Below are 288,358 nucleotides of genomic sequence, written 5' to 3'. Positions count from 1 at the left end.
GCACTTCCGGTTTGGTGTGAGGATCGACTCCGTGAATGACTCCTTTAAGGATGTCTTCTGGCGGCAGACACGCGATCGCTGCGTGTTGCTTACCCTTGATTATTAAGTGCTTCATTGATCTGATTGCCAGAGCGTAGTGCTCTTCGGACGTAGAAGCAACACAAACGTTGGAGCCTATCTTGGGTCGTACAACGAAGTTCCAGTAGCTCATCCTGCTCCCCGCTGAAATGGCGTAACCGCGGTGCGTTGGTGATACGCCTTTGACCGAGAGACCCTTCATAGGTCTCAAAACAACCTCGACGTGGTTTTCCGGTAGTGGAGGTGATTTTTGTCCCCAATTGCTCTTAGGCTTCTTCGCGGCCGTCGGAAGAGCGCTCTCGGACAATGAGGTTCATGGTGTAGGTTTGTCACGCTTTCTTGTCTCGCCAGTTCTCGCTTCTTGAGAGAAATGACCGTTTTCCAGCCCGAAACGGCGCTGAAATCGTCTGAAGATGCGGTGTTTTTCCTAACTTCAAACTACGATTCCATGTTTTCAGTAAAATTCACTCCAACATGCTTCATAAGGTGCGTTCTGCCGCAACGCTCCCCGGCGTCTGCAATGCTTCTCTATGGCGTCTCGCGTCTTCGCACACAGTGGTGCCGGCGGGGTCACCGATTCCAAACATCAGTGACTCAGAAAAAGGCGAGAAATCTACTCACAGCTTAAAACCTGGTATCCCCGTGAAGCTTGTCAATAGTTCTTTCTCTTAGCTGAATCAGAAATAACTACCTACAAGATGAATAAGCGCGGATAATGAGCACTTTTTGCGGACCCCATGCGACGCGCGTCCGCTCGTTCTGGGCACCAGCAGCGTCGTCGTGATATCATATGGTAATTTACATATATACATCTGCAAGGCATCTGCCCGCGGCCGAAGAGGCGGATAAAGTGAAACGGCAATTAGGCGAGGCTTCGCTAGGCTTGATGTATGCCGCCGAGACAGGCGTGCAGCGAAAACGTCCCCTCAAGCAAACAATGAGCGGAACGTCGGTTGTACGAAAAGCAGGAACTGGAACGTAGGTTGTACGAAAAGCGGGAAGCATATGTCTCGTGAAAAGCAGCGATTATGCGGAACAGTACGTGACTTGGCGAAAGCGATTGAGAGTGAGCAAGTGACCTCAAGTTGATCCCCGAAACAATTAGCTTACACTCTAAAAACAGTTGCACCCTTTGTGGTGTAAATTTACCGCACGACAATAATCGTCATCAGTCTTGCCGCATTTCCTTTCTTTAACGCTGCGAGCCCGGTACTTCCAAGTTAGGAACAGCATACGCTATCAGGATGACAGAGCATCCTCGACAGGAAAGTAACGAGCGCAGCATTTTTAAGAAAGGAAATGTGGGCAAAACAGACGACGATTATTGTGTGGCAAATATATTCCCCGCAGGGTGTAAACTTTTCTTGCAGTGTATACAAATATGCGATACACAGTTTGTGATATCACATGGTAATAGATATATATGCAGGGCATTCGCCCCCGCAGAAGAGGCAGATTAAGTGAAACGGCAAGCAGGTAAGGCTTCGCCATGCTTCATGTATGCCGCCGAGACAGGTGTGGAGCGATAACGCTCCCTCAAGCAAAACAGAAGCGGAACTGTACGAAAGGCGGGAAGCACAAGTCTCGCGAAAATCAGCGATGTTGCGGAACAGCACATGCCTCCGCGAGGGCGACTGATAGTCAGCAAACCACCTCAAGTTGTTCCCCGAAACAATTAGGAACTTATACAAAAATGCGATACACATTTGGTGATATGCGATAATACATTAAATAAAAGAATATATAAGCAACCCCCGCGCAGGTTCGTGCGCCCCGTCAAGAGAACACGGCATATTGGTGGATAAGACGACGAAATAATGTACCTCAATACCGGCATTTTTCCATCCTCATGGAAGCTGGCCAAAGTACATCCATTATTCAAATCTGGTAATAAGCAGCTCTTATTAGATCATATTCATGTAAGATGCTGGAGCACATATTTCACAAACATATAGTGAAATTACTGGAATAACATGCTTTCTAACTTTCAGCATGGTTTTAGGAAAGGTTTCAGCACCTTAACACAACTAGTTGAATTCTCACACGACATCCTCTGCGCCCTTGATATCGGCACCCAGGTCGACACTATATTTATAGACTTTTCCAAGGCTTTCGATACTGTACTGCATTCTAATCTCTAAATCAAGCTTAGCATGATCTTGAAAAATTCTCACTTGGTTGGATTGCCAGTTTCCTTTCGCATCGGTCACAATTTGTATGTTATAATTCAACTAATTCTTCTGTTGACGTGTCATCTGGTGTATCCCAAGGGTCGGTTCTTGGTCCTTTACTATTTCTACTATACATTAATGACTTACCTCGAAACGTCACTTCATACATACGCCTTTATGCGCACGACTGTGTTTTGTATCGCGTGATTAACACACCAGAAGAGCATGTTGAACTAAATTCCTCATTTGTCAGCTTCTGTACCTGGTGCAACACTTGGCAAATGAAAATAAATTTTAGTAAAACTGTGATAATGTGATTTTCTAATAGTGCCTCTACTTCATTGACCAATTACACTATTAACGACTTATCCTTGCGCAGAGTTTCAGAATACAAGTATCTTGGAGTCATATTTACCACTAACATGTCCTGGTCAAAACACAATAATTTCATTTGCACTAAAGCACTCCGGAAGCTCGAGTATTTGAGGCGCAATTTCAACAACTCTCCAAAGGAAACTAAGTAACTAATGTATAAAACTTTGATTCGCCCAATCCTAGATTATGCTTCTCCTGTCTGGAACCTTCATAAGCAGTGCGACATTAACTCCATTGAGAGCATACAATGAAAATCTGTTAGGTTCTTATATCGTCGCTATGATCACTATTTTTCACCCTCTCGTGCTTAATCTTCTTTGAACCTAATCCCTTTATCCATACGCCGTCAATATTGAGTCAGTGAAGTTTCTGCATGGCATCGTCAATTTTTCTTATCGTGTCTCACATCCCGTATATATTCCTTCAGACATTCCTCGGTCAAGGAGTCACCATGGCCTTAACATTAAGCCTTACTTTGCTCGGTCTAATAAATTTAAATACAGGTTTTTGCCACGTACTATTGAATTCTGGAACTTAATTCCCGGAACAACTAGGTCACTGCCATTAAACGATTTCTTGTTAAAAGTTAACCAAACCTGATTTTATGTGTTTTCTTGTTACAGTGAATTGACTCATTCTCGTTTTTGTACTGACTCAGTATTGCTCTTATTTTGAGTTTCATTTGTGTCATCTGCCTTATTATTGTTTACTTGCTTTTTTTGTATGACTTTTTTTGTCTAACCAACTCCTGCAATAACCCCATAAAGGGGCTGCAGTATGTATGAATAAATAAATAAATAAAATGGGACGTGTTTTCGCCGCACGCACTCGCATCGCAGGTGGCCGTAGTCGGCGTTTACAAGAAGAGCTGAAGCGACGCTCGACAGAGAAGAAGGTATTCCTGATCTGTTCAGAACGGGGCAGTGCTTTTTATTTAACCCCAGGCCTCAAGTTAGCTAACAATAAATAGTTGTGTCTGCACTCCCTAAACTGTTCGTTACAATATATATGCAAGCCATACGCCCACGGCCGAACAGCCGAACAGGCGGAAAAACTGAAACGGCACGTAGGCGAGGCTTCGGTATGCGTGATATATGCCGGCGAGACAGGCGCGGAGCGAAAACGCTCCCTCAAGCAAAAAATGAAAAGAAACGGAACTTCGGTTGTACGAAAAGCGGAAAGCGTACGTCTCGCGAAATCAGCGATGATGCGGAACAGCACGTGGCTCGGCGAAAGCGACTGAAAGTGAGCAAACGACCTCAAGTTGTGCTCGGAAAAAATTAGGAACTTAAGAAAAATTCGCTACATATTTCGTGATACATGGCAATACCTATATATGCAAGGCATTCGCCCGCAGCCGAACAGGCGGAAAAAGTGAAACGGCACGTAGGCGAGGCTTCGGTATGCTTGATATATGCCGGCGAGACAGGCGCGGAGCGAAAACGCTCGCTCAAGCAAAAATGAAAAGAAACGGAACGTCGGTTGTACGAAAAGCGGAAAGCATACGTCTCGCGAAATCAGCGATGATGCGGAACAGCACGTGGCTCGGCGAAAGCGACTGAAAGTGAGCAAACGCCCTCAAGTTGTGCTCGGAAAAAATTAGGAACTTCACAAAAATTCGCTACATATTTGGTGATACATGGCAATACCTATATAGGCAAGGCATTCGCTCGCAGCCGAACAGGTGGAAAAAGTGAAACGGCAACCAGGCGAAACTTCGAAATGCGTGATATATGCCAACGAGACAGGCGTGGAGCGAAAACGCTCCCTCAAGCAAAAACGAAAAGCGGAAAGCGTACGTATCGGGAAAATCAGCGATGATGCGGAACAGCACGTGCCTCGGTGAAAGCGATTTAAAGCGAGCACATGACCTCAAGTTGATCCCCGAAACAATTAAATTACACTATCCAGCGGGTCCGACGCTCCGCTTCGCGAGGCCTTGAAGGAAAACGGTAGAATCTGATGTTGGGATTCAGGCCTTCTTGTTCATGGGAGCCCACGACGCACAAGTAACGACGGTGACGCTTTTTCGAGGCTGAGCTAGGTGTCTTCGGATCGGCGTCGCCGATTCCTTCAGCTTCCAGCATTACGTACCACGGCACACGGAGTTAAACTATAGGCTTCGGCCAGCTTGCAGCGTGGTCGGCGTGGTCTGGGAGAAGTGACAAGCATTTTGGCACTCGCAACATGGCAGAAAAAAGTGCGAATCGACGCAACAACTCGGGCTAGAAATGTGCTTTGCCACAGCCAGGGCTCAATACTACCCAAGCTGGTACTACCCTGATTACGTTTCTCGTCGACCCCAGGCGCCTCTAGTATACATCAAACTCCAGCGCAAGACGCCCATTCTGGTCTCCAGGACCATGAGTTTGCATTTTTCGCTAGTGCGTTCTTGTTGGAGGCCAGGGGTGTAGTGGTTTCGCTAGTGCGTTCTTGTTGGAGGCCAGGGGTGTAGGTGGTGTTGCTAGTGTTCTTGGCCCCCTATGATTCTCGTTTTGTTTGTCTTCTAGTGGGTGTATCTTATCTGATAGCTTTTAAACACTGTCGGTAAGACTTTTGACCATTTCAGCCAGTTTCTTATTCTCGTCAATTAGCTGCTTTTCTCTATCAGAGGTTATTTGTGGTGTTTTGATAGGTGCAGTGTGGGAGATGCAACACTCGCCCAGCTCACCGTGTTCGGTTCTGACCTCTCGTGTTATCTGCCGGGCTCCCGGATCTGATCCTGTCTCGTCCTGTGGCGCCACTCTTGGGCCTGGTGCGTGGCCTCGAATCCCTGAATCTTGATCTCGATGCTGTCGTGGGTCTGCCTTGTGCGGACGCGCTTCCTGGTCTGAATGCTCGTTGTTGCGATGTTGCTTGAGTTAGCTTCAATGCTCAGCCATCTCTTTGGTTTCAGGTTTAGTAGTGTTCTTGTCATTCTCGCTTCTCTCAGTCTTTCGGGGCAGTCCCTGTAACCGGCTAGGTGCTCACCCCTGCAAGTGCTGCACACGGGCTTGCACTGATGGTCTGGTACAGGTTCTCTTGCCCCGCACGCGTCACAGACTTTCAAATATGGCTGGGGGCAAACGTCGGTGCGATATCGGGATTCCTGGCACTTGTTGCAGACCTGTACCGTGCTTCTGAAGGGGTGGCAGAGTCGTTCTCCTTCTCTGTGAGACACCCTGCTTGGCATGTACGGGCCGTCGAAGATGACCGCGGAGGAGCCTAACATTCTGGCTCCGAAAAAGTCCACGTCGACGGATCAGATATATAATTCGTCTAGGTGCACTTCCGGTTTGGTGTGAGGATCCACTCCGTGAATGACTCCTTTAAGGATGTCTTCTGGCGGCAGACACGCGATCGCTGCGTGTTGCTTGCCCTTGATTATTAAGTGCTTCATTGATCTGATTGCCAGAGCGTAGTGCTCTTCGGACGTAGAAGCAACACAAACGTTGGAGCCTATCTTGGGTCGTACGACGAAGTTCCAGTAGCTCATCCTGCTCCCCGCTGAAATGGCGTAACCGCGGTGCGTTGGTGATACGCCTTTGACCGAGAGACCCTTCATAGGTCTCAAAACAACCTCGACGTGGTTTTCCGGTAGTGGAGGTGATTTTTTGTCCCCACTTGCTCTTAGGCTTCTTCGCGGCCGTCGGAAGAGCGCTCTCGGACAATGAGGTTCATGGTGTAGGTTTGTCACGCTCTCTTGTCTCGCCGGTTCTCGCTTCTTGAGAGAAATGACCGTTTTCCAGCCCGAAACGGCGCTGAAATCGTCTGAAGATGCGGTGTTTTTCCTAACTTCAAACTACGATTCCATGTTTTCAGTAAAATTCACTCCAACATGCTTCATAAGGTGCGTTCTGCCGCAACGCTCCCCGGCGTCTGCAATGCTTCTCTATGGCGTCTCGCGTCTTCGCACACAGTGGTGCCGGCGGGGTCACCGATTCCAAACATCAGTGACTCAGAAAAAGGCGAGAAATCTACTCACAGCTTAAAACCTGGTATCCCCGTGAAGCTTGTCAATAGGTCTTTCTCTTAGCTGAATCAGAAATAACTACCTACAAGATGAATAAGCGCGGATAATGAGCACCTTTTGCGGACCCCATGCGACGCGCGTCCGCTCGTTCTGGGCACCAGCAGCGTCGTCGTGATATCATATGGTAATTTACATATATACATCTGCAAGGCATCTGCCCGCGGCCGAAGAGGCGGATAAAGTGAAACGGCAATTAGGCGAGGCTTCGCTAGGCTTGATGTATGCCGCCGAGACAGGCGTGCAGCGAAAACGTCCCCTCAAGCAAACAATGAGCGGAACGTCGGTTGTACGAAAAGCAGGAACTGGAACGTAGGTTGTACGAAAAGCGGGAAGCATATGTCTCGTGAAAAGCAGCGATTATGCGGAACAGTACGTGACTTGGCGAAAGCGATTGAGAGTGAGTAAGTGACCTCAAGTTGATCCCCGAAACAATTAGCTTACACTCTAAAAACAGTTGCACCCTTCGTGGTGTAAATTTACCGCACGACAATAATCGTCATCAGTCTTGCCGCATTTCCTTTCTTTAACGCTGCGAGCCCGGTACTTCCAAGTTAGGAACAGCATACGCTATCAGGATGACAGAGCATCCTCGACAGGAAAGTAACGAGCGCAGCATTTTTAAGAAAGGAAATGTGGGCAAAACAGACGACGATTATTGTGTGGCAAATATATTCCCCGCAGGGTGTAAACTTTTCTTGCAGTGTATACAAATATGCGATACACAGTTTGTGATATCACATGGTAATAGATATATATGCAGGGCATTCGCCCCCGCAGAAGAGGCAGATTAAGTGAAACGGCAAGCAGGTAAGGCTTCGCCATGCTTCATGTATGCCGCCGAGACAGGTGTGGAGCGATAACGCTCCCTTAAGCAAAACAGAAGCGGAACTGTACGAAAGGCGGGAAGCACAAGTCTCGCGAAAATCAGCGATGTTGCGGAACAGCACATGCCTCCGCGAGGGCGACTGATAGTCAGCAAACCACCTCAAGTTGTTCCCCGAAACAATTAGGAACTTATACAAAAATGCGATACACATTTGGTGAAATGCGATAATACATTAAATAAAAGAATATATAAGCAACCCCCGCGCAGGTTCGTGCGCCCCGTCAAGAGAACACGGCATATTGGTGCATAAGACGACGAAATAATGTACCTCAATACCGGCATTTTTCCATCCTCATGGAAGCTGGCCAAAGTACATCCATTATTCAAATCTGGTAATAAGCAGCTCTTATTAGATCATATTCATGTAAGATGCTGGAGCACATATTTCACAAACATATAGTGGAATTACTGGAATAACATGCTTTCTAACTTTCAGCATGGTTTTAGGAAAGGTTTCAGCACCTTAACACAACTAGTTGAATTCTCACACGACATCCTCTGCGCCCTTGATATCGGCACCCAGGTCGACACTATATTTATAGACTTTTCCAAGGCTTTCGATACTGTACTGCATTCTAATCTCTAAATCAAGCTTAGCATGATCTTGAAAAATTCTCACTTGGTTGGATTGCCAGTTTCCTTTCGCATCGGTCACAATTTGTATGTTATAATTCAACTAATTCTTCTGTTGACGTGTCATCTGGTGTATCCCAAGGGTCGGTTCTTGGTCCTTTACTATTTCTACTATACATTAATGACTTACCTCGAAACGTCACTTCATACATACGCCTTTATGCGCACGACTGTGTTTTGTATCGCGTGATTAACACACCAGAAGATCATGTTGAACTAAATTCCTCATTTGTCAGCTTCTGTACCTGGTGCAACACTTGGCAAATGAAAATAAATTTTAGTAAAACTGTGATAATGTGATTTTCTAATAGTGCCTCTACTTCATTGACCAATTACACTATTAACGACTTATCCTTGCGCAGAGTTTCAGAATACAAGTATCTTGGAGTCATATTTACCACTAACATGTCCTGGTCAAAACACAATAATTTCATTTGCACTAAAGCACTCCGGAAGCTCGAGTATTTGAGGCGCAATTTCAACAACTCTGCAAAGGAAACTAAGTAACTAATGTATAAAACTTTGATTCGCCCAATCCTAGATTATGCTTCTCCTGTCTGGAACCTTCATAAGCAGTGCGACATTAACTCCATTGAGAGCATACAATGAAAATCTGTTAGGTTCTTATATCGTCGCTATGATCACTATTTTTCACCCTCTCGTGCTTAATCTTCTTTGAACCTAATCCCTTTATCCATACGCCGTCAATATTGAGTCAGTGAAGTTTCTGCATGGCATCGTCAATTTTTCTTATCGTGTCTCACATCCCGTATATATTCTTTCAGACATTCCTCGGTCAAGGAGTCACCATGGCCTTAACATTAAGCCTTACTTTGCTCGGTCTAATAAATTTAAATACAGGTTTTTCCCACGTACTATTGAATTCTGGAACTTAATTCCCGGAACAACTAGGTCACTGCCATTAAACGATTTCTTGTTACAAGTTAACCAAACCTGATTTTATGTGTTTTCTTGTTGCAGTGAATTGACTCATTCTCGTTTTTGTACTGACTCAGTATTGCTCTTATTTTGAGTTTCATTTGTGTCATCTGCCTTATTATTGTTTACTTGCTTTTTTTGTATGACTTTTTTTGTATAACCAACTCCTGCAATAGCCCCATAAAGGGGCTGCAGTATGTATGAATAAATAAATAAATAAAATGGGACGTGTTTTCGCCGCACGCACTCGCATCGCAGGTGGCCGTAGTCGGCGTTTACAAGAAGAGCTGAAGCGACGCTCGACAGAGAAGAAGGTATTCCTGATCTGTTCAGAACGGGGCAGTGCTTTTTATTTAACCCCAGGCCTCAAGTTAGCTAACAATAAATAGTTGTGTCTGCACTCCCTAAACTGTTCGTTACAATATATATGCAAGCCATACGCCCACGGCCGAACAGCCGAACAGGCGGAAAAACTGAAACGGCACGTAGGCGAGGCTTCGGTATGCGTAATATATGCCGGCGAGACAGGCGCGGAGCGAAAACGCTCCCTCAAGCAAAAAATGAAAAGAAACGGAACTTCGGTTGTACGAAAAGCGGAAAGCGTACGTCTCGCGAAATCAGCGATGATGCGGAACAGCACGTGGCTCGGCGAAAGCGACTGAAAGTGAGCAAACGACCTCAAGTTGTGCTCGGAAAAAATTAGGAACTTAAGAAAAATTCGCTACATATTTGGTGATACATGGCAATACCTATATATGCAAGGCATTCGCCCGCAGCCGAACAGGCGGAAAAAGTGAAACGGCACGTAGGCGAGGCTTCGGTATGTTTGATATATGCCGGCGAGACAGGCGCGGAGCGAAAACGCTCGCTCAAGCAAAAATGAAAAGAAACGGAACGTCGGTTGTACGAAAAGCGGAAAGCATACGTCTCGCGAAATCAGCGATGATGCGGAACAGCACGTGGCTCGGCGAAAGCGACTGAAAGTGAGCAAACGACCTCAAGTTGTGCTCGGAAAAAATTAGGAACTTCACAAAAATTCGCTACATATTTGGTGATACATGGCAATACCTATATAGGCAAGGCATTCGCTCGCAGCCGAACAGGTGGAAAAAGTGAAACGGCAACCAGGCGAAACTTCGGAATGCGTGATATATGCCAACGAGACAGGCGTGGAGCGAAAACGCTCCCTCAAGCAAAAACGAAAAGCGGAAAGCGTACGTATCGGGAAAATCAGCGATGATGCGGAACAGCACGTGCCTCGGTGAAAGCGATTTAAAGCGAGCACATGACCTCAAGTTGATCCCCGAAACAATTAAATTACACTATCCAGCGGGTCCGACGCTCCGCTTCGAGAGGCCTTGAAGGAAAACGGTAGAATCTGATGTTGGGATTCAGGCCTTCTTGTTCATGGGAGCCCACGACGCACAAGTAACGACGGTGACGCTTTTTCGAGGCTGAGCTAGGTGTCTTCGGATAGGCGTCGCCGATTCCTTCAGCTTCCAGCATTACGTACCACGGCACACGGAGTTAAACTATAGGCTTCGGCCAGCTTGCAGCGTGGTCGGCGTGGTCTGGGAGAAGTGACAAGCATTTTGGCACTCGCAACATGGCAGAAAAAAGTGCGAATCGACGCAACAACTCGGGCTAGAAATGTGCTTTGCCACAGCCAGGGCTCAATACTACCCAAGCTGGTACTACCCTGATTACGTTTCTCGTCGACCCCAGGCGCCTCTAGTATACATCAAACTCCAGCGCAAGACGCCCATTCTGGTCTCCAGGACCATGAGTTTGCATTTTTCGCTAGTGCGTTCTTGTTGGAGGCCAGGGGTGTAGTGGTTTCGCTAGTGCGTTCTTGTTGGAGGCCAGGGGTGTAGGTGGTGTTGCTAGTGTTCTTGGCCCCCTATGATTCTCGTTTTGTTTGTCTTCTAGTGGGTGTATCTTATCTGACAGCTTTTAAACAGTGTCGGTAAGACTTTTGACCATTTCAGCCAGTTTCTTATTCTCGTCAATTAGCTGCTTTTCTCTATCAGAGGTTATTTGTGGTGTTTTGATAGGTGCAGTGTGGGAGATGCAACACTCGCCCAGCTCACCGTGTTCGGTTCTGACCTCTCGTGTTATCTGCCGGGCTCCCGGATCTGATCCTGTCTCGTCCTGTGGCGGCACTCTTGGGCCTGGTGCGTGGCCTCGAATCCCTGAATCTTGATCTCGATGCTGTCGTGGGTCTGCCTTGTGCGGACGCGCTTCCTGGTCTGAATGCTCGTTGTTGCGATGTTGCTTGAGTTAGCTTCAATGCTCAGCCATCTCTTTGGTTTCAGGTTTAGTAGTGTTTTTGTCATTCTCGCTTCTCTCAGTCTTTCGGGGCAGTCCCTGTAACCGGCTAGGTGCTCACCCCTGCAAGTGCTGCACACGGGCTTGCACTGATGGTCTGGTACAGGTTCTCTTGCCCCGCACGCGTCACAGACTTTCAAATATGGCTGGGGGCAAACGTCGGTGCGATATCGGGATTCCTGGCACTTGTTGCAGACCTGTACCGTGCTTCTGAAGGGGTGGCAGAGTCGTTCTCCTTCTCTGTGAGACACCCTGCTTGGCATGTACGGGCCGTCGAAGATGACTGCGGAGGAGCCTAACATTCTGGCTCCGAAAAAGTCCACGTCGACGGATCAGATATATAATTCGTCTAGGTGCACTTCCGGTTTGGTGTGAGGATCCACTCCGTGAATGACTCCTTTAAGGATGTCTTCTGGCGGCAGACACGCGATCGCTGCGTGTTGCTTGCCCTTGATTATTAAGTGCTTCATTGATCTGATTGCCAGAGCGTAGTGCTCTTCGGACGTAGAAGCAACACAAACGTTGGAGCCCATCTTGGGTCATACGAGGAAGTTCTTGTAGCTCATCCTGCTCCCCGCTTAAATGGCGTAAGCGCGGTGCGTTGGTGATACGCCTTTGACCGAGAGACCCTTCATAGGTCTCAAAACAACCTCGACGTGGTTTTCCTGTAGTGGAGGAGGTGATTTTTGTCCCCACTTGCTCTTAGGTTTCTTCGCGGTCGTCGGAAGAACGCCGTCAGACGATGAGCTTTCAGGGTGTTGGTTTCTCATACTTTTTTGTCTCGCCAGCTCACGCTTCTTGAGAGAAATGACCGTTTTCCCGCCCGAAACGGCGCTGAAATCGTCTGAAGATGCGGTGTTTTTCCGAACTTCAAACTACGATTCCATGCTTTCGGTAAAATTCACTCCAACATGCTTCATAAGGTGCGTTCTGCCGCAACGCTCCCCGGCGTCTGCAATGCTTCTCTATGGCGTCTCGCGCCTTCGCACACAGCACTGTTTGCGGACCCCATGCGACGCGCGTCCGCTCGTTCTGGCCACCAGCAGCGTCGTCGTGATATCATATGGTAATTTACATATATACATCTGCAAGGCATCTGCCCGCGGCCGAAGAGGCGGATAAAGTGAAACGGCAAGTAGGCGAGGCTTCGCTATGCTTGATGTATGCCGCCGAGACAGGCGTGCAGCGAAAACGTGCAGCGAAAACGTCGGTTGTACGAAAAGCAGGAAGCGTACGTCTCGCGAAAATCAGCGATGATACGTAACAGCACATGGCTCCGCGAAAGCGAATGAAGATGAGCAATCGACCTCAAGTTCTTCCCCGAAACAATTAGGCAGTTATGCAAATATGCGACACACATTTGGTGATATCATATGGTAATACATATATATGCAAGGCATTTGCCCACGGCCAAAGAGGCGGAAGAAGTGATACGGCAGGCTGGCAAGTATGTTGGACATATGCCGCCGACATGTGTAGAGCCAGAACGCTTCCTTCAAAAAAAAAAAAAAAAAAAAGAAAGAAGCGCAACTGGATTGTACGAAAAGCAGGAAGCGTAACGACTCACGAAAATCAGCGATTATGCGGAACAGCACGTGGCTTGGCGAAAGCGATTGAGAGTGAGCAAGTGACCTCAAGTTGATTCCCGAAACAATTATCTTACACTCTAAAAACAGTTGCGCCCTTTGGGGTGTATATTTGCCACACGACCATAATCATCAGTCTTGCCGCATTTCCTTTCTTTAACGCTGCGAGTCCGGTACTTCCAAGTTAGGAAGAGCATGCGCTATCAGGATGACAGAGCATTCTGGATAGGAAAGTAACGAGCGCAGCGTTTTCAAGGAAGGAAATGCGCGCAATACAGACGACGATTATTCTGTGGCAAATATATTCCCCCAAGGGTGTAAACTTTACTTGCAGTGTATACAAATATACGATACACAGTTTGTGATATCACATGGTAATATATGCAAGGCATTCGCCCCCGGCCGAAGAGCTGAATTAAGTGAAACCGCAGGCAGGTAAGGCTTTGCCATGCTTCATGTATGCCGCCGAGACAGGTGTAGAGCGATAACGCTCTCTCAAGCAAATTGAGGGAGCGTTATAAAAAAATGAAGCGGAACGTCGGTTGTACGAAATGCGGGAATCGTAACGTCTAGCGAAAATCAGCAACGAAGCGGAACAGCACGTGGCTCGGCGAAAGCGACTGAAAGTAAAAGTGAGCAAATATGCGGAAGGAACGATGTATGGGGTGTCAGCACTTGCAGTTTCTTTTCTTGAGGGGGGGGGGGGGGGGTGAATGGCGGGATCTACGACAGGTCGTAAGCTCGCGGTCGTTAAGTTTGGGGACCACGACACTAGCAAATAGACAATATTCAAACGCAGCTCCGAGACTTCGAATTACTTAAATACATTGTATTTGTCAAACGCGCGTGAGTGTTCGGTGTTGATTTCAGCCGGAATGCCCGGGCTGCGCAAAAAAAGAATCGCGGTACCTTTGGTTTCGAAGCTTTTGATCGCGACTGTAGGATTCTACTTACCCTATTACACGTTCGCGGCAATTTTAGAATCACTGTCGGTTTTATTGTGACGATTAGAAAGATTACAGGATGTTAATATTGTCACGTGGTGGTGACGTTGAATAACACAGTAGCAATACTGTGAACGACAAAACAAACTTTTATTGGGCGAACCTGTGCCCACAAAACAGGCTACACTTATAGCACAACGATAGCGGCGAACACAGTCGGCGATCGTCGAAAATCTGATCAGCGGGTCAAGCGCGTCAGCTTTTATACAGCAGTCGTCGAATGTTCCAGACTAATCGTTCGGAACCGCGTACCTTCCACAAAGTTCTACACCATTCGCGTCACACGATGAAATCAGATAACGTTCGGCGACAACAGATAGCCGGGTAGAAGTATCGATAACTTTCCAGAAACTTCGGATACATGCAGGCGCGTCCCGCGCTGTGCGATTACATTTGTTAGGTGGCGAAACGTGGTCGCCCGTTAAATATAAGTACACGTGTCAATACCCCCCTCTTAAAAGAAAGCATCGTCCCGATGCTACAAATATAAGGGAACGAAACACAAAAGGACACTTATTAAACATAAGTAACAAAACAACGAAAAGAAATCAAGTCCAAAGGTCAGTTACGCGAAGTCCCAAAGTTCGTCAACGCTGGTGGTACGGCTTGAGTCGCACAACGTGGACAATTTCAGGTCGTGAGCGGCGCCGCTGTGACAGCGAAATGCCGTCTGGCACGACCTCATAGTCCAGGGCGCCAATACGTCGGATGATCTTGTACGGTCCGAAATAGCGACGCAAGAGCTTCTCGCTCAGTCCTCGTCGGCGTATAGGGGTCCAAACCCAAACACGGTCACCGGGCTGGTACTCGACGAAGCGTCGTCGGAGGTTGTAGTGTCGGCTGTCGGTCCTCTGCTGGCCCTTGATTCGCAGGCGGGCGAGCTGTCGGGCTTCTTCGGCGCGCTGGAGGTAGCTAGCGACGTCAACATTCTCTTCGTCAGTTACGTGCGGCAGCATGGCGTCAAGCGTCGTCGTCGGGTTCCTGCCGTAAACCAGCTTAAACGGCGTGATCTGTGTTGTTTCTTGCACCGCCGTGTTGTACGCAAAGGTTACGTACGGCAGGACCGCGTCCCACGTCTTGTGTTCGACGTCGACGTACATTGCTAGCATGTCGGCGAGGGTCTTGTTCAGGCGCTCCGTGAGACCATTCGTCTGCGGATGGTAGGCAGTTGTCCTCCTGTGGCTTGTCTGGCTGTACTGCAGAATGGCTTGGGTGAGCTCTGCTGTAAAAGCCGTCCCTCTGTCGGTGATGAGGACTTCTGGGGCACCATGTCGCAGCAGGATGTTCTCGACGAAAAATTTCGCCACTTCCGCTGCGCTGCCTTTTGGTAGAGCTTTAGTTTCAGCAAAGCGGGTGAGATAGTCCGTCGCCACGACGATCCACTTATTCCCGGATGTTGATATCGGAAACGGCCCCAACAAATCCATCCCAATCTGCTGGAATGGTCGGCGAGGAGGTTCGATCGGCTGTAGTAATCCTGCTGGCCTTGTCGGTGGTGTCTTGCGTCGTTGACAGTCTCGGCATGTCTTGACGTAACGGGCGACTTCGGCGGTCAGACGCGGCCAGTAATACCTTTCCTGTATTCTCGACAGCGTCCGGGAGAATCCCAGGTGCCCAGCGGTTGGATCGTCGTGTAGGGCGTGCAGTATTTCTGGACGCAGCGCTGACGGTACAACAAGAAGGTAGCTGGTGCGGACTGGTGAGAAGTTCTTCTTCACGAGCAGATTGTTTTGTAGCGTGAACGACGACAACCCGCGCTTAAATGCTCTAGGGACAACGTCGGTGTTCCCTTCCAAATACTCGACGAGGCCTTTTAGCTCCGGGTCTGCTCGTTGCTGTTTAGTGAAGTTTTCCGCGCTTATTATCCCAAGGAAGGCGTCGTCGTCCTCGTCGTCTTGCGGCGGGGGATCGATGGGGGCGCGCGATAAGCAGTCGGCGTCGGAGTGTTTTCTTCCGGACTTGTACATTACCGTGACGTCATATTCTTGTAGTCTGAGGCTCCACCGCGCCAGCCGTCCTGAAGGGTCCTTTAGGTTAGCTAGCCAACACAATGCGTGATGGTCACTGACGACTTTGAATGGCCTGCCATAGAGGTAAGGGCGGAATTTAGCTATAGCCCAAATGATGGCGAGGCATTCCTTTTCAGTCGTAGAATAGTTGCTTTCCGCTTTTGAAAGCGACCGGCTAGCATACGATATCACCCTTTCAAGTCCTTCTTTCCTCTGGACTAGGACGGCACCGAGGCCTAGGCTACTGGCGTCAGTGTGGATTTCGGTATCGGCGTCCTCGTCGAAGTGTGCAAGTACCGGCGGTGACTGCATGCGTCGTTTGAGTTCTTGAAATGCCTTGGCCTGCGGCGTTTCCCACTTGAACGCGACATCACATTTGGTTAGATGTGTTAGCGGCTCCGCGATGCGTGAGAAGTCCTTGACAAAGCGCCTATAGTAGGCACACATGCCCAGGAATCTGCGCACTGCCTTCTTGTCGGTTGGCTGCGGGAACTTTGCGATGGCAGCTCTCTTCTGTGGGTCGGGGCGTACTCCTGATTTGCTGATCACGTGGCCTAGGAACAAAAGCTGATCGTAAGCGAAGCGGCACTTTTCCGGCTTCAGAGTGAGCCCCGATGACTTGATGGCTTCTAACACTGTCGCAAGCCGCCTAAGGTGATCGTCGAAATTTCCGGCGAAGACAACGACGTCATCCAGGTAAACAAGGCACGTCTGCCACTTCAGTCCGGCTAACACCGTGTCCATGACGCGCTGAAACGTTGCAGGCGCCGAGCACAGTCCGAATGGCATGACCTTGAACTCGTAGAGGCCGTCTGGCGTGATGAAGGCAGTCTTTTCGCGATCTCTCTCGTCGACTTCTATTTGCCAGTAGCCAGACTTGAGGTCCATCGACGAGAAGTATTTAGCGTTGCAGAGCCGATCCAATGCGTCGTCTATACGTGGAAGGGGGTACACATCCTTCGTGATCTTGTTCAGTCGACGATAATCGACGCAGAAGCGTAGGGTTCCGTCCTTTTTCTTTACCAGGACTACAGGAGAGGCCCACGGGCTTTTCGACGGCTGGATGATGTCGTCGCGCAGCATTTCGTCGACTTGTTGCCTAATAGCTTCACGTTCTCGCGTCGAAACTCGGTAAGGGCTCTGGCGTAGTGGTCGAGCGCTCTCTTCGGTGATTATGCGATGCTTTGCGACTGGTGTTTGTCGAATCCTTGATGACATCGAAAAGCAGTCTTTGTATCGTCGAAGCAGACTTCTGAGCTGTTGCTGCTTACTCATAGGAAGACTTGGATTCACGTCGAAGTCTGGTTCGGGGACAATGCTCATCGGGGTAGATGCGGCTGAATCCGAGAGGACAAAGGCATTGCTGGTTTCCACAATTTCCTCGATGTATGCGATTGTCGTGCCCTTGTTGATGTGCTTGAACTCTTGGCTGAAGTTGGTTAGCATAACTTCCACTTGCCCTCCGTGGAGTCGAGCGATCCCTCTTGCGACGCAAATTTCACGGTCGAGCAGTAGATGTTGGTCGCCCTCGATGACGCCTTCTACGTCAGCGGGTGTCTCAGTGCCGACGGAAATAATAATGCTGGCGCGCGGCGGGATGCTCACTTGATCTTCGAGCACACTCAAGGCGTGGTGACTACGACAGCTCTCCGGCGGTATCGCTTGATCTTGTGACAGCGTTATCGATTTCGACTTCAGGTCGATGACTGCGCCATGTTGATTCAGGAAGTCCATGCCGAGAATGACGTCTCGTGAACACTGTTGGAGGACAACGAAGGTGGCAGGGTAAGTCCGGTCATGAACAGTAATTCTTGCCGTGCAGATCCCAGTCGGCGTAATCAGGTGTCCTCCAGCGGTCCGAATTTGAGGGCCTTCCCATGCAGTCTTAACTTTCCTCAACTGGGCGGCGATGGGTCCACTCATGACGGAGTAATCGGCTCCTGTGTCTACTAAGGCGGTGACTGCGTGGCCGTCGAGAAGCACGTCGAGGTCGGTGGTTCTTTGCCTTGCGTTGCAGTTAGGTCTCGGCGTCGGATCACGGCTGCGTCGTGTTGAACTGAAGCTGAAACGTCGAGTCGTCAAGTCGTCTTTTGTCGGTGTAGTCTTGGCTTCCTGACTTCGTCGGGATGGCGGCGTGTCGTCATTAGGTCGTCGAGATGGTTTCTTCGTCGTCTTCGTCGGCGGCGGAGGATCTTCGTCAGTTCGACGAACAGCAACCGCACCTCCATCGGTTGCTGCTTTTAGTTTTCCGGATACGGGCTCGCTGACCGGCCCCGGGCTGGGCCAGTGTATGGTCGGCGCTGCGGCGACAGGTAGCGGCCTGGTGATGGCGAACGCGACGGTCGTCGAGAGCTCCACTGAGTAGCGGCGAGGTAGTCGGCGATATCGCGAGGGCGTTCACCTCGCTGCGGGCGCGGAGCATTGACGGCGAAACCTCGCAGTCCCATCTCCCGGTATGGGCATCGGCGATACACATGGCCGGCTTCTCCGCAGTGATAGCAGAGCGGGCGGTGGTCGGGGGCTCGCCAAATGTCCGTCTTCCTCGCGAAGGTGCGCTGGGCGACGGGTGGGCGTGCTGGCGGCGGCGGCGGCGGACGACGGAATTGCGTCGTTGCAGGGCCCTGGCGTGGTCGCGGAGGGGGACCTTGACGGCGTGCGACGGCGGCGTAGGTCATCGCTTCTGGTTGGGGCTGCGGTAATTGAGGTTGCACCTCAGGAACCCCAAGCGATCGCTGAACCTCATCTTTCACGATGTCAGCGATCGAAGCTACTTGAGGCTGCGACGAAGGCAGGACCTTGCGCAGTTCTTCGCGCACAATGGCCCTGATGGTCTCTTGAAGGTCGTCCGAACCCAGTCCTTGGATGGCATACTGCGGCGTGTGGCCCTGGCGGTTATATTGCCGGGTGCGCATCTCCAGAGTTTTCTCGATCGTCGACGCCTCTGCAGAAAACTCAGCCACAGTCTTCGGTGGGTTACGAATAAGTCCGGCGAAAAGGTCTTGCTTGACGCCGCGCATCAGGAAACGAACTTTTTTCTCCTCCGACATTTCCGGGTCGGCGTGCCGGAAAAGACGGGCCATCTCCTCCGTGAAGATCGCGATCGTCTCGTTTGGCAGCTGCACTCTGGTTTCTAGTAGAGCTTGGGCTCGCTCTTTTCGCACGACGCTTGTAAACGTGTGCAAGAAGCCGCTTCGGAAAAGGTCCCACGTCGTTAAGGTGGCTTCCCGATTCTCGAACCACGTCCTGGCGGCGTCTTCCAATGCGAAATAGACATGCCGCAGCTTGTCGTCGCTGTCCCAACTGTTAAACTTAGCGACCCTCTCATACGTTTCTAGCCAGGTTTCCGGGTCCTCGAATGTTGATCCGCGGAACGTCGGAGGTTCCCTGGGCTGCTGCAGCACGATGGGGGACGCTGGGGCTGCCATTGGGGTTGCCTTGTCCACAATCTTCTTGGTCTTCTCAGGTAGAAGTCCGTGCTCCGGGGGCAGCTGTTGAAGACGGCGGCTTGCTCGATGCTCCGGGACTACGTTGGTGTTCTCTTTGCGGTCCGGGCTTGGATCACGGCTTGTCGGGGGCGTCCGGTACATGAACGAAAAGCACCTCCACCAGATGTCACGTGGTGGTGACGTTGAATAACACAGTAGCAATACTGTGAACGACAAAACAAACTTTTATTGGGCGAACCTGTGCCCACAAAACAGGCTACACTTATAGCACAACGATAGCGGCGAACACAGTCGGCGATCGTCGAAAATCTGATCAGCGGGTCAAGCGCGTCAGCTTTTATACAGCAGTCGTCGAATGTTCCAGACTAATCGTTCGGAACCGCGTACCTTCCACAAAGTTCTACACCATTCGCGTCACACGATGAAATCAGATAACGTTCGGCGACAACAGATAGCCGGGTAGAAGTATCGATAACTTTCCAGAAACTTCGGATACATGCAGGCGCGTCCCGCGCTGTGCGATTACATTTGTTAGGTGGCGAAACGTGGTCGCCCGTTAAATATAAGTACACGTGTCAATATACAGGAGGTCCCGAAGTTAAAAGAATGCAATGGGACCTTTACAAATACACCTTTAGAAATGGCACCTCTACAAGTAAATGAAACAAAAGATACAGCCGTTTCAACAAATCGTCAACAAGGCAGGATTGATTGTTTTAGTATGAATATCGCAATTGAAGAATTAAATGTGCATAAATAAGTCATGAGAAAGCCTGAAGCATAATCTCGTTAACCACTAATAACTTGCGGGTAAACTGTACGAGGACGGGACAAGAAAGGAAACAAACACGAGCGTAGAGTATCAAGGTATGACTTACTTGAAGTACACTGTACATATATGCTGACGCGAATGCACATGTGGTTAGTCGGGTTACCCGACTAAAGACACGTGCATTCGCGTCAGTATATATGCTCTGTATATTTTCAAATAAATCATATGTTGATAGTCTGCACTCGTGTTTCTTGTCCCATCCTCGCACCGTACACCCACAAGTGAATATGCACCAACAAGCCCAGCGGAAAAGCCTTCACCACTAATAAAATAACAGCGTAAATGACATGACATACACAGCATAATTTGCGAACTCGAATATTTATTCATGGCAAGGACATCAAACAGAAACCTAATTGTATGACAATGAAAATGAAATGAAGGCACCCTGAAAGAATGGTTGTATCAACTAGGCATAAGTCTTGAGACATGAGCGCACAAAGACAGGATGTCGAACGAAGGGACACACAGCATGCGCAAACTGGCTTTTATTGTGACAGCGACTATATATACGCATGCACAACCAGGAAAAACCGAAAAGCAAGAAAAAAATCTGTGACAACTGCATAGCCACATGTGTTAATGAAGCCAACTTGTCACTGTCATACCGTTTCACTATCCAGAAAGCTCACTTCCTTATCACTTAACGCTACAGACGCGGCTTCGCAATCTCTGATCATGCCGAAAAATTTCTCTGGCCGCGACTATCTCGCTGGTTAAAAGATTTACGTGAGAAAATGTCATGCATCTGTTAAAGATGGAATAGCAACCAGTGCATGACTTGCAGTTTTCTGCCATGTGGCCATCGTTGCTTTGCTTTACGTTGCGGCGGTGTTCTGCTAGCGCATGTTGTGTGTCCCTTGTTTCGACTCCCTGCCCTTGTGCGCACGTAAGTCTCTAAAGAATCATGTACAACCAAGTCGCCCAAAATGTAACGCTTCTGAACTAGGCATAAGTATTCGACAGAACGTATTCTTTTAGTTTTCTTGAATTCGTGAATTTTGAAGTGCTTTTACATCTAATGGTAGTGTGTTCCAGATTGCGATAGATGACAAACTGACGCGGCTCGACAGTCAGTAGGACAAATGTCCAAATGCTCATGGAGACTACGTTTAAATAAAGTACCTCGTTTGTCATAGATTCGCATTTTCTCATTTTCATTTGACTTGCCTTTGTATATTTTGCAGAAGTCCTGCTTTCCATGTGTGGTCTCTGTTGGAACTAATTTCGGTGCAATTACTCAATACACGACCGGTGATAGCTGCTCCTGCGCAATACATAGGAACAAAGGACAGCGTCAGATATTTCCCTGGTGGTTGCATATGTACAAAAATCTAAACAAGGTTGTTGAATGAAAATGTTTCATTAAAATATTTGTCCTCAACTTGCTCACTTCATGGCCTTTACCTTTTTGATATCAGCGACATGCACTGCTTTGCTGGTTTGGAATTGACATGGTTTAAAATTTGTGTGATATTTTCTGTACTGAATAGACAAAAACATGGAAGCATTGAAATTAGTTATTTCGGGCACAATTTTTGGGACATACGAGTATATTCTGTGAAAAAATACATATACTACTTGACAGTGTATAGCGTTGCAGAATTCGTTTCCAGCACCGTTGACAATGGCAATGCAGTTATTTTCATGTATTTCATTGCTTGCCACACGTTATAGCAAGCAGCCAAGCTGCAACGTGAGCACCCCCCCCCCCCCCCCATTCGCCGAACGAAATTTCTGGCTACGCCACTGTCCTGCACATATTCCCTTAAAGAATCGTGCCTAAGGCAGGCACGATGATGGCGAAATAGATTGCACGCATCGTTACCCATGAGAAACACATAACTTCCTTGCTTCAGAAACATGTTGCTTCTGGATGGTGACTTGGCTCTGTGCGACATGCAGAGTGCGTCCACCATCCAGTACTGCCTGATGGAGCTCGCAGTCGCTCCATGGCAAGGCTGGCTCCATGGGTACCTGAACTAAAAAAGTAATGACACATGCAGTCGGTGTTTGCAAAGTGGGACATCAGAGGTACACAGTGACAGGAGGTGTAACCTTGCCACTGTCAATACGCATTACTTGAACTGCAAACGTGAGACGAGCAAATTGTTCAATGCCCTGGTTCTGTCAGACGTTGATATAAGTAGTCAGTGTACTGCACTAGCACAAGATCACATATAAAATTTCTCTCCTATCCAGCCTGTGAAGGCGGTGGGACAGCAAAAGCGTAAATGAAAAACAGAAGTGATTTCACATTGCAACGTACCTAGAAAATTATGTCAGCTGTACAGCTGCCATTGTCAGCTGGACAGGCCGCCATTGGAATATGAACCTGGCAACGTTTAACGCTAGAACGTTATCTAGTGAGGCGAGTCTAGCAGTCCTATTGTAGGAATTAGAGGGCAGTAAATGGGATATAATAGGGCTCAGTGAAGTTAGGAGGCCAAAAGAAGCATATACAGTGCTAAAAAGCGGGCACGTCCTGTGCTACCGGGGCTTAGCAGAGAGACGAGAACTAGGAGTCGGATTCCTGATTAATAAGAAAATAGCTGGTAACATACAGGAATTCTATAGCATTACCGAGAGGGTGGCATGTCTTGTTGTGAAACTTAATAAGAGGTACAAAATGAAGGTTGTACAGGTCTACGCTCCTACATCTAGTCATGATGACCAGGAAGTCGAAAGCTTCTATGAAGACGTGGAATCGGCGATGGGTAAAGTCAAAACAAAATACAGTATACTTATGGGCGATTTCAATGCCAGGGTAGGCAAGAAGCAGGCCGGAGACAAGTCAGTGGGGGAATATGGCATAGGCTCTAGGAATAGCAGAGGAGAGTTATTAGTAGAGTTTGCAGAACAGAATAATATGCGGATAATGAATACCCTTTTCCGCAAGCGGGTTAGCCGAAAGTGGACATGGAGGAGCCCGAATGGTGAGACTAGAAATGAAATCGACTTCATACTCTGCGCGAACCCTGGCATCATACAAGATGTAGACGTGCTCGGCAAGGTGCGCTGCAGTGACCATAGGGTGGTAAGAACTCGAATTAGCCTTGACTTGAGGAGGGAACGGAAGCAACTGGTACATAAGAAGCCAATCAATGAGTTAGCGGTAAGAGGGAAACTAGAGGAATTCCGGATCAAGCTACAGAACAGGTATTCGGCTTTAACCCAGGAAGAGGACCATAGTGTTGAAGCAATGTACGACAATCTTATGGGCATCATTGAGGAGTGCGCAATAGAAGTCGGTGGTAACGCCGTTAAACAGGAAACCAGTAAGCTATCGCAGGAGACGAAAGATCTGATCAAAAAACGCCAATGTATGAAAGCCTCTAACCCTACAGCTAGAATAGAGCTGGCAGAACTTTCTAAGTTAATCAACAAGCGTAAGACAGCGGACATAAGGACCTATAATATGGATAGAATTGAACAGGCTCTCAGGAACGGAGGAAACCTAAAAGCAGTGAAGAAGAAACTAGGAATAGGCAAGAATCAGATGTGTGCGTTAAGAGACAAAGCCGGCAATATCTTTATAATATGGATGAGATAGTTCAAGTGGCTGAAGAGTGTTATAGAGATTTATACAGTACCAGTAACGCCCATGACGATAAGGTGAGAGAATAGGCTAGAGGAACTTGAAATCCCACGAGTAACACCGGAAGAGGTAAAGAACGCCTTGGGAGCTATGCAAAGGGGGAAGGCAGCTGGGGAGGATCAGGTAACAGCAGATTTGTTGAAGGATGGTGGGAACACTGTCCTAGAAAGATTGGCCGCCCTATATACACAATGCCTCATGACCTCAAACGTACCGGAATCTTGGAAGAACGCTAACATAATCCTAATCCATAAGAAAGGGGACGCCAAAGACTTGAAAAATTATAGACCGATCAGCCTACAAAGTATTTACTAAGGTAATCGCAAATAGAATCAGGAATACCTTAGACTTCTTTCAACCAAAGGACCAGGCAGGATTCCGTAAAGGCTACTCAACAATAGACTATATTCACACTATCAATCAGGTGATAGAGAAATGTGCGGAATAATAGAATAAAAATCTTTTAGCTAACCCTAGAAAATTTTGGGAAGTCATAAACCCGCAACAAACACATGACATCACACTTACAAGCGATAAAGACGAAATTATGAGCGACGCTGTTTGTGCTGACACTTTTAACATCGCGTTTTCATCCGTGTTCACTGAAGAAGCCGACTTGCCTCTTCCTACGCCACCTACTGCGACACTGCCAATGATGGCCTCTGTTGAAATTTTTGTCGCTGGCATTTCATCACTCATTGACAAATTAAAACTTTCATCATCGGCTGGTGTCGACGACATTAACTCAAAACTGTTAAAAAATACTAAAGAAATTATTGCAGTGTATTTTTCGATGCTCTTTTCAATTTCACTTGAAACAGGAATCTTACCAGACGACTGGAAAGAGGGAAAGGTCATTCCAGTCCACAAATCAGGTAACAAACAATCCCCGCTAAATTACCGCCCCATTTCTCTAACAAGCGTCCCATGCAAAATTATGGAACACGTCATATACTCTCACATTATGCACTTCCTTGACACTAACAATTTTTTTCATCCTTCCCAGCACGGATTCCGTAAATCTTTATCTTGTGAAACCCAACTTGCCATATTTCTTCATGATCTACACTCTGATCTCGACCTCAACCTTCAGACCGATGCAATCTTTCTCGACTTCGCTAAAGCATTCGATACAGTATCACACAAACGCCTTATACTAAAACTCTCCCAGCTGAATTTGCACCCTAACGTTTTCGCATGGATCGTAGCATTTCTCAACAAACGCTCCCAGTTTGTTTCAATTAAAAGTAGCCGCTCCAGCTCCCTCCTTGTAGCATCCGGCGTCCCCCAAGGATCTGTACTCGCACCCCTCCTGTTCCTCATATATATTAACGACCTGCCTGCACATGTATCCTCCCATATCCGTTTATTTGCCCACGACTGTGTCATCTATCGCACAATTGCAAAGGTTTCTGATCAAACTACACTCCAACATGACATTAACCTTGTACAACAGTGGTGCGATGTGTGGTTAATGAAGCTTAATCCTACTAAATGCAAGCTCGTTTCCTTTCATCGCACACTTAATCCCCTATCATTCTCATACCTAATCTCCCACTCCACTGTCGAACAAGTTCAAACATACAAATATCTAGGCGTCACCTTATCCTCTGACCTTTCATGAAACGCACACATCAGCAATATCATATCATCCGCGAACAGATCCCTCGGTTTTTTAAAGCGTCATTTGCGTCACGCACCATCAGACATAAAACTTCTCGCGTAGAAATCACTCATCAGATCGAAACTAGAATATACAGCACCCATCTGGAGCCCGCATCAAGCATACTTAAGAAACGAACTAGAATCTGTACAAAATCGTGCCACTAGGTTCATCCATTCTTCATATTCATACGACATAAGCATATCATCCCTAAAACGTGAAACTGATCTTGCTAATCTTTCTGTGCGTCGCCGCATCGCCAGTCTTTGTTTGTTCCACAAATTATTTCACAGTCCGCTCAATCAAGCACCGTATATCACCCCACCGGCGCGCATATCCCCCCGTACGTCCCATCCTTACTCAATCGCACGCGCACGTGCTCGCACCACTACTTTTGCAGCCTCATTTTTTCTTCGCACAGCAGTGGATTAGAATGGCCTTCCCCGGAATATTGCAGCCATCACGTGTTCATCAACTTTTGCGGACAACTTAACTACATTTGTTTCTCATGAAGATCACTCTCTGTAACCTTGATTTGTAAACCCACCCCTTATGTAATACCCCCTAACCGGGGTCTTTAAGGTAATAAAGTGATGATGTGATGGTGATAACCGACCCTTATATATAGCCTTCATTGATTACGAAAAAGCATTTCATTCAGTCGAAACCTCAGCAGTCATGAAGGCACTACGGAATCAGGGTGTAGATGAGCCATATGTAAAGATACTGGAAGATATCTATAGCGGTTCCACAGCCACCGTAATCCTCCACAAAGAAAGCAACAAAATCCCATTAAAGAAAGGCGTCAGACAGGGAGATACGATATCTCCAATGCTATTCACAGCATGTTTACAGGAGGTATTCAGAGACCTGGAGTGGGAAGAATTGGGGATAAAAGTTGATGGGGAATACCTTAGCAACTTGCGTTTCGCTGATGATATTGCCTTGCTTAGTAACTCAGGAGACCAATTGCAATGCATGCTCACTGACCTGGAGAGGCAAAGCAGAAGGGTGGGTCTGAAAATTAATCTACAGAAAAACTAAAGTAATGTTTAACAGTCTCGGAAGAGAACAGCAGTTTACGATAGGTAGCGAGGCACTGGAAGTGGTAAGGGAATACATCTACTTAGGGCAGGTAGTGACCACGGACGCGGATCATGACACTGAAATAACCAGAAGAATAAGAATGGGCTGGGGTGCGTTTGCTGGGCATTCTCAAATGATGAACAGCACGTTGCCGCTATCCCTCAAGAGGAAAGTGTATAACAGCTGTGTTTTACCAGTACTCACGTACGGGGCAGAAACCTGGAGGCTTACAAAAAGGGTTCTGCTGAAATTGAGGACGACGCAACGAGCTATGGAAAGAAGAATGATAGGTGTAACATTAAGGGATAAGAAAAGAGCAGATTGGGTGAGGGAACAAACGCGGGTAAATGACATCTTAGTTGAAATCAAGAAAAAGAAATGGGCATGGGCCGGACATGTAATGAGGAGGGAAGATAACCGATGGTCATCAAAGGTTACGGACTGGATTCCAAGGGAAGGGAAGCGCAGCAGAGGGCGGCAGAAAGTTAGGTGGGCGGATGACATTAAGACGTTTGCAGGGACAACATGGCCACAATTAGTACATGACCGGGGTAGCTGGAGAAGTATGGGAGAGGCCTTTGCCCTGCAGTGGGCGTAACTAGGCTGATGATGATGACTGCTGCGTAGGGCATTCCATGAAATGGTGGTTGTGTAAACTAAGGAGGTACGGTTTACTTCAAAAAAGCATCACCCTTAAGCCGTCTGTTTTGGTACCTTAAGCCGTCTGTTTTGGGGCCTCCCAGAGCAAGCTTTATCGGAAGTCTATCGTCCTTTCGTGTATAAGGTGCTCTTACTCGGATTAGTTCGGACTTCTCCGGGGCGCAATTCATGCCAGCTTTTGTTACATGATCCTCAACAATGCTAATTGCCTTCTGGAGGGTTTCCTGACGTTCCCCTAAAGATCCGTTGGCGGTCCAGAGAGTTACGTGGTCCGCGTAAATCGCATGTCCTAAGTTTGGGATCCCTTGTAGTTTCACCGCTAGTCCTTTCATCCCTATATTGAAGAGTAGCGGTGAAAGAATTGAACCTTGCGGCGTTCCTCTTTTGGGGGTCTGTAGAACATCTGAGCGGGTGGATCCTAGCCCTATCGTGGCTGTGCGGTTGTCTAGAAAGGATTTTATGTATTCATAAGTGCGCTGTCCGCAGTGCATGTTCGATAGTTCCGTTAAAATGCTTTCGTGCGAGATGGTATCGAAAGCTTTCTTTATATCTAATGCCACTATGAATCTGTCTGCATTTCCTCTCTCCGTGTTTAATACTTCTTTCAGTAGGAGAAACACGTCCTGTACCGACATATGCTGTATAAAGCCGAACATAGTTTCCGGGAAAAGGTTGCTGTTTTCTATGTACCTAGAGAGTCTCATCTGTATAACCTTTTCAAAAAGCTTACCCAGACATGAGGTAAGGGATATGGGTCGGAGGTTTTTTATGTCCCTCGGATTCCCTGGTTTCGGTATTAGAATTATCTCTGCATGCTTCCATGCCTGTGGGATTTGACCTCCTTCAGTCCATACATGTTTGTTAAAAAGATCTGTTAGCCCTGTTAAAGCATTGAGGCTGAGATTGCGAATCATGGCGTTTGTTATTTTGTCCGGTCCAGGCGCCGTATTTTTCTTGAAAGCTTGCGCTGCCGCGAAAACCTCTGCCACCGATATAGAGGCATCTAGCTCATTGTTCCTTCCTAAATATGTGGGAGTATCATGGTTTTGCGTGGAATTTGCTCCTATATACATGTCTTCTAGTGTGTCTAGGAGATGGGTATCAGCGTCTCGAAATTCGCATTCAAGTAATCGCAGATCTCGGTTCGTCGCTGTTTTTGTACTTGCAGGATCTATCATGCTTCTCAAAATGGCCCGTGTATTTTTTGTGTGTAAGGTTCCTTGTAGAGATTCACAGAATTCGTGCCGATTATTGCTTTCTAGTGTTTGTGCATAAGCATTAGCCTCCTGTGTTAGTTGAGCTATACGTACTTTGAGCTTTCTATTTAATCTTTGTCTTTTCCATCGTATCGCCAGGCTTCTGCGTGCTTCCCATAAATGTATGAGGCGGCTGTCTACCACTGTTATATCCGATGTTGTAGCAATCTCCCTCGTTGCTCTTTCGTGTGTTTCGCGTATTTGCTCCACCCAGGTTTCAATATCTTCTGTGAAAATGAGCTGCTCTTGTTTATCTCGATATACAGTCCAGTCTGTAATGCAAGCCCTCCCTAGGGAGCGACGGATTTTGGGGGAATTGATACCTATCGAGACAATGTTATGGTCACTGCCCAAATTTTCCTCCAAATTTGTCCACCGCGTCTCCCCTGGATGGCTCGAGAAAGCTAGATCTGGGTTTGTATCCGCCGCTACACTATTGCCTAAACGTGTGTAACACCCCGGTATTGTAATGAGTTCTAACCCGTATCGATCTGTCGTCTCAAGTAGTGATTTCCCATTCACTGAGTCTTTGTTGTAACACCAGGCGGAGTGTGGTGCATTGAAGTCACCAACCACTAGCAGCTTGTCTTTTCGCTCTATGGCTGATATTGCATAAATTAGTAGGGTATCGAAGCATGGTGCTGGCTCTTGAGGACTGTATATATTTACGATTACAGTCTTGGCTTTATTTCTTTTGCATGGCCACACCGATAGTATTTGATGCTGTGTGTCGTGCTGTGGCATATACGTGACGCTGAGGGCCAGGTCTTTTCTCGCAAAGCTGGCGACCCTAGGATAATCAGGATTGGAATACGTCTCGTATCCTTTTAGTTTTTGTGTAATTTGCCCAATTTCTTGTAGGCATATAATGTCGGGTAGGGCTGGCGCTTACTATATATTGTGCAAGGGCAGCATGTTTATTACGTAACGTACGGCAATTCCATTGCCATACCTCAAGGTTTTCAGTGTTTCTGTGTGTCATGTCAGCCATGAATGGTACTATCGCTATCCGTCGTCTCTATCACTTGAGGACGACGGGTAGGAGCTCCTGGCCTATCATTAAGGCGTTTTCGTGTGGTTACTTTGATGCAGCTTAGTGAGTCGTCTACGTGTCTCTTAAGAGCACGCAATTCTGCGAACATTATCTGTACTTGATATGTGATTGTTTCCAGCTGCTTGCCTATGGGCTCTTCTGGTGTTGGTGTGGGTTTACTAACATGTGTTGTAGACGCTTCGTTTGTTTTGTTTGCGAGGTCGTGTATTGTTTGCTTAAGGGCAGCCATCTCTTTCTTCAATTCTGCCAGACTGGCTTTTAGTGATCTATTTTCTTCTACAAGTTTCTCATCCGCTACCGATTTGTGATTCGTATGATGTTGTGCAGTGGGAGCTGCAACTTGCGCCCAGCTTACCTTTGGTGCCGCCATTTGTGGTTGGCCAATGGTTTCCCTGGACTGAGGGTGTTGAGTTGTTGCGTTCTTCATCTTGGACTTCTCTGGTCCCCGCCCGGTTTCTTGACGGTGTACTTCCGGGAAATTTTCCTGGTCGAAGGGAATAGATCCTTCCGTGGTATATCCGTGCTCTTCTTCCTCTGACTCGAACCACCTTTGTTTACGCTTGAGGCTGCGTTCCTTTGATGGCTTCCGTTCTTGGCGTCCTGACGACGGTTCTGGTCGGCGAACCTGTTTTAGACGCTTTCTGCAGCTTCGGTCCCCCGTTAGGTGGGCTTCACCGCACGAGGCACACTTCGGGTTACATTCGTGTCCGTCTGCAGGATCTTCCGTTCCACAAATCCTACACACACACAGTTCCGGTTGAGGGCACACATCAGTTCTGTGACCCACCCTTTGACATGTTTTGCAGACTTGCACTGTATTTCGATACAGATAGCAGGCCATTTCGCCTCCCTCGTAGTACACATATCTTGGTACTAGGTTTCCGAAGAATACAATGACGACACTCTTAGTGTCCCCCAGCATTCGTGCGTGAGCGACATCCACATTTAGCGTGCGCACTCTGATTTTCGAGTTAAGGACGTCTGAGGGCGTATCTGGGGTGAGTCCGTGGATTACGCCCCGAACTGCTCCGTCCTCCAGAGCTACATACGCTTTCACCGCATGGGGTTTTCCATTTATCTTGAGTGATGTAATCTGGCGCAATGTGTTTGCGACTTCCTTTTCTGGGGTTGAAACAATTACAATGTTCGATCCAGGCTTAATGCGTAGCAGAAACTGCTCACCTTGGATCTTTTCATTGCAAGCCTCTATAATAGCACGGGCCAACACGGGAGTTGTAATTGCTCGAAGCGGGAGTCCTTGATTCGGTCTCACAATGACCTTGAAATCGTCCTTGGGTAAGGGTGGTAGTTTCTTCCCGTTGCGTCGCGGGCGAAATCTTGGCTTATCTGCGTTCTTTGGAGATTCGTTCTTCCGGTGCTCCTGCGCACGTTCTCTCCGTTGCATTTTTCTTTCCCTGACGGACACAACTGTGGTCCATCCCTCTTGGGCGTCTTGAATGCGTTTGTCGGTCGTATTCTCACCGCTGTTGATGGTGGACGGTGATCGGTTTATCCCTGCGTATGTGGTCATCACCTGGTGCGGTCGTATGTCCGTGCAATCCATGTGCTCTTCGGTGTTGGAATCATGGCTGGTCGAGGCTCTTCCCGCTGAACCGCTTTTCGCACAACGCGCAGGAGTTTGAGACGCCATCTGCGTGGGCGTCGCGGCGGTGGCGGAGTCGCTGCCGGCGTCGCGGCTGCCGCCGCTCGCTACTCGTCGGTAGGCCTACACTGGCTCACTTGTCGAGGTAGCAATCCCTTGGTCGTATTTCCGTGAAAAATGGTCCAAGCGCCAAAATTCTGGCCTCCCTGGCTGCCGCTTGGCTTCCCGGAAACGATGAGGTGCACTTTTCGTAGGTTCGAAGAACTGGACCACACGAAAAACATGGAAATTGCGGAGCGTGATGCGAGTGCGTCCACACTCCTCGATCTCAACTGCGTAAAGAAGAAGGACTTACGGCTGTAACTTCTTTCCTTTCGATGATGTACAGTGGTAGAACTAGGAGCCAGTGTTTGGACATGGACTTATCTTCGTTAGGACAGCAATTGGATATCAGCGTTTTTAAGTGCGGACATAAGTGAAAGGGTTAAAGTAGTAATGCGGGGATCGTACTCGCAGCGCGCGAACGCCCAATTCGCAGAACGGCATCGCGTCGTCGGTGCAAGGTTCGTCCAGGTTGACAGCACCGATCGAAACGATAACGTGACGTACGCGAACAGGGGGAACGACAAGAGCAGAGTGTAGTTCGGAAAGCGCGAAAGCATAGGCGAAGATCGGGCTGATTAGCCGCCGGAAGCATACAGATAGTATATTGGATACGTGGTGACGACACCTCACGACGCTTCAACCGCCGTCAGTCTAACCCGTGTATGCCGTACGACGTACGGTCATTAACTGTTCAGCTTCAGAGGGGAAGAAGCGCTTGACTCTATTTAACAGACAATTTGTAATACTAATTTGGAGCTCCCTTCATTATTAACCGTAGACCATACTGTTTACACAGAGCTTGTGTAGCACTCTCTTTTCTTGCACAAGAATTGTAACGATTAAGTCTTGTAATACATTTTCTGCTATTCGATATTTTATTTGATATCCAGATTATTTTTCTTCATTTGATTCGATAATCGATTCTAAATCTACTTTTCGGTATTAGCACACCCCTACAAAAGAGCTAAGGACTGCTAGTTATATTTGTCACATTAGTATAGCGCATAGATTCAAGAACACCTTTTTACACGTGTTGGTTGTCTTATATGAAGCTTGTGGACGAGATACGATTTCCTATATTTTCTGTCTCTCAGAAGTGTGACTGTAGAATATGAAGTGTAATGTAATTAAATTGTGACCTGGGGGGCAGGGTAAAATTCTGTGCGACTAATTTCGGAAGTTTCTTGGCAGTGGCCGCACGATTTTTAATATGCCGTTAACTGGCTCTCCTGTTTTGCCGAACCACTGTTTGTATTCAAGCACATAAACAAAGCAGGGGGTAAAATTAATGATGGCTAGTGCCTATACGTGTGTGTCAGTGAAAAGTGTAAAGCTCCTGATACCTTCGCGTGTATGTGGGCAGGGCATGGTCTTGTTGCCAGGCAATAATGCACCATTTTTCACAGATGCAACGGATACGTCAGGATGATCACGGCTTTTTAAACAAATTCTTTCGCAAGGCGCCGCAGCTCTTGGACAAGCTATTGAGCTTTTTAGCAGAGGACCTCACACGGCAGCACCACATTCGAGAAACCCCTGGAGCCTGGAGACCGACTTGGTATAGCATCGAGGTTGGTAAAGGACAGTTGCCGCTAGAGTAATAATGTGCGATTGGAGGAATACAGAACACCGTTTCTTTGTCATTTAATGTATCATTTATTTTATTTTATTTGCATATTACTGCCCGCCGCCTTTTGGAAGCCAAATCAGGAAGGAGTCACAAAACTTTGAAGCAAAACAAAAGAAAGAAGGAAACGACTGACAATAAGCGTACTGACAACAATACGACTGACAACAAGCGACTGACAATAAAAAATACTAATACATAATAATAATAATATATTAATAATCACAGGATACAGAATTATACACAACTATTTATTAACTCAAAAACAAATAAAGAAAATGGGACACTAAATGCCGATACAAAACGAGAAATAGTAATGATGGTACTGACAATGCGCGTGAAAAGAAATACAAGAAAAAAATGATCGCATGATCACAGAGACTGAAAGTTTCCACTTACTGCATCACCAGTGTAACAGTTACGGCTAACTAAAAAAAACTGCCATCGACTGGCATCGCACAAAAGCTACCTCAGTGCTTTTGACCTTGCGCAACCTGTAAAACATGCACTGAGGTATGCTTGCACATGTAGTATTAAACAAAGGTGGTAGCTAACCTACGCAAATGAATTTTGATCGTATGTCACCCGAAAAGGGCCCCCACAGCCATGTAGATCACTGTCAAGAAAAATCATGTCATCATAATTAGTATTCGAACAATTGAGACATGCGTACAAATTTTTTTTCAACTTGCATTCAAGCTACTTGGCATCCCGGTAAGAGGTAAAACACGTTGCCTTGACTTACTGTGTGGGGATTGAGGCGGCTAGACTGCAGTGGTGTGTAAGTCATATAGTGGCGATCGTGCCTGCAAAGTATTAAACTGCAGAACAGCACGAAAGCCGCAGAAATTTCGTACATTTTTTTCAGCTTAAGAAATTTTCTACAGCTCACATGCCGTTCACGGCTCCCGTCAGGTAGCCCTGCTTCCTGCCAGAGAAGCAGGGTCATACGTATAAATGTCTCATTTACACACTGCCTTCAATGTGACTGATTACGTACAAAGACTTTGGCCAAACATCCAATGCAGAACATGCAAAACCAACTCTGGAACTGAGCCACGGAACACAAAGAAAAAAAAATGCAAGGAATGTGGCTTGTGGATGATAGTTGTGGGAGAGGTAGAGGTTGTCTATGTTGGCAGTGAACCTCGCCTCCTGGCTATGTGGTGGCAATACTTTTCCCTTTCTGCTACCTCTTCTAATAATAATAAAACAATTTGAAAAATGCTTGCGCTGCTACAACGCCCCGACAGGCTTTACAACTTGCAGCATATAACCGAAATTTTTAATGGGGTCTGGTTGAAGGTTCATTACATTTCTTTTTATTTACAGGCATGTACAGGCATCTCTAGATGCATGCACAAACTCTACATGCACAGGTGGTGAACTCAAAAAGGTTCATTGCTGCAAGACAGGCTGAATGAGTAAACACAGATGAAAGCGATAAACATCTGTATTGCAAGAACAAACCTTTAGTTGCAAGTCAGTGCTTCTTTATCGTAGGTGTGTTGCTAAAACATGTTCACACATCTCTACAGCAGCAATGGCAAGCCAACCAGGCCCACAGATATCAACTTTATGACATTCTTGAATACCGCACAAAAATATGGATACAACACAATGTAAAATGAACTAAAAAGAAGAGCTGAGGGGCTTCGACATGACAACAACAGACAAGGAAACGTATATAAAGCATAAAGGAAAATAACTGTCATTTTATTTGTAATGTCAACATCACAAGAAGGGAAATGAAAGTGGACAAAATATAACTTGCCACTGGTGGGAGCTAAAACCAATTGAGCTGGAGGCTATTCCACCATCAATTTCATAGAATGTTTATGTGTACTAGATTAGGCTCTTGGAGTGTTCTTGCACGAGTAGCACTGGCTAACACTACCAGGGTGAGATCTAGTACATGCACATACAGGCCCAAGAAAGTTTGCAGAGGGATAGCCATTGCTGCAGCTCTACTGGTAAAGCAATGCAAGCATAATTCAAAGGTTGTGGGTTCGTCTCCCATTAGTGGGAAGCTACCTTTTCATATACTTTCATTTTCCTCCTTATTTTTCCATTTCGATATAAAGTAATTAAATTCATCAATGATTTCCTTTTGTTTCATTGTCTCTTGGCTTTTTTATACAAGAAGTATACATTAAAAAACATTAATCTTCGAATCAGTCTCCTACTTGCATCAATTTAATTTTCAAGTCGAGATGCGTATCCTCACTGACCTCTATAATGTGTTTGAGCAGAGACAGCAAAAGTTCGAGGTCGTCCTGTGGTTTGCATCTTTTGATTGCACTTGAAACATTGCCTAATTCCTCCAATATTAACTGACTCTAACCTTTCTTTTTCCTTTCCCTCCCCTTGACTTTGCTTCAGAAGCGATGCTTCCCAACGTATCCAGCCTACGACTGCCTGCTGAAGCCAGCGATGCTTCTGACTGCGGACTGCTGTGGTGAGCCTCAGAATCCTCAGGAACCAGAACTTCTTGAAACATCGGTGATTCAAGAGATTCCAAAATGCCCTGAGACTCCACAGACCCATGCGACGCCGAACACAGAGTCGATGCTGCCGCTTGTGACTCTTCACTTGACGGTGATGGCACTTCAAGTGTTGCCAGATCGGAAAACTGGCACATTTTTTGTTAAGGTGTCTGCAGCACTTCCCTCCTCACTCGATGGGGGCACTGGTGGAAGGTTGGCGGACATCCTGCATGTGAGCGTAATAAGGTTTGCACATACTGTCAATGTGCAAATAATGTGCCAGTCTGGATGCTAAAATATATGAAGGCTCAAATCCGTCCACATTTGTTTTAGTGTGTGATTTTATTAGAGTACACTGAAGCTCTGAATCAGTTTTGTAGGGACAAAAGTGGCTTGCCTACACTACCAGAATGAACAGTTTCTGCATGCGCTTAAGTGTAGCTTTTGTATCTTTTTGTTTTTGCTTGTGATGCATTTAAGCAGTTCTTACAAGATCTGCATGCCTAAAGCCTAGTGATTACTTCTACTCAAAACAGTTTGTGATATTTGGAATGTTTCAGTTTTGAAATAATTAGCAGGAAGCATTCCACTACATTTACGCAGTAAAACCACTTAATAAATTTCATGTTGGAAGACCTATGCTTGCACTTTCTAAACATAGAGTAGTAGTACTGTTAGGTCATGCTTTAGCATAAGGCTCTCTCCTGTTCTAGTTTTTCTACATGAAACGTTCTTGGCTTGTAACTTTGTTTTCCTTTCACTTGTTTGTAAACTTCATCTCATTCAAAACTGTTTTTCTTAACTGAATGTACGTCTAAACACAGTGTGAAGCTGTGTACGTAGTAGTCAGTGCATTTGTTGTTTGTATTTAGGAAGTTACGTCTAATAATGTTTGTCTTCTTGCCATCTGCCTTGTAAAGGGTGTTTTGGCCCAGCAAAGCTGACCTTAGCGAGCAAACCCTTCCAGAAGGTTTCTTACAGCCAAGCTTTTCTTGCCTCTTCTCTGGACTTTGCTACCGCTGCTCCTACTGTCTTGCCAAATAGCTCGCCTCATACTGATAATAATGTAGTCGTTGAACCATTGTCATCCCAGCTGACTACTGAGTACTGTCTTGCACGAGTGACCAGTACTGGACGTAATACAAATGCCAATTAAAATAATGTAACTAGATCGCGGTTTTGGCATGTAAAATTTCAAAAATCATTTTTTGCACAGTGCGAATGTGTTAAACTGGATCATCTAGTCCTTCCTTGGAAATTTTGCTAAGCAAGAACAGCGTTCTCCACAGACATCGTGAAAGCTTCGCTTAAACCAGTAACCACAGCACCTGGGATCTGCAGAATAACCGCAGGCTGATAATTAGGTAAGGACACTGCTGAGCAGACAAAAAAGAATTATCAATGACACAGCTGACAATGTCAGTACTATGGCGCATTTATTCCTACAGCATGATGACACTGAATGAATCCCTAAGCAAGCTAGGTAATATTTGAGGGTCTGTGAGGAAGCACCGATTTGCACACTGCTGGCAAGCAACAAAATGCAAACTTAAAACTGTGCATTGAAGTGCCCAAGGTACACGTGAATATAGCAACATTCAATACTCAGTTAAATACTGGCCATTGACTTGCACGCTGCCTTCTAGGATCAGTGCACAGAATAAAAAAAAAAGACTACTTGCATGTTTTGTGTTTTGTTTTTGTGTGTGCATCATGGAAGCCCTTTTCTTTTTTATTCATCCTGCTAATTTGTATGTGATATTCTCTGTACTTCTGTCTTATGCTTTATTGTTAGGTTTTTAAGCGCTATTTTACTTGTTATTTTGTACCTGTATTTCTGCTTTCTCTGCTCCCCACTGCAAAGCCAAACTGGCTTTGTGGGTACCTAAATAAATAAATATACAAAGCTATTCTTGTACTGCTTGTATGCCCCCTTACGGATCACATTCAACGAAATATGCGATAACCGGAGCGGCGATGCAGCACAAATATTTTATCGCCAATTAGACAAAGCTGAATATAATGCATACTGTGCGTCGACTTGCTTGTGTAAGCACAATTTTGAGTCGATTCCCATAAGTGCGGTGCATTGCCAGCTATAATACAAACATACGGCATCGCCGGTCAACATGGTAAAGGGAAAGCACTAAAATCCCGTGTTTCATTTTTAACACGCCGGCTAAGATGGAAACTTCAATATAACTTACGGTCTACACTCCATTGTGTAGCGCAGAAACATCATCTGGTCGAAAAACAGCCAGATGACGTCGTCGTGAACGTCGACTGGCACGGCGCGGCTCTTTTCTTTCTGAAACGTCTTCCCAGGCGCCGATATCCCCAGGGACTTCCATCACTTCTGCAGCGCTGTGATAACGTCACCTGCACAGATGAAACGCGTTTTCGACATCTGCTAGTCGGCTGATGAGAGAGGCAGCTTATACCACTGCCACACAGCTAGGCTTTCGATGGCGATCGAGCGCGATCAAATTTCTCGATCACGATCGGTTCTACGCAGATTGCGCGGTACAGGCAATCGTGATCACAAAATCCGACCCCGATCGGGCTCGATCGCGATTGAAACTGCTCCGCTATGACGCCCGTATAAAATTTCGAGCACTCACCTGTTCGGCAACGTTGGGCATGACGATCCACGACCACCTCGTCAAGTGCTTGTTCTAGTGGCGCTTGTGTTTCGCCTGCTACCAAAGCGCACGTCGAGCCTCAACGCAGGCGACCAGCGCTTCGTTGTTGATCGACTCCATAGCCTCTGGGCTCTATCGACACGAAACCAGCAGCGACTCCCGGCGTCTCCGCACGATTCTGAAACTAAAACAACCTTTCCGAACCGCCGGAAGTGTACATGCGGCCCACGTGACGTCGGTGCACAAGGTGCACGGAGGAAGGAAACTAAGGAGAGGCCCTGACGTCACTCTTTGTGAAGCAAAAGTGAAGCCGGAATTTGGCGTTGCTCATGGCGATGCTCCGCCTTTTGGGCCACCCTCCTCTCTTGTTTACATCTTTCGCGAAACCACGCCGCGCTGCGCGTGGTGTCGCGCGCTCGCGCAACATCTGGCAGAGCACGGTGCAGGTAACACAGCGCAACAAGACACGGTGACTAACGCAAACCCGCCCACTCAGCGCCTTTGCCACGGCCCGAAACCTACCAGAGCAACACGTGTGAGCGCTCAAAACCATAACAACGCCGCCATTGTGGCCCAAAAGGCGTGGCCATACAAAAAAAAAAATAAAAAAAGCAGCGAAAAAATGAGAACCTACTACGTCATTTCCGCCACACTTTTCTCCTAGCGCGCGGAGGGGGTAGGGCACGGAGGAAGGAAACTAAGGAGAGGCCCTGACGTCACTCTTTGTGAAGCAAAAGTGAAGCCGGAATTTGGCGTTGCTCATGGCGATGCTCCGCCTTTTGGGCCACCCTCCTCTCTTGTTTACATCTTTCGCGAAACCACGCCGCGCTGCGCGTGGTGTCGCGCGCTCGCGCAACATCTGGCAGAGCACGGTGCAGGTAACACAGCGCAACAAGACACGGTGACTAACGCAAACCCGCCCACTCAGCGCCTTTGCCACGGCCCGAAACCTACCAGAGCAACACGTGTGAGCGCTCAAAACCATAAGAACGCCGCCATTGTGGCCCAAAAGGCGTGGCCATACAACAAAAAAAATAAAAAAGTAGCAAAAAAATGAGAACCTACTACGTCATTTCCGCCACACTTTTCTCCTAGCGCGCGGAGGGGGTAGGGCCTCTCCTTAGTTTCCTTCCTCCGTGGGGTAGGGCCTCTCCTTAGTTTCCTTCCTCCGTGACAAGGTGCCACTTCCGTCGCGTAAGCTCAAAATGACGCCCAAGATCAAGACCTCCATGACGCGCGCGTTTCCTGCGCGTCTGCCCTCTCTAGACGCGTAGGACAGGCGCGTACGGCCTCGCAGACGCGTGACGCGCAGCCAGGAGCGCACGATTCACCGCGTGTGGTTGGGCCTTTAAGGTGCACCTAAATCTACGCACACGGGTGTTTTCGCATATTGGCCCCATCGAAATGCGGCCGCCGTGGCTATCTCGTTAGCCTGTCAACATCCATGCAACAGAGCTCCTTACACATATGTGCGTAAACACGTATTGGCACATTGCATGTTGCAATGCTAACGAGCTCAACAAGGGCGCGGAGTTGCGCGCTGAGCCTGGCTGTGATCGCGCTGCAATCATTTGGGATCGCCAACAATGCCGCAAGTCAACGCCGCCGCAACGCAGCAAATCACTGTCGCCTCACCCAGCGCACCCGCGCTGATGAGGGAGCTGGATGCACGGCTATTACAGAACGTCAACTAGGAACCAATCACGACAAAGTTACGTGTGCGACCGCAAGCCAACAAGGGAGTCGCGTGCCCGAGTGACGCACACCTGAATGAACAAACCAACACCGTACCGAAATTTTATGGCGGTTTGGAAGAGGAAAAGTACGCACGCCTAATTCTGCAGCCCGTATGCGAGCACGGCGGTACTCATTCAAGCGCCTCGGTCTGAGAGCTGAAAAAAGCTTCCCTTTCCTAAGTTGCGCAATGCAAGAAGCTGCCCGCGGAACGATAGTATAAGTCAACAACAAAGCTGTCCGCGAGACGGGTTTCAATGTTCACACAGTTCAGAGGCTCACAAAGCGTGCAAAAGATCACACTGAAGGAACTATTTGTCAAAAACAGTAACGATAAGCTGGGGGAGAGCTTACCGGCCGCCGTTCAGCCACGTGTCGCTCGCCGTAGTAGAGTGCGGTAGAATATGCCAAGCCCGTTTGCAGCCTCCGACAGATGCGAGCGTTACAACACACCAGTCGCTGAGGTCTTGGGTAACGATGCTTGGACCGCAATTTTTCAGCTCCCCATTCTTGGTCCCAACAAGGCCTTGAGCAACCGCGGTTTAAAAACGTGCTCGCCAGGTTAGCAGACATGGTCGAAGTAGCGGGAAGGCTCCGCGATGTATTTACGCAGGACGCGGCCTGCCTCAGAGCGAAAGCGCCAACGGTCGACGCGTGCCAGCGGATTTCCGAGCACTACGCACGAAGCAGCGGCTCCGGCGGCCACGCCGGCGTCCAGAGAAGCGAAGATGCTGATTGGTTGGCGGGCGCAGCATGACGTCTCGTGGTTTGGCCCATCTCACCTATCGCGCTGTTGGAATCGTTCGCGCGAGCCATAGAGTTTCGTATTAGTATACCTAGAGGCAAATCTGGCGCTGCGATCGTTCAACCATCATGGGAATGATGGGAAGTACAGGCTTCGGATTGGCATTCTATTAACTGGCAAACTAGTCTACAAGAATTTTTTTGGCGGTTTTGGTTTCGCTCCAAGCGCAATTGCTATAACCTGCAGTGGGACAGTGCAACGCAAAGCTCTCTGCCTTTGTTATGTTGCTCGGAGTGGTGATAGCGCGCTGGGCCAGCGACTCGGACGATGCTTGTGTCGCAGTGTGGCGTCGAAGCCGTGACGAGAAAGCGGCGGCATCGTAAACGTTGAAATAACATGTTTTGAGCGTTTGGACCTTGGTTTGTTAAGTGCGTTAGGTTGGCACTGTAGCGTTACGTGCTTCATGAAACTTCAGAATAGGACAAAGAAGGCGCTACTGATACAAGATATATACAGTTGTACTTCTAGTGGCTTGACAATCAAATTTTATTGAGGGCTTCATTACGTGCTCGTTTATGTGCTCATTGGAATGCGTGTTTTAGGACTTTGAGAACACAAACTTACTTGTGATAGGAAAGATAGCTGCTTCCTAGCTCTAGTCTAGTGTCGCACAATGTGTACCCGCAAAGCCACGCTGTAACGCTTCGGAAGCGGTACGCCAATATAAAATATGATGAAGCATACTCGTAGGAGGCCACTAGCGTCCTAGCTAGCACTGCAGCAGATGTGCTTAAAAGTACGTGAAGACGTTCAGCAATCGTGACAGCCGACGCAACCTTTCGAAAGAGCGAGAGAGTTCGCAAGTGCCTGTCGTCTGCGAGAAAAGTCTCGCGTTTGCAGCGAGCAGGTGTCGTAGCAGACGACACTTCTAGCATTCCGCTCAAGGGCGCAACGCTTTGTCGCAATGCAACATTTTTATTTCTAGAAATACTTGATGAGTATTTTTATATAAGTACATGCACGGTTGTTTTGCTGTTGCAAAAATGAATAAATAATTATTCTTTGGCGTTAAATTGAGAACAGAATCGCACAAGTATGCATACCCTGGTGTGTCCTGGTGACAAACCATAGTAAACCGTGCTTCCATCTCAAAGTCATACAAAGTTTATGTAGCGTGTTGTACATTATATAACATAGTGCAGAAATAGAATTAGATTTTACGAGATAATATTTGAGTATAGCTTTGTTTACTGCACCAGAAGCAAACGTCACTAGTCTGAAGACCGAAGTCAATCCGAAGCCTGTACTTCCCATCATTCCCATGTAGGTTGAGCCAACGCTCATGAGAACCCCCGGAGACACTAGCGCCACATTTCCCTCTAGGGTTTATTTAGAAACTCTATGGCGCGAGCTAACCGGCTAACATCGACGCGCAGTCTTTGACCCAGCTGGTGCTTTGATACTGTAAGTTCTAAGCGTGACCTCCCATCGCTGCAGCGCACGACGTTTCAACCATAGAGAAAGGGATAGAACAAGAGCGGACACTCGGCGAAAATTGGAAACAGGAAACAGGTCACGCTATAGTATTAACACCGATGAATTGGGGCCGCGAGCATCGAAAAAAAGAAGAATGTGAAATGAGATTAACAGAAATTGTTTTATTTTTTTATTCTTTCCCGGGAAAATTAAAAATATCTGCGTATAAATGAAATTAAACTTTGCGGCTTACTTCCGTTGCCTAGCGACAGGCGAACCGGCGAATGACGAGCCAGATGTTTGCATCATTCGTCAGACAAACCGCCGAAGCGAGGGAGACCGGCCGCGCATCTGAGCGTTGGACTGTTCGGGCACCCGTCTGCCTATTTTTCTATATTGGGATTTAGCCTGGTTTGGTGGCCTCCCGGCGAATTATTGCGTTCATTCGGAACTTCGACATGGCAGCACTGCACTATTGGACTACGGCGAGGTGAGAAACCTTGTTCGACAGTCTGCGACGCACCTCAAGCAATTAGGCTTACTGCCCGGCACCTAGGCTAGACTTGTGACGCAGTTAATGAAAAACAGCGTGGCCATCGTGGCGCAGTTAACTTGAATTAATGAATCGTACTGGGAGATGTTTGCGACGCTTTCTTTGAGCCCCAATATTATTTTAACTCATTTCGGTAGTTTTTGGGCACGCTAGTCGCACAGGGTGCTGTGACGCAGTTTCGCGTGTAGTGAATTTTACTGCGACAAGTTTTGGCGCTTTCTCTGACTGCCAACATTATTGAAACTAATTTCATTACTTTTTGGGCTGCCTTTCGAGTGCAGTGGGCGCGCCTGGCGCTGTGACTCGGTTAGCGAAAATCAGCTCGGCCGTGGTGCGCGGATTCGCGCTTTAATGCACTGACAAGTTCACGGCGCTTTTCTTTCTCAGACGCGCAACATTGTTGAAAATTATTTTCAATACTTTATGTTATGAGGCACGCTCGCCGCGCCTGTTGTGACGCAGCGAAAAGCAGCTCGGCCATGGTGACAAAGTTAGTTTGGCGCGTACTGAATCTTACTGCGACAAGTTTGTGGCAATTTTTATGTCCCCGGAACAATTTAAGCCTTATTTCAGTACCCACGCTTGTCGAAAACGCGACGAGCAATCGTCAAGAGTGATAACACGGGAGTGCGTTGCTTGCGCCTGCAGAACGCACAAGAGATAAGCCAAGGAGCTCAAACGCCAGGAACTAGTAACTCGAAAATTCTGTCTTCTGAACGGCACCCACGCATTTTGTCTTGAGTGCGAGTAGAAGGAATTCTGCGAGCGTCCAGCATGCTCTGGTTGAGAGCCTGTGTTCTGGCCAGCTCTGTGTGTTCGTAGCGTACTATCGCGTCGGTTGTAGCCAAGTTCGCGAAACGCGCCGTTGCCCGCGCATTCGTGCTATTAAAGTGCAGGAAGTAAGTATTGGGAAGAGGGGAATGCTTGGAATTAGAATGTGTTTGTGGTATGTATGGTATTGCTTGGGATGACCCTATTGCAAAAAAATGCCTGTGGCTTAGCTAAGGTTAAGCCCAGGATGCGAAGCATACTAGCCTTTATTTTAGTTGTTGAACCACTGTTTAGCCTGGTGAACTGCTGTTGCTTGGCTATATTTGGTTCGGCTAGACGAAGAAACAACTCATGCGTTACTCTGCTTCGCCTTCAAGAGTGGAACGCGACAGCGTTCCCGTCGACCCGCCAAGGGGTGTAAGACAATGGGCTACGGCGCAGCGACTACGCGCCCCGCATAGGACGCGGTGAGCGTCGAGCAACGCAGTGTTCGGCGCGGCAACGAAATGTGCGCCTGAGCAAGCGACGCACGCCTGAGCCTTAGAAACAGCTCGTTTCTAAGGCAACACCGCATTCACTAGAGGCGCTTTTGTACCGCTTTGAAGCATCGTACTCGTGGCTCAGTGGTAGCGTCTCACACTCCGGAGACCCTGGTTCGATTCCCACCCAGCCCATCTTGCAAGAGTTGAGCCAAAGCCACCTAGAAACAAGCGCAGCTGCTTATATACCGCCGCGACGCCGCGAGCGACGGCGCGAGTTGGGGCCCCGTTTCTCCTCTGTCGTGACGTCACGGTATCACGTGGTATGGCATGGGGTCACTAAAGGTCATTGAAGGCTACACCGCCGCGCCTGGTGTGAAACCAACGCGCTTTTTGGCGCTGGGTCGCACTGGGTACGCTGGCACTCGCTGGGACTCACTGGGACACCAGTGAGAACGCTGGATAAGAGCTGGGTCACACTGGAAGAGACGCTGGTTCCACTGCCATGACGCTGGGGCGCACTGGTTTGTGCTGTACAGGCGCTGGTTCTCGCTGCAGTTCGCTGGTTCGCACTGGAAACCGCGCTGGTTGTGTTTGTGCCGCGCTGGTTCCAGTACGCAAGGACGAGCGCTGCTGAACATTAAAGGCTTTATACAGTTTCATCGCTTGATACTAGTCTCTTGTCCTAAATAACGCTATATCTTGGGGTTATAAAACCCTATTTCGTGTCACAGCTTGGAATAAAGGTGCGTGAGCTGCCCTGTTTATTCATGCACATTTGAAACTGAAAATCGCTTTCGTTTTTATTTCATTTTCCCTTTTCACTGGCGGAAAGCTAAATTCTTGAACGAAACCACGTAAACGTAGAGGACGCCGCGTTATTTAGTAGTTCGCACGTAACGTATGACTGGGAGCTGTCGCCGTTGTCGCAGTGTTGTGGAATGGACAAGAAATGCAGAAGTCGTTCAGACGCGCGCGAACGGACCCCGAGCTCGAAGCCTATCTCTAACTGATATTATCGCACCGATAACAAAGCTGAGGCGATTCGTGCGCTTCCACTTTCCCTATTGTACTAAAAAAAGTTCTGAGGCTCAAATACACACATTTTAGCTTTCGCCAGTTATATATACCCGCGCCGAGATCGATCCCCACCGAAGCTTAGGCCTAGCGTATCCGCCGAGTCCGTCCTCACGCTATCGGCGCGTCTAGGCTCAGGAATCAAGAACTCTAACAAGGATAAATCACTCTATATTTCAGCTTTCGCATCGGTGTCCTTAAATAAACAATTTTTTCATGTCTACAGTGCCAGCACAAAAAGCGATGACCGCCGATGTGACGCGTCATAAACACGGATATACGTGCTATCGCCGCAGACTCCCGGCACTAGCCTGCGCTTCTCTGACGAAGATATGACTAGACAGGCGTGTTGACTGAAAGGCATCACTGAACTAAGGAAACGTTGCATATCCTTTGCGTGAAGAACAAGAAACGGCTATCGAAATCGGCAGTAACAGCTCATACACCGTCCCGGGTCGGCGGTTCATTTAGGACTTTTTTTCGATGTTAAAATAGCAATCGCAAGTGAAAATCGATGTTGTGGCACTTCCAAGCATGCTGCTGAATACGGACAGCAACTTTTTTTTTCTGGTACAGGCGTGAGTTTTAGTTGCTGGGCGATAGCCCATCAACCAGGCTTGTACGAGACCTAGCTTTGCGAAACAAACTGCTTCTCGGCTTTGACATGGCAAATTATCCGTGTATTTCCGTCTGATGGCGTAGCGTAGCGGTTAGTGCCTTTACACTTCTCAGCTCTCTCCCGTGTGTCTTTGACCTGCCCTTTCCAGTACTGCTCGCTATCACGATAGGCATCGAGCGGGACGCCCAAGTACTTGCCCGGGGTGGTCACCCTATGCACGTTGGCAAAATGATCTGGCTTCGTTGGCCACGATCCATGCCAGAGCCCGAGGCACTTCGACCAGTTAACTCCACTACCAGTGACATGGCTAAATTTACGGACACATTTGACAGCCTCAATTATGCTCCCCTGATCCTCCGCAAGAACAGCGACATCATCTGCATAAGCCAGCAGCTTCACTTCAACTGCTTGAAGCTTAAATCCCGTAATTGTATTGTTTTCAATCAATGTCATACACAGGGTTTCGATGTAGATACAAAACAACAGAGGGCTGAGGGGGCAGCCCTGACGCACAGAACGCTGCAGCAGCCTAATGGGAGCCCCCAAACTCTTATTCACGATCAATCTGGTCGTGCAGTTACGGTACGCCAGGGCGACCCCCTCGCAAATTACAGATCCGAGATTGGCATAGTCTAAAACGGCAAACAAGATTTCATGAGCGACGCAATCAAAAGCCTTCTCGAGGTCAATCTGTAAAATGGCAATCCGACTATTACAATCATCACCGCACTCAAGTACACTGCGCGCTTTGTGAATATTAGTAACAATAGTCCGGCCTTTAATCCCACATGTCTGGTGAAGCCCGACAATGTCCTGTATCACTGACTGCAATCTTCGCGCCAATATCTTCATAAAGATTTTATACTCGATATTGGTGAGTGCTATGGGACGATACGCCGTAACAGATCTTAATTTCGCTGCATCATCAGGAAACGTTACCAGTTAAGAAGTTGTTGGAGAGAAAAGGAGTATATTTACCGTGGGGAACGCACTGTTGAATTTGCAAGCAGCCAGAGACAATAGATCATGTTTGTTTAAACTGTTGGGAAGGTGTGTTCTTCTGGGATGTATTGCAGAGGACACTAAAGAAAGAATTTCCACTGGACCCGTATGGCATCCGTTACTTAAGCATAGATAATGAGGATGGGGTGCCTTTTGATTTAATTATGCTCTTGGGCCTTCATTGTATTTGGCGCGCGAGAATGGCAGGATACCACGTCGATAAAGATGCGCAGCCTGCACGTATATATTTCAGGGAAAACATGCACTGCTTTGTCGCTATCCATAAAGCGGCAGGGGAACCACCCGACTGGCTCCCAAGAGTAGAACCGTTGGTTGCATTGCGCGAATTTTAATTAGACTGCGCCAGCACAATGGTGGTTGAATATGTGCACATACAGAAAATGCATATTCTACTTTTGTATTAAATTTGGTGAGCGTTGCCTCTTGTGAAACTATGTACCACAGCAAGGCAATAAAGAAAAAAAAAAGATGGCGTAGCGTAGCGGTAGAGTGCCGGGCTTGTGATCTGTGGGTCGGATGATCGAATCCTGGTCGGAGCAGTTTTGTTTTTACGTTTTTTTCTTCTTTTTTTATTGTACTGAAACGCTCTTCGTTGCTTTCTGTATTCAATAAAATATATGCGGCGTCCAGGCACCGCATATTTAACGCGCTAGAACTGTTTTTCGCGCGAGTATCCAGTGCCTTCCAGCACATTGCACCTTCCCAGCGCCCCAGCATCCAGCGCGCTGCACTGGGCCCATAATCCGGCGCACTGGGTCCCAGTGGCACTGGGTTTTGCAATAGGGGAGTAGGGTATTCTCTACGCCGTGTGTAAATACGAACTGCTTTTGTTTGTAATGCCGCTCACTCACCACTTTCGCACGCTTCGCCTCTACAGGCATTATTCTAACATGTTAATACCAAAATAACGCTTGTAATTTTTTCAGCTCACGTCGTCTGGCGGAGCTTCCTGCGGAAACTACTGCTGCTTACCTGGTGCCACAACGTTGGATGAATGCACAAAAAGCCCGCGACGAGCATTTACAAAAAACAAAATAAACGTTAATTTTTCCTCATTTCACAAGGTGTCTTGCGTGATTATGAAATTGCACGTGGCACATATTCAATGGAGGGTTGTGAAGATCGTTCGCAATCAATTTTACTTAATAAAATGATTTCCAAATTAATATTTATTAAATAAAAATAAATATTTGCTGCAAAAGCAAAAAAAGATCACGGAGCCGGCGTGACGCGCACAAAACCGAAACCGGAAGTGTGCTTCAGGTTTTAACACCCATGGCTTGGTGCGCTGCAGTCAATTCGGCCGCTGGGCTCTATGGGAGTGTCCGCTCTTGTTGTATTTCTTTCTCTGTTTCAACCACGAATAGTTCGTTGACAAAACCAGTGAATGTGAAACGCTGCCTCCGCCAGACGGGAGGCGCTTCGCTCGCACGGCGACTTTACATGGGGACGCGTTCGAGGCATGCGTCTATTTGTCGTAAAAAATCCCTCACGTGACCTGATCCTAGGTGCCTAGGGACAGCATCGTTTAGGGAATTTTTGAGAAGGCGCGATGCTGGCGCCGAGCGACGCCGTGGCGTGTTCGTCCTCGGCGTGATCGTTCTCTGGACCGCACGTTGTTCAACATTGCTCATGTGATTGTGCGTGCGTTGCTTGTGTGTTGGTTGTAGGTTGCGTTACTTGGCGGAAAGCCGTGAGTAGTGGCGGTGCGGCAGTGCGGCTTTGGCCTCGGTGAGCTCTGGCAGTACAGAATCTGCGTTGTGTGACCCGTGCTTTCTTGAGAACCCGGCGGTGGTGACAGTTGAAATATCGAAGTGGCCTAGCGCCTCGGCAGCGAAGTTCTGCGAACCGCGATGTGGCGTTGCCGTGCCCGACTTTGATTAACGGACATCGATGGATGTGCTGCTCGCAGCAAGTCATGTAAATGCAACTCCGTCGACCGCCCACTGTTCAGCGCTGAATGTATGATTGGTGTGCGGTGCTTGAAACGAGTGGTGCAGCCGTGCAGATGGGGTGGCGGAGGAACAGAGTGACATAGGGGCTCCGTTTGCGCGTTCGCAGACATGTGCTCCTGTCTTGGTCACATTAGCGGCTGTCGCGGGATTGTGGTGTGCTAGCTCCTTGCCTAGTATGAAGTTTACGACGCTAACACACAGCATGTTCACGTTTTTCCGCGTTATATGTCATTTGCATGACGGCCGAGTTGAAAACGAGACATATGTCTGTGTTCTTTGCGTTTGTGTGTTGTAAATTACTTTCTATTGTGGAAGTTCTGGGAGTCTTATTACGCAAGGAGTGCGAACGTAAACATAAACACATATGTGTGTCTGAAATATTGAATTACCCATAATACCCTTGACGACTGATAAGTGGGCTACACGGCCCGTGTGAAGAAGAAGTATTTTAATGATTGGAAAATGTAGAGAGGTCGGCCGGATAATGGAGCATCTGGCTGCCCGTGTGAATCAGCTACCTATGTTCCGACGCTCTTCCGTATGGTGGACGCATGGTGCGCGTTTATTTCTGTACTGTTGTAAAAACCATTTGTTTATTCACTCAATACAAATGTACGGCTTCTTCGCCGCAGTACATTTTAGTTACTGTCAGACACACATATGTGTTCATGTTTACGTTCGCGCTCCTTGCGTAATAAGACACCCAGAACTTCCACAATAGAAAGTAATTAACAACACACAAACGCAAAAAACACAGAGATATGTCTCGTTATCAACTCGGCCGTCATGCAAATGACATATAGCGCGGAAAAACATGAACATGCTGTGTGTTAGCGTCGTAAACTTCATACTAGGCAAGGAGCTAGCACACCACAATCCCGCGACAGCCGCTAATGAGACCAAGACGGGAGCACATGACTGAACGCGCAAACGGAGCCCCTAAGCCACTCTGCTCCTCCGCCACCCCTGCTGCACGGCTGCACCACTCGTTTCAAACACAGCACACCAAACACACATTCAGCGCTGAACAGTGGGCGGTCGACGGAGTTGCATTTACATGACTTGCAGCTAGCGGCACATCCCTCGATGTCCGTTATGAAAAGTCGCACACGGCGACGCCACATCGCGCTTCGCAGAACTTCGCTGCCGAGGCGCTAGGCCACTTCGATATTTCGATTGTCACCACCGCCGGGTTCTCAAGAAAGCACGGGTCACACAACGTAGATTCTGTACCGTCAGAGCTCACCGAGGCCAAAGCCGCACTGCCGCACCGCCACTACTCACGGCTTTCCCCTAAGTAACACAACCTACAACCAACACACAAGCAACGCACGCACAATCACATGAGCAATGTTGAACAACGCGCGGTCGAGAACGATCATATTCACGTTGAGGACACACACGCCACTGCGTCGCTCGGCGCCAGCATCGCGCCTTCTAAAAAATCCCTAAACGATGCTGTCCCTAGGCACCTAGGAACAGGTCACGTGAGGGATTTTTGTACGGCAAATAGACGCACGCCGCGTTCGAGACGCGTCGCGAGTAAGAGAGAGAGAATAAACCTTATTCAAGAACTCTTCCGGTCCGGGTTCGCACGCTTCGTTCTAGTCTGCCAAGCCGAGCATCGTGATGAGCTCGATTATGGCACGTACGTAGTCGGAGGAGGAGTCCGCCAGCCACTCCTCAAGTGTCGTAGGTCTACGGGTGTGAGGGAGTTTGGAGTAACGATCGCATTTTGCTACGATTTCAAGCACAGACGCGCGTTCCTGGCCGCTTAGATAGTCGCCAGGATATCCTCACTGTGTTCGAGTGTGCGGACATGCGGGGGCACCAGTGAGCTATTTCCAACCCCTCATCCTCCCTCCTTGCTCTATCCGCTTTCACTTCCGATCACTGTCATCATTTTTAACTCGTGCGTGTTGGCGCGAATTCCTGCTGTTCCAGGGGATGGTACACTGATGCAAATGCTCAAAATCGTCATGTGCGTCTTTTCACGGTGTTCTGGCTGAGGAGACGTATATTGAAAAAAATTCCTGCAAAGCTCGTCTCACGGCACCAAAGCACTGGCGTTCTGCTTGCTTCTCGTTCCTGCTGCAACCCGCAGCCACGTTGTTCTTCAGCTGTCTGCCGTGGGCTCTTCGGCGACGAGCTTCTGGCATGTGCCGCAACGTGCGCTCGCGTGCTAACGTTTACTGTTGGTCCCAAATGTCCGCGCCCTGTGTCCCTACTGCTTAATGCTTTCCAGGATGAACTCCACCAAGGGTTCCCACAGCTGTGGCTCGTAACCCCGTCGGGGAGCGATCCACTCTTCCAGGAAATTGGTTGTAGGGGTGCAGGTATGTTCATGCACCAAGATATAAATATATGCAAATGCCTTGTAGCTGCATAGAACCAAGGTAGTGTTGTTTGCGGTCGCTTGTAGATAGTGAGATTATCTTTTGCATTCCGCTTGATTAGATAATTAGTCTTAGTTATTGAACTTCTCAAATATTATAATTAGATGTGAAGTGCCCATGACAAAATGTAGGGCCCGATGAAAAACTCCCGATACAGCCTTCTGTTGCTCAATACGTGCTACATAAAAGTGTTTTTCCGAACTTGAAACAATCCTGCGAATACACGCCGAGTGCCGTGAGCGGTCAGTCGCGCGGCAATATTGCGTGTATTCGCCGGATTCCTTCACGCTCGGAGAGTGAGTGAATAAAGACGTAATTGGAAAGCACGGTACTGACGGGTGACCTCGTGGCTCGGAAAAACGCTTACGTAGCACGCATTGAGATACAGAAAGCTGTATGGGCAGTTGTTCATCTCCCTCTGCAGTTCTCTCGTTGACACTTTTCATTTATGTAACTTTAATATTTGAGAAGTTGATTAATTAAGCAGTATAATTGTGTAATTAGGCTGAATGCAAAAAACAATCTCAGAATCTGCAAGCAACAGCAAACAAAGCTGCCTTGGTTCTGTCCACCTACGTGGCATTTGCATATCTTTAAGTCTTGGTGCATGATACTTGGGACACCCTGTATATTGCTCCAGGTGTTGCACGGTTGGGTATTTCCAAAGAATGTGTTTGTTAATGGCGTATGCTCGACATTTTGGGAATTTGGATGAATCTTGTAGTCTATGAAAATGGCGTGTGGGTATATTTAAAGTCTCTTTCCTTATGATTACTGATTGGCGTCTGATTAGCATGCTGCATAGCTTTTTCCAGCCAGGTGTCGTTGTCTCCTAGTTCCTCAACATACGCCTCTCTTTCGAGGTGTAATTTTCTGTGTAACGGCGGGTAATGTGTGGTTACGGCCAGGCAATCGAAGGACCTGGGTCATTGTATTTCACGGGACAGGGCGTTTGCTTTGGCGTTTCCTTCTATCCTGTGGTGGCCAAGCGCCTATTTGAGATGAACCATTACCTACTAGTTGTTTGAAGTCATGTGATCCTTGGTGATGATTTTAATTTGTGCCTGTAGCACATTGTTTGTGAATTGCGGTATGGCGTCAGCGTTATCAGTATTGGATGTGGCTAGGTTGTCGTGGTGCGTTATTGCGCTAGTGGTTGCTTATAATGCGCGCGCTGTTGCTTCTGGGGCGTTGTGGTATCCGTGCACGAGTTATGGCGGCTGCTTGAGCCATCTTTGTAGCTGTATCGAAGCTGGCATCCGTGTAGCAGTATATCATGCCTGTAGCCGGTACGCATTCCAAGTATGCTCGCGTTCGCTTTTTTGGTCTTCTCGCATGCTGCGTCTCGGGATTCAAGTTCTTCGGTTTCGGTGGCGTTCTAGGAAGGACCTGCTACGGAGGTGGCTATAGGCCGGAAGTACCACATTACGAGCCGCGCAATAACTGCTTTCTGGTTCGGATTTTTAGAGTCGTTGCTGTTGAGCAAGGCGGTGCACATTGATCCTGTCTTCGAATGGGTTTTAAATACCGGCTGCTTCGATTTCTGTAAAGAGTCGGCAGCGAGTACTCCCAGTGCCAACTTCGTGGTTTTTCGGTATTGAATGTTGACTGCTTTCCTCATGCTTTGGCGCGAGTGTCATGTAGGGGCAGCGTACAGCGCACGTGGTGTATTGGGGGGGCGGGTTCTGTTATTTTTCTCACTTCATGCTCTTTTGAGGCCCAGGTTATTTTTCTTGCAATTCGCCTAATCATGTGAGTGATTTGGTTTATTTGTGTAGAGCATTTTTCAATCCAGTGGTTTGCTTTCCCATCTTGGACTGTAAAAGCTAGGAGCGTGATGAATGGTTTTCTGGCTATTGCGTCGTTGTCAAGGTTTAATTGTATGAGATTTCTCCACTTACCCGTTTCTATCCGTCTTCCGTTGTGTGCCATTTCCGATGCCTCTAACGTATTCTATTACTGCGTCGAGGCGTCATTTCAAAAAGTACACCATAATGTTGTGCGGTCAGCGCATACAATGTAATTTAAATGCACATCAGTAAATTTTCTAGGCAAGTCTTTAAATGGTAAATTGAAGAGTGCAGGAGGTAATAAGGAACTGTGGGGAACGCATTTGCTCAAAGGAAAAGGTGGGCACTTGTGTCAGTGACACAGCTTTAATATACTTATAGATCTTGCCTCCGTGATTTACGTCATGTAGATTGTTGAGCACGGCTTGATGGCTTACATCATCAAACGTTTTGTCCATATCAACGCCTACAATTGTCCTACTTCGCGTAGTATTGCTTTGGTGGAGAATTCTTCTTGGATTCTGAGCATGCAGTGTTGCGTAGAGACATGCTCTTGACATTCTACCAGTGCTCTGCATAGTGCACTGCTGTGTTTCAAGTGTCACTCAAGCGGTGTTGGGCAATTTTTTCTGAACAGTCTGCCCAGACAAGTTGTCAGAAAAATCGCTGAGATTTTCGATTTTGTTCTGTGCCTTGTCTGGCTTAGCTACGGGAATCACTGTTGCTTCTTTCTATTCCTGTAGTACGCAGTTTCCTGTGCACCGTTAATGAAGTTGAGTAGGGTTTCCATGTATTTTTCGGGTAGGTTTTGTAGCTTAGTGTACATGCTTTTCTTCCCTCGAGTAGTCATTCTGTTTTCAATAATATTGTTACGCTAAGGACGAGTCAGTAAGACGAGCAACTATTTAAAGGTTGTATTTACAACAGCGGTTGCGCCGCCGACCGTTTAGAATCACAGCGAGAGCCCAGTTCGTTCTTCCTCCTCTTTTCTCGAGTGATGGCGCCCACGCGCCTCGTTGAAACAAGCAAATACCACACGCGTGTAGAATAATCCCCCGCCGGCAGAAGCGACGTCCCGGAGCGTCTAAATGTCACGACTGGGAGGGTGATACTGCTTCAGTCGTGTAACGTGCTCCACATTTCGGCAGCGGCGGCAGCACCCTGCAATCACCGCTAACTTTCGGCACTGTCTTCACGTTGTCGCAAGAATAGACGCTGGTTCGGACATAGCGGTGCCTGCCGCTTGGGCCCGTGGAAAGTTCGACATCGTGGTCAGCTGCAAAAAGGATCTTCTGGCTACATTTTCGGAAGCTTCGACCAACCTGACCGCGCTACCTCGTACAGCGGGACTACTGCACAGGCGCCATTGTAGAGTGTAGAGTGTACACCACTGTAGAGTGCAGCGAATGTCGTCGCATGTATCATTTAGGAAAGTGTGCAGGATTCACAGAAAAATCTGTCAAAGGTAAAAATGCTGCACAGAAGGAAACTTGGCGGTGTCCGCCCTGCCGTAGTCCGGGATCAGCTTCCGTAGATAGTAACAACCATGATGGTTCAGATATGAAAGCGATTCTGTCTTCCATTACTAAGAAGCTTGAAAGTGTTCCGATTTTTACAGAAAAGGTTCAAAAGATGGAGCACAGTCTACAGTTCATGTCAAACAAATTTGACGATCTTGAAAAAACAATCAGTCGCCAGGACAATGAAATTAAAGAGCTATGAAAGAAGGTAGCATAACTCAGGCAAAAGATGCTACTCGCGCAATCGCACAAAGTGATCTTGAGCGACAGAAAAATCAGCTAGAATACAGAAGCAGAAGGCGGAACTTGGACATTCATGGGGTCCGTGTAGTGCCGCATGAAAACCTGATTGCATCACTAAACACAGTCGCTGACAAACTTAAAGTTCCCCATGTGGTCGAATCGGACGTGGTATCTGTTCATAGGCTGCCAGCATGACCGGAGACAAAGCAGGAATAATTGTTCGCTTTCTTCAGCAAGAAACAAGGGATGCGTGGTTAACGAAGAAAAGTAACCTGAAACAGTCCGACCCGATGGTTTTCATTCAAGAGAATCTGACGCGGCACTGCCGGAAACTGCTCCGAGAATCAAAGAAAATGGCTAAGGATAAAGGCTACGAATACGTCTGGTACAGCCACGGTAAGGTTCTGGTGCGGAAGACGAAAGGAGCACGTGCTGTTCACATTGGGAGCTATGCTGACCTTAACCGACTCTAGACAATCTAATCACCGTTATGTTCCTTTGTGAAAGTAACTTAAATGACAAATCACCATTATTATCTGCCAAATGACCTAAACGACATTGTATGTCGGCTACCTCCTAATTCATGCAGATGCGTGCACCTAAATTCGAGGTCGATTAGAAGTAAAGTCTCATGCCTAGAAGATTTTTGCACTGAATATTCATTCCAATACTCCGCCATAATGCTGCCTGAAACTTGGAGCACTAACGAATGCGACGTCTTTAGACTGTCCAATTACAGGACATTTTATTTAAATCGCATGCACGGCCGTGGTGGGCGTGTTGCTTTGTTGGTTTGCGAAAGCGTTGAATGTCAGCTATTGGATTACTTTACCCAGACAACCCCTGATCATGAAATGCTTTGTGTACGTGCAAACAATAACGTGTTTTCAGTTTGCAATATCGCCATTTGGTGGTCGATAACAGTTTCTTGATTTTTGTGATCAATTCCTTTCATATATGGCAGAAAATAAGTATACAATAATTGCTGGGGGAGACTTTAACATTGACGTCAGTTCTACAGGCTCTGTTAGCCGTGACTTCAATACTATCATACTGTCTAATGGTTCCATAAACACAATTGCCGTACCCACGAGAGGGGCACTTGAATGCGAGTCAGATCTATAGATCTTTATATTACAAATTTGTTTGAGAATAATATTAGGTCAGGTGTTTTGTCATGATGTATCAGTGACCATCTTCCAACATTCTTATGTGCGAAGCTATTCACACAAAGTAGAGCGATGCCTCGAATGAATAAGTTTCAGTTAATTACACCTGTGGCGCTCAGTGCATTTCGTAACAGTCTATTGCAGGCAGATTGGAGCGATATAAGGAAATCTCTTGACGCAAACAATGCTTACAATACATTTATTGCAATTTTCAAACGATTATATCATTTGAATTTTCAGTTAAAAGAGCGCAGATTATATTGTAAAACAGGAAAACCATGGATAACGCCTGAGATGCGTCATCAAATCAAAACAAGAGATAAACTTTACCAAACCTTCCTACATACTCATTTACCGGAGGACTGGCTGGCCTCCAAGTCTTATCGTAACAAACTTACAAAACGCTTTCCGATCCGCGAGAAATCAGTATCAATCCACATATCTTGAAGTTCCTGGCAATCGTCCTCACGTACTGTGGTCTAGATTAAACACACTCCTTCATCGCGGCTACTGTACCGCCCCTGTTTCAAAACTAGAAGTAGTCGGTATTGATATGGATGGATCAGATTCGGCTGGCGCATTTCATAATTTTTTCACTGTTATGATAACGGCGGAACCCCGGGGTGCGAATACGTTAGTGCTCACAACGCTCAATCATTGTACTTGCGTCCTGTCACCGCCCACGAAGTCTTATCAACAACAAAAAGTATAAAAAATAGCACCAGTTGTGATATCGACGGAATTCAAATACGTCCTGTCAAAGACGTGTCTGATGTTATCGCACCGATTTTAGTCGATATCTATAATATTTGTTTAACTAACTCTGTCTTTCCTTTAAATATGCAAATAGCAAAAGTGACCGTGCTTTACAAAAAAGGTGACCGAAATAACTTTGGCAATTATAGACCCGTGTCTATCTTGCCTGTGTTCTCAAAGGCCTTCGAAAAAATTCTGCACACTCGATTTTCAAGTTTCATTGATAAATATAATGTATTTACGCCTAATCAATTTGGTTTTCGGAAAAATAAATCAGTTGAACTGGCGCTCCTGGAGCAAAAAGAGTATATTCTTAAACAATTTGAAAATAAGGCGCTCGTTCTCGGTATCTTTATTGATTTTTCAAAGGCCTTTGATTTAGTAAACCATAAATTATTTTTAATGAAATTGCATTGCTATGGTATTCGTGGACAAGCCTTAACGCTTATTGACTCTTATTTATCGAACAGACAGCAGGTCGTTCAGATAAGCGACTCTATTTCTGGAGTGAAACCTTTGCTGTATGGAGTGCCACAGGGCAGTATTCTAGGCCCACTATTATTTAATATCTATCTTAATGACATTGTAAATATTAATTGCGATGCGAAATACATAATATATGCTGATGATACCAGCATACTTTTTTCAGGGCATGATATTCACTAGCTTATCAGAACTTGTAATCACACAATGAAAACGCTAGAGAGATGGTCAGCAGCAAATGCTATGCGTATTAACAAAAATAAAACAAAAGCTGTTATATTTCGACCAAAAAATCAAATTATTCCACCTCATGAAGACATAGTACTGAGTACTCACACTATTGAAATAGTTGACCATTTTAAATGTCTGGGCATATTTTTTCCGCGAATATGAGTTGGTATTACCACGTAAGACATGTTCTGCAAAAATTAGCTCAGGTGACAGGTGTAATTGGTCGGCTTCGATACTTACTTCCAAAAGGAGTCAAGCTTCTACTCTATCACTCGCTCTTTACCAATCGTTTAAATTATTGCCGACTAGTATGGGGTACAACGACGGTCACTAATCTAAATCAAACATACTTGGTTCAGAAAAAATGAATTGGGCATATTTTCAATGCACCTTTTGCAGCATCTACTAATGTTTTATTCTGCAGTTCAGGAATAGTCAAAATACACCAGACATACAATTATACGTTAAGCAGAAAATTCAAATTAGAAACTTGTAAGAACATAACAAATTTGCGCGTTCTGGCCAATTTAAGAATTAGGCATTTAAATTATCCCACGCGTCATGGAGAAAATTGGGAAGTAGACACAGTACGATTAAATTCCGGAAAAGAGCGCTTGCCTTACACTCTCAGGTCAATCACTATGACCTTAACAACTTTGACTTGTTTGATTGTTCATATAAGGATATCCCCAAGTTATACACAGTGATGTATACCTCTGAGATTTCTACTACTTAACACTGGTTGTACTACAAATTTTGTCTTGTTTATCAAATGGATAACCGTATCGAATTGTTTCATCTGGTTGTATGAAACTATTTGTAACAAATTGATTTCTATATTGTTTTTTTCCTTTACATTCAGTGTATTTATTCTGGACATTTGTAATTTGATAGCATTTCAGATATCCATTTTTCTAAGAAACTGTTCTGTATTTATTTTTGGACGACTGTAAAAACTGCCTTAACTTCTGTATTACCTTAGCATTTCCCTACTGTGTGCCCTATAGTACTACGCTGTCGTCTGTTAAGTTTCAATTTTTGATTTATTTTGCGGTAGTGCTGTTACCGCTCCGAAATTTTTCCACGGAGCTCGTGTCGCAGAAAGGCCGGTGTCGTCGGCGTCCGCGGCGTTGGCCGTGAGCGAAAAATCCCGGCAGGCAATTTATAAATAAAAACAACTTGCAACATGGCCTGCGTGGGAATCGAACCAGGGTCTCCGGAGTGTGAGGCGGAGACGCTACCACTCAGCCACGAGTTCGATGCTTCAAAACGGTACAAAAGCGCCTCTAGTGAATGCGGTGTTGTCTTAGAAACGTGCCGTAGAAAGTTATACTGCGGTGTATATCGGTAATTATGAGCATGTAACTTATAGAAGTTGCAGTTACACGAGAGCGAAGTACGTTTCCACTACATTTCTTCTGCGCTTTCCGCACACGCAGAGCCATCTTGCGGCAAACACAGAAGACCCCCTCCTCTCAATGTACGGCGCTGCTCCGACAGGTGGCGCGCCACGCGCGCATTGGGGCTGTGCGGGGACCGCTGCGAGGCGCGTCGCGGTCCCGACTCCCTCTCCCCTGACGACGCTTCGCTGTGCTCTCTCACGGGTTGCACAGTCAAGCGTCCTTCTTTTCTTTAGATCACTATCTATATATCTCTCTGCCCGTGCAGATCCCGACGTTTGGCTGGCGTAGATCGTTTCCCCCTCCGAGACACCGAGTTCTTTGGTTCGTTCCGCTTGCTCAGGCGCACGTTTCGTTGCCGCGCCGAGCACTGCGTTGCTCGACGCTCACCGCGTGATTGGTGGGTGCAAAGTCCGATGCGGGGCGCCTCGTAAGTGATCGCTGCGCCGTAGCACATTGTCTTACACCCCTTGGCGGGTCGACGGGAACGCTGTCGCGTTTCACTCTTGAAGGCGAAGCTTAAGCGTCCTCCAATTTTTGTCACAGTCCTTCTTTCTGTATCATTGACAGAATGAAAATAAAGATTGATAGATATCACTGGACTGGGAAGCAGATGCGGCGTCAGGGGCGACTTCGTAGGTGACGGGAGTCACGGAGCACTTAGTATGGGCCTGTGTAATGAGACAGCAGTTTTTTTCTGACAGGCCGTCCTGACGTGACGGAGACCATAGAAGCACCAAAGAACCATGCGGGAAGTGCACGTCTCGGTGTCGCCGGTCGTAAAATCGCCTTTGACTCTCTTGGGATTTCAGAAGGCGCTCAAGGGCAATTTCCCTTGCGTGGACACAGCGGACGATGGCATCAAGTGCATATTGACACAAAGATGTGGGGCTTCCGCACCGCAGAACGGCGCGCGCAAAGGTCGGCGCCGTGAAAGACGATGAAGTGCATAAGCTGCACGCTCTCCTTCTGGCCCGCCATTAAAGAGAAACGTCTTATTTGTAACACTCCGTCTCCAACCTACGTTACATTTTTCTGGTGGAGGTGCTGGGTACATGGTACCACTCCCAGATCGAACACCGTCCACAAGCCCATTACGAAGTCCGGTCGAGCTGACTCCTGTGCACGTACGGACAAGCCGCCGACTTCAAGGACTGCCACCGGAGCACGAGCCGCTGTCCAACCAAGTCAGAAGGATGAGCACGTCGGTTCCATCATCTTCCTCGACCGCGCCGACCGAGCTCGTCCTCAACCAGCCGCGAATCCCCACGTCCTTCCATGGGGACACCTTCGAGGATGTAGAGGACTGGCTCGATCACTTTGAGCGTGTCGCAGAATACAACGGCTGGACTCCAGAGCGCAAGCTACGCAACGCCTACTTTGCCCTCGAGGACTATGCGCGGACATGGTTCGAGAACCGTGAGGCGGCCCTATCGAAATGGGAAGAATTCCGACGGCAGCTAATCGGCACATATGCCAGCCTCGATCGCAAGGAGCGAGCTGAATCTGCAATCCAGGCGAGAGTACAGCGGCCGAACGAAAGCGTCGCAATGTTTGTTGAAGATATGTGCCGACTTTTCCGACGAGCGGATCCCTCCATGCCGGAAGAAAAGAAGCTCAGGAACTTGATGCGTGGTGTTAAGCAAGAGTTATTCGGTGGCCTAATACGCAATTCACCAAAGACCGTTGCAGAGTTTCTTGCGGAAGCCATATCAATGGAAAAGGCACTGCAGCAGCGAACACGCCAGCACAACCGCGACGTGTCGACCCTATCGCGTGACCCTCTCGCTATGCCCTTGGACAATACCGACACGTTGCGGGAGCTCGTTCGGCTTGTTGTTCGAAAAGAGGTCCAAAAGCCTCAGGTGGCTCCAGCATCGGTACAGCGACTCGCTCTGGCTGAGGTCGTCCGGGAAGAAATCAGGCAGGCAGTGCAAATCCTGGAGTGTAGCGAGACACCACAGTACGAGGTACGGCAGCCACAGCCTCGTATGTCGTATGCGGAAGCTGCGCGAAGTTCGTTGTCTGCGAATTTTCACGATGCGCGCGACGTCCCGGACTATCATGGTGTGCGCGCCGTTGAACAAGCAACTGACGACTTCAGGCCCCGCCGCACGCCATTCATTGCCGAAACACGACCACCCCGCAAGAGCGACGTATGGCGCACCGCTGACCGGATGCCCTTGTGTTTTCATTGCGGTGAAGCCGATCACCTGTACAGGGCGTGTCCTTACCGCCGAGCTGGGCTCCGTGGATTTTCACTGAATGCGCCGTGCCCGCGCAATGGTGAACGCCCCCTGGAGATTGAAGCATACCTCGCGGACGCCAGGACCTCGTTTGCCCCACGATTCCGTGAACCCCGGTCACCGTCACCTGCCCGAAACAGGTCTTCCAGCCCCCTCTTCACGTCGAGAGCAACGAGGCGTCGCTCACACAGCCCTGCCTCTCGGGAAAACTGAATCCAGCGACCTGTGGAGGTGAGGTCACTGACGTTGCGAACGCTGGAGATCCTCCACTACGACCACCGCGATATGACGTAATTGAGACGCAGAGAAAGCAGTGTAGTTCCGTGTCAGTATCTTGCGACGTACCAGTTAGCATAGGTGACGACGAAGTCACGGCGTTAATCGACACGGGTGCGGACACATCTGTTATGAGCCAGAATCTCGCGCGTATACTGAATAAAGTTTCAACGCAATGGACCGGAACTCAGATTCGTACCGCAGGAGGGCATCTCATAACTCCAATGGGCCGGTGCATGGCGCGAGTCAACATTCGGGGCTTCACGTACATCGGCAACTTCGTCATTCTTACTGAATGTTCAAAGGACCTTATACTCGGCATGGATTTCCTTCAGGCGAACGGCGCCATAATTGACCTGCAAGAGTCTAGAGTGAGCATCGCTACTGCGCAAGCTATAGCGAACAGTAATGACAACGACCATGACGTCGCGCTTCGCGTAGCTGACGATCACATCACGTTGCCACCCAAGAGCAGCGTGCTTACCCTTGTCCGATGCGACATGGAGGACGACGCCGAAGGAATTGCTGAGGCGAACATTCCCCTGCTTCTTGAGCGCCACATTTGCATAGCCAGAGGGCTTCTTGAGGTGCGAAAGAAATGTTCAGTCGTTCTGCTAACGCATTTTAGCAACGAATATCGGCATGTACCGCGAGGAACGACAATTGCATTCCTTCGCGAAATCACTTACGTAACTGACATTGCTACATTTGAAACCGCATCGTGTCAGCATACTGGGTTACCCAGCCTAAAAGAACGGATTCACGTTAACGCCGCTCTGCCAGACCACCAGAAAGATTGTCTACTGAGTATCGTGAATGAATTTGCGCACTGTTTTTCAACGTTATCCAAAGTGCGGCGCACGTCCCTCACAAAGCACCGCATCATTACGGACGAGTCCGCACGTCCTGTTCGTCAGCATCCCTACAGAGTGTCTCCAGTGGAAAGGGAAGCGATCAAGCATCAGGTGAAAGAGATGCTCCAAGACGACGTGATCCAGCCGTCCACCAGCCCGTGGGCCTCCCCTGTGTTGTTAGTCAGAAAGAAAGACAACACACTACGCTTCTGTGTGGATTAGAGAAAGTTGAACCGTGTCACCAAGCGCGATGTTTATCCATTGCCACGCATCGACGACGCACTGGATCGTCTACAACATGCCAAGTTTTTTCATCGTTGGATCTTAAATCAGGGTATTGGCAAATCGAAGGTTATGAACAGTATCGTGAAAAAACAGCGTTTGTGACACCTGACGGGCTTTATAAGTTCAAAGTTCTCCCCTTCGGTCTTTGTTCCGCACCTGCCACCTTTCAGCGGATGATGGATGACATGCTTGCTGAACTCAAATGGCAAATCTGCCTCGTATACTTGGACGACGTCGTCGTGTTCTCGAGCAGGTTTGACGAACATCTCGACCGACTCGAGAGTGTCGTCGCTGCGATCCATACTGCCAGCCTCACCATCAAGCCTGAAAAATGCTACTTCGGCTTCCAAGAGCTCAAATTTCTTGGCCATGTCGTTGGTCCTGAAGGCGTCCGACCAGACCGCGACAACTTAGCCGCCGTAGCCGAGTTTTTACCACCCACAGACAAGAAGGCTGTCCAATGCTTCCTTGGTTTATGCGCATATTATAGGCACTTCGTCGAGGGATTCTCGAGAATTGCTGAACCTCTGACACGGCTCACACGCGACGATGTCCCTTTCATTTGGGCGGACGAGCAGCAGCAGTCGTTCAATGAATTGCGCAAGCGTTTGCAAGAGGCCCCAATACTTGCTCATTTCGACGAAGACGCTGACACTGAAATTCATACTGACGCCAGCAATGCGGGTCTCGGCGCTGTTCTTGTGCAGTGGGAAGCTGGTGCGCAAAGCACCATTGCTCCTGCAAGCCGCAGTCTCATCAAGGCTGAGAAAAACTACTCAGCCACTCAAAAAGAATGCTTAGCGGTTGTGTGGGCCATTAGTAAATTCCTACCATACTTGTACGGTAGACCCTTTAAGGCAGTCAGTGACCACCACGCGCTGTGCTGGCTTGCCAACCTCAAGGATCCTTCAGGCAGACTAGCACGCTGGAGCCTGCGCCTACAAGAGTGCGACATTACAGTTGTCTACCGATCTGGAAAAAAGCACAGTGACGCTGACTGTTTGTCACGCGCACCACTCCCTACGACGTCATCGGACCCTGACCATGACTTGCCGTTTTTTGGCGCTATCGACGCCATAAAAATGGCCGAGCACCAGCGCGCTGACCCTGAGCTGCTGCCGCTGATCGAGCACTTCCAAGGAGTTGAAGGTGTTTTAGCCCGCTCGCTCGTGCGCGGCTTATCATCATACTACTTGCACAACAGCGTCCTTTACAGGAAAAACTGCGCAAGAGGCCCCAATACGTACCTCCGTGTCGTGCCGTCAGCGCTGCGCCAAGACATTTTGCAAGCGTGCCATGATGAGCCATGCGCGGGACACCTGGGATTCGTTAAGACATTAGCAAGGATAGAAGTATTACTGGCCCCGGCTTTATTCTTCTGTACAACGGTACGTGAAGAGCTGCCCGATTGTCAGCGCCGCAAGATACCACCAGTCAAACCGGCCGGCTTTCTCCATCCTGTAGACCCTCCTCAAGCACCGTTCCAACAAATAGGAATAGATCTACTTGGGCCATTCCCACTGACCTCTTCACGCAACCGATGGATAGTTGTCGCTACCGACTACTTAACCGGGTACGCCGAAACCGAAGCTATCCCTCAAGCAAACTCCTATGAAGTGGCCAAGTTCTTTGTACGCCACATCGTCCCACGACATGGTGCACCGTCTGTTGTCATCACCGACCGCGGTACAGCATTTACAACGGAACTTATGCAGGACGTTCTCCAGCTGACGTATTGCTCTCACCGCAAGAGCACAGTGTATCACCCTCAAACCAATGGATTAACTGAACGTCTGAACAGAACGCTGGCTGATATGCTCTCCATGTATGTCGAGGTAGAGCACAAGACGTGGGACGAGATTTTTCCCTATGTGACTTTCGCGTATAACTCTGATGTACAGGAGACTACACAGTTTACGCCGTTCGAACTTGTATACGGGTGCCACGTCACGTCAACACTTGACGCAATGCTACCTCTGGCTGATATTAGCCCGACCAGCGAACAGGCGGAAGAGTTTGTACAAAGAGCCGAAGAGGCACGCCAGCTTGCTCAGAATCGTATCCGGAGCCAACAGCATACAGACACCCTTCGATACAACCAGAGTCGACGCGACGTCCATTACAATACCAGCGCCTGCGTGTTGGTCTGGACGCCCGTCCGTCGCCGTGGACTCTCGGAAAAGTTGATCCGCCGGTCCCTACAAGGTTACGCGCCGCCTCAGTGACGTAACGCGGTCGTCCCCTGCAGTTCCGAACCCGGTTCGCTCCGTCGTCGTCCTCGCGCTGAAGTTGTTCATGTAGTGCGCATGAAACCATACTATGCGCGTACGTGAACGCCGAGATGCACCTGAGGAGTTCCACTTCTTATGTCGCTGAAAGAACTTTGTGACGGGACCGAGACGGTCGCTTTTCGCATGGGGGCAATTGACACAAAGATGTGGGGCTCCCGCACCGCAGAACGGCGCGCGCAAAGGTCGGCGCCGTGAAAGACGATGAAGTGCGTAAGCAGCACGCTCTCCTTCTAGCCCGCCATTAAATAAACGTCTCTTTCGTAACACTCCGTCTCCAACCTACGTTACAATATTCACTGGTTTGTGCTGCGTAAACAGGGAGAGTTGTGTCAAGGGGCAGTGGTGGTTCTCGGCCGAAAAGAATGAAAAATGGGGGATAACCGGCTGTGTCGTGGCGCGAAGAATTATAAAGCAAATGTGACAAATGGTAGAGCCAGGTACCAGTCAGTGTGGTCTGATGAGACATACTTCGCGAGCATGTCTGTGAGAGTGCGATTGAGACGCTCCGTGAGGACATTTGTTTGCGGGTGGTATGACGTGGATAGCTTGTGCCCACTAGCACAGGACTGCAGGATGTCCGCGATAACATTTGATAGGAATTTCCGGCGACGGTATGTGGGAAATTGTCGCGGATCTCCATGTAATAAAATCACGTCGCGTAGAAGAAAATCAGCGATATCGGTGGCGCAGCTTGTAGGAAGCGCTCGGGTGATGGCGTAGCGCGTGGCGCAATCCTTCGCGACAGCCATCCATCTGTTCCCAGAGGAAGAAAGAGGAAAAGGGCCAAGTAAGTCGTTCTAGAGCATTGCCTAATCACTTTAACTTGACTTTCTGGTAACCTTTAGTGTCCCTTTAACACTTCTTCCTCAGTTCACACTGTCCACTCGCTCTGCCACTGTACTGACCAATCACTTCTGTTCCTGGCCAGTTCGCCTCAACATGGGGTCTCCAGAAGTCCATGGACCCAATACGGATTGGAGCACGGGCACTGCTCTCGTTTTCCTGTGCTGAAGCTGGCTGCTCCCCATCTCACTTCTTCGCTGGTAAACTTGCAGCATCACAATGAATGCCCATCACTGCCGATGCATAGATCTTTATTTAATCTTTAGGAGCGGGTACTCCGTGAATTCGCGCTGCCCTTATTTTCCATTTTAGTACTTCTTGTCTCTTCACTCCGTCTTTACTCACTGGCTTTAGCTTCGCAAACCTTTTTTTATAATTTATTGGCTTTTGTTACTACATTTCTTTTGGATCTTCGAGACCGACGATCCCTGTTCTTTTATGTTGGGATTGGCTGTTTATGCCCGTTGTAACTTCAGGTGGTGCGGGCTTACCCCCATATTTCTTTTAGTGTTCTTTTTAGCCCTGAGGGACAAAACTAAGCACCCTTTACCTTGATGAAGGCGTCTTGGTCTGTGGTGTCCAAATGCATCAAGGACGTCTTGTTTTTATGGGCGACTGAGAGGTGGTACTGTCGAATTTTACACATAATTACAATTAACTTGTTTGGGAATACCATATAAATACTTCATGTAGACGCTTCAAAACAGCAAGTCAGGCGTTACAAATACACCAAGGAAGTGCATCGAAAAACACCCGAGATTGTCAAGGCAAAGAAAAAAAATACGGTTACTGTTTCATGTAAGCGCACTCCGACGACAGATCCGCAGGATGCAAGTCCAAAACGCTCGAATGACGGAGGAAGCTTTTCGGACACGTATCGGAGATCTGTCGCTAAGGTAGAAGGAAGCAGCGCTTCTCATCTTTAAAGCAGCCAAGTGCAATAGCGTGCGTGGAATGACGTGTTCGAGGAGCTGAAACTTTAGAACGCCTCGTTACGAATATGGAAGGACCGAGACTTGAGAATATATGCAGATACACCAAGTCCTTGCTTTTCCCCCAAATAAGCGCTGCAAAGCTATATTAGGTCATAGAGAAATAGATTTAGCTTCAACGATAAACTGCTAACAGTCTTGAAGGAAAAGAAAATACTCAGAACATCGTTAGGTTCAAGAGGCACGGTGGGCCCCTCGTCGATGAAATAAAGCTCCTATAAAATCTCTCTGTGATGGCCAGGGTTGATCTCGGCTCCTTTACACCAGAAAACAAACAGCAGGTGTTGTGCGACAATAGAATAGTAATTTCTTTCGTACAGCTCGTTGGCGATTGGACGCAGACTTTGCTGTATTTTTCACACACGGAAATGTGAAAGCTGACTTGCGATGCAGATATTCTAGAGGAACCAGCAGGCTTATATGTTGACTTCATCACCAGTGATGGTACAAAATGTAAAAGAAGGATGTGGTCTGGTCGTGGGCATACAAGCGAAGTTAGCGCGTGTTGTAGACGTTTGTCGCTACGGTTGCCGGCATTGCTTAGTGGGCGTAAATTTATTGACGCCCGGACGCTGGCTGCCGGCGCGGTGAAACAGGTGATAACAACGCAGATGTTTCCGTGGGAGTAGTAGATACCGTAGAAGAGGCTGGTCCGCATGTATTGAGAATCTAGAAGGCCTTACCTAGAAAATGTAGAAGCATTAGCAACCGTCGTTGAACGCGAGTGGTTTAACGAGCGCCGGCGACACTCGACGCCCCTGGAACCGCTATGAGAATGCGCCGCGCCCCTCTAATGCGTTTTACGCTAAGCTAGCCTAACGTTAACCTAACCTAACGTTGACCTTACCTAACGAGGTCGAGACACAAAGACAATAATGCTCACGACGTAACCATTGTGGGAATACGCCGCCCCCCTTAATGGCTTTTACGCTAACCGAACGTAACCAAAGCTAACCTAACCTAACCTAACGCGGACGAGACACAAAGCAAATAATCCTCACGGCGTGATATAAGGCAGTCGGGTTCAAGCATAGTTGCCAAGGCGCTGCGCGTTTATTTCACTCAAAGTGGACCACTCAAAAATTCTCCTGAGAAGTCGAAGAGAGCAGGCCCGGCCTCTACTAAAGCCCCTATCACGCCCCCGAGAAAGCCACAGTCGTTTTTTTTTTTTTTGGACGTAGAGTGCCGTAAGGCGCAACAAAGTTATAATCCGGCATGACTGACTCACCACCAGCGCCGCACACGTGAGAAAGTCTATCAGACGCACTTTCACGAACAGCGATCACCAAATGGGGCGTCAGTGCCCGCTGCTTCACCGCTTCAGCGCGCCGGCAGCCAGCGTACGAGCGTAAACAAACTCGACCCACTCCGCTCCGCCGGCACGCCTAGGCACAAGCGCACGCCACACGCGCAAAGAAACTCTTCCGCCGTAGTGTCAACGCTGAGTCACATATTCAAGGAGCAAAGACCCCCAGATTTTAATGCGACAGCTTTAAGGAGCTCCTGTCGCAGAAAAGCCGGTGTCGTCGGCGTCGGTGGCCATGAGCGAAAAATCCGGGAAGGCAATTCATAAATAAAAAGAACTTGCAAGATCGGCTGGGTGGGAATCGAACCAGGGTCTCCGGAGTGTGAGATGGAAACGCTACCACTCAGCATTAGTTCGATTGTTCAAAGCGCGACAAAAGCGCCTGTAGTGAATGCCGTGTTGCCTTAGAAACGTACCGTAGAAAGTTATACTGCGGTGTATATCGGTAATTATGAGCATGTAAATTACAGAAGTCGCAGTTAAACGAGTAGCGAAGTACGTTTCCGCTACATTTCTTCTGCGCTTGGCGCACACGTAGAGCCATCTTGCGGCAAACACAAAAGACCCCGGCCCCTCGCAATGTATGGCACTGCCCCGACAGGTGGCGCGCCACTCGCTCGCTCTTTTCTCCCCTTGTGGGCGGTGCGAACGGGGTGCGATAACGCTATCGTGTTCCACTCTTGAAGGCGAAGCTTAAGCGTCCTACAAGTTTTCTCTCTTGCACCCGCTCTTACTCGCGCTTGCGCGGAAACTTCGAGCGCCGCGAGCAACGCCACGCCCCGCTGTACCTGCTATCAATTGTAAAAATTGTAAATTAGTGGGATGAGTAAAATGAGAACACGGTGAAAGCAGGAGCCAATGTTTCGACAAGTTGCTTGTCGAAACGTTGGCTCCTACTTTCCCCTTCTTCTCGTTTTGCTCATCGTCTTGAATTTCCATCTCCCGCCTTCTCCGTGCTTTCTCCCGGAATTAATGTGTACCTTATAATGTATGTGGAAGGAGAGCGAGAGGTAACAAAACTAAACTCTGTTGAATTTGAGGTGTCACTGGGAACTGTACGAGAGGCTCTGAAGATCGACGGTTTCGATGTGACGTTGCAGGCCACGCCTGCGATTACTCCCACGCTGACCCAAACAACTTTGAGATGTGTTACGCGTTCGAGTTCTTTGGAAACATCATGGTAAATGGACTTGGCCTGCACAAGGCCGACAATGAAGCCCGCGGTGGAAGCATTGAGCTACTGATAATATTTTTTGGGCGAGTTGTCATGGATGTGGTGCTTGTGCTGCCATGAATTTTGATCATTTTGCATTTTATTAATTTCTCAGTACTTCGAATCGTTGAAATGATGGCCCTTGATTTTTTTGTCACAATGATTTGCCATGTGAGGGAAATCATGGCGTCCCGGTCACCTGGTAAGGCTCTCTGGCCTGGATCAGTCGCAGCTGACCAGCTCGTGCCCTTTCTTCTTATCTCTCAGGATGGGAACACCATGCAGAACGACAAGATGGCTTTCTCTCGTATCTATGGCATTCGGTTCCAGGGTCACTATTCCTAGTGTACTGTTCCTATTAGGCTACCTGAGTAAACATGATAATTAGGATTCTTTATTGGCAGCAAGATTAAGTCAGGACCCGGTTGAAAGTTTGTTCGGTATAGTAAGACAATCTAGTGGTTACAACACGCATCCGACTGCACAGCAGTTTCTGTGTACTATTTCTTGCTTAACCGTTTATGCTTTCGCTAAGTCAGCGGTAATTCAGAACCAAGTGTACTCACTGCACTTCTTGATAAAGATGATGCAAGAGGTGCTAAGACGGATAAACCTGCCTTCATCGAAAAGCTGATAGATGAAGGCAACCTCTCCAGTGCAGAACATCACGTCCACACAGTTGCGTGAAAGAACTCCGGATCTCGTCGAATGCGTGTCTAAAATAAGTGACAAGAGGCAGATTTCTTTCATGTTGATTATCGGGTTTTACGTGCCAAAACCAATTTTTGAATATGAGGCACTCCGGAATATGAGGCACTCCGGAAATTTGGACCACTGGGGTTCTTTACCGTGCGCTTAAATCTAAGTACACAGGTGTTTTTGCATTTCGCCGCCATCGCGATTCGGCCGCCGTCGCCGGGATTTGATGCCGTGAACTCGTGCTTAACAGCCCAGCACCATAACCACTAAGTAACTACGGCACATACGATTTTTCCCCTTTCTTTTACATTTGCGGCTATGTGGCCAGAAAGTGTTCTGAAAGTAAGGTCTGAACTGTGTCGCGATATTTACTAACCAAGAAAGAACACATTAGTCAACTAAGCGCAGCTCATTACACACGTCTGTGGGACAAGGGAGGCTTGCTGTACCGGTCTAGATATCTATTTAGATTTATTAAATAGATGGAAAACGTTTTCACAAGCTTTTTTGGTACTCGGGAGCTTCATCACGAAACCGTGATGATCGTTACTGAGCTCATCATGAGAGAGCATGAAGTTGCGGTCGGGTTGTTGTAAATTCTTCCATTTAGTGAAAGGGGGGCGCGATGGTTCCCCGTTAGGGCGCATGGACGGCGATTTGGCAGCGCATGCTACTTCTTTAGATTTAACACGTGTGAGAGACTATTAAACGAGTGGTTACATGACTCCTCGTCTGTCCGTCTCACTCTTTCCACCTGGCCACGGCATGGTGTCGGAACAGCTGCTACCTGCGCTCATCGGCTCCTAGTCATCCTCCGTGCGAAAGACAACGCCAGCAAAGAAACGCCGATGAGCTGATCCCTATATATGCACATCTCGGAACTCAGGCAACGCGAACCCCTAACGTTCGAGTCCATGGCATCGTTCGTAATTCAACCGCCGGACCCTTCGAATTTTCACCGCCGAATCAGTGGCCGAAGTAGAAACAAAGATTTGGACGCTTCCGAACTTTAGGGTTGTGCGTGAAGCGCTTGGAACATCAAGTAGACGCGCTGTCTACATCATGGGCGAGCAAGCAGAGGAAATCTACGCCACCTTTGCTTTCTCTCAAAAGAACTCCAAGAAATGCGACGCAGTTGTAGAGCAGTTCGACAATACTTTGTCCCGCAACGCAAAGTAGTCATTGAACGAGCAAGATTCAACACAAGAGTGGGGCGAGACGGTGAGTCGGCCAAGGATTTCGTTACTACGCCTCACCCACTTTCGGAAGTTTGCGAGATCGGCTCTTTTCGAGAAGTTCAGATGAAAGATCAGCAGCTGCCCGCCAGGCTCATCAGTCCGTCTGTCAGGTCGAGAGCGTTTGTCAGCAACAAGCCGAGCTCCACAAAGAAATGCCATCTGTGAACAAAGTTGCGTCCGGTGCCCAAACCGGAGGGCGTCCTTAGAAACAGGACCAAAGCGACAGCTTTTCACGTGGCACAAACAAGCCAAAAACTGCTTAGCGAGAAGATGCCGCTAGTGCCGTCAAGAGCGTCACCCTGGCACTCTGCCCAGCACGCACGGAAATCTGCAGGAACTACCGAAAGAGTCATTACGCCTCCGATGCATGCCGAGGAGCCTCGATTGTGTTAAAAGCCAACAAGAAATTTTAGAAGCAGGATTCCTCGGGGCGGTCAAGACGTCGGATGCTGGAAAGTGGAAAGCAACAGTCTTAGTTCAAGGCCATCCAGTAGACTTCAATATTGACACTGGCAAATATTCGAGACACTCAAGAACATACCTTTTCTCTCAGCTCCTCCTCGGCAGCTACATGGTCCAGATGGAAAGCTTCTTGCAGCCGCAGGTGTGGCAAAACTCGAGTTCATCTTCCACGACCAGTCGACTACGCAGGATGTCTACGTCCTAGACGAGGTCCGCACTCCGTTGCCAGGCAATCCAGCAATGAAAGAACTCCGGATGCTTACATTTGTAAACGCCATTGCTGAGAAAGTGAACGGGAAAAAAATTACTTCAGCGTTGAACGAGGGACTCGGCAAGCTGCACAGAGAACACCGGGGACCTCAGCTCCTACAGCGTGCCACCAAGCACAATCTCTGGCTCGAGCAAGTGTCGTTGTTATGCCGTTATGTTATGTCCATTATATAAAGTCACAGGCAGGCACGTACCCAAGAGGGAGGGCCGACCGAAATGAAGCGGCATGCCCCCCCCCCCCCCCCCCCCTCTTCGCCCCACGCCACCACTCCTCACACACGTTCCTAAAGCGCCGACAAATCAACCTACTCGGCGGTCAACATTTTGCTGCCTTTTACAGCGAAAGCAGTGCATGACGAACTTCCGTAGTTTTTTTCGGCTCCGTTAACAGAACAAATGATTATGTGAGCCGGTCCCGGTGATAGTGCAAAAAGGGTCCAAGATCAATGGCAAATACCCCTGTGGACTCGGGAACCTATAAAGCGCCCTTCGGAATCTTCGGCATGGGCCCATGTATAGGGAGCGCTCAACGGCTGCTTCACCTCCACCGCGTTTCGGCCCGGTATTGCACTCCCTTCGGCATAGACGCCCGTATGGAGAGCGCTTCACGCATGCTTCACCTCCATCGCGGGTCGGCCCGGCATTGCACCACCTTCAAGATGGGTCCAGATATGAGGAGCGCTCAACGCCTGATTCACCTCCACTGAGGGTCATTCCGGTGTTGCACTAGCTTCGTGAGCGGCCCACGTATGGGGGGTGCTTAACGCCTGCTGCACCTCCGCCGCGGGTCGGGTCCGCATGGCACTACTTTCGGGATCGACCCACGTATGGCGAGGGCTTAACGCCTGCTTCACCTCCGCCGCGGGTGGGCCCGGTACTGCAATATCTTCGCGATCGGCCTACGTATGGGGAGTGCTTAACGCCTGCTTCACCTCCGCCGAGAGTCGACCCGGTGTTGCACTATCTTCGGAAGCGGCCAACGTAGGGTGGATGCATAACGCCTGCTTCACCTCCGCCTTGGGTGAGCCCAATATTGCACTATCTTCAGGCCGACCCACAGCGGAGGTGAAACACTTCGCTTTTCGTTTGAGAGCTTTGACTGTCGTCATCTTTTGCTGCCATTCCATCTTCATAGAGTGGAATGGTTGTCAATTTTTTGCACTCCTTTTGGATGGCGGTAGTTATCGCCATCTCCTGGGGTGTGGAGGCCAGCTTTCTCATCGATTCGGTGCCCGCGCGATTAACGCAAGATGAATTAAGTCGTCACCATCTATTGCAGGAGGGAGGGCATAGATTATTGTTTTAATTATCATATTTTATTTTATTTATAATGCACAACACAATTTTTATGTTCCCATCTATTCAATGACCACCCGCATCGCTGTTGCTTCGTTAGTTCAACCTTCGTTGTTTAGACCGATCCAGAAGCCAGGCAATGGATACGGTTCATATTCAGCTGGTCTGTACGCTCGTGGAACGAGTAGTGGCCGGAGAAATCGCCAGTCGCGTTTAACTTTTGCCTTGCTACATTACTTCCTCCAGTGACGGCTCGACGCAACGCTCGCAGATCCTCGGAACCATATACCCACAATATGGGTAACGGGTATATCGAAAATAAAATAATGCGAAACAGCGTCCATCATCAGACACTGCAATAACCGTTCAACCCATAAGTAATATGACTGTCAGCCGTTACCTCGTCTGGTTTTTCCCTAATTCTACAGCCCTTTTCGTGCAAAATTGGCAACTGGAAACAAGGAGATGAGAAATTAACTGATCTGCTAAGGGAGAAAGCCAATGCAACAGCCAACTTTTTGTGAAAATAGTTATGGATCAACATTTCTTTATTTAAAAATGAAGTAGAGAAAACGCCGCCAGATGTGGAGAATCATTCCGCGTGTTTTGAATGACGCTTCAACAATTATAAATCGAGCCGCCTCGATCGAGTGAAGCACTTTTGAGCACTTTGTCCCAATGTTCCTTGTTCTTGGCGTAAGCGTCACTCGATGTACAACCACAAAGCATATTGACACGTGTACTTATCTTTATCGGGCGACCACGTTTGGCTGCCTAACAAATGTTATCGCGCAGCGCAGGACGCGCCTGCATGTAAAAGAAGTTTCTGGAATATTATCGATGGTTCCGTCCACTGTCTTTCACGGCAACTTGTGTAACCTGATTGCATGTATGCGCGAAAGACACAAGGGTCCCATCGGTTAATCTGGAACATTCGACGACTGATCTATAAAAGCCGACGCGCCTTGACCCGCTGATCAGATTTTTCGACGATCGCCGACTGTGTTCGCCGCTCTCGTTGTGCTATAAGTGTAGCCTGTTTTGTGGGCACAGATTTGCCCAATAAAATAGTTTTGCCTTTCACAGTATTGCTAATGTGTTCTTAACGTCACCACCACGTGACATCTGGTGGAGGTGCTTCGCGTTCATGTACCGGACGCCCCCACAAAGCCATAACCCAAGCCCGCACGCGGAAGACGACACCAACGTCGCCAAGAACCAGCGATGTAGCCGCAGGCTGCAAGGACTGCCCCCGGAGCACGGACGTTCGCCTGAGACGACCAAGAAGATCGCCACCAAGTCCACCCCAATGGCAGCCCCAGCGTCCCCCGTCGTGCTGCAGCAGCCCAGGGAACCTCCAACGTTCCGTGGCTGAACGTTCGAAGACCCGGAAAGCTGGCTTGAGACGTATGAGAGAGTCGCTACATTTAACAACTGGAACAGCGACGACAAACTACGACGTTTTCTTCGCATTGGAAGACGCGGGCAGGACCTGGTTCGAGAGCCGAGAAGCCACCTTAACGACCAGGGAGCTGTTCCGAAGCGGCTTCCTACAGACATTCGCAAGCGTCGTACGCCGAGAACGAGCCCAAGCGCTATTAGAAACCCGGTGCAGCTACCTAATGAGACAACCCCGATCTTCACGGAGGAAATGAGCTGTGTCTTCCGCCACGTCGACCCTGAAATGGCCGAGGAGAAGAAAATCCGCCTACTCATGCGTGGTGTGAAGGAGGAACTTTTTGCCGGAGTGGTACGAAGCCCACCGAAGACCGTCGACAAGTTTCTTCGCGAGGCCACCAGCATCGAGATGCGAAACACTCGAGATGCGAAACCGGCAATTCGACCGCCGCACGAACTTGACAAACTACGCCGGAGTTCAGTCACTGGCCACCGACGACCTACGCGAGACTATCCGAGCGGTCGTGCGCGAGGAGCTACAGAAGCTGTTCCCATCATCACAGCCTCAAGTGGCTTCGATTGCCGACGCCGTACGTGAGCAATTCCAACAGCAACTCGTAGTAGCCCCTGAATCGCCGCAGCGATGACCTACGCCGCCGTCAAGGTACCCCTCCACGACAGCGCCAGGGCCCCGTAACGCCGCAATTCCGTCGACCGCCACTACCGCCGCCAGCACGCCCACCCGTCGCCCAGCGCAGTTACCCGAGGAAGACAGACGTTTGGCGCGCTCCTGACCACCGCCCTCTCTGCTACCACTGCGGAGAAGCGGGTCACGTCAACCGACGATGCCCATACCGGGAGATGGGACTCCGAGGGTTCGCCGTTAACGCGCCGCGACCACAGATTGGCGAACGACCTCGCGATATCGCCGGCTACCTCGCCGCTACTCAGTGGAGCTCTCGACAACAGTCGCGCTCGTCATAACCAGGCCGCCACCTGTCGCCGCAGCGCCGACCATACAGTGGCCCAGCCCGGGGCCGGTCAACGAGCCCATATCCGGAAAACTAAAACCGGCAACCGATGGAGGTGCGGTTGCTGCTCGTCGAACTGACGAAGATCCTCCGCCGCCCACGAAGATGCCGAAGAAACTACCTCGACGACGTAACGACACGCCGCCGTCCCGACGAAATCTGGAAGCAAACAATACGACGACGAAAGACGACCTGACGACGCTACGTTCCGGCTTCAGTTCAACACGACGCAGCCATCATCCGACGCCGAGACCTAACTGCAACGCCAGAGAAAGAACCACCGACCTCGACGTGCTTCTCGACGGCCACGCAGTTCCCGCCTTAGTGGACACAGGGGCCGATTACTCCGTAATGAGAGGACACATCGCTGCCCAGTTGAAGAAAGTTAAAACTGCATGGGAAGGCGCTCAAATTGGAACCGCTGGAAGACACCTCATTACGCCGACTGGAATCTGCACGGCAAGAATAACCGTTCAAGACCGGACCTACCCTGCCACCTTCCTTATCCTCCAACAGTGTTCACGAGACGTCATCCTCGGCATGGACTTCTTGAACCAACACGGCGGAATCATAGAGCTGAAGTGAAAATCGATAACGCTGTCGGAAGATCAAGCGATACCGCCGGAGAGCTCTTGTAGTCACCACGCCTTGAGTGTTCTCGCAGATCAAGCGAGCATACCGCCTCGCTCGAGCATTGTTATTTCGGTCGGCACCGAAATACCCGCTGACGTAGAAGGCGTCATCGAAGGCGACCAACGTCTATCGCTCGACCGTGAAATTTGCGTCGCTAGAGGAATCGCTCGACTGCACGGAGGAAACACGAAAGTGTTGTTGACAAACTTCAGCCAGGAGTTCAAGCACATCAACAAGGGCACGACGATCGCATACATCGAGGAAATTCTGGAAACCAGCAATGCGTTTGTCCTCTCGGATTCGGCCGCATGTACCCCGACGACCGCAGTTCCCGAACCAGACTTCGGCATAAATCCAAGTCTCACCATGATTAAGCAACAACAGCTGAGAAGCTTACTTCGGCGGTACAAAGAGTGCTTTACGACGTCATCACGGATTCGACAAACGCCAGTCGCAAAGCACCGCACAATAACCGAAGAGTGTGCTCGACCACTCCGCCCGAGCCCTTATCGAGTTTCTACGCGAGAACGTGAGGCTATAAGGCACCAAGTCGACGAAATGCCGCGCGACGACATCATCTAGCCGTCCAAAAGCCCGTGGGCATCTCCTGTAGTCTTGGCGAAGAAAAAGGACGGAACCCTACGTTTCTGCGTCGATTATCGTCGTCTGAACAAGATCACCGAAGAAGCACGTATACCCCCTCCCACGAATAGACGACGCATTGGATCGGCTCTGCAACGCTAAATATTTCTCGTCGATGGACCTCAAGTCTGGTTATTGGCAAATAGAAGTCGACGAAAAAGATCGCGAAAAGACCGTCTTCATCACCCCAGACCGCCTCTACGAGCTCAAGGTTATGCCATTCGGACTGTGCTCGGCGCCTGCAACGTTCCAGCACGTGATGGACACGGTTTTAGCAGGACTGAAGTGGCAGCCTCCGGTAGGTTGGTTGGCCTCCGTAAAGCTAGTTTACGATAGGTAGCGAGGCACTGGAAGTGGTAAGGGAATACATCTACTTAGGACAGGTAGTGACTGCTGATCCGGATCATGAGAGTGAAATAATCAGAAGAATAAGAATGGGCTGGGGTGCGTTTAGCAGGCATTCTGAGATCATGAACAGCAGGTTGCCATTATCCCTCAAGAGAAAAGTTTATAACAGCTGTGTCTTACCAGTACTCACGTACGGGGCAGAAACCTGGAGGCTTACGAAAAGGGTTCTAATTAAATTGAGGACGACGCAACGAGCTATGGCAAGAAGAATGATAGGTGTAACATTAAGGGATAAGAAAAGAGCAGATTGGGTGAGGGAACAAACGCGCGTTAATGACATGTTAGTTGAAATCAAGAAAAAGAAATGAGCATGGGCAGGACATGTAATGAGGAGGGAAGATAACCGATGGTCATTAAGGGTTACGGACTGGATTCCGAGGGAAGGGAAGCGTAGCAGGGGGCGACAGAAAGTTAGGTGGGCAGATGAGATTAGGAAGTTTGGAGGGTCAACATGGCCACAATTAGTACATGACCGGGGCAGTTGGAGAAGTATGGGAGAGGCCTTTGCCCTGCAGTGGGCGTAACCAGGCTGATGATGATGATGATGATGATGAAGTGACAGACAGTGACAGTCGTCGTCTTCGCCGGAAATTTCGACGATCATTTCAGGCGGCTTGCGACAGTACTAGAGGCCATCAAGTCGTCAGGGCTTACTCTGAAGCCGGAAAAATGCCGCTTCGCTTACGATGAGCTTCTGTTCCTAGGCCACGTAATCAGCATATCTGGTGTCCGTCCAGGCCCGCAAAAGACAGCTGCCATCGCACAATTCCCGCAACCCATCAACAAGAAGGCAGTGCGTAGATTCCTTGGCATGTGTGCCTACTACAGGCGCTTTGTCAAGGACTTTTCACGCATCGCCGAGCCGTTGACAGGTCTAACTAAATGTGATGTTGAGTTCAAGTGGGAAACGCCACAGGCCGACGCATTTGAAGAACTCAAACGACGCATGTAGTCGCCGCCGGTACTTACGCACTTCGACGAGCACGCCGATACAGAAATGCATACTGACGCCAGTAGCCTAGACCTCGGTGCCGTTCTAGTCCAGAGGAGAAACGGAGTCGAACAGGTGATAGCTTACGCTAGCCGGTCGCTGTCAAAAGCGGAAGGCAGCTATTCTACGACCGAAAAGGAATGCCTCGCCATCGTTTGGGCTACAGCAAAATTTCGCCATTATCTTTATGGCAGGCCATTCAAAGTCGTCAGTGACCATCACACGTTGTGTTGGCTAGCGAATGTAAAGGATCCTTCGGGACGACTGGCGCGGTGGAGCCTCACACTACAATAATACGACATCACTGTAACCTACAAGTCCGGACGAAAACACTCCGATGCCGATTGCCTATCACGCGCCCCCATTGACCCGCCGCCGCAAGATGACAAGAATGACGACGCCTTCCTTGGCATGGTAAGCGCGGGAGACTTCGCTGAACAGCAACGGGCAGACCCGGAGCTAAAAGGCCTCGTCGAATATTTGGAAGGGCACACCGACGTTGTCCCCAGGGAATTTAAGCGCGGATTGTCTTCCTTCACGCTTCAAAACAATCTACTCGTGAAGGAGAACTCCTCACCAGTCCGCGCCAACTACCTTCTTGTTGTCCCGTCAGGACTTCGTCCAGAAGTATTGCACTCCGTACATGACGATCCGACCGCTGGATACCTCGGATTTCCCGGACACTATCGAGGATACAAGAAAAGTATTATTGGCCGCGCCTGACCGCCGACGTCGCCCGTTACGTCAGAACATGCCGAGACTGTCAGCGACGCAAGACACCGTCGACAAGGCCAGCCGGATTACTGCAGCCAATCGAGCCTCCTTGCCGACCATTCCAGCAGATCGGGATGGACTCGCTGGGACCCTTTCCGACGTCAACAACCGGAAATAAGTGGATCGTCGTGGCGACGGACTACCTCAGCCGCTTCGCTGAAACTAAAGCACTGCCGAAAGGTAGCACAGCCAAAGTGGCGAAATTCTTTGTCGAAAACATCCTGTTGCGACATGGCGCCCCAGAAGTCCTCATCGCCGACAGAGCAACGGCCTTTACAGCGGAGCTCAGCCAAGCCATTCTGAAATAGTCAGACAAGGCACAGGAGAACAACGGCCTACCACCCGCAGAGGAATGGTCTTATGGAGCGGCTGAATAACAAACTAAAAATTACATTATGGGGTTTTACGTGCCAAAACCACTTTCTGATTATGAGGCACGCCGTAGTGGAGGACTCCGGAAATTTCGACCACCTGGGGTTCTTTAGCGTGCACCTAAATCTAAGTACACGGGTGTTTTCGTATTTCGCCCCCATCGAAATGCGGCCGCCGTGGCCGGGATTCGATCCCGCGAACTCGTGCTCAGCAGACCAACACCATAGCCACTGAGAAACCACGGCGGGTTGAATAAGACACTCGCCGACATGCTAGCGATGTACGTCGACGTCGAACACAAGACCTGGGATGCCGTCCTGCCGTACGTAACATTCGGTTACAACACGGCGGTGCAGGAAACAACACAGATCACGCCATTCAAGCTGGTCTACGGCAGGAACCCGACGACGACGCTCGACGCCATGCTGCCGCACGTCACTGACGAGGAGTACCTTGACATCGCTACCTATCTCCAGCGCGCCGAAGAAGCCCGACAGCTCGCCCGCCTACGGATCAAGAACCAGCAGAGGACCGACAGCCGACACTACAACCTCCGCCGACGCTTCGTCGAGTACCAGACCGGCGACCGTGTTTGGGTATGGACCCCGATACGCCGACAAGGACTCCGTGAGAAACTACTGCGACGCTATTTCGGACCCTACAAGGTCATCCGACGTATTCGCGCACTGGACTATGCGGTCGTGCCAGACGGCATTTCGCATTCACAGCGGCGCCGCGCACGATCTGAAGTGGTCCACGAGGTGCGCTTTAAACCCTTTTATGGACGCTGACGAACTTCCTTATTTTGTTGTTTTCTTTGCTACGAGTGCTTCTTTTTTCATTACTTTCGTTTGTTTGCAGCATCGGGTCGATGCTTTTTAAGAGGGCGGTAATGACACGTGTACTTATCTTTATCGGGCGACCACGTTTGGCTGCCTAACAAATGTTATCGCGCAGCGCAGGACGCGCCTGCATGTAAAAAGTTTCTGGAATGTTATCGATGGTTCGGTCCACTGTCTTTCACCGCAACTTGTGTAATCTGATTGCATGTATGCGCGACGCGAATACTGTAGAACTTTGTGGAAGACACGCGGGTCCCATCGGTTAATCTGGAACATTCGACGACTGATCTATAAATGCCGACCCGCTTGACCCGCTGATCAGATTTTTCGACGATCGCCGACTGTGTTCGCCGCTCTCGTTGTGCTATAAGTGTAGCCTGTTTTGTGGGCACAGGTTCGCCCAATAAAATCTAGTTTTGCCTTTCACAGTATTGCTACTGTGTTCTTAACGTCACCACCACGTGACAATATGGTTCAAGTCTACACGTTCACTACAATGTTCACACAGATGTCCGTCCTAGTCAGGGTCGGTGTGCTTCATGCGCCAGGGGTTGGGGTATGAGTTCGTTTGGAGCAAGCGTAACGTGACCGACTGGCTGCGCGTTAATTTCTTCTCTGGGAAGGGGAACTCTCGTCTGCCTAGGTAAAACTACTTGGTGATCGTTGTAAATGAATAATTGTTCCCTGTACTCGATATGTCGGGTAGCGGGGGAAACCAGAGGGACGCGGCCGATGAGTCCTCGCGCCGCCGCATATGCGATCTCGTTGAGATTCCGCCGGCCGCCCCCTAGGCTACCCATGGTGTGCCGGGAACCATACGATGGAGTGATTGGTGGTGCTAGCTCCACCTAAGATACGTAGCATCGTCTTGTCTATCCCGCCCTTGGCGAAAGCTCGAGTGGCTGCTCTAGAGTCGCTATATACAGATGTGAAGCCAGAGTATTTGAGAGCTAGTGCTATTGCTGCTTCTTCGGCTACCTCTGGCTTCTTGGTGTAAAGCGTGAGTGAGTTGCGCGTTCGCCCGTGTCCGCCGATTACTGCTACCGAGTAGGCGTGCTTTCCCGGTATGTACGCTGCACCCACCAAAGCTGTCTGGTCGGGAAATTTTGCCGCGTCTACCGCGAGGGCCCTGGCTCCGGCGTGTCTTCTTCCTAGATTGTAAATCGGCTGTGCGTTTGCTGGGAAGGGGAGCACTTTAATTGCTTCTCGCGTGACTTTGGGCAACTGCAGGATGATGTCCCTTTCCGCTGTTGTGTTCAGGCCGAGCTTGACGAGAATCTCTCTTCCCTCTTTGGTGCTTGATAGGCATGCGATCTGTGCCATGTGCCGAGTCTCGATGGCTTTGGCAAGGAGATTGTCCACTCCTACCTGTAGGAGTAGATCAGTGAAGGCATTATTGGGGAGCCCCAACGCTGTCTTGAAAGCTCGGCGTATGTGTACTTTGAGCCTTTTCGGATGTTCTTTTTTCTAGTTGAGCATGGCAGCCACGTATGTGATGCGACAGAGCACATAAGCGTGGACATTCTAATGGCGTTGTCCTCGCTCAGTCCCCTGTGCCTGTTCATGATGCGCCGGAACATTCGGATGATGTTCGCAGTCTTGATCGTGATGCTGTCCAGCATCACCCAGTTAGAGCCGTTACTTTGCATGATTAGTCCGAGAATTGGTATTTTGTCAACCGTAGGTATGCTATTTCCGTCCCTGTCGTGTAACTTTGTGCATGGAGCATGGTGTCTGCGCCAGTCGTTGTACGGGCGCTCTGGTCTTAGGTGGGTGGGGGGGGGGGGGGGGGCGTAGTAGATGAGCAGCTCAGATTTTGTGGAAGAGCAGCGAAGTCCCATTGGGGCGAGATGGGCTTCGGTAACCGAGCTAGCTTTTTGCATGCGAGATTCCATTATTCCGCGTCGCTGCCACCGGTGCTCCAGGGTGACATCGTCTGTGTATATGGTGTGCTCCACATCGGCAATTTCACCCAGTGGGCGAAAGAGCTTTGTCATCGCCAAGTTAAATAAGAATGGCGAAAGTAATGAGCCTTGCGCGTGTCCCTTATCGCCCAGTTGAAAGCTCTCCGAGGCGTGCTCACCTATCCGGAGAGTGGGCGTTCAATCCTCCAGAAACGCCTTGATGTAGCTGTAGAAGCGCGTTCCTTGATTTTGGTCAGATATGGCTTTGAGAATGGCTTTATAGTGGAGCAATCCCAAGACCTCTCGTGAACATTTAATATCGATGTATAACGATCCCTGTAGACAGAAACAAGGCTGATGCATGAGTGACCCCAGCTGACTTCGAATTATCCAGTCTCTACCTATTTATAATGTGTATTCGTTGCCTCATGTTACAGTTTGTCAGGCACGGTGCATAGGAGATATCTGTATTTGTTGACAATATTTATCATTCTAGAGCAATATTTTATTACTGCATAATTTTATAAAGCGATTGAAATAACAGCTTTACTTTCGTACAGTGCTTAGCGTATTTTTGATTAGGCAGTTATTTAAGTTATAAAGCAAAAATGTTGGTATTTATACCTTTAACTTTATCTGGATATTTGTGAAGTATCTTTCCGTGGGACACCTTTTCTGCAAAAGCTTCTGTAATAAATTTTGTTTATCTGGCATTGGCTTTCGCCCTCACATTTGTATTTAATCCAAGCTTCAGCTAAGCACGGCGGAGGTCGTTGTTGCATGCTATCTCAGAAGCGAAATCAGCTAACATTACTGCGGTGCTACGGAAGTCTCTGCGATTTCTTTCGTTTGCCTTACGCCCTTTTTGTGTGGTCTTTGCATAAAAAGAGTACTAGCCGTGGCTAACAAGTCGTGGAACGAAGACATGTGGATATGGCTGTAAACCACTGGCGGGGCGCTACACACAGTTGTGAGTAGCGCTTGTCCTTGTCCGTCTTTCTTGTTTCCGTGGTTTTATCCGCGCTAAGTTACTACTTCAAACCACTGGCGACAGTGAATAAAAACCTCGTAGTGGTGAGCGAAGCTGTCACTGCACGTAAGCATTGCAATTGACTGTGTGGCAAATCTACCTTTCGTGTTACTCTTACTTCTTGCATACATCACCGCTTTTCCGGCTTGCACATGCGACTGTTTGTTTTCGGTAGCTCCTTGTGTGGGTGACTTCATTTTGCGCGTTTCTACGCACGCACAGTTCCCATAGTCTAGCCCTGGAACTGGGCCACGCTGATGTTGCTCTAGAAATAAGTTTTGCATTATCTTGTTTCCCCAGCATTAAGACAACGCTTAAAGATGGGTAAGTTCCATGTCGTACCACTTCATTGACGTTAAATAGCCTCCAGTTGCCTTGCGTAGAAAGTGAACACGAAAAATAAAAAGTATAGCAGACGCCCCTCACATTCGGCGCGCACCTCGAGCGCAGAAAGCCCACGGGTCTGGGAAAGCAGCGGCGCAGTGCCGCAGTTCCCCGCAAAAGCCTCACGCAGAAGCCGGCGCTTTCGAAACTCTCCCAGTGTTATTCCGATAGCAATTATATCGACACTGCAAGCGCATTTCTACCGTCGGCGTCGCCGTGAGGTTCCGTATAATGTTCAAGGGCGAGAGAGAGAGATAGAGAGAGAGAGAGGACTCTTTATAAGAAAAACAGATTTTGCTGGCGCGTATATAACCGCCGGCATATGCTACTCTGTATAGAGATGGGGAATGGGATTAAAAGATTCCAGAGGAGAGCGGGAGAAAAAGAGAATAAAAATAAATATGAAATGTCCAAGTGGTCCTGATACTAATATTTGCAGGTGACATGCGGGGTAAATTTAAGCTTTTGTATATGAAGTGTGCAATCTTTAAAGCTTTCCTATTAGACCAATTTCTGACAGATATTTGAACAATAAATCCAAAACCCGCCGCTGTTTTGAAGGGCCGGGCATTGGACCTAAGATGATCAGTAATGATAACGGTTCGTTGCAAATCATGTCCATTTGTTGCTAAAAAAAAACTGTCTCTCGTCGCGGTATGCGGGGCATTCTAGTAATGTGTGCTCCATTGCCTCTAAGTAGCGGCAGTTATCACAGTATGGTTTAGTGGTAAGCCAATGCGGTACAGGTAATTAATTGTTCGTGTATGCCACGTTCAGTCGAAGACGATGGTGCAATGTCTCTAAGTGTCGAGGAAGTGGTCGTGGAATTTTCGGTCTCATTTCTGGGTCATTGTAACGCATAAATTTATCTTGGTGAAGCGGCAGATTCCAGACGCGCTCTTTTTCTTGATAGGAACATTTTTTAACATGTTTGAAGCGTCGGCTTTTCTAAAAAATGTTCTTTTGAAATTGCTGTATTGGAGTCTGTTTCGTCGCTGTTCGTGCAAAGAATGCGATCGAGCCAAGTGTCAGTCAGCACAGAATCCAGTTGCTTTATTTGCTCAACTATTTATGCGTTGTGGGTAGGAGACGGAACACGTTTAGGATAGCTTTCGAGGGCATGTTCGTTGATACATCGTTAGTGGGCATGCGCAGTAATGCCGAGTTGAACATGATGCGCATGTCTTTATAAAACACGATACATCCTCTTTTCTGTAGAAACACGAAAGTGAACATATTATCGAACGGCATTGCGAGGGGTTACGAACATTGCTTAAAATTGCTGCCGTATTGGAGGCGCTCTGGCGGTCTTCTTTGCCGTGTTGATCTCCTCAAAAGCGGACTTGTCTCATTTGATATCGCCGGTGCACCTCCGTTTACGACGTATGTTGGTTGCCAATGCCGTCGTTGTCGCTTTCGTCGTCCGTGGAATCTCCGATGGATTACTCCATGCTGAATGGTTCGGCTGTCGCAAGAAGGTGCTGCCGGTTCGGACGCAGCATTTTGCCGTCTTCTGTCTCTAGTCGGTAGGACCTTGGTTGCTCCATTCGCATCACTCTGGCTTTGGTATCCCATCGGTCTCCGCGCACTCGCACGACTTGTCCTTTCTGCAAAGGAGCCAGGGACCGTCTCGGCTGTTCCGTCTGTCGATGCTTCCGCACAGACGTGCTGGGTACTTCCGCAAAATTCGGCAACGGCGTTCGAAGCCGTCGACCAAATAGCTGTTCACCTGGCGATCTGCCGTCTTCCAGAGGTCATGACCTGTAACTGAGCAATCCCAGCCAGAAGTCCTCTCTTCCTTCGGTTGTTTTTTTTTAAGGATTCTTTTAACCACCTGAACCCCTTTCTCGGCCAAGCCATTTGAGCGTGGAAACCAGGTGCTTGAAGTGACATGCTGGAAATCGTATCTTTTTGAGAAGAGCAGAAACTCGCGGCCGGAGAATTGCGGTTCGTTGTCAGTGCACACTTCTTTTGGTATGCCGTGTCTAGCAAATATTGCGCTTAGTTTATCAATCCCACCGGCTGCTGACGTGTCCTGCAACTGCTCAAGCTCGGGAAAATTAGACAATGCATCATACGCACAAAGATACGATTTCCCAGCGCACTGGAAGATGTCAACACCAATCCTACATCAGGCATGCGCAGGCACTGGGCGGATAAGAAGGGGTTCGCTGTGTTGCTTGTAAGCGTGCTTCTGGCATACTGAGCATTTTTGAATCAGATTTTCGACATCAGTGTTCATACTGGGCCAGAAAACCAGACGACGCGTACGTTCTTTGCACTTATTTAGTCCCATGTGGCCTTCACAGATTCTTCTCAACATTTCGTGGCGCATGCTGGTTGGCACCACTACCTTGCACCCTTTTAGTAGCACCCCGCTTACTGTTGACAGTTCACTTTCGAAATCCTTAAGCCGTCCCTGCACAGGTTGGTTCTTCTGAAGGCACGTGACGACACTATGCAAGTAGCTGTCATTTCGCGTTTGTTTTGATAGGCGCTCTAACGTGGCATCGCTTACAAGTGACGATACAACACCTACGGCGTGAATCTCGATGTCTTCATCTGCTTCATCCTTTAGCGGTTTTCCTACAGAGGCACGTGACAGCAGGTCTGGCAACACGGACTGCTTTCCTGGAACAAAGTGCAGAGTGAAATTGTATTTTAGTAAACGTAGGAAGAAGCGCTGCAGTTTCGGTGGCATGTCAGCAATTGCCTTTTGCAAAATATTGATCAGGGGGCGGTGGTCTGTTTCGAGGATGACCGTGCGTCCATACACAAAATGGTGAAATTTCACGCACCCGTATACAAAAGCCAACGCCTCCTTCTCAATCTGCGAATATCGTTTTTGGGTGTCGGTGAGTACTCGCGATGCATACACAACATGTTTCCAAGCGTCCCCGTAACGCTGTAGCAATGCTGAGCCGATGCCATTTTGCGATGCATCCGAAGCTATTTTAGTGTCACGCATCGGGTCCAAGATAGCCAGAATTGGCTAGCCGCTTAAAGTTTCACAGATATGGTTCCATTCTGTGGCATGGTTAACCGTCCAATCGAAAACGCTCTTTTCTTATCAGGTCTCGGAGTAATTTAGGTTTTTCTGCGAGTGCCGGTACAAACTTAGCGAAATAGTTGACATCTAGCATTCTATGAACTCCTTCCTTGTCCCTCGGTGGCGGTAGATGTAGAACTGATTCGACGGAATTAGGGCTTGGCCGTATGTAGTTTTCGGAAATGACATCGCCAAGAAAAGATATTTCTGGCACGCTAATTTGACATATTGAAGCATTGAATGTTAATCCTGCCTTACGCGCGGACTGAAGGACTGCTCGTAGCCTTTCGTCGTACTCTTTTCTTGAAGAGCTCCATACTAGGATGTCGTCGACGTACACACATACACCAGGAATCCCGTCAAAGATCTCATTCATGTACTTTTGAAATACTTCGGATGCTGACGCTATGCCGAAAGGAAGCCTGATGAATCGATAACGCCCAAACGGGGTCGAAAACGTGCAGATCCTGGATGTTAGGATGGATTGTTGGGCGTGTTGGTTAAGCATGATCTGAAGTGAAGGCGCCAAAATGACGGAAGACAAAGAAGAAACACACACACTTCAGAGTGTGTTTCTTCTTTGTGTTCCGTCATTTTAGCGCCTTCACTTCAGAGATCCTGGATGTTTCTTCATGTAACGGTATTTGATGAAATCCAGATTTGGCGTCTAGTCGTGAAAAATATCGCGCTCCCGCAAGCTCGGCTTCTATGTCATAGCGACGAGGCATATGTAAGTGCTCCCGCTTGAGACCTTCATTAATTTTCCTAGGATTCATGCATATACGCAGCTGACCGTCCTTCTTGACGATAACTAACGGACTTACCCAGTCTGTTGGCTCTTCAACCTTGGCAATGATGCCTGCCTTCAGCATCCGGTCGAGTTCAGACCGCAGTGGTTTCAGCAGCGCGAGGGGTACTCGTCTAGCCTTGTGGACCGTCCGTACGACGTCTTGTCGCAACACCATTGTGTGCAGCCGCTGAAGGCATCCGGTGCCGGTGAAGACGTCGTTGTATTCCTGCATGAACTCTGTAGTTCCCTTTGTCGTCATTGCATCAACCGACCTGACGAAAAGCCCCAGGCGCTCGCTTGCTTCGGACCAATAATCGCGCGCCCCTTTACAAGGAACAAGTCGATTTCAGTCGCCGTCTTGCCGACTGTGACCTTCAATCTGGCTATACCGAAGTGCTTGATGATTCCTACCCCATAGGAGCGTAGCACTGAATTACTTTCTCTTATTTGTGCCGCGGGCTGTAGTGCGCGGTACATACTATACGGCAGAAGGTTGGCTTTTGCACCGGTGTCCACTTTCAAGTTGATGTGCTTGCTGCCGACTAGTGCTTCTGCTACCCAGTCACGATGGCTTTCGACAGCATCTACCGATACGTCGAGAATCGTGAAGTCTTCGTCAGCATTGACTTCTGCCACTTGCCTGTTGCTCTCGCATTGCACAGCAAAATGGTTCTTGCCTCCGCATAGTCTACAGGTGCGTCTAAACGCCGGACGATTCCTCTGGCTGTGCTCCCGACCACACCTACTGCATTTAAATACTGCGGATGCAACAGTTTCCATTGGCGTTGCTTGGATACGGTCAACTGGGCGCTCTTCGCGTGCCCTAAGGTGATTTGGTGCATCTGACAAATCGGCGGACTTGCACACCTGCTCAGCTTTCGCCAGTGTCAATTCCTTGTACCTTAGCAGCTTCTGGCGCACTTTGTCGTCGCTCGTTCCAAATACAATTTGTTCACGGATCATTGAATTTTCCATTACACCGAGGTTGCGTGATTTCGCCAGGTGCCTCAGGTCCCTTGCGAATGGTTCAAAAGGCTCACCTTCTGCTTCGACTTGTCGGAATAGGTACCGGTCATGTATTTCATTCACCTGCGCTTCGCAGTACTCATCGAATTTCTTGATAACGGTCGCATAGTCCATTCTTTCGGCGTCTTCAGTGAAAGTGAAGTTGTAGATTTCCAACACATCTTCGCCTCCCAAACTGAGCAGTAGGGCAGTCTTCATACTATCATCCCGAGGCTTGTCTCTTGGCACCTAGGCTGCTATTTTTGCTTAAAAAGCTTCCATTGTTTGGCAACGTCGCCACTCAGGCGCAACGGTTCAGGAGGCTTTAAGAATTCCATCACGGGTGGCCACGCACTTCTGACACCATGTTTCGTGTCGTTCGGGCAAAGAATACGATCGAGCCAAGTGTCAATCAGCACAGAACCCCGTTGCTTTATTTGCTCAACTATTTATGCGTTGTGGATAGGAGAGGGAACACGTTTAAGATAGCTTTCGAGGGCATGTTCGTTGATATCATCGTTAGTGGGCATGCACAGTAATGCCGAGTTGAACATGATGTGCATGTCTTTAAAAAACACGATACAGAGTCCATTTCTGGCAGCTTCATCCGCTCTTTCATTTCCCGAAATGCTGGCATTCCCAGGTATCCACTGGAACTTGATGCAATGCCCAGCAATCTTAGCCTTGTGGTGAAGATAAGCAATGTCAAATGCTGCAGGTTGATTATTGCAACGCTTGTGCCTGTTCCACATACTTTGTAGGGCTGCTTTTGAATCCGTGAAAATCACCCATGTATTTGGCGGCTGCTGTCGAGGTACATACACAAGGGCCTCCTTAATGCCATATAACTCCGCTGAAGTAGATGATGTCGCTCGCTCAAGACGAAACGAGAATCGTTGCCCTGTAGTGGGAACAAAAAGTCCGCACGATGAGCGATGTGGAGTTGTAGAGCCATCTGTGAAAATGTGCGTAGCGGCTGCGTATTTTTTGTGCATATATTCCAAAGCTACCTGATAAGTCGCTGCTTGAGGCATTTTCTTTTTGGCACTGATTCCAGGGACATACGGCACGATTTCCAGTGAGGACAGTGTCCATGGTGAAATGTTTCGTGGCATAATTTGTGACGCCTAAGCAGGAATCGAAAGAGATGTTGTCGCGTGGTCGTGACGTTAAAGAACACAGTAGCAATACTGTGAGCGACAAAACTAGCTTTTAATGGGCGAACCTGAGCCCGAAAAACAGCCTACACTTAAAGCACAACGAGAGCGGCTAACAAAGTAACAACAAAGATACAAAGTCCAAGGTGACACAGTAAAAAAAAAAAATCAGAAGTTCAGCTATGCGACGTCCCCAAAGTGCATTAGCGCTCGTGAAGCGGCTTAAGACGCACAACATGAACTACTTCAGGTCGTGAGCGGCGCCGCTGTGAATGCGAAATACCGTCTGGCATAACCTCATAGTCCAGTGCGCCTATAAGTCGAATGACCTCGTAGGGTCCGAAATGGCGTCGCAATACTTTCTCACTCAGTGCTCGTCGGCGTATAGGGGGCCAAACCCAAACAAGGTCGCTAGGCTACTGCTGGACGTAGCGTCGTCGGAGGTTGTAGTGTCGGCTGTCGGTACGCTGCTGGTTCTTGATCCGTAGGCGGGCGAGCTGTCGGGCTTCTTCGGCGCGCTGGAGATAGGTAGCGACGTCAACATTCTCTTCGTCGGTCACGTGCGCCAGCATGGCGTCGAGAGTCGTCGTCGGGTTCCTGCCGTAAACCAGCTTGAACGGCGTGATCTGTGTTGTTTCTTGCACCGCCGTGTTGTAAGCGAAGGTTACGTACGCCAGGACGGCATCCCACGTCTCGTGCTCGACGCCGACATACATTGCTAGCATGTCGGCGAGGGTCTTGCTCAGGCGCTCTGTGAGAGCATTCGTCTGCGGGTGGTAGGCAGTTGTCCTCCTATGGCTTGTCTGGCTGTATTGCAGAATGACTTGGGTGAGCCCTGCTGTAAAAGCCGTTCCTCTGTCGGTGATGAGGACTTCTGGAGCACCATGTCGCAGCAGGATGTTCCCGACGAAAACTTTCGCCACTTCGGCTGCGCTACCTTTCGGCAGAGCTTTAGTTTCAGCGAAGCGGGTGAGATAGTCCGTCGCCACGACGATCCACTTCCGGAAGTTGATGTCGGAAACGGTCCCAACAAGTCCATCCCGATCTGCTGAAAAGGTCGGTATAAGGAGGCTTGATCGGCTGTAGTAATCGCGCTGGCCTTGTCGGTGGTGTCTTGCGTCGCTGACAGTCTCGACAAATCCGTCTTTCCTCTCTACTAGGACGACACCGAGGCCTAGGCTACTGGCGTCAGTGTGGATTTCGGTATCGGCGTCCTCGTTGAAGTGCGCAAGTCGGTAACCGGCGGCGACTGCATGCGTCGTTTGAGTTCTTGAAATGCATAGGCCTGCGGCGTTTCCCACTTGAACTCGACAACACATTTCAAATTATGGGGTTTTACGTGCCAAAACCACTTTCTGATTATGAGGCACGCCGTAGTGGAGGACTCCGGAAATTTCGACCAAGTGGGGTTCTTTAACGTGCGCCTAAATCTAAGTACACGGGTGTTTTCGCATTTCGCCCCCATCGAAATGCGGCCGCCGTGGCCGGGATTCGATCCTGCGACCTCGTGCTCAGCAGCCTAACACCATAGCCACTGAGCAACCACGGCGGGTGACATCACATTTGGTTAGATGTATTAGCGGCTCTGCGATGCGTGAAAAGTCCTTGTCAAAACGCCTATAGTAGGCACACATGCCAAGGAATCTACGCACTGCCTTCTTGTCGATGGGCTGCGGGAATTTCGCGATGGCAGCTGTCTTCTGCGGGTCGGGGCGGACTCCAGGTTTGCTGATGACATGGCCTAGAAGCAGACGCTCGTCGTAAGCGAAGCGGAATTTTTCCGGCTTCAGGGTAAGCCCAGATGACTGGATAGCCTCTAGTACTGTCGCAAGCCGCCTAAGGTAATCATCGAAATTTGCGGCGAAGACGAGGACGTCATCCAAGTAAACAAGACAGGTCTGCCACTTCAATCCCGCTAAAACCATGTACATCACGCGATGGAACTTCTATTTGCCAGTAGCCAGACTTGAGGTCCATCGACGAGAAGTAATTAGCGTTGCAGAGACGATCCAATGCGTCGCCTATCCGTGGGAGGAGGTATACGTCCTTCTTCGGTGATCTTGTTCAGTCGACTACAGACAACGCAGAAACGTAGGGTTCCGTCCTTTTTCTTCACTACGGCAACAGGAGATGCCCACGGGCATTTCCCTTACAAAATTTTTTATAGAAAGTCCATAGACGGTCTATAGACATTTGTCTATGAAGTCTATAGACTGTCTGTAGACATTTCTTTAGACTAGTCTATAGACAGTCTATAGACTTATGGCCATACACTTTTTATAGACTAGTCTATAAAAAGTCTGAGTCTATAGACTATCTATACACTGTCTATAGACAGTCTATAGACTGATGACCATACTTTTTATAGACTAGCCTATAGAAAGTCTGAGTCTATAGACTGTCTATAGACTTATGGCCATACACTTTTTATAGACAAGTCTATAAAAAGTCCAAGTCTATACAGAATCTATAGGCTGTCTATAGACTTATGCCCATACACTTTTTATAGACTAGTCTATAAAATGTCTGAGTCTATAGACAGTTTATAGAGTGTCTTTGGATTAATTAAAATTCATGTTTGTAGACTGTTGTCTGCAGAATGTCTATAGACAAATGCAGAGGCTTACAGTTCTACTTTTGTAGACTGAAGTCTACAGAATGTCTATAGACAAATGTCTATGGACTATCAAATAGACATTATAGACTGAAGTCTATAGAATGTCTATAGACATTCTATAGATTTCAGTCTACAAAAACAGAACTTTATTATCCGATACACTTTTTTCTACGACATTCTGCAGGCATTCGCCAACAAACATGAATTTCCATTAATCTATAGACAGTCTATAGACACAGACATCTTATAGACAAGTCTACAAAGTGTGTATAAGGCCATAACTCCATAGCTATCGGCTATCTACAAGTTAGTTAACATTTTTGTTTACACGTGGTAACAAAAAAATTTGAATGTATTTATGCATGTGCACCTGTTGCTCTTCATCTTGCACTTATGCATTAACGTTAGTAGATTATTAATGCTCCTGAACCAACTGTACTTTCATATATGTTGCATAAACAGGAAGAATTTAGTGCTGAATCATGCAGTGCAAAAAATAAAACAAATGCACCGGCAATGGATTAAGTGTTTTTATTGCACGATATAATAGATGAATTCCTTAAGATGCATGTCTTATGCTATTATGGAAACAGACAAAATATTTACACAACTTCCCCTTGGCAAGCATGGTGGACAGGCTGGCCTTGACCTTTGTGTCATTAGTCCCAAAGGTGCTGCAGGTGTATGCTGTAAATAAGTAGATGCAGCAGTATGAGGCAGAAATAACAAGTGTGTATTCTTTGTATGTTCATTAAGCAGCTTAATATATTTGCTCAAACCATCTAAGCCAATATTTAATGCGGTTTAACTATGACTAAGGGCTGCTTGTCAATACAAATCAGTACCTTTATACAATGTTTTATTTTATGGTATGGTAAACAATTAAACAGTCAATACTGCTGCTCGTGCCAGCAACAGTATGTTCCCTTTTATGACAAGTTCATATACGATGCATTAATGCACTTATCCTAAATGATCGCTATATTGCTGAAACGTTACCCAGTTGGACTGTCTGTACATTTTTTGGCTGGTAGTTAGGTATGCCCGTGCAGAGGTACATGCTCAGAAGACGTGACTTCACAGTATCATGCCGTATTAACAGTATCATGCCAAAGATTGAAATTTATATTGCTTAATACACATTTAAATGTTTTTCTCATACTATTAAATAAATGGGTCATTGGCCATAAATTCAACAGAAGGCAGATGGATTGATTGTATTGTTATGGTCACGTAGTTTCTTACAGGCAATGAGGCCTCTTGGGCATGCTAACAGGTTTCCAAGTTAGGTATACCACACGAGCACTTTGTGTCATGGCTAGACAGATATGCACCTCCTAGGAAACAGAACTGATAGTACAGTTCGAATGAATTCTATCTCAGTAAATTATTTAAGGTGCTTTCAAAGATGAAAATTTTTTCTAGGGTTCCGAGGTTCAGAACTCTTAGTTAACACACAAAGAAAAAACAAATTGAGTAAGAAGTGTCTGGTCAGTATGCTTGACTTTCTTTTTTTTTTCAATTAGTGGAACCAATTTACCGCAACTTTTTATGAGGTGAAACGTTTTAAAAATATATTTAACAGAAAGATTATCTGGAAACTTTGTATTACATATAACAAGACAGCATACCCATGTGGCCATTTTAAAATTTCCCGATCTTTTTCCAAGCCTTCCTGGCTGTTTTCATGAAACTTTTCTGGCAATCTATGACGCCCGCAGCTTACGTGCAATAAAAGAAATATTGTGGTTTAATGCTTGCCAAGTACTGCCAGTCCATAATATTTAGATAAAACGAATAACACGTCAGTCACTTGACATGCAGTATTAGATTCAACTCACTTGAATCCCTTGTTTAATAAAGCTGAGAAGGGCTTGGGCAAGTTCGTAATTGATGGCCACACGAGTAAAGCACGGAAGACAAGGACACAGAGACATACACGTAAAGCAAATGCAACAATGTGAGGGAAAACTATTCAATCAATTATCTTTACGGTTCAATAGTAGTTTTCTATATCATTTGCTCTCATCACTTATGCCTCTAGTTAATTTTGTTTACCTGTGACTAAAGGCTACATGGCAATGTGAATCAGTACCATTAGGATGTTTCGTTATATTACAGTATGATAAACAACGAGAAGAAAGGGGGTTAACCGAGGGGCCCGATTTTTTATTAAACATATTATAAGAAGCCAACAAACACTGACACCAAGGACAACATAGGGGAAATTACTTGTGCTTAATAAATGAAATAAAGAAACGATAAATTAATGGAAATTAAAGTGGCTCAAAAAACAACTTAATTAATTAATCACATGTAATTTCCCCGATGTTGTTGCAAAGGTTGTGTTTTAGGTTCCTACCTACGGCAAGTTGTTTTTTCATCCACTTTAATTTCCATTTTTATCGTTTCTTTATTTCATTTATTAATCACAAGTAATTTCCCCTATGTTGTCCTTGGTGTCACAGTATGATAAGCAGTTAGACAACCGTAATGTTCGCCGGTGCCAGCAATGGTACATTTCGTTTCAAGACAGGTTTATGTGACACACAGTGTACTGATAAAAATAAAAGAAATGCGAGAATCCAAAGCTATTCCTATAATAGTAATTGTTGAAACGAAGATACCCGGCTGGATCGACTGTGCACATTTTTTTCAGGTGTTAATGCAATATGCCCTTGCCGAACGAACGTGCTCAGCATAGCGACTGCAGTTTTGAACAATCACATTAAGAATTGTAATTTATTTCCGCTTCGAACAGTCTGCAATGTCTCTTTTCTCATACTTCGAGATGAATACATTTGCTACACTTTCAGCAGAATGCACATGAATGGGGGCGTATTGATAACGTTGCTTATCAACTAAAACATGTTACGATCTCTTAGGTGTGTTGATAAGGGTAGAATAAATGCAATGTCCACTAAGCTATATAAATAATCTGTGCGTTATCTACTAAGAAAAGACCACCAAGTGGATAATCTGGCTCTTTTTTCTTTTGTACAGCGCATATAGTATACAGTCTGTCCAAGATGACGGCACTACATGCAACAGTAATCAAAACCGCAACACTTATTACGCACGACAAGGGCTTCATACCAAGCACGACTGGCACAATGCGAATCTGCGCTAGCAGCTGCCTGGTGATTAACAGCACGTAAACTGCATGACGCCGAAGCATCGAAAGGCGCTTACCGCTTTCCATATAGCCCGAAAGATAACTTCTGCGGTTAAACTGTTTATGAAACAGAGAAAAAAAAGAAATCTTCCAACTAGCGTCAAACGAAATGCCTTCAGTTTGAAACGTGTAAAGGTGCTTCCCGGAGCGACTAATTTATTGTTCTCTAATTTTTTCGGCTAAGTTGCGAAGCTGCGAGTGACTGAGCTTATCACAGGTTTCATGCTCCAAAAGCGTTTGTGGTTGCATATAAATAGATTGGGTGAATCTAGATATTTCTGCTAGATATTTCTTCGTCTCGTGTTTGGCTTGCGGTAACTTCCCAAAATTATTTAGATTGGTTGCCAGGAACCTTAAATATACTGCTACTTTTAAACTATACGAAAATGGCTGCGCACACACTGCTGATGCATGCCCCGCAAACGCGGCCTTTCATCCGAGTACGCTAGCAGTTATTCGACTATACGTGTCTGTTTGAAAATTCTTCATGCTCACACAATTTCGAGATATATACGTAAAGCGTATCACGAGAATTTCACTACACATGCGGCGCAGCATTCATCGCGGCCGGATCGAGCGCCACGAAATGAGATCTACCACACTGGCTGCCCAACACACACATTCTGCTTAGTGGCAGCTCAGTATCAAGTTAAAACATGGTGCTTCCTTTTTTGCGCACCTACATTATAACGCTAAAATCAACAAGCCCGAGCGATCGCTCGCCGTAAAACATTCCGTATAGTAGGAGCGATAACAAGAGCGCGTTATCAAATCATGTAAACGACAAACCGACACTATACCCGAGTCGCCTGCGCTTCATGCAGCCGGTTCGCGCTACGAAATGCGCTCACATAATCATGAGCTATTGACGCAAAACATCTTTGCTAAAGCTTACCGTTCAGTGTAGTTGACGTGCGATGCCACAAAGAAGACACGCATACACAGACACCAGCGTGCAGGCAGACACCGCACACCGCTACAAGCGTTTACGTGCATGGCGCACTCGTTGAGAATTCAAATTGACGTGGCCAGACGGCGCACCACCGCGCATGCGCAAGAGCTCCGCGCATGCGCAGGAGCACCGCGCGTAAGGCGTGCGCGCTCGGAGGAGTGTGACCGCCTTATCCTTCTTTTTTTTTTGTCTGTTTCTCTCTCTGCGCCATGTGCGCCGGAACGGGCTGCTTTCTATCTTTCATCTTTTTTCATGGACGAAGCAAATGCGCTGGCACGTTGTATTACAAACGCTGTGGGCTATCGTGTGGATGGATGAATGCGCTGTTTGTAAAAACCGTTACAGGGCCCTTCAGACACTTCAGACGCATTATCGCCAGCGAAGATGAGCTATACAGCGCATTTGTAGCATATCTTCCAGCGTACCCCCAAATGTGATGCCTGCAGTATGTTAGCGCTCATTTTCCGTTCCAATGATAGGTCAAAGCAATCAGTACAGCATTGAGGTACTCATATGCGTGGCTGCGCAGGAATACCGCCGGCGAAATACTGGGTGGGCTCAGAGAATTTGGCACATATTTTAAGTGAATGAGAAACTTTTATGAGTTTATAGTGCAGCATATCAGTTAACAAAAATCCGCCAGATGTTAGTGATGCAGCCGAGATATGAAGACAACGTGAAAAGTATCTGAGAATCGGACGACACACAACGCGCACACCACATGCGCGACATCGGTTCATCGCACACTCACAAAGTCCGCGTTGTCAGTTAGAAACATTACGAGTTTCTGCGTTGTTAGCTTGATGCCTGTTTGGAATCCAGTCGTAGCTGAAGTTGGCGTTCACAACATCTATTATCATAACTGGATTGGCGTTTTGCTTGCTTTATTCTACTGCCGCAAAAGTGATGCTATGACAACTGTGAAGACTGTCTTGGGGTTGCCGAGAGCGACTACGCAGATCATATCATGTGGTAAACAAATACGTAAGTACACTATTTGTATACTAAAGTCTACAAATAGGCTATACAGCAATCTCAGTTGTATACAACTTCAGTGGCTTATATCAAGCGCAGCTCCGTATTATCCACCGGTACATGCAGGCGCTTGGTTACAGCGTACACGGGTTGGGCCGATATTGAGGATGTTTATCTTTTGTCAATCTATAGAAGCCTTGTAAACCTGAAGCAATACGAATTTTACAGTATCGGCTGTTTTATGCTTCATCTTACGCCTTACCACAATCGGTATACGGGCTGTTCGCGCAAGTTTATTTATTTATTTATTTATTTATGGTACCCTCAAGGCCCGAAGGCATTACAGAGGGGAGTGGGAAAACGGGAAGTATAACAATAAAGTACGGAAAATAAACAATACAGTGTTTTAGTAATTACTAATTATACAATACTATGTAATATCTTGCCGAAAATTTGTAAGTACGACAGACAATGTAAACAAAGTAGCATCTTGATAATTCCTGTTATTACAATGTTAACCAGTGTCGTCCTTAGTCGCTTGTAAGTACGGCAAGTAAATGAAATAACATGTTAATAATTCCTAATTATACAATGTTAGCTAAAGCCTTACGAAACAGTTTGTTGTCGACAATAGATACAATTTCAAAGGGAAGGTGGTTCCACTGCCGTAATGATCTGGGAAAGAAAGATTGACTGAAACTGTTAGTGTTGCCTGTTTGAAGTCCGACCTTATGGTGATGATCGATGCGACTCGATAGGTAATGAGGCTGAGAAATGAAGTTACTGTGAAGAGAGGAACGGTAATAAAATTTGTGAAACAGTGTCAAACGTGCTATTGTTCTACGAGATGCAAGTGATGGAAGAGATAGATTGTCCTTCATTGATGTTACGCTAGCGGTACGGTTATAATTTGAAAATATGAATCGGACTGAGTTATTTTGGACAAGCTCGAGTGAAGAAATAAGGTTTTCATGGTATGGGTCCCACACAGCTGCAGCGTATTCTAATTTAGGACGCACTAATGACTGGTAAAGTAGTAATATTAAGGATGATGGAGCTTTGGAAAACTTGTGGCGTAAGTAACCGAGATGCTATTAGCTTTACTTATTATGTACTGTTAACATAACCGTTGGCGACGTCCCACCCTATGGCTTTCCCCGGCGATGATATAGGCAACCGTGCAAAATAATTCGAATTGCAAAGAAGTATACGGGGTGTTTCACTTAATTTGAGCCAAGTGTTAGGATATGCAAATGCTACGTAGCTGGAGAGAACCAAGGTAATGTTGATTACCATTGCTGGGAGACACTCAGATTATTTTTTGCATTCCCCTGATTAGGTAATTAGTATTAATTAATATCTCAATTATCTTAATTAGATGAAAATCCTCAATGGTAAGATTGTAAAGCAACATTAGAAACTCCCGATGCAGTTTTTTGTTCAACGCATGCTCCATAGAAGTGTTTGTTCGAGCGCGAAGACGCCCGCGATTACACGCAATGTGACTCGAGCGGCCCGTGGCGCAGCAATGTGTGTGTGTGTGTGTGTGTGTGTGTGTGTGTGTGTGTGCGTGCGCGCGCGCGTTTGCGTTTGTGTGTGTGTGTGAATGTGCGCGCCTGAAGAACTACGTAGAGCGGGAATAGACAAGAAGCAATATACACCTTATCGACTCTCGTCTATAGACAGTCTAAAAACGAAGCATGAACAACAATAAAGCGAGACGGTATCGACTTTTTTCTATAGACCGTCTATAGACTGCCAATAGACAAAACGAAATAGAATTCTTATTGACTTTCGTCTATAGAAAGTCTATCGACAAATAACAGAGAAAAATAAATAGAGCCTGTATCGACTTTTGTCTATAGGTAGTCTACAGAGGTGAAGTAGAGAAAAAATAAAAAAAGACACCTTATCGACTTTTTTCTGTAGACTGTCTATAGAGTGCGTATAGACGAAAAGAAATAGAATTCTTATCGTCTTTCGTCTATAGAAAGTCTATAGAGAAATAACTGAGAAAAATAAATAGAGGCAGTATCGACTTTTGTCTATAGGTGTCTGTTGCGGGACAGTAGACAAAAAAAAAAAAAGAAACGAACACCTTATCGATTTTTTTCTATAGACTGTCTATAGACTGCGAATAGACAAAAAGAAATAGAAACTTTATCGACTTTTGTCTATAGACAGTCTATAGACTTTGTTCAACAAAAGTCCAAATCTATGAAAGGCAAGGTCGTCTATAAAAAGTCTATATACTTTCTATAGACAATCTAAAGTCATTTTTGTAAGGGTTGACGGCTGGAATGATGTCGTCGCGCAGCATTTCGTCGACTTGGTGCCTTATAGTCTCAGATTCTCGCGTAGAAACTCGATAAGGGCTCTGGCGGAATGGTCGAGCACACTCTTCGGTTATTATGCGATGCTTTGCGACTGGTGTTTGTCGAATCCTTGATGACGTCGAACAGCACTCTTTGTATCGTTGAAGTAGACATCTCAGCTATTGCTGCTTAATCTTGCGGACACTTGAATTTATGTCGCAGTCTGGTTCGGGAACCACGGTCATCGGGGTAGATGCGGCAGAATCCGAGAGGACAAAGGCATTGCTGGTTTCCACAATTTCCTCGATGTACGGGATAGTCGTGCCCTTATTGATGTGCTTGAACTCTTGGCTGAAGTTGGTTAGCATATCTTCCGCTTTCCCTCCATGGAGTCGAACGATCCCTCTTGGGACGGAAATTTCACGGTCCAGCAGTAGATATTGGTCGCCCTCGATGACGCCTTTTACGTCAGCGGGTGTTTCGGTGCCGACGGAAATAATAATGCTGGGGCGCGGCGGGATGCTCACTTGATCTTCGAGCACACTCAAGTCGTGGTGACTACAAGAGCTCTCCGGCTGTATCGCTTGATCTTCCGACAGCATTATCGATTTTGACTTCAGGTCTATGACTGCGCCGTGTTGGTTCAGGAAGTCCATGCCGACAATGACGTCTCGTGAACACTGTTGGAGGATAACGAAGGTGGCAGGGCAAGTCCGGTCACGAACGGTAATTCTTGCCGTGCAGATCCCAGTCGGCGTTATCAGGTGTCCTCCAGCGGTCCGAATTTGAGGGGCTTCCCATGTAGTCAACTTTCTTCAACTGACCGGCGATGTGTCTACTCATGACGGAGTGATCAGCCCCTGTGTCGACTAAGACGGTGACTGCGCGGCCGTCGAGAAGCACGTTGAGGTCGGTGGTTCTTTGTCTTGCATTACAGTTCGGTCTTGGCGTCGGATCACGGCTGCGTCGCGTTGACTTGTGTCTGGTATGTGACGTCGTCAGGTCGTCTTTCGTCGTCGTATTCTTTGCTTCCAGACTTCGTCGGGACGGCCGGGTGTCGTTACGTCGTCGAGGTAGTTTCTTCGGCATCTTCGTGGGCGGCGGAGGATCTTCGTCAGTTCGACGAACAGCAACCGCACCTCCATCGGTTGCTGCTTTTAGTTTTCAGGATATGGGCTCGTTGACCGGCCCCGGGCTGGGCCAGTGTATGTTCGGCGCTGCGGCGACAGGTAGCGGCCTGGTGGCGGCGCACGGGACGGTCGTCCAGGGCTCCACTGGGTGGCGGCGAGGTAGTCGGCGATATCGCGAGGTCGTTCGCCATCTGTGGTCGCGGCGAGTTAACGTCGAACCCTCGGAGTCCCATCTCCCGGTATGGGCTTCGGCGGTAGATGTGCCCGGCTTCTCCGAAGTGATAGCAAAGCGGACGGTGGTCGCGGGCGCGCCAAACATCAATCAGTCTTCCTTGAAAGGCCGCATGAGGTGACGGGTTGACGTGCTGGCGGCGGGGGTGGTGGTGTACAACGGAACTGTGTCCTCACTGGGCCCTGCCGTGGGCGGGGAGGGGGAACGTGACGGCGAGCTACAGCGGCGTATCTCATCGCTTGCGGCTGAGGCTGCGGCGATTCAGGGGCTACTACGAGTTGTTGTTGCTGCTTCTCACGGACGGTGCCGGCAATTGAAGCCACTTGAGGCTGTGATGAAGGGAACAGCTTTTGTAGCTCCTCCCGCACGACCGCTCGGTTAGTTTCGCGCGGTTCGTGGGTGGCCAGTGACTGAACTCCGGCGTAGCTTGTCGAGTTCGTGCGGCGGTCGAATTGCCGGTTTCGCATCTCGAGTGTCTCCTCGATGCTGGTGGCCTCGCGAAGAAACTCGTCGACGGACTTCAGTGGCCTTCGTACCATTCCGGGAAAAAGTTCCTCCTTCACATCGCGCATGAGTAGGCGGACTTTCTTCTCCTCGGGAATTTCCGGGTCGGCGTGGTGGAATAGACGGCTCATTTTCTCCGCGAATATCGCGATTGTCTCATTAGGTAGCTGCACCCGGGTTTTAATAGCGCTTGGGCTCGTTCTCGGCGTACGACGCTTGCGAATGTCTGTAGGAAGCCGCTTCGGAACAGATCCCAGGTCGTTAAGCTGGCTTCTCGGTTCTCGAACCACGTCCTGGCAGCGTCTTGCAATGCGAAGAAGACATGTCGCAGTTTGTCGTCGCTGTTCCAGCTGGTAATTGTAGCGACTCTCTCATATGTCTCAAGCCAGCTTTCCGGGTCCTCGAACGTTGAACCGCGGAAGGTCGGTGGCTCCCTGGGCTGCTGCAGCACGATGGGGGACGCTGGGGCTGCCATCATCTTGGCCGTCTCTGGCAAAAGTCCATGCTCCGGGGGCAGTCCTTGCAGCCTGCGGCTACCTCGCTGGTTCTTGGCGACGTTGGTGTTGTCTTCCGCGTGCGGGCTTGGGTCACGGCTTTGTGGGGGCATCCGGTACATGAACGCAAAGCACCACCACCAGATGTCGCGTGGTCGTGACATTAAAGAACACAGTAGCAATACTGTGAAATACAAAACTAGCTTTTATTGGGCGAACCTGTGCCCACAAAACAGGCTACACTTAAAGGGAAGCTGAAGAGTCTGTCGAATTCAATAAGACGCTCATATACGGATGCGGGAACCTTATAAACCAAGTAGGTAAAATTTCGGGGTTTTTTTTCAATTAGGAGCGACGTAATCGTCGGTTGAAATTGCGCTGTAGCTTCGCCCCCCGTCGAATGCCTCGCGCTGCTGCTGACGCTGACGATGCGAGCGGAGACCGGAAACTGCGGTGTTGTGACGTCAACTGTAGTGTTTCGTTCCTTCGCAGCGTCCGCGACCGTGCCTGAACGCGCTTGTTTCTGCGTGCGTGCCATCGTAAGCTGCTTCGATCGACCCTGCATTCCTTTGTATGTGCGTCTGCGTGTATGTAGAGTGGTAGTAAACGTGCGTGGTAGTCAACGTGCGTGGTAGTCAACGTGCGTGGTAGTCAACGTGCGTGGTAGTCAACGTGAGTGGTAATCAACGTGGCAGTCAACAGATGAAGGTCACTGCACGTACTGCATGAACCGGAAAGCTTTTCACGCGTTTAAACCGTCTTTGTAGATTGCCGACAGCGTGGACAGCGCACAAATGCCGACGATCGCATCCCCGCTTAGGTTCCACGAGGAGGCATGCAGGAACACAACACTACAGTTGTTTGACCGGAAACGAGCTCACTAGATCGGCGAAAGATCGGCGAGATCACTAGATCGCTTTGCAGAAAACATACTCACCAAAGAGCATTTCCAACACGAGGAGATCCCAAGACTTTGCTTTCGTTCGCGTCGAAAGCACTGCTCGCACCAGCATCGCTTGGTTCTTCGAGAGGCCGGCTCTTCGCAATCGGCTCGTACATGTAGGGAGTAACGCCGAACTCCTCTGAACAACGCAGTCTCCCTAAATTTTACATTTAACGTTTTAGAAAAACAGCACCAAACTACCTGGCACCGCGCTTCATGTGCAGCCGCAGCGGTCGGTTACTAGTGTTGACGTCACGAGGCGCCCGACCAATCACAGGCGGAAACGAGACGCGCGAGCTGGGCGTGTCCGCTGCTGCACTTTTCGTCAAAATAAAGTATATTTGCGCTTTCTTTCGCTCAATTTCGATACGATATTCGAATTCAGAGGGTTGAAAACCATTATGTACAGATGTTCACTCATTTTTTCTGGAAAACCTTTCAGCTTGCCTTTAAAGCACAACGATAGCGGCGAAGACAGTCGGCGATCGTCGAAAAATCTCATCAGCGGGTCAAGCGCGTCGGCTTTTATAGATAAGTCGTCGAACGTTCCAGAGAAATCACTGGGACCCGCATGCCTTCCACAAAGTTCTCTGCCATTTCCGTTGCGCATAGATGCAATCAGATTACAGAAGGTTCGGCGACAACAGACAGCGGATAGAAGCATCGATAACATTCCAGAAACTTGTTATACATGTATACGCGTAATGTGCTGAGCAATAACGTTTCGTGGGCGGTAAAATCGATCATCCGTAAAGGATAAACGAGTTCACGTGTCAATATGCTTCCGACGGCCTGCTCAAAGCTAGATGTAGCACGGGTTCTAGAAATATCTTTTAAAAAGTGAGTCTTCGTATGAATGACGTGGCGTAGGTGAATCCCAAGTGTCTGCTGCGAAGATAGCACTTCAAGAGGCAGGCATCTAGCTGCTGCTACAGTTCCTGAGCGGGACAACCCCTTCGGAAGGCCAAGACATACGCGAACGCAGTTGTTCCGTGCTGCCTCAAGTTTTCTCTTGCTTGTGGGAGACATGTTGTGCAGGATCGGGAGGCAATATCGTAGTGTTCCGTCGACGTAAGCCTTATGGAGGCACACCAGTGATCGACAGTTGCTGCCTCACTGTCATCCGGCTAAAAATCGGATTACGTGCGACGCCCAGAAAATCTTCTCACAGAAGTTTTTCACTTGAGGCGACCATGTGAGGTTCCTATCGATCGTCACTCCAAGAAACCTTTGCGTCTTGACGTATGGAAGGGCACGGCCACCCAACACTAGTGGGTATTTTTCCATACACCTCCGCGTGAAAACCATGGCAACGCTTTTGTCGGGGGACAATTTCAGACCCTTTGGATTTAGGTAGGCCGATATATTTGCTAGCACTCTCTGGAGACGTTGTTGGGTGGTACTGCGGGAAAGCGCCGCGCTCCAATTGCAGATGTCGTCCGCATACAGTGTTATTTTGACGCCACGGGGCAGGTCTCTTCTCACATGGATGAGGACTGAATTAAATAATACGGGGCTTAACACAGCTCCTTGTGGCATTCCCTTCTCGACGGCATAAAGCGCCGTGGGGCCATCCGGGGTACACATGAAAAGTTGGCGTCCTTGAAGATAGTGTTCAATCCATGCCTAAAGCAGTTCCTCCAAGACCAAGGGTTTCCAAAGCGTCAAACATTGCTTTATGATAGACCGAATCATATGCTGCCTTAATGTCAAAAATTAATGCAGTAGGTGTGTTTCCACAGGCCCATTCCTCTTCAATTGATGAGACCAAGGCAATGACATGATCAATTGCGGACCTATTTTGCCGGAAATCATTCATTGCCTACGGGTAACTTTTTGTAGGTTCCAGGAACCAATTTAGTCGTTTCTGAATCATTTTTTCCTACGCAGCTAAGCAGAGGTATGAGCCTGAAGGAGGCGTTATTTGTCGGCTGCTTCCCTGGCTTCAATATGGGAATAACTTTCGCAAGCTTCCATTCCTTAGGAACCTCCCCAGTTATCCACGAGGCGCTGTAGTACTCCAGAAGGCGTAGCCGAGATGTGTGGCATAGATTTCCGAGCGCTTCATAACTCACACCGTGATGGCCAGGTGATGATCGCTTGTTTACGTCGCCGATTGCTGCCGTGAGCTCTTTGATGGTGAATGGTAATTACAAGTCAGGAACGGTAGCTCGAGGTCGGCTAGGTTGATGATTTGCAATTTGCCGAGAAGGTTGTGTCCCGTTGGAAAGGAGCCTGCAGTCCTGCTATGCGAATGCGCGCTCATGTAATGAGAGGGCGATAAAAGGATAAAGCTGTTGCCGCTCTTTCCGAATGCCTCTATCGACTCGCCAGATTTTGCTCAGCGGTTGTCGTATGTCCAGTGTCCCACTAAAGTCCCTCCACCTTTTTCGGTTCAGTTCTGTGAGGTAACGTCGTATATGTCTTTGTGCCCGTCGACAAGTTCTCAGGTCTTCGATATGCTTAGTACGTAGAGCCTTCCTTTCGGCACGGCTTCGAATGGCACATAATGTTTCGAATTCCTCGTCGTTAGTTGGTACATTACAATGCTTAGTGGCAGAGCGGGTACTTTGTTTGAGGCAATGAGCTGTTGTCAGTATTAATTCTGCACTCATAGTCGAGGCTGTGATCGCTTTTTCTAAGGCTGCTGTATAGGCTTCCCAGTCTACCGACTTGAGTTTCACTTTTCTGGGCGACGTCCGAAAATTAAGGGCCGAAATTACGATCGGGTAGTGATCACTACCTCGAGTCTCGAAATCTGTACACCATCCCAACATAGGGGCCACTTCACTTGATACGAATGTGACGTCAATGCAGCTAACTGTCTTCGGATTTTTCAGCTATGTTATGCTGCCATCGTTCAAGGGCTCTATATTGTATTTTGCAAGAAGCTTCTCCAGCTTAGCACACCGAGTACATCTATGTAAACTGCCCCAGATCTCGTCATGCGCGTTAAAATCGCCCCAAATAATATGTGGAGAATGAGTGTTTGTCAACAAGTTTTCCAAACTTGTTACGTCGAAAGGTGATCCTGATTACAAGTAGGCACCGGTCAGGGTAAACACTTTGGATTCAATCACTGTGGTTGCGCAAATATATTCATTCTTGATATGTCGTGCTACGTCAATCGCAGAGGCAGGCATGTTGTTGCGAAATCCAACGAGCAGTAAGCTAATTCCATTTTGTCGCCTTGAATGATGAAAATAATAACCCTTTATCCTAAACTCCTCGTCTACGCGAGACTCGGAAATGACCATAAGAGGGAATCGGTACACTCGCGCAAGATGCTTTAAGTCTGCTAGCTTCGAGCACAAGCCTCGGGCGTTCCACTGGAATATAGTATGTGTGCGGAAACGTTTGTTGGTGGACAACGCTTGTGAGACGATTGTTGGCGAAGCCATCGTTGCTACTGCGAAGAATCACGCCGTTGCGCCGTGAAAGAAGGCGACACCAGCGGTTCCAAAGCCTGGACAGCTTCTACCTCAGGGACGCTTTTAAACGATGGGCTGGCACGGAGAATAGCTTTGATTGCTGGGAACATCATGTGAATCAGCACACTTGATATCTCATTTACAGTGGTACCATCTAACAGCTCTTCTTGGTTCTTTCTGTTCTTCTTCTGCGACCTTGGGGGCAATTGTTGTGGGCTTGAGGTTATATCACTTGAGGGCTTTGACTGACTCTTTGCAGTTGAAGGCCATTGCTGCTTTTCTCTCACGGCTGAAGCGAAGGACTTTTTCAAAGCCGTGTCGCTGCGCTGCATCGTGTCGTGTTGCTTTTGGTTTGTAGATGTATATATCACATCCCGTTTCGGTGGTGGTTCTCGTCGTTTCTGCACTTTTCCTTGGATTTGCTCCATTGTCCGTGCAGCAGTGGCTGATTTCTTTTTAGGACGCCCTCCGTACGATGCAGCATGCTCAGCTCCACAGTCGTAGGCGCGCGCTGCATGCTGCATGTGCGAGTGAAAGGACGCGAGGGTGGCACGGCGATCGCCGGTCAATCTAGCACACGAAAGGGAGGAAAACGGGGAGGAAGCGCACCGTCTTCCGTCGCGAGCAAGGCTCAGGGGGGGAAGGTAGGGTGGGTGGCACGTTCTACGCCGGGCCGCTGTATCTTGAAAGTGATTTGCGACGGGGACAAGGTCCGCCGTGGGGAGAGGTGGGGGTTCCATCTTGAAAGCTACCAGCGACGGGCCACGTCGGCAGCGCGCTGGGGTTTGGAGGCTAAGTTCGCATTTATGCGAGACATCGCACCAAGGTCAGTTCGCTAGGTGCTGCCTCCGCGCTGTCTCACCCCAGCGTGCTGACAGCGAGTTTCTACGGTCATCGAGTGAGACGCGTTCATGTTTCTTTGTGCGCGCGTGACATCATGATTGTTAATTTACTTAGTATGCCTATGTTTACAAGTTTATACGGCCGATAAAAATACCATTTTTATTTCGTATAGCTTTCTGCTAATTTGCTATCGCAATCGATGCGTAGCCTTTCGGGCGAAACTGGGCATTTCTTTTTCTAGATGTGCCTGCTTTTCCAGCCATCACTGTGTATTGGTGCATTCATGAGGGCGAGAAACTTTTCGCGTTCTTCAGATTTTGCAGGCCCTGCTTGTGTCGTGCATCGTGCAGTTCGTCTGATGCGATTCATATACTCGTAACCACTAACAGTACAAGTTGCGAGGTGCATGTATCATGTCACGAACAAGTTGTTTCTGATGATCAGCGCGCGTTGACGATTGCTGTACATGATGATTTCCATACTGCGGTTTTCATACTGTTACGATGATTTCCATAAAGTTTTCGTACCCATAACGAGGTATTGTCGAAACAGCCGCTGCAACATTTAACATAATTGAGGAGAAATGAAGAAACAGAAGCCAATATAACCTTTTTCTCATTGCGCAGTAGAAGTGCTAGGATATAACCTGCGCGCGCCAGGGTCATTTATGCAGAAACCGTCTGAATAAAATATCAGCGCTTCATCAAGCGCTTGAAGACTGCTTCGCTGCACATAGGTAATTGAACATGTGCGCTGAATATGCACAATTATTTTAAGCTACTGCATGTCGTGTGGCATCAACGTCATTGATAGTGACATGCCCGGAAGCGTTGTGTCATTTCCACTTCTAGATTAACATAAGAGTAACATTTTGCAATATCTGGTAATTTTAGAGAGTACAGGTAATTGCATTTCCGTGTGCAAGGCAAATTATTTCAGGTGCAAGCGTGCGAGCGGAGCGGAAACCCTTTGAATCAGGACATTGTGGGTAGATGATGTCAATCGCTCAAGAGCGGGTAGCTGGGGTCACATTCTGCGGCATTTCATTTCTTTATTATTGCTTAAAGACCCCGTGACAGGGTATTACATAAGGGCTGGGTTACAAAGAAATAAGCAGAAACGATGTGTGTAATCCATGGTGAAAGGTGATTGGTGACGCTTTCTATAAAGGTGGATGGACAAGGGAAGGCAGCGATGTCGCCCGGAAGGCCATTCCAGTCAGCAGCCGTACGAGGAAGAAATGACGTAGAAAAGGTAACGGTGAGTGCACGTGGGCGCGCGACTGGAAGGGGATGACCAGTGCGATTAGATATGCGTGTTGCGGGAACAATGCATGGCGGGATACCCATCGAGCTACGAAAAAGTTTATAGAATGAAGAAAGGCTGCCGATACGGCAGCGACATGAGAGAAGGGGTAAATTAGATTCTGTTTTTCATGATGACTCGCTCACATCGTAAAAATACGAACGATCAATGAATCTAGTAGCACGGTTTCGAAGTGACTCAAAGGCGTCTTGAATATAAGCTTGTCGCGGGTTTCAAATTGGTGAAGCATATTCCAATTTTGTTCGCACGAGAGTTTTATAAGCTAACAATTTTACGTTGTTAGGTGCGTTATGTAGATGACGTCGCAAAATCAAAGCGTTTTATTAGCAGATGATATGACGCAAGTGACGTGTCAAGCCCAAGAAAGGTCATGGCAGAAAGTCACTCCCAGATACTTGAATGATTGAACTGCTTCGACAGGAACGCTGCTACTCGCATAAGAACAACTGGAAAGCAGCGGCGGTTGAAAGATAAGGTTTTGCATTTGTGAGGGTTAAGTTCCATTAGCCAATCGTCGCACCTTTGCTTTACATGGTTAAGATCCCTTTGAAGGGTTAATTGATCAGAGGCTTTGGCAACAGTGCTATAGATAGCACAGTCGTCGGCAAACATTCGGATATTACAAGATACATGAGTTGGTAGGGTTGAAGACTGTGCGTGTTGGTATAGCATATTAGAGGCTCGATTGCGCAACATTGGGATGACACAGAAGAGAAGCACACACCACAGAACGCTACTTGTAACTGTCGTTTTATTCCCTTGTCAATGGGATAAATACAGGCAGATAGACTTAGACTTAGGTAGACTTAGACATACAGACGATAGACTGATGACATACGTGAGCATGCCGTTAGTCTCCCTTAGTGCAAAGGAAATAGATTTACTCACGCGCTAATCTGGAATTTTGTATCGTGCTCCCTATTTTTCCATGTCAAAAATGATCATATGACAAAGCTGGCTTGGTATTTGTGGATGGCCATGTTTGTAAAAATCTTTTTGTTTTTGTCGTTACTCTCCTCCCCCCCCTCCCCCCGAGTACCTTCCTGTATTCATTGCATTGACAAGGGAATAAAACGATAGTAGCAAGTAGCGCTCTGCGGTGTGTGTTTCTCTTCTGTGTGTGTCGTCCAAACGTTGCGCAATCGTCATCCAATGAGTTCGCAGGTCGTTAATGTATATTAGCAATAAAAGCGGGCCAAGGACGGACTCTTGCGGAACGCCTGATGTTACTGGAAGGGAAGTAGAGGTAGCATTGTTAACAAAAACAGTCTGAGAGCGGTTATTAAGAAATTCACGGATCTAATTTATGATGTCGGGGTGAAGATTTAACAGTGAAGGTATGAGTAGAAGGCGCTTATGGGGCACTTCATCAAACGCTTTCGCGAAGTCCAGGAAAATGGCGTCAGTCTGAAAATTGCAATGTAACTTGGCATGTAAGTCGTGCGCAAACATGGCCAGTTGAGTTTCGCACGAAAAACCCCTGCGAAATTCATGCTGTGCAGGATTGCAGCAATTATTATAATCGAGAAACTCCATGATATGTGTGTAAATGACATGATCCATGATTTTGTACGAGATACTGGTTAAAAAAATGGGTCGGTAGTTTCGCGGTGATTCTCTGATACCTGGTTTAAAGACTGGAATGACCTTTCCGTATTTCCAATCGGCAGGAAGCTGGCCCGTGGAAAGTGAGTGTGAGTACAGTAAACAGAAAAATGATGCACAAATGTTTTGAGTGTTCCTTTGAAATTGTGAGTTAATGTTATCCATCCCGGGTGATAAAAATACTTTAAGTTTGTGAATTATGGCAGGAATTCCAGATGCGACAAAGAAAACTGGCGCCATAACAGTTCCGAAGACACTGGATTGTACAGGGTGTCGCATGTCGGTTTCTTTACTGAATACGGGTGAAAAGGCGGTGTTAAACATATTAGCACATTCGGAGTAGATGGCCACTTCACCTGATTCTTTTGTAAGAGCGACTGTGCATGCGTGGTTTGGGTTTATAACCTGCCAGAATTTTCTTGGGTTGGTAATCAGCATTTTCGGCAAGTCGGCGTGAAAAAAAGAATGCTTAGCGTTGCGAATCGCCGTTAGGTATGTTTTTTGGGCTGTATATTTCAGCCACGCGTTTTCATTACCCCGCAGCTTGGCGGAGCGGTACAGGCGTTCTTTCTTGTCTTCTAGTCTTTTAAGTGTTTTAGTAAACCAATGTTTTTGAGAGCAGTTACAGAAACTAAATGTTGGGATGAATGTTTCGGCTAATATATCTAGGCATAGGACTAACATATCTAGACTAATAGACTAATATATCTATATAGGCATAGAATAGAAGGAACAGTAGAGCGCCGCGGTTGTGTGGAGCCTCCCGAGTTCCTCGGTGCCGCGACTTCCCCACAAGTGCGGCAGCACCACTCCTTCCGCGAAGGCAGACGCAAGTGATTCAAACCAGGAACGCGTGCCGTTCGGAAAGCTGGCTCCAACATAAGAAATAAATGCGACACAACGGTGAAGTACTATTTTATTCTTTCCTTCGCGTTGCCTCTCAAACCGTCTTGCGCATCATCTGAGGAAGGGTGAGCTGAATGCTCCTGACGTGTGGCTTGTTTCCGCTGGCTGCGGCGGGCCGGCTCCCTCGACGTCCTCCCAGCCGGCGTCGCTCACTCTCTACTCGCCGCCGCTTGAGCAGCACCTGGAACAAATGACGAGAGCTAACGATTGCCATACGTGGCTCTCCCGGGCGAAAGCAACCAATGGCCTAAAACACGCATCATAATTCAAAAGGTGGAGCGCCACCGGGACGGAGACAAAGAAACACAAACCACATCGCAATCGGCGTGGTTTCTCCGTCCCGCTCGCGCGGCGCCTTTCGATAGCTGTGAACCAACTGGCCCAAATCAAATCTTTTTTTTTTTTCAAATTTAAAGCCAATCACAGCTACTTATTTATTAGGACAAGGCGCGGTGAGAGGAGAGACTAAATGCGTAAATAGCCACCACTGCTACCATTGCTAGAAGATTGGAGGTATGCAAACAGTATCCTCTGCCTCAAGTGGCGACTTTTGTACTCGAAAGACAAAGACATAACGGGGTAATACCAAATTATCTGCAGCAGTCCTTTAAACAAGAATAAACAAGAATTTGCAGCTGTTGACAAAGCACATCTGCGATGGTGCAGAGGGAACCCTGTGACTACAACTAGTGCCTGAGTGCCTGAACGTGGCTATCCTTACTTCTGACTGAGGCGTCAACTAAGTGCAGTGCTGCTAATCTACTAATCCAGTTTGCATCTAACTCGGCAAAAGAATTTCTTATAATACCTATTGGCTTTTGCCAAACGCGGTTTTTACTTCCTCAATATTGTTTGTGTAAAACACCATTTACATTATGCAAATGCACTGCAATGTTTATAGCTTAAATTAAATTTCAAGCAAGGTTTAAGGTGTTTAGGTAATGAAGCCATGCACTGTACCTAAGCTGAATTATGCCGCAGTGCAAGTTTTAATGCTAACACAACCTGCAGCTTCAAGCCGCGTTTAAAGACGATTGAGGTCACTTTATAGTTTGTGCTACACGCAAAACAAGTTTGGACGGCTAGAAAAAAAAAAACAGTATTGACCCGAAATTTCATTCAGCTTGTAAAGGGGATGGGCGCTGGACCTCTCCTAAATATTGTAACCATGTCAATGCAGTGTGCCACTTGATGAGTTCAATGAGACGGCCAATAAACTATTGTATGCCGTCTACTGACGTAGCACGACCGTGCCCCTAATTAAGAAACAACTCTCAACATGGTTTCAGAAAAGGATATTCTACAGTAACACAACTAGTTACGGCCATTCACACTTTTGCTTCTATTGAAAACAATAACCAAACTGATTTATTTTTCTCGATTTAGTAAAGCTTTTTGTAAGCTACCTCGTTCCAAACTAATATTTAGGCTAATAATCTATGGCATACCAGAACTACTTGTATCTTGCATCGCTGAATATTTAACGATTGCGAACAGTTCGTGGATGTAGCTGGGCATTACTCGGCCTGTCTTCCAGTCTCATTTGGTGTACCACAGGGAAGTGTACTGGGCCCTTTGTTCCTCCTGTACCTGAATGACATGGTCGATGTTGTAAAAGCGAATGTTCAAGTAAGACTATCTGTAAATGATTGTGTTTTGTTTAAATAAATTACGTACACTAGTAAAGAAGATGATCTGAATGATAGTCTCAGTAAAATTTTCAGTTGTTGCACTGAACGGGGGATGACCTTGAATGCTGAAAAACATGTTTTTCTTCCCATTTCCCCCCAAAAAAGATCTCTCTCTTAAAGTTATATGCTAGACTCTTCTGCACGTAAATATACTTCTAACGAAACTATATAGGTGTCACTCTTCGCAGCAACCTGTATGGAACCTTCACGTCCGGATTCCTTAAACTATGCTTTCTCAAATACAAGCCTAAACACGCCCCGTCCTTTGTTAAACTACTCGCTTACTACTACTTAATTCAACTGAAGCTCAAGTACGCCTATATATTCTGGGATTCCTACACTCAACGCAACCTAAAGAAACTTGTACGAATCCAACGACAGGATATCCGGTTTGTTTACAACAAATTTTACACATTTGACTCTCCAACTGAACTAATGAGGTCTAATAGTATTGCTACCCTTGAATCGCGTAGAAAAAAATTAGGACTCAACTTTCTCTCTCAGTTACTTAATAACAAACTGGCACTCGACACGGCAATATATATGTAAGTCCACTAATAACGATACCTACTCGCCAACATCAACGACATGATCTAACCCCCTATTTTGTCCGAACTAAACTATTTATAAACTCTTTCTTTCCACGCGTCATTAATGACTGGAATGACTTGCCTTTGCAAAAGTTGTATCAGCATTGTTTACTTTTTGTATCAGCATTATTACAGTATTGTTGCAGCATTTTCTTGTAACAATCACCGCTCACCTCTTACCGATGTGACTTCCGGCGTCCCTCAGGGCGCCTGTCTGTCCCCTTTATTATTTCTAATCTATGTAAACGACTTGCCTACTAGCATACATTGTAAACTACGACTTTTCGCAGACGACTGCGTAGTTTACAACACGGTTAACTCCGCTGACGATGTTCTTTGCCTGCAGCGTGACCTCGATGCCATCTCGTCATGGTGCGAAAAATGGCACATGCCTCTAAACTTATCGAAAGGCAAACCTATGTCTTTTACCCGAAAACGCAGTCCTTTTCAGTCCACGTATCGCATTAGCTCTGTCAACATCAGCGCCACTTCATCTTACAAGTACCTGGGTCTTATTTTGACGTCATCACTCTCTTGGATAACACATATCGAAACAATACGTCGCAAAGCTGCGCGCTCACTCGGGTATACAAAGCAATCTAAAGAAGGCATCCCGAGAGGTAAAGAAGCTGGCGTACTTGACATTTGTCCGTCCACAACTCGAATTTGCTTCTGCTGCCTGGCATCCATCTCATGATTACCTAGCCGCATCATTGGAATCCGTTCAAAACCGAGCCGCCCGCTTCATCACTTCATATTATTCATGGTACACTAGTGTCACTTCTTTAAAGCAAACGATAGGTCTGCCAACACTGAAGTCTCGCCGCATCATATCACGTCTTTGCTTGCTGCACTCTTTTTTTTACAATCCACGCTCAAGGCAGCACCTTCTTAAACCACCATTACGAAGTTGCTCTCGCATAAGTCACAGCTCTGCCATAGCACGTTTACCCAGCCGCTCATCTGCCATGACCACTTCCTTCGTTCCTGATGCAATCGTTTATTGGAATGCGCTCCCTGACAACTTCGTTACATGTACTGACCGCAAAAAATTTCGTGAATACCTAACAAATCACTTTGAATAACTTTCTGTTCCCAGTGTACATCGTTCATGAACCCATCATAAACGTATCGGAATAGTTTACCCTTGTGAAACCTTCCACCTAGTCTTTTTCTTTTGTTTCTTTTATTGCGAATGTATTGCCGTGTTACTTCTTTCAATTCGAATTTTTTCTTTGATTGTTTAAAGTCGTACAAAATCAGCAATATGTTTTTTTCTTTTTTTCGTTGTTTTGCAAGAAACCACTCTTACACGTGTTTGTATTGCCCCCCCTTGTGTAATGCCTTCGGGCCTTCAAGGTGATAATAAATGAAATGAAATGAAATTAGCATTGTTTTACTTGTGACCTAATATTGTATTTCATTCACCCTGCATGGACTTCGGGTCCACAGCATATAATAAATAAATAAACAAATAAATAGATAAATAAATAAAAGCCCACTTCAAAGGCTGTGTTTCTCATCAGCGTCTCGGGCAGGGCAGGCCAGCAAAAATACTTCGTAGTAGAACAACCTGAAGCACAAGGAGCAAGCACAAATGCAACAGGGTGACAAAATGCTACTTCGACGCCCGCTAAGTGAACAATGGAGGCAACGGCTACCACAAGTCAATAAGAAAATCTCTTGAAACTCTTGGACAAGCTCTTCGCGGAAACTAAAAACATGTTGGCGGAGCCACATGCGTTCGCCAGCCGCAAGCAATTGCTTGGTGAGAGTTGCATGGAATATGTTACGGCCCTCAAAGAGAAATCTCTTGCTTGCAAATTCGGCGTCACGTACGACGACCGGATACGCGCCCCCATAATTGAGTCCCCAAACCCCATATTCGAAATAAATTGCTGCCGCAAGGCCAACATCTCACTTCGCATAAGGCAGAAGAAATAGGTCGAGAGCTGGAGGCGATGCAGACAGCCAACGAAGTGCTCGGCGACCCCGATAGCGTTCAGCGTGTTGGTTCGGAACTAGATGGCGGATCGTTGGCGTGGCGTTCGGGTCAAGATGGCCATGACCTCTCGCCCAACATGGTAGCACGGCGTACTCAAGATGACCGCCCGTGCCTGCACACCTGCCCGACGCGTCAACAGGGCGGCGTTCGAAAAAGGGACAGTCGGCCGAACGAAAATAGTTCATGTTCTACGGGTCAAATTGGTCCGTGTTACCGGTGTGACGGCTTGGGGCACATGGCGTCTTCCGAACATGGGCCTGCCAGAAACAAAAGTTGCAACTTTGGCTGCAACAAGGGACACCTGGCCACCATTTTTCGGAAGCAGAAACAAGGCGCATCACCACTTCAGCATATTACTCCAGTGCAAACGGAAAGCATCCAAACGGCATCGGTTCTCTGCGTGAATACTTCACTTCTAAGCATGAGGGGCTTTAGCGTTCCCGTGGTCGTTGGTGAAGACATACACACGCAGCTTTTAGTGAATACAGGAGCTACCATCTCTCTCATTACGAAGGAGGACTTCAAAACGTTCCTCGACCAGAAGTATCAACTTCTGAAAACTTCGGTCCAACTTCGGTCCAACAAACGACGCGTCGGGATACTTCACCAAGAAAAGTAATCCGACAACACATTCTACGTGACCCCACATGGGACTTCACTTTTGGGCCTCGACGCTATCCAGTAACTTGGGCTTCGGATCGACGGCACCACTTTAAGCGTCGATTGATGACACATTTGTCTTCACAACACATTTGTCTTCACGACTTCCTGTAGACGTACCCTTGTGGTACGAACATATTTAGCCATGCACCTCTCACAGACAGGTCGTACAAACTTCAACGAAATGTTCGGGAAATAGCATTTTTTCAACCCACAGATTGTTCCAAGTTATATAAAACCTCCACTGCATTAAAAGATAGTAAGGCCAGTCATATCGATAATATCCAGATAACACCCGTAAAATATGTGATCGACATTATCTGCACGTGCTTGGTCCATATCTTCAATCTTACGATTAGTTCAGGGACGTTTCCAAATAAAATGAAACGAGCCAAAGTGCCTTACATTCAAAGGGGGGGGGGGGAGAGATGATGTTTGGGGTTTAGTGGCGCAAGGGCCAGGTATGGCCAAAGAGCGCCATGCTAGTGGTAATTAATATGTCGTGGTCTGATGGGCTCTGTGACTGTAATGTGACGTGGCTCTAAAGGGGCCTAAAAGAGTTTGTGTAAATTGCATAAGAAATTACACGTTATAAAATTCTGGCAATGATTAATGACGTGTACTATGATCACTAATATGAATTAGAGAGAATGATGCATTATATAAAATATGCGAGATGCTAAAATTGCCAAAGAGCACTACTGCCTCGCCAGATCCCTTGGAACGCAAGGGACGAGAGGCATGTGCTATACGAAATAGCTATCACAGCGGCATCCTCTGAAGAGAGGAGGCGCTACGAACGTATGGGGCTAATTACATGTAACACAACATCTTTCAGGAAGTGTAGGACTGCGTTAGTGTCAAAGAGCGGTTCTGGGCCGAGTAACATTACAGGATGAAGGGGAATGTGCTGCTGGTATGCTAACAGAAAATGTTTCTTTCTGTCAGATTCGGCTTTCCGACACTCCAGGAGGACATGGAGGACGGTCAGCCTCTCCCCGCATCTCCCACAGGTTGGGGGCTCATTTCCAGAGAGTCAAAAATTGTGGGTGCCAAATATGTGTCCTATTCTTAGACGACAGATTAGGACATCTGTTCGGCGTGATTTTGTAGTAGAGGGCCAGAGTCCTAACTGTGGTTTTATCAGGTGGAGGTTATTATCCGTTTCCGCGTCCCACATGCTTTGCCAGTGGCCCCGCAGCCTCCTTCGCAATAAAGGCCTCAGATCTGTGACAGGCACCTCAGCGGTAGGGTTAAGGGCTTGCGATGCGATAGACGTGGCCATCTCGTCCGCCAGAACGTTGCCCTCGATGCTCCTATGGCCAGGCACCCAGCATATAATGATATGCTGGTTAGATACGTACACTTTACACAAGACGGTGTAGAGTTCATTAAGTACTGGATTTTTGTGTCTATAGGGTGACATCAAGGCCTTCACGACGCTTAGGGAGTCTGTATATATCGCTGATTTTTGAAGTTTTGATTTTCTTATGTGATTTACAGAAGACACTACTGCGTAGGCCTCGGCCGTGAAGATACTTGTTTCCGGATGCAGTACACCAGATTCTGAGAAGGATGGGCCGAAGGCAGCATAAGACACCCCGGCATTTGATTTCGAAGCGTCTGTGTAGAACTCTGAGCAGGAGTGCTTGTGCTGGAGTTCAAGAAAATGCATTCGGATTTCTATCTCTGGTGCGTGTTTTGTTACTTCTAAATAGGATATGTCACATTCAATCAGCTGCCACTGCCAAGGTGGTAACACCTTGGTTGGATGCGTTAGGCGAAGCTCGAGGAGTGGGACACGCATTTGATCACTTTGAGTGGGCTTGGCAGCAGCACCTCAGGCACAATGCTCAAGAACCCATTTTGCTTCATTTCGCAGGTTTTGACCCTCTTGCTGCCCGCACAACCGCTTTATCTCGGTGAAGGATTCGCCCGATCTCCCTCTGACCAAGCAAATGACGTTGGCTTCAAGCATCTACCACGAGCTGATTTTTGCTTGATCAATGACCTCATCATGACTTCCATCAACGTGTCTGCGCCTGCGCTGTCAATGGTGACGTCACATCGCGGAGACACCATGCCCCATATAAGAAGCTTCCCATCGCCGGTTGCAACCAGTGGGCTTGGCAGCAGCACCTCAGGCACAATGCTCAAGAACCCATTTTGCTTCATTGCGCAGGTTTTGACCCTCTTGCTGCCCGCACAACCGCTTTATCTCGGTGAAGGATTCGCCCGATCTCCCTCTTACCAAGCAAATGACGTTGGCTTCGAGCATCTACCACGAGCTGATTTTTGCTTGATCAATGACCTCATCATGACTTCCATCAACGTGTCTGCGCCTGCGCTGTCAATGGTGACGTCACATCGCAGAGACACGATGCCCTATATAAGAAGCTTCCCATCGCCGGTTGCAACCAGTGGGCTTGGCAGCAGCACCTCAGGTACAATGTTCAAGAACCCATTTTGCTTCATTGCGCAGGTTAGTAACTACTTATCGGCCTACTGCTATCGTAGCGACAACCGCTTTTTGTTGCTGCTGCCCAGCCCACTACGTATAAAGAGTGTTTGTGCATGCTTTTTCTTCTTCCCAAGATGATCTTTTAAAATGCGGTGATATTGAATCGAACCCAGGCCCAGACACGACTGAAAGGCAAATGCTCCAGCAGATTCTATTAGGTCAAAGTTCCCTGAAATCATCTGTCAGTGACATTCTTGCAAAACGGGGCTCTTTTGAGAAAAAAATAGATGGTTTGACCGAGAGAATACAAAATTTGGAAGACGAGGTGGCAACTATCAAGACCGTAAAAGCAGAAGTAGAGCATGTGAGGTCAACTATTAATAAACTGGAAGCCAGTGTATCACACCTGTTAACTAAAACTGACGACTTGGAAAATCGAAGCCGTAGGAATAACTTACTTATTTACGGCATAAAAGAAGAGGAAAGGGAAACAGAAACGGAACTTACGGACAAAATAACAAAGGACATTCTTAGCGAAAAACTTGGAGTTTCGATAAAGAGCATGCAAAGATGCCATCGAATAGGTAGGAAATCAAACAGGAATCGTCTGTCATCATAAATCTACATGACTACCGAGAGAAGACTAATAATGAAGGCATGCCCGAAATTGAAAGGTTCAGAATATTCTATCAGCGAAGACTACTCGAAAATAATTCGTGATGTCAGAAAAAAATTATGGGAAAGCGCATCACAGGAAAAGGTTAATGGTGCTAACCGTAAGTTGGTTTTCGATAAGTTAAGCATTAACGGTGATATGTTTGGATGGGATAATGCAAAAAACAAACGGTATAAAATCCCGAAGGACCATAAATGACACCACAAAGAGACCAGCCCTGCATTCAAAATCTTAAACATAAACTGTCGTAGCGTCGTCAATAAAGCTGCGGAACTTGATGGCATGCTGTTCTCGCATGATGCAGACGTTGCCATGCTTACAGAGACGTGGTTGAGCAGTGAAATATTTGACAGTGAGTTTGTTCCTAAGGGCTATAAGGTATTTCGGGGTGACCGCGACAGTAGAGGTGGAGGAGTGGCCATTTTGTACAAATCATCAATGCAACTTTTTAGTATGCCCGATGCGCAAGATATTGAAGCTGTCTTCTGCAAAGCATACATTAACAAGGTCCGCTTCATCCTTGGTGTTTTTTATAGGCCTCCAAACTCTTCTGCTGCGGTACTTGAAAACTTAAGGGAATATATGCACTGCCATGTAAAATCAGATGACAGAATACTACTGGCAGGGGACTTTAATTTGCCAAACATTGATTGGCACACCTTTTCATTGCATTCTGCTCACAGTATTGATAACACAATCTTTGATATTGTATTCACGTTTGACTTACTGCAAATGGTAAATAATTTCACGAGAGTACAGGGAGCCGTAGGCTCAATTCTGGACTTATTTTTTGCAAGTGGCGCCATCCGAAATGCGATAACCTTTGAAGTCACAAACGGGATTTCTGATCACAAAGCTGTCTTGTTGAGCTTGTCAAATGTCTACCCTGATCACAAAAACGGTGTTCATTTGTTTCCCAATTTTTCTCGTGCTGATGATGAAACTATTCTGGATATGCTTGCATTCTACTTTGATGACTTCAGAAACAGCACTTGCAATGTAAATGACTTGTGGCTTTCTTTTAGGGGAATTGTCTCTGAATGCATCCAACGATTCGTTCCCACAATCGCAAAATCTTCTGTGCACCGTAACCCATGGATTTCTCGCGAGACGTTACGCTTACAGCGAAGGCTTAAAAGGTTAAAAGTGAAAGCAAGAACAAATGTAACCTTAAAATCTATTGTAGAAGGCACTTCAGAACAACTAAAACAGAAAATAATTTGCGACAAAGAAAAATATTACGGAACGATCCTGCCTTCGTTTATTAAAACGTCTCCCGAGAGATTCTGGCGCCAAATCACACCTAAATCTTCTTCTACCAGTGGGTTCATGATAGACGGCAAATGTGTAAGTGATGAGACTGTCGTTTGTTCTGCTTTTAACAATTTCTTGCAGTCGGTATTTACCAAAGATAATGGTTCCCTTCCCAACTTTTCTATATCGCTTCCTGTTATATCTGACGTTGTCATTTCTGAGAGCGGCGTTTTTAATTTACTATTGAACGTTGATACTAAAAAGTCACCAGGACCAGATAAAATACCAAACGCGTTTTTAAAGCGTTATGCGGAATGGTGTGCTAAGTACCTGTATGTCGTATTCACCAGATCTTTACGCGATGGTTCCCTAACGGATGACTGGAGGACGGCCGAAATCAAACCTTTACATAAATCCGGGAAAAAACACACATAGACAATTACCGACCAGTATCTCTTACATCTATATCATGCAAAATTTTGGAGCATATAATTCATAAACATATATTAGGTTTCTTAGAAGAGCACAAGGTACTTACAGATGTCCAACATGGTTTCAGGCATAGGTTTTCTACATGTACTCAGTTAGTTGAGACTGTTCACGATCTCGCACAGGCAATTAATGAAGGGAAGCAAACAGATATTGTGTTCATGGATTTTCGTAAAGCATTTGACAAGGTATCACATAACAAATTAATTCATAAATTAGGGTATTATATAAAAAATGAGCAGATACTTACACGGATCAGAGCCTATCTTACTAACAGACACCAATTTGTCACCTTAAACAATACTTCTTCTAACAATACAGAGGTTGCGTCTGGAGTCCCCCAGGGATCAGTTTTGGGACCGCTTTTATTTCTATTATTTATAAATGACATAGTCGCAGAACTTTCAGTTTCCGTGAAACTTTACGCAGATGACTGTATTTTGTATGAAAAGATATCGTCTGTTGATGATCAGGTGCATCTAAATAATGACCTGGCAAAGGTCACTGCTTGGTGCGAACAATGGCAAATGTCTACTAATTTTGAAAAAACTGTTTTTATGAGAATCACACATAAGAAAGAACCTCTTCAGTTTGCATATAATGTTGACAACGTATCTCTATCAGAGGTAGGAGAGTACAAATATTTGGGCCTATGAATAACCAATGAGCTTTCCTGGACGAAGCACATAGATACTGTTGTTGCGAATTCTTTGCGTAAACTGTTTTTCTTGAGGCGCTCACTGAAATCATCTACGTCTGATGTTCGTTTACTGGCGTACAATTCCTACATTCGTCCGTTGTTGAAATATGCCGTAATTATTTGGGACCCATTCACTTTAACCAATATTAAAGCACTGGAACGTGTACAGCACAAGGTAGTTAGGTTTGTTTTTAGTTCATACGGCCGCGCGTCTGTTGGTGAGCTCGTAAGGCGCAGTGGATTACCCCCGGTGACTGTGCGCAACCGTATCTGTCGATTAATGTTCCTCTTTAAACTTGTAAACGACCATTATAAGGCTAACACTTCCAAGTTTTTTACTTACACATCAGGTTATAAAACGAGATGAAGGCATGCTTTATCGATAATCCCCATTAACGCACGGAATAACTGTTTCAAATATTCTTTTTTTCCTAGGACAATAACAGACTGGAATAATCTTAATTCTCATATTGTTACCCAGAATTCCTTATCAATGTTTGAAAAATGCTTGCAAATGTTATGAATTCGTGTGCGTTATCTGCTTGTATGTTTTTTTTCCTTGTATGTTATTTATTCTTCACCAATGTCTGAAAATGCCTGCATATGTGATGGATTTGTATGTGTTTACATGCTTGTATATTTCTATGTATACCCACCCTGCTATGATCTGATTTCAGATCGCAGTATCTATAACTAAATAAAATAAGCTCCCTCACACGAAGCGAGTAAGGCTGTCTTACAGATGGACGGTTATGGAAAAGTGTAGTACATGTCATATCGTTAACAGTGTGAAAACATGGATGTTGATTATTGGAATGTATCTTCAGGAAATATGTAAGGCTGATGTAAGTTCTCTGTAGATGGAGGGACCATTCATTTGATTCCGCGTATAAGCTTTCAATCGGGCTAGTTCTGAAAGCGCCAGTGGCTAAGCGGATACCTAGATGGTGGAGAGGATCTAGGATCTTTAGTGCGCTCGGAGCGGCAGAGTTATATACCACGGCGCCATAGTCCAATCGTGATCGAATTGGGCTCTTATAAACATTCATCAAACGCTTCCTGTCGCTACCCCATGTTGAGTGGGATAGAATTTTAAGTAAGTTCATTGTCCTTAGACATTTTTCTTTAGGATATTTAATGTGCTGTATAAAAGTAAGCTTGGAGTCTAGTATAATACCTAGAAATTTGTGTTCTTTGGATAGGTATTGGATGTCCACAGACTTGAACACAAGGATCTGGAACCAGGCCTCTCTTTCTACTAAAAAGAACACAGGAACTTTTGTGGGGGTTGATTTTAAATCCGTTTTCGTCTGCCCACTTGGAAACCTTGTTCAAGCCCTGCTGTACCTGTCTCTCGCATACTGTGAGGTTGCAGGATTTAAAGCCTATTTGTATATCGTCTACGTATACGGAATAAAAGATGGCCGGTGGCAGTGAAGCACGTAGTGTGTTCATCTTAACGATAAAGAGAGTGCAACTCAGCACGCCTCCCTGGGGTACACCAGTTTCCTGGGTAAAAGGACGTGACAGTGCATTACCGACTTTTACTCAGAAGGTACGATTTGACAAATAGCTTTCAATAGTGTTCAGCATATTTCCACGGATGCCCATTCCCGACAAGTCTCGCAAGATCCCGTAACGCCATGCTGTGTCATAAGCCTTCTCCATGTCGAGGAATATTGATAGGAAAAACTGTTTATGAACAAATGCATCGCGGATATTTCCTTCAATGCGCACAAGGTGATCGGTAGTCGATCGGCCTTCTCTGAATCCACACTGATTGGGATCGAGCATATTGGCGAGTTCAAGGAAGTGCATGAGTCTGCGATTAATCATTTTTTCGAAAAGCTTACAGAGACAATTTGTAAGAGCTATCGGTCGGTAACTTGCCGCCAAGGAAGGGTCTTTACCCTCCTTAATAACAGGGACCACAATCTCTTCTTTCCATGTGGATGGGAGGTATCCCGCAGCCCACATAGTGTTGAAAAGTGTGAGAAGTGTAAGTTGTGCGTCAGTATGTGAGTTTCTGATCATGTCATACATGACTCGGTCAGGTCCCGGTGCAGTGCTTTTGCGTGTGTTCAATGCTACTCTCAACTCGGCAATACCGAAAGGCTGGTTATACGGTTGATTCTCTCTGGATTTTCGTAAGTTTGGGTTACGTTCTTCTATTTCTTTAGGTTTCAAAAAGGATTGGGAATAGTGAATTAAGCTCGACACGTGCTCAAAGTGCTCCCCAAGTGAGTTTGCCTGAGCTTACAGGGTATCGCCTTCTGGGTTTACGAAAGGCAGTGAATATGTTTGCAGTAGGTAAAGGCAAGGCGCAGAAGACCAGGACTTAGGAAGAAGAACACAAACGACAAGACGGGCGCCACTCACAACTAAGTTTATTTTCGCAACAAGCCTGCCTTATGTAGGTCATTCACGCCGAGTCACGTACAAAACTTTAGAAGGAAAAAAAAAACACAGCAATCTGTCGACCATTCAGGAATGTTATCTGCGCAGCTATCGACAGAGCAACCAAGAACCACACGTGGATCAGCACAGGAGCCAACTGATCTAGTACAGCCTTTTTTCAACGCCAACGGGGACAAAAACCAGACATAAAAAGTACCGTCTACACTTCACTACCAACCAATCAACCACAACATAACACACTTCAAACGCCTAAGACCCAGTCAGTGATAAAACCCGCACGACGATGGGAATAATGACCAACGAATAACACGGAAATAACATGAAAAATGCGTCTAAGAACAGTGTCTGCGTCAAAACTAAAATCTCTAATAGTCACTCACCTAAATATTGATAGAACATGTAACCGCGCGAAAAAAGAACCACGCGACAAACAATGAAATGCACAGAAGTGATGATGAACGACAAAGGTCTAAGAACAGCGTCTGCATCAAAAAAAAAAAAAACAACAAAGCCTAAGAGCCAGTAGAAAATCGTCAGCAAAATAAAAACTAGTTAAATAAAAGGATGACAGACGGTAAAACACATGAAATGACTCTAACAAGAGGCCTAAATGAAACCTTCTAAAAAAGTCGTCTCCTTGTCACTAAGCAGAATGGACGGCCTGCTGACGCATGCGTTCCCCTCTGTTTTGATGAAAAAGGCTTCCACAATTTCCCGCTCATACCTGTCTTTTCCATACTTCAAAAATTTGCTTTTGTCAAACTGAGGCCGGCAATTAGAGCAGTCTCGGCAATGCTCTGCAAGGCAACTCCCTTCCTTGTTGCGTAGATTACGACAATGTTCCATTGCCCGCTCATTGAAACATCGACCTGTTTGTCCGATATAGCTGCGCCCACAGCTTATAGGTATTCGGTAGACTACACGTGTCCTGCATTCAGTGAACTTCTTCTGATGCTGGATTGAACAAGCCGGGCGTTTCTCTCCGTTCATGGCACAAAGCTTAGACAGCTTGCAAGGCGCCGAGAAAACAACCTGAACGTTATGCCTACTTGCCACTTTCTTAATGTTGTGCGATACCTTATGAATGTACGGAATTACCGCAACAGAACTGCGTGAAACTGGCTCCCTGATAAGAGGCGGGTGCTTTAGTTTTTGGAGCATCGTTTCGCAGACAGCTGAAATCAGACATCAGCTGTCTGCGAAACGATGCTTCAAAAACTAAAGCACCCGCCTCTTATCAGGGAGCCAGTTTCACGCAGTTCTGTTGCGGTAATTCCGTACATTCATAAGGTATCGCACAACATTGCGAAAGTGGCAAGTAGGCATAACGTTCAGGTTGTTTTCCCGGCGCCTTGCAAGCTGTCTAAGCTTTGTGCGATGAACGGAGAGAAACGCCCGGCTTGTTCAATCCAGCATCAGAAGAAGTTCACTGAATGCAGGACACGTGTAGTCTACCGAATACCTCTAAGCTGTGGGCGCAGCTATATCGGACAAACAGGTCGATGTTTCAATGAGCGGGCAATGGAACATTGTCGTAATCTGCGCAACAAGGAAGGGAGTTTCCTTGCAGAGCATTGCCGAGACTGCTCTAATTGCCGGCCTCAGTTTGACAAAAGCAAATTTTTGAAGTATGGAAAAGACAGGTATGAGCGGGAAATTGTGGAAGCCTTTTTCATCAAAACAGAGGGGAACGCATGCGTCAGCAGGCCGTCCATTCTGCTTAGTGACAAGGAGACGACTTTTTTAGAAGGTTTCATTTAGGCCTCTTGTTAGAGTCATTTCATGTGTTTTACCGTCTGTCATCCTTTTATTTAACTAGTTTTTATTTTGCTGACGATTTTCTACTGGCTCTTAGGCTTTGTTGTTTTTTTTTGACGCAGACGCTGTTCTTACACCTTTATCGTTCATCATCACTTCTGTGCATTTCATTGTTTGTCGCGTGGTTCTTTTTTTGCGCGGTTGCATGTTCTATCAATATTTAGGTGAGTGACTATTAGAGATTTTAGTTTTGACGCAGACACTGTTCTTAGACGCATTTTTCATGTTATTTCCGTGTTATTCGTTGGTCATTATTCCCATCGTCGTGCGGGTTTTATCACTGACTGGGTCTTAGGTGTTTGAAGTGTGTTATGTTGTGGTTGATTGGTTGGTAGTGAAGTGTAGACGGTACTTTTTATGTCTGGTTTTTGTCCCCGTTGGCGTTGAAAAAAGGCTGTACTAGATCAGTTGGCTCCTGTGCTGATCCACGTGTGGTTCTTGGTTGCTCTGTCGATAACTACGCAGATAACATTCCTGAATGGTCGATAGATTGCTGTGTGTGTTTTTTTTTTTTGTTTTTTTCCTTCTCAAGTTTTGTGCGTGACTCGGCGTGAATGACCTACATAAGGCAGGCTTGTTGCGAAAATAAACTTAGTTGTGAGTGGCGCCCGTCTTGTCGTCTGTGTTCTTCTTCCTAAGTCTTGGTCTTCTGCGCCTTGCCTTTACCTACTTCAAGCATGAACCAACTAGCCCAAGCAAGAGTTTTACTTGAATATGTTTGCCGCCCTCTTATTCTATTAACCCTGTCCCAGGCTTTGGACTCATCTTTATAAGAGTTGATGCCCGATAAAAACTTTTGCCAGCTCTCTCTTCTGGCCTGGCGGCGCGTTCTCCTGCCTTGGGACTTTGCTTTCTTAAAGTTAACAAGATTCTCCGCAGTTGGAGAGGCGCGTAGCGACCCCCACGCTTTGTTCCCTTTCTTTCGAGCGATCCTACAATCGTCATTCCACCACGGGACACGCCGTTTGCACGCCAAGCCATTTACTTCTGATACGCATTTAGATGCGACATCTATTATGAAGGCTGTAAAGAACTCCACAGCAGCATCAATTTCTAACGAAGACATGTCAGCCCATGAGATACTAGTAAGAGATCGAAATTTCTCCCAATCAGCTGTCTCAATCTTCCACCTAGGAGCGTGTGATGGATGTTCGTTTTCTTTAGGTGATCTTAGCAGTATAGGGAAGTGGTCGCTGCCATAAGGGTTGTCGGGAACTTCCCATTCAAGTTCAGGCAGTACAGACGGAGAGACTATGCTAAGATCTATTGAGGAATAGGTTCAGTTTGCAAGAGAGTAATATGTGTATTCCTTCTTATTCACCAGGCACGCACCAGAAGAAAAAAGGAACTGTTCAACAAGGCGACCTCGCGCATCTATACGAGAGTCGCCCCACAGGGAGCTGTGCGCATTGAAATCGCCAAGAACAGCATAAGGTTCTGGCAATTGATCGATCAAGGACTGAAGTTCATGTTTGTTCTGTTGGTAATGCGGGGGTATGTAAAGGGAGCAAATGGTGATGAGTTTGTTTAGTAGGACAACTCGAACCGCCACTGCTTCAAGGGGCGTTTGTAGCTGTAAAGGTTGACACGCAATACTTCTATGAATGACATTGGCAACACCGCCCGATGATGCGACGGCATCATCGCGATCTTTGCGAAAAGTAACATACTGTCGAAGAAAATTTGTGTATTTTGGTTTTAAGTGTGTTTCCTGCAACCACAGCACTTTTGGATTGTGTTTGTGGATGAGTTCTTGCAAATCATCAAGGTTTCTAAAGAGACCTCTGATGTTCCATTGTATGATTTGTGTATCCATATTTAATGTAAATTGGTGCTGTGTATACAGAAACAGAACTGGTGCATTAGATTACAGAGCTCTTTCGAGGCCCTGTAACCGGGGTTTGGCCTTTCTTGAAGCGTTCGCGGGAGCCTCGCCGCTCCTTAGGCGCTTGGTGCGCCATGGGGATAGGTGTTGTGTCCATTGCCTCTTGTGAGGGGCCGGACACGCGCTCTTGCGAGCGAGAAGTTTTTCGGGAGAGTCTCGCCTCGGAAGGCAAGACCCCTGCGCCCACCAGCCCGGAGGTCGATGGGGCTCCCTGTGAAATTTGGCTGTGCCGGCTGTTGCCAGCGCTGGGAAGGGCCGGGGAGGTTGAGGCAGCCTCGGCTGCGCCTACCTTCGGGGCCACTATCGGTACTGCGGGATCACTGCGTGTAGCGCAGGTTGCCGCAGATAACTCTTGTGGGGCCGGCAACCCAAGGGTACCCTGGCCTGTTTGCTGGTTGGATGGAGTAGGCTTACCTACTTCCACCCTGGGGGCAGGAGCCAAAAGTGCCTGCTCGCTGCACGCGGGCTGGGCACTTGGCAATGGCCGCTGCGATGCCGCCCCCCGACGCGCCGCATCAGCATAAGGTGTGTTGTGGAAAGAAGAGCACCTTTTACGGGCTTCCTTAAACGACATGTTTTCTTTGACTTTGAGGGTAATTATTTCTTTTTCTTTCTTCCAGTTCGGACAGGAGCGTGAGTAGGCTGGATGGTCACCACTGCAGTTCACACAGTGAGGTATGCCACTGCAGTTGTCTGAGGGGTGGCCCTGGACTCCACACTTTGCACAAGTTATTTGACCACGGCAGCTCTGCGAGCCATGGCCGAACCTCTGACATTTGAAACGTCGTCTAGGGTTGGGGATAAATGGTCGAACATTTAACCTGACGTATCCTGTTTCAATGGTTTCTGGACGCTGGATGAAAATGTTAGGATAAGATGTCTAATTATAATACGTTTTACGTCAGTAAGATTTTGTTCTTTCCACCCTTCCAGGGTTCAGGTCTGCCTCTGACACGACTCCCCGTGAGCTATTCATTGTTCGGTGTTGTGTAACAGAAATTGGTATGTTACCAAATGTCACAAGACTGCCAAGCTTCTCGTACTGATGTTTCTGAGGGATCTCAAGGAGAAGGTCCCCGCTAGCCATTTTCGTTACCTTATAACCTGACCCTAAGGCTTCGGTCAAATATTTTGCTACTGTGAATGGCGATATAAATCTGGCTTGCTTTTCAGGATTTTCACTATGGACAACATGGTACTTCGGGTAGTTCTCTTTTATGCGGGTCAAACATGTGCTGAAGTCTTCGGTGCGTCCCCTCTTCTGAGGGTGACGATCAAGTAGGCGGGGAAATGCGGGTGTTCCCATGGTATTTCGGTTCGTTTTCGGCAGCACTGGCGGCCACCCACCACGGAGCCCAACATGGGGACGCTGCAGGCCTTAACGCGTAAGGCTGCAAGCGCCAACCGTACATTGCCACTATAACCTAATATATTATACCCAAGGGAGGGCAGATACACAAGGTTAACCCTTGCCGCCGTGGAGAAAGGAAGTAATAAGTGAAGAGAAGACAGGAGAGATGTAAAAGTGGGAGAGAAAGACTAAGATTGGAGAGGAGAACAGGAAAAGGCGACTGCCGATTTCCTCCAGGTGGGTCAGTCTGGAGCTGCCGTCTATGTGAAGCCGAGGCCGAAGAGGTGTGTTGCCTCCGCCGGGGGGCCTTAAAGGTCCAAACACCCAGCTTCGGCTCAAGCCCCAGGATCCCCTTTTCCCCAGACACGGCTAAGCCGCGCACGGCTACACGCGGGAGGGTCCAACCCTCGTGTGCTCGGGTACGTGGTGTCGCAACACACCAAACGCCTGCTTGCGCAGACGTCCCTGCGGGGAGGGGGGGGGGAGAAAGAACCACGGAAGCTACAGACCAATGTCTGTTTTGCCTATGTTTTCCAAGGGCCTTGAAAAGATAATCTTATGTCGACTGCACATTTTTTTAAGCACGAAATTATACCTGAATGCCAGCACGGTTTCACAATCGGGCAGTTCGACTGAGTCGGCGCTCCTGGTACAAAAAGCAATCATTCTCAAAAACATTGAAGTGGGAAAGTTAACTCTTGGAATCCTCATTGATTAAAGCAAAGCATTTGACTCACTCTATCATGACACACTTTTAACAAAACGAGAACAATATGGCATACGAGGTGTCGTTCACCCACTTTTGCAGTCGTATCTCTCCGATCGTGAGCAGTGCGTAGTAACGGTTCGCCCATTACTGAGTGGCGTACCCCAGGGAAGCATTTTGGGCCCCTTATATTTTTCTGTTCATTTTTTTTATTTAAAATACCTTATAGGTCCTATGGGGCCATTGTAACCGGGAGTTACAAAATCAATAGCATAATAAAAGAGTAAGGAGCCTTCTGAAATCTGGTACAAAAAATAGGTCCCAATGCAGGGCTCTTCAACATTACTGGAAAGATCAAAACATGAAAAAGGAAAAACTGAAGCAATAAAATGTCACAAAGGCGCACTTAAAGGAAGAAACACGAGTGAGATTACCGTGAGACACTAATACTAGAAAGCACAATGCAGTAAAAACAAACAAATCAAGGAATAGAATGCTTCAAGGGATATTTCGGGAGAAAGACGCAAAAACGCAGTAATATATACAGGGCATACAAGCGAACACGTGACGCAGCATAATATATCAATCGATAAGAGCGAAATAGCAATACATCAATACAACATCGCAATAAAATCAAAGCACATTGTCATGTACAAGAAACAAGATAAAGTGATTTTTAAGTGCTTTTATGAGAAATGCTCGTGTAGGAGATGACGAAATCTTTCTTGATCTGACTTTGAAGTCGTGTTATGAGGAACATTGTTCCACAAGGGAATGGCCGCAGGGAGTGCGGAAAAGTGAAAAGCATGTGTCGTACCGTAAATATGCGCAAAACTTAAGTGGACGTGTTTGAGGCGATCTGCATATGCAGTGTGGATTGTGCGACACTATTAACATATTAGTGAAGCAAGGATAACAGAGCGATATTACGGCGAAGAACCAAAGGCTGGAGGGAATGACCGAGTTTGATTTGCGTTACGGTGGCTATAATTACGTGAGATGAAACGGGCAGCTAGGTTCTGAAGTGATTTAAGCATGTCGATTAAGTAGGTAGGATGTGGGAACCAAATGGATGATGGACACTCGAGCTGTGGACCAACAAATGTCTGATAAGCCAATTTGCGGATGTTGGACGGTGAATTACCTAGATTACGACGTAGGTAACCTAATGTCCTTGAAGCTTTTGCGCAAATGGCTGCAATGTGGTCTGTCCAGGAGAGTTTTGCGGTTAGGTGAACACCCAAATATTTATATGACACTGTATGTAACAATTCTTTATTATTCACGTTGGAACAAAAATGTGAGTTGTCACGCTTACGACTAAAAGAAATTACCTGACATTTTGATACATTTAGAGCCATTACCTAGGTGTTACACCAATTATGAATTAGGTTAAGAACATTTTGTAGGGCCAGGTGGTCGTCAGTACTGTTGATTGATCTGTAAATTATGCAGTCGTCAGAGAAAATACGTAAGCGAGACGACACATTAAGTGAGAAATCATTTATGTAAATTAGGAAGTGTAAAGGGCCCAGAAAACTGCTCCGCGGCACGCCAGAAGCAACGTAAGAAGGAGACGAAGCAACATTGTTAACTACTGCGAACTGTTGACGATTCGAAAGAAAATTACGAACCCATGATGGTGTGAAGGAGTCAATTCGAAGTGCAGTTAATTTTGCCATAAGGCGACATTGGGCTGCACGATCAAATGCTTTGGAAAATCAAGGAAAAGACAATCGGTCTGCTGGTTAGTGTTCAGGCTATGGTGCAGGTCAGTCGTGAATTCAAGTAACTGTCTCACATGATAATCCTATCCTGAAACCATGTTGATGGTGAAAAAAGAAATTATTGGACTCTAGGTGATTATAAATATGAGAAGCGAATATATGTTCGGGTATCTTGCAGCAAATGCAGTTCAATGAAAGTGGACGGTAAATTTCAGGGGAGTTTTTATTCCCAGTTTTAAATAAGGGTATGATTTTGGCCATTTTTCAGTCAGTGGACAGCTGTCACGACGACAAAGACTGCTTGAATATATAGTACAGAATGTTACTTGATATAGAAATGGTATTTTTTAATATCATGGAACTAATATTATCAACACTAGATGAAGTAGATAACGTGAGATTATTAACAAGACGTGCAATTATCTCCAGCGAGATTTCAATACTTCTGATGTAACTCGAGAAGCAGTTGGCAAGGAACGAGCACTTTATTAAAGGTTAGGTAGCTTTTATAGTCTTTATCTTGTGACGTCAGCCGCAGCCACTGCCGCATTCACAAGAGGCAAGGCCGGTAAATCTAACAAAACAAACACGTGTCAGCGGCGCATGCTGATTCACAACAATTCTTCCCCCTTAAGGAGTGAAGCGGTCCGGGGGCCGGGGCTTCCGCTTCGACCTACGCAGTGTCACTTCAGCCCGGTCAGTCACTTGCGGCTCGCTGGTAGCAACCTCTGCTTCGGCCGGCCCGTCTGATGGCGTTCGAATGTCGGTGTCTACTTGAGCCTGACTGTGACTGCTGTCGTGTCCTTGTGACTGCGAGTCTGCTGCTGCGTTCTGACTGCCTTTAGTCGGTACTTGCATGGGGGCGTCGGGTTCCACCGCTTCTCCTTCCACGCTGGTCCTCCTGGTTTTTAGCTGGTCGAGGTGGCGGCGATGTTGCTCCCCATCTGCAGTCTTTACCGTTGCCATTCGCGAGCCTTCGGTGGACTCTACCGCGCCTGGTTTCCATTTGTCACCCACTCCATAGTTCTTGAACCAGACGTCTTTGCTCAGCGGTGGGCCACTGTTGCACGCACCTGCAGAAGGGAATGGTCGTGACACGACGTTGTGCAATAAAGAACGTGGCTGATATTCGAGAAGCATAGAAGCTGGGGTTTGCCTATTTGGCAAGGGAGTGCGCCGATAATGCGAAAGAATGTGGTCCAGCCGAGCTTGCAAACTGCCGCGTGTGTTTTTGTTTAACCCCTGTTTGACAGTCCGTACTGCTCTTTCCGCCAGGCCATTAGACTGCGGTTTGTAGGGAGCTGTCCGCAAATGAGCGATGCCATTGCGCTTCATAAATGCCCTGAACTCTTCGCTAGTAAACTGCGGCCCGTTGTCCGTCACCAGGGTCCTCGGCAAACCGAACCGGCTGAACATAGTCTGCAGTGCTTTAATTGTCTTTGCAGAACTGGTGGTCTTCATGGCGGTAACCTCGATCCATTTCGTATGGGAATCAACCACGATCAACAACATGTTACCTTCCACAGGACCCGCAAAATCGACATGGACCCTAGACCATGGCTCCTCTGTGTCCGGCGAAGGCACGGGTTGTCGGGCAGGAGGCATGCTGCCCCATTGTATGCATGTTGGACACGCGTTGACCAGCTTCTCAATGTCCCGATCGAGCCCTGGGTACCAGAAAACAGAACGTGCCAGGTTCTTCATAGCCGTTATCCCTTGATGTGCATCATGCAGCATACGCAGCATTGACTGCCGCGCACTTGCTGGAATAACCGCTCGATGGCCCCAGTACACAATTCCGTGGCTGTACGTTAGTTCGTCTTTCCTGTGCATGTACACGCGTAACGGCTCCTGAGCCGGTTGCAAGTACCGTGGCCAGCCATTCTGAATGTAATCACGGACTTGCGCGAGGTCGCTGTCGTCAACAGTCATTCTAGCCAAGTCACTCGCCGACAGAGGACAGGTATTGAGGTGATCGGTCAGAAGAACATACTCACGAGCGTCATCTTCTGCAGCCTTAGTGTTGTTATGCTCCTGCCGGCTGAGGGTGTCTGCAGGAATCAACGTCTTTCCTGGCTTGAACTGAATTTTGTAGTTGTAGGCGCTTAGCAAGAGGGACCAACGCTGAATCCGGGCAGCGGCCATGGCGGGAACGGGCTTGTCGGGGCTGAAAAGGCTCAGAAGAGGTTTGTGATCTGTAACAAGCGTGAAATGATTCCCGAGCAGATATTCCCGGAACTTTGTAACCCCGAAGACAACTGCCAATGCCTCTCTTTCAATTTGCGCGTAATTACGCTCAGCAGCTGAAAGCGTTCGCGACCGGAACCCAATTGGTCGATCTTGCCCATTTATTCTGTGATATAGCACTGCGCCGACGCCGCACGACGACGGATCGGTTTCCAAGATAAGCGGCTTACTTGGATCGTAGTGCGCCAAGAACTTAGCTTCCTCTAGCAGCCGCTTTGTTGCTCGGAACGCGTTATCTTGTCTCGCTCCCCACTGCCAGCGTGTGTTCTTTCTTAGCAGTTCATGCAGTGGCTCTAGAACAGTAGCCAAGTTTCCCAGAAATGAGTGGTAGTAGGTCACGAAGCCGAAAAACGCCCGCAGTTCCGCAACACCGGTTGGCTTCGGCATTTTCATTATTGCAGCAATGTTGTCCATCTTAGGTAACAATCCGTTCGTATTTATACGATGTCCCAGAAATTCAACTTCTGCTTGTCGGAACTTGCATTTCTGCGGATTCAGCTTGACACCGTGTTGCCGGAAACGTCTGAAAACTTCACGCAGCGTCTCGCAGTTGCCGCGTTTCTCCGCGACTACCACATCGTCCAGGTACACTTGAATGCCCGGAATGTCTTGCAGGATGCCGTCCATACGTCTCTGAAAAATCGCAGGAGCAGAGGCTACACCAAAAGGAAGCCTATTAAAGCAAAACAGGCCTTTCGGAGTGTTAACGACCAATATCTTCTTCGTTTCCTCGACAAGCGGCAACTGACTGTAAGCATCCTTCAAGTCGATGGTGCTGAATACTTCACCACCGTTTAGGTTTGCAAAGATATCCCTTATTTTTGGCAATGGGTACTGCTCCGTGACACATGCAGCATTTGCGGTCACCTTAAAATCGCCACACAACCGAATGGAACCATTCTTTTTGATAACGGGAACCAAAGGCGTGGCCCACTCTGCACTGTCGACAGGCGAGAGAATGCCATGCTTAACAAGTCTGTCTATTTCATTTGACACTTGCTCCCGCATTGCATACGGCACAGAACGTGCTTTGCAGAACCGCGGCATCGCATTTTCCCGCAACCGCAAATGGACTGCGGGGCCATCAATTAGCCCTAGACCTGGCGTAAACAAATCGCCGAACTCCTCTAAGAGTGCGCTAACCAAAGTACTGTCAGGGACATTTTGCTCACCGGAGGTTTCCTCGCCGAGAATGCTGAAGACGGACCTTCCGCTACGCTCAAATGCGCTGATGACATCTCACCCGCACAAGTTCGGGCCATCGCATTGCAGTACGGTTAGAGTTGCATCTAGGGCCTTTCCCGCGTACGAGACCGGAAGTTTCAGCTGACCCCTCACGGGCAGCTTGCCAAGAAAGCAGGACAACTGCAAGGACGTCTCGCGGAGCGCAGGCCAGGCATGCCGATGCTTGCAGTATGTTTTCCACGTAATGATGGAGACAGGCGATCCGGTGTCCACTTGCATTGTCAGCGGAATTCCGCTCCAGCAGAGGGTGCGAACCACAGGCTTGACCAAGTTTACCGACGTAGTGTACAAACTCAGTAGACAAAGTTCGTTGTCGTCGCTCTCTGAAGAATGCTCCTCACAAAGGGCCACCCCTTGTTTCCATACACACATCTTAGCTAGGTGCCCTTTACGTCAGCAGCGAAAACACTCCGCCCGGCGAAACTTGCACTTTGCTGCCTTGTGCTTAGTGCTACCACAGCACGGGCAAACGACGTCTTCGCTTGGTCGAGAAGCGCTCGGATGAGTCTTGTGGTAATACGGTTGACCTTGCACCTTGCTCCTCACGGCATGGACGTCGCCATAATCCTGTGTCCTCTCCATGTGATCAACGTTGAGAGCTGCCATCTCTGCTGCTAACGCTATAGCTTCGGCTTCTTTCAGCGTCAGCGAAGGTCTGGCCAAAAGCTTCCGACGAACGCCGGTATCACGTAGACCACAAACAAGTCTGTCTCGTAGCATCCTGTCCCGTGCCTCGCCAAAGTTGCAACTGCAGGCCTTCTTCCGAATTTCCACAATGAAGTCCTTCGTTGACTCGTCGGGACGCTGGCATCTGGTGAAGAACTTGTAAGACTCCGCTATTTCGTTGCCCTGTGGCGCAAAGTGCTCTGCCAGCAGTTCAAGCAGCTTCTCATAGGTAAGGTCTTCAATCTTCGCCGGCGCGCACCGTACCGTTATTATGCCGACTGTTGCCGTGCTTAAGGCTGCCGTTAGCAGGGCTCGTCGTTTCTTCGAGTCGACGATATCGTAAGCTTCAAAGTAGGACTGCAGACGCACCTGGTAGGCGTCCCAACTGTCTTCCGTTTCGTCGAAACCCGGTGGTCCGGCGTGGGCCGCCATGGAACAGGCACGGCCCGGTGGTGGGCAGCCTCGTCGCCACTGATGTAACTCGAGAAGCAGTTGGCAAGGAACGAGCACTTTATTAAAGGTTAGGTAGCTTTTATAGTCTTTATCTTGTGACGTCAGCCGCAGCCACTGCCGCATTCACAAGAGGCAAGGCCGGTAAATCTAAAAAAAACAAACACGTGTCAGTGGCGCATGCTGATTCACAACAACTTCCCATGAATTGCAAGTCATAATCAGCAACATCAATGTATATGTGAATGATTTACCTTCTATTGATAACTGTACAGACTGTTTTATACGCAGACGACACCAGTCTCTTTGTTTCTTCTGATAACGAGTCATACTTGTTTTTACACGCCAATAATGTTCTGTCCAAAGTGTTAGAGTGGTCCTTATGCAACAGCCTACGAATCAATGTAAAAAAAAATGAAAGGCCGTTGTTTTCTCTGCAAAGAACAAATCTGTCATGCATGGATTGAAACATAGGTTCCTACTCGCTTAATGTAGTACAGGAACGTAAAATTTTGGGCGTTGTATTTTCTAGTCACATGATGTGGAACTAACACTAGACGTTTTTGTAAATTATTGTCTGCTGCGTTATCTGAGCTATTTAGATGCCGTCATATGTTCCCACCTCGTGTAATGTTCCAGCTTTATCATACCACTTATCGGTCGCATATAAGCTATTGCACCTTACCATGGACTACGACTACACAACGTAAGATTAACAGGCTGTTGCTACTCGAAAAGAAATCTTTTCGTTGTATTCACAATGTTCACTATTTACATCCTACAAACCTATTACTTAAAGAAAAGAATAACCAACGAGAAAGCTCTTCACGCATACCGTCTCCTACACCAATTACATTTTGCAGATAACAAAACCATACAATTTCTAAGAAATGTGTCAGCCCTCATAGAACGACCTGGCAGCCGTGTAACACGAGGATCGGAACAATGGATCATAAGACACCATCGAACAAATTCCTTTTTGCAAACCCTGACCTACAACGTACCCGCGCAATTAAAGCAACGGCAGAAGTGCGTAAATGGAGGTACGGTTCTATCGTGCACGCTTTTGTGCGACATTTAGCTTTTGTTAACTTCACCTGACTGTTTGAAACAGTTAAATTTGTTTGTGTCCATACGTGTTCAGAATGTAGTCATAACATGTATATTCATTTCATTTCTTGTAAGTTGCACGTGCACATTCTTTAATGTTGCCTAACTTGCTTTTAACTATTCCTCTTATTATTTTCTTTTTTAACAGTGTAACAGTATATATTTCCGTGGCGCTAATGTTTTTTACATGAATTTCAATGCGCTCGCAATGCGTATACATCTATGCAGATGTATACATGCCCAGGGAAGTGCGTATATACCACGTGTTGCATTAATGAAGCAACTTACGAAAGCTTGTCTGTATTGTGGATGTGCGCGCTGCTGCTGTTGCCTGGTAGTAGCCTCCTGGCCTCGTCAAGCTGTATGTTTACAGCTTTCTTGCTAGGGAGGCCTTCAACACTGTACTTTGCGCGTGTTATAAATAAACTTGACTTCGATGGTGAGCTGGGGCTCGTGAAGGACTCCGTCCGGCGGAAGAGGCGCCGGCAGGGCATCGCACCGCTGACCGCCTAACTGCGGCGGCTACCCCTGGCTCTCCTGCAGCAGTTTGCCAACGAGCTAAACTAACTAGACAACGACGACGTCATCGAGTCAATCGTGGTGGTCCGCAAGAAGGCTCGACAGAAAAAAGGTGAACCAAGCGCAGTAACAGGCACTGGGATGAGCGTAGGAGGGCCAAACCGACTCGGATGACAATAGGCGGGCCCCGCCTTCATTTTTTTTCTCCTCGCTTTTTTGGGCCGCCGTTCACTTCCACTGACGGCGTCGCGTGCGAGGCGTTGTGATTCTCTCATTTCGAGCAGCACACGATTTTGCGCGCTGTGCATCAGGACAGCTGACGAGCGGTATAATCTGTGTTACACGAATACTAAGGCAGACACAAGCGGATCACAGAGCATGATCCCGCGCTAATGCGGTAGAAAACGACATAGTTTCGGTGTCCGCATGCGCGACTGCACAACGTCGGAACAAGCAGACGAACCGGAACTACATCTCCCTTGCTGCGGTGCGAAGTAAAACAAAAACATGCAGACATTCGATTTCTGTGGATTATTATTTCTATAAGCTTTAAATCGTTATTCTAGCAACATACTATAAAAATAAAACAGATATTGGCACGAATGATTCTCGAAGTCACGTGTCACCACCTGCGACGTCACAGTGTGAACACGTGTACGTCATCCTCCGGCTTGGAGCGCGGCGGCCACGAGAAGAGAGAACGGCGTTCGGTTTGAAATTTCAGATCTTTCCGCGGCATATAGCGATGTAATATTTTGCAGACAAGATCATTATCGCGCATTGTAAGGCTCTGCGCTTATCACCTCAATATGGCCAGACAAGGTGACGGACCCTTTAAGGAAAAGGTTAGTCCTACATTTCTGCCTAGTGATAATTTCAGTACTAGAACTGCAGGTCAGCAGTTGGCTTGGCGGGCTGCTGACAGTGAACAGGGCGACAGGCATTCTGTTGAGTCGGATTACACACAGGGAGAAGATATTCTTCATCCAGGGGAAGAGTCGGATGTTCCCCAGGACCGTCATTCGGGCCTTCAGGAGGAGCTTCCTGCGCAACCCTCCTCAGCACAGGGTGACGTACAATCTGCCGAGGATACAAAATCTCTAAACACAGAGGATGGAATTGGTGGGAGCGGGGCATCAATGTCGGCTACTTGCAGTCGCAACTCGCCTAGTACTACCGTCGATCCGGAGACAAGTCGACCGGCCTCGCTTCCAGAGTATGTGGCTCATGCAACCTTTGGCTTTATTACTTTGAAGCTTCGCAGTGTAGCCGCAGTGGGTATGTGTGATTTGTGCAGTGCAAATATTGCTGTGAATTGCAGTTTATTTATTACATTGTCTTGATTAGCTGTTGCATTCTTAGCATGCTGACGAGTGCGCCGAACGTCTTGTTACATTTACAGTCTCATATCACTGAATATTTATGATGTTATATTGACCCTGGCAACCTTTAACACACGAACTATCTTGAGTGAGGCAAGCTTAGCAGAACACTTTGAGAAATCATCAGACATTGTTTGGGTATTATTGGCCGTAGTAGTAGGTTAGAAAGACGGGGAGGCTTATACGGTGCTAACTAACGGCTACGTACTCTGCTACAGAGGACGCCCAGACAAGAAGCAATGCGGGGTAGGATACGTAACACATAAGGGCATAGCGGGCAACATTGACGAATTCTACAGCTTTAATGAGAGGGTAGCAGTAGCGACAATAAAACCTCATACGAGGTATAGAATAATGGTGGTACAAGCCTACGCTCCAAGCTCCAGTCATGATCATGATGAAGTAGATCAGTTTTGTGTAGATGTAGGATTAGCCATGAAAAAAGTACTCTAGTAATGAGTGCCTTCAATGCAAAAGTGGTGGAAAAGCAGGCTAATGAACAAGCAATTGGCAACTACGCCGTCGAGTCTAGAAATACTAGAGAGCTGTTGGTAGAATTCGCGGAAAGGAATAAGCTGCGAATAGTGAACGCATTGCTCAGAAAGCGTAGCAACAAAAAGTGGCCTGCAAGAGCCTTAATGGTAAAACAAACAACGAAATTAATTTCATACTCTCTGCCGATCCCAGCATAGTGCAGGATGTAGAAGTGTTAGGTAGGGTAAACTGCAGTGATCATCGGTTAGTGAGGTGTAGGATTCACCTGAATTTGAGAAGAGAAAGAGAAAAATTGGTCAAGAAGAAACAGGCCAACCTAGACCCAGTAAGGGTAAAATTAGACCAATTCAGGCCGGCAGTTGGAAGTAAATATGCAGCCTTAGCACAGCGAGAAGAAGATGACATACGCGTAGTTGTAATGAAAGAAACCTAACTAGGCTGGCTTCAGAAGTAGCTGTTGAAAAGGGAGGTAACGCACCAAGGGCAACCAATAGGTAAGCTCTCCCGAGCATCAAAAGACCTAATAACGAAACGGCAAAGAATGAAACTGTCCGACTCAAGAGATATAGAATTCGCGCAATTGTCAAAATTGATCAACAAAAAAAAAATAAAAGGATATTCTAAATGATAACATAAGAAAGGCTTAGGAAGCAGTAAAAAATGGACGCAGCATGAAATTTGTGAGAAAAAAACTTGGCATAGGACAAGGCAGGATGTATGCGCTTAAAAATAAGCGGGCTGATATCATCAGTAATTTCGAAGATATACTAAACGCAGCAGAAGAGTTCTGTGCGGACCTGTACAATACTAAGAGCAAACACGAAACCTCCGTTGGAAGTGGTGTTAAGAACGGCCCGCTGATGTGCAAGTTTTGCCAGCCAGTCAGTTGCAACAGCGGCGTCAACCTTTTTTTGGACAATGCGCCACGTCCACCACACTGCGTCGCCGGATTGCCGAGATGAGTTCGACGAACCAGGCTTTGTGACGGAACCCGCCACCGCCGATCTGGTCTGCTGTGAACAAGGGAGTGCCCGAGGGAACGCAGTTTTTTTTTTATTATTGATACTGCAATCCTCACCTGGATTTTAGCAGGGTCGGTTACAATACATGAGAGAAAATACAACATAATGGCAAACGAAATATATGTACATGCCTAGGTCACAGTCAAGAAAGAATAAAAGAAAAATTAAGCAAAACATTTATCAAATGTGCAAATGAAATAGACGAACAGTCGACGCATAAATCATATAGACAGTCACTATAATATAACCAATTATGTTTCAGCCATCAAGAAGGGATGCGAACGCTGACAAAGAGTCTGCTTGAACGATACAGCTGCTGAGATTATTCCAGTCTCTGACTGTTCGGGGAAAAAATGAATACTTGAAAGAGTCATTATGAGAACGAAAAGGTGTTATTGTTAGTTCATGTCTTTGGCGTGTCGAATAACCGGAAGAAAATGTAATCCATTCGCTAACGTCGACATTATAGTGCCCCTTAATTAATTGATATAAAAATTTTAGTCGCGATGAGCGGTTTCTATCGGATAACGGGATTAGGTTAGCGCGAGCTTGTAGATCAGTGATTGAGCTACGTCGAAAGTTGTTATAAATGAACTGTACGGCTTTTTTTTGGACATTCTCTAGCTTTAGAATATTACCTTTTGTATAGGGGTCCCATATTATAGCAGCATAGTCTAAGACTGGGAGGACAATGGATGTGTATGCTAATCTTCTTACAGCAGGGGTAGCCAAAGTTAACGTTCTTCTTAAAAAGAATAACTTTCTATAAGCATTCGCTATAACGTAGTGAATATGTTTGTTCCACCTAAGATTGTTTGAAATCCATAGCCCAAGATATTTGTATTCAGACACTTCAGACAAAAGCGCATTGTTAAAATTATACGGAAACAATAAGGGCCTCTTCTTACGAGTGATCCGCATGAAAACGGTCTTGTCGAAGTTTATACACATCTGCCACCGCTTACACCACGAAGCAACACGCTGAAAATCATTGTTTAACAATGCCTGATCAGATTGATCATTAACCTCCGTATATAGAACACAATCGTCCGCGTATAATTTTATTTTGACAGAGATGCCTTCTACCATGTCATTTACATACATAAGAAAAAGGAGTGGCCCTAGGACCGAGCCCTGCGGGACACCTGATTTTACTGGTAACTGGTTAGATTGATGTCCTTTGAACGCAACCAACTGATGGCGATTGTCAAATACGCTGATATCCAATTAAAAAGCTGAGAGTTTTTAAGCAGACTGTTTAACTTAAATAACAATTTATTGTGTGATACTTTGTCGAAAGCTTTGGCGAAGTCCATAAAAATTGCATCACTTTGTTTTATGTTATTTACAGATACGGCAAAATCATGGATAGTAGCAACTAGCTGTGTACAAGTTTAGTACCCTTTCCGAAATCCATGCTGGGATTTTGTTAAGATGTTATGTGTATCTAAAAAATCCACGATATGTTTATGTATTATGTGCTCTAATAATTTGCAAGTGTTAGAGGTTAAAGATACCGGACGGTAATTCTTTATAGACTGTTTGGCACCGTGTTTATGTAGTGGTGTTACTCGGGCTGTTCTCCAGTCATTCGGGAGTTGACCTTATTCCAAGGAACGTAAAAACACAATGTACAAGTATTTCGAAACCCATTCGGCATACCTTTTTAGGTAAGTGTTGGGTATATCGTCTGGGCCCGAACTTTTCTTTTCATCAAGTTTTAAAAGCATGTGGAATATACCCTGTTCGCTTATTGATACATCAGAAATAGGGGGCAAACAATTCTCAAACATAGGTAAGACACCATCATCACTAGTAAAAACTGAGTGGAAATGCTCATTAAATAGGTTAGCAATTTTTTATTCATCATTCAAGTGAATGCCATAAACTTCAAAAACATCGCATTGGTAATGTTTCGGTGACACCTCCCGCCAAAATCTATCTGGAGACGCTGTGATGAATTTAGGCAATCATTCTTCATAGTAACGTTGTTTCTGAGTAGATAGCTGGATCCGAAGTTTAGATGAAAGAGAGAGAAATTTCTGCCGTTGATCTGGTGAAGCACTGCTTGATTTTTTCATTTTATCTTTTAACCTCTTGAGCTGCCTTTTCAATCTCAGCGTCTCCCGAGAAATCCAGGGATTCTTTTTTTCTTTTCTTAACAATAGTTGTTACATATTTTTGAATGCATTTATTAACAATACTCTTAAAGCGTTCCCATAGTTCCTGCACATCTACAATATTCTCTGAAAATGAATCTAAGTAAAACGAAAGCGTATCTATAATCGAAACATCATCAGCTCGGGAGAAATTGCGGAATCGGACAGCGCTAAGGCTGTCTTTCCAATTCATATTATTTATTGTTAGTAACAAAGCCTCGTGATCCGATATTCCGGGAAATACATCGCACTTAGTGTGACTACTTATGGTCCCAGTTACAATAAAGAGGTCCAGGATTGTTTCAGAATTACCCTGTATTCTAGTACAGGTATCCACTAACTGTAATAAATTAAAAGAAAAGACAATGTCCAGCATGGGCTCCCCTAAGTTGTCGTTATCACTTTTGACCAACATCGTTTCCCAATCAATGCTTGGCAAGTTAAAATCTCCCGAGAGAATAATGCGGTCAGTGGGTTTCACATGCTCGCTCATGTATAGCTTCAAAGAATCCAAAACTTCAACACCAGAATTAGGAGGTCGGTACAGAGCAGCTATGACATATCGAATATTTTCATGGTAGGCCTTGCAAAATATGCATTCAACATCTGATAAATCAGGCGTCTTTAAGAGCTTAATGTTATCCTTGAAAAGGATGGCTACACCTCCGCCCCTGCTACCTCTGTCTTTTCTGAATGCGCTATACCCAAGTGGAATGAACTCGCTATCATATATTTCTTCATTTAACCATGTCTCCGTCAATACAACGATATGTGGGTTATACGACAAAAGAATTCCCTCTAACTCTGTACGCTTGTTTCTAATGCTCCTACAATTTACGTTAAGTATTCCTAAAGAGCCACGCCTGCGCTTAGTCTGTCAATTTTGAGAACTTGATTTCTTCAGCTTATAACGGCATTTTTTTTCAGCATCCCAACCAAAGAAAGTCCCGTTGATGCTGAACTTATCGTAATGCAGCTTTACTTTCATGTTTTTCTGGCTTTCTTCCTTAGAACTCTCCCATAAAAGCCTCCGTGTGTCACGTACTCGCTTAGAAAAGTCTTCAGATAGTGACAGTTCACTGCCCTTTAGTTTATGCGATGCTCTAAGCAGGGCATTCTTTTCTCGGTAGTCAAGAAATTTTAGAATCACTGGACGGGTTTTATTTTCGTCTTTTCTTCCGAGTCTGCGACACCTTTCTATGCCTGTTACGTTAATGCCTAGTTTTTTACTAAAGACTGCATCTTTTACATTTCGTTCTAAGTCTTTTGAAGTTTCAACTCTAGGTTCATGTAAGCCATAAATTATGAAGTTATTGCTCCTACTTCTGTTTTCTAGATCATCAACATGTTCACTAATGTTAGCGAGTTGTTCCTCGAGGTTCGTTATTGTTGTTTTGATGCTTTCTACGTTAGAGTTCAGTGCACTTAAACCACCCAATCGCCGCTCGATGTCATCAGTTCTTTCTGTTAATTTTGATAGGTTCCTTTGCATTTCATTCTGTGTTGCTTGCATATCATGTATAGTGGAAAGAATTTTACTTTGCCCATTTAACAGTTCTAGCAAGAGATCTTTTTCTGTTGAACCTGGATTTTCTTCTACGTCTCCGCAAACCAGAAGATCTCTAATTAATGAGCTAATTATACTAGACAAAAAATAATTAACACGCAGTGGGCAGGGCAGCAGCAGCGAAAACCGGTTATCCGATCGATAACCACGAGTTGGCATATATCTACTAACCTGTAGCATGAAGCAAAAGGGATTGTTCAGCATGTTGCCGGGATTGCTGCCGCCTAGCCCACTGGTGAAGCACAGCTCGTCCGGCGCCTTTATAGCTGTCCGATGGGGCATGTGACTTGACGTCACTGTTGTGGAGGCGATACCCGGACTTGTGACGCATGAAAAACTTTGTCGATTCATGATGCCGCATTCACCACGTGTCGATGAATGCACGTCAGCGTCTTGGTTCACGCCCACCAACATTGTCGAAGCAGCACAGGCGCTAGTCGAAGCTTGGTTTCCGAGAGTAAGCAGCGTAACCTATAGCATGAAGCAAAATGGATTGTTCAGCATGTTACCGTGATTGCTGCCGCCTAGCCCACTGGTGAAGCACAGCTCGTCCGGCGCCTTTATAGCTGTCCGATGGGGCATGTGACTAGACGTCATTGTTGTGGAGGCGATACCCGGACTTGTGACGCATGAAAAAACTTTGTCGATTCATGATGCCGCATTCACCACGTGTCGATGAATGCACGCCAGCGTCTTGGTTCACGCCCACCAACGTTGTCGAAGCAGCACAGGCGCTAGTCGAAGCTTGGTTTCCGAGAGTAAGCAGCGTAACCTATAGTATGAAGCAAAAGGGATTGTTCAGCATGATGCCGGGATTGCTGCCGCCCAGCCCACTTCCCACGCACCGTTCCTGACGTCAGCCCGAGTTCTGTGAAGACCGTCTGACCGCGGTTGAGGACGGTGAACCTGTGCGGAAGTGTGTGTGTGTAATCCTTTGCGCAAAGAGGCCGCTCGTCTACGGCGCCTGGTCGGCCGTTTCCCTCACCTTGGGATCGAGGGGGGCCCGGGTGTTTATAAACCACTGTTGTGTGCCTGCTCAGTGTACGTTCTCTCGCAGTCATGCTAGACTGATGAACTGCAACGTCCTCATGTAGATACTGTAAATAAACCCATATTCCTCGTTCTCGATGAGAAGCAGTCCTTCCCTTCAACAACGTCCTCAGCGTGGATAAGTTGGACGACGGCATGGGCCAGCTACCATCTAATTCATACCCGACTCCAATCTTGACAACTGATCACGAGGGATGAGATTGATCCCCCAATCCTCACAACTGGCTGACAGCGGTGAGACGGACTTTGCCACGTGGTGCTGTGTCTGCGATGAGTGCTTGGTTCTTACTTTGAGTCTCTTGGCTTCATTTTGTGGTTGTTCTGTTTAAAACTGTAAGGAAGCTAGATTGCTGATTGTTAGCTAGGTTGTGTTTTCATAGGTAGATTTAGCGAGCAGGACCAAGGCAGTAAAGCAGCAATCATGGAGTTAAGGACACTGCTGAGAGACGAGTTGTTGATTGCTGGTGAGGAACTGGGCCGCAAGGAAAACTGGGCCGCAAGATTTTCGGCAAAGGTTTAGGAGCACAGACAAGAAAGATAGCGAGGGGTATCCGGAGTTTGCATATAGCTTAAAGGCAAACTACTCGAGTGGGTGAAAAGGGCGGAAGCGTACGACAGCAGACATTGATCATTGAATGCATGTGTCTAGAGCAGTTTTACAGAAGCATTCCCCAAGCTGTGAAACTGTTGGTGCAAGACAGAGGGAATGCAAACACTGTGGAAAGGGCGGCTGAATTAGCCGAAGAGTACGCAACGCGTAGAAAGTTGAACGCCGAGAACGGAAATTGGGACGGTCGTAATGGACCGCGGAAACCATTTCCGTTCAAAAAAGGGTTCGCAGACTAGACAATCGGAACCTGTGCACGTGGAGGAAAAGCGCCCAGAAAAGAGCGAGGAGAAATCAAACGGGGAAACAGTACCAAAAGAGCGGCGAAAAAATTCGAATCTTTCAAACCAATCCGCTGCTATAAATGCCACAAACTGGGACATATAGCTGTAAATTGCGGAAAGCCTAGCGTAGTGTTTTCCTACGTAGATGAAAAAGGCGACAATATGGAACTTTTAAGCCCATATGTTCACGACCTGCAAGTTAATGGCAAACCATGCAGGGTGCTAAGAGACAGTGCCGCCACGATGGACATTGTCCATCCATCTTACGTGACGGTAGATGACTTCACTAGAGAAGTAGCACGGATCAAACAGGTTGTAGAGGAACACAGCGTGTGTCTGTACATGGCCAAAGTGAAAATCAGTGGACCGTTCGGGGAGCTAGTGACCGAGGCTGCAGTTTCCAACTTTTTGTCAGTGCAGTACACTTACATTTTTCCGCTTCGTTCAAATCGGTTACAGTGTGAAAAAGGGCTTAAGCTGGGAGAGGGCAGTATAGGCATTGACGCGAGGCCAAGCTCGTAAAATCGCGTCGCTTTCGGCTGAAAATGCACCAGCTGCTCCAGCGGAAGCAGCAAAAGAGATAACTTCAATAACCGAATCCGAGCTAGGCTCGAGGGATGGAAAAACGGTCGCGAAAAGCCCGCCAGCTGACCAGCTCAATGAGAGCGTATCGCTAGGGTGTCAAAGTTCTCCCCTGCAGGAAGAGCCCGCTGATGCACACGCAAGCGAGACAGGGTCATTACTATCACCTGCCAGAAAGAACTTTGATAAGCTCCTACGTGTGGACAGAGTCACTGGCAGCGGAGTAAAAGAATGATGACAGCTTAGCTAAATCATACCACACAGCTAAAAAAGGCGTTGCTAAGCAAAACGTGACGATACAAGAAAGAGGAGGATTGTTGTATCGGCACTACAGAGATCGAAAGGGTAGGATTATAGATCAATTAGTCGTACCTACTAAGTACAGGGAGGACCTTTTGAGTCTCTGTCATGGAAATGGGTGGTCCGGCGACCTAGGCATAAACAAATCAAAGGAAAGATTGCTTACGGAATACTACTGGCCTGGCTGTTTCAAAGACGCAGAAAACTTTGTAAGATCATGCGACGCCTGGAAGCGCTCGGGTAAACCAGGAGAGACATGGAAAGCTCCACTAAAGGTAGTGCCCTTAATAACAGAACCTTTCACACGACTTGTGATAGACACGGTAGGGCCTCTACCAAAAACAAAATCGGGTTACAGGTACTTGTTTACCATGCTGTGTCCGGCTACAAAGTTTTCAGAAGCAATCCCTGTGAAATAGCTCAGCTTCACCGAAGTAGTAGACGCACTCCTGACAGTATTTGCACGAGTTGGGTTTCCAGCCGAAATTCAGGCGGATCAAGGGTCAGTATTCACCAGTGCACTGACTTCCACATTCTTGCAAAAGTGCGGGATAAAGCGGATACATAGTTCCGTCTATCACCCTCAGTCAAACAGTGTACTGGGTGGCATTCAGTGCTTAAGTGAGTTTTGCGTGCGCTCTGTTACGAGCACAAGGAGCACTGGGACAACTGACTGCCGGCAACTTTTTTGCTTTGCGAACGGTTCCACATGAGTTCCACAGGGTTCTCGCCAGCAGAACTAGTGTATGGGAGGACACTCCGTTCTCCACTGAGAATGTTAAGAGAGATGTGGGAGGAAAGAGGAGAGAGTCCAACAGTGGTTGAATACGTGCTAAATCTGCTGGAATGGCTCAGCGCAACTCAAGAACTAGTCGAAAAGAACATGGGAGTAGCTTAAAGGAAGGCCAAATTCTGTTACGACAAGAATGCGAGGCTTCGCACGTTTAACGCCGGAGACCAGGTAATGATCATCAAGCCTTCAAGAAAGAACAAGCTTGAAGTTCACTGGGACGGGCCCGGTAAAGTATTGCACAAACTTTCAGATACTAACTAGGCTTTGAAAATGCCCGGTCGCAGGAAGGAGGTGAGGATATATCATTGCAATTTGAAGAAGCCTGTTAGGAATGGCCTGCCGAGGTGGCAACATGCACTTTTTCGCAGCCAGCTGCAGCTGCGAGCGTGGCGAGCTTCCCCGAAGATACCATGGAATCCTTCAACACCCGCCGCGGTGACTCGTTTCGTAGGAACCAGCGAGGACAGCGCTAACCAACCATGAACTTACTTCAGAGAACTGCGGACTACGGCGGCGTCAATCCACCGGGCGCCTCGTTCGGAGATGCCTTGCGGTGCCTTTTCACGGACCTTTGAAGACGCCAGACAATGGGCAGCGGCGGAGGACACTGTGCGAGGTCCGCTCTGGAATTTAGAGGCGCCAGCTGGAGTCGGGCGTGACCACCTGGCTGCGGGGACGCAGGACAATGGACACCACGACGACTGCGCTGCAAAGGTCGTCTGCCTTCGGAGGGGGCACTGAAACCTGTGTGTGAGTGTGTGTGTGTAAACCGTCCCGCAGAGAGGCGGCTTATTTACGATGACGTCGAACATTTTGCCTCGCCTAGGGATCTAGGGAACACGAAGTGGATATAACCAGCTGTTGTCGGCGGCTAGAGTGTGCTCGTCATCGTGCCCGTCGCCGTGCTCGTGCTGGTTTGCTGTATGCTTAATCTTGCGGGCTCCATTCGGGGGTCACGCTGGACTGTCGAATGTCTCTGTTGTTTAAAATTTAAATATCGCAAATAAATCCTGCTCGCCTAGTCCTGTCGCCCCAAGTTCTCCGATCGTCCTACAAGCCCGACTCCAAATCCGACAACTGAATGGCAGCGGTGAGATCGGCCTACGGCTCGTAGATCGGCCTACGACTCGGAGACAGCAACGGCAGCTCACGGACTTTGGCACATGGTGACCAACCGGTATCCTGATCAAGTTGGAGGCGACTTGGGATTGACCACCTCTTGCAACTGATTGGATACGGCGGAGAAAGACTGGTGATATGGTGCTGCTTCAGCGGGTAAGCGTTTGATTTTGGCTGTAAGATTTACCAGGCTTGAATTTCGCCGTGTTTGTTGATTTGATTCGCTGGGATCTCTTACTTGTATTTTGATTTGCGTGGGCATCGCAGCAAGTATTGTGTGACAGCAGAGCCAAAGCTTAAAGTAGCGACCGTGGTCCTAATGTGTTTGACGAGAGCTGACCTGTTGTGGTTGTGTGAAGAGATGGAGGTAAACGTAGATGAGGACTTGACGGAATCAGAGATTCGTAAAACCATTCTCGCAAGTAACAATAATTCAAAATTCATAGAACAAATTGGTGACCGTATTCTAAGCAAAAAACGGGAACAGGAAGAATTTAGGCAAGAACAGGCAAAAGCTAGGCAGGAACTAAAAAGCATTTCGCAGGAAAAAGACCTAACGGATGTGACGAGGCAGTACGTTGCTGAATTGAACAAGGAAATTCAAGGTTTGGAGCAGGAAATTGAACGAAGTCAACAGCGGCTTGAAAAATCTGTAGGCAGGACGCGGCGAAAATGGCAGGAACTAAATAGTAGAGTTCAGTCGAAAGCCGAGAGAAGGAGTAGCTTCTGCAAGATTAGCAGCACGTTCAGAAGTGTTAGCCGCTAAAGATGCCTTAGTGGCAGCAGAGGCCGTTAAAGGCCAGAGTGAGAGCGAAGAGGTGCTCTGCCAACAGAGCACTGTAGAGACAGCTAGGCCAGCTGCGAATGAATTGGCACAGTTACCGCGTGTGTGCGTCGCTTCTAATGTTAGCGAGGTTGTTAACGAAGTAGAGAGTACTGCTGACCCGACAGACGCGAGCACCCATGTCGAGTCAGGTCTGCGTGCCGAAGTAAAGTGCCAGCTGGACGATGCAGTTGAGCGCAGTTCGCAGGATCGCGAGCTCCGTAGCTCAAGAGAAAAGAGAAAACAACTGCATTGTTCAGGCATCGGTGCAGGTATCCGCCAGTCTAGGTAGCCAAGAGAGGCATGATTTAGTTAAGGATCATTCGGACTGTGCGGGTAAGAGACTGATCCGGGCCGACGGGATGTGTACCGGCCAGCACGAGGCACCAGAAGACAACATGAAAGCGAGTTCAAAGAGAAAGCGCCGCAGAAAGAAGCGCGGTAGAAGAAGCCGTAGATAAGGTAGCGCAGCCAAAAAGGGCGAGAGGCGCCAGGAGAAGAAAGGTGCGGTCGTCGTTGACGACATTGGCGCATCAAACACGTTCGAGCCACCGGTCAAAAAGAGACCCAGAAGCATGTTCTGCACGGACGCGGACAAAGGGCACGGGGCAGTTAAGTTCCTTGTCGTTCTGTCGTTCTTTTCGGAGTGCAGCATGTAGGGCGAAGGAGCGCCAGGTGGCAAGACGAGACGAGGTGGTAGGGAGTAGCGACGCGGTCAATCGAGTTAGTAATGAAAGCATCACCCCAGGACGCAAATTGGCCAGAAACTGTGACGTGTTGAAGGAGCTGCTAGTGTGTCGGCCGTTTTGTTGGTCCGGGGTAGCCAGAATAGCTTTCGAACCGCGACCACCTCGAGTACGGCTCAAAAGTATGACTCAGATGTAAACATTTGGAACGGGAGGCCAAGAGAGCTTCCGTAGAAGTAAAGCATGTTGGTTTGTTGTATTTCTGAGCACTTGGAAACTTTCGCGATTTGAGACTAGGATTTTGAAAGGAAGAAGAAGCGCCGAGCAGTGCAGACGCGGAAGCATCGGCTCCGTTTTTTTTCCATGCTCCGCTCGGCAATTTTGAGAGTACAACGAAAAGAAGCATAGACTGACACCAAGATTCGAGGTGGGGCTCCTATTTTCACAATTTTACGGAACCTTTTCTGCTCCTAGACGCCGACTTGAGCTTAGCGGAGCTAAGCTTAGTGAGGAGTGGGGCCTTTGTTGGGCCTGCCTGCCCGCAGGCATGGCGGATACAAGCATGGAAGATGAAGATTTTTCTGGAAATGAAAGAAACAATGCTCAGGACGACTTCGGCTGGCAAGTAGTGGCTAGTCGAATATCACGAGCTAGCACAAAGGCTGTGGATGAGGAGAGCACATTGCCACGCAATCAGCGAAAGCATGGCGTCAGGAAAACCGCCGTCGGTGGAATGGTTAAGAATCGGGTTATCAGAGCTTCGAGAATGCCCCAACTGCCTGAGGAGCACAGAAAGATGATTATACGGCCTCGAGGAAGGCTCAATTTGAACAAGGTGAGCACCACCACGATTGGTTCTGCAGTCATTGAGGCGTCCGGCCTAACGGAAGACGAGGCCCGTGAAGATGTTGTCTGCCCAAACTTCACTCAAAATATCATCGTAGTCAGCACACCTAAGCCTGAACATGCTGCGAAGTACGTCAGAATCAAGTCTTTCAAGATCACGGAAGCGGAATACGAGGTAAATGCATACGAAGCGGCACCACCTGCCACATGCAAAGGCGTCATCCGAAGAGTGGACATCAGAGACTCCCAAGCTATGATAACAAGAAATATCGTCCATGACTTGAACCCGCTTGCGCTGGCTGCTAAGCGCATCAAGACGTTGGAATCGGTCATTGTACTTTTCGATGGACTCAAAGTGCCCAATTTTGTCAGGTATGGATCCACACTAGTGAGATGCTACCTTTACAGGAAGCAATTCGACGTCTGCTTCACCTGCGGAAGGGTCGGGCACCGCTCTGATGTGTGTCCAAAACTTGACTTTGTTCAGTGCAGGGGTTGAGGAACTCGCAACCCAGGAGATGAACATGTGTGTGTACCTAGGTGTAAATTTTGTGACGGTGATCACCCTACCGGCGACAAGTTTTGTAAGCAAAGATTTCAAGTCCCTTACGTCGTACGACTCCGTCGAAGAGAGCGCAACAGGACTCGGTCGTCAACAAGAGCGCAGTCGGAGGCTCAACAGCTGGCGCCCAGCCATCGCCCCGAGGACAGGGAGCACTCGCGCTCCAGGAGTCGCACCAGATCCAGCCGTCGTTCGCTATCCAGGGAGAGAAGGCGCTCCAAGTCAAGCGAAGCGCAGGTGCGCTTCGTGCAAAGGGACTCAATACCTGGCGAGAAGACGACGCCAGGAACCACCTGGGCTGACAAAGTCAAAGGTATGGCGACGGTTGCTGGGGGCGCCTCGGCGGCTGTGGGTGATGACAATGATGCCAGACTAGAGCAATTAATTAAAGAAGTAGCTTCTTTAAGAAAAGCTAATGAAGAATTGACCAGGCAGGTAGTAGAGCTTCGTAAAGAAGAGCAGTCAAGCGCTGCTAGAGTAGAGATAGATAGACCTGTGAGCAAAAGCAACGATCCAGGGGAATCCAGCTCCCCTGCCCCTAAAAAGAGGGCGGTGAGTTCCGAGGGTGATTCAGTCTTCTCAGCCCTCAGTGAAATAAAAGAGGCAATTAAAGCGATAAGAGATACAGTGGAAGCGACCAACTTTAAAGTGGACAAATTGTGGAAATGGAGGCTAACGGCGGAGAAAAGACTTAGGCAAATGGAGGCGCGAGGGGATGACGACGATGAGTATCTGCCATCGGAGGCGGATAGTATAAAGTCCATTCCGGGATTGTCGGGGGCCATCACAAAGAGGAAAATAGCAGGTAGTAGAAAGGCAGCCTCACCTAATAACAATGGACAGTAATCATGGATTTAAAGTTTGGCAATGGAATTGTCGTGGGTTCCAATACAAAAAAGCAGCACTGCAACAGGTGATCCAGTCATGTGAGGCCAGGCCAAAGGTAATTATGCTGCAGGAAACCTTAGCGGACGAAGTTATGCTCCCTGGGTACAAAGTTATATGTAGAGACAAAAAAAATGGGGAGGGGGTTGGCGACCCTCACTGACAAAAAGTTGCCATACATTGAGCATGATATTCACCTTAGACATTCCAGGTTTGAATTTATTCTAGTTGAGATTACACTTAAAAGGAACAGAGGTAAGACGCAAAGTATTTTCTACTTGAATATTTACAGCAGTCCTAACGACATGAGACAGAGGTTTAGAGCGCTGTTCTACAAGGTGCTTTCGGTTGCCAAAAACTCTCCGCTCATTATTGGAGGAGACTTTAATGCTCCCTATCACACATGGGGATACACTTGGAACACAAAGAAGGGAGGGGAGCTATGGAGTCTTGCCATGGATCTGGGGTTATGCTTGATTACTGAGCCGGCGTATCCCACCCGTTGTGGCACGTCCACAAGCAGGGACTCCACACCAGATCTTACTTTTGTAAACAATTCAAGAGGAGCCATTTGGGAAAATTCAAACTTGGATCTCGGAAGCGATCATTACATCATACACATAACCGTACGTATACCGAGACAGGAAACTAGAATCTTCAAATTCACTGATTGGGATCAGTTCAGAAAAATTAGGGCGAACAGAAGGAAAGTGGGGCCTCTAGATGCCGAGCAGGATACCCTTCAGACATGGGTCATCCAGCTCAGAGAGGACGTCAAGGAGGCCACTAAAGAAATCAGGACAGAGGAAAATATTGAAGCCATGGACAGTAGGCTGGCGCATCTGATTGAGGCCAAACAGGCTATATTACAGAGATGGAAAACGCAGAGACTTAACAGAAGGCTAAGGAAAAAAATAGCGCAATTAAACAGAGAAATTGATGATCATTCGAAGACCCTCGCGAAGCAACAGTGGGATGTGATCTGTAATTCGGCTGATGATAGACTCAAACATGGAGGTAGCTGGAACCTCCTCAAGCACTTGCTCAAAGAGAATGAAACAAGGACAAACAAGAGAACAGCTATAGCTAAGTTGGTTCATCAGGAAAGCCAAGATAAAACAGAGAGGGATATCATGGATAGTCTCGCAGCAGAATATCTCCCACTTAAACAACCAAACGAAGGAGACGAGAGCCCCGAGTATACGGGAGGCATATGTGAAGAACTTGACCGGGACATCACTGAGAGTGAAGTGAGGGCGGCTCTTCACAGTCTTAATGGTAGATCGGCGGCTGGACCTGACGGAATAACTAACAAGATTTTAAGAAACCTAGATGAATCAATCTTTTATCTAACTGAACACTTCAATGAATGTTGGAGAAAAGGGGTATACTGAGAAGAATGGAGGGTGGCCAATACTATCCTCATACCAAAGCCAGGCAAACAACTCACTCTAGACAACCTCCGTCCTATTTCCTTAACGTCATGTCTAGGCAAAGCTATGGAACATGTCATCCCAAATCGACTCACGAAATACGTTGAGCAGAACGAGATCCTCCCGTACAACTTGATCGGCTTTCGTCCAGAGCTGTCAACTCAGGATGCTATGCTGCTGATCAAACACCAACTTATACAGGCCAGTCCAGCGCATACGAAAGCTCTTTTGGGATTGGATGTGGAAAAAGCTTTTGATCGTATAAAGCATAAGGCAATCCTTGACGTTCTCTCGGAGATGGGTTTAGGTAAGAGACTTTTTAACATGATTAAGGACTTTCTTAGAAATAGAACTGCACAACTCATGCTGGGTGAGCTTAAATCAGAAGCTAAGAATTTGCGAAATAGGGGCACTCAACAAGGAGCTGTGCTCTCACCCATGCTATTCAATTTTGCAATGTCCAAGGTTGCAAGAAATCTGGAGAAAATTGAGGGTATACATTATGTGACATATGCCAACGATATAACCATATGGAGTGCCAAGGGCAATGTAGGACAGACAGAGACCAGATTACAGGAAAGTTTATATGTTGTAGAGAACACCCTGAAAGACATGGGGTTGAAATGCTCGGCAGCCAAATCAGAACTCTTAGTCATTAAACATCGCAGAAAAGGTTGTAAACCAAGAGGTTACATACCGGAAGATGAGCCTAGAGTGTGCTTATACACTCATGAAGGATCCGCAATCAGGCTAGTTGAAGAAATCAAGGTTCTTGGGTATCACATAGACGGAAACAATACTAACTATAGAACAATACAACATATCTCGAATAAAACAGATGAAGTCATTAGGTAACTAAGGAGAATTACCAATAGACACAGAGGCTTAGGAGAAGACAGCGCTTTGAGGCTAATACATGCCTTTGCTCTCTGTCACTTCACTTATGTGGCTGGATTATTCAAATGGAAGCAGGCAGAACTTAACAAACTTCATGTGATGCTTAGGAAGCTCGTTAAAGTAGCCCTAGGGATACCCAGTAACGCTGCAACCGACAAACGCATGAGTCTAGGGGTGCACAACACAATGGAAGAAATTGCGGAGGCCCAACAGCTAGCGCAACACGAAAGATTGACAAAGTCACGAGCTGGCAGGAACATATTACAGGCAATAGGCGCAGAACTGAATACATCAAGGAGCCCAATAGAGGCTGAAGTAGAATTAAGGACTGAAGTTAGGAACAAGATCAGAACCAACCCTCCCCCCAGAAACATGCATCCAGAATATAATGTCGAAAGGAGAAAGGCAAGAGCTAAAGCACTCTTGCAGGAAATAGAGCAGCAGAACCAACTGGCAGCTATAGTTGATGCTGCCTGGGTGAAAGGTAAAGAAGCATATACGGCCATTGTATCAAATTATCAATGGAAGGTGCAAGGCGCTCTCACTATTCTTACCAAGGACCCCATGGTGGCGGAACAAGCGGCAATTGCCCTAGCCATCAGGAGTAATAAGTGGGCCTGCATTTACAGCGATTCGAAATCCGCTGTAAAGTGTTTTGATAAAGGCTACGTAGGTGGAGTTGCAGCTAAACTTTTTGAAAACATTGGGATTATGACAACTAAAATCCGATGGTTTCCTGCGCATATGGGGAAAGTGGACGAGACTCGGGTAAACCTCAATGAGGTTGCTCATGACTTGGCATGAGGACTTGCTAACCGTGACAGTCACAACCGAGCCGTTCACCATCAAGCCAGGGAGCTTAGAGATCATTTAATAACATACAATGACGTTACCACACAATATATATAGGACGCAGACAATTCCCACTGCCACATCCAAAACTGAACAGGGCTCAGGCAGTCTCACTGCGCTTATTGCAAACGGGTACATATCCCACACCGTACACCATTAATAAGATATATCCGGAGAGGCAGATTAAGATGGACTGCAATGATTGTAATGGCATCATTGGAATCAGACATATGCAGGCGGGGTGTCCCGCGGCTCTCCCCAACCTCGTTGAAGAATGGACACAGTGGGAGAAAAGGATTCAAAGCCCATTGTTTCAGGACCAACTAAGGGCAGTCCAGAGGGCCCATGATGTCGCTGAAAAGCTTGGCCTGACAGTGCCAACGTGGGAGCGGCCCGCCTTGGCTTGAGAAGTCGAGCCTCCGGACCTCATCACAATAAAAGTTTTCACACACACACACACACTGGGATTTCTTTCAGTATGTAAGGTATGAGCTGTCTTTATGTTTTGTTTGAGAAGCTCCGAGATTTGAAAGATGCCTTTTATGTGTACATGTAGTTTCGCGAGGTGTTCATTAATGAGTAGATAGGCTTTCTTTTTTTGTGTGTGTGTGAGTAACCTGAGTGTCAAAGTTATCGGTGAGAGGCCTATGGTAACGCGCGTGTGTATTAGTTAACCTTCTTTTTTTATGTTTTTTTTATTTTCTAAGGTTAAGCGCGTAGGTTTTCAGTAAGTGCGTAATTTGCACTGAAAATTGTTCGTAGTTCCTTTAGCGCATGCCCTGTGCGGACGGAAGGAAGCAGAATGTTTGACTGGGTTGCTCGTGTGTGTTGAGGGCAGCCGTATTCTGACCTTTCTAATAAGCGTGCGTGGAACGAATTATTAGCAGACATATTTTTTAAGGGCTCTGCGGTGTGCGTGAGTTATGCAAGTTTAGTTGCTCGGTTAAGTTACGTGCCCTGTATGGACTACAGGAAGAAACGTGAGTAAGCGTGATGAAATGCTTACGTACGACGCAAGTACGCGTTCAGAATAGGGACCACAAAGCTAGCGCTATTGTGATTACGTACCTGTGGAGTTGGCCAGACTGTTCAGTGGCAACAGTACGTGAGATAAGTGCGCCACTACGATAGGGTAAGAACAGGCTGTTCGTGAACTTAAGGCCCAACCACACGCAGCACGGGATACGCGTCTTGCTACGCGTACACGTAGGCGTATGCGTCTGAGTACGCGCACGCGGGTGATGAAGGGAAGGGCGTCCAGCCACACGATACGCGCACACGTGCGCGCTTCGCTGCGCGTAGCACAGGGCTGACAGACCAGCGATGGCGGAAACGGTCGTCTTTGGCTTTGAGAATAGTTAACCTTTAATTTCATTATGGCTAGCCATTTTCATTTATTTTATCAATGTTCGAGCTAGTACATTATTTTTAACATGAGAAATGCACGCTGTTCGTATCTACACATCCTTATGACAAGAAAAGCTACATCAATGATAAACATCACGCGCGATAGCGTCTGCTTGCTCACGACTGCAGCTGCTGCGCGCGACCACGCACGGCGTTGCTGTCGAGCTTTTGCTTAGCCGCTTGCTTCGCCGGCATTAGCGTTCTCTTCCCGCAATGCACCACATGAGAAAGAAGCACATGTACCATATGATATGAAGCTTGTGGACGAGATACGATTTCCTATATTTTCTGTCTCTCAGAAGTGTGACTGTAGAATATGAAGTGTAATGTAATTAAATTGTGACCTGGGGGGCAGGTTAAAATTCTGTGCGACTAATTTCGGAAGTTTCTTGGCAGTGGCCGCACGATGTTTAATATGCCGTTGACTGGCTCTCCTGTTTTGCCGAACCACTGTTTGTATTCAAGCATATAAAGAAAGCAGGGGGTAAAATTAATCATGGCTAGTGGCTATGCGTGTGTGTCAGTGAAAAGTGTACAGCTTCTGATACCTGCGCGTGTATGTGGGCAGGGCATGGTCTTGCTGCCAGGCAATAATGCACAATTTTTTACAGATGCAACGGATAACGTCAGGATGACCACGGATTCATCTACAAGTTCTTTCGCAAGGCGCCGCAGCTCTAGGACAAGCTATTGAGCTTTGTCGCAGAGGACCTCACACGGCAGCACCACATTCGAGAAACTCCTGGAGCCTCGAGAACGACTTGCTGTAGCATTGAGGTTGGTAAAGGGCAGTTGCCCCTAGAGTAATAATCTGCGATTGGAGGAATGCAAAACACCGTTTCTTTGTCATTTAATGTATCATTTATTTTATTTTATTTACATATTACTGCCCGGCGCCTTTTGGCAGCCAAATCAGGAAGGGGTCACAAAACATTGAAGCAAAACAAAAGAAAGGAGGAAACGACTGACAATGAGCGTGCATAAAAATACTAATACATAATAATAACAATAATATAATTATCATCTTCATTTCTCTCTTTCCACCGAATACAGAATTATACACAACTAAATATTTATTAACTCATAAACAAATAAAAAAAAATGGAACACAAAATGCTGATCATTACCATCATCAGCCTGGTTACGCCCACTGCAGGGCAAAGGCCTCTCCCATACTTCTCCAACTACCCCGATCATGTACTAATTGTGGCCATGTTGTCCCTGCAAACTTCTTAATCTCATCCGCCCACCTAACTTTCTGCCGCCCCCTGCTACGCTTCCCTTCCCTTGGAATCCGGTCCGTAACCGTTAATGACCATCGGTTATCTTCCCTCCTCATTACATGTCCGGCCCATGCCCATTTCTTTTTCTTGATTTCAACTAAGATGCCATTTACCCGCGTTTGTTCCCTCACCCAATCTGATCTTTTCTTATCCCTTAAAGTTACACCCATCATTCTTCTTTCCATAGCTCGTTGCGTCGTCCTCAATTTCAGCAGAACCCTTTTCGTAAGCCTCCAGGTTTCTGCCCCATACGTGAGTACTGGTAAGACACAGCTGTTATACACTTTTCTCTTGAGGGATAGTGGCAACCTGCTGTTCATGATTTGAGAATGCCTGCCAAACGCCCCCCCGCCCATTCTTATTCTTCTGGTCATTTCAGTCTCATGATCCTGATCCGTGGTCACTACCTGCCCCAAGTAGATGTATTCCCTTACCACTTCCAGTGCCTGGCTACCTATCGTAAACTGCTGTTCTCTTCCGAGACTGTTAAAGATTATTTTAGTTTTCTGCATATTAATTTTCAGACCCACCCTTCTGCTTTTCCACTCCAGGTCAGTGAGCATGCATTGCAATTGGTCTCCTGAGTTACTAAGCAAGGCAATATCATGAGCGAATCTCTAGTTGCTAAGTTATTCTCCATCAACTTTTATCCCCAATTCTTCACAGTCTAGGTCTCTAATACCTCCTGTAAACATGCTGTGAATAGCAATGGAGAGATCGCATCTCCCTGTCTGACGCCTTCCTTTATTGGGATTTTGTTGCTTTCTTTATGGAGGACTACGGTGGCTGTGGAGCCGCTATATCTTGCAGTATTTTTATACATGGCTCACCTACACCCTGATTCCGTAATGCCTCCATGATTGCTGAGGTTTCGACTGAATTAAACGCTTTTTCGTTATCAATGAAGGCTATGTATAAGGGTTGGTTATATTCTGCACATTCCTCTACCACCTGATTGATAGCGTGAATATAGTCTATTGTTGAGTAGCCTTTACGGAATCCTGCGTGGTCCTTTGGTTGACAGAAGTCTAAGGTGATCCTGATTCTATTTGCGATTACCTTAGTAAATACTTTATAGGCAACGGACAGTAAGCTGATCGGTCTATAATTTTTCAAGTCTTTGGCGTCCCCTTTCTTATGGATTAGGATTATGTTAGCGCTCTTCGAAGATTCCGGTACGTTCGTCTGTATGGAAACAAAGCGCTGCATGAGCGGAGGTCTGTCAGTGGCGGCTGCTGGAAATCGCACCCACGCGTCACGATTAACGAGGCAGTCGCGCCACACTTCGCTCCGTTTCCAACGTGCAGAACGAGACAGATTATCCGCGCCAGCCTATATATCGCGAAATGAAAACACTTATACAGGTTCGCTCGAATTTTTCAATAATGAGTGTCGTAATCGACGAGAAATTTTTTTCCGTGCTACAGTATTCGTGCACACATGCACAAATAAACAAATTTAACGAACCTTTTCTTGGTGCTGGAGTATCAAATACCGCCGCATAAATTCATCCAGCGTGACAGATGCGCTGAGCCACTTACCTCGAAGGGGTTGCTGCAGTCGGTCGGAGGCCTATCCGCTTCCTGCCCTGTGACGAAAAAAGCTCAGTAAGCAAGACCAAGTTAAATAAAGCAGTCACTTGGTTTGGTACCCGACCGAAAGAAAAATGTATGCAGGCGCTATCCTAAGCACCAGTATGATTTTTCTTATAGCGAGGACATTGCAGCACGTGTAACGACTTTTCCCTCAGCTGCCTTCATATCGCGACAAAGCAATCGCAGCTGAAAGCAAATTTAAATCGCTTGTTTGTCCATATACCAGGCCCCCCGTTTCAGCAGACCGCACATCAGGACTACTTGCATGTAATATTACCGCGCAGTCCAGGAAAACTCGCGAACAAATTCAAAATTGCGCTGCCAGATGGCACTGTGCCACTCTCCAATGGCTTCTTTAGCTCCTTTTTTTTTTTAGTCCCCCCTTCTCTTTGCATGCGGAGCGTGTCGCTTTTACCCTTGTTGTATTCTGAAAAGTTTTCGTGCGGGCTGTGTTAGAAACGACGGAGAACCTAGTGGATCTTGCTTGGAGCTCTTGTTGACGTAGATACACTGCTTGAAAAAGCCAGCACCTGAGGCACTTCAATGATGTGTACTCGCGATACTGCTAACCAGATTGAGTGCAATATACCTTGTACTTCTGGCATGAACGTCGTTTTAGCGCTATGTGGTTTACCTCAACCACGCCCCTACTGTCTGCCGCCGTTCAGATCTCAGCAGACGTAGCCAGACAGTTGCCGTAGCTGTCACAGTAATATTCTTTGCTTCTCTTTTCGTCATTTTATTTAAATACGCATAAACAATCATCTATACGTGTTGGTTCGCTTTTCTCTGCTCGTCCAGTGATACGAGTAGTGTGTGAAAGACCAAGTTGTCCGGCTATGTCTCGCGAAGAACACTAAAAATTAAATTATGGGGTTTTACGTGCCAAAACCACTTTCTGATTACGAGGCACGCCACAGTGGAGGACTCCGGAAATTTTGACCACCTGGTGTTCTTTAACATGCACGTAAATCTAAGTACACGGGTGTTTTCGCATTTCGCCCCCATCGAAATGCGACCGCCGTGGCCGGGATTCGATCCCGCGACCTCGTGCTCAGCAGCCCAACAGCATAGCCACTGAGCAACCACGGTGGGTTCGCGAAGAACACTGTCGCAGATGTGGTGCGCGAAAGACAGTCAAGTAGCTCACGAGTTGTATGCTGATTGGGCCACGTGCTCGTGTGACTTGAAGCAGTGAGCGGAGGGCGAGGGGTGCTAGAAAGCGCTGGCGTGTGGCGACTAGCGCACATGTAAAGAGGGCATGGCCAAAGAGCTGTGCTGTCGGTAAAGACGAAGAGAGGACGGCGGACGGTGGTCATCAGCCTTGGAGATCTGACGCAACTGAGGTTCCTCGGGTTCATGACGGTCCGGAGAGAGCTAAGCAGGCAGTCAATCGGGCACTACGAGCAGGAGCGGGATCCACGACCCCTTGGCGTTCCGGTACTACCGGGGACCTGCTGCTCAGATTGAAGGCGGCTGGGCTAACAACGGCGGCTTAGCTCCAGGTGCGGGCGTGTATGCCTGCCTGTGCTATCCGAAAACTGCAACAGGTAACAACTCAAAAATTTCTTGGTGTCTGGTTTAATGAACATTTATCATGGGGCACACATACTTCAAAACTTCTTACGGACCTTAGTAAAACTGTAGGTGGTCTTTACCGGGTCAGCGATCTCTTGCCCGTTTCCCTAAAGGTGTCCATATACTATGCACTATTTTTTTCCAAATTGTCCTATTGTGCACTGGTCTGGGGCACTACAACAATAAGTAATCTTCAGAAGTTATTGCTTTTGCAAAAAAAGGCATTGCGGGCTATTGAGGGTTACCATGGTAGGCCCGAAAACTTACCAACATTACCACTCTACCATAAGCATAATTTACTTAAAGCAAACCATGTTTACATATATCGCCTGTTACCGTACATCCATCGTAATCGTTTGTATTCCATTGCTCCAAACCGCCCTCCGTCTAAATACCACCTTCGGCAACACAGAAACTTGGTCCCTAAAGCGAGGACAAATTAGGGCAAACAAAAGCTCGATTACCAAGTTACAGTTGTTCTCAATAACCCATCTTTAAGTGTCATGTTTGATCTCCCTAAGAACAAATTTAAAAAAGACATAAGAAAGTTACTAATCAGCACTGACTCAATATAAGTTCAGTTTTTTACTTAGCGGAGCATCTCTTGTTTTCGTATCAAGTTGTTTATGTGTGTTTTCTCAAGCGACCTCATGCCATGTTTATACAGTGCCTTTGATTTATGGTGCACTGTATTTGTATTAAAAGTAATATTTTTCACGGTAATACTGTCGTTTCATGAAATGTATTTTGTTCACTATCATACTATGATGAAATGTATTTGATGCAATGTCGTTTTGATGGAATGTATTTTGTTCACTATCACACTATGTTAATATTTCTTTCTGTGTTGCTCACTGCTGTGTCGGTTGTTTTGGGGAACTGTGACCTCGTCAGGCCTTACCGCCATTTGTCGCAGTTCCCTCTTTCATCTTTGAAAGAAAATAAACCTCAACTTCAACTTCAGCACATTCACATGATCCAGTACGCGGCAACGGCCCCGCCTCCGCCATCCACAGCTCCTCACACCCTACCAACCTGCACCTACCAAAGCTCACGGCAACAGCACCGACTTCGCCGTGGCTGCCAGTCAAAGCCGTTACGAACCAACAGCTCCATGAGAGCATCGCCCTGTTCTGGACTCCTATGCCGCGTTAGCGCTTAGGGTTCAGCATTCACGGTGGCTCTCGGCGTGAGGTCTCGAAAACTTTGTATAGTGGGTGAGGTGGCTCCAATTGCTTGCTGTAGTTGTTCTTATGTGTCCTTTGCCTTTTTTTTATTTTCTACTTGTAAATGCGTTCGTGTGCTCTGCTATAACGCTGCACTAGGCGATAGACTTGGCACGCGACGTCCGCCTAGCCTGGACGCCTCGTCATGCCTCAGTGCCAGGCAGTCAACATGCTCACGCGGCTGCTCGTTAACTCACGCTCCGCGCAGCCTCGCGTTGTGAGGCGACCACACCAGACGGGGACCAATGGCATACCTACAGAATGCACAACCCTGTAACCGCACGCTATACTCATCACCCGCACCTTCTTTCAAAAGTTAGGGGACACGTTACCTCGAAAACTCTAGGCAAGCACATTTCCCTTACTCAATTTTCAGGCCCCCTTCTCCAACCTCCTTTTTCTCCACGACCACTGCGGGCGCCTGCCCGGAGCGTTGAGCCTCGCCGACGACGTTTCTGGTCCCGGTGGAATGTTTCGCCCCCGTCTTCTCTTCCTAAGCATCCTTACCATGGTGCAGCTGGAGGTGACCCTTGACTCCTGAGGCACGGCGGGCGATCATCCGCCGTGCCAAGTCCGAAGGCATCATAGGGATCCTGGACTAAGCATTCCACCTGTACACCCCTTCCCCAAGTAAACTGAAGTTTTCGTAATCATGACCTATGACGCTCGTGCCTCTCGTACCCGTTTCTTAACGCAATGCACGTCTACATGCATGAAGATCGTCCAATAAACAACCACGAGAACTTATATGGCGTAAGCGCGAGAGGACTAAGATGCTTTGAGCCTCACCCTGCTCACGTGCGGTGGTCAAAAGAGCCTTCTAAGTACGGACAGCAGCAAGCGTAAGAACGTGACGCAGCGACGGAGGAACGCTAGTCGCAGGAGCCGGCGCGTCAAGCCGAGCGCGAAGCAGCGCGAGAGGCGCGTGAAAGGGAGCTAAAGGCCCAACCATCGGCACGCCTCGTCAAGCTACGGACGTACCAATGTGTCAAAGGCGTCGGTCGGGAACAGGGCGAAGCCTGACAACGCGCAGAGGGTTTGTCAACTGCCGATGCTTAAGTTAGCCGACGCGTGGCGACGCTTCGCCGACGTCCACCAATCAGAGACTGCGATGCGTCGCCAAAGAAGCTTGAGAACAGGTTAAGGACCTCGCAAAGAGCGATGGAACGAAGAAAGCTAGGCATAACTTTAGGAGACAGAAAGAGAGCGGTTTGGATCAGACAGCAAACGGGTGTAGACGATATCCCAATAGACATTAAGAGAAAAAAAATACCGCTAGGCAGGTCATGTAATGCGCAGATTAAATAAACATTGGACCATTAGGGTGACAGAATAATGGGTACCAAGAGAAGGGAAGCGCAGTAGAGGACGGCAGAAGACTAGGTGGTGCGACAAAATTCGGAAATTTGCGGGTGCTAGTTGGAATAAGTTTGCGCAGGACAGAGGTAATTCGAGATCGCAGGGAGAGGCCTTCGTCCTGCAGTGGACATAAAATAGGCTGATGATGATGATGCATCGCCGGCGTCAACCAATAGGAGGCTGCGAGGACTCCGGCTCCTATGCCTATCATGACCGCCGGTGCGAAGACGCCGACACCCACGATCGTCCCAATTCTTTGGACGCACCACGCGTGCGACAGTGTCCCTAAAGGACCGCGGGTTATGGCAGTGCGATGTGGATCCGAATCGACTTCGAACGACGCCGACAAATACAACCTGCCAACTGGCTTCCGCCGGTCTCATTGCGATCGTGTGCTAAAACAACCAACCAAAACACGATTGCCGCAGCGTGTGTGTGTGGTGTATGTGTATTTTGTCGTGCTCGAAACGAATTCTGGATAAGTCTGGATAATCAGCACTCGCCTACCGTCGATGTTCTTTACGTTAAATGTAGGCCTAGTGCGTCCACCGCGTTCATAAGTGGCGAGTGAACGAGTCCAACTGAAAAACTCTGTCGAAGGAAATAAATTTTCAGTTACGTTTGGCGCTGCAGCAATTTAATATATGGCCCTCCTGACTTCATGTGGTGAATGAACCATGTGGAACTTCGGGTGGTTAACCGCGGCGTGTTTCGTCTGGCCTCAGGTGACTAAATGCTTACAAAATGGTTGTTGAATTTCTAGTGTTGATCTGTTGTACAACCATCGATTCAATGGAAACACCGCAAAATTACAACTTTCATTGAGCCAGCACAATGGTAGTTCACCAAAATTTTTATTGATAACTACAGCAATAATATTTTGCTGATGAAACAATGTGGATTTTCCATTATGAAATGCCAACAACTGGACCGAGTTAAACAGGCGACATACGGTTTGCACGAAAAAAATCACTGTAAAATCCCTTAGTTTAAGCTACAACATGAAATGGGAGAGCTGGCCAGAGCTGAACCAATCATTAAAAAAAATTGTTGCACAGGCAGTTGTACGTTCAAGTGCAGAATGAAGGCCACTGCAAAATATTGCACTCTTTCAGTATTGACCCGCGGCAGCCCCAAGTGCACAATCTCCGGATTGGTTCAACTTATTCTAATTATTGAGGATATGACAATGTGCGCTATAACTGCAATGGAAGACCCGAAAAAGATTGAGTGCAGGTGTGCGCTGTAAAGCTTGAACATTGTATTAACAAGGTGAAAAGAGGTTCATCCCACTGTGCAAAGTACAGGGTGTTTTTTTAGCTGCACGAAAATTTTACATTGCAAAATATAAATCAGGCTAATTTTATGTTTATCATACCAATGCAGAGATTGGTGGCCTCCAGATACAGAGCGATTGCCGCACTTACGTGCGTAATTAGCGAAGTTACGGGAGTTTACTTTCTAATTATCAACAATAGGTAGCTACAGCAAACGAGCACTTTGGTACCGCAGCTCGGCACTACCTATCCCAACGATCAAATTTTGAATAGCGGATTACATGTGGGAGCTTTAGTTTCCCTTGACAGGCTCCTTCAAACCGAAACTGTCTGGAAAAAGAGAATCTGTGCCCTCACCGTAGCTTCATGTCTTCCTCAATGCATGCAGAAGCATCCAGAATACTGACAGGCAACCGGTTTTTGAACTTTTGTTTCGAGCCTATCGGTAAGTCGACGTACGGGTCCTACTGGGGCTTACCAAAATCTCTATTACATGGCATCGCAAGCTGCCACACGGATACACAGCCTGCGGAAAGGCGACCTCGCGTAAATTTACACTATTACAATACACCAAGATATGCTCCGGGCTTAGCGGAGAGACGAGAACTAGGAGTCGGATTCCTGATTAATAAGAATATAGCTGGTAACATACATGAATTCTCTAGCATTAACGAGAGAGTGGCAGGCATTGTTGTGAAACTTAATAAGAGGTACAAAATGAAGGTTGTACAGGTATACGCCCCTACATCCAGTCATGATGACTAGGAAGTCGAAAGCTTCTATGAAGACGTGGAATCGGCGATGGGTAGAGGGAAAACAAAATGCACTATACTGATGGGCGACTTCAATGCTACGGTAGGCAAGAAGTAGGCAGGAGACAAGTCAGTGGGGGAATATGGCATAGGCTCTAGGAATAGCAGGGGAGACTTATTAGTAGAGTTTGCGGAACAGAATAATATGCGGATAATGAATACCTTCTTCCGCAAGCGGTATAGCCAAAAGTGGACGTGAAGGAGCCCGAACGGCGAGAGTAGAAATGAAATAGACTTCATACTCTGCGCTAACCCTGGCATCATACAAGATGTGGACGGGCTCAGCAAGGTGCGCTGCAGTGACCATAGGATGGTAAGAACTCGAATTAGCCTAGACCTGAGGAGAGAACGGAATAAACTGGTACATAAGAAGCCGATCATTGAGTTAGTGATAAGAGGGAAAATAGAGGAATTCCAGATCAAGCTACAGAACAGGTATTCGGCTTTAACTCAGGAAGAGGACCTTAGTGTTGAAGCAATGAACAACAATCTTGTGGGCATCATTAAGGAGTGTGCAATAGAAGTCGGTGGTAACTCCGTTAGATGGGATGCTAGTAAGCTATCGCAGGAGACGAAAGATCTGATCAAGAAACGCCAATGTATGAAAGCCTCTAACCCTACAGCTAGAACAGAACTGGCAGAACTTTCGAAGTTAATCAACAAGCGTAAGACAGCTGACATAAGGAAGTATAATATGGATAGAATTGAACAAGCTCTCAGGAACGGAGGAAGCCTAAAAGCAGTGAAGAAGAAACTAGGAATTGGCAAGAATCAGATGTATGCGTTAAGAGACAAAGCCGGCAATGTCATTACTAATGTGGATGAGATAGTTAAAGTGGCTGAGGAGTTCTATAGAGATTTCTACAGTACCAGTGGCACCCACGACGATAATGGAAGAGAGAATAGTCTAGAAGAATTGAAAATCCCACAGGTAATGACGGAAGAAGTGAAGAAAGCCTTGGGAGCTATGCAAAGGGGGAAGGCGGCTGGGGAGGATAAGGTAACAGCAGATTTGTTAAAGGATGGTGGGCAGATTGTTCTAGAGAAACTGGCCACCCTGTATACGCAATGCCTCATGACCTCGAGCGTACCTGAATATTGGAAGAACGCTAACATAATCCTAATCCACAACAAAGGGGACGCCAAAGACTTTAAAAATTATGGACCGATCAGCTTACTGTCAGTTGCCTGCAAACTATTTACTAAGGTAATCGCAAATAGAATCAGGAACACTTTAGACTTCTGTCAAGCAAAGGACCTGGCAGGATTCGGTTAAGGCTACTCAACAATAGACCATATTCACACTATCAATTAGGTGATAGAGAAATGTGCGGAATATAACCACCGCTTATATATAGCTTTCATTGATTACGAGAAAGCGTTTGATTCTGTCGAAACCTCAGCAGTCATGGAGGCATTACGGAATCAGGGTGTAGACGAGCCGTATGTAAATATACTGAAAGATATCTATAGCGGCTCCACAGCCACCGTAGTCCTCCATAAAGAAAGCAACAAAATCCCAATAAAGAAAGGCGTCAAGCAGGGAGATACGATCTCTCCAATGCTTTTTTTTATGGGGTTTTACGTGCCAAAACCACTTTCTGATTAAGAGGCACGCCGTAGTGGAGGACTCCGGAAATTTCGACCACCTGGCGTTCTTTAACGTGCACCTAAATCTAAGTACACGGGTGTTTTCGCATTTCGCCCCCATCGAAATGCGGCCGCCGTGGCCGGGATTCGATCCCGCGACCTCGTTCTCAGCAGCCTAACACCATAGCCACTGAGCAACCACGGCGGGTCATATCTCCAATGCTATTCACAGCGTGTTTACAGAAGGTATTCAGAGACCTGGATTGGAAAGAATCGGGGATAAAAGTTAATGGAGAATACCTTAGTGACTTGAGATTCGCTGATGATATTGCCTTGCTTAGTGACTCAGGGGACCAATTCCAATGCATGCTCACTGACTTGGAGAAGCAAAGCAGAAAAGTTGGTCTAAAAATTAATCTGCAGAAAGCTAAAGTAATGTGTAACAGTCTCGGAAGACAACAGCAATTTACAATGGGTAGCGAGGCACTGGAAGTGGTATTATAATAGAAGATTGGATTTATTGATAGGAAAGACAGAGAGGTCGACCTGAGCTAGTGCGCTCTAGTCTGCCACTCTGCACTGGGGAAGAGGGAAGGGGAGTGAAAGTACTGGGATGGATGATGATGATAAGAGATGTGGTGAGTGCTTATGTACATAAGACAGTTGTCTTGCTAGAGCCGCTCGTCGAGCTTGGTGTCCTGCAGAAACTTCAACAATACTTTTGTTGCACGTATTGAAGTTGCAGTGTCAGGCCATGGGCCGAGGATAGCTTCTTCCGACAGTGGTTGCCTGCCAACGCTGGCTAAGAAACTTTCTAGCGTCCTTCGCTCCAGCATGTATGCTGGGCAGTCGCACAGTAGGTGTTGCAGTGTTTCAGGCGTCTGGCAGTGATCACAATCAGGGCTGTTCGATCGGACGATAAGGTGTGCGTAGCGACAGGTGAAAGCAGCGCCGAGCCGAATCCTGTGTAACAGTGATGTTTTGCTCCGTGTAAGCTTCGGGGGCAATCAGAATTTACCGTCTGGGTCAATCATGTGTAGACGTCTGTGAATGTTGTTATAGTGGGCTCTGTAAGCTTTTGTAAGGTCCTGCATGAGCGCCTTAATCATGGAGTTGGTGTCAGGTCGCGAGTAGGCGATCCGTACTTCATCAGAGGAAGAGGACGCCGATCTTGCCTCACTGTTCACGAGTTCATTGCCAAAAACACCACAATGACTAGGCACCCATTGAAAGGTTATCACGTGGCCACTTAACTCGGCACTGTGATGAAGTTCGACGATTTCCAGCACGAGCAGGTAGTATGGTCCTTTCTTTAAAAAACATTTTGGCGCCTGTAGCGCTCATTTGGCATCGCAAAATATCGTCCATTTATGAGGTGTCTGCGTTCTCATAAAACGGACAGCCTCCCGTATTCCCACAAGTTCCGCAGCCGTAGATGTCGATTTGTGGTCTAATCTAAATCGTTGAGTAATTCCAAGTTGTGGGATGACAAATGCGGCCGTTGTGGCAGATGGCGTGACCGAACCATCGGTATATACTTGTACAGTCCCACTATGTAATGTAAACATATTGGAGAGGGTGAGCTGTTTCAAGCCAATGGAGGAAACGTCAGATTTCTTCATGATTCCGGGTATCTGAAGCCTCACTAGTGGTCTTGGCAATGTCCATGGAGGTGTTGCGGGAATATCGGTGGCCTGGAATCTTGCTGGTGCGCTCGACCACCTGGTGCTCGACCACCTATTGCATGTCACTTGCCTGACATGCAATAGCTTTAGAAAAACCACAGTCAAGGTTGGTGCTTAGAAGTGTTGACAGTGGACGGTGTGGGTGTCTGGTTAGCAGGCGAAGATAGGTTCGCACAGGTTCACAAGACCTGTATATGTCGATTGGACTGGAAGTGGTAAGGGAATACCTCTACTTAGGGCAGGTAGTGACGGCGGACCCGGATCATGAGACAGAAATAATCATAAGAAGAATGGGCTGGGGTGCGTTTGGCAGGGATTCTCAGATCATGAACAGCAGGTTGTCATTATCCCTCAAGAAAAAAGTGTATAATAGCTGTGCCTTACCAGCACTCAACTATGGGCCGGAAACCTGGAGGCTTGCGAAAAGGGTTCTACTTAAATTGAGGACGACGCAACGAGCTATAGAAAGAAGAATGATGGGTGTAACGTTAAGGGATAAGAAAAGAGCAGATTGGGTGAGGGAACAAACGCGAGTTAATGACATCTTAGTTGAAATCAAGAAAAAGAAATAGGCATGGGCAGGACATGTAATGAGGAGGGAAGATAACCGATGGTCATTAAGGGTTACGGACTGGATTCCAAGGGAAGGGAAGCGTAGCAGGGGGCGGCAGAAAGTTAGGTGGGCGGATGAGATTAAGAAGTTTGCAGGGACGACACGGCCACAATTAGTACATGACTGGGGTTGTTGGAGAAGTATGGGAGAGGCCTTTGCCCTGCAGTGGGCGTAACCAAGCTTATGATGATGATGATGATGAAGATATGCAACAAAATGCAGTGTAGGCGCATTCACAACGCCGATTTGTAGAAGTCAGGGGACCAACTAAATGATGATAATGATGACATTTATCGGCACCAAAAACCTTTGAAACAGGGCGGAGACAAATACTCACTCAGTCTGCTTCATTTAATCACGTTTTACATCTATAAATCGCGACCGAGAAAAGACTCATGGAGACTCATGTTGGCATCAGTGAGCGCAAGCGTACCGTCGGCACATTTGTCGACTGATGACGTTCACCTCTTTTCGCGCCATCGTTGCCGCGTAATATAACCTTCAACGCATTGTTTAAGCAGCTTAGCTTTGCTACTGGATTCGCGCGACTGAAAAATCGAGCACTTAGTGAATGAGCCAAACCAGCGGTGAATCGCTACGATTTGCGACCACACGCTTTGTGACCGACTTGATGGAATTGTGGCCTTCGAGATCAGAACGATGTGCCGTCACTGATGAGATCTCGAAGGCTATGCCTCAGCATCGCCGTCGATACTAAAGCATTGTGTCAACGCAGACATTTACCATTTGCGCAACAACGTACTTTATTCTATTACAATTTGTGTATAGCTGACAGCTTTGCAGAAAAGTTACAGGAGTTTGTCCCAACGAAATATTTTTGAAAGCTTTTCGCCAAACCTAGCGAAATCTAAAAAAGTTAACAAGCAATGTTTGGCCGTTTGGCATTTGTCTTTGTCGCTATTATGCTTTTTTTTCGTGGTCTCCGTGTGCGCGCTGTGTGCGTTGTGAGCTGCAAGCATGTGTGTGCGTTGTAATCTGCTGTTGGGCGACAAGAGACATTTTTGCCAAGAGAGTAGGCGTACCCGTCCGTCCATTGGCTCACGCGGAGGTATGCCACCGACTGGGCTGCGTGGAAGCGTACACGAAGAATGTAGCGCCGGCTGACCATACGGTAAGTACATTTATCATATTGTGTGTATAACTGATCGGCAACGTTCTGACTGGTGGTGTACAAGTCGCGGGGCGGTTTTTTCGCTGCTCGGTGTACGCCGGGCAGACTTGCGCCTGCAGCGCTCGTGCTGTGTCAGTCACAACTACTCCGAGTTGAATGTCTGATTCACGCATGGTGCACGGCGCCGGTGTCAAAACATTTTGTGCCAGGGCCAGTCCGGGGTGCATGTGTGGCGTGTTGCATGCGCATTCGGTCGATCGAGCGCCAAGGCGGGGTCATGTCATGTGTTTAAGCTGTGTATTTAGTAGCCTGGCCTATTCGTGTGTACTGCACGGCAGGCAAGTTTAGCTCGATCGAACGACTGAAGAACTGAAATGCACGAAACCACTTAAAACAAAATGGTGGCAGTTTGGGCGAGTTGGTATGTCATGACTTTTTTAGGCTTGTAGCGCAGCTTGGAAAGAGCAAAAAGGAAGGTGGAAGGGGTAATGAAAGGGAACGGAGAACAGAGTGAGCGCTCACTCTGTTCTCCGTTCCTGTTCATTGCTCCTTCCACCTTCCTTTTTGCACTTAAAACAAGGGCGTCTGTTCCTGTGTTCTCATGCTCGTCCCCACCCGTTGCGGTAGCTTAGTGTTGCGCTAATGTCCTTGAGGCCGTAGGTGAAACTCCGGCCGCGGCAGCCGGATTTCAATGGAGCGCAATGCGAAAAAAATAAATAAAAATAAAAATAAAAAAACGCTCGTGCTTGGATGTGGGTGCTTGCTAAAGATCGGGGTCGTGGTCAAATTTAATTCAGTCATATACTGCGGCGTGCCTTGTAACGAGATCGTGGCGTTGGCTAGTTTAATCACAGAATCTGAATGTTTAGCTTGACGCTTGACACTGTTCTAAGTGTTACCGTTCCGGCAGGGCCCATGCCACAGCCGTCTATGTGAACATAGCATTTGCGAAACGTCTTTTTGATGTGTCGTCATAAAATAATCGTGCAGAAATGTCTTGGCTGATACTGTGTTATGTCTAATAAATGCGCATCATCGTACAAAACAGGCTGGTTGATCGTTCGCGAATAGAATGCCGCCGTATTGTAAAAAAGTAGAAAAAAAATGCCCAAAGCGCATGTGATCGACGCCACCAGTTTCTATGCCAACCCTCGATATCTTTTTCATGTTGGAGATTTATTTCTACGAAATTATGTGTGTACTCTGGATATCTTAAAGAACAAGATTTTGATCAGAAAGCTGTGATGTATCACAGAAGAAGACATGCTAATCCGGTGTTACTCTAGATATATGCCTTCGGGCAAAAAAAGAGCAACAAAAAGATTGTGAAAGCGCGCAAGCCTCCAAATAAGAGAGAGAAAAGATGCAATTTTTACACCAAATCTAAGTTATTTTTCCGTTCGGAGGACTGACCCAAATTCCTACTTTTATCTTCTCCACACGGAAAAGTGCCTTGCCATAAAAATGTCATAATATCAGGCACTTTCTTTTGAAGTTTTCCCTTTAATGTTCTGTCGAAAAAGTGTTGGTAAAAGAATTTGGTTCTTCCTACTTAAATATGCCGAAAACATATGCAGTGAAGAATAAAAATATTCAACTAATTGATTTAGTCACACAAGAATATTGCTAACACAGTAGCTTGTAGCAAGGAACACTTGGTTACATAAGTATCAAGCGCTTATATACGTTATTTATTTCTTCATTCATTTCATACTGTAGCTGATATGTAATAGTGCATTTATAAAATACAATAAATAGTGGCATCCACAGCATCTGGAGAAGAGGGCAGGGCACGTTGTGTATGATGCTGGTGCAAACTTGAATGGCACATTAACAGCAGGCAACATTCTTAAAACGTCTGCTTAATGCTCTCTGTGAATATAAAAAGGCTGTTTAAGGCGCTTCCCTGCATGTGCCAATCTACTTTGGCATACTGAATAAACAGTGGTAACATAACAAGAACCAGTTGAACTCGCGCTTCAAATAAAAAGCTCCTTTGTACGTGCCTTGTTATATTTATGCGAGTGTAGGTGTCGACTCCCTCCAGCCGGTTTATGTAAGGAACTCCATGACTCGGCACAGAAAAAACATACTGCAGCAGTGTTTGAAATAGAATTTATGAGGAATATTGAATAGTGTAGCATCTCTATAAAAAAAGCTAAAATGTGCTGATTGTACCGATTTTTCTCTTGCTTTTGCTGCTTTAAAAATACCCGTTAATTTTTTTTGTTTTAATTTTGTGAATATACATGCCTACTCTTGAATTCGAAACTATCTGTGCAGCATGTGTGAAGACCTTCAACATTTTAACAGAAGGCTTCCCGGCTTCAATCAGCTATCACGAAGTGTCATGCACCCGACTCACCTTAATTGCCAGGCTCAATAAATCACGCATCAGTGATTGATGCACGAAAATAACCGAAGTGTCGCAAAATTCATTTTAAGCGTGATATATTTCGCTGCATAAAGAATTAGCGTTTGGTGCTTATTCGCTCAAATGGTTGAAGTACTTCTATACTTTTATTCAGTGGTTGTATTGCTTTCTGATTATGCAGAAGCTGGCAAGAGGGTGAAGAGGCTATGAAAAAACCTCAACAACGCTGAGATCAAGCCAGAAGAGCCAGTACTTGCTTGCACAAAGGCACGCTTATTGTGTGCAGCCTGTTGTTCTTCCTTCTTGTTTTTCTTTTCTTTTTTGGCAATATAGTGCATTTGAAGTGATTCCGTGAGCAAAGTAAGCTTAAATCAGTGTTTTCCGAAGTGCTGCCCCTGGAATTACTTGAGATGGTGAAAGGGATCTGTGTCGATCACTTAAAAATTGGCAGTTGATCTTGCGATGTGTGACTATGACTAAAATCGATATCTGGCCGGCATGGTGCCAAGTAGCAGGCCGTTGCATGAGAGTTGCTGGTAATTTATGCTATTTGCCAATCATTAACAATGATCGTGTGCGAGAACACACACACTGACTGGCTTGTGTATCTGTGGGCAACCAGCCGTAATCTACCAAGTGCAGCTCTGAACAATTTGTTCGCACACATGCATATGTGCTGCAGTGTCAGTAGTTGCAAGTAACTGTCAAAGAAATACCTCTGCAATGCAAACAATGCAACGACGCTGCGAAACACTTCTTTTTCTTCTGCTGCCATTTATGGCTAGTCCATTTCAACAAAACATTTTCACCTGCATGCTCTGTGTGATCAAATGGGAGCTTCTAGAGTGTCGCCTAATATTCTGTGTACAGGTTGACATTGGCGGCGGCACGCTGATTGATAAGAGCATCCTCGATCAGGTGAGCCAGGCCTGTGACCGTAGCAGTGGCCGTGGAAAATTCGCCAGGCACTTTTGCATCACGTCTTTACTGACGGTGAGCTCCACGGCAAGTCGCTCTTTGGGGTCAAGCGCTGTCTTCGGGGCGAGACGGAGGAGGCCCTCAACACCGTACGTGTGGAGACTGATAGGCGTGGATAGTATTCTATTACAGCCATTTAGTCTTAAATAATGAAATCAGAACATGCATATAAGTTGAAGAAAGCCATTTATACCAACTGTACTGTTAGCAAATAGTTGAAGTATAGTAAATGTTCCTAATTAGTGTAGACAAGCAAGTAGTTCACTTACGCTATTATTTACACTACGGCCACAATCCTATGCACAAGTTTTATAGGCCTGATATAGCATATGATTGGTTGAGCTATCGATTGATCACAGCTGCTTAAAGCATACTGATGGGCTAGATGGTGAGCCATCATATTGAAGCAGCACACTTACATCTGACCCATACACGTACACATAGAAAGGCCACACACAGGCGCTGGACTGCACCAGCTGCTTTATCGCTCAAAGAGGACACGTCTTTTGTAGTGCACTTTGAGAACCGCACGTGCTCTGATGGCAGTGAGGTGTGACGAGAGCCAGACTAAAACACACAAAAAACGCAAATATAGATGACATTTTTGGATTCCCACTCTGTTAATAATCAAAGTTCACGTTAGTAATGCGCTTTTTCAGGGAATGATACCGAGCGGCAACTGATACACCTATCTTCCTATTTGTCAATTTCTGTTGCTTCAAGAATTTACCGTGTTTGTTTTTTGTGTTCCCTGTGCAAAACTTCGGTATCTTTCAGGACGGGTTTGCAGACACAATCCTTGCAATGAAAGGTCAAATTACTTGTATCTTTAGCCGTGTAGTGATAATTGTGCTCAGTTATCCTCGTATATTCAAGCACCTGCCTGTCCGCCTAGTGTATACCTTGTTAAAGGACCAAAGAATCATATAAATCACTCTCTCTGCACAACTGACGTAGAACGTTCGATGATTGATTGCACAGGGAATCGTTCCTTTTTTTTGCGCCATTCACCTTTTTGCACAGGCTCGACAACGGCACAGGTGCAGAAAACACTACATCAACGCCGGCCCTTTGACCTATCATTCGCAGATTGTGGGAAATTGTGTGTACACAAGGTATGACAGCGTTGTCTTGATTGAGCTTGTTTCACATTTGTGATGGCATGATTTTAGCAGTGCGTTAAGAAAGCAAGAGCGGACAGTCCCCTTTTCACAAGCTTTCACTGTGCCGATTGGTAGGGAAGGACAGATTTGTTGCTTCTTGGTTCATAAGACCAAGATATTTGATCAGAGGATGCATACACACAGAGACGGCGTTTTATAAATGCCTCGCGCCATCGTTACGAACACATAAACTACCTAACCGCAGTTTTACTAGGTTTTCAGACCTTGGTGTGCATGTATCCTCTGATCATATATGTTGGTCTTATGAGCCAAGGAGCAACAAAGCTGTCCTTCCCTACCACTAGGTCCATTCAAAGCTTGTGAAGAGTGCGATTGTGTTCTCCAAGATTCTTATTGGACAGAAAAAAACATGTCATCACAAATGTGAAACACGCTTAACAAACCAGGTAACCTGCCACAGGAGCTCCGGGTATCTATCGAAGCTCTTAATATCGGTCTACTTCTGCATCTGCTGTTTCTGATGACAGATTTTAAAACATGCGCAGCGATTTGCTATATGCTGGCTATAGCTTTCTTTTCGTTACTAAAAAAGCCTGCAATATTTTTCAAGACTTCTTGGATTAACTTAGCGCTTACATATTGGTGCAGCGGTGGCGTAGAGGTAGAACATCCGCCTCGCGTGCAAGAGGTCCGTGGTTCGAATCCCGGTGCCGCGCAATTTTCCACCAGATTAAAAAAATCCGCGTGTTGATCAAATTACATAAACAGGCCTGGAGTGTGGCCTGATCCCGGTGACCAGAACCGGTAACCCACTCCCTCACCAGAGCAGGATTGGCCACCCTGGTGCAGTACTTGACCACAACCTCCTATATGAACACAACAATCAAACCCCGGCCCTCAGTCCCCAGCAGCTGCGAAGCAACTGACCACGGCGGCGGTCAGACCTGCGACGCCGCAGAGGGCGCTACGAATCCCTGGCTCCGGACAGGCCGCCATTGGAGTATGAACCTGGCAACGTTTAACGCTAGAACGTTATCTAGTGAGGCGAGTCTAGCAGTGCTATTGGAGGAAATAGAGGGCAGTAAATTGGATATAATATGGCTCAGTGAAGTTAGGAGGCCAAAAGAAGCATATACAGTGCTAAAAAGCGGGCACGTCCTGTGCTACCGGGGCTTAGCGGAGAGACGAGAATTGGGAGTCGGATTCCTGAATAATAATATAGCTGGTAACATACAGGAATTCTATAGCTATAATGAGAGGTTGGCAGGCCTTGTTGTGAAACGTAATAAGAGGTACAAAATGAAGGTTGTACAGATCTACGCCCCTACATCCAGTCATGATGACCAGGAAGTCGAAAGCTTCTATGAAGACGTGGAATCGGCGATGGGGAGAGTGGAAACAAAATACACTATACTGATGGGTGACTTCAATGCCAAGGTAGGCAAGAAGCAGGCTGGAGACAAGGCAGTGGGGGAATATGGCATAGGCACTAGGAATAGCAGGGGAGAGTGATTAGTAGAGTTTGCGGAACAGAATAATATGCGGATAATGAATACCTTCTTCCGCAAGCGGGATAGCCGAAATTGGACGTGGAGGAGCCCGAACGGCGGGACTAGAAATGAAATAGACCTCATACTCTGCGCTAACGCTGGCATCATACAAGATGTGGACATGCTCAGCAAGGTGCGCTGCAGTGACCATAGGATGGTAAGAACTCGAATTAGCCTACACCTGAGGAGGGAACGGAACAAACTGCTACATAAGAAGTCGATGAATGAGTTAGCGGTAAGAGGGAAAATAGAGGAATTCCAGATCAAGCTACAAACAGGTATTCGGCTTTAACTCAGGAAGAGGACCTTAGTGTTGAAGCAATGAACGACAATCTTGTGGGCATAATTAGGGATTGTGCAATAGAAGTCGGTGGTAACTCCGTTAGAAAGGATACCAGTAAGCTATCGCAGGAGACGAAAGATCTGATCAAGAAACGCCAATGTATGAAAGCCTCTAACCCTACAGCTAGAATAGAACTGGCAGAACTTTCTAAGTTAATCAACAAGCGTAAGACAGCTGACATAAGGAAGTATAATATGGATAGAATTGAACATGCTCTCAGGAACGGAGGAAGCCTAAATGTAGTGAAGAAGAAACTAGGAATAGGCAACTATCAGATGTATGCGTTAAGAGACAAAGCCGGTAATATCATTACTAATATGGATGAAATAGTTCAAGTGGCTGACGAGTTCTATAGAGATTTATGCAGTACCAGTGGCACCCACGACGATAATGGAAGAGAGAATAGTCTAGAGGAACTCGAAATCCGACAGGTAATGCCGGAAGAAGTAAAGAAAGCCTTGGGAGCTATGCAAAGGGGGAAGGCAGCTGGGGAGGGTCAAGTAACAGCAGATTTGTTGAAGGATGGTGGGCAGATTGTTCTACAGAAACTGGCCACCCTGTATACGCAATGCCTCATGACCTCGAGCGTACCGGAATCTTGGAAGAACGCTAACATAACCTTAATCCATAAGAAAGGGGACGCCAATGACTTGAAAAAGTATAGACCGATCAGCTTACTGTCAGTCGCCTACAAACTATTTAGTAAGGTAATCGCAAATATAATCAGGAACACCTTAGACTTCTGTCAAGCAAAGGACCTGGCAGGATTCCGTAAAGGCTACTCAACAACAGACCATGTTAACACTATCACTCAGGTGATAGAGAAATTTGCGGAATATAACCCACCCTTATATACAGCTTTCATTGATTACGAAAAAGCGTTTGATTCTGTCGAAACCTCAGCAGTCGATCATGGAGGATCATGGATCATGGATCAGACGAGCCGTATGTAAAAATACTGAAAGATATCTATAGCGGCTCCACAGCCACCGTAGTCCTCCATAAAGAAAGCAACAGAATCCCAATAAAGAAAGGCGTCAGGCAGGGAGATACGATCTCTCCAATGCTGTTCACAGCGTGTTTACACGAGGTATTCGGAGACCTTGATTGGGAAGAATTCGGGATAAACGTTAATGGAGAATACCTTAGAAACTTGCGATTCGCTGATGATATTGCCTTGATTAGTGACTCAGGGGACCAATTGCAATGCATGCTCACTGACCTGGAGAGGCAAAGCAGAAGAGTTGGTCTAAAGATTAATCTGCAGAAAGCTAAAGTAATCTTTAACAGTCTCGGAAGAGAACAGCAATTTACAATGGGTAGCGAGGCACTGGACGTGGTAAGGGAATACATCTACTTAGGGCAGGTAGTGACGGCGGATCCGGATCATGAGACAGAAATAATAATAAGAAGAATGGGCTGGGGTGCTTTTGACAGGGATTCTCAGATCATGAACAGCAGGTTGTCATTATCCCTCAAGAGAAAAGTGTATAATAGCTGTGCCTTACCAGTACTCACCTATGGGGCAGAAACCTGGAGGATTACGAAAAGGCTTCTACTTAAATTGAGGACGACGCAACGAGCTATAGAACGAAGAATGATGGGTGTAACGTTAAGGGATAAGAAAAGAGCAGATTCGGTGACGGAAGGAACGCGAGTGAATGACATCTTAGTTGAAATTAAGAAAATGAAATGGGCATGGGCAGGACATGTAATGAGGAGGGAAGATAACCGATCGTCATTAAGGGTTACGGACTGGATTCCAAGGGAAGGGAAGCGTAGCACGGGGCGGCAGAAAGTTAGCTGGGCGGATTGCAGGGAAGTTTGCAGGGACGACATGGCCACAATTAGTACATGACCGGGGTTGTTGGAGAAGTATGGGAGAGGCCTTTGCCCTGCAGTGGGCGAAACCGGGCTGGTGATGATATTGCTATTACAAAGTGTCGTGTATGTGTATATATATATATATATATTACATGAAAGGCTCACTCTAGCAGGACCTTAGTGAATGCACACCACATTGGTGTGACAGTCACGTTAAGCATGGAGCTGATTTAGTTCATTTGCGGCATGTCTAACCAGCACTCCTGTTATGTGTCAGTAGCAGGCTGCACCTACTTTTAAAATGCTGAATGTTCTCTCTTAAAACAAATAAAAAGTGACAGAAAGTAGTGCGTTGCTGATGCGATGTCTTCATATGTGTTTGCAAGCCTTGCATTTCCAGAGTGATCACCAGATAACTTAAAAGGTAATGCTATATGTAATAATAGTTTATTCAGGGGGAACACAAGAATATTACAAGATTTTTCAGATTGATAATTCTGGAAGTAAGCTTGTTTAATCTGCATAGAAGCTGATTTAGTTGTGTACTCTGTGTCTAGCAGCTGGTACAAAGCTCTTGCTACATTTACTATGAGTTTTGCCACATTTACCATGATATTTATTGTGGGTGAAGTAAGCATTTTCCCAGCTAACTTAATTTACTAAAGCCGCCCAGTGTTTCATTTACTCATGTTTTTCAGGATACACCTGCTTATTTTCCGGGTGCCAGTGTCCCATACATCAAGAAGAGCCTATCCTCGCTTTTTTCGCGATAAAGAAAATGAAGTAAGAGCATGCCTTTTCATATGGCTTCTTGTTTGTTATTGTTAGCAGCGCATCATATTCAACCTCAACAGCGGCGTAGCCAGAAATTTCGTGCGGGGGGGGGGGGGGGGGGGTCACAATGTAGCTCGGCCTCCTCCTGAAAGGAAACATTAGGTCGGATGCTCCTATCTAAATACACGTAGAAGGAGAATTCGCTTTTCTCGGCAACCACATCACCAAATTTGATGACGTTTGTTGCATTTAAATGAAAACCTTAAATTCTAGTTATTATTTGTTTCGAATTTTCGATTTAGGTCGTCAATATTTCATTGAAAAGTGGTAAAAATCAAAAATTTTCAGAAAACGAAACAAAAGTTTACAACTCTGTATATCAGCAATCAAAATTGATATCACAATTCTGTGAATTGCACATAATAGTACATCTACAGCGGACAAAATTGATGTTACACATGAGGCTAAAAAAATCAATTAATATGGAAATACGGCTTTTGGAGAACCCTTGTACATAACATAACCAATTCACATAAGACACAAATAGACATAGCGGATTTGTCCGCTTTGAATGGTGTAATCGATACCGTTTAGAGAACCGCGATATCTGCTCTTGATGCAGAGCTATTAATTTGTAAACTTCGTGCTTCTATTTTTTTCGAAGTTTCGAAATTTTCAAAATATTTTGAACAAAGTTCGGGCCCTAAATCGAAATTCCGGTTCCAACAGACACTAGCATTTACCTTACTCTCTCAAATGCAACAAAGTTCATTAAACGCGATTGAGGAGTTATCTCAGGAAAGCGTTCCTGCGTTTTACATGTATCTGAATAGGCCGCGTCGGAGTTGGGCCCGAGCTAAAGCTACCTCTTAAACAATTTGCCTAGGGATCAAATATGTGAATAATAACTGCATTGCCATTGCCAAAGATGCTCCAAACGAATTCTTGAACGCAACGCACTGTCAATACAAGTAAAATATGCATTTTTTCATAAAATATTATACTCGTATGTGCCAGAAATTGTGCCCAACATAAATGATCTCAAAGCTTCCATGTTTTTTGTCTATTTATTAAGTAAAGAAAATATCACACGAACTTTAGAACTACACCAGTTCAACACCAGCAAAGCAGTGCATGCCGCTGATATGAAAAATGTAAAGGCCATGAAATGAACAAGTTGATGACAAATATGTTAATGAAACTTTGTCATTCAAGATCCTTGTTTAAATACTTGTACATATGCAACGGCCAGTGAAATATCTCAATGACGCTGTCACTTGTTCCAATGTATTACGCAGGAGCAGCTGTTACCGGTCGTGTATCGTGAGTAATTGCACCGAAATTATAGTCGCAACAGAGAGCGCGTATAAAAAGCAGTTCTGCAGAATATACGAGTGCGACTGAAATGAAAGAGATCCGATGCGAATGTATGACAAACGGGGTACTTTATTTAAAAGTAGCCGCCATGAGCACTTAGACATTTGTCCCATTGACTAACGAGTCGCGTAATTCTCGTTTCATAAAGCTCCTTGGGTTGTTGCTTCAAAACGTCTGCAACTGACTTTCACGTAATCGTCCGAGACGAATCTGGTCCCCTTGAGCTGTTTCTTCGGTTGCCCCAAAATGTGGAAGTCGCAAGGCGATCGGTCTGAGCTGTGTGGCGGTTGTTGTAGCGTTTCCCGCTTGAACTTTGTCAGTTTTGTATTAACCACGTCAGCGACGTGGGGACGGGCAGTGTCGTGGAACAAGATGACCCAATTCGTCAATTTTTCACGTAGTTTGTTCTTGATTGCGACAAGCAGCCGATCCCGCGTTTCACAATATCGTAAACAATTGACAGTCTCTCAAGATCTAGCAAATTCTATGAGTAATGGCGCCAGACAATCGAAAAATAAAAGTCAACAACACCTTTCCGGCGGAAATGACGGCCTTTGCTATCTTTGGGGGTCGTGAATTCGAATGTTTCTATTGTAAGCTTTGCCGTCGTGTTTCAGGCTCGTAGTAGTGGCGTGGTGGTTCGTCTACGATCACAACTGCCGACAAGAAATCGTCACCCTTATTGTGATACCGGATCAGATGAGTAAAGGCGGCGCCGAACTTCTCCCTATTCTGGTGCTGATTCAAAATCTTGGGCATCCATTGCGCACACAAGAGCCGATAACCGAGATGTTCATGAATTATGGCGTGAACGGTGACGGTGAACCGAACCGTCACTGATGTTCACAGGGTCTGGCAGTGCATCGATGCTTATCCTCCGTTCTTGTGTCATCAGCTCATCAACCTTTGCAGTTTTGTTAGGGGTGATTGCACGATGGCTTTGGTCCGGTCTGGGATCGTCTTTACAACTTTCACGTCCTTCTTTGAACTGTTTGCTCTAACGCTTCACAGTGGCCAATGAAATGAAATGTTCAATGTACACGGCAGCCATACGGTGACTAATTTCTTTTTGGGAAACACCTTCAGCTCACAAAAACCTCACGGCCCCACGCTGCTCAACTGCTGGAGCGTCCATTACGTCACGTAACCATGTTCAACCCAGTTTATGAGCGCATTACAGAATATTTATCCTCACACCTGCGTGTGACTTTTGTAAATGAGAGATGCCTTTGTGCTACGCGCAGGCCTTCCAGATAATGAATAGAACCATAATTGCGCAGGGTGGGTAGGCTCACTTTCATTTGACTCGCCCTCGTACATACGAAATGCGAAGATACAGCTTGATAAAGGCCAGAAAAGTGCCACTGGAAACAAACTTCACTGCACGCATGCACAAAACCTCCCAACAAGATATCTAAACATACGTATAAGTCTCCAATAAATCTACGTATCTAAGAAAAAGTCACGGTATATAATCGCTCAAACAAGGCAAATAAACATGTTGCGCAATCACAGATTCACAGAATCCTAGATCCCTCCCCCATTCCATCCACTCCCCCCAATGTATCGCGGGCGACCGAAAGCGGCGCGCTTGCTCCTCACTTTTCTTCCTAGCGCACACAAGACTGAGCCACCATCGTCGACTCACCCATTCCCTCCCACCCCCCACATGCTTTCACTCGCACATACATCATGCGGCGCGCGGTCACGATGCTATCGCCCTTGGACATTATGCGGAACATGACGGCGACGGCAGGAATGCGCCTAGAGTGTTCATATAATTGCTGTCGCAATAATATAATAAAGGTATCCGGCAGCTGAAGCGTCCCATGGCCCATTACTTTCCGCAAAAGAAGTAACAAAATAGAACTTTCACCATGCGACAATTCGCTGCGCCGCAACAACGTTTTTTTTTTTTTTCCTTTTGTGGGGTGGGGGCACCGTAATGAAAAAAAAAACCCAAAGGAAAGTATGTTGGTTACAATCGAATGCTTACTTTGGGCAACTAATCTGGATATTAAAGGAATATCGAAGAAAACACGAGGCGCTTGGTCCACCAAGAACCATGCGCATACTGCTCGGTATCCTACACCGGTCAGACAAGACTTTCTGGAGAGGTTGCGCTCAATGAACGCGATGCAATCCATCGAGTCGCCACAGTGATGGCGGCCAGCGACCATTGTTTCTTTTTCTCGTCTGCTAGCTAGAAAGCGTCCAAAACTCTGCCGGGCGAAAATGCACTCGGCCAGAGAAAACCGAACGCGCACCGAAGTGCGCCGCGCGGTGGTCGGGGCAACACGAGAAAAACGCATGCGCTCTGGCTGGCTGTGGCAAGCCGCGGGTAGGGGAGCGAGAACAAAAAAATTGAAGAGGCTTAATGTGTCCTCGCGATTAAAAGTAAATGTAGAAAAGTTAAATGAGAACGTAGTTACCTTGGCTGGCTTTAGTGTCTTCACTGGGTGCTTTGGCGCAGGTGAAAAAAAAATTTTGATATTTTTATGTGACATGACGGCACGAATGAACCACCACAACGCTTCGTCTCATCGGGCCTCGCTGCGGGCTTTGTCAACTTGTCTGATAGTGTGTTGCTTTGGTTTGTCTCGTTGTATGGACCAATGTACGACTTTGGAAAGTTAATGAACCTTTGGCGTCAAATATTTATGGGAACATTAAACTTACAATGTTCCGCAATTGAAAATCTAACGCACACATTTGGAAACGTCAATGTACCTTTCACATCAAAAGTTTCTAGAACTTTATACCCATAAAGTTTCGGAATTGACATCCACGCGCTCCGTAGATTCTATGATAGAGTGCAGACTCTACAGCCTCCGCAAGATGCCGCGGCGAGCCCGCTCGCCATCAAAACGCCCTTAAAACTTTATGCTCGGATGGGGCTGCTTGCGTTATGTGACTCCCGGTGCATGGGCGTTGCCGCGAAATCGAGCCCACGTTCGCATTTTTTGCGGTGAAATGGCTTTTCGAGCGTGAAAAATACTTTCTAGACAAAATCCAGAATGATTTCCGGCTCGGGGAGTTGCTTTGGTCGGCGGTGCATGGACAGCACGAAAAAATTTCGGGGGGGGGGGGGGCTGAATTCCCATAAGCCCTCCCCCCCCCCCTGGCTACGCCCCTGAGTCTCAGTAAGCATTATCTTACGTGAAGTCAATCATTGATGACTAAATGCAATGACAATTTTATGAAGGCATTCTGGGGCCGCTATTATTTAATGTCTACATTAATTATATGTTTTCTGCTGCTCTTCCTGTACACAAAGTAGGCTATGCAGACGAACTCACAATGCTTTCCTCGAGAAATACAGAAACTGAGCTACTAGCACTCGGCAATCAGTTCTTAGAATTCCTGCGTCAATGGTGCTTTAAGAATTTCTTAAAAGTAAACATTACCAAGACAAAAGCAATATTATTCCCAGCTTACAACAGAACGATGCGTGCAAATCTCGACCTTTGGTAAGCAAACAAAAAAAATTGAGGTCGTGCGAGTTGTGAAATGTCTTGGTGTTGCTTTGACCGAGTCTCTTAATTGGGGTAAACATATTGAGAATATCTGCGCTAAAATAAACGGGATTAATGGCATCCTATGTCGCCATAGGCACACACTTCCCCCTAAAGGGAAAATATTAATTTACAATGCATTTATATTGCCACGTATAACTTATTGTCCCATCGTCTGGGGGACAACAACCAAGCAGAACCAAATGAAAGTTCTAATTGCTCAAAAAGGAGCAATTAGATTAATAGCTAATGTACCGTGGCGTATTCATACGGGTGCCTATTTTGCAAGGTTTAATATCATGAAAATATCACAGTTATTCCCATCCAAGTTGATCTCTATGTATAAAAACGCTGTTTCCACTAAGAATGAGTTCCTTTTATCAAGTCTCAACCTGACTCGTTCGATTCTATCCTACAATACACGGAACAAACTGTCATGGAGTGTACCTTTCTGCCGCACAACATACGGTAAGCAGTCACGGACATATAATTAATCACAGTATCTAAATATTCTTCAAAAGAACATCATACTTGAAGAGACTTCACGGGATAAATTAGCCAAACTTAATGCCATGTTTGAATATATATAGTTTGTGATGAGAACATATATATATATATATATATATATATATATATATATAGCTTCGTGCACCTGCATTTTACTTGCATTGTATCGCGGCTGATTGTAAATGAGTTTCCTATGCATAGCATATGTGGAGTAGTTTTTGTGAAATAAAGTCCAGTCATAGTAGAGGCGCAAGTTCACGCAAATGTCAGATGTTGATATTTTTGTGGCTCTATTGCTTTTGCGCTCTTCCACTGCTGTTGTGATCAGCTGCTCGGCTATGCACACCGGCAGAGGGCGCAGGGTGGCTCTCAAGCTGCAACAACGCAGATTTTTCCCTTGCGTTTCTCTCTCCTTTGTTGATGATGTAACCTTGAGAGAGTTAATAAAATATATTGTATATTGTATGTAAGGTACAGTGCAATACAAGACAACCCAATGGAAAAACAGTAAAATAAATATTCAATTAAGATCCCATGAAAAAAACAACACAATAATACTCCACTGGATATGCAATGGATTCACGGTGGCCACTTTTTGATGACTTTTCAACAAATCCTCCATGAAATACGAATGGAATTGCCACATTTCTGTTGATGGTACAAGGAAATATCGATGGAATATCAATGGATTTCCAACATTTTGGGTAAAGGAGGTTTAACGGGCAAGCTCTGCGCTTTTTCCAGCCGCAAAAATAACTTTCGAAAGCGAATGACGATAGTAGCCGAACAGTGGGAAGTGCCTACGTCATCAGTCATGCCGTCCGTTTCAGCTGGCAGTGCGCTATTCTATTCGACATGTGATTCCAGCTCAGTACAAGTTCACAGTCCTCCATGACTGACTTTGGTCAAGTGCATGGTCTATTGAGGATAAATCGCTCATGCAGCACTCAAGAACGCTGGCGCACTGAAGGAAGCATGACACAGCACAGTCATCTTTGAGTCAGTGTGTCGTAGTACTTGATCACTGCAAAAACAAATGATCTTTTGCAATACGTGCACCGTGTGCAATCCATAGGAGGACCTGCCTCATACGCGACCTATGCATGCAGCCGTGTATGCCAGGATGGCAGTAGTTTTTAAACATTGTTCCAAATTCTTAAATTTTACTCTAGAACAGCAGCAAGAGTCAATTATTCAGTTTTAGACTTACAAATTTCCTTGGAGGTGCTTGATCACGTGTGCTGGGCCTATACGCCGCGTTCTAAGAAGGCCATCGTACCGTTCTCTTCTTCACACAGGAAACTAATTAGGAGAGGCGTAGATATCGCCTGTTTGAGGTCAGCCCTTTTGAAGTTATGCCAGCACAAGACAGTTGAAAGTTTTCAGACCCAAGTAAATAAGCTGAAACATGGAGGCTTTCATTCAGCCCTTCTTCAGGCAGTGGGTGAATCGCTGTTGTGGAAGCTGCGGCACAAGGCGCGTGGGCGGGAGCAGACGACCCCCCTCAACAGAGGCCTCCTAGAACTCATGCCCTAGGTGCACCAAATGGCACACAACCTGAAGAAGGTGGCGGCTAAACAGGAAATTCGACTCCTGTTCTCAACCCGTTGCAAGTTATCCCAACTATGTAGGCGCATGGCTGATGGTCCGCGCAAGGTCCCCTGTGCTACTGAGCACGAGTACGTGCACTCTGCCACCAATGTGGTGTACCAGCTTGCGCTGCGACGCGGCAGTGTTTACGTTGGCCAAACTAGCCAATGTATTAATGATAGACTGCGGCAGCATTTCCGCCCCTTCAAGGGCGATAGCGGCACTAATTTCCCCAGTTACACCAGGGAATTTGCAAAGGTTGCTACCCCAAATTCAATCAAGCTATCACTGTAGGAGGGGGGACTCTAGACTTGAGCGAGAAATTATAGAAGCGGCACACAAGCGCAAACTTGACCTAGATACGTGAGTAAATGAGCCTTCGATTTACTCTCCTAGATAACGAAACCCCATTTTTGATTAACCAGTGACAGTTGTCTTTTGCCCCTTGGCACTTTCTATTGTCATCTAGGGTGTTTTCTGCCACGTGTGTTTGATCTTGTTCTTCAGTATGTCAAGGCAGGCTGTGCGGAGATGCGACATTTTGCTGCTATGTTTTTCATGGTAATAAACGTCAGTTGCTAGTTACCGCTCATCCTGTTCGCTGTTTCGTCTTACGTCCCGCCTGAAGTCGCGGTTCTTTTGCTCTTTAAAGAAATTGTGCGCATATATTGGCGGTCTGCACCACGTCTCGCTGTGTAGCGAAGACGCTCTTGTTCTGTGTGACGCTTCTTTAGGGCCTGGGTGTCATGGACGCCGAGTGCACACCCTGGAGCTATCTTGGTGGCGTGTTTACGGGCTCCTTCTACATACGTGGCCAGCACACTGTTGAGACTCCAGTTCAAAGCACTTTCTTCAGGCTAAGGACGATTGTATTGTTTACACTATCACAGCCCAACACCTGCATTTTGCCGCATAGGAATTAAAACAAGCACAGCACGTGCAATACGCAAAAGCTGTGAAATGCTGGCGCAGCAGCACCATCCGGGATGCGCGGAGGTGTCATCTGATGGTGTTGCAAGAAACCCAGCGGCATGCACGGCAGGAGCGTAGGAGCAGCAGTGCCCGTAAAGTTTGCAGAAGAGGCAAAGGAACCTTCACATTAAAACATTCGTTGCCATCATTAAACTTACAAACTAGCCACCACCACAGCTCTTACATCAAATTTTTTATGCCTACATGCCAAATGCTAAAGTTACGAGCCTTTTCCTCACCAACTGCACGAGCAACAGGTAACGGTAGCAGATGATAGAGTGGACAAACAAGGCTGCTTTCGCCTTGCAGTTCTGCATGCGTAAGAGGCATTGTAGCCATATTGTGGCTCTCCTAATCTGACAGGAATTCGGGTGGCAGAAGAGCAGACAAATTATGCAAAATCGGAAGCCAAAGCTCTACCCTATGAGGCTATGAGTGCAGCTGCCATGTGGCTAAAGCCAACTTCCAAATGAAAAGTGGCGTGGCTTTGGCAAAAACACCTACAAAAATGCCATGTAAATCTCCAAACAATGTGATGTATGTGTATGCATTCTCACTACAAATAAAGCTGGTCTGGCTTGCGCACTGGGTATCATATCTTTGTGTGTAATAATTGCTGCATTTCATTACCTGAAACTTTTGTTGAATCGATCCTTTGCTCGAAGTAATTGCAGCAGATTTCCTTCATTCACTTATTGCTACAAATCATTGCAAAAACAATTTACCGTATTTACTCGATTCTAACGCGCCCTCGAATGTAACGGGAACCAGTTTTATTTGACCGAAAAATTAAAAAATGACAAACTCGATTGTAACGCGCAGCCATTGTCTATGACCTCCCCCCCCCAAAAAAAAAAGAAAGGAGAGTACAATACCGCGCACTTTGTGCTTTCATATAGAAATACTGTTTTCTCTCATTTGGAAAAAAAACTTATTTATTCCAAATACGCTAAAGTTGCGATGAATAAAAACAAAAATGCAGGCGGCGTACCAAGATTTTCACTGCGCCGGTACTGGTCACGTGGAGTAATATCACTCGTCGTGGCTATCAGACAACTCCTTATAGCTAGCAACAGATCAAAACATTTCGTACTCGGTGCCACCATGGCATTCGAAATCCCGCACTTTTAAAGGACCATGGCAGATGGGATGGTGAACCGCGCATCTTTCATCTATCCAACAATGTCCTGCAGCGAGGCACACGGCATTTCATTGGCAGGCGTGAATTCCTGGCAGCGACTGATAAGCCATTCGATGTAGAGCGCCCAAATACTATCTTTCACTGGCTTATTCAAACAATCATTGAGAGGCTGGAGCTGCAACGTGATGCCGCTGGTTATCTCGAGAAGGTCGGTGTTGCATGCAGCCACTTGTTCTTGATGCACTGGTCAAGGTGGCACCACAACACGTCGAGCACAAGCATCCCACGTAGACCCAAACTGGCGCCGGGTCTCTTCCGTCAAACGTTATCAATCCAGTGAGCGACCAAGCCCGTGGTCATCCAACCGTTTTCATTTGCGCGCTCAATCACGCCGCTGGGAAACGCGATTCCTTTCGGGAGCGTCTTCCATCTGAAGATGAGATACGGGGGAAGCCCATCCGCAGTGCAACAAAGCATTGCAATGACTCAAGTTTTTTCGTGGCCGCAAGACAAAACGTGCACTTGCTTCGACCCCTTCTTTTCAACGGTTGTGGTGGCAGGCATGTCGAAGTAGAGCAGCGTCTGATCGGCATTTTCAATCTGTCCGAAGTGGTAGCCATTTCTATGGCGCAACTTAAAAACGTACCGCTGAAAATTGCTCGATTTCTCTTGGGCATTTCTTCGGGCAATTTTAGGCATATCCCTCTACGCCTTCGAAGAGAAAAGCCTTTTCATAAAATTTGGGAGCCAGCACCTGCTCACTTCGAAGTCATTCCGCATTAGCCCTTTCCGTAGGCCTAACTGCATCGCCCGTACTTTGAGCAGATCGATCGTCAGAGGCAGCTGTGCCGCTCGCTGCTCTTGCACGTATTCCGCGAGCAGCTCTTCTATTTCGGCGAAGCGGCCCCGCTGAGGTCCACCGAAACTCTTCCTTGTTGCTTTGCTGGCGAAAATATTCTCCTTCTGTTTGCGCCAGTCCCGCACGCAAGTTTCGGGAACTCCGAAGGCCCGTGATGCGGCGCGATCTCCGTCCTTCTCCGCGCACGTGATAACTTTCCTTTTAACTGCGATCGTGGTGGACTTGGCGTATTTTCGCAGTCGGCGCTTCCATGCTGATTGAATAAACACCGAAAACGGGAAGACGGGCGGTACACTAGGCTACAACAGCGCCTCGTTACACGTAAAACGTGGAGGTATGCACATGGAGGAAGCTACGGCAGCTAGGCTCGAAGCATGTACGAGGCGGCCATTTTTCGAATGCCGATGGCGATATGGTAACGCGGATTAAGGGTCGTACTCGATTCTAACGCGCATGCAATTTTAGGACCAATCTTATCTGAAAAAGGTGCGCGTTAGATTCGAGTAAATAGGGTACTTCTATATTTATCGCACTGTGCTTTTTAGACTTCCTGGAGAAATACATGGGTGAGATGGAGCCACCAGCACCACCTCCGGAGAACCGCCTCGCTTCTGTGCGGAAGCACCTTCGGAGCTTTTTAACAGAAGCAGGTCACCAGGGCAAGCGAGTGCAAAACTATTTACAGCAGTGTAAATACAGCAGAGAACACTATAGCGCACTGTGCTGTGCTATTTACTCGCTCATCCTGTGTTGCGCTGTTCCTATTTTCATTCTAAATACAGCATAAGTCTAGTGAATTATTTTTCAATAAAGTGTAATGACATGCAACATAGTATGGTGCTTCACTCTTAGAAAAGTTTACATCCTTTCAAGTGCCCCTTCTGCCACGCAACGATTATCGTCATCTGCCTTGATGCGTTTCCTTTCATTAACGCTGCGAGCCCGGTACTTTCCAGTAACGAACGGCATGCGCGTTATCAGCATGATAGCATTCCCGACAGGAAAGTAGCGGGCGCGGCGTTTTCAAGAAAGGAAACGCATCAAGGCAGATGACGATTATCGTTGTGTGGCAAAAGGAGCGCTCCAAAGGGTGTAAACTTTTCTTGGGGTGTTTACCTTTATTCTTTATGGCATGAAAACAGCCGCATACATGGCCACATGTAGAACAGACTGTACACTTCACAAGACTCCAGATCACATGAAGATAGCCCGTCATGAGCTTCCGAAGTGCAATGGTTACTCCTTCGATTCATCGCCTTGCCTTTGACGTGCTGTGCCCACAATCATATCCAACGTACCGCCCAGCACTCGCCGTGCCCACCATGCCCCACGTCACACACCATGTTGCCCATCACCCATCGTGCCACCCGTCACCCATCGTGCCACCTATCACCATAATCCACCATGACGGTGGGTGATGGATTCCACCATGCCCAGCAACGGGCAAATTTTCATAGGGTACGCTTGATTCCCCAAGTCAAGCCATTGGTGTCGGTTGTTCCCCAGGGGTCTCTGTTGAGACCCCTACTTTTATTAATTTTCTTGGATGACTTACCCAATAACATTTCATCAAAGGTTTGGCTCTTCGCTGATGCAGTGTGTAAGTTACCAGAAAACAGCAAACCAAGACGATGACGCCTTACTCCAGACCGATTTAAATAACATAATTTGTTTTTGTCAAATGAGGAACATGGAAGTAAACATTTCAATATGCAAATCAATGCGCGTAACTTGTGCATTATCATTAGCATGCCCACACTACCACCTTGATAATACGTCTCTTGAGTCTGTTTCACCTTACAAACACCTGGGTGTTCATACTTGTAGTAACCTATCACGGAACCATAATGTAACGTACAGCATCGCAAATGCTAACCGTTCACTAGTGTACTTTTGAAGAAAATTTTATATGGCAATGTCATCACTTAAAAAGCTTCGCTACACCACTTGCATTCGTCTGTCACTTAAATACGGATTATCTATCTGAAATGCTGGTGGTCTTTCACTGATAAACGAACTTGAAAGAGTGCAGAATCGTTCCATTGATTTAATCTTATCCAAACATGACCCCACAGCCAGTGTTGGCATGATGAACTCACTGCTTAACCTTCCAGAACTTACCCGTGGGCGTAAAATATCTCGGCTCACTCTTCTTCATAAAATTTACTATCATAATATTCATGTTCCTAAATAGTTCATTAAATCCCCTTCTTTCATATAATTGAGAATTGACCAGCTCCAAAAAGTTCCTCGTACTAGAACTATGACCCATTCACATGCACTTCTACCTCGAACCGCCTCGGAATGGAATCAGGTGCGCGAAGCATTTTAACTGCTATTAAAGATGCATGGCGCTTTAAGAGTTTTTTGAAAAACATGCTTAACATTGGTTTATTATTTGTACTCAATTTGTTCTTCTGTCTTAGCCTATTTCTCTTTTTTTTTTTTAGAGCTTGAAAATACTTTGCTTTTTGCTAGTTGCAGCTGTACATGTTTGTATTAATTTATGGATTGTTCATGCTCTTCATTCTTATTGTATCAGCTGCTATTTTCTTTTCTGCAATTTGCCCCGCCCTTCTGTAATGTGCTAATCCTGAGGGTAAAATAAATAAATAAATAAATAAATAAATAAATAAATAAAAAAAAAAGCACTATAGTTTAAGAAAGTTGAATGTTAGGCTTTTTTGACATAAGAACTATGCCAAAAGCGCCTATGCTCGTCATCCTTTCTGTTCTGCCGCCCGATTGCTTGCTATTTCAAGATGGTTCTGACAGGAAAATAAAAAAAATTAAAAAATAAGCGGACCCACGCGCTGTGCGAATGGATGCAAACGAAGCATTCTGTGCTGTTTGCTTTGATTGACGAGCAGTGATGCTGACGGCGAATATTTAATTGCTTCAACGTTTAGTATTCGCACGACAGTGATGAGTATATGTTAAGCATTACCTTCCTTGCACCTCTGCTGTTTGTCTGCGTAGAACACAGAAGCGAACGGGGAGGAAGGGGGGATTGCTTGAGGTGTTATGCGCCATACTTCATAACCTCTGAGAGGGTTGAGCATATTCATTGCCTCACCAGACACATCACATCGTGACAGAAGTATTAAACTATAGCATGACTCTGCTGCCAGTTAGTATTTTTCTTCGCGCTGGTCAGAGTTTTGTTGTTTTGTTCAAGATCAAGCTGTAATTGAATTATGGGGCTGTGTTTGCCAAAACAACAATCAGATTACGAGGCACGCCGAAGCGGCGGACTCCGGATTAATTTTGACACCATGGTGTTTTATTAAAGTGCTACACAACCCGTTCTGTGAATGCTAATTGGGAACTCTATAAAAACACGTTGCTGAGCTTAAAAAAACAAATATATCCCAACAATCATTATTAAGTCCGACTCAAATAACCCATGGTTTAACAAACACTTAAAATCACTACTTAACCGGAAAAAACGCCTCTACAGAACCACCAAAAGTAAAAATAGTCCAGAAGCATGGGAGCGACACCGCCTCTGTGAGACTGAATATATTAAAACAATAAATGAGGCCAAGGACAAATTCTTCTCTGTTGACCGGATTACAATGCTTCGCTCAAACCCAAACAAATTCTGGCGTGTTATCTCCACGAAGCAACAAACTAACGAAATAGATCTCGTTGACTCAGATGATGAATTAATAAGCCCTAGTAATTCCGCAGCAGCCCTAAACGAATTCTTCACGTCGGTATTTCACGTCCCTAATCCCTGCACTATGGAACCTTTACCTAGCTTCTCGGCAAAAACAATGCCTAAAGTGTAAATAAACCCGGATGGCATATATAATCTAATTTGCTCTCTTAAAATATCATCCTCGGCTGGCTGCGACGACATAAACACTAAATTACTTAAAAGTACTATAACTCGTTCTACAAAATTTTTGTACGTTATATTTAATCAATCTTTAAACACAGGAAACGTTCCCGACGATTGGAAAAAAGCGAAGGTAATTTCCATTTTTAAAGCAGGAAGGCGCGATAACCCTACTAATTACCGTCCGATCTCTCTAACCAGTGTCCCATCTAAGCTCCTTGGGCACATTATAGCATCGAAGCTAATGGATTACCTAAAATTATTCAATATTTTTTTTTACCCTTTACAACACGGTTTTCTTAAATGTTTGTCTTGCGAAACTCAACTTGCCGAATTTACCCACGACCTACTACTACACATGGACGATCACCTTCAAATAGATGCAATTTTTCTAGATTTTTCCAAGGCCTTTGACCGCGTGTCTCATAACCATCTCCTTGCAAAATTATCCTCCCTCGGTATCCGCCCCGAGATTATCAAATGGATTGAACATTTTTTAACAGGACGCGTTCAGTTTACGTATGCTAACAATCTTCAGTCAACCCTTACCAGTGTAACTTCCGGGGTTCCCCAAGGCGCAGGTTTATCTCCTCTATTGTTCTTGATTTACATAAATGACCTTCCCACTAACATATTGTCACGTGGTGGTGACGTTGAAGAAAGAACACAGTAGCAATACTGTGAACAAGAAAATTAACTTTTATTGGGCGAACCTGTGCCCACAATACAGGCTACACTTATAGCGCAACGATAGCGGCGAATACGCTCGGCGATCGTCGAAAATCTGCTCAGCGGGTCAAGTGCGTCGGCTTTTATAGAGCAGTCGTCGAATGTTCCAGACTAATCGTTTGGACCCGCGTGCTTTCCACAAAGTTCTACACCATTCGCGCTACGCGATGAAATCAGATAACACAAGGTTCGGCGACAACAGACAGCCGGGTAGAAGCATCGATAACTTTCCAGAAACGTCGGATACATGCAGGCGCGTCCCGCGCTGTGCGATTGCATTTGTTAAGCGGCGAAACGTGGTCGCCCGATAAAGATAAGTACACGTATCAATACCCCCCTCTTAAAAAGCATCGACCCGATGCTGCAAACAAACGAAGGTAATAAACAAAAGCACTCGTAGCAAAGAAAAGAACAAAAATAACGAAGTTCGTCAGCGTCCGTAAAAGGGCTTAAGGCGCACCACGTGGACCACTTCAGATCGTGCGCGGCGCCGCTGTGAATGCGAAATGCCGTCTGGCACGACCTCATAGTCCAGAGCGCCAATACGTCGGATGACCTTGTAGGGTCCGAAATAGCGTCGGAGTAGTTTCTCACTGAGTCCTCGTCGGCGTATCGGGGTCCAAATCCAAACACGGTCGCCGGGCTGGTACTCAACAAAGCGTCGTCGGAGGTTGTAGTGTCGGCTGTCGGTCCTCTGTTGGTTCTTGATCCGTAGGCGGGCGAGCTGTCGGGCTTCTTCGGCTCGCTGGAGATAGCTAGCGACGTCCACATTCTCTTCGTCAGTGACGTGGGGCAGCATGGCGTCGAGCGTCGTCGTCGGGTTCCTGCCGTAAACCAGCTTAAACGGCGTGATCTGTGTTGTTTCTTGCACCGCTGTGTTGTAAGCGAATGTTACGTACGGCAGGACGGCATCCCAGGTCTTGTGTTCGACGTCGACGTACATCGCTAGCATGTCGGCGAGGGTCTTATTCAGCCGCTCCGTAAGACCATTCGTCTGCGGGTGGTAGGCCGTGGTTCTCCTGTGCCTTGTCTGACTGTATTTCAGAATGGCTTGGGTGAGCTCCGCTGTAAAGGCCGTTCCTCTGTCGGTGATGAGGACTTCTGGGGCGCCATGTCGAAGCAGGATGTTTTCGACAAAGAATTTCGCCACTTCGGCTGCGCTACCTTTCGGCAGTGCTTTAGTTTCAGCGAAGCGGGTGAGGTAGTCTGTCGCCACGACGATCCACTTATTTCCGGTTGTTGACGTCGGAAAGGGTCCCAGCAAGTCCATCCCGATCTGCTGGAATGGTCGGCAAGGAGGCTCGATTGGCTGTAGTAATCCGGCTGGCCTTGTCGGCGGTGTCTTGCGTAGCTGACAGTCTCGGCATGTTCTGACATAACGGGCGACGTCGGCGGTCAGGCGCGGCCAATAATACTTTTCTTGTATCCTCGATAGTGTCCGGGAAAAACCGAGGTGTCCAGCGGTCGGATCGTCATGTAGGGCGTGCAATACTTCTGGACGAAGTCCTGACGGGACAACAAGAAGGTAGTTGGCGCGGACTGGTGAAAAGTTCTTCTTCACGAGGAGATTGTTTTGAAGCGTGAAGGAAGATAATCCGCGCTTAAATGCCCTGGGGACAACGTCGGTGTGCCCTTCCAAATATTCCACCAGGCCTTTTAGCTCCGAGTCTGCCCGTTGCTGTTCAGCGAAGTCTTCCGCGCTTATCATGCCAAGGAAGGCGTCATCTTCGTCATCTTGCGGCGGCGGGTCAATGGGGGCGCGTGATAGGCAATCGGCATCGGAGTGTTTTCGTCCTGACTTGTAGGTTACAGTGATGTCGTATTCCTGTAGTCTGAGGCTCCACCGTGCCAGTCGTCCTGAAGGATCCTTTATACTCGCTAGCCAACACAACGCGTGATGGTCACTGACGACTTTGAATGGCCTGCCATAAAGATAAGGGCGAAATTTAGCTGTAGCCCAAACGATGGCGAGGCATTCCTTTTCGGTTGTAGAATAGTTGCCTTCCGCTTTTGACAGCGACCGGCTAGCGTAAGCTATCACCTGTTCGACTCCGTTTCTCCTCTGGACTAGAACGGCACCCAGGCCTAGGCTACTGGCGTCAGTATGGATTTCTCTATCGGCGTACTCGTCGAAGTGCGCAAGTACCGGCGGCGACTGCATGCGTCGTTTGAGTTCTTCAAATGCGTCGGCCTGCGGCGTTTCCCACTTGAACTCAACATCACATTTAGTTAGACGTGTCAACGGCTCGGCGATGCGTGAAAAGTCCTTGACAAAGCGCCTGTAGTAGGCACACATGCCAAGGAATCTACGCACTGCCTTCTTGTCGGTGGGCTGCGGGAACTTTGCGATGGCAGCTGTTTTCTGGGGGTCGGGGCGTACTCCGGATTTACTGATGACGTGGCCTAGGAACAGAAGCTCGTCGTAAGCGAAGCGGCATTTTTCTGGCTTCAGAGTGAGCCCTGATGACTTGATGGCCTCTAGTACTGTGGCAAGCCGCCTAAGGTGATCGTCGAAATTTCCGGCGAATACAACGACGTCATCCAAGTAAACAAGACAGGTCTGCCATTTCAATCCCGCTAAAACCGTGTCCATCACGCGCTGGAACGTTGCAGGCGCCGAGCACAGTCCAAATGGCATAACCTTGAACTCGTAGAGGCCGTCTGGGGTGATGAAGGCGGTCTTTTCGCGATCTCTTTCGTCGACTTCTATTTGCCAATAGCCAGACTTGAGGTCCATCGAGGAGAAGTACTTAGCGTTGCAGAGCCGATCCAATGCGTCGTCTATCCGTGGAAGGGGGTATACGTCCTTCTTCGTGATCTTGTTCAGACGACGATAATCGACGCAGAAACGTAGGGTTCCGTCCTTTTTCTTCACCAGGACAACAGGGGATGCCCATGGGCTTTTCGACGGCTGGATGATGTCGTCGCGCAGCATTTCGTCGACTTGTTCTCTTATAACTTCGCGTTCTCACGGCGAAACTCGGTAAGGGCTTTGGCGGAGTGGTCGAGCGTACTCCTCGGTGATTATGCGATGCTTGGCGACTGGTGTTTGTCGAATCCTCGATGTCGTCGAAAAGCAGCTTTTGTATCGTCGGAGCAGACTTCTGAGCTGCTGTTGCTTAATCACTGGGAGACTTGGATTAATGTCGTAGTCTGGTTCGGGAACCATGGTCGTCGGGGTAGATGCGGCGGAATCCGAGAGGACAAACGCATTATTTGTTTCCAGAATTTCCTCGATGTACGCGATCGTCGTGCCCTTGTTGAGGTGCTTGAACTCCTGGCTGAAGTTTGTCAGCAACACTTCAGTTTTCCCTCCATGCAGTCGAGCGATCCCTCTTGCGACGCAAATTTCACGGTCTAGCAGTAGACGTTGGTCGCCTTCGATGACGCCTTCTACGTCAGCGGGTATTTCGGTGCCGACCGAAATAACAATGCTGGAGCGGGGCGGGATGCTCACTTGGTCTTCGAGCACATTCAAGGCGTGGTGACTACGAGGGCTCTCCGGCGGTATCGCTTTATCTTCCGACAGCGTTATTGACTTCGACTTCAGGTTGATGATTGCGCCGTGTTGGTCCAGGAAGTCCATACCGAGAATGACGTCTCGTGAACACTGTTGGAGGATAACGAAGGTGACAGGGTAAGTCCGGTCGTGAATGGTAATTCTTGCCGTGCACATTCCTGTCGGCGTAATCAGGTGTCCTCCAGCGGTCCGAATTTGAGGGCCTTCCCATGCAGTCTTAACCTTCTTCATCTGGACGGCGATGTGTCCACTCATGACTGAGAAATCGGCGCCTGTGTCGATTAAGGCGGTGACTGCGTGGCCGTCTAGAAGCACGTCGAGGTCGGTGGTTCATTGTCTTGCGTTGCAGTTGGGTCTTGGCGTCGGATCACGGCTGCGTCGTGTTGAATTGAAGCTAGTACGTCGCGTCGTGAAGTCGTCTTTCGTCGGTGCAGTCTTGGCTTCCTGACTTCCTCGGGACGGTGGCGCGTCGTCATTACGTCGTCGAGATGGTTTCTTCGGCGCTTTCGTCGGCGGCGGAGGATCTTCGTCAGTTCGACGAACAGCAACCGCACCTCCATCGGTTGCTGCTTTTAGTTTTCCGGATATGGGCTCGCTGACCGGCCCCGGGCTGGGCCACTGTATGGTCGGCGCTGCGGCGACAGGTAGCGGCCTGGTGATGGCGAACGCGACGGTCGTCGAGAGCTCCATTGAGTAGCGGCGAGGTAGTCGGCGATGTCACGTGGGCACTCTCCAAGCTGTGGACGCGGCGCGTTAACGGCGAAACCTCGCAGTCCCATCTCTCGGTATGGGCATCGTCGGTAGACGTGGCCTGCCTCTCCGCAGTGGTAGCAGAGCGGGCGGTGGTCAGGAGCGCGCCAAACGTCAGTCTTCCTCGGGTAGCTGCGCTGGGCGACGGGTGGGCGTGCTGGCGGCGGCGGTGGTGGTCGACGGAATTGCGGCGTTACGGGGCCCTGGCGCGGTAGTGGAAAGGGACCTTGACGGCGGGCGACGGCGGCGTAGCTCATCGCTTGCGGCTGAGGCTGCGGTGGTTCTGGTTGCACCTCAGGAACTCCAAGCGATCGGTGCACCTCTTCTTTTACGATGTCGGCGATCGAAGCCACTTGAGGCTGCGACGAAGGCAAGACCTTGCGCAGTTCTTCGCGCACAATGGCCCTGATGGTCTCGCGCAGATCGTCCGTGGCCAGTGATTGAATTCCTGCGTAGGGGGTAGAGCTTGTACGGCGGTTGAATTGCCGGTTCCGCATTTCGAGTGTCTTCTCGATGTTCGTCGCCTCACGAACAAACTCTTCGACGGTCTTCGGTGGGCTTCTTACCATCCCGGCGAAAAGTTCCTCCTTCACACCACGCATGAGTAGGCGAACTTTCTTTTCCTCGGCCATATCCGGGTCGGCGTGGCGGAACAGACGGGTCAGACACGTATCAATATAAACGAAGCTGTGACTTTTCGCAGACGATTGCGTTCTTTATAGACCCCTTCATACATCTAACGACACAATCGCCCTACAACACGACCTTGACACTCTCGCTTCTTGGTGCGAAAAATGGCACATGCCTGTTAACCTCAATAAATGCAAGGTAATATCTTTCACGCGGAAACACACCACCGCACACCACACTCATCGCATTAACTCTCCTCCTATTGACCACACGTGGACTTACATATATCTAGGAGTTCATATGACGCCATCACTTTTATGGGCGAAACATATTCAAACGATTCGCTGCGAAGCTTCACGCACACTAGGGTATTTACTACGTAACTTAAAATCCGCATCGTCTGAAATAAAAAAAACTAGCATATTTAACGTATGTGGGACCCAAACTTGAGTACGCATCATCCCTCTGGCATCCCTCACAAGCTTATCTCGCCGATGACTTAGAAGCCATATAAAACCGCGCTGCTCGCTTCATTACGTCAAAATATTCAAGACATATCAGCGTAACGACCTTAAAACAGACTTTGTCTCTTCCATTGGTTGCTTCACGGCGCGTAAATTTTCGTCTTTGCCTTCTTCACAGTTTCTTTTACTTCACCCATTCAGTGCACGCCCTCTTAAAACGCCCGTTCAGAACATCATCCCGTTTATTTCATACTCGCCCCTTGGCGGCGATAAAGTGCCGGACGACGGCGATGAGCAGCTCATTCTTCCCCCATGCCGTAACGCTTTGGAATGCACTCCCGGATGACATTGTTTCGTGCAGCGACCGCAAAACATTTCGCGAAAAACTAAACGATTTTGATAATGCCAACATAACCACATGAATATCACATCTATTTATTTATCGCCTTGTTGGTACTGTGTATATGTTCCGTTTTGTTCTTTTTTGAAATTTGCTTTTTTTGTACATATTACAACCAATGTGCACTTATTATGTAACTTTCTTATGAAGCTGTTCGACTTTGATGCACCTCCCCCCCCCCCTATGTAATGCCTTCGGGCCCTTAAGGTTGGATAAATGAAATGAAATGAAATGAAATGACACCATGGTGTTTTATACTCTGTCGCTAAATATAACTGCACGAGCATTTTTTTTTATTTCACTCCCATCGAAATGCGGCTACCACGGTCTGGATGAAAGCTGCAATCTCGAGCACTGCCATAACCGCAAAGCTACCTAGGCGGGAACAGAATTGTTGCTTTGACCTGCGACCGCTTCCGTAGTAAACGTACCGCACCGCGCCTTGAACTTAAATTTATGTCGTTTGCCCGCAACAGCTGTCAGCATTAGTAGCGTTTCCTTGACTTTTCGGGTCACCTTTTTCCCTTGTTGCTGCCTCGTAGTGGCTACGTGATTTGAGGTCAGTATCGCGCTCGCAGCGGCGTGAGCCGCTTCGTTCTCTGGCACTCGGCAGCGCGCGGTAACCCACCATAGCCGAGTTTCGACTGCGTGCACCGTACGCAGCTTCCTGCTAGCCTCTGCTATCTCCGTTTCGATGGGTTCAGTGTGGGGAGCTCGTAATACGCGCACTGCCGCCTGACTGTCGGTATACGCATATCGTAATTTCTGATGCAGCTGGAGGTTCCGCGAAGGCTTCGTGTAGTGCTTTCCAGATAGCCAGCAATTCGACCGCGAGTACGTCTGGTGGTTCTTGATTACCAAATGCGTACTCTCGGGAGCGCGTGGTTCCCGCGTCGAGGCTATGCATTATAACTGCGGCTCACGTACCGTCGCGCGGAAGGCAGCGTCCACGTAAAAGGGAGTGGTACAGGAACTTGCTTAGCTCTCCATGTGCAGATTTGCGTAGTACTTTCTGCGCTCTGGGTGGCGGCGCGCGTCCATGCGGTCTGGGAAAAGGTCGTGAGTCGACCAGTTGCGCATGTGCCTCCCACGGCGGCGTCAGTGGTGCTGGCTCCAACTCTTAGTCCGGGGCTTCGTCAAGAGCGCGTAGGAGAGCGCGGCTCTGGTGAGTTGAGTAGCGTCGGAGCTGGTCTACACTGCGCCTACGTGCGATAGTGTGTTCAAGTAGCGGCAGTTGCGCATAGCGTCGCAGATCGTCCAGTTGTGTGTGGCGCGGCAGCCCAGTGACAACGCGGAGTGCTTAGTTGTACAGCACCTCCAGCTGTTGCACGTGTTGTTTCGTCAATCCATATGTTTCACGGGACAAGTTCGCGGGCTGTCTCGGTTCAGGCCCCTCCGAGGCGCCACGGCATTCGCCGTATGAAATGATCCGGTGCCAAGTTGAACGTAACTGTCGGATCTATTTGCTGGACCAATCGCCTCTTGCTATCGGCACGCCAAGGATTTTCATATCGCCTTCGGTCCCTCGACGGATGGGCGTGTACGTGAAGTATGAGCCCACTTTGTGCAGGCGTTCATCGAGGCCACCATAGTAATGTATGAGGTATTTTCGGGGCAGGGACTCATCCCTGTATTTTCCAGCGATTCTATGGCCATGTCCAAGGCTGTTTGCAGTGCCGCTACCTGATCGGAGGTTTCTTCTTGGCAAGACGTAGACAACGTAATGTCGTGTGCGTAGATTGTAAAATGCAGTTCATCCCTTTCCTCGAGCTCCCAGACTAGGCGGGCCATTACCACGTTGAAGAGCATCGGGAAAAGATGGGTCCTTGAGAGATGCGTACTGAATTACTGTAGCGTCGTGTCGCCGCGCCTGCATGCGGACTTCAAAGGAGCGGCCCTTCAAGAAACCTTTGATGAAGTTAAATGGGCGGCCAGTTAGCCCTGTCGCGCGGGCAGCGTCTATCGCAGCTTTATGCGTCACGGTGTCAAATCCTTTCTTTAAGTCAACTGCCACCAAGAGACCGAGTTCTACATCCTGGTTGCGTCGAGGAAGGTGCCTAGTCTTGCGCAGATGGTGCAACCTGTCGTGCGTGCAGAGGCTTTGGCAGAATCCCGCCTGAAGCATATGAAGCTATCCCGTTGTCTTCAGGTGGTAGGTGATGCGAGCGGAAACCCTGCGCTCCGACAGTTTGCACAAGACGGAGGTGAGTAAGATGGGGCGCATGTGGGTGAAGCGGTCCGGTGTCTTTCCAGGCTTAGGAATAGAAACCGCCACCGAATGTCTTCAGCCGTCGGGCACTACTCCCGTGGTCCAGACGTCGTTGATCAGCAGCAGATCATCCAGATTGTTATCATCTTGATTCAAAAGCGCTGACCATGTTTTGTCGTCTCCACCTCGTCTATTCCGAGCATTGGCAGTATGTAGGACCGCAAGCAATTCTGTTTTGCTAAAGGAGGAATTTATGCCCTTTTCGTGGAGCACTGGGTCCACTTCGTACAAAACAGGCACTGGGGCTTCTGCCGGTTGTGGAAAAAAATTATGTGCGGCCTTATCCTGAAACTCGAGTGGTGTTAACCGGGTGGCTAACATGATGTCTTCTATTTTTCGTTGGCGCTTGCCTTCGCTTCTGCTGCTTTTGATGACACGAAAGGTGCACCAAATTTTCGACAACGCCGTGCGTTCGTTGAAAGAATCGTAGTGCTGTTCCCGACGGTGCCGATGGTGTTTGCGATGGTGTCTGCCTTCGCGCGTCATTAGTGAGCCGGCGAATTCATAGCAAGTCTTTGTCGCAAAGGCCGTTGGCGTAGTCGCTGGTTTCAAGCCGGGTCCTGCAGTCCCACAACTCGAGTGGATGGGTGAAGGAACATCGATGTTCACTTCAAAATCTCCTGTAGCTGCGCGGCTGGCCCGCTGCGAGCGTGCCATCAAAGGCAGTGACTGCTCATAGTTGGCTATGTATTCTCAGAAGGCTGCCCAATCAATGGCCCAGATTTGCCATCTGGATTTTCGGCTGGCGGCATTATAAAGGTCTATCCGGATCAAGTGCTGGTCGCTACCTATAGTCTCTCGGTGACATTGCCATTCCCGCACAAGTCCTGCTGGCGTATAGGTCAGGTCAGTGTTGCGCTGCCGCGGGTGTAGCGCATGACGAGTTGGTTAGTTAACATCCTTCTGCAAAAGTAACCCGGCTCACTCCGCTGGGCCTACCAATGCGGTGTCTCGAATATTGTCGTAGCCCCACTCCGTATGGAGTGCATTAAAGTATCTCCGATAAGCAGGCGCTCTCTTGGGTAACGATTGGATAGCTCGGCTATCCAGTGGAATTTCCCAGAGCGGAGCCTACACTGTAAACACAAATGAGGCCATATGGGCGTTTTAACAGTTGATACGCCATTTTTTCCCCCTAGCTTAAAATGAGTACTCCCACGAGAAGAAGTAAAATAAGCTAGAACCATTATTGTACCCCCGACCCCATTTGATGGGGCATTGCGGTTGTAAAATGGGGGTTTTCAAGGAATAACGGTGGCGTAGGGGAAATTGAGACGAGCCAAACAGAGAAAAGAATAACTCAGCCATGACCAACAAGGCAGTCAGCCGCAGCGACAATTTCAGTAGGATTATTTCTGCAGTCAGATTCGAAATATCCCGCGCAATGTGTGTCGGCGCTGTTTTTCTGTTCGGAGTAGCCGCGCCTTGGTGCTGCAGAGGACGCCGAAGTCGGAACTACGCGCGGAGGAACACCAGCCTTCGGAGCGCGCGCGCGTGCGTTGAAAGCTGCGATCGAGCAGCCATTTGCCAGCGACGGCACATTCTTCTACCGTGGTTGATGTTTCTCACTGCTTTGAACCCCCAAGACTCCACGGTAAGTGACTTTGAACGATTATTACATGTTCTATGAGTGTGCATGTGTTCTAAGTGAGGAGACGCGCTGATATGACTTATTGAAGGTCTCGGTACAACATGGCGCGACAGTTGGCCGTCCAGAACCATTTTGCACGATCACTGTGTTTCTTCGAGCTTTGTCGTAATCGAATCGACTTGAGTGCTCAGAGTCAAGCGAGTGTACTTAAAAATTAGGATTTTATATAATGAGGGACTTTGCCGCGTCTTTAATTGGGCGGATGTGAGCATTCGACATGATCCCCGAAGCGCAAGCCACTACCATAATAGTTACGTGCAGTGCGAGGTGAGCTAAGCTTCGCCGCCTAACCGCGGCCTGAAAATGTGGCGGCTCGTTAAGGGTTTACTGCGGTGCGCGTGTGTGAGTGTTTGTACAGCGATCATTTGAGCGAGAACCGGCGGCGCTTCTTTGTGCGCGGTATCTGCTAGCTGGCGCGTACGTGGCGCCAATCCCCTAGCTCGTGCGATTGTGTGCAGTAGGTCGCCCACTTAGCGCGCATTGTGCAGATTTGCCAGTACGCTCCTTTCTATCGTCTGTGTCTCTTCGCACCCACGTCGTTGATTGTGCAGGCAGTGCGCGACTGCGGCACGTAGCATGTAGAGCCTGCGCCCGTCGACTTTGATCTACGGGCGTGAAATGTCGGCGGCGCGTTTGTGGTATTAAAAGCGTGTGGTGAGCTTCCAACGGCACAACGGGTGAACGCCGCATGAGCTGCCGGTCAGAGTATAAGAACCTCTTTATTGTTAGCGTACTGCTTGGCGGTAACAGGTGTCCTGCTTGGGTTCAGATTACTGGATACGCCGTCACTTGAACCTCGGCGGCCGGAGCAGGTGAGTACCAGTGGCGACGGCACCTCGGCGGGCAGAAAACTGTGCCCGTGCCGTGACGAGATATATCAATTTACGCGATAGCATTGCCGGTGGTAGGTCATACGGGCGCGTCGCTCCATGCATGTGTTTTTTGTTGAGGCCGCCACTACGCCTGCGGTGCACTTACTGCGCTATATTTATATAGTCGATGCTTGTGCAGTGTTGTTATTCAACAGCTGGCGCTGTGCTCTGTATACCTGAACTTGTTTAATGTTTAATTACTTTGCTGCTGTGCCACTGCGTATTGGGTACAGATATTTAGTATTGAATTCTAGGTGCCAAATTCACACAAAGAAGTTGCGCTTTTCAACTCAGGATCATATCACACATCACAGCGTCAGCCTATATTGCACGAGTATTAATAACAAAATTTCTGTTGCTGGTGAAAAAAAAAAGGCAGACCGATCAACCTGTAACCTGTATCTGTGAGAAAAATGTGCTTCAAGTCCGCCATTGTCTATAAAAAAAGGTACTACCTTGGTATTCAATGTCAGTAACACTCATAAGTTATGCATCCTTTTGTGTGAAATAATTTGTCTTAGAAGCCATTCATTGTAAGGGATCAGTAAACATCTCATAGCTTAAGTAGTGCATATGTGCATGAGTTGGGCAAAGGTATTGGTTTGTAAAGAGCAAAGCCATTGAGATATAAAATATTGGCAAGCTTAGTTTAATAATAAGCTGACGAATATACGAAACCTAATGTAGCAGCAGATGTTCTCCAAGATAAGCTTGTGACCAGCTTTTTTGTGTTCTGTGTGATCATTGTAGTGTCAAATTTTTCATTTTTATTTCAGGACTGCGGCTGCGGTCGTTTCATTGCCAACTGTGAGGATGAAGCAGCTTCATGGCCGGAGATCGGGTGCCTCCCATCAGTTTCCCTTTTCAGCAATAGAGGCCTTGGTATGCTCTTACGTAGAGTTTGCTTTTTTACCCTGTATGTTTTGAGCGCAATGGCTAGTTTAGCGGCATTACTTAGAGTGATTGGTGTGACACCTGTTCCATAGGAGGTATGCAGTTTATCTCACGTAACTTTAGCAAACTTTTAAAAATATGAATATGCCACCTAGCTGCACAGAACCTATGTAATGTTGTTTCCTGTCTCTTGGAAATACTTGGATTTGCTGCATTTTGCCTAATTACCTAATTACTCTTAATCAATTAATTAACTTCTCAAATGTAATTAGATAAAAAGTCTTAATTATAAAATTGTAGAGCAACGTGAAAATTTCCCAGTACAGCTATCTGTGGCTCAATATGTGCTACATAATGTGTTTTTAGAGCATGAAAGAAGCCTGAGAATCTCGCAAAGTGCCTTGAGTATGTTTCTGTGTGACAGCGCCTGTGTTGTGTTCTTCCTTCAGTCCTCGTCTCTTGCGCTGTACTAACAGTCAACCTCGAGTGGCCATTCCCGTGGCAGTCTTGCATGTATTGAGTGCTTGCCCTGTATAGGCATGTGTGTTTCCAGTAAGAAAAAAAATACTGAAGGAGCCCAACGTGATGTATTTCAGGACAAGTGTATGGTGTAAATTACTATGTGACAATAAAATAAACTGAAACAAGACTTCACAGTAGAGGTATGCAGGTGTGTGCATCAGCATAATGACGAAAACCTCATGCAAGTTTAGAAAAATATTCATTAAGTTACTTTCTGTCATTATTCTCTGTCACATTATTATTGCAAAAATGTGCTCTCTAGTATTGCACGATTAAAAATACAGTTCAAATACATCATTTGCTGGAACCTTGACATTCATAGCAACATAGAGAGGAATGGTTAAAAATTTGCTTTGCTTCTCTGACCTTCATTTTAGGTCCTTCTCATGTTTGCTAAGCTTCTTAAACTATCATAGACCCCTTCCAGGGTTTACAGGCAGCTTGAGCACATTGTGCCAGATTGTGGAGAAGCTGCAGAGGTCGCAGTGTGTATAGTGATGTCCGGTAAATGCAAGTTTATTGCAAGATGCATTATGCTCAGTACCAATTATATTAAGTTATAATTTTAGCAAAAATCTGTTTTCCAGATATATATCAATGTGTCTCCAAAGAACTGCACTTTTTAAAAGAGTTGCTCATTCTCTGTCTACTGTTCGGTGTTAAATGCATGTATGTTGGACAGCATAGTACTTGGCCTTCAGCTGAAGGTAGTAGTGTAGGTAGTAGGTAGTAGTGTAGCAGTAGAGTGGTAGCAGTAGTAGCTTTATGCATGTGCATAAAGCTGCAGTAAGCCAAATGTGAAAAGATAAGGGCTAATGCGATACAGCCACGTAGCAAAATTTACACAAGCAAACTGTTTGATGCAATCCCTAGGGAAGTAAGCAAAAATACAAGAATGTGCTTATATGATAAACAGTACCTATGTTTCAGGCGCATGGCCTTCTACCGCCATATTCCATAACAGTTCATTATTTAACACTTTAAAACTACTTGCCCTGTTTATGTCTAACTGCTCTAAATTCGAAAATTTTCATTGATTGCACTATGAAGGTTTTGGCCGTGGCTTAAGTTACTGCCAGAATTAAATTTATAGTTGTGGCCGTCCTATGTGTGATAACAAAAAGCCATTTTGGAACCAGGTGACTGTTATGCAGTATGCCAAGTGTGCATATTAGAACAGCCACTTATATTTTCATTGTAACCATGTATAAAGTATGTATGTACACATCTCGAAGCCATAGACTGTGTACTCTTAATTGGAGGTGTTATTGTGTGGAGTAGGTTTTTTTGTAAGCATTGTCTAGAATTTGCACTACATTAAGGTGTAGTGAAGCCAAGCGAAAAATATTGACAAAATGGCTAAAGTACATTCTTAAGAGTATTAAGTGCACTTAGATGACTTTACAGCATGTAGTAAAACAAGAATGGGAACTGAAGTGCTTAATTTTTGTTCATTATTACCATATGGCACCAACATGCAATGAAGACAAAAGAGGAAGAGAAGTGAAGTGCACTAAAGGGCGACTCGCTCCTGATGGGAGCTGCATTCACATCTACATGATGCATGCAATCTCGGAGTTATAGCAGCAGCTAACCACCTGTTCACTTTGTTGCACATTTGTATTGTTTATGTACTAAGTCTGGCCCTGGAAGTGTTAAGCAGTGCCACTTGTGGCATTGGTGCTGCATGCAAGACATCCTTCTAACCACAGGTGTTATGTATTATGTAAACCTAAGTTCTTTTAAATTCATGTAACCCACAAAAGTTCCATTTGAAAGGATGTGCCATAGTATTTGCCACCATTGCCATGAGTAGCATTGGCTGAGAGTCACAGGGCGAGACGTTAACCTTGCTCAGCTATTATGCAAAACTATTTTACATACAAATGTGGTAATTAGTATACATGCCGAAAGCCTCACAGAATAAAATTTTTTACTCGCATCTTACAACGATTGTTATTTTGCTTCAACTCAGGAGGCCTTTCTACCTGCGTTGCATCCTGTGGCTGGACCACTCCAACGATCTCGGCGGAATCGTTACACAGGTGTGTTCTTTTGTGATTCTCAGTACTGATATTTTCTAGTTTACGTTCAATGTAAATGCACAGATCAAATGAAAAACAGGTTAAAAGATGAGCTCACAGGCACTGTATCCAAATGTTTGTTAGGAAGGAAAATCTTTTTTACAAGTTGTCGTTATAGCAACACAACAGAGTGTGCACATCACACCACCAGTACCTAGCAAGCAACAGCATTATACCGTAGAAGAAGCCAAAACATCAGGCGAAAACCTGTACTAAACTAGAAACTGTATTAAGACCTTTTCGAGGCTTAAACTATTTCTTGGGTTACTCTGTCTAATTGCTTGAACTGAACTGACGTGTCCTGCAAAACAGTTTGCGTTCGCATTTGATACAATCTGCAGCAAAATATGAACAAAGGGCTGCAATACTCTAAGGGCCTACTATTGAAGTTGCAACCAGTCTTCCCAGTGTACTGCAGCCTCAGGAACATGAAATGTGGTACACTGTACCACATGCACACACAACAAATTTTAATCCATGGGCATCTGTACACTGTGCTTGTGCAGGACTGCGCAACTGGCTGTTTCTTCGTGACTGAAACAGCTACGTACATCAAGACTGTATTGGGAAGCCACCATTTTTTTCAGTCAGTGTAACAGTCCATAAACATACGGATTTCCATGAGCATTTTGTCTGCCACACTTTTCTTTGTCATTTTTTGTGCACTCCAGCTTTTATGGCTGCAAGACACTTCAGGCTGGCTGAAGAGACAGTGGTAGCCTAGTAGGTGGCCTCACAAAGTTGTTATTTTGATTTTTAAGAGCCGACTTGCTTTGGACAATGCTGAATAACACATCAAAAGGCACGGGATTATTGACCAGGGTAGAATGACTTTGAAAGAAGTTTAAGGCTTCTTTTTAACTCTGATCTGTCTGCTGAGACCAAATCATGTCAGCTTTTAATGAAGCAATGTTCACGTTGGAAAGCTGCAAGGCTGTGTGGGTACTCCATCATTGCTTCATATAGCTGAAGTTGCTGTGACATCAAGGCAGAAGCAAATGACATGGCAAAGGAAAGGTTGGTCGACAAAGGACTCATTGGCAATTATGTAGGTTCAAGGGCTATTGCACTGAGTAAGAAAATGTGTTCCTGATACAGCGTGAACAGTGTTAATGCTGAAGAACAAACTGGCACCATCTCCCCAGTCCTACACAAGCACGTGCATAGAAAGGGATGCCTGTTGGCCTTGAGGGCCACCACTGGAGGGATCACCTGCTATCGCTATGACATAGAATGTGACATCAGATGACTATGACTATAGTTCACACCTTTGCTGCAGCTCGCTGGCTGGGCAATTGAAGCCTTGATTGTAAGGATGAAAAGTTTCAATCACAAGGTGGCAATTTAGTTGCCAACTCTTACAGCATGGTTCACTACTCAGTGCTGCAGTGCTGGACGTATTTGACCAAGCCTGGTGCGAGTTCTCATGAGTACCCATGTTCAAGCTGCCGCTAGATACTTAGTTGATGAAGTCACTGAAAATGAAATTTGGTCATCGAAAGAGTCATGAAAACGATGCACACAAGGCTTGTAGCGTGCTCACTTGGTATGACCTCAGTCAAGACACCCGGTGTAGAGATGCTGGCAAAAGTGCAGCAGAAGTGTGGATTGAGGAGACAAAAATATAAGCTGTTCAAGTTCCACATATAACAAACTGATAATAAATCGCCGTTCAGCAAGAACTCCGGCAAAAGGGGCAAGCCGCACTCCCCACAGCGAATGCTATAAAAACAGTACTGTTATTGCAGCAAAATTGCCTATAGCTCTTTTGATAGCTTGATAGCTGGTAGCTGGTAGCTACTTGATGGTAGCACTTGATAGCTGGTATCACACAATGTTTTCTATTCCACGGAAATATTCCAGCACGTGGGGGCCACAATTCTCCTAGAGGCCAATACAGACACAGGTTGCCAGCAAGCATGGACTGAAGATTTTTCCGTTTGCATTGATGTAGTCTACCACATTTTGTTTTCTTGGGTGCACAGTCACACTGGGGTAACAATTTTCTTCCTGAATATTCATCGCAGGGAGCACTGCAGCCAGCTAAAGCGAGTTTTTTGTTCACACCTTGCCACAGATGCGACAAGATGTAGACTTGACCCATTTTTCTAGGCACATTTGTTGGGTTCAAGAAAGAACACAGAGTAGCTTAAGAACTTTATTCCTTCTAGATTGAAGGCGTGGGGCCAGGTATTAACCATTGTTTTAAGAATTTTACCAAACCGGGAAAGATTCTTTCTTGAAAGTCTTCTCATATCAGCTTGATACAGTCCCTGGCTTAGTATGGGTGCATGTGCTGTGGCTTTGTTTTAGTCTGTTTAAAAGGTCGTTTTTCTTTTGAGTGTTCCAGTCGCAAAGAAATCACAAATATATTTTGATTTCAGGAACCCTTGTGACATTACACAATTCCTTTACATGTTGCAACCAAGCTTATTTTTTAAACACATGCCTTTCTTTCAGCATGAAAAAAACATCTTAGATGAAACAAGGCAAAAATGGCTGCTTATGCATTTGTACGATATTCCAACTGAGAGGGGTGAAAAGTAATAAAATGTTCTACTTTCATAATTTTTCTACCATGTGTACAACATTTCTTAATAGGCATGAAGCAAATTCACTTTTATCACTAGCCTATTACAGAAACAAAAAATGACAAACTGAGCTTTTAAGGGGGCCCTCAGAAGGGCCCAGTCCGTGCGTCTTCTTTTCTAGCGCCATGGCTGTGAGCGCAGCTGAGCACATCTGCAGCCTGCACACCCTGTTCTAGAGGTGATCTGCTGCGTGTGGAAAGACTAGACGTGCTGATATGGCGTGGTATTATGTGCACAGTCTTCCCACGTGTTTAGTACACGGGGTTGCATAATCTGTAGTTTCAGAGATGCATTGAAGTTTGAGACAGACAAAGCATTCGCCTCCACCGGCCAGCACTTTTCATGATAGTGTCGTTCCACTGTGTGTGGCAGTATCAAAGAGGACAGGGTGGATGCGAAAGCAAGGCTGGGTTTGCTTCATGCTACCTATGTGAAGGTATCGTTAACACACCGTGAAACCGTATCTTTGGTCGCTGACTCTCAAATTCAAAATTTTTTTCTCATTCAGATTTGTGTTTTCTGACTGCGGCCCTTTCCGTGGGAAAACAATCCATTTGCAAATGTACTTATTTGACTAAACGGTCGAATCTGAGTACAACAAACCAAATGGCTGATTTTAGTGCATTCGTTATGTTGGGGTTCCTTTGTATATGACTCCAGAAAAAGCCGACCATTGTCTGCTCACACTCCGCCGTGCCCGCCCATATAGGAATAAAGTTAATTTTGGTTGGCCACGATGCTTATCGGTGTAGTAGCTGTCGTGTGTCCACCCATACACATTTTGTTGGCTTCCCGAAAACCTCAAAGAACAGCTGTATTTTGCTTATGTGCATTCACTAATCAAATAAGTACATGTTTGCTAGAATCCCCATAATATTGAGTCAGCTGGTCTGCTTGAAAATGTTCAAAATATGGCAGTTAGATTTGTAATAGGAAGTCATACTAAAAGGCTTTGTATTACTGAGAGTAAGGGTAAGCTGCAATGGCAGGATTTAAAAGACTGGGAAATCTCTTCAGTTAAAATTATTTCAAGCATATACTGTTCCAAACATGTAGAGATAGAGAAATTCATATCAGGCTATCATCATACCTCACAAGAAAGAGATTACACTAAAAAGGTTTATTAATTTCCTTTTACTTATAGGTTTTTCAGCCTGCAATTGTTTGCATAGTTTTCAAAGATAATTCCCTCCCTTCTTTGTGTGCTTCATTTGAATGTAAGTTACATTACATAGAATGTATACCCCCCCTGCAATGCCAGTACAGGCGAAGCAGGCACTAAATGAATAACCACGAAAGGATTTTGGAGCGAGCAAAAATGGCATGTGCAATAGATATGCGTAGATGTCCTGTTGGTGTTGCTGTCAAACAAGAAATTGGGATATCGAGGAACTGAGCAAAGTAACTACATGTGTGCTTGCCAAACTATAGCTGTCATTTACACCTTGATTGTGACTTAGCTACCAAAAGAAGTTTTTTTGTCTTGTTCTTTTTCTGTTAAAATGTACTTTTTTCTTTGTCTACTTTCATTTGGGTTTTTGTAGCTATATTGTGCACATGTGACCAATAGTGCCGTGTGGAAGTTAGTGGTTGTTGGTATTCCTCACTGCCTGTCGTTTGTTCAATGTGTGTACTAAAGTCAATAGAGCACCAACCAGTATAAACCAGTGTGTTGAATTTGTTTTCTTGTTTTAGTACAAATGACCTGACTGGTTATGTGCCCAAATAAACAATTAGATTATGAAAACAAAGTTCATCAGAACATGTCATGCATTTTACATATAATTACCCTATTTCAACTGCAGAACCCACATATTAAGGCATGTAGATTTGAGTAGAAGAAGTCTTTTTGCAATCCTTAGTTCTGAATAGGTGAGAGCAGTGCTAAGGGCACAAAGTGAGTCCACATAGATAAATGGCATGGTGCACTGTGCACTGACTAATAATTGATGTGTTTTTGCAACAGACAAGCAAATAAATATCCAGTAATGCCTTGTCAATGGCACGAAAGCACATAAAGAGGCAGGGGGTGGTCAGATACAAATGTGCCATGGTTTCAGGTTTGTTAACAAGCATACCACTTTTCTGTAACTTCTGAGAACAGGTGCTGCGCTGACACATTACTCTTTTTTTTTCTTGTTGTTATTTTGTGGGATTTGATTAGTTTCTGGGTTAATGGTTGCTGCTTTCGCTAACAAGTGGCACTTGTGAAATTTGGGGTGTCATCTGCACTGATTACAGTGTATGTACTCTTATGGTCCCATTATAGTGGTGCTTAATCGTGAAGGCTCTCATTCAAATATAAGCTTGTCTGGTCTACATATGCTTTCCTTCATGCCAAAGGAATAAGATATACTATGTTTGTGTAAGAAGGAAAGAAACTGAGACTGGTGTCTATTATTGCACACAAATCTATGCTTGGTTGCGTTAACATTTTTGCATAATTTAAACAACTTATTTAGTGCATTTCTGTAACATTCACACTCTTTCTTATCCACTTAGGTGTAAGGAATAAAGGCAAAAAAGTAAAGCATTGCAGTGGATTTAACTTAATGCTCTTGATTCTTGTTAACTTCTTGATAGCTTTTCTATTTGGAAGAGCATATTTACAAAAGCATGTTTTGACCAAATAGGCTGCTGTTTGGGAGGCTTTGCAAGCACCACTATAACGTGACAAAAGCAGTGTGTGGCCATTTGGTTATATAAATTCTGGTGTAATGACACCACAAAAAGTAAACAAAGATATGTACGCACATGACACAAGCACCGGATCTCACTTCAAGCTTTAAAATAAGGAAACAGGCAATATTTAATAACAGGTGGAGACATGATGTGATGATATCTGTTAAAAGAAATTCTTTATGCAGTGCAACTAATGGATCACTGATACATTCGTCATTCTTTTTAAATGTTGCAAGCCACAACTACCTTGCATGTTGTCAGGTCATAATACCTGGCTACAACGCAAGTTTTGTGGAACACAAGACCGCAGTCACATTCTTTGCAGTATTCAACATTGTGTGATGGAGGATTGTTTCACACGGATGACTCATACTCACTCAATTTCCCTGATTTCGCATTAATAGAGCATCCCATCTGTCCAATGTAGGCACGGCCTTATGATGGCAGCAGACTACACAACGCTTGCGGCCTAGCTCACTAGATGCATATTGTGCTTCAACCACAACCAACCTTTTCCTTTTTTTGGCTTCTGCCTTTTATTACAGCACAAAACTCTCCTAACAAGGGCCTGAGAAAACAATGATTTGCGCAACTAAATTAGGCATGAATATGGAATATAATGAATGAGATGAAGTAAAAAAGTGGTTGCAGTTGTTTCGTATGCATTTGTAATTTTCATGGGTAATTGTGTAGCTGGTCTCTACGGGCAAAAATTTTTTTTCTGTATGAAACATGTGATGAGAGATTTGCTCTGATGAGAAAAAAAGACAAGCCAGGAAAACAAATTAATTTGTTGCGTGCAGCACAATTTGCAGGCGGTGCACTGTGCAACGGAGGTTATGTACAGTCAGCCATTCCCATCCAGTCATGCTTGCATTGCATACACACATTGTATTAATTTGAGATTGCGGCTAATGAAGTTTGTGTGGAATAACTCTCATTCGCACATAGTGATGCACTGCAAAATAAATTGGTTCGTTCCTGTGTTCATCGAAACTCGTAGCCTAAATTATGAGCAGATGTACATAAGATAATTAAGCTTTGGCAGATTAGCACGAAAAGGACAAATGCATCAGTCATTCGCAGTTACATTGCACAAAGAATTTGTTTTTGAATTAATGACATCACTTCCTGTCACTATGTGTTGTATATGATGTCCGTTTTCTTGTTAAAGCGAGACTTGAGGTTAGGCACTTGTGTCCTGCATGTCTTTGTCTTCGTTTGCTTCGGTGGTGCCATTACACCAGAATAAGTCCATGACAGGAGCTGCCAGTCTATGCATTGGGCTCAGTAGGCCTGGCGGCCTGAATGTGACGAGTGCGAAGTAGCAGTAAGAACTTCAGAAGGGTAGAATTTTGTGTCGGTGGTGCATATTACAGTATGGTGAAGCGCTATAGATGGAACAGTGTGAGGCGAGACAGATGGGAAAGTGCTACAGACAACTGTGAATGTTTACTGGAAAGTTTCGCTGCAGTGGGACAATGCATGCGTTATCCTGGTGCAGCAAAATTTGCCAATGTTCATAGTTGTCAGTAGCACTTGCCCATCTACATTACACTTCACCGTACACTAGTAGTAGTAACAACAGCAATCAACTGACCCGAGCAATAATGAAAGCCCACAGAATTGCCAAATTGTAGGAGAAATGTTTCAGTGTAACACATGTTTTGTTAACTGACAAGCAAATGTCATGCATGTCTGCGAACCGATGATCAGATGCATTTTTCATGCACATACATTATTTTGTACAACTGCTTCCTGCTTTGGTTTTTTATGGCTTTTAGGAAGCATTCCAAAGTACTTAACTGTTTGTCTGTTCTAAAATTGAATCTGTTCTCAGCCAGCAGTATGTGGCATTACTGCATAAGCCCTTACTTCGTCAGTGTTCCCAACTAAATATGAATAACCAAATAACCATGTTTTTAAATTTTCAGATTATGAAGAAAATACTCCTAATATGTATTTCATTAGAAAAATTTTCTCAATTTTAGGAAGAAGTTTGGCTGGCCCCAAGCCTGGTGCAAAATGAAGAAATGGCACTCCACATCAATTCATGTTTACTTGTCGTCATAACCAGTCTGTTAGCTTAATTTTTGGTTCTTCCTATTGAATTCTCAAGAAAGGTACCAACTCTGTCATTCATTGAAAACAAATTTTTGCACTTGGGGATGCAGCCATGCACAAAGCCTTTGAGCTTATTAATATCTTTATTTTTTAAAGAAAGTGCAGCTCCTGCGTGGAGCAATAGGTTGAATAAGACGAGGGTAAATGAAAAGATGGCTAAATTAGTCATCAACAGTTGTCCAACAAAGGAAGTCTCAAGCTGGAGGCAACATCTTTGCAAGAGAACCAAATGGCTCCAGCCTGAGACATTCGTTGTTCAACCTGGCAAGTCTCCTTTTCTAAATATTTCCTCTAGCCTGAGACCTATATCCATTCCACTACCCTTGACCAACAATACACCTATACATTTGGTAACCCATGGAAAGGTAGCAAATGCACATTCAAGGAAAGGGAATGTAGTGTGCACCCTGGAAGGTAGCATGAACAGTATTTTATTTACTTAATGAAATGCAGATTTGCTATCCAATTACTTTATTTTGATCCCCGTTTTATAATTGGACAGCATGGTTCCTCAGAGAGAATAATAATTCGAAGCTCACACAATTTTGCTCCTTTATGTCCGTTAAATCTGTCCTGGTTGCTACACTATCAGCCCTGTCTGCAATTGCATAGCAGTGTTTTGAGCATGCATCCAAATTCAAAAGAATAGTTAGGCTTCTACCTCAGAATGTTTGCTACTGTGTTGCAGCTCGAATTCTATGTCTAGGTGGTCACTGTGATGCCATGTGCTTTTTAAATAAGACCAATATGCTATTTGAAGGGCAATTAAATGCAATCTCAAATGACCTCAGCTCGGGGAATGACACAATTGGAGGTCAATGTGATAAGGAGGATTTGATTTCTGAAAACAAGGCACTTAAACGGAAGAAAGCACGACTAATTTCGTCTAAAGATGCTGCTATTGGATATGATCAGGGAAGGTACTTGTTCGTGGCTGCATTTGCAACATGTTACATTGCTGGCTTTATATATTGCACTGGGTACAGTGAAATGTTGCTGCTTGCACAATATTCAACTAAACATGGTAGCCATGCTAATGTGTCCATGCAGAACACAACTCATCCACTATTATGGACTACAGTGGAATCTCAATAAACGAAAATCGCTTCGAAACTGCCGCTTAAATAGGACACCATCCTGATAATTGGTTGGCTCTCTGCAATGTCCCTCAGTAAATATAATGCCTGGTAAATGGAACCAATTTCCCTGGCACCTTGAGGCTCCATTTAAAGAGCAGCCAGTGTAAAAATATAGGGGGGATCGTGTTTCGAACTTTCGTAAGTGTAGTCTTAAACAAAACCGCATTTCAGTGGGAGCGAAATGCAAAAGCACCCGTGTACTTAGGTGCATGTTAAAGAACCCTAGGTTGTCCAAATTAATTCGGGGTTACTCGCTATGGCATGTGTCATAATCAGAAGGTGGGCTCTGGTTCGTAAACTGGTTCGTAAAATACAATAATTTTTAATAGCTTGCTCAGAAATCCAGCACTAAATTATGTAGCTCGTTTGTGATGAGTCCCAATTTCTTAATTTAGTACTTTGACATTTATCATATTTGTGTGCTAGTCCATGCAAAATACCACTGATCGGCCTCATTATACCAGCCACTGTTAATTAGGAATGGCTTAGTCAAGCAACTTAAACTTACAGCACAAACACCTAAGACGAACCACAAAAGGAAGATACGACACACACTGGTGCTAACAACTTCTTTATTTCTTTGTCGTCGATGCAATATAAACCCTAGGCCACACTACCGCGCAGGCACTCAGATTACATTACAGAGATCTGCCGAAATTATCACATACGCAAGCGTAGGAAGTCAAATTCAGATGGATGCAGGGACAAAGATATCTTACTAATGCAATTATCGCCCTGCCTTTCTTGTGGTAGGCCTCTAAGGCAAGCCGCACATGCTCATTCTTGCTTTTGCCAAGAATCGACGTCCCATCAAGTTGTGCCTCACAATTGTTGCAAGAGTTTATATGCGCACCAAGGTGCGCTCCTCTATCTACATTTTTGTTTACTTGTTGCGCATGTTCCCTGAGTCGCTCATTGACGCAATGCCCTATCTAGTCAAGCTATGTCTTACCACATGAGAGTGAATGGTATAAACCACGCCGACCGCGCACAACACGTATGAAGCATCATGCCGAATTTGGCATCCTCCTCTGCCCTCTCCGCAGGTGCGGGAGCATAGCTTTAAAAGCTTGTTCGGTGCAGGAAACGCCAAAGGAACACTATGCCTGCAAGCAATTTTCTTGAGTTGATAGATGACCTTATGTGTTTAAGGGACCGTGCAGGGAACATGCACAAAAAGTAAACAAAAATGTAGATAGAAGAGTGCACATTGTTGCGCATATAAACTCTTGCAAAAATTGTGAGGCACGACTTGATGGGACGTCGATTCTTGGCAAAAGCATGAATGAGCTTGCGCGGCTTGCCTTAGAGGCCTACCACATAAAAAGGCAAAATGATAATTGCATCAGTGACATAGCTTTGTCCCTGCACCCATATGAATTTGAGTTCCTACGTTTGCATATGTGATAATTTGGGAGATCTCTGTAATGTAATGTGTGCGCCTGTGCAGTTGTGTGGCCTAGGGCATATATATGCATCGACGATGAAGAAATAAAGAAGTTGTCAGTTAGCGCCAGCGTCTGTCGTATCTGCCTTTTGCGGTTCGTCTTAGGTGTTTGCGCTGTAAGTTTTAAGTTCAGAATTATGTACCGACTAGGCCAAATGAAGTTTTACTCTTAGTCAAGCAGTTCAAACACATGGCTCTGTAGTTACAGTTCAGTATGAAAGGAGATAAGATTTCTTAGCATTTCTTTCATTTACTAATTTCATTGTGTTAGGACATGTAGAATAGTAGCAACTGGCATGCTTACAATGTACAGTGCTCTTTTTTAAAATCCAGACAATTGTTTTACTGGGGCAGAAATGTGCTTTATTTTGGGCCCGGAAGTGAACATATTATATTTCTTACATTTGGTGTAAAATAAATTTTCTTCACTGTCAGTGTGTCTTGTGCATTTTTCCTTTCAGCAAGTAGCAACTGCTCTCGAAGGCGTTTGCTGGCCTCGGAGGCACTGCCGATAAGCTAGGATGACTGTATAAACGCTTTGCAAAGAGGGGCTCTGTGATCAGCGAAAGGGAAAAAAATGAAGATGTGCGGTGACGGGTTCATTCGCCATTGGACCACGTGTGCGCGTGACTTGGTCGATTCAGCGGTGGCCCTGTGCCGTCGATTGGACCACGTGTGGCGAGCCCGCGGCGAAATGCTTCGTGGCGGTACGCCGCGCCTATGCAGCAGCAGACGGAACACCGCAGGCCAAGGTGTCGGAGGCCGGCGTTCGCTCCGAGCAGGTGCGACGCCTGCTCGGGTGGCAGCTCACGGACGGCCGAGTTCCCTTGAGCCTTGATCGCCGGCGTTCGACATTTCGGCCTGCGGTGTTCCGTCTGGTACTGCGTAAGCGCGTGACCCGCGCCACCATGCATTTCGCTACGAGCTTGCCGCACCTAAACTAAAATGCCTTTAATTCCTTCACAATACTCCCATTGTACCTCCCTGTCAAATAGAGGGGGGGGGGGGGGGGGGTGAAGTGGGCGTATTACGGTACCCCCGTTGTGTGCCCAATTAATGCCCACGTCAATGGGAGTTTTATCGTACGCCCTTTCAATGGGAGCAAAAAGATATACAAAAGGGAATGCGCTAGAGGACAAGCAAAAAACGCCCATCTGGGTGTTTTCTTGTTTACAGTGTGCACGTATCGGACCGCAGGTACATGGAGACGGTGATGAACCTAGAGCGACTGTCCAGCTTGTATCGAACGGCCCCGACTTTGTGGTTCGTTGTGCAGTAGATGGACGTGCCAATTCGTACCTGTGGCACTGAGTTGTGCACAAACAGTGCAGCTTGTGCCTCCACATATATGGAGCCTGTTTTGCAGCTACCATCGTGTAGGATACTCCGTTGGAAGTAGCCAGTACTGTAGCTTCGTATGTTCGCAGACTGGCCTCGCATTTCCTGCAGCAGAAGGACTTGTGGGTAGCACGTCTGTGAGAAACGGAAGTTCATCTCCGGTGCAGACGTCCCGAGTCCACGACAGTTCCATTGGACAACTGCCGGGGACTCGGGGGGAGGGGAGCTGGACTGTCAGACGATGTGGGAGGGTCGTTGCTTGTGAAAGCCATGGTGGCGATACCAGGTTTACGGTCAAACGCATACTCCCGAGAGAGCTGTCGTCGTGCGTTGTTGCTGGGGCGTGCGAGCTGCGTTTACCGCTTCATTTGACATCTTAATCATGGATTTCATGTCTAAAGTCTCTAGGCCCTGTTCCGGCTCCTACTCTTTCAATTTATGTGAAAGCGGCGTCTTGCACGTTTGCCCCTGCCGTTGGTTCGATACCTAATGGTTGGACTATCCCTGCATGTGTCGTTTAGGTTCGCCATGCGCTTGCGCATGCTTGTCTTGACATTCACCTTTGTTTGTAGTGGTTGTGTGTCTTTCTTTGTCGGCCTGAATTCGCTCGTTTTCCACCTCGTACGCATTTCTCGCTCTAGCTCACTGTTTCATGGCCGCTTTGATCCGGCCTATTTCTGCTTGCAGTTTCGCTAGCTGTGACGATTCCTCGTCTACAGCGGTTTCTGCAAGTATATCAATAGACCGCTCTTGATTCTCTGCCAACCGCGTTTCACCATCTAATAAGTGTTATGGCTCAGCGCAGGATGCGCCTGCATGTATCGGAAGGTTTTGCAATGTTATGTTATCCATGGTCCGGCGCAACGTTGGCGCTGTCTTCCGGGTTCCTGATTGGATCATGGCTTTTCGGGGACGTTCGGAGCATGAATGTACCCAGCACCTCCACCAGATGTCACGTAGTACTGACAGTGAATAAAACAACGGTAGATTTGTGAATGACGAAACTTCTATTGGGCGAACTTGTGCCCACAAAAGCAAGTTACACTCAAAGCAAAGCGCAAGCGGCGAACAGGGTCGGCTATCGCCGAAAATCTGATCTGCGGGGCAAGCGCATCGGCTTTTATACATGAGCCACCGAATTTTCCAGAATAATCGCTCATACGTATCCGCACCCGGTTATGGCGAACCACATGTTCCCCGAGGCCAGGAGCGATAGATGTAATCTTTGTGGGGCGAGAGGGACCCTCGACCACATAATATGGGAATGTCCGTACTCTCCCGGGGGAACGCACAAAATAGGTAGTAGAGACACCTGGGAGACCCTGCTGCGCAGCTCGGACTCTGAGCTCCAGATCCGGCTCGTCCAACTGGCTGAAGAGGCTGCTGAGACCTAAGACCTCCCAGCCTGCATCTGAGGCGGCGGCACTTGCCCCCTGACCTGCGTGTCGGAGGTTGGGTAGATCACCTTATCCGTTGGACATTAAAGTTTATTCTATCTATCTATCTATCTATCTATCTGTCTATCTGTCTGTCTGTCTGTCTGTCTGTCTGTCTGTCTGTCTGTCTGTCTGTCTGTCTGTCTGTCTGTCTGTCTGTCTGTCTGTCTGTCTGTCTGTCTGTCTGTCTGTCTGTCTGTCTGTCTGTCTGTCTGTCTGTCTGTCTGTCTGTCTGTCTGTCTGTCTGTCTGTCTGTCTGTCTGTCTGTCTGTCTGTCTGTCTGTCTGTCTGTCTGTCTGTCTGTCTGTCTGTCTGTCTGTCTGTCTGTCTGTCTGTCTGTCTGTCTGTCTGTCTGTCTGTCTGTCTGTCTGTCTGTCTGTCTGTCTGTCTGTCTGTCTGTCTGTCTGTCTGTCTGTCTGTCTGTCTGTCTGTCTGTCTGTCTGTCTGTCTGTCTGTCTGTCTGTCTGTCTGTCTGTCTGTCTGTCTGTCTGTCTGTCTGTCTGTCTGTCTGTCTGTCTGTCTGTCTGTCTGTCTGTCTGTCTGTCTGTCTGTCTGTCTGTCTGTCTGTCTGTCTGTCTGTCTGTCTGTCTGTCTGTCTGTCTGTCTGTCTGTCTGTCTGTCTGTCTGTCTGTCTGTCTGTCTGTCTGTCTGTCTGTCTGTCTGTCTGTCTGTCTGTCTGTCTGTCTGTCTGTCTGTCTGTCTGTCTGTCTGTCTGTCTGTCTGTCTGGTGCCCGCGTGTCTTCCAGAAAGTACTACACAATTCGCGTCGCGCATACATGCAATCAGATTACGCAAGGTTTGATGACAACAGACAGACGATAGAACCATCGGTAACATTCGTGAAAAAGCCCGCCGTGGTTGCTCAGTGGCTATGGTATTAGGCTGCTGAGCACAAGATCGCGGGATCGAATCCCGGCCGCGGCAGCCGCCTTTCGATGGAGGCGAAATGCGAAAACACCCTTGGGGGTACTCAGATTTAGGTGCACGTTAAAGAACCCCAGGTGGCCAAAATTCCCGGAGTCCTCCACTACGGCGTGCCTAATAATCAGAAAGTGGTTTTGGCACGTAAAACCCCATAATTTTATTTAACATTCGAGAAACGTCCGATATATGCACGCGCGTCCTGCGCCGAGGAAAAGCATTTGTTAGACGGTGAAACGCGGTGACGTGATGAAAGATGTAACAAGTACACGTGTGAAGTCGACGAGAGGGATCGCGAAAGGACTGCGTTCAACACGCCGGAGCGCCTCTATGAGTTCAAGGTTCAAGTCATTGGTACTGTGCTCGGCGCCTGCAACGTCCCAGTGCGTGATGTCCACGTTGTTAGCAGGATTGAAGTGGCAGACGTGTCTTGTTTACTTGGTTGACGTTGTCGTCTTCGCGGAAAATTTCTGCGATCACCTTAGGCGACTTGCGACCGCACTTGGGGCCTTCAAGTGATCAGGGTTCACTCTGAAGGCGGAAAAGTACCGCTTCGCTTACGACGAGCTTCTGTTTCTGGGACACGTCATCGGCCAATATGGAGTCCACTCTGACCCACAGAAGACAGCTGCAATCGCAAAGTTCCAGCAGCCCATGGACAAGAATGCAGTGCATAAATTTCTTGTCAATGTGTGCCTGCTACATACTTTTATTAAGGAACCCACAGCGCCAACGCATTATAGTGGGGGAGGGGGGGGGGGGGGGGGTTTCAAGAAGAAACACATGCACCTCTGCCCCTGGACAGTGGTAAAAGTGATAACAAAACAGGATAACATGCGCGGTTTCTTGGACTTATCACGCGTCACTGAGCCGCTCACATACCTCACTAAATGTGATGTGGAGTTCAAGTGCGAAACGCCTCATGCCGACGCATTTAAAGATTTGAAACGCGCATGCAGCCACCACTGGTAGATGCGCACATCGACGAGGACGTCGATACACAGATCCACACTGAGGCTAGTAACCTAGTCTTAGAATTATGAGGTTTTACGTGCCACAATACATTTTCTGATTATGAGGCACGCCGTGGTGGGGGACTCGGGAAATTTAATCCACCTGAGGTTCTTTAACTTGCATCTAAATCTAAGTACACGGGTGTTTTCGCATTGCGGCCCCATGCGGTAGCCTAGGCTTCGAAATGCGATAGCCTAGGCTTCTGTGCCGTCCTAGTGCAGAGGAAAGAGGCACTTGAATGGGTGATTCCTTACGCTAGCCGGCCGCTGTCAAAAGCGGAAGGCAATTATTCTAAGACCGAAAAGGAATGCCCCGCCATCACATGGGCTGTAGCGAAATTCTGCCCTTACCTATATGGCAGGCCGTTAAAAGTCGTCAGCAAATTTAAAGGCCCCTCCAGAAAGCTTGGCGCTGTAGAGCCTTAGACTGCAAGAATATGATATCATTGTAATCAACAAGGCTAGACGAAAACACCGATCCCGTCTGCCTGTCTCGCGCTTCCGTAGACTAGCCGCTCCAAGATGAACAAGACGAGGACGCCTTTTCAGGTACATCGGAGCGCTGAAACATTGCTAAGTACTTGCAAGGCAAGGCCGACATTGTCCCGAGGATATTTAGGCTTGGAGTGCCTTCCTTTTTCGAACGAAACGACGTCCTGGGGAAGAACTTTTCGCCAGCCCGCGCAAACTACGTTCGCGTTGTGCCCACAGCACTCCGGTCAGAAGTGCTGCACGCCCTGCACGAGGATAAGAGTGCCGGGCACCTCGAGTTTCGCCCCACGCTCTCAAGGATACAAGACAAGTACTATTGGCCGCGCCGGACCACCGACGTCGTGCGTTACGTCAGGACACGTCGAGACTGCCAGCGATGCAAGACACCAACGACAAGGCCGGCGGAATTATTACAGCCGATCGAGCCTCCTTGCCAACCGTTTCAGGAGATCGGGATCGATTTGTTGGGGCCCTCTCCGACGTCAATATCTGGAAACAAGTGAATTGTGGCTGCCGACTACCTTACCCGCCAGGCCGAAACAAAAGTAGGTGCCACAGATGTTCTCATCACCGACAGAGGAACGGCCTTTTGTGTAGAGCTCACCCGGACCATCTTGCAGTAGTCAGACAAGCCACAGGAGGACAACTGCCAACCGCCAGTAGACGAATGGCTTTACGGAGCGACTGAACAGGACGCTTACCGACATGCTTTCAATGCACGTCGACGTCGAACAGAAAAGGTGGTATGTCGTCCTGCCGTAGGTAACCTTCGCTTACAACATGGCGGTGGTAGAAACAACGCGGATCACGCCGTTCAAGCTGGTTTACGTCAGGAATCCTACGGCGACTCTCGACGCCATGCTGCCGCACGTCACCGACAAGGAGAATCTCGACGTCGCCGCCTATCTCCAGCACGCCGAAGAAGCCCTACAGCTCGCCAGCCTGCGCATAAAGAATTGGCATAGGACTGACAGCCGACATAGATTGATACTATTTGGGTGTCTGCTGTAACACGCCTGCAGGTACGAGGCAGGCTGCAACAGGCAGCTACGTTATTATCACTGTACTTCCGAAAACAGGACTTAGAGCTCTCTTCAGAGAAATGCTGCCTTGTTACATTCTCTCCAATGTTAAATTCACTCTAATCGACACTCACTCTATTACATGCACTGCTAATGGGCAAGCAATTGAGAATTCCGGAAACCCCGCTTTCTACGGGTAATTATCGACCGCGACCTATCATGGAGCCCGCACATTTCATTGCGAACGAAGCGATTAGTGACAATAATACATCTCCTCAAATTTCTGGCCGGAATTCATGGGGCACAGCGGTACGATCAATGCTGCAACTTTATAACGCTTTGTTCCTCGGTTTCGCAAGATACAGCCTCCCTGTGCTTGGTAACGCCTGCAAAAAAAAAAAAAAAACCTGCGTGTACTCCAGGCACTACAAGCTCAAGCCCTAAAGACGTGTCGCGGTCTTCCGAGGTGCGCGTCTGAAGCGGCAACGATTTTCATAGCTTGAGATCGCCCAATATCAACGTACTTGGCAACCGACGCTCTCAGGGCGCATAATCGACACGTTGCCCGACTACATTCTCACCATCTTGCCGCTTTACCCGCAGAAAGGCCACGCACAACTTTCAGTCGTATGACTGTTGCCAATCGTACCTCGTTGCCATCGAAATACATGCCTGCAGCAAGACCATCCTCACCTTTATGGTGCCTGCACAAAGCTGAAATACGACTCACCATCCCAGGCATTACGAGGAAAGCTAACATGCCGGTATTTGCCCTCAAGCAGGCCACATTTGCACTTTTACGTCAAGTGCACAGTGCCCGCGTACACGTTTACAGTGATCGCTCAGTCACACCTGCAAGTTCAGCTGTGGTGATACCAACAAGATCCGTAAAAATAAAGCTAAAAACGTCACATCTATCGTGAACGACAGCGGCTGAACTGGTAGCCCTGCGTGCGGCTCCTCATTTCATTGAGGAGGAACCACCCGATGCATGATCAATCTACTGTGATTGCAAGGCTACAGAGTGTACTCTCTGCACTGCGCCATCGATCACATGAGCAGCTCGTCGCAGAGACCAGAGAAGCCCACCATCGCACAGTTGAAGAAGAACAAGATATAATATATCAGTGGTTTCTCAGTCACTGTGGCATACATGGCAACGATCGAGCAGACGCAGCTTCCCGATCTGCACATGACGGCGTGAACTGCGTTGCCATTCTTCTTTCAAGAGCCGCCGGAGCGATAAAACTCTCCGCACTTGCGCGTGACCTGACATTAGCTCAGCGGAATTCATCCCAGTTCACAAGTGCACGCCTTCATAGCCTGGACCTTAATTTACAGCTCCGTATTCCGCCCGACCTTCCACCACGTAACTGCACCCTTCTAGTCCATCTATGGCTAGGAGTAGCATTTTCAAATGAGTACTCCTTTCTTATCGGAATGGCCAACAGCCCAATTTATGACTCCTGCGGGTGCAATGAAACAGCCGCGCATATTCTTTGTGAGTGCCCTCGTTTCAAACCGCAAAGAGCAATCCTCTCAGCCACCCTAGATAAACTGGACAAGCGCCGAATGACCGAAAACAACATACTTCGAAACTGGCCTGCACGAACATCACGCCGATTCGCTATGAAGGCGCTGCTGCGGTACTTAAAGGACCAGGGAGTTTCTGACAAATTGTGACTGCGTAACACTACGAACGCCTTTGCAGGCTGCGTGACAGTGCCCAAAGAAACAGTTCATGTGTATCGTGTGTATATGTGTGTGTGTGTGTGTTTTTCATTGTTCTTTTTTCGATTTTTTATCCTTTACTCTGTCACCTATCGCATCCCTTTGCCTCTCCCCCAGTACAGGGTAGCCAACCAAAGATAATCTCTGGTTAACCTCCCTGTCTTTCCTTTGCCTTTCTCTGTCCGTCTGACAGCCGACAGTACAATTTTCGAGGATGATACGTGGAACACGAGCCTGGCAACCGTGTTGGGGTTTGGACTCCGACACGCCGATGAGGACTTAGCCAGAAACTGTTACGCCGGTATTTCCGACCCTACAAGATCATTCGACGTATTGGACTATGAGGTAGCGCCAGACGTCATTTCGCAATCGCAGCGGCGCCGCGCAGCACCTGAGGTCGTCCACGTGGTGCGTCTTAATCTTTTCTACGCCCGCTGACCAACCTAGGGATTTTGTAGCTGTTTTTCTTTTATTATGTGCAGTTTCGATTTTGTTTTCGTGTTTGCGTGTAGCATCGGAACGATGCGTTTTAGGACGGGGTATTGACACGTGTACTTATCTTTGATTCGGCGACCGCGTTTCACCGTCTAACAACTGTTATCGCTCAGCGCAGGACACGCATGCATGTAGCGGAAGTTTCTTATGTATCGGAAGTTTCTTCTGTATGTATCGAAAGTATCGTTAGGTGTATCCGCTGTCTGTTGTCACCTAACCACGTATAATCTGATTGTATGTATGCGCGACGCAAATTGTGTAGTGGTTTCTGGACGACACGCGGGTACCAGCGATTCTTCTGGAACAATCGATGACTCATGTACAAAACCCGACGCGCTAGCCCCGCAGTCCAGATTTCCGACGGTCGCCGACCGTATTCACTGCTAGCGTAGTGCTTTGAGTGTAACTTGCTTTTCTGGGCACAAGTTTGCCGAAGGAATGTTTAGCCATTCAAATATTTGCCGTTATATTATTCACCGTCACTACTACGTTGCAATATGACACTTTCTTAAGCGATGTCTTACAAGATACGATATTCAAAGGCGCTGTTTCAACTGCCGCAGTTGTCGCGGTAGAGCGGCTACGGGAGTGGGATTGCTTGCGCCCGGCTTTACTGTTCGGTCGGCGTCTCAACCTGCTGCGAGAACGATGTGTTTTCACTGCTTTCTTCGATTTGCTCTCTGGCGACATTCGTGGGACATGTGTCAGTGGACAGGTGGCTCTCCTCGTTGCACAATCGACAATACCTACCGAAGGCTGGGCAGCGTTCACCACGATACGAATGAGCTGTGCCGCACAGACACCTGGCTGGGGGTATATCTACTCTTTGCGGCCAGGTTGATGACAGTTTTTGCACACCAGGACACATGGTACGTATGAATGTGTCGGTAACAACTGTCTATGGTACCCTATGCAGTGAGGCGGTATCTGTATGTCCACGATGACTAACATCGCGCCATTCTTGCCCATGCGATACACCGTCACCACGTTCCCTTGTTCCAAACAGATCGAGCGTTGTGGACCCTTCAACATCTTCGGGCGCGGATGACGGCCGTAGATGAAGAGGCGGCACATGCTAGGTAGGGGCGCGGTGAAAGGTTACGTGCATTAATAGTTGTCCCGGCCAGTAGAGCTTCAGTCCATTTAGAATGGATGAGGCGTGCTCTTCGTTGTATATATTTATTTTAATCGTGTTGCTGAAACGCTGAGGTTTCCACGTGAGGTGTGGCGTCAAGCGGGTGATGGGGCCCCAAGCGCACTTTCCACGGCGTGAGCCAGGAGCGACGCCACTGAGCGTCGCCAGCGGAACGAACTCTTGAGTATCACCCTTGCTGAAGTCTGCCTGTCTTGATTTGTTGTGTCCTTGGGTGCTCGAGAACGGCGTCCCTTGCGTGGCACGTCAAACCACGGAGCGTTCTTGTCTGCTGCATTTCGTGAGTGGTCCCGTGCCGACCATTCGGGCTGGTAGTTCAAAATCACCGGCTGAGGGAGTCGCCGAGTGTGCGTCTCTTCGTCGTATTCACCCTTCGTTCTCGGACGCTTCCTTTCGCGCGACCCTGCTCGAATAAGGGCCGTGAGCTGATCGGCAGTCACGTCCTTCTCAGTGGGTGATTTGGTTTCTCGTATTGATGATGGAAATTGGCTTTCCAGTAGAGCGTTTACTTCCATTCTGACTGTCCCGTCGGCTATTGAGTTTTGAGAATAGGCGTTCATGGTTCGGTAGGCTTAACCGAGCCGGCATCGGCGATCAGAGTGGCCACCGAGTGGCGCAACGCTGCGCAGTGTTCAAAATGATTTAGGCAGTGACCGGATGGTCAGATGCCTTCTGAGGTACAAACACTGCAGAAGTCCAGTCGCCAGAGCCAGATTAAGGTATAACCGAGTGCGGAGCGCATTGTGCATGCAGCATTCGTCGACATGGCTTGGCTCGCTTTAATAAAGCATAACTCGCTTTAATAAAGACGAGCACTGCTAGAACCTGCCCCGAAGTGCTCGCGCGCAACGCGTACTGCCACTGCTAGGGCTTCGCTCTTTGAACGAATCAGCAATCTTAAAGGAACGGTTTCTTTGTCTCTTCCTTCGACTTTGGCGTTGCTGCGGCTGCTGCTCTTGCAGTGGGGTGGTTCTGTGCGTGCATACGCTTGGCAGGAACGTGGCAGAGAGTAAGCGCGGCGGGACAAACGTGTTTGGAGCTTTCGATTGCATCGCTGCAATGTCCTCTGCAGTTCGCTGGGCGTCACCAGCCACAATACGCTCTTGACGGCTATAATTATCCGTGAGTCCGCCCAAAAGCCTTGCAGGATTAGCAGTGCACACCTCTGCACTAACGTGCAGCAGTCCTGCAGGGAGGTAAATAGAATCGTAGAAAACAGGTAGGGAGAAGAGGCAGAAAATCGGTGGAACCGACAGAGTCAATAAACGAGTGAATAGCAGCCTTGCCACTCTTTGCTCGCGGCTCCCGTTAATGAGGTGAGGGAAAACGCAGAGTAAGACGGCAAAGAAACCCTACTCTCGACTCGACAGCTGTTGCGGACAATGTGGATAAATTTTAGTTTACGCTACGGTACCTTCCTGCAATTTATGATACATAAGCACTGCGCAGATTTGTTAAGCGGAAAACTCACGCAGGGCGTGCAGGCCTTAAGTAGCATCAAAGCACTGTCAAATCTAGGCGACACTAAGCAAGCAACCGCACGTCAAATTAGCACTTCTGTGTTCGCCGCACTAGCTTGGCGGCTATGGCGTTACTCGAGGCTGCCGGCTTGATCCTCACCGCCGCAGTCACTTTTTGACAGGGGCGAATTACAAAAACGCTCGTGTACTTAAACTTGGATGCCCGTTAAAGAACCGCAGGGGGCAAACATTATTCCCAAGTGCGCCACTACGGCATGCCTCATAATGCGATTGTGACTTCGGTACGTACAGGCACGATATCTTCAGTTAAAGTTTAACACTTCTGGCACGTTGCGATGTGCCGTGTGAAGTAATGACAATGCCAACATTTTCGGAGGTTATGAATAATTGCGCACAGCAATGCCTCAAGCAAACACAGCTCACTTTTTGTTCTGTGTACTATGCAGACAAACAACAGTGGTGCACGCAAGGTGGCGTGTCAGATCCGTCGGACGATCCTACCGCTGTCAACCAGATGTAGGAGTCGTCGGGCGACCTTGCCGCTGTCACCATTTGAAGCACTTGAAGGTCGTAGAGAGGATCTCGGTGAACAGGATTTATTTACATATTAACATTTTAAGCAAGTTACATTGGCAGTCTAGCGCGACTCCCATATGGAGCCCGCAAGACTAACATACAGCAAACAGCTTACGAGCACACAGCTCACTACTACATTTCGAGCATGACAACGAGCACGACACGAGCACACTCTAGCAGCCGACAATCGCTGCTTATAAGCTCTCTGCTTGACGTCATAGTTCGACGCCATTCAAGATGACCCGCCTTTTTGGAGGATGAGGGCTGTCGACTTGGAGGAGGATGAGGCCTCACATACACGTGCCGCACATACACACAGAATTCAGTGCCGCACAGTTCTCGGTACCGCCCAGCTTTCAGTGCCTCAAAGCCTTCAGTGCCGCAAAGCATTCAGTGCCGCACAGTTCTCGGCACCGCCCAGCTTTCGGTGCCGACGTCAGAGGGCTTCGTAGAACTCTGCTTTGTCCCGGGTGGCTCGGTCAAGTACCACATTCCTGAGCTGACCGTGCGCCACGTGGCTGCCGGCCATTCGCAGTTCTCCGAAGTGCGCCCCGTCTGGTGGGATTGGAACACGTGCAGCGGGATGAAAGTTGGCGCGTTGCCACCCCGTACGGCGATTCCTAACAGCTCCTCCATGGCCCGGAAAATCTCGCCTGGCCAGTGCTGGCAACCGCTGGGCAGGAAGAGAATGGCTGGCGAGCAAGACGATGGCTTTGCTCTCTGCATCCCCTGCGTACTTGGAATGCCTTCAACCATCTTACAACAACTGGCACAGAAGAGTCGACCCGGCAACACAACACCGCTCAGCGTTCAAACGCCCGGAATTAGCTGTTAACCTACCAGGCTTCCTATCACAATTTCACTGCAAGTCACTCAACTGGGAATCCCAAATTTTGCCCCAAAATTTCGTGCCGCCAAAGCGAGCGTTCACGTTCCCCTTTCAGTTCGACCAAACCTGACTGTCGTGCTGCACAAGAGTAAAGGTTTACGCAGAATAAAACCGAAGGCTCTCAAACACCAATACCCAAGCATAACATAAGCAGCCTAACTTCTCGAACAGCCTGTTCTTACCCTACCGCAGTGGCGTACTTATCTCACGTACTGTTGCCACTGAACAGTCTGGCCAACTCCACAGGTACGTAAATACAATCGCGCTAGCTTTGTGGTCCCTATTCCGAACACGTGCTTGCATCTTACAAAGTTTTCATCACGCTGACGCACATTTGTTCCTTTAGTCCACACAGGACACGTTCCTTAACCGATCAACCAAACTTGCGTAACTTACGCAATACAGAGGAACCTTCGAACAAATGTGTCTTCTAATAACTAGCTCTATGCACGCTTACTAGAGAAGTCAGAATACGGCTGCCCTCGACACACACGAGCACAACCAAGTCATAAATCGTCTGCTTCCCTCTGTCCGCACAGGACACGCGCTAATGGACCTATGAGCTCTTCTCAGTGCAAATCACGTACTTACTGAAAATCTACGCGCTTAACCTTAGAAAATTCAAAAACACTTAAAAAAAAGAAGGTTAAATAACACACACGCGCGTTACGATAGGCCTCTCAACGATAACCTTGACCTTCAAGTTACTCACGCACATACAAAAAAAAAAGAAAGCCTATCTACTCATTAATGAACATCTCGCAATACTACATGTTTACAAAAACCGCGTCTTTCAAATCTTGAGCTTCTCTAACAAAACCCAAACAAAGCTCATAATTTTACATATTGAAAGAAACTTAAATCGCGAAAATTATCCGATGCTCAAAATAAAACAAAACAACATGTTTCACTTCTACGGAAGTTGCCTTCGCCTCCCGCTTCAAATGTTTACGACCGACTCATACTTTGAGCCGTACTCGAGGGGGTCGCGGTTTCAAAGCTATTCTGGCTGCCGAGGAACAACAAAAGGGCTGACTCACTAACAGCTCCCCCAAGACGTTACAGTCTCCTGCCAATTGGCGTCCTGGCGCCCCGTTTCCTTCACTAACTCGATTGACCGCGTCGCTACTCCCCACCTGGTCTCGTCTTCCCACCTTGCGCTTCTTCGTCTTGCACGCTGAGCTTCGAAAAGAACGACGGAACGACGAGGAATTTAACTGCCCCGTGCCCTTTGTCCGCGTCCGTGCAGAACATGCTTCGCGGTTCCCCTTTGACCGGTGGCTCGAACGATTAGGATGCGTCAACATCGTCCGTGACAACCGCACCTGTCTTTTCTCCGCGCCCTGCCTTTTCGCGCCTGTCGCCGTCGTTGGCTTCGCTACATTAGCCACCGCATTCTGATCCTTTCGGCGCTTCTTTCTGCGGCGCTTTCTCTTTGACTTCTCTTTCATGCCGTCATCTCGCGCTTCGTGATGGCCGTTACACATCTCGTCGGCCCGGATCGGTCTACTACCCGCACAGTCTGATTGATCCTTAACTGAATCATTCCTCTCTTGGCTACCTAGACTGTCGGAGAGCCGCACCGATCCCTGAACAATGCAGTTGTTCTCTCGTGAACTACGGAGCTCGCCATCCCGAGAACTACTCTCAACTGCATCGTCCAGTCCGCACTTCACTTCTGCACGCAGATCTCACTCGACATGGGTGCTCGCGTCTGTCGGGTCAACAGTACTCTTTACTTCGCTAGCATTACAAGCGACGCACACGCGCGGTAACTGTGCCAATTTGTTCGCAGCTGACCTAGCTCCCTCTACAGTCTTCTGTTGGCACAGCACCTCGTCGCTCTCACTCTGGCCTTTAACGGCCACTGCTGCCACTAAGGCATTGTTAGCTGCTAGTAATTCGAGTTCACTTATGAACGTGGTCTTATTCTCACAGGTACTACTACTCTCGGCTTTCGAACGAAATCTGCTATCTACTTCCTCCCACTTTCGCTGCGTCCAGCCTACAGATTTTTCAAGCCGCTGTTGACTTTGCTCGATTAACTGCTCTAAACCTTGAATCTCTTTGTTCAATGCCTCAATGTGCTGCCTCGTTACTTCAGTTAGACCTTTTTCCTGCGAAATACTTTTTAGTTTCTGCCTAGTTTCGGCCGGGGATTTACGATCAGACCAGCTTCCCCTTGGCAGCAAAGGCACCCCGCAAGGTTCAGTTATCTCTCCCATGCTCTTTAACTTAGTCATGACTGGCCTTGCCAAGCAACTACAGCAAGTCGACAATATCAACCATACCATCTACGCCGACGACATGACCATCTGGTCGTACCGAGGCAGTGATGGTCAAGTGGAACCAGCCCTCCAAACGGCGATTGACACGGTTGAAGTCTATCTCCAAGGGACCGGGCTGCGCTGTTCGCCCGCTAAATCGGAGCTTCTGCTATACAAGCCCATTCAGCGGGGTCGCCCTCCCAAACACCAATCTGATCACCGACCCTGTGATGCCATCACCCTACGCCTTCAAGATGGCAGTCCTATCCCACACGTCCCTAGTATCCGGGTTCTCGGTCTCACCATCTCTACCAACGGCTCCAACGCCTTGGCTCTCAACAGGATCTGTGCCCAATCTCAAAACACCCTACGACTTCTTAAACGTATATCTAACCGACGCGGAGGACTCAAAGAAGAAAGCCTTCTCCGACTCGTCCAATCCTTTGTCATATGCCACATTACCTACGTTGCTGCGTACCTCAACTGGTACCGGGCTGAGCAAAACAAGATCGACACCCTCATACGAGGGATCTACAAGCAAGCACTTGGTCTCCCACATTGCACCAGCACTGAACTCTTCAACCAACTGGGAGTTCACAATCACCTTTCCGAACTCATTGAAGCCCAACAACGCTCTCAGCTTGAACGGCTCACCCTTACTGAAACGGGGCGCTTTATTCTGTCCACGCTTGGCTTCACCTACCATCAGCAACAGGGCCCCAAACAACCGATCCCGAACGACATCCGTAGCTGGATCTACATAGACCCTATCCCTAGAAATATGCACCCTGAATATAACAGGGCCCGGCGCCAAGCTCGGGCCGGAGCTATCATAAAAGCCCTTGCCCACGTACCTGGCGTCACATTTGTTGATGCAGCCCAATACTCCCATGGCACAAGATTTGTGGCCGTCGCCACACGCGATGGAGTCCTACACCACGCCTGCAGCGTCACTACCCCCACTGCGGAGACGGCTGAAGAGGTGGCCATCGCCCTGGCCACTTTAGATCCCACCTGCCACACCATAGTGTGTGACTCTCGCTCAGCCGTTACTAACTTCAGCAAAGGCCGTATTTCTCCCCAAGCTCTTCGCATCCTCTGCCAGGCACCACACTCTAAAGTCAGCATAATCTCCCTAACATGGATCCCGGCCCATGCCGGCCCTGTCCACCCACACCTCCCCAATCTCAACGAGGTCACCCACTCCATTGCGCGAGGCCTAGTCAACCGCGCCGGAGTCACTGGAGATGAGTTGGGCACCAGGGACAGTATGACAACTTATAACGATCTCGTGAAGGCATTTTACCTCAGTCGCCGAATCTTCCCCCCACCTCACCCAAAGTTCAGCCGGGCGCAGGCTACCACCCTGCGTCTATTACAAACAAACACGTACCCTTCACCCGCCCGCCTCAACCTTATATTTCCGGACGTCTACACTACCCCCAACTGCCGGTGCTGTGGAACTCACCCGGCTACACTTCCGCATATGCTATGGGAGTGCCCAGCACAGTACACCCAGACTAACACCACGACTCTCTCGTCGAGGTTGCATGAGGCTCTGCGGAGCTCCGCCCTCGACGACCAAACCTGGGCGACCCAGCACGCCCGCGAGGCGGCGGCGAGGCAAGCCCTCGACGTCCCTTCGTGGGAGGCTTAGGCCCGGCCATCATAAAGTGCTGGTTCTACAATAAAACTTTATTCCTCCTCCTCCCTGCCTAGCTTCTTCCTGTTTTGCCTAAGTTCATCCTGTTCTTGCCTAATTGCTTCCTGTTCCCGTTTCTTACTTAGAATTCGTTTGCCCATTTGTTCTATGAATTTCAAATCATTCTCACTTTTGAGAATTGTCTTACGAATTTCTGTTTCCGTCAAGTCCTCCTCTACGTTTACCTCGATCTCTTCACACAACCACAACAGGTCAGCTCTCGTCAAACACATTAGGGCCATGGTCGCTACTTTAAGCTTTGGCTCAGCTGTCACGATACTTGTTGCGATACCCACGCAAATCAAAATACAAGTAACAGATCCCAGCAAATCAAATTCAAAAACACAGAGAAATTGAAGCCTGGTAAATCTTACAGCCAAAACCAAACGCGTACCCACTGAGGCAGCACCATATCACCAGTTCTTCCCCGCCGTATCCAGTCAGTTGCAAGAGGTGGTCAATCTCAAGTCGCCTCCAACTTGATCAGGATGCCAGTCGGTCACCATGTGCCAACGTCCGTCAGCTGCCGTTGCTGTTTCCCAGTCGTAGGCCGATCTAGGAGCCGTAGGCTGATCTCACCGCTGCCATTCAGTTATTAGATATTGGAGCGGTTGTAGTTGTCGGGCGGACCTTGGGACAACAGGACTAGGCGAGCAGGGTTTATTTGCAGGATTTACATTTAAAGCAGGACATACATTGGCAGTCTAGCGCGACTCCCATATGGAGCCCGCAAGACTAACATACAGCAAACAGCTTACGAGCACACAGCTCACTACTACATTTCGAGCATGACAACGAGCACTCAGCTCACTACGACGAGCACGACACGAGCACACTCTAGCAGCCGACAATCGCTGCTTATAAGCTCTCTGCTTGATGTCATAGTTCGACGTCATTCAAGATGTCCCGCCTTTTTGGAGGATGAGGGCTGTCGACTTGGAGGAGGATGATGGCTCACATACACGTGCCGCACATACACACAGGATTCAGTGCCGCACTGTTCTCGGTACCGCCCAGCTTTCAGTGCCTCAAAGCCTTCAGTGCCGCAAAGCATTCAGTGCCGCACAGTTCTCGGCACCGCCCAGCTTTCGGTGCCGACGTCAGAGGGCTTCGTAGAACTCTGCTCTGTCCCGGGTGGCTCGGCCAAGTACCACATCCCTGAGCTGACCGCGCGCCACGTGGCTGCCGGCCATTCGCAGTTCTCCGAAGTGCGCCCCGTCTGGTGGGATTGGAACACGTGCAGCGGGCTGAAAGCTGGCGCGTTGCCACTCCGTACGGCCATTCGTAAGAAGCGTTTATCAACACACCACTCCAGTATTGCACTAAACGTTGACAGAATTAAACATTCGCCATAAATGTCCCCGCGTATTACTGCCAACTAATGCAAACAACACAGAAAGCTTCGCTTACATCAGATATTTGTCAAAATGTTCCTTTGCGAAATCGTAAAAACTTCAAAGAGTTCCTGCAAATAATTTAGTTTTCCGGGTACTCTCTTCCTGTTGCGTTCGGTAATGCAATGAGCGAAAATTACCGACACGAAATCCATCGCAAAGACAAAACCGAACGGCATGCACATGACGTTTATTGACATCTTTTAAGGACCGCTATAAAAACTGCGCATAGAAAGTTCTGTTTCAATCGTCTTAAGCAATTTGGCATGTTATTCCGGCCACTTAAAAGTATAGCGTAATCAGGCTGTTTACAAAGCGCCGTACTTGACACTGTCGAAAATCGAGAACTCAGAGGGTGGAGACATACCTTTTTGCCTCCTGGAGGCCATCCGACGTTTCAGTTCCGCCAAGGAGAGAGGCCTGATGACAACCTGAGGCGGGCAGCTGCACCTGTAAGCCACCCGTGTGGTGCTCTATTTATTCAAGAGCCGGACAGAAATGTCATCTACTTAAAAGGGGGCAAACATACGAAACAGAAATATACGACAAACGGCCGTAGGCATAACAAGAAGGGTATGACGACTAATTGACGGCGGTGCCCCAACCGTGACAACATGACAAGGCAGGACTGATCCCAAGTACGGGTACAAAAATGGGAGAGCTGCTCTGTGCATGAGCTTTTCTGCAAGACAGCCTCCGCAGCGGGAAAGTCCAAGGACGAGGCAAGCAAAGCTTCGTTCTTTAAAAGAAAAAAAAAAAAAAGAAGCGGGAATAATGAAAGGCTTGCATATTTGCTGAACTCTTACGAAATTCTTGTAAGGCAGATACAATGAATGACGAACTTCCTATAGACTTGGGCCAGAATTCAGCCACAAGCACTTCAAGATGCCAGCAAGCAACCGAAAAACAAACCGGCACAATGTTACACTCCTGTAATACGTGAAGGAGAAACCCTGCTGCACACGTGGTAATGCAGTAACTTACCCGATCGGAAGGGTCACACTTTATGTAAGACAACGAGCTGCATCGTGAACTAAACGTATTGCGCTCCAGGTCGATCTCAAGCATACATGTGGGCATCTAAAGCACTATGTAAAGGTTGCTTCGTTCTTTCATTCCCACTCTGATTTCTTCAGTCATTTCTTTCTTTCGATCTTTCTTTGTCCTCTCTTCATTTTTCTTTCCTTCTTTCTTTTTTGCTTTCGTGTCTTCATTCATATTTAGCTATCGTGTGTTTGCTTGCTTACATGAGCGATATAAGCCATTTCAGATTATCTTTTTTTTTTGGCTATGATCCATTGCTGATGATGATACTTTTTGTACCACTCACCAACTCTTTTTGTATCCCTGGACCAGACGCCGCTTTTTTCGCGTATAAGCCATTGCGACAAGCCACTTCAGGCTTTCGCCTTATTAATACTTTCAGTGCTTCTCACGCGAGAACAATGAATGGCTGCAGTACACCTGAATGTCGCCCCCGAGGGCTCCGTCGTCGCTGCGCATGCGCCAGCTGAGAGAAGGTGAGAAAGGAGAACAGTTTTTATTTACCGTGTGTGACGTCACATTGTTCGTTTTTGTTTTTTTGAAATGGTAATCTCGAACTCAGACGGCATAGCTCGCGTCTCGCTCGCACGCGCATTTCATGCATGTTGTGGCTCGTTTTTTTTCTTTTTTGCACATCTTTAGAAGCTTTAAGTTGCGGACACTGTGCTGGGGGCCAGGGTTTGATGAGGTTTGTTGCCAAGGTGGCGGTGCTACCGCGACAAATTTGGAGCACAGGTGGGTGTCGTGCGATTAGCCTTTCTCTTGCTGACACTTGTAATAACTGGCTACGCATTCGAGCTGTGGTCGATGTGACCTCGAAGTTCCAAGGAACGTGAAACGGTTGTCGCACGTCCCGCAGTGATGCAGGATAATTGATTCGTTGGTCCATTCAACGCTGCAGTTGCTACTGCAGAACGGCGACAACTTCTACGCGCCAGCAATGCATGCGCTCAACCAGCGTGAATGCCGTCCTGTGATATTTATCTCGTGCGTAGGTGCTTTCTTCTCCGTCTCTATGGAATGACTGCCCTATACGTCTCTTATTTACCGATGCAACACATGGCTGCATTTAATTACTTTTCCCAATGCTTGCGCTGACCGCCGTAGGCGCGTCAAAGGCTTTCATCTGTTGCAGTGAAATAATGAAAGCATATTTCCTTCACTTGGAGCTTCTTAGCTGCTGTTTTGTCAGGCTGAGAGTTAAACCATATAATTGTAAGTTGTGAGCGAACAGGTAAACGACCCCACTTTACTCTTGCTGTCGCTTTTAAGGGAACCTTCAAAATTAAACATAGTGTGACCATTTATAAGCTATTCTTTGTCATCTGTACATGATCATCATCATGTGGAGTTCATATGGGGTTCTTCGTCATCATCGCTTGTGGGGCTGGCTCTCGAGTGCGATCCGTGCTGTGGGCGTGATCGGTTCGCCGCATATTCGACTCGGAATAAACGTAGTGACAACTGCTACGTCACAAGTGGTGGAGTGTGCTCTTCGGTCCTCCGTCCTCTGACTCCCCGCTCAACCTCCTGGAGCTTCGATCGGGTCGCCGATTGTGCCAGCTGTCCGCCAGTATGTCGCAGGACGAGCGAACAGGCACTTCTACTTCCACCATCTCGGCCTCGGCGACTCCAGCCTCCCCGTATTGGGTTTTCAGTGGACACCACCGTGATCCCCATCTGTTTGCTGGACTTCGCGGGGAAGACGTCGAGGATTGGCTGGACGACTACGACCGAGTTAGTTCGGCTAACCGTTGGGACGATGCGTGCAAGCTACGTCACGTCGCGTTTTATCTGACCGGAGTAGCGGAGACTTGGTTTTTCAACCATGAGGTTGATTTCACGAACTGGGGCGCTTTCGAACAGCAGCTCCGCCAATTCTTCGGCACACCGGCTGTTCGTTCCGCCCTCGCAAAGAAGACGCTCGACACTCGCAAGCAACAAACCGGTGAATCTTATACGTCGTACATCGAGGATGTGCTTGCTCTTTGTCGACGCGTGAACACGGCTATGACCGAATCAGACAGGGTTCGCCACATCCTCAAAGGCATCGGACCTATTGCTTTCAATGCTTTAGCCATCCAGAACCCCGGTACCGTCGCTGATCTCGTCGCTACTTGCCAGCGCCTCGATGAACTCGAATCAGTACGGTTGCAGCCACAGACCACTGCGAACACTACGGCCGACGACCCTACTTTACGAGCAATGATACGCGCAATAATTCGAGAAGAGCTCCAGTATCTTGGCTTAGCCGCAGGGCCTATGCCTTCTCATGCCTCCGATACCAATCTGCGAGACGTTATCAAGGAGGAATTGGCGTCCATGGCTGGTGCAGCATACACGGACCCTCTAACCCCTAGGGCCCCATCCACGTACGCACAAGTAGCCGCAGATACTCCAGTCATCGTTCCACCGATGCCTCCAAAACTAACACCGCGTCCATGACTACCAGCTCACCTACCCAAACCAGCTATCCGCAGTGGCGTCCTCCTCGTCCCATCTGCTACTACTGCGGCTATCGTGGTCACATAGCACGTGCGAATGACTAGCTATCGTTTGGTCTCTACAGAAGTTTCGACCTTATCTTCACGGCCGCCATTTCGCCATCGTTACAGACCATCATGCATTATGCTGGCTTTCGACGCTGAAGAACTTGTCTGGACGGCTTGGTCGGTGGATCCTTCGTCTACAAGAATACGACTTTACTATTACCTACGAGTGCGGAAAAAAAACACCAGGATGCAGACGCGCTTTCTCGCTGTCCGCTTCCTACGGCACCATGCAATGGACCTCCAACTACCATCCGCGACAAGCTTTCGCACGACCCCTCTTCACATGCTTTCTTGTTGGCCACTGTAGACGAGATGCCTAAACACGACAACATATTCTTCCAATCTCATCGATTTGCGGACTCTTACTTTTGGCGCATCATACACCACCTTCAAGGAGCTTCGCGCCCGCCTAACGCCAGCCTTCGTCGACAGCTGACGCAATTTAATATTGACAACCGCGTTCTGTACCGTCATGTCTATCACCCTGACGGTCAACGCTGGGTTCCTGTCCTGACACGCTCGCTACGTGCTCATGTCCTGCAGGCTTCTCACGAAGACATGACTGCTGGTCACCTTGGTTTCCAGAAAACCTATGACCGCATCAAAGGACGCGTCTACTGGCCTGGATTGTCCGCCAGTGTAGCGAGGTATGTCCCTTCCTGCGCCCTATGTCAGCGTCGAAAGGTCCCTACATCAGCTCCAAGCGGACAACTGCAACCGGTTGCTTGTCCGTCGCAACCATTTGAGGTCGTTGGCGTTGACCTTTATGGTCCTCTTCCTGTGACTCTCACCGGTAAACGATGGATTGTGACAGCCGTTGATCACTTAACACGCTACGCCGAAACAACTTGTGTGAGTTCTGCCTCAGCCTCTGAAGTTGCTGCATTCGTACTTCAATCCTTAATACTGCGTCACGGTGCTCCTCGCATCCTCCTGAGCGACCGTGGAAAAGCATTCCTCTCGCAACTAGTAGACGAAGTACTCAGAGCCTCCGGAACCACCCACAAGACTACCTCCAGTTACCATCCGCAAACTAACGGCCTCACAGAGCGATTTCATCGCACGCTGTCAGACATGCTAGCCATGTACATCGAACCGGATCACAGAAACTGGGACGCAATTTGGCCATTCGTCACTTTTGCCTATAATACCGCCGTTCAACGCACGACCGGTTACTCGCCATTCTACCTTGTCTGTGGTCGTTCGCCCAGTTCCTGTCTTGACGTCTCTTTCTTCGCGCCAACTGTCAATCAATGTCCATCCTCCTGTGAAGAATATGTGTCCCGCATTCTGAGTTGTCGCCAGCTCGCCCGCATCAACACCGAAGCACGGCAACAGGACCGCAAGCAGCATTACGACGCCTCTCATCGCGTCGTGTGCTTCCGCCCTGGCGACGAAGTGCTACTCCGGACACCAGTTCGTACTCCTGGCTTGTGTGACAAGTTTCAACTTCGGTTCATCGGCCCCTACAAAGTCTTGCAGCAGACTTCTCCGGTTAACTATCGCGTGGTACCAGTAATTGTTCCAAATGACCGCCGCTGCCGCGCCGCTGAGGTTGTCCACCTTTCTCGTATGAAGCCTTTCACGAGGCGTTCGCCGCCCCTTTGAATTGCGGCTAGGATGGCCGCTCTTGCGCGAGGGGACATTAGTGTGGCCATTTATAAGCTATTCTTTGTCATCTGTACATGACCATCATCATGTGGGGTTCATATGGGGTTCTTCTTCATCATCGCTTGCGGGGCTGGCTCTCGAGTGTGATCCGTGCTGTGGGCGTCATCGGTTCGCTGCATCTTCGACTCGGAGTAAACGTAGTGACAACTGCTATGTCACAATATGTGAGTTTATGAATCGGCTCACGAAGCTTTCTATATACGTTGGTTGCTTTAATTCATAGATCATGTGCGTAGTTTTGCAACTGTGATCGACATTGTCAAAACAGCAAGAAGGCACGTGACATAAATACTGTGTCTACTTTAATTATTGTCTGTGCTGTTCTTGAATATCAACCAACTCCATACACTTGTGCTGTTTAGAGCTAAAACATTTTTTCTTATTGCAAGAGGAGCATTTCCTTGTAACTGTGGCAGTAACGTTGGGAATTGTCCTCGGCCCAGGTCGCCGGCTGTGTGCAAATTTGTCTAATTTGTTTCTGCTTGTACTTATTTCTTCTACCTGCACCTTATATTTGTTGTGTTTACCAAGATATGACCTGTCTCTGCCTCGTTGAAGACAAATGGTCACAAGTGCTGGCCGCTTCTGGTTTGCTCAATGTGAACCTAGCGCGTGCAGCTACTGGTCCTCTAATTAATAGTGGTTTTAGTCATGTATGAGAGTAATGGCGTGTGTGTCTCTGGCTCTCATACATGACTAAAATCACAAATAATTAAAGGAGCAGTAGCTGCATTCGAAACACTAGCGTCAAAAGACGGAGGTACCGTTCCACACGTCAGCAAAATCAGAGTTCTAGGGATGCTCACTGAGAGCAACGGCTCTAACGCCGCGACAGTGGAGAAGATCGTGACAAAGTCGAATAATGCCTTAAATCTCAGACGACGCGTAGCAAACAGGCAACACGGCCTTAAGGAAGAAAATCTTGTCAAGCTAACACACGCCTTCGCGCTATGCCACTCCACGTACGAGGCGGCCATGCACAGATGGAAGGTAGCGGAGAAAGACAAACTCAATGTGCAACTGACGAAGCTAGTCAGGCTAGCGCTAGGAATTCCCCAGAACACCGAGACAGAACTCCTGCTGCAACTGGGGGTACAGAATACACTTGAAGAAATCGCCGAAGCTCAAGAACGGGCTCAATTGACAAGACTCTGGCACCAAACCGGATAGAGAAATCCTAGCCAAACTAGGTCATGACACCACAGCAATCGAGAATCTATAGCAAAGCGTTCCGACGGGCACACGCAACTCCTACACGGTTCGCACACTCCCGCGGAACATGAATCCCGCGCACCATCAACCCAGGAGGCTGGCACGCGGATTGTTCATCCTACGCAAAATAAGTGAGAAGATCCTACCCTGTTTCGTAGACGCGGCACAGTAGCCGTCCACGAAGGCCTTCGTTGCCACCACGATCAATAAGCACGGTCAAGTCACAAAAGCTCTCACAGTCAAGACCCACAAGTCCGAGATAGCAGGTCGCCATCGCACTCGTGCTCACAGACCCGACCACCACCCACGTCAACAGCGATTCACGCTCGGCCGCCAAAGCCTTTCAGAAAGGAGCCGTTGCAAGCCAAGCGCTACAAATAATCAGTAGATCCGCACCGCTGCAGCATCACACCATCTGCTGGTTCCCGGCACACCTCGGAGAGATCGAGGACGCCCCTCGCAATTTCAATGAGATGGCTCACAGGACCGCGCGAGACCTAACCCTCGGCGACGCCACCTATTCTGGTCGTGACCATCCCAGCGAGAATCGGGACCCTCCCTCCACATATAACGAGATCACAAAGCACTTTTATCTAGACCGCAGAATATACAGCACACCTATTAATAAGCTCACCAGGCCTCAAGCTCTCACGTTCAGAATGCTTCAAACCAACACATACGCCACGCAGAACAGACTACAACACTACATGCCTAACCTATACACAACATTATATTGCGAAAAATGCCATAGCACACTAGACGTATATCACTTGCTCTGGCCGTGTGGTCGGACCAACGCAAACTAGAATCAAGACTCCGCCAGGCTACGAGAAGCATTACGCAGTACGGATCTGGCGGAGCAGCTCTGGGCTGTCCAGCGAGACCCCGATGCGGCCAGGGAGTCACAACTCCCGGTCCCAACGTGGGAGTAGCCAGCTCTATGGGGCCTTGCGCCCCGCAGCTCGCAGGACCTTTCATTAAAGTTATTCCATCCATCCATAGTCATGTATGACACTAGAGAATTTTTCTTCTAGAAAGGTGGGAAAGCTTATCCATATATTTAAGGTATGGAGATGCTTAACCATTGAAATGTTTAAATGATCTAGGGTGTCAGAAAGTATTATACACCTTGATCAATGCAGTCTCAAAAGACATAGTAAAAAAGCCAGAAAAAAATCCTTCCGGTTGCACTGAGACACTAAACTGTGGAGAAAGAATTATATCGTGAGCTGCCAATGATTGTTGTCACCTCCACACTGTTTAGGAAATGCGCACCCTTTGGGTCGTATCTTGCCACAAAACAATAATCATCTGTCTTTCTTGCGTTTCCTGTCTTGAAAATGCTGTGGTCGCTACTTTCCTGTCGAGAATGCTATGTCATGGTGATAACGGGCATGCCGTTCGTGACTTGGAAATACCGGCCTCGCAGCGTTAAAGAAGGCAAATGCGGACCACACAGATGACGATTGTTGTTCTGTGGCAAGATGCGACCCAAAGGGTGTAATTTTGTTTAAGAGTGTAGCCCATTCTTCTTTATAGCCACTGTAGCTTCGTTGTCCGTAGCCATCACACGCATGTTACAAACGAAAAATTGAGCCTCGTAATTCCCCTGATTTTTCTCGCTCCTAAAATAGAAATGTCACGACTTTGACACCCTCAGTGTCTCTAGGTAGAAGGGGGTTTATTGGCCAGTTGCTTGCTTCTAAGATCATGTTGTATGTAATGCGGGTGGTTTAAAGGGTACTTCACATCTGACATGATGAATGTGACTGCTGCTACGTTGCCCTCCCAGAACTATGTTTAGTACACATGCGCAGCTATCCAAGAAAATAAACTGGGACAACCGCCGCTGTAGCTCACTTAGTGTAGCATGGCAAGCGCAAGGCACAAAATGTGGGTTCAGCTCCGTTGTTTCCTAATGCAAAGCATTATCATGACCTATCTCCGAGTCTCTTCGTGGATCTGCCAAGGTAGCCTAAATATTAATTAGTGACGTGCCTCATGGCGGCTCTTGAACCTGGGTCCCTAGTGCAGCACTCCAATTATTTACCCATTAGGTTCGTTCATGCGCCTCCTACAGTGCCACTTCAGTCGGCATGCGTGTGCACGCATAGCTCGCCAGATTAATCTCATTGATTATCTCGTAGCAGCTAAGAGTTTCCGATGTTATCTGGCACTCACACGGTTTGGGATTTGCCCGTTTCAGCTCAGATGCAACATAAAGCACGTGTTGCGTCCGCTTTGGTGATGCGTTGTGTGTGCAATTCTTCGGGTTTTCTATGTTGATGTATTATGCTTTGTATTTCATGTGGCGTTACGCTAGCGAAAATGTCATATCTAGAGTGATATGAAAAACGCCATATATGGGCATATTAAAAATTGGGCAGATATGGCCATATATGGCGTGTAAGGGCCACGTATTGCGACATGTAGGTAGTGGGTCGAGGGCAAGAATGGGTACAGCCCAAAAGAACAAAGACGACCGCGCGCCTTCCCTGCTCGCCAGTATTACAACATCCTCTGAAAAACTTTCAAACAAATATTGCAATTGCGACAGATGCTTCACAATGTGAAGAAAAGTCAGGTGTAGGAATATTTTCCTCGATTCTCGATTGGACATTTCCTCTTTGGCTGCCAGATTTCATACCGATCTTTTTAGCCGAATTCATGGCCGTGGTGCTGACATTACGCAAATTAGGACCATCAATTACGTCAGCCGTGATAGTCACTTATTCGTTATCACTGTGCTGATCCCTTACTGCTTCTAGTGATTCTCGCGTGATGAGGACATTTCATTCATTATTACCTAGGTACTTGAGAAGCGTGCGTTTGATTTGGGTGCCTGGCCATAAAGGACTAATCATAAATGAAATTGCAGACTCTCTAGCCAAGGCATCGATAAGTGGCCCGATTCTCCCTTGCTGCCCTTTGACTGCTTATGTTACTGCTGCTAGATTTCGCAGGAGTGTCATTATACAGACAGTACCAGGCTCCGCAATTACTCTGTGGATTACGGACATCTCCTACATCCTTGGCACAGAGATTTTTGCCGAACAAGGAAAATTGAAGTGTCCATCACGAGGCTGCGCTGCCGTATACCTGCATTGAACTTCTACCTCCACAGGTCTGGTCTGCCCACCATTATGCTCATCCTGTGGCGAAGCGGAGACAATAGACCATTTCTTGTTTTCTTGCAGACGTCTTTCTATTATAAGAAAACGAATACTCGAAATACCGCTTCACGCTATTTCTCTAACTTTATCAGAGCCTGTTATCCTATCTTTTGGAGCCTCTATTATTGGGTTCAGCTACAGAAATGTTTGCTTGGTAATCCAAAATAACCTCATTGAAACCAATCGATTTCCATATTAGACTGATCGTTCTCCCTCCGAACCATAGCTTTCTTTTATTTCTTATCTATTATTAATTATTCTTATTACTATTATTATTTTATACCCAGTTTTCATCTGATTATTTCCTTTTTTCTCCAAACACAAAACGTTTACTTTCCAACTCCAACGCTAAATTGTTAACTCCCTTGTTATTATTATTACTTTCATGCACCTAATTGAACCACCCGATTCTTGGCAAATCCACCACTGTGGGTATGTGCCTCGGCCACTCAGAAGAACAACAACAGCCAACCCCGACGGACGCGGTTTACAAAAGCCAGCTGCTCTGCGGTTTATTAAAACCCCAATAGTACTTCTGAAGGCTCGTGACTAACTGGTGGAGGTGCTGGATAGCCCTCACGGATGTTGTAAACCTCTCCAACGATCCGCACGACTAATTCAATGCCAGACGACACGCCGGTGCATCGGGCCAGCCTCAGGATCAGGGGACTAGCCCCAGATGTCGTCGACGCTACAGTTCCCACCGCTTCAATCGGTATGACCAGCGCTTCCGCTCAACCCGCCCCAACCGGTACGGAGAGCACAATGTTGAACCGGTTTACACTTGAGAGCCCACGGTTTGCGACGACGTTCCATAGCGTTGTCTTCGAAGACTGTATGGCCGACTTCAAGCGCGTGGCCGCCTTGAACCACTGGAACGATGCGGCAAAACTGAGATACGTCTACTTTACCTGGAGGACGCTGCCCCTACATGGTTTCGGAACTGTGAGGAGCAACTGACGCCGTGGCACGAATTTTGTCGTCGGCTTCTTGAGACCTACATCATCGCTGATCGCCAAGAACGAGCGGAATCAGCGATTCAAGCCCGCGTCCAGTTGCCCAACGAAACTCTGACCATGACCGAAGACATGACGCGCCTCTTCAGACGAACTTATCCAAGAATGACGGAAGAGAAATAGTTACGCCATCTGATGCACGGGGTGAAGCAGCGGCTTTTTTCTGGTCTCGTGCGGAGCCCTCCGAAGACGGTCACGGGGTTCTTGTCCAAGGCCGTGACCGTTAAAAAGATGCTGCTGCCTAGGTCATAAATGGGGCCGTATTCTAAAACGTTCGCCTTCCGCGAAAGTTTCGACGCCACGAAACTCACGTTCAATAAATCAAGCGACTGCTTACCCGTGACGTCAACATGCACTACCAACACGCGCTGCCGAACGCTTCACATCGCAGGTGAGAGCGCGCAGTGCGAGTGCAGAGCGGCTCGGATTTGTCGTTTTCGAGTGTAGTCGCCGCAGTACGGGTTATGCGCACTGACTGCAATTGGCTACGGCCGCTTTACGTAAAATAAGTTGAATAAAGGAGTGTAAAATGTTTTATATTAAATGAATCAACAAATATCGCCGACAAAAAACGCGTGTAAGACGCCACCAAGAAACTACTATAAACTACCACCTATCTCATCTCTACTACATTCCACCACCAACCGAACGCCAAAAGACGCCAAAGGACGTGTTCGTTTATTCAATTTATGGCGAGAGAACCCATCGAGACCATGACGTTAAAATGACGTACGTCGGAACTACTAGATGGCACTGCTTATTTTTCGGTTTATTCCTGTTTTGTTAAAACAGCCAATCAAGGCGCACCGTTGGCGGAGGCATGGCCATGGCGATAGTTTCGCGGAAGGCGAACGTTTCAGAATACGGGACCTGTATGAGCGGCAATTGAACACCATGTTCGCTACTGACATTTTGACGACCATCCGAAGCAACAGTGACTGTATGAGAGAGCTCATCCGCTCTGTAGTGCGTGAACAGTTGCAAAATGCCGGCGTCACACTAACACCGCACCCAACGGTCAGCTCCCTTACAAGCGTCATCAAGGTACAGCTGCATCAAGCCCTCCATGATACCTTGCCACCTGATGATGCTACGGCACGACGTACTCAAAACCGCCGTACGATCTATGCGGAAGCCTTAATGCACCCTGCTTCCCCTCCGCCGCTGTTCGTTCATGCTCCTCCTACAGCGCCACTTCAGTCGACACTGCCGATATTGTACTGCGAAGCTGGGTACACGCCACCGCTCTTTGCTCATGCCGCTTCACTTGCCCATCGTCCGGAGCAACCGGTCCTTTATGTCGTCGATAGACGCATGTCCCCTGGGAATTCGTATGTTTGGCGCACACCCGATCGCCCGCCTCATGTGCTTTCACTACCGCGAGGCTGACCACCTATACCGGCAGTGCCTATACCGGAGCCTTGAACTTTGCGGCTTTTCCGCACACTCCCCGCCGCCCTCATACGGCCAGCGACCTCGGGACATTGAGGACTACCTCCTCAGCAGCGCTTGCTACCGCCTGCCGGGCGGCAGTCACGGTCACCGTCTCCGAGACGATTTTCACCTCCGCCCCAGCGGTATGCTACCGCGCGGTCGCCCAGTCCCCACCGGAAAAACTAACTAAAGCGATCTTTGGGGCGAGGTCGCTGACGATGGAAGTGCTGAAGACCCCCGATCGGCGCAGACACGGACAGATCCGACACCACCTGCAGCTGAACAGGACGACGGGCTTTCTTTCGATATAGTAGTGAATATTGGCGGTTACGCCGTTAGCGCTTTAGTGGACACCGGCGCAGACTACTCTATACTAATTGGTAAAATGGCAACGCAGCCGAAGAAAGTAACCACGGCGTACTATAACTCGCAGATTCGGACAGCTGGCGGCCGCATCGTTGCCCCATTGGGCGCCTGCACGACTAGAGTCGATATTCAAGGGCCTACATTCGTAGCGTGTTGCCTTGTGTTACGAATGCTACATGGGTGTCATACTCGAGCGAAATCTGCATAATTTGTCCAACAAAATTTTATATATGCTAAACCAGAAGAAAGTGTCAACGTATTTGAAAAGTTTTCAAACGTGAACTAATGATAATATTCAACTTGTTTCTGCAGGCTTGGAGTGACGCCTGTCACCGGCAAAAGATGCCGAGAGCTAGTGGGGCTATACTAATCCAGGTACAACCAAATTAGGAAGGCCCACTAAGCTTCAACAAGACACTCAGTCACCAGAACAAGAATTGGCCTCCCTTGTGCAATATTCGGCCACCCCCTCCCAATATGGTCCAAAAGTCCCCAGCAGCTGCGGAACACTTGGCCAAGGCGGGGGTCAGACCTGTAACGCAGCAGAGGGTGCTAAGAATCTCTGGGTCTGGACAGGCCGTCAATAGAAACTGACCCTTGCAACGTTTAATACACGCACCCTCTCGAGTGAGGCTACCTTAGCAGGACTCTTTGAGGAACTATCAGACATTGTTTGGGATATCACGGGCCTTAGTGAGATTAGAACTGGTGAGAACTATAAGAACTATTATAAGAACTATAAGAAGCAATGCGGGTAGGATTCCTAATCCACAAAGACATAGCGGGCAACATTGACGAATTCCACAGCATTAATGAGAGGGTAGCTGTAGTCGTAATCAAACTTAATAAGAGGTATAGATTTAAGGTAATACAAGCCTAAGCTCCAACATCTAGTCATGATGATGACGAAGTAGATCAGTTTCGTGAAGATGTTCAATTAGCGATGAGAAAAGTGCAAACTGCGTAAACTGTAGTAATGGACGACTTCAATGCAAAAGTAGGGAAAAAGCAGGCTGATTAACAAGCAATTAAAGAAAACGGCGTTGATTCTAGCAACGCTAGAGCAGAGATGCTGGTAGAATTCGCAGAAAGAAATAGGCTTCGAATAATGTGCACCTTTTTCAGGTGGCGCAGCAACAGAAAGTGGAGATGAAGGGCCTACATTCGTAGCCTAATGGTGAAACTAACCTAATGGTGAAACAAGAAATGGAATCGATTTCATACTTTCTGCTGATCCCAGCATAGTGCAGGATGTAGAAGTGATAGGTAGGGTAAAGCTCAGTGATCATAGGTTAGTGAAGGCTAGGATTCACCTCAATTTGAAGAGAGAAAGACCAAAATTGTTCAATAAGAAACAGGTCAACCTAGAGGCCGTAACGGTAAGAGCAGACCAATTCAGGCTGGTACTTGCAAACAAATATTGTTAAGAACGGCCAGCTGCAGTGCAAGTTTGCCAACCAGTTACGCCCGCGGTGGTAACCTTATCTTGGAACGCCGCCGCCAACCTCTAGCCTCGTCGCCGTTGCGAGTGAAGGAGTTCGACGAAGCAGGCTTTGTGCTGAAACCGCCACCCGGGACGGAGCAGAGTTCTACGAAGCCCCTCTGACGTCGGCTCCGGACCATTACACCTGTGTGTGTGTGCAACACGAGTGTGTGAGCCCGCCTCCTCCAAAAGGGCGGGTCATCTACGGTGACGTCGAACGGTGACGTCGAACGATGTCTGGACGAACGTTTCCGTCCACTTGGAATCAACGGGGGGACCAAGTGCCTATAAACAGTGATTGTCGGCTGCTAGAAATGTTCTAGTGAGCTGAATGCTCGTTGTCGTGCTCGAGATGTACTAGTGAGCTGTGTGTTCGTAAGCTGTTTGCTGCATGCGTCGTCTCGCGTGCCCCATTTGGGAGTCACGCTAGACTGTCGATGTATGTCTTGTCTAAGATGTAAATAATGTAAATAAATCCTGTTCACCCAGTTCCTCTCTACGACCTTCAACTCCTTCAAATGGTGGCAGCAGCGAGATCGTCCGACGACTCCTACATCTGGTTGATAGCGGTGGGATTGTCCGACGACTCTAATAATATGCAGCCTCATAACCGAGATATGATAACGACATAGAGCTAATGAATGAAACTGTAACTAGGTTGGCTTCGGAGGCAGCAATTGAAGTAGGAGGCAGGGCACCAAGGCAACCAGTAGGCAAACTCTCCCAAGTAACAAAGGACTTGATAAAGAAACGTCAAAAAATGAAAATGTCCATCTCAAGAGAGAAGACAGAATTCGCGGAACGTTCAAAACTGATCAAGAAGGCGAAAATAAGTGATATTCGTAACTAGGACGTGAGAAAGACTGATGAAGCTGTAAAAAATGGACGCAGCATAAAATAAGTGATAAAGAAACTTGGCATAGGACAAACCAAGATGAAACACTGAAAGATCAGCAGGGAATACCATGAGCAATCTTGAAGATATTGTAAAAGCAGGAATAATTATATCGTGACCGGTACAGTACCCAGAGTAGTCAGGATACTTCATTGAAAAAACAGTAATGAACAGGATAGAGAAACTCCTCCTACAACTAGCGGTGAGGCCAAAAGGGCCTAGCAAAACATTAAACGAGGAAGAGCGGAAGGATTAGATGGAATAACAGTCGATTTAGTCAAAGATGGAAGAGCCATAATGCTTGGAAAACTGGCGGCTCTTTATACGAAGTGTCTATCGACTGCAAGGGTCCCAGAAAACTGAAAGAATGCAAGCATTATAATAATCCACAAAAGGGAGACGTGAAAGAATTGATAAATTATAGGCCCATTAGTCTACTCCCAGTGTACTATAATATATTTACCAAAATAATCTGCAATAGAAGAAGGGAAACACTGGACTTTAGTCTACCAAGGGAACAGGCTTGCTTCAGGAAGGGATACTCTACGATGAATCACACCCATGTCATTAATCAGCTTATCGCGAAATCCGCAGAGAATAATAAGCCTCTCTATATGGCTTTCATAGATTACAAAAACGCATTTGATTCAGTAGTGATACCAACAGTAATAGCGGCATTACGTAATCAAGGAGTACAGAACGCTTACTTAAATACTTTGGAAAATATCTACCGAGGTTCTATAGCTACCTTAATTCAACACAAGAAAAGCAGGAAGATACTTATAAGAAAAGGGGTCAGACAGGGAGACGCAATCTGTCCAATGCTATTCATTGCGTGCTTGGAAGAAGTATTCAAACTAATAAACTGGGAAGGCATAGGAGTAACGGTGGACGGCGAATATCTAAGCAGCCTTCGCTTTGCCGATGACATTGTTCCATTCAGCAACAATGCAGACGAGTTAGAATGAATGATTGAGGACCTTAACAGAGAGGGTGTAACAGTGGCGTTGAATATTAATGTGCACAAGACAAAGATAATGATAAATAGTTGAGAAAAGAAGAATAAAATAGGTATGGATCGCATATGGCAGACATCGCCAGCGCGTCACTGGAAGATTACCATTATAATTGAAACGAAGATGTACAATCAGCGCATTTTACCAGTGCTGACTTATGGGCCAGACACTTGGAGGGTGACAAAGAAGCTTGAGATCAAGTTAAGGACCGCGCAAAGAGCGATGGAACGAAGATTGCTAGGCATAACGTTAAGAGACAGAAGGAGAGCGGTTTGGATCAGAGAGGAAACAGGTGTAGACGATATTCTAATTGACATCAAGAAAAAATGGAGCTGGGCAGGTTATGTAATGGGCCGATTAGATAATAGCTGGACAATTGGGTTACAGAGTGGGTACAAAGAAATGGGAAACGCAGTCGAGGACGGCAGAACACTAGGTCGAGCGATGAAATTAGGAAATTCGCGGACGCTAGTTGGAATCGGTTGGCGCAGGACAGCGCTAATTCGAGATAGCAGGGAGAGGCAGTCATCCTGCAGTGCACATAAAACAAGCTGCTGCTGATGATAATGCCAAGAACCAACCTTGGGAGTGTTGCCAGCGCCACCACTCACAAGCCTTGGCGGCGGACATCCTTTTTGCCGCGGGCGTGATGAGTACGTGATCGTTTTGGGTGAAGGCAATAAGACTGGCGGAAAGGGACGAACGAAGCGCACACCTCCGCGATAACGTGACACCCAAGGCCCGTCAGCCGGAGAATCGGTCTTGCGAGCCGCAGAAGGAGGATGTCCCTGAGAATGCCTTATTGCCGCCAGTGTCAAGTTGTTTCCCCACAGTCCTAAATGGGAATAGAGTAGAGTTGGCTCCTCAGCAGCTCGAGGGCCGCATTATTCAGATCACATGTACTCGAACGAGTACCTCAGCAGCAAAGAAGAATATTTCATTCCAGCTGAGCAGCGGTGCGTCAATAGCTTATACAAGGATAAGCGCCGAGTGGAGCAAGATCAATTAGTCGTTCTCGAGAAGTATCGTACATAATTCTTGCGGCTTTCTCATGGCATTTCGTGGTCGTGTCACCTTGGAACCAGGAAAACAGGGCAGGGGCTGTTACAAGAGTATTATTTGCGTGGATGTTCTAAGAACGTCGAGAAATTTTGGGGTCGTGCGACACATGCCAGCGGACCGGAAAGGCGCAGGATAAGTGGAAAGCCAATGATGTTAGCACCGATTATTACGGAGCCGTTTCAGTGGTTAGTGATAGATGTGGTTGGGCCACTTCCTGTGACAGGCTACCGGTATATTCTATGTTATTCCCAGCCACTAAGTTTTCCAAAGCGCTTTCGCTGCGTGAAGTGACCTCGGAGAGTGTTGTGGATTCACTGTTCTTGATTTCTGCTCGAGTTGGATTCCCTTCCGCGATACAAAATGATCAAGGCAGGGTATTCACAGCTGACTTCACTACGTCATTTCTGGAGCGATGTGGCATAAGAAATGTACAGCTCAAGAGAGAGAATAAACATTTTTATTGGGTGAATGCAGCTTTGGAGAGGCGTCCTCATTCCAGAATGCCTTGAGCTCGGGCCGCGTCCTGGGCCCTCGCAATCAGCCGTTGCTGATCCTCGAGGTCGGAGCTGGCCAAGGCTCTCTGCCAAAGGTCGTTAGTGTGGTAAGGGTTCGGAGGGTTTAGTGATGCTGCTCTACAACCCCGTACTATGTGTCTGAGGGACCCGGGCTCTGCGCAGAAGCGGCATTTGGGAGAGAATTGTGTAAGGGCTATGAGGTTATTTCTGGTTGGGGGAATGTATTAACCTGTAGAGCTCGGAGGAATCGCTCCTGCTCTCTAGGTAGTAACTTGTGTTGGGGTGCCTAGGTTCTGCGGGTTAGCTTGTAGTGTTGTGTGATGTGAAGGCACGAGATTAAAGGGTGCATGCGTTCGGGTCCATATTCCTCGGCGTCGGCTCGGTGGCTCAGATCTCGAGCCATGTGGTTGGCGACCTCGTGGTCTGGAATGCCTTGATGAGCTGGCATCCAGATGATCACGACTGATCTAGTTGGCGGCTTTTGATTGATGCTCCAGAGCGTAGTGGTATGAATTCTGCCGCTAGCAAAGTTGCGGCACGCCTGCAGGGAGTCGGTCACTATGACTTCAACCTCTGTTTGGGAGTGCGCGAGGGTATGGCCGCTTCCTCGGCTTGGAGGGGATTGTTTAGTGTGAGCGAAATGCTGCTCCGATGTTCTTTGTTCACGACTACGGTGGCTGTTGTTGCTGCGCGTCTGGGGTAAGAAGCCGCGTCCATGTAGGCTGTAGAGGGTAAAGTACCGTATCGCTTGTGTATGACCAGGGCGCAGGCCTGCCTTCGCTCTGCGTGGTGCACTGGGTGCATATTGCGAGGTAGAGGATGTACGGTGATGTTGCTCCGGATGGCATGGGCTAAGCTCACAATCTGAGGCGGCGGATGGCTGAGAGGGGCAGAGAGCCCCAGGCGTAAGAGAATGGACCTCCCCGTTTCCGTAACCGCCAGCCTTGTTCGCTGACTGGATAAATGTGCCTCGATCAGCTCCTCGGCCGTGTTGTGCACACCTAGTCGTAGTAGGCGTTCTGTGGACGTACTGATCGGCAGGCCCATTGCCTGCTTATATGCCTTTCTGATCATTGCGTTGATTTTCTTAAGTTCCGTCGCGTTGAGTAGTGCGTATGGAATAGCGTAAGTTATTCGAGACACGACGAAGGCTTGGACAAGCCGAAGCGTGTCCGCCTCCCCCATGCCTCTTGTCTTGGTTGTTATTCGCCGGATCATGTGGGTAACTTGGGCTGTTGTATTCTTTAGCTTTTCAATTAATATTGTATTGGTGCGATCCGACTGCAAAACCATTGCCAATATCTTTACGCTCTCAGACGGAATGATGGTGTGTCCTCCAGTTGTATGTTGATAGTAGGCGAGTCGGATGTGTGCTTCTTTCGCGGTGAGACCAGGAGTATCGCCGACTTTTGGGGGGCGCACCTGAGCCCGCATGACTTAGCATAGTCGCTCACCACGTCTGCAGCTTCCTGCAAGCGGTTCTCCATTTCCCCGATGGACCCTGTGGACGACCAGATGGTAATGTCGTCGGCATATAGGTCATGCCGGATCCCTGGAATGTTATCGAGGAGCGGCGGTAGGCCTGTTCGGGCGATATTGAAAAGGAGAGGGCATAACACTGCGCCCTGTGGTGTGCCGCGCCCGCCCAGTAGGAAGGGGTTTGTGGCTTTGTCACCAACCTTTAGGATGGCTTTTCTACCTGAGAGGAAATCTCTGATATAGGAGTACGTCCTGGCCCCACAGCCCAGCGCGTTTAGCCCCTTTAAGATTGCTGTATGCTTGACGTTATCGAACCCCACTTTAAGATCTAAGGCGAGGATATCCGTGGGGGAGTTGCGTGTCGCTGGTACAATCACCTCCACTTTCAGCTGAAGTAGGATGTCTTCAGTTGAGAGGCGTGGACGGATTCTATCATCGTTGTTGGAAATTTCCCCGAGTCCTCCAGGAATGGTTGTAGCCGGTTGAGAACGATGTGCTCTAGGACCTTTCCTACACACGAGGTGAGGGAGATTGGTCGTAGGTTCTGAATGGCTGGTGGCTTGCCTGGCTTCGGTATCAGACGAACCTCTGCCATTTTGCAGTCCTCGGGAAGGTTTCCTTCCATCCATACTTCGTTAAGATGAGCGGTAAGCTCTAGTAGCGAGGGGCTGTCAATGTTTACAAGTGCCTTATTGGTAATTCGGTCCATTCCCGAGGCTGTGTGGCGTCTCAAGCCCATAATCGCCACTGTTACCTCATGTAGATGAATGTCCTCATCTAAGAGCTCGTTAGGGGTGCCGGTGTAGGGTGGCAGAGGCTCCGATGGCTGTGTGGGGAAGTACTGGGCTTTGAAAGTCAAAAGGAGGTCCGCCTCGTTTCCAGGAAATTGGTGAATTACTCGGGCCTTATGGTGGAAGGCTTCTATTTTGCTGCTGGCCGAGTTGAATAAATCCCTCAATAACTTCCACGTCTTTCAAGTACTCAGTCTTCCTCTCAAGCTGTCGCAGGGGAAGCCAATTCTCTCGGCATAGCGTGGTAGCGTATTCCGCAGCCTCTTGTGTGAGTAGTGCTATTCACCTCTTGAGCTTGCGATTTTATCTTTGCCTTTTCCAACGCTTCAGCAGGCTACGCCGGGCTTCCCCCATGTGGAGCAAGCGACCGTCGATACTCGGAGTGGTGGTGGATGTTGCAAGCATTTTGGTGTGCGCCTTCACATCCTGGTGAAGCTGAGTGATCCAGTCCTTAATTGACTAAAGCTGTTGGCTCTGTTCGTTCGCAGCTCTTTCTTCTCTTATCTCCCGCAGCTTGGTCCAATCCGCGAGGCGAGCAGTGCCTATCCTGGCTTTGTATTCGAGCCCATGGAGAGTGGCGGCTAGCAGCGCGTGCTCGCTGCCTAGGTACTCCTCCAGATTGGTCCAGCAAGCTTGGGGGATACTTCTGGTGAGGGTTAAGTCGGGGTTCGTATTTCTTTGAATACTTGTGCCGAGCCTCGTGCTATTCCATGGATCGTTCACGAGTGTGAGATCCATGTCCTCAACGACTTTGTGAAGCATGTTTCCCCTGGAGTTGATGTACGTATAACCCCAGAGGGGGTGGGCTGCATTAAAGTCGCCCACTATTAGAAGCGGATGGTTGCTTGCTGTGTGCGTGGCTTACTCCAAAACCAGTTTGAGGAGCGATGGCGTGCTTTTCGGCCGACAGTAGACGTTTCGAAGAAACATGGGACCCTTTGTTGCCTGTGGGATAATTTCGAGCAGATAGGCAAGCGGTTCGGATTGCTGGAGATGGTGTTGAACGGCCACTAGCTTCTTACTGACCAGGGTGTGAAGGCTGTCGCCAGTATCGGTGCCATACGTGACGTATCCGGGTGGGCGGATTGTGTGTTCGTTTCTTGCAGTGCGATGATTTCAGGTGGTCTTGTTGATGTAGCGATGTATTCTATCAGTGATCCATACTTGTTCTTGTAGCCCCGGCTTTTCCACTGCCACACCGTGGTTTCGCCTGGGGAGACCCCGCGCTTACTGCATATATGTTGAGGAGGAGCCATCTTGGTTATCAAGGGGTGGTGACGCGTGCAGAACATGGGATTCTGGGGAGCCCGGAGAATCTGGCAATTCTGGTAGGGTCTGATGAGCTATTTTCTTGGGGCGCCGGCTTTAACAAGCTTCCAGTGCTAGCATGCGTTCCTCAAGCCTCATGATGCGTTCCACCATAGGAGTGTTAGAGTGTTGTTGTTGAGTTGCGGAAGTTGTTGCTGCATAGTAGCTTATACGGATATCTGAAGGCTCTGAATTGCCTTTGCTACTACCACTTCTACCTTCTGGAGAGTGGCATATTGGACGGGTATGACTCCCTGCGGTGCAGTGGGCTGCGCGGTTGCTCGTAGCGGTGTCGGATATGAAGTGACTGTTTGAGCACGCTGCTCTTCTCGTTTCCGCTTCTCCGGGGGTGGGGTTGAAGTGTTTTGTGTAGGGGTAGTGCTATTTCTTCCAAGCAATTCATCTTTAAGTGCTACGAATTCTCCGTGTAAGCTAGTGATTTCTGCTTTGAGTGTTGCGTTTTCTTCAGTGAGACGCCTAATCTGGGCTTGTGGCTGTGCCAGCTCTGTGTCAACAGGGGGGACGAGCTTTGGGAGAAACAACCTGTGCACAGCTCACCTGCTGCGTGACCTGCGCTGCTCCCTTGCTTCCCCTCCTGCCGCTTGCGGAACGACCACGGCTTGAGGTCCTGCCATGGGATGGCGTCTGTCGTGGCGATGAGGTCCTGCGACTGGAACCGGAACTAGAAGGCGGCCTGGAACTGCTCCTACCCTCGACAGCTCCGCGTCGTTTCGGGGACCGCGACTTACAGGATGTTGAGCTCTCGCTACGTGGCCTCGGAGACGAGGAGCCTGCTCTCAGGGTCTGCTGCGGTTCCCGGCGGTTGACGGGCGGCAGGAACCTGTTGGGGCAGGTTTTCGCTGCCGTCGGGTGATTCCTGCCGCAGAGAGAGCACCGAGGGTGGCACTCGTGCTGCTCCGTTGCTAGCGAAGTACCGCACTCTCTGCACTTGGGTGTGGCGGGGGGCCGCGGGCAGACGTCCTCTCTGTGGCCTGTCTCATTGCAGGTTCGGCAATGTGGCACGGTTCTCTTGTAGAGGTAGCACCGCAGAAGGCCGGAAAATCCCATGTAATGTGGTACTGTTTTTCCCAGGAATGTGATCAACATGGTGGTTGTGTTTCCCAGTCTTCTACAAGTTAGCGCCTCGTATCCGGGAGATTCAATGCATTTAAGTAACATTTCGGGCGTGGTGTCGTGATCGATGTTGTATATTACCCCTTTGCAAGAGTTACGGGGGAAATTCCGTATGATGCAATATCATATGTTGTTGCATCAATTGTAATTTTTTGCATCTTGCTTAGTACTGAGGACGTAGGTTCTGAGGCAGTGCTCAGAACAAGGATGTTTTGGTCTTCGTCGATGCGCATCTTGAACCCGGTGGAGCCGATTTGTAGCTTTGTCTCATTTGTGATGGCGTCTACTACCTTCCCTGGGCTCACCTTGCTGAGCTGCAGGCCGTTCCGTGGACGAACCGCCAACTTGTAATAATCGGCAGGAAGGGGTGGGGGGGGGGGGGGTTGTCGGGCTTGCGCATCGCCGGTCGGCTTTGGCGGAGAACGGGCTTCGGTGGCGTTCAGGAAAGTTGGGGCGTGGTCGTGCGTGTCTGCAGCCGACGACGACGGGCACAACTGGTAACATTGATCCAAGGCTCACTGTCTTCGTTCTCCTCAGCAGCCGAAAGAAGCCCTTGGGATTCGCGAATTTCCATGTCCTCGTCCTCCAGGGCCCCGGTGGACGATTGCTGGGCTTTGTCGGCGTCGGTATTGAGCAGCGCGTTCGCAATATGCAGCGGTGCGGCGGCCGAAGCCTTTGCTAGGCCTCGCCACTAGCGAAGGGGGTTTAGCGGGGCGGCCCCGCTTCGAAACTGGATGTGGCTGTAAAATGCTAAATATAGCGTTTACACCCTCAAGTTTGTAGTTGACGTGCTCTGGCTGACTTCTGACACACGATGATTACGTAGAATCTGGATGCCGAGCTGATTTCGCCGAAAATGTAGCTTCTGTGCGGAGCGTATGTGGACCCGATCCGACCGGTCGCCACACTTCGTCGTCTTCCTGTACAGCTCAATTCATCATCTACAGAGCAACAGCATAGAAAGGTGGTATTCCGTTCTCAAGCGCGCCCTTAGAGGACTGCGCTATGAAAGTCAGCGCGACTGGGACGCAAGCCTACTAGCAGCCAGCGCTAGATTACCGGGGGGGGGGGTGCTAAGGGGGCTGCCGCCTCGGGCCTCACCTCGGACAGTAGGAGAAGGGGGCCCATTTATTCTAAGCTGCTTAGTCATGGAACCATGGACAACGGAACTTCGAGTGACCTGCATGAAGCGAGAAAACCAGAACAGACAGACGGGGCCCCCCGCATAATGTAACAGCATGCGTTTAGCCTGATCATTTGGGGAGAACTTGTCGAGCTGCAAAAACAGGAATCCCCCGCCATCCCGGGAAACGCACGAAGCGAGATGCGTTTGCTTGGAAGAGTTTTCGTGGTTTACTGTCAATCCGTCTGTCCAGTGCTGTCTGGAGAGGAGGGGCAAGGGGGAAAAACCTAAAACATATAATGTGGGATGAGGACGTAAATCTCCCTTGCCCCTCGTCACCAACACGCCACACTCCGCCTGTGAAATAGTTCCGCCGTTGTCCTTCTCATAGAAAGGATGTGCTGCAGTACCCAACAGTGCCTCCCATTCGACTTTTCTTTACCGTGATGGTAATTTGGGCGGGGGAGGATGAGTCTGATAGCAGCTGATTATGAGTCTGATGGCAGAGTCTAGGCAGGAAAGGAAAGAAGACGTCACACGTGCTTTTGTCCGCGTGCCGTGGGGCATGGAATGTTCACTGTTCGGGCTAGGGTTGTGGAAGAGTGAAGGGGGAAGTTGGAGAGCTGGACACATAGGCCTGTCTCCAGGGCCCATTCCTGCAAATCGCGGGCTGCGATTCAGCCCCAAGCCGTCGGTTAAGCTTGCATAAGCCCGCCCGCTGAGGAGCTGCCGGGGGACGAACCACCATCCAGGCAGCGTGCGCCAGTCGTCGGGACGGCCACCGTTGGACACCTGCGGCCGCGTCGGACTGACGAAGTGCATGGTGAAGAATTAGCATCCATTCATGCGAAAATGCGCGGTCAGAAGCATCAAAGTGGTGCGTCTAAACGAAAGGCGAAGGTAGAAAGAAAAGAGCGTGAAAAGAAGCTACCAAAGATGACAAAGTGCCTACCTAATCAGCTTCCGCAGAGCAGTATGATCGCTCTACCCAGAGTCCGTGTCAAACTCCCAGTAGTAGCGACTGTGATTCTGTGGAGGACTTGCCAACTCCATCACCCCGGTTTCCTGGCAAGAAGCAAGGGTTCACTCATCTTGGTTGTCTGGATCCTGTGACAACGGTGCCAACCTCGGTCGTCCATATCTCTGAGCAACCGACGCTAACCGAGGCCTGTCCTGTTCCTGAGTCAGCAACTTCTATGCTGTTCGCCCGGGCCCCTGCCACAGAGCTACAGATGTCCGGTCCGCCACGCCCGATTTCTACTACTGCTGATCAACAGGTGCCAAACCTCCCCGATGAGCCTCCTTCTAATGACGAGCGCCAGGAAACAACACTAGAAGAACCGGCGCACTTGTTTCCTATTAGTTTGGCTTCAAATAATCATGTTCCCATGCACAACGTGTTCCTGGAGAGGACGGCAACAGAGAAGTACAGACACCCCAGCTGCAAGAGGTACGTTGCGAGGTTCTCCGAAGAGACCCTGCTAAGTGGCCGGACGTAATTACTGACAGCTTTCGGCGTGTATGCCTTGAGAAAAGGCCATTGCGTTTTTTTTAAAATCGGGCAGAAAGTTTTCCGTCTTCCGAAAAGCAATACAAAACTCAAAGACGCTATATGTCACCTCATCTTTTCGTGCGAAAGGCTGTAAATGGAGAGGCGTACGAGCGACACTGGTAAATGTACTCGGAGTCCAAAGGTTCCGTTTACTGTTTCATGTGCAAACTATTTTCGATTTCAAGCAGCCCCAGTGCTTTCACCACACATGGCTTTTCTGATTGGAAAAGAGCAGAAGAAAAGGTTTGCGCACATGAAAATAGCGTCGAGCACCGGAACTACGTGGCTCTAACTAACGAGCCCGCTCTAACTCAAGCAGCACAATTGACAAGGAGCTGGTTAAGCATCTTGTCACTGAGACCGCTTAGTGGACAGAGATGTTGAAGCGCGTAGACCTTGTAGTTGGGCTTCTAGCTGAGCGCAAGCTAGCGTTTAGGGGCAGTGAGAAGAGAGAAATGGCAATTATATGGGAGTGCTTGAGGCCATTGCCAAATTTGATGCCTTTCTAGAGGAGCACTTCAAACGCTACGGGAACAAAGGAAAAGGTCACCCAGCGTATCTCTCACAAACCATTTGTGATGAATTTATCGAGCATATGGCAAAGGCTGTCAAGGAACGTCTGGTTGACGAAGTGAAACGCGCAATGTAATTCTTTATTTGTTGATTCCACTCCAGACCTTACTGCCGTTGATCAGCTGTCAGTTGTTTTACGATACTATTTAATCGGAAAATGGTACGAGCGCTTTCTTAGATATGTTCCAATTGAATCGCATACCGGCTTGTATCTTTTCGATACCGTAATGTCCCTCTTGACAACCAATGACATCTCAATTGATGATTGTAGGGGCCAAGCTTATCATATTGCGAGTAATATGTCAGGAAAATACAAAGGGTTCCAAGCTCAAATCAAACATCTGAACGAATTGGCAGTCTACGTCCCGTGTGCTGGTCATTCGCTGATCTTAGTTGGCGCGTGTAGCGTTGACAGTTGCCTTGAGGCAGTCAAATCTTTCACTGTAATTCAGAGACTGTATGTGTTCTTTGCTGAAATCGTGGGGTTTTACGTGCCAAAACCACTTTCTGATTATGAGGCACGCCGTAGTGGAAGACTCCGGAAATTTCGACCACCCGGGGATCTTTAACGCGCACCTAAATCTAAGTACACGGGTGTTTTCGCATTTCGCCCCCATCGAAATGCGGTCGCCGTGGCCGGGATTTGATCCCGCGACCACGTGCTCAGCAGCACAACCACTGAGCAACCACGGCGGGTTTGTCGAAGTTTGTCTGAATTTTCTGACGCGGGTAGCTTCATAACCTGTTCAGTCAAAAATAGTGAATTACGAGCGCCAGCTTTTTTGTGCTATTTGTAATGGCAAAGTACATCATATATTGTAGCACTCTTCAATGAAGCACACCAACACACTGGTTTATTGTGGGCGAACTTGTGCCCGGAAACTCAATATTAAGCATTCACACACTTCAAAAGAAGAGTTAACAGCAGCCTATTCCACAGTCAACCGCGTCTCTCCGCCGAACGCACTTTTCACCCGCCCCGAAGGCCAAGAGCCACGCCGGGGCTTCTCATTGGACGGCAGACTCGGGCGCTGCCGTGACCGCGTGCACGAGAGACACGCGCTGTATCGCCATGCGCGAGGCGTTGCTGGCGCTCTTCTGATGGCGATTTTAGCGATGAGACGCTTGGAAAGGTGCCTCACGTGCTCGTACCTGGCATGTGGAGAGCTCTCTGCGGCATTAGTCCCCCTCCGAAAACGCATCGTCCCGACGCGTATGAAACAAATTTATCTATAGATGTGTTTTCATTGCCTGTCGTAGTAAGGCTTCATGCGGACTACGTGTACGACCTCCGCATTGCCGCTTTGATCGCTCTTGCTTATGAGGAATGACTTCGTAATTCAGGTCACCTACTCGGCGAATAACTTCGTAAGGTCCAAAGTATCGGCGAAGGCGTTTTTCACTTAGTCCGCGACGACGCACTGGTGTCCATACCCACACTTTGTCGCCGGGGTGCTACTGAACTTCTCTGCGGCGCAGGCTGTAGTAGCTTGCGTCCCTACGTTGTTGCTGGCAGATACGGAACCGTGCCAACTGCCGGGCTTCTTCAGTTCGTTGTAGGAAGTCGTCGGCGTCGTACGGGTTGTTGTTGTCATCATCTACCGGCAACATAGCATCCAGTGTGGTTGTTACTGTGCGGCCATAGACCAGTTGAAATGGAGTGACCTGGGTTGTCTCCTGTACTGCCGTATTATAGGCGAAAGTGGCGTAAGGCAAGATTGCGTCCCATGTCTTATGTTCGAGGTCGACATACATGGACAACATATCGGCCAGGCTTCGGTTTAGACGTTCCGTAAGGCCGTTTGTTTGGGGATGGTATGCAGTGCTTTTTCTGTGACTGGTGTGAGTCATCTTCATCAAACGTTGCTTCAAATCAGCAGTGAAGGCCGCTCCTCGATCGGTAATCACGACCATTGGTGCACCATGTCGCAGTACTATGTTACAAACGAAGAAACTTGCAACTTCAACTGCCGTTCCTCGCTCAAGGCAGCCAGTTTCAGCATATCGTGTTAAATAGTCCGTCACTACTACGATCCATCTCTTCCCTGACGATGATGTTGGGAACGGGCCAAGAAGATCCATTCCAACTTGTTGAAATGGAGTCCTTGGTGGGTCTATGGGCTGAAGAAGTACGGTCGGTTTCACGGGTGGTGTTTTGCGCCTCTGACATTCGCGACATGTCTTCACGTAATGCTGCACCGACGCTAACAATTTAGGCCAGAAGTATCTGAGACGAATTCTGGCGAACGTCCGGCTGACACCTAAGTGACCCGACGATGGTTCATCATGGCAAGCTTCCAAAATTTCTGGTCGCGTGGCTGACGGTACGACGAGTAAGGGTTTTTCCTGGTTGCGTTCAAAGTTTCTCTTGTAGAGCGCATTATCTCGGAGGCAAAATGACGATAAACCTCTCATAAACATGCGTGGGACTTGGACGTCGTATCCTTCGAGGTGTTTGATGAGTGGGAGCAATTCTGTGTTGGCCCGTTGACGCTCAGCGATTTCCGAAGCTGTCATCGCTGTAAGGGACGGGAAATCTTCTTCTGAAGGAGTCGACTCCACTGGTGAGCCGGACAAGCAGTCAGCATTGTTATGTTTTCTTCCAGACCTGTACACGACAGTAATGTCGTATTCTTGGAGCCTGAGGCTCCACCTCGCAAGTCGTCCAGATGGGTCTTTTAGGTTTGCCAGCCAGCAAAGAGAATGGTGATCGCTGACTGCACGGAACGGCCTGCCGTAAAGGTATGGTCGGAACTTGCTGATGGCCCATATGACAGCCAAACACTCCTTTTCCGTCGCAGAGTAATTTCTTTCAGCTTTCGAGAGAGTGCAGCTAGCATACGCTATGACTTTCTCTTCCCCATTATGCCACTGAACTAAAACCGCGCCGAGACCGAGATTGCTTGCATCTGTGTGGGCTTCTGTGTCCGCTGTCTCGTCGAAGTGGGCGAGGATCGGTGGGGCTTGCAATCGTTCCTTTAGTCCATGGAACGCAACCTCTTGTTCAGCATGCCACATGAAGGGTACGTCTTCTTTAGTCAGTTTCGTCAGAGGTTCGGCAATTTTCGAGAAGTTTTCTACAAATCGCCTGTAATAAGCGCATAGTCCCGAAAATTGCCGTACCGTCTTCTTGTTTGTAGGCTTTGGAAATCGTGCAACGGCAGCAGTCTTGTCGGGATCCGGAGCAGTACCTTGCGCGCTAATTACGTGACCCAGGAAACGAAGTTCTTGGAATCCAAACTGGCACTTTTCCGGTTTAATGGTTAGGCCTGCCGAGCGGATGGCTTGAAGCACTAAACGCAGCCTCTGGACATGCTGGTCGAATGTTGCGGAAAATACCACTACGTCGTCTAGGTAAACTAAGCATGATTGCCATTTAAGACCCGAGAGGACACTGTCCATCATGCGCTGGAATGTCGCCGGCGCACAGCAGAGGCCGAATGGAAGCGCTTTGAACTCATGCAGGCCGTCTGGGGTAACGAAAGCAGTTTTTTCACGGTCTCTTTCGTCTACTTCAATTTGCCAATATCCGCTCTTGAGATCTAATGAACAGAAAAATTCTGCATGTCGTAGGCGATCCAACGTGTCATCAATGCGGGGAAGGGGGTATACATCCCGCCTGGTCACACTGTTCAATTTCCGGTAATCAACACAAAATCTCAATGTATTGTCCTTCTTTCTCAGAATGACAAGGCGACGCCCACGGGCTGTTTGATGGCTGAATGACATCGTCCTCAAGCATCTCTTGCAGCTGACTCTTTATGATCTCTCATTCAACCGGTGACACTGGGTACGGATGTTGGTATACTGGCCTGGTCGCTTCGTCTGTTATTATACGGTGTTTAACAATTGGTGTGCGCCGTACCTTTGACGAGGTGGAGAAACATTCTGCGAATTCATTTATAAGGTCCTCCATCATTTCTTTCTGGGCTGGCGTCAGACTTTGGTTGATCGCAACTGATGTTACGGCGTCATGCATAGTTTGGACAGCAGGTGGCCTTAACGCTACGCTACATACATCTGTGACCGCAGTAGCGCTGTGCAAGAAGGCGATGGCTGTGTTCTTTGCGACGTGCTGAAATTCACTACCGAAGTTCGTCAGCAATACATCAGTACACCCATCGGGTAGTTGAACCATTCCTCGTGCTACGCAAATGCCTTTTTTCAACAGCAGCTCGACGTTGGCCTCCGCTATACCTTCCGAGTCGTCGAATACTTCGTTTCTTACGCGAACCAGCATGCTGCCTCGTGGTGGCACGGTTATGTCATCGTCGGTAACCCGCAAGGCAACGTGTTCTATCTCCTCCGACTCTTGCATGTCCATAGCCTGCTTCGTAGAAAACGACACGCTAGAATTCTGCAGGTTGATTATGGCACCATTTGTTAGGAGAAAGTCCATTCCGAGTATTACATCCTTCGAACATTCTGGTAGCACGACAAAATCAGCGACGTAAGAAATACCCCGAATTCCGATTCTCGCTGTACATCTACCCAGGGGCGTAATGAGGTGCCCACCAGCTGTACATATCTGGGGTCCACTCCATGGCATCAAAACTTTTTTCAATTCCTTCGTGAGTGCATATCTTACGACGGAATAATCGGCACCTGTGTCAACTAATGCACTCAATTCATGACCGTCTATTGTAATGCGCAAGTCTGAAGAAATTCTCTGTTCACTTATCTTATTCATCCGCTTCTGTTCGTCGCGGCTGCTCGGTAAACTTGACGGAGGATCTTGGCTTTTTCGAACGTCAGCGGCCTCGCCTCCACAGGTCGCTCGCTTCAGTTTTCCGGACTTGGGCTCAGTGAACGACGCCTTGGTGAAATCGAGGATGGCCGTGGACTTGGTGATCGGTAGCGTGCAGACGTTGATGATCGGGGCTGGTGTTGGTATCTAGCAGCCGGATCCTGTTGTCGGGTCAAGTAGTCCTGAATTTCGGTGGGTCTTTCGCCATTACGGGGCAAGGCGCATTTATCGTAAAGCCGCGAAGAGCTGCTCTGCGATATGGGCACATTCTGTAAAGGTGTCCAGCTTCCCCGCAGTGGAAACAGAGTGGTGTCCGGTCGGGTGCACGCCACACGTCACTTTTTCGTGGCCTCAGCTCTGCTAGTAGGGGTCCACTGCGCAGAGTCGGCTGGCGGCTGCTGGGAGTCGCGAATGGAGAACTATGCCCGGTCGGTTGGCATAACACATCAGCATACGTTGGCACGCGACGTACGGGTGGTGGTTGGTCATGATGAGCAGGCGGTTCCTCACGTCCTGGCTGCAGAATGGCGTGGCGAACTTCATCTCGAATGACGGCGGCGAGAGTTGAGACTGTCGGCGTGCTTCCGGTAGCTGCAGCTTTCGAAGCTCCTCCTTTACGATTCATCTCACCAGTTCTCTTAGTGCTTCGGTGTTACTGCCTGGGCCTGCTGACAGGATATCGGCCGGTGCGCTGGTGACATCACGATTGTAGTGATGGGCACGCTGCTGCAGCGCCTTCTCTATGGTCGTCGCTTCGGCGCGAAACTCAGCAACACTGTGTGGTGGGTTGCGGACGAGTCCTGCAAACAGCTCCTGCTTAACGCCACGCATCAGATGGCGTAGTTTCTTCTCTTCGGTCATGCTTGGATCCGCGCGCGTGAAGAGACCGGACATGTCCTCGATATACATGCCGACACTTTCGTTAGTGCGCTGGTTTCTGGCTTGTAGAGCGTGCTCTGCCTTCTCTCGCCGATCGGTGCTGGCATACGTGGCAAGCAGCTGTCGCCGAAATTCTTCCCACGAAGATAGTGTCGCTTCATGATTGACGTACCACGTCCTCGCTGACTCTTCTAACGCGAAGTACACGTTGCGAAGCTTCCGTGTCTCGTCCCAGCCGTTGAAATCTGCCACTCGCTCGAACTGCTCTAACCAGTCTTCCACATCTTCGAACGCATCGCCGTGGAAGGACTTGGGCGTGCGTGGTGGGTACACGATGAGCTGGGATGATGCCACTCGGCTGGCCATGGTTGCACCGTCGCTGGTAACTGTTGCCCGCACTGCTGCAGCAACAGGAAGCGGTTCGAACTCGGGTGGGTCTCCTCGGATGCGGCGGCTTGTGCGCTGGTGCACTGGAGTCAGTTCCCTGGGTTCCAATCGCTGAGGGTCGGGGCTCCGTTCTCTTACGAACTGGGGACTTCCAATCATACCCCGCATCTCCATCAGAAATGTAGCACTCTTCAATGAAGCACACTAAACACACTGGTTTATTGTGGGCGAACTTGTGCCCGGAAACTCAATATTAAGCATTCACACACTTTAAAAGAAGAGTTAACAGCGGCCTATTTCACAGTCAACCGCGTCTCTCCGCCGAACGCACTTTTCACCCGCCCCGAAGGCCAAGAGCCACGCCGGGGCTTCTCATTGGACGGCAGACTCGGGCGCTGCCGTGACCGCGTGCACGGGAGACACGCGCTGTATCGCCATGCGCGAGGCGTTGCTGGCGCTCTTCTGATGGCGATTTTAGCGATGAGACGCTTGGAAAGGTGCCTCACGTGCTCGTACCTGGAATGTGGAGAGCTCTCTGCGGCAATATGAATGTGAACGATGCCAAGTTGTGAAAAATTCTTTGTAATGCGATAGCATTAAATGGCTCATGAAGCGGAAAATCCGGAATTATCAGCATGAGCACACGATGTACAAGGAGTTTACAAACTCTCAACCTTTCATGGGAGTCGAACCCACTACCTATGGTGGTAATTGGGCTGCGAACACATGGCCATTGGTGTTGATTAAGGCGCCGTTAATTAAGGCACATTTATTTAAGATATAGTTAATTAATGTACTCGAACTCACGACCGTTAGTGGAAGTCGAACCCACGAACATTGGTGTTAATGAAGGCGATGTTAATCAAAGCAAAGTTAAGATGCAGTTATTTAAGGCACTCGAACCCTACGACCTTTGTTAATGAAGGCGATGCTAATTAAAACACATTTAATAAAGATATAGTAATTAAGTCACTCGAACCCATGACCTTGGGTGTGAATCGAACCCACGAAATGCGATGTTAATGAAGACAATGTTAATTAAGGTACTGCTAATTAATGTATTGTTAATTAATATATTGACAATTAAGGCACTTGAACCCACGAACTTTGTTGTTAAAGGTGATGTTAATTAAGGTACATTTAAATATATCGTTAAAAATCACTCGAACCCTTGATCTTGTGTGGGAGTCGTGCCCACGAACTTTGGTGGTAATGAAGGCGATGTTAATTAAGGTACAGTTAAGTAAGATATAATTAAATAAAGCACTCGGACCCATGACAATTGGTGGGAGTCGTACCCTGACCATTCGTGTTAATGAAGTGGGTGTTAATTAGGGTACAGTTAATTAGGATGTAGTTAATTAAGGCACTCGGACCTTTGACCTTTGGTGGGAGTGGTTCAGATTCATCGTTGGGGGCAGTCTAAGAGTCTAAGAGACAAAAATGAAGAAAACGATATAACACAGCCTGAGCGCCGAGTACTCTGGAAACGATTCCGATTTATCAGGGCTAGGCACAAAATAGCGACGTCAGTTTCTTTTCTTTTTAAAGAGCACTGTGAGTTCGTGTTACCCCATTGTCACATTTGGTGAACAGTACAAACCTACAGCGTACGCCTTGTTCTGCGCACTTTGATTTCTAGTCTGTGTTACTTATCTTTAAGTGGCAAGCGACAATTGTGCAGATTGACGTTATAATGACAAGGAAAACTGCGCGTAAGCAGCAGCGTCTATTTGCTGGAACACACTGTAGTACTTGGTTGCAAGCACATCGTACGCCAGCGCACATTTCTGGCATATACCACATAGGACAAATGCACGCTGCCGAGAGATGTGGGCTTTTCGAGGAATCTTCGTGGGTCGCACGATCAACACAGAAGGCACGGACGACAGGAGCGCAACCCGCGCACATTAAACACACTAACACGAAAGCAAGATACGGACGACAGGTGTGTAAGCTGCGCCACACGAGCATATTTGATGCTTTCCGTATGACACTGTCGCAACGGGCACTGAAACATGGCACACTGCGCATGTGTCCCTCGGAGATCGCGTCAACGATGTCTGAGGCTATACAGTTGATGTTGACGACAGCAGGAAGCTACTTAAAATGAAGTGACGGCGCAGGTAGCACGGGGAGGAGCGAAATGCGTGATTCACGGGCTTTGAGAGAGATAACCGCAGTGCAAATCGTTCGAATTGCGAACGATTTCGCAAGCGACGGGTTTTTATAGGGATAACATTTTCAGATCTCGAAGGCCATGCTTTGCTGGCTGCAGATAGCAGAAGCGATTCAAAATTGAAAATGCGTTATATAATTTTTTTCTATGTGAAGCTATAGCTTACAATATAGACATATCTGTGGTTCTGTTTGTCTTTGAACAGCTATGCGCAGTTAGGCAGCCGCACAAGTCCTCACATGACGCTGGCCGAGGCATTAGCTGGCCCCATGCGACCTGTTGGTGTCTCCACCCACCGCCCCGTTTCAAAGGGAACGCTCAAAGCATCCGTCCAATCAGCCTGTCGCTCTGTTTACGAGTCGGTCAGGTCTGCGAGCTGCAACGATGTGCTTGTTTGATCGTGTGTTTTTGTGTTTGCTGTAACGAAATCTGACTTAGTTCGCGTGCGCATAAGTGCCACAGACAGCTTGTGAATCGCTGTAATCGCCGTATGTGTGGCGCGCATGCCAAATGTGGACCAACGATGTTCATGCCGTGGAGTGCGTTCGCTTTCTGTCTGGTTGTCGTGGAAAGTTCGCTGGACGTCGCAAAGAAATAACGCGCATTCTTAGCGTGCCACTGATCGTCCATTATGTACCGGCATGTATGCTGGGAGTAACATCGCAACAACGGCGCTTTTCGACCCCGTCGTACCGTTCAATATGTGAGTAACCGTGCTTGCTAACTACGCATGTGTTGTGCGTGCTTCTCGTGTGGGCATAGGGTGCCTTGCGAACGTAGGAAAGAGAACTCCCACGACAACAGTGAAACCTATGCCGATGCTTGCTGGGTGTCAGAGTTTAGTTGCGCAAATTTATTGCCATAATGCGGAATTGAAAATCCTGATAAGCGTTTTCTTCCGATGACAAGATTACTTCGGAAATAATCGTATTCATGATGCGCGCTTCTGTGTGAGCTCTCGCTTTTCTGCTGAAGTCGCATGATAACGACTCATCTGCCTCTTGACCGATTCTTACTGCAATGACGTTTCCTCGCTTTTATATGATTCGACGGTGCAAATAATCTCTGCTTACAGGGTTTTCGGTTTACGAGCAGTATTAAGGAAAAAAATGTAAGCAATCACAGCGTGTTACTGGTTCAGGTTTGTTTTCAAGGGGTGTTGCCATAACTTTGACGTAGCCAAACATTACAGGGGAAAGTTGCTTAAAGTCATGAAAGAAACTCTAGAATTATGTAAACAAACATTCATGTAATGCGCTGCTCCTGCTGGGTGTGAAATTTTGCTTTGTTGAAGGGGTCCCTGTTATCGTGACACTCACCAGTGACCTCGACTTTGTGCTCTGTTGCCACCCTGCACCAGTGCAGGTTTCGTGACTGTTTTTACGTGCTGCTCGCCTGTGTTCACGATGTGACAGTCTTATTGTGCCACAGCTATAAATTAACAAAGGAATTCTTTTTGTAGTGGTGAAGCCGTGACCCACAACAGTGTCCACATAACCCGTGGCCATGGCTGCAGCAGCACGGCGTGTAAACTGGATGGACATGTCAGGTATGCATTGAGTGTATGTGTTCACAAAAGTAGGATCTCGGTATCGTTAGTGGATAAGTTTATCGACATATTACTTAATGCAGCTTTCTAAATAGGCTAAATATTTATGCAACTTTATTCCACCTGCTGCTTATTTGTGTTTGTAGACATTACGCACACATTATCTTGTTCTGTTAAAACTGCACTTCACATGTCCTGACGTTTAGTATTTTTTTCGCATCAATCACTTCGCTGCAAGTTCAATTTTATTTTTGCCTATTACACAGTATGTTTCTGTTTTATTTTGGTTTTATTTGTTTGGAGCTGTTTCCTATGCTGTAGCGCATATTTCCATATATGTCGTTCTGCTTATGCTAAATACGTGCACTTTTTGTCCATGTGAGAATTCGAAGTGTAGTGTGCCATATATGTTACAGGTCTAAGCACGCAGTGTGCATACTATTGTTTAACATTGATATCTATAATTATTTCTGTCTCGTTCTCAGAATAACTGCCACTGGCTAATACACATTTGATGAGCTCGAATTTCTTGAAATGAAATAGGAAGGCCCGTATTCATTGTGCTGCAGTTACTTAAGTACTGAGGTGTTTTCTGGTAAGCTTGCTGTTTTTTCTCTCGCTTTCTACATATTCTTTGCAAGGTGCCCCCATTCATGCTAGTAGGCATTGTAGAAGTTGTGTGTCTTCTGCAGCAATGTCGCAGCTAGTTTGCACACACTACATGATCCCAATATCACTGCTTTTGTGCATTTCTGAAAACGAACCGTGTCCACTCGGCGAAACTTGCAGCGTCCATTTGAATTTGCCGGTCAGTTCATGTAACTTTTCAGGACACAATTTACGCAGCGGGGGAAAGATCATACAACAAGACCTTGGCTAAAAAACTGACTTGTAACGAAGAAGAGTACCCGCCTGCGCCACAGCACCATCGCCACCGGCATGAGCTCGTGGTTGCTGTCTTTCGCCGAACGCTTGTGACAGCTACCCGTTCGCGCCCGTTGCTAATAAATCTCTTAGCAAGTGGTGGACGTGCTGGGTTTCGACCACCCTGAACTTCGGAGTCGCACTCTACCCCCATCATGCCTGACGACGCACGCACTCCTCCAGCTCCTCCAACGGCGCCGGCCACCTTGGTTTGTGCCGGTGCCTTGCGTCAGCGAGATCCCCCTATCTTCTCCGGCACAGATGACAAAGACGTTGAAGATTGGATCTCGTCTTATGAGCGAGTGAGTGCCCATAACCAGTGGGACGACGTTACCAAGTTGAGAAACGTCGCATTTTATCTTACGGACGTTGCGAATTTATGGTTTCTAAACCATGAAGCCGACGTCACTTCGTTGTTGGTCTTCAAAACCAACTTTACCCAAGCTTTCGGTCGGCCTGCAGTAAGAAAGCTTCGTGCAGAACAACGTTTGCGCATACGAGCCCAAGAGGCCGGAGAAAAGTTCACAAGCTACATTGAGGACATTGTCGACCTTTGCAAACGGGTGAATGCGTCGATGTCAGAGGAGGAGAAGATAAAACATATAATGAAGGGTATTCAGGACGACGCATTTCAAATGTTATTATCGAAGAGTCCTCACACTGTCGCTGAAGTGATAGAATTGTGCCAGAGTTACGACGAGTTGCGCAGGCAACGGCTTCACACCCGACGTCCCACCCCACCCGCCGACTCTCTATCAAGCCTTGGAGTCGACGACAACCATGCTGCTCTCTTCGTAAAAATCCAGGAATTCGTTCGCGCAGAGGTCGCCCGCCAGCTATCTTTGATATCTTCTGTCCAGGAACCACCCCCTGCTTTGCATCCTACGATCCGCGACTTCATTCAAGAACAAGTCTCTCAAGCCGTTCCTCCAGCCGTTGAGCAGGCACCAGTCACGGCTCCTCTCACTTACGCTGAAGCAGTTTCCCGATATCGTCCACAAACGCCCCTGCCGCCCTCTATGCATCGACCACCGACATTTTTGCCGCCATCTATGCCGCTTCACAACCGACACCATTTTCCGAATCCTCAACCGCGACTCGGACCTTACTCCCACCAGTGGCGCACCTTCGATGACCGCCCAATCTGTTTTGCTTGCGGTGGTGCTGGTCACGTGGCGCGCCATTGTCGTCGTGGCATGCTTCCTCTTCAGAACATCCGGCGAGCGCCACCTTTCCCCGCTCCGTTTTCCTCTTCGCCTTCCAGCCTTCCTACCTCTTCCTTTTCTCCTGACCGCCCAACCGCCTCTACTCGCCGCTCACCATCTCCACGTCGTCGCTCGCTTTCTCCGATGCGGCGTCGTCCCGTGTCCACCAAGCAGGAAAACTGATGGCCGCAGTTCCCGAGGCACGAACTGCATCCACGTCGCAATGGCCAAGTCCTCGTCCCTCTCCAGCCAACGTCATTGAAGTCTCTGTCGAAGGAATCGCCGTCCTGGCACTTGTAGATACAGGAGCCGCCGTATCCGTAATTTCCGCCGAACTCTGCCGCACACTACGAAAGGTTTTGACGCCTCTCTCCGACTTCTCCCTTCGAACCGCGAACGCTCAAAATATAATGCCTCTCTCTGCCTGTACTGCTCGCGTCTTCATTCAAGGTCTACTGTATACCGTCGAATTCGTCGTGCTGCCCACTTGTTCCCATGACATCATATTAGGCTGGGACTTCCCTGCAAATAATAACGCCGTTATTGACTGTTGTCACGCCGAACTCGAACTTTCTGCACTTCCCGACGTCGAGCCTATCGAAAACGACCCTTCCAGTGCTAAACTGTTTGTGTCCGAAGACAATTCCGTCCCTCCACGCTCTTCCCTGCTTGTGCCTGTGTCGTGCGCCGCTATTTCTGATGCCACTGTTCTCTTTACGCCCTCTGAGCTGTTCATTCGCCGCCGATGTTCTACACTGCCGTTTGCTCTCCTTAGTCTTCGCAATGGCGTTACGAAAATGGTCGTCGACAATCCCACAGCCTGCCCTTTAGCTTTATCTCATGGTGAATGCCTAGGCCTTTTTCAACCTGTCGACACCTCTTGCATCTTTGACACTCCTGCCGTTTCTACTTCTGCGGGCCTTGGCGCACTTACTTGTGACTCTGCGATTGGTCAGTCACTCCTCGACGCTTTCCACTGCTCCATCGACGATGGCACGTCATCTTCAGAACGAAACCAGCTTATTGCTCTCCTGCAGAGGTTCAGCGCTTCTTTCGACAGCCATGCTTCCGGTTTGGGCCAGATAGATACCGACAGTCATGCACCTTTACGGCAGCGCCCTTACCGAGTTTCCGCCTCTGAGCGCCGTGTCATTGACCACCAGGTTGCTGACATGCTCAAGCGTGGCGTTGTGCAGCCTTCCAACAGTCCCTGGGCATCACCGGTCGTCCTCGTTAAGAAAAAGGATGGCTCTATTCGATTCTGCGTCGACTACCGACGTCTGAACAAGATAACGCGCAAGGAGGTTTACCCGTTACCGCGCATCGACGACGCCCTCGACTGTTTGCAGGGAGCTGAGTTCTTTTCTTCGCTGGATTTACGTTCCGGAAACTGGCAAGTCCCCTTGGCACCATCTGATCGAACTAAAACAGCATTTGTAACACCTGATGGATTGTACGAATTCATCGTAATGCCTTTCGGCTTGTGCAACGCCCCAGCCACTTTTGAGAGAATGATGGATAATATTTTACGCGGCCTCAAATGAAACACATGTTTATGCTACCTGGATGACGTAGTTGTCTTTTCTGCTGATTTCCGAACCCATCTCAGCCGTCTCGAGCAAGTTCTCAAGTGCCTCACTGACGCGGGACTTCAACTTAACTTAAAAAAATGTCGTTTCCGCGCCCGAAAGCTCACTATTCTTGGCCATGTTGTATCACGAGACGGCGTCCTTCCGGATCCAGCCAAGCTCCGCGCTGTCACCGAGTTTCCGCAACCAAAGAAGTTAAAGGAGCTTCAAAGTTTCCTTGGTTTATGCTCATACTTCCGACGTCTCATTCGAAATTTCGCTTCCATAAGTGCACCCCTGACAGCCCTTTTAAGTGGCGACAAAGAACTTTCCGCTTGGTCACCCGCCTGTGATGACGCCTTCACGAAATTACGCCACCTGCTAACCTTGCCACCTATCCTCCGCCACTTCGATCCTGCAGCGCCCACAGAGGTCCACACCGATGCCAGCGGCGTCGGACTTGGCGCCGTGCTCGCACAACGAAAAGCGGGCTTTGAAGAATATGTCGCTGCCTACGCGAGCCGAACTCTGACAAAGGCCGAGGCTAATTACTCTGTTACAGAGAAAGAGTGTTTAGCCATTATTTAGGCCCTTGGAAAATTCCGTCCTTATTTGCATGGCCACGCTTTCGATGTCGTCACTGACCATCACGCCCTTTGTTGGCTGTCTACCCTTAAAGACCCATCTGGCCAACTTGCTCGCTGGGCCCTTAAGCTACAGGAGTACGACATCCGCGTCCTCTACCGTTCCGGCCGCAAACACACGGACGCTGACGCCCTTTCTCGCTCACCGGTCTCCCCTGACTGCGCTTGCCTATCTGCCCTTGAGCCCACAGTTCCATCTCATGCACTGCGCAACATGCGTCGGAGCAGCGCAAGGATCCCTGGCTCAGTGCTCTCATCAGCATCCTTTCTGATCCATCCACCTCTTCACCATCTCGCGCTCTTCGCCGCCAGGCTACCCACTTCTGCATTCGCGACGGCCTTCTTTATCGTCGTAATTACCTCTCTGACGGTCGCAAGTGGCTTCTCGTGATACCCCGCCATCTCCGTGACCTTATCTGCGACGCTTTCCACGCAGACCCTCAGTGCGCACATGCCGGCCTCTTCAAGACCTATGCTCGGCTACGCATCCGATTTTATTGGCGCGGTATGTATAACTACGTCAGAAAGTTCATTCGCTCCTGTGCTCAGTGCCAACGCCGAAAATTACCTCCCGGACAAGTCTACCCGTCACAACCCCTTCCCTGCCCTCGTCGGCCCTTTGATCGTGTTGGTATAGACATCTACGGACCGCTACCCTCCACTCCAGCAGGCAACCGCTGGATTATTGTTGCAGTGGATCACTTGACCCGCTATGCTGAAACAGCTGCTCTGCCGACTGCCACCGCCCGCGACGTTGCATCGTTTCTGTTACGACATTTCGTTCTTCGCCACGGTGCCCCTCGCGAACTTCTGAGCGATAGAGGCCGCGCCTTTCTTTCCGATGCTTAGAAGACACTACCCGACGACGAATGCCGAATCGTTAACCGCACCAGTACAGCGTACCATCCGCAAACTAACGGCATGACCGAGCGCTTCAACCGTACTCTTGGCGATATGCTCTCCATGTACGTCGCCTCTGATCATTCAAACTGGGACCAAGTTCTCCCTTTCGTGACGTATGCGTACAATACTGCGACCCAAGCAACTACTGGTTTTTCCCCTTACTTTCTCCTATACGGACGAGAACCTTCTACTACTCTCGATACCATTCTGTCATATACACGTGACGCCTCCGAAAGTACTCCGCTATCTGAAGCTGCTCGTCATGCCGAGGAATGCCGCCAGCTTGCCCACTCTTTTTCCACCGAGGACCAGTGGCAGCAGCAATCCCGTCAACCTGCCGGCCGTTCTGCACCAACTTTTTTGCCTGGCTCTCTCGTATGGCTTCGGGTACCCGCTACTACACCCGGCCTCTCCTCAAAACTTGTCGCAAAGTACCTAGGGCCCTACCGCGTTCTCGAGCAAACGTCCTCCGTCAATTACATCGTAGAGCCCCTCACGCCATCGACGGACCTACGCCATCGCGGCCGCGAACTTGTCCACGTCTCTCGCATTAAGCCGTACTACGACCCAATAGTAGTCTCTTCGCCTTACGCCGCCAGGATGGCGCCTTTTTCTGTGGAGGGCGAATGTAACGAAGAAGAGTAGCCGCCTGCGCCACAGCACCATCGCCACCGGCATGAGCTCGTGGTTGCTGTCTTTCGCCGAACGCTTGTGACAGCTACCCGTTCGCGCCCGTTGCTAATAAATCTCTTAGCAGACTGTTTAAGTTGATGGAACGATTAAAAAAAATAGCACTGGATGTGCACTTGTGTTGTGCACAAGTTAATTTGAGAGGGAAGGCAGAAATTGTAATACAACGGCATAAAATCATGATAAACGGTGTTTGCATAAAAAGGTAAGTAAATAGGCACAAACTAATTTCTATCCCTTGTAATCTACAAAGGACGCCTTTCTTCATGCGTTCATAATGGGGGTTGGCTCACACATATTGTTATTTATGCGGTGTGTCTGACTGATTTCTCTTGCCAATTTTCAGCCATGGGTGAAAACTGATAAACAATCCTAATTCGGCCTGAAGCCCCATTGGGGATATGTGTGGCCAAGTCGGATGAGCATATTTGTCTTTTGAGTGAAATATGGCGATCTCATAGGTACATATTTAGGCACCAGCCAGTCTGCCCTATGTACAGTACATTTCACCACATGTGAAAGGAATACAGTACACTGCCTCTGACACGTACTGGACAAATTTGGTGTTATCTTTCACCAAGCAAGCCCTGCTTGCCTCCTTGCCTTTCTCAATTCAGTTGTGAACTGTTGTGCATATGCTGCCTACTTTATTTTTGCTGGAAATATATGTGCATAGCAGTCCACAAGTGAATTGACAAAGGCATCACGGCATGGAGGCTTGCTTAGATGAAGATAGCCAAAATTTGTCTCGTATATATCCGGGGTAGTGTAGTCTATTTTTTTGATCACGTGAATATTTGGTCCAATGTACATCGGCATGCAGACTAGCCGGTGCCTCAGCATGTGCCTAGGAGAGCACCATAATTCACTCAAAGGACCAGTGTGCTCGTCCGATTTGACATTGCATTGACACGAGAAGCTGTGCACTGGATTTGGATAGTTCATCTGTTTCGTTCACGTATGGGAACCGTTTGATACAACAAAATCAGTGAGAAATACCACATCGAAAAATGGGACGTGTGTCAGTCAACGCTCATTATGACCGCATGACAAAGAGGAATACTCTCTAATGACGTGGGATAGCAATCACCATGCTTATTTATTAATTATTTTTTGCAAGTTTGTTTATTATGCTTCTGTGCACTTGTTTTTCAACTTATGCCCTCCCTCTAAAAGCAGCGCTCGGGTGTAAACGACAAAAAAAACCCGGACACGGTGTGGTTTATTTCTTGATTGGGATATATGCCATCATACCGGAGGCCAACACAGGCATGACATAGTAGGCTTGGAATGAATGAGAACTGTGCCGGTAGCTGATGCAAATATTCTATACCGACTGACACTTGGATGTGTCGGGGATGCATTGGGTGCCCGTACACGAACACTTCTATGCTCATTTCCAAGCCAAGTAATTAGTGAGATTTTCTAATTCACGCTAGCAATCCACAGACACTGCTGTCCTTTGTTGAGTGGAAACCGATATAGCTGAAGTAGTTCACAGCATGTACACACGCCACGGCTGATCCACATTGCACGTTTGTACAGCCAAGAGCAATTTATGCTTACTCCAGTTACTGCTGCATCCGAAGGCAGCACAGTGGTTCCTCAGCGACTTTGTGTGAACCGACATCACACATATATTTTGCAGAACTAGCTATAACACCGCCAGATCGTTCTGCAGCAAGTGATAGAGCGTGTATTTCTGTGGTTGATTGCCAAGTTTTGCTAATTTTCTGTCCTTTCTCCCATGAAGGGTACACGTGCACTCTCTTGAAGACGACGACCCTCCACCTCAAGAACAGCCTCTCCTCAATGATAAGTAGCGAGATTAAATGAAAGGAAAATATCACATCCGTAACCAGATTGATACTGTTGTCCTTCCATTTAACCTCCTTCTGCATTTAAGGAAGCATTGATATGCCGAATAAATGTTTTTCTTTCATTTCTGTCATTGAGTAATGTCTAACATGCAGCATATGTGCGGGCCCTCGTACATGTCAAAAGTGCTGCATCTTTGCTGGACACACATACATGCAGACAGGCTGCATGTATCAAGCACCAAAGACAGTCACGCACAGGTAACATATTTAAATAAGGTCTGACTGCCATTGGGACACATGACAAAATGTTACCACACCTGGTGGCCAATTTTGTCATGGGATTGCTATGAGCACCAGCAGTCTATGTATAAGCTCATTAGAAAGAAATGATATCGAGGGTTTGACAGAAGCCCGTCTGGTCGGGATGAAGCATTGAAAAAATAAAACGAAGGACACCGACCAACATAGAAGTGCTAAAAAATGAAAAATCTAAAAGACGTTTCGGCTTCGCTACGGAAGCCTTGTTCACAATGGGATGACGGAAGGTTCGTGGAAGCTTATGTAGGCTTTAGAACGTGACGTAAGCAGCGCGTGTATGACGGGGGGAGGGTTCCCTCATTTCGATTAAGCGTGTGACGTGTTTTTTTGTATCTCCAGTGATTCCAGACACAGACGCGATTTTTGGTTTCGTTCTTGGCCGATAATTCTCGAGCGATCCCAGTCGATATTGTGGCCCGTTGCATCCGTGTGCTCGGCAAGGGCATTCGACACTGTACGCTTCTTTTCGACATCTTTCTGATGCTGCCTCAGTCTCTGTTTGAAGTTGCCCGATTCACCGATGTATGCGTAGTCGCAATCTGCGCAGGGTATCTTACAGACCACGCCGGGAAACGATTCTCTCGGAAGCCTGTCCTTACCGCCGACGAGCGCTTGCCGCAGCTTACATACGGGCACGTGCCCCACCTCAACGTCATAACTGCGTAGAACGCGAGACAAGGTTTCGCTTATCCCTGGAACGTAGGGTATGGCGGCACGCTTTCTTGGTCGGGGATTGGTCGGACGAGCTGGATTGGTCAGACGGCGCTCCACAACAGTCAAAAAGGATGTGGCGTAGCCGCTTGCCGAGAGATCACCTCCCACGTGGTCGAAGTCCCGACCAATCCCCGACCAAGAAAGCGTGCCGCCATACCCTACGTTCCAGGGATAAGCGAAACCTTGTCTCGCGTTCTGCGCAGTTATGACGTTGAGGTGGCGCACGTGCCCGTATGTAAGCTGAGGCAAGCGCTCGTCGGCGGTAAGGACAGGCTTCCGAGAGAATCGTTTCCCGGCGTGGTCTGTAAGATACCCTGCGCAGATTGCGACTACGCATACATCGGTGAATCGGGCAACTTCAAACAGAGACTGAGGCAGCATCAGAAAGATGTCGAAAAGAAGCGTACAGTGTCGAATGCCCTTGCCGAGCACACGGATGCAACGGGCCACAATATCGACTGGGATCGCTCGAGAATTATCGGCCAAGAACGAAACCAAAAATCGCGTCTGTATCTGGAATCACTGGAGATACAAGAAACACGTCACACGCTTAATCGAAATGAGGGAACCCTCCCCCCGTCATACACGCGCTGCTTACGTCACGTTCTAAAGCCTACATAAGCTTCCACGAACCTTCCGTCATCCCATTGTGAACAAGGCTTCCGTAGCGAAGCCAAAACGTCTTTTAGATTTTTCATTTTTTAGCACTTCTATGTTGGTCGGTGTCCTTCGTTTTATTTCTTCATAAGCTCATTCGACATTCATTAGGAAGACATGAGAAAGTCACACGAAAACTGCTTTGGAGCGCACATCAGGAAGAAATTTCATACTCGCAAGAAAAACTCATCAAGAATTTAACAGAAAGACGGTGGCCAATGTGTTTTAGAATGACATTAGGAATACATCAGAAAATTCCAAAGAAACTCATCAGAAAGTCTAATGGTTGTGATGTCGAAACTAATCAGAATTTCACGTGAAACTCATCTCATATGTTCTTAAGGGTGGAAACGCAGATGCCCTTAGTCGCTATTCCTAAGCGGTCCGTGGTTGATCTTTGCCCATTGTGTTGGCGGGCTAGTTGGCGCGGATCTATAAATACTCTGTTTAGCGCAACACAACGGACACAAGAATTGTCCTGTTCTGCGCATTGTCCTGTCGCCTTTCTTGTGCCCGTTGTATTGTGCTAAACAAAGTATTTATTCATCTTGGCCATTACTAAAAATTGCTACTTGAGTTTTATTTCTTCGATATTGTGTGCGTATATGCGTAACGAAGCACGTCTGGTGTATCAGCATAAGCGAGTGCAGAGAGTTTGGGGTGTGTCTATTTCGCAAACAGCTACTAAAGAAAGATTGATCGCCATCCGTCTTCTGACCTGGTTTGCTCAGAGCGGGGGCCGAGTGCTTCCTTGCGCACGTATTTGATATTAAGACACAGCTCGAAGAATCTGGTCGGCGACATACCCGACAATGTGGAAATCTGCAGCGAGTTTCTGGAACTCATCTGCAGAAAATGAAGTCGTCTCTCCGTGCAGCAGCGGTGACTGCTACCCTTCGTGACTATTTTGGCGGCGGAGGAAGCTGTTATGACTGCAGTAGACAACATGCACTTTGTCACGCTGAAGAGTAAAATGCGAGAGCCAGGCTAGGAAGACATTCTCATTATCTTCTAGCTCGAACCTTTATACACATATTTCAGAAATCAAAGAATAACATCGTAGAACCACCATCCAACAAGAAGCACAAAAGATTAAGTCCAAAATTTGTCTTCTCGCTAGGCATGTGCGGTCATTAAGCGAAAAGTTCGAAGTATGTCAGCCAAGAACGTACGTATTTGGACGAGTTGTATCCTTAGTTTGTTGCCATTGGTGTAATAACATTTGTTTCCAGACGATCTGCGACTAGACTATAGCATGTGTGAAAAGAAAGTTTACATACCCTATATACAAATGCAACGCTTTCTATAGACTGCCTAAGGAAATTTTTGTAAGAGACAGCTTTCACAACACTGCAGGTAATGTATGAAACAGCGTATACAATGTATCAGAGCTACAGCCAATGAATAGGCATAGAAAGCACAATATAAGTAAGAAAGTTGCGTGCACGATGATAAATGTTGATAGAATATGTGATCTCAAAATTCAATGCTTAAATTATATGCGATGCTCACCTAAGACGCTCGGCTGTGGGCAGCTTGCCGATCCACTCAACCAGGTTAGGCAGCTGTTGCTGTTCTGCGATGGCAGATGCTTGCTTGGCCAGTGATGGCGTGCACATTTGGCTCGCCAGATCCGCTGCCACCAGTACTTGCCGGCATTCGAGAGCGAACTGCACAAGTATTCATGCAGGTTAGGGCCGTTGTATGCGAAATTTGCACGCACGCCGCACATCAGCAGGAAGTAACCTGCTGCTTCTACCTTGCCGACGCGGCAGGACAAGGAACATGTGTGGGCTGCGATTAGAGATCAAGCTCGGAGAACTGGCTAGCGTTAAGTAGCCCTTGTCGCAGAAAACCAGGCGCCGGCGGCCAGAGTCCAGCGTCGGACGTCACATGGAAATAAAAATTCCATCCACTCATATGCAGGCCGTTCATGTGACGCAAGGAATTCACTGAACTAATTGAATTTATCACACTAAAATACCTGGAAAACACGTAAACTACGACCTGAACACAACCTAGATACATGATAGCTCTCGGATTGTAATTTGAATATACGAGAAAACAATTATTTTAGACGAAAACTCAAACAAGCCCCATTTCCAGCGTTTCTACAACGCACACACCGAATGCGGCGTCCGCCATTTGCACACGCCGGCGTGTAAATATCTCAGAGTCCCCAGAGCGGTGAGCCCACATCCTTGAAATACCTCCAGATGGCGCTCACCTCGGCCATATCGCGGCCCACACAAGAGGCCGCGTTTCGACCAGAAAGCCCGCCTTCGTGCAAAGCGCTGCCGCGAACGCTTCCCGGTGAACATTACGGTCACATACGCTGCACTTGCCGGGAAGAAGCTGCCAGGGACCTTTGAATGCTATCGCGTTCCGCTCTTGAAGGCGAACCTTAGGCGTCCTAAAATATTTGTTATTCAATTATATTGACACGTGCGTCTATTCTTCTATGCAGACGACAACGAAGATAGGGACATTAATGAATTTCGTCTAGTGGGTCAGTGGCATTCGGCGAGGACGAACAAGACGCGCCTCTGGCCTGATTTGTATTTGAACAAGTTGTCCTACGGCTCTTGAACGTCTCCCAGTCTGCAGTCCGCGTTGTACTGCGACAATATATTTACTTTACTTATTGAGCACTATGCGTTTACATAATAAAGAGGGAAGCGCCATATTGCAAGGTAAAACTTGGATACAGGCCGCAAATAAAATGCCGAACATAATGCAATCGATTGATTTTTACAAAAGAGTATAGCTGTGACAAAACGATAACAAAGAAGAAAAAACTGAAGAAAGCACGCTTATCAGTAGAAACGCCGAATATCATTATCATCAGCAGCGGCCTGGCTACGCCCACTGCAGGGCAAAGGCCTCTCTCGTACTTCTCCAAATATCCCGGTCACCTGCTACTTCTTAATCTCGCCCACCTAACATTCTGCCATCCCTTGCTACGTACGCTTCCCTTCCCTTGGAATCCGGTCCGTAACCCTCAATGACCATCGGTTATCTTCCCTCCTCTTTACATGCCCTGCCCATGCCCATTTCTTTTTCTTGGTTTAATTAGGATGTCATTAACTCGCATTTGTTCCCTCATCCAATCTGCTCTCTTCTTATCCCCCCTTATCGCTACACCCATCATTCTTCTTTCCATAGCTCGTTGCATCGTCCTCATTTTAAGTAGAACCCTTTTCGTAAGCCTCCAGGTTTCTGCCCCGTAGGTGAGTACTGGTAAGACACAGCTGTAACAAACTGTTTTCTTGAAGGATTATGGCAACCTGCTGTTCATTATCTGAGAATTCCTGCCGAACATACAAGAAAACAAACAAGCCAACCCGAAAAAAATGAAGCACTAATGGAAGGACTCAATCAACCAAAGTAACTCATGCTATTCAGAAAACCCACAAAATGGGTTGTATCCATGTAACAGTAGCTGCTCTTGGTAGCTGAAATTATCGAAATAGTTCCAACTAAAGATACATGCGCATAAGGTGTAGTGAAAGAACGAACGAGGAGAAAAAGGTACGAGGGGCGCGATTTTTATTAATCATATCACAAGAAGCAAAGAAACACACCAAGGACAACATACAGGAAATTACATGTACTAAATAATTGACAGACAAACACTTAATTTACATTATTAACATTATGCGGACGTAGACAAAAAAGCCTTTCAGAGGCTTGACGAAGGTCTACGCCCCCTACAGAAAACATGGGTTATACGAGCAAAGATAATAACTACAAAGTAGGCATTTATACAGCAACAACAAAACATTTATACAATGATACAAAAAAAGCAACCCACAACTTGCTCTCTAGGGTTGATTTACACGCGAAAGCAAACAAAAACTACTCTTCTACAGGGCAAAATTATTGCATGAATTTAATAGAGAGAGTAGTCGATAAGAAATCATTTATCGACCATAATTCGTACCTGTTCTTGGTATAAACCAATCACCAGTGTCTCAGGAATCGTGTGCGTACGTTTTATGTTTCAAGTTAGATACCTTAACAAGAAAGGCATTTTGCTTTATGCTAAATTGATACCTTTTAAGCAGGAAATAATTGTTCAATTTTGTTATGCGCATTAAGTTAAGTGCTTCAAAAATAGGTTTGGAGGGGGAATCGAACGCAGCACTCGCAATGTTGCTCACAGCCCGTTTTTGTAGTGCGATAGTTTGTTAGCGTTGGAAAAAGAAGTCGTGCCCCATACCAGAAAACTATAGTTAATGACAGAGTAAAACAATGAATGATATAATAGGTTTGTAATGCACTGATGAAATAAATTTCTGAATTTCGAGAGGATTCCTACCATTCTTGAAATTTTTACTGCAACACAATCAACATGATCATTCCACTGCAGGTGTTCCTCAAAGAGAACACCTAAGCTCATTACAGGAGGTACAGTTTCTATAACGTCAGATCCTATTTGAAAAACAGTAGCATGAGGTTCAATAACCTTGTTCCGGGGTCTAAGCAATACAGCTTTTGCTTTATTAGGATTGATAGGGAGCGAATTACATAGGGACCATTGTTGTGATAAGCCTAAACAATCATCAGCTTGATTTCGAATGTCCGACACGCATGTTCATCTAAAAGATAGGCTTGTATGGTCTGCATATATAACAAAAGCAGGCTTATCGCTAATGTTAACAATGTCATTAATATGGTCACGTGGTGGTGACGTTGAAGAACACAGTAGCAATACTGTGAAAGACAAAACTAACTTTTATTGGGCGAACCTGTGCTCACAAAAACAGGCTACACTTATAGCACAACGATAGCGGCGAACACGTCGGCGATCGTCGAAAATCTGATTAGTGGTTCAAGCGCGTCCGCTTTTGTACATCAGTCGTCGAATGTTCCAGAGTAATCGCTGGAACCCGCGTGCCTTCTACAAAGTTCTACATTATTCGCGCCGCGCACACATGCGATCAGATTACACAATGTTCGCTCGCAGACAGCGGATGGAAGCATCGATATCATTCCAGAAACTTCCGATACGTGCAGGTGCGTCCTGCGCTGTACGATAACATTTGTTAGGCGGTGCAACGTGTCGCCCAATAAAGACAAACATGTACACGTGTCAATAACCCCCTCTTAAAAATCATCGACCGGATGCTGCAAACAAACGAAAGTAATAAAGAAAATCACTCGTAGCAAAGAAAACAAGAAAATAAGGAAAGTTCGTCAGCGTCCGTAAAAGGGTTTAAGACGCACCACGTGGACCACTTCAGATCGTGCGCCGCGCCGCTGTGAATGCGAAATGCCGTCTGGGACGACCTCATAGTCCAGTGCGCCAATACGTCGGGTGACCTTGTAGGGTCCGAAATAACGTCGCAATAGTTTCTCACTCAGTCCTCGTCGGCGTATCGGGGTCCATACCCAAACACGGTCTCCGGGCCGGTACTCGACGAAGCGTCGTCGGAGGTTGTAGTGTCGGAATAGTAGTGGGCCTAATATGCTACCTGCGGGAATAGCTTTATTATCCCAATATTGATCATTGATGACTACCTGTTGATGACGGAATGTTGAATAGCATCTTATGAAGTTAAGGAACACACCCCGGAAACCATATACAAGAAGTTTGGCGAGTAATGTACAGTAGTTAATCATATCGAATGCTTTAGACAAGTCCACATATATATCAAATGCTAATCCTTTTGTTCAAAACAACTTAGAGTAAGTTTTTCTTGAGCTAGAAGCGCCGTTTCGGTGGAATGGGATTTTCGAAAACCATGCGGCTGAGCGTTATGAAGTGACGTTTTTCGCAAAAATGTGACATTCGTACACGTATTATTTTTTCTAAACAGTTGGAAAATATTGGAAGTATAGATATTGGTTGGTGATTTGCTAAACTATTTCCTAGATATTGGTTGGTGATTTGCTAAACTATTTCCATCTCCACCTTTATAGATTAGTCACTCTAGCATCTTGTATATTCTTGGTCAAAATACCATCTATGAAACAGCACTTAAATATAAGAGCTATGTTAGGGCTCAGAATATCAATAGCACGCTTAAAAGGGAGAATCTGAAAACACATACATCTCGTGATCTGTTGTTTCGAATGGCCAGAAAAATGCTTGGCATTTCATTGGGATTTTTAGGGAACAAAAAAAAAAGCAGTTTGAGGGTTTTGTGGGTTTAGAAAGTTGAGACAAGCTGGATCATGTGTACTATGCAGTGTTACGTTTCGCCTACGACGCGCGGTATAGCCGGCGCGGATGCAACGGACGCCGGGGCTTCGTTCAAAGCGGCGGACATTTTGGCCCGTTCAGCGCCGCCGATACGCCTCCCCGCCACGCGCGTCCAGGCATGTTTCAGTGCCACGTGTCTTCAAGTGTGCGTGTGTGTGTGTGTGCATGGTGGTGTCCACGCTTGTCAAAGCGCGGCAGCCGGGGAGAGGAGCTCCCCAAGTGTGAAGCGAGGAGGTCTGACCGGCGCCGGCTCGGTGGATGCGTCACTACACTCGTCTCAACATGTCTCTCAGCCCGTCCGTGCCCCGCATCACGTGCGCCTCTGACGAGGCGTTTCTCCTTCCCCTCAACTGCGAGAGTATAAAAGCAGCTGCCCCCGGACGCCAAGAGAGAGGCTCCGATTTCATCCGTTGGGTTACGTGCTCTCCCGTCTCTCCCCTTCGGTCGACCTGACCGCCCGCTCTATTGCGATGCCAGAACAAACAAGTTGTTCTGTTACCAGTCGACTCATGCTTTGCCAGGACCTTCGGGTGCTTCCAGTTGTGCCCCAGGGCGCCAGGCCAACGCTACCATTGGGGCTTGCGACCCATTTGCAACAACGGGTGTCAGCGCTGAGATTACAACAGCACCAAGGACACAAAATAATCATTGAAACAATTCGCAAGCCTTCTGCCAGGAAGTGTTTCATCAGTAATGTCAATTTCTATATAAGCACTCTTTTTATTGGCATTTAAAATATGATTTAGTCGAGTCCACCTTAAATCACTTCTTTTTGCGATATCGTTGGTAAACAGCTCATGCAAGTAGTCGTTCTTCACTCGTCTCAGAAGTGACGTGACCTTATTGCGATACACCCTAAATAGAGCATGATCGTCTAAATTTCCGCTTTGAAGGAAACACTTATAAATGCTTTCTCAGTA

The 288,358-nt window shown here is 47.5% G+C and overlaps 1 protein-coding gene and 2 long non-coding RNA genes across 3 annotated transcripts; 2 read left to right on the top strand and 1 right to left on the bottom strand.

Annotated features, from left to right (window-relative positions):
* The first annotated feature begins 42,157 nt into the window (after positions 1–42,157).
* LOC129382014 (uncharacterized) lies at positions 42,158–47,766 on the top strand. Its single transcript, XR_008610102.2, has 2 exons — positions 42,158–42,524; positions 47,483–47,766. It is a non-coding gene; the product is annotated as an uncharacterized lncRNA (long non-coding RNA).
* Positions 47,767–110,641: 62,875 nt separating this feature from the next.
* Positions 110,642–283,104, bottom strand: LOC126519618 (uncharacterized). Its single transcript, XM_055065366.1, has 5 exons — positions 282,990–283,104; positions 282,743–282,900; positions 237,015–237,097; positions 159,872–159,918; positions 110,642–110,809 (listed from the first exon to the last, which is right to left on the bottom strand). Exons 2-5 carry the CDS (start codon positions 282,847–282,849, stop codon positions 110,663–110,665), a joined length of 384 nt encoding a protein of 127 aa, XP_054921341.1. The 5' UTR covers positions 282,850–282,900; positions 282,990–283,104; the 3' UTR covers positions 110,642–110,662.
* Positions 203,873–208,843, top strand: LOC126519621 (uncharacterized). The gene is made up of 3 exons (XR_011890362.1): positions 203,873–204,325; positions 206,031–206,136; positions 208,646–208,843. It is a non-coding gene; the product is annotated as an uncharacterized lncRNA (long non-coding RNA).
* Positions 283,105–288,358: the final 5,254 nt, after the last annotated feature.

Source organism: Dermacentor andersoni, chromosome 10, assembly GCF_023375885.2.
Source record: "Dermacentor andersoni chromosome 10, qqDerAnde1_hic_scaffold, whole genome shotgun sequence".
In the NCBI taxonomy this organism is placed as follows: Eukaryota; Metazoa; Arthropoda; class Arachnida; order Ixodida; family Ixodidae; genus Dermacentor; species Dermacentor andersoni.
This window is presented reverse-complemented; position numbering and strand designations above follow the sequence as displayed.

Bases quoted from the DNA above. Each gene is read 5' to 3' on its own strand.
- LOC126519618 (XM_055065366.1), bottom strand. From the start codon at position 282,849: ATGTGCACGCCATCACTGGCCAAGCAAGCATCTGCCATCGCAGAACAG. The intron at 159,919-237,014 runs GTATGTCTCCAC...TTTTCGTCACAG, and splicing joins GGCCTCCAGGAGGCAAAAAG to GGCAGGAAGCGGATAGGCCT. The intron at 110,810-159,871 runs GTAAGTGGCTCA...CATTTGTTCCAG, and splicing joins ACTGCAGCAACCCCTTCGAG to GTGCTGCTCAAGCGGCGGCG.